At 39.4% G+C, this 277,358-nt stretch overlaps 11 protein-coding genes and 1 long non-coding RNA gene across 46 annotated transcripts; 8 read left to right on the top strand and 4 right to left on the bottom strand.

Moving 5' to 3' along the window:
* Window positions 1-1,196: 1,196 nt before the first annotated feature.
* Window positions 1,197-3,759, top strand: LOC137124011 (uncharacterized). Its single transcript, XR_010913897.1, has 3 exons — window positions 1,197-1,410; window positions 1,959-2,117; window positions 3,055-3,759. It is a non-coding gene; the product is annotated as an uncharacterized lncRNA (long non-coding RNA).
* A 49,530-nt stretch (window positions 3,760-53,289) lies between these two features.
* On the top strand, window positions 53,290-69,833 carry lcorl (ligand dependent nuclear receptor corepressor-like). Of its 2 annotated transcripts, XM_067496934.1 has the most exons (8): window positions 53,290-53,446; window positions 54,397-54,462; window positions 57,206-57,294; window positions 57,411-57,528; window positions 58,277-58,501; window positions 58,628-58,703; window positions 64,103-69,390; window positions 69,507-69,833. In XM_067496934.1, exons 1-8 carry the CDS (start codon window positions 53,353-53,355, stop codon window positions 69,512-69,514), a joined length of 5,964 nt encoding a protein of 1,987 aa, XP_067353035.1. In that variant the 5' UTR covers window positions 53,290-53,352; the 3' UTR covers window positions 69,515-69,833. The 2 variants fall into 2 exon arrangements, with proteins under 2 accessions (XP_067353035.1, XP_067353036.1); XM_067496935.1 differs by lacking the exons at window positions 64,103-69,390; window positions 69,507-69,833 and adding an exon at window positions 59,485-63,511.
* A 1,860-nt stretch (window positions 69,834-71,693) lies between these two features.
* On the bottom strand, window positions 71,694-82,088 carry ncapg (non-SMC condensin I complex, subunit G). 3 transcript variants are annotated; one of them, XM_067496936.1, is made up of 22 exons: window positions 82,016-82,088; window positions 81,584-81,696; window positions 80,873-81,106; window positions 80,261-80,489; window positions 79,778-79,923; window positions 79,593-79,677; window positions 79,056-79,248; window positions 78,813-78,962; window positions 78,177-78,317; window positions 77,420-77,543; window positions 76,990-77,079; window positions 75,608-75,796; window positions 75,393-75,503; window positions 74,766-74,885; window positions 74,109-74,345; window positions 73,819-74,000; window positions 73,491-73,656; window positions 73,142-73,309; window positions 72,689-72,812; window positions 72,397-72,444; window positions 72,197-72,263; window positions 71,694-72,070 (listed from the first exon to the last, which is right to left on the bottom strand). In XM_067496936.1, the coding sequence occupies exons 2-22, from the start codon at window positions 81,689-81,691 to the stop codon at window positions 71,944-71,946; spliced, it is 3,039 nt and encodes a 1,012-aa protein (XP_067353037.1). In that variant the 5' UTR covers window positions 81,692-81,696; window positions 82,016-82,088; the 3' UTR covers window positions 71,694-71,943. The 3 variants fall into 3 exon arrangements, with proteins under 3 accessions (XP_067353037.1, XP_067353038.1, XP_067353040.1); XM_067496937.1 differs by having other exon boundaries at window positions 81,584-81,692; window positions 82,016-82,071; XM_067496939.1 differs by lacking the exon at window positions 82,016-82,088 and adding an exon at window positions 81,865-81,879.
* Window positions 82,089-84,275: 2,187 nt separating this feature from the next.
* On the top strand, window positions 84,276-105,395 carry fam184b (family with sequence similarity 184 member B). Of its 4 annotated transcripts, none has more exons than XM_067498267.1 (18): window positions 84,292-84,932; window positions 89,433-89,621; window positions 92,102-92,776; window positions 93,408-93,546; window positions 94,060-94,211; window positions 94,333-94,866; window positions 95,798-95,905; window positions 96,004-96,308; window positions 96,835-96,985; window positions 98,029-98,148; window positions 98,392-98,524; window positions 98,823-98,953; window positions 99,342-99,457; window positions 100,250-100,606; window positions 100,723-100,837; window positions 102,983-103,090; window positions 103,825-104,222; window positions 104,796-105,395. In XM_067498267.1, exons 1-18 carry the CDS (start codon window positions 84,783-84,785, stop codon window positions 104,866-104,868), a joined length of 3,954 nt encoding a protein of 1,317 aa, XP_067354368.1. In that variant the 5' UTR covers window positions 84,292-84,782; the 3' UTR covers window positions 104,869-105,395. The 4 variants fall into 4 exon arrangements, with proteins under 4 accessions (XP_067354372.1, XP_067354368.1, XP_067354370.1 ...); XM_067498268.1 differs by having other exon boundaries at window positions 84,293-84,932; window positions 93,408-93,543; XM_067498269.1 differs by lacking the exon at window positions 93,408-93,546 and having other exon boundaries at window positions 94,062-94,211.
* Window positions 105,396-105,767: 372 nt separating this feature from the next.
* On the bottom strand, window positions 105,768-116,989 carry haspin (histone H3 associated protein kinase). 2 transcript variants are annotated; one of them, XM_067498273.1, is made up of 16 exons: window positions 116,545-116,989; window positions 114,389-114,556; window positions 114,024-114,173; window positions 112,915-113,040; window positions 110,999-112,832; window positions 110,537-110,672; window positions 110,175-110,317; window positions 109,483-109,671; window positions 109,137-109,222; window positions 108,892-108,954; window positions 108,726-108,817; window positions 108,481-108,560; window positions 108,024-108,112; window positions 106,797-106,939; window positions 106,504-106,606; window positions 105,768-106,220 (listed from the first exon to the last, which is right to left on the bottom strand). In XM_067498273.1, exons 1-16 carry the CDS (start codon window positions 116,697-116,699, stop codon window positions 106,019-106,021), a joined length of 3,759 nt encoding a protein of 1,252 aa, XP_067354374.1. In that variant the 5' UTR covers window positions 116,700-116,989; the 3' UTR covers window positions 105,768-106,018. The 2 variants fall into 2 exon arrangements, with proteins under 2 accessions (XP_067354374.1, XP_067354373.1); XM_067498272.1 differs by having other exon boundaries at window positions 105,769-106,220; window positions 112,915-113,043.
* A 3,250-nt stretch (window positions 116,990-120,239) lies between these two features.
* apbb2b (amyloid beta (A4) precursor protein-binding, family B, member 2b) lies at window positions 120,240-168,501 on the top strand. Of its 13 annotated transcripts, none has more exons than XM_067496926.1 (18): window positions 120,240-120,387; window positions 139,108-139,214; window positions 141,892-141,960; window positions 142,660-143,720; window positions 150,234-150,478; window positions 150,921-151,049; window positions 151,673-151,744; window positions 153,323-153,373; window positions 154,410-154,495; window positions 154,893-154,953; window positions 157,166-157,312; window positions 157,884-158,011; window positions 161,428-161,542; window positions 162,572-162,659; window positions 164,114-164,197; window positions 164,326-164,441; window positions 165,345-165,524; window positions 166,881-168,501. In XM_067496926.1, the coding sequence occupies exons 4-18, from the start codon at window positions 142,676-142,678 to the stop codon at window positions 167,049-167,051; spliced, it is 2,718 nt and encodes a 905-aa protein (XP_067353027.1). In that variant the 5' UTR covers window positions 120,240-120,387; window positions 139,108-139,214; window positions 141,892-141,960; window positions 142,660-142,675; the 3' UTR covers window positions 167,052-168,501. The 13 variants fall into 13 exon arrangements, with proteins under 13 accessions (XP_067353027.1, XP_067353028.1, XP_067353026.1 ...); XM_067496927.1 differs by having other exon boundaries at window positions 150,918-151,049; window positions 153,329-153,373; XM_067496925.1 differs by having other exon boundaries at window positions 150,918-151,049; window positions 164,117-164,197.
* Window positions 168,502-169,615: 1,114 nt separating this feature from the next.
* On the bottom strand, window positions 169,616-185,000 carry LOC137123348 (putative methyltransferase NSUN7). The gene is made up of 14 exons (XM_067496933.1): window positions 184,762-185,000; window positions 183,916-184,046; window positions 183,710-183,808; window positions 183,256-183,438; window positions 181,942-182,000; window positions 179,966-180,102; window positions 179,611-179,763; window positions 178,933-179,116; window positions 178,202-178,415; window positions 177,959-178,102; window positions 177,001-177,102; window positions 176,739-176,856; window positions 174,086-174,206; window positions 169,616-171,538 (listed from the first exon to the last, which is right to left on the bottom strand). Exons 2-14 carry the CDS (start codon window positions 183,932-183,934, stop codon window positions 170,648-170,650), a joined length of 2,424 nt encoding a protein of 807 aa, XP_067353034.1. The 5' UTR covers window positions 183,935-184,046; window positions 184,762-185,000; the 3' UTR covers window positions 169,616-170,647.
* A 7,144-nt stretch (window positions 185,001-192,144) lies between these two features.
* rbm47 (RNA binding motif protein 47) lies at window positions 192,145-221,475 on the top strand. 16 transcript variants are annotated; one of them, XM_067496910.1, is made up of 9 exons: window positions 192,145-192,282; window positions 193,892-194,011; window positions 203,868-204,060; window positions 213,071-213,932; window positions 214,036-214,366; window positions 214,850-214,873; window positions 215,314-215,523; window positions 217,325-217,515; window positions 218,100-221,475. In XM_067496910.1, exons 4-9 carry the CDS (start codon window positions 213,102-213,104, stop codon window positions 218,349-218,351), a joined length of 1,839 nt encoding a protein of 612 aa, XP_067353011.1. In that variant the 5' UTR covers window positions 192,145-192,282; window positions 193,892-194,011; window positions 203,868-204,060; window positions 213,071-213,101; the 3' UTR covers window positions 218,352-221,475. The 16 variants fall into 16 exon arrangements, with proteins under 16 accessions (XP_067353011.1, XP_067353009.1, XP_067353010.1 ...); XM_067496909.1 differs by lacking the exon at window positions 192,145-192,282 and adding an exon at window positions 193,120-193,346 and having other exon boundaries at window positions 193,896-194,011; XM_067496907.1 differs by lacking the exon at window positions 192,145-192,282 and adding an exon at window positions 193,120-193,346.
* Window positions 221,476-224,315: 2,840 nt separating this feature from the next.
* zfp91 (ZFP91 zinc finger protein, atypical E3 ubiquitin ligase) lies at window positions 224,316-230,983 on the top strand. Its single transcript, XM_067498819.1, has 12 exons — window positions 224,316-225,233; window positions 225,515-225,549; window positions 225,709-225,825; window positions 226,237-226,273; window positions 227,242-227,352; window positions 227,438-227,533; window positions 227,668-227,853; window positions 227,998-228,048; window positions 228,197-228,275; window positions 228,624-228,738; window positions 228,861-228,960; window positions 229,088-230,983. The coding sequence occupies exons 1-12, from the start codon at window positions 224,824-224,826 to the stop codon at window positions 230,088-230,090; spliced, it is 2,340 nt and encodes a 779-aa protein (XP_067354920.1). The 5' UTR covers window positions 224,316-224,823; the 3' UTR covers window positions 230,091-230,983.
* A 216-nt stretch (window positions 230,984-231,199) lies between these two features.
* On the bottom strand, window positions 231,200-232,438 carry si:ch211-113e8.11 (uncharacterized). The gene is made up of 2 exons (XM_067498820.1): window positions 232,181-232,438; window positions 231,200-232,016 (listed from the first exon to the last, which is right to left on the bottom strand). Exons 1-2 carry the CDS (start codon window positions 232,261-232,263, stop codon window positions 231,329-231,331), a joined length of 771 nt encoding a protein of 256 aa, XP_067354921.1. The 5' UTR covers window positions 232,264-232,438; the 3' UTR covers window positions 231,200-231,328.
* A 1,396-nt stretch (window positions 232,439-233,834) lies between these two features.
* On the top strand, window positions 233,835-240,495 carry cntf (ciliary neurotrophic factor). Its single transcript, XM_067498963.1, has 3 exons — window positions 233,835-234,269; window positions 236,487-236,801; window positions 236,887-240,495. The coding sequence occupies exons 1-3, from the start codon at window positions 234,150-234,152 to the stop codon at window positions 237,058-237,060; spliced, it is 609 nt and encodes a 202-aa protein (XP_067355064.1). The 5' UTR covers window positions 233,835-234,149; the 3' UTR covers window positions 237,061-240,495.
* A 5,590-nt stretch (window positions 240,496-246,085) lies between these two features.
* Window positions 246,086-264,743, top strand: si:dkey-117m1.4 (uncharacterized). Its single transcript, XM_067496560.1, has 9 exons — window positions 246,086-246,459; window positions 253,940-254,034; window positions 254,356-254,440; window positions 255,345-255,714; window positions 256,658-256,732; window positions 258,084-259,219; window positions 260,154-260,983; window positions 261,250-261,501; window positions 262,851-264,743. The coding sequence occupies exons 1-9, from the start codon at window positions 246,086-246,088 to the stop codon at window positions 263,102-263,104; spliced, it is 3,471 nt and encodes a 1,156-aa protein (XP_067352661.1). The 3' UTR covers window positions 263,105-264,743.
* The last annotated feature ends 12,615 nt before the right edge of the window (window positions 264,744-277,358 follow it).

Below are 277,358 nucleotides of genomic sequence, written 5' to 3'. Positions count from 1 at the left end.
ACAATTGTGCTACAGAAAGTTACATTTTGAAAAGCTGCTTCATTACATACTGTGTATCTATCATCAATCACCATTATCCTCACTAGTCTGGTGGATGTTTCAAAGCAGCAATACTTCATTTTCTCCACAGTAAAGATTCCACCTCTGCAAAAAAAGGAAGACATTCATCTACTGACACAACAGCCTACAAAAGACTAAAGTAAGAAGCATGTCAGTTTTAAAGCTTTGTGTGGCTTGGCAGATCTAAAATGACTGAATAGCATCACCTAAAACCACCTGACATTTCAAGTATTTTGTATGCAAATAAATTTTCAAAGCATTACGCTCTCCTAACAAACGGACATAGTTTAGTGTACAATGGCACACAATGGTTTTTTGTTTTGAAACTTCCTTGGATACACAATTTCTTCATCACGTATGCTACAACTCTTGGACTTTCCCTTTTCTTTATGCAAAACAAGAAATAAACAACAAGATGATGACTAGAGAAAAATATATCAGAGCAAAACAAAGGAAGAAAGGCAAGGAGGCAACACGTTGAGGTTGTGGTTCATTCCACTATTGAAAACAGATGAGGATTGGGTGGTGGTGAAAGATCTGGGAAAAGCACCGTTAAACAACTGCTGTAGCTTTCCCAAGCATCCATGTCCACCCCGATCAAAGGGTCTTTACCTGACAACCCCAGTAGAGGAAACCACTGATTGGTTCAACCACTGTAAAGCCTTATGTTTTTAAATGGTTGTCCACAGAAAAAAGGAAACATTTAATAGAGCTGGTACAAGCTTTGTTGGGTGTTTTGTGTGTGTCTTTGAAACTTTTTTATTATTTATGACACATAGACATGAAAAAATGTCAACAGCTGTATCCACACACACACACAAAGAAAATTTGGTTTGGTTTAGATTTTCCGCTGCATGTTGTCTGTTTGCACTTGAAGTGGGACATGACATCACAGACTGCTATAAGTAGACTGTGTGTGTGTGTGTGTGTGTGTGTGTGTGTAAAGCACTACTGTGTGATCTCGTCCTTTTTCCTCAAAACAGATTCAGACCACATGTTTTTCAAGCAACGATTTCAAGGCTAGAATTGGGAAAGCACCTTACAGTCCCTCCCTCCCTCCTTCCCTCCCTGCCTTCCAGCATCTCTCTCCCACTTTCTCTGACTCTTTCTACTTCCTATTCAAAAACCCAACTTCTCTCACCACATCCTTGTGCTTCAAATGCTATCTTAGTTTTTTCAGATCTCATCTCTCGCTCTGAAGCTTTTATTCAACCACAGTGTGAGGATGGGCTCAGCTCAGTGTGAAGAGGATGATGGGAAATTGAGTTTGTGCTGAGAGTGCACGTTGTGACCTATTGAATTCTTCACTCAGTGAAACACAACAAGAGGAGTCAAGGAAGTGCACAGGAGGTAAGGAATATAAATGGGATAAGTCTTAATAGATTTCTGTGTGGTTAATGAGGGAGGCTTGCAGAGCTGAAAAAAGGAGAAAAAAATGAAGAAAACTTGTAAGAAAGTCAGGTAAGAAAAAAAAAGATACATAGAAAGGAAAAAGAAAAGGAAATTCATGGGAGAATGCAGGCAGTATGAGAAGAGTTAAAGGATGGGTGGTGCTCTCACCTTTCTCACTGCTTTTGCAGAGACACAAAAAGCCAGTGGCATCACCATGACACCACAAACACAAACATTAGGGTATCTGCGCATGTGTGTGTGAGTGTGTGTTTGAGTGTGTGAAAGTGTCTGCAGAAATAAGATCCTGACTAATTATATACATTCTGAATTGGGATTTTCATATACACAACTCATACAAACAGACTGGTGTTTGCAGCAGCATGCATACAGTGTACACACAAACACACACACACAGACACACACACTATACAGTAACACAGTGAAGACATCACAAGTATGGAATTAAGGATTTAACATTTTGTGTGTGTAAATGTGTGTATCTACAGAGGGGAATGCCTTGGCTGCAATTCTGGTTGCGTGTGATGGAGAAATCAACAAATTTCCGAACAAACACTCTGGAAACAATTAAGAGTTAGAACCATGAAGAGACCTAAAGATAGAGAAGACAAAAAGAGAGAAAGACAGACAGACTGACAGACAAACAGGTGGGTGAAAACAGATGGAGAAGAGTTACCAAAACAAACTTTTCTTGCAGGTTATACAGACAAGTAAACTGAGCACGTATCAAGAGCAAATGACTTCCATGACTCTCAAACTGAACGGCACAGATACACATACACACAGAAAATACCAACACTCTATATAGTCCCTGACTAATTAACAAAGACAGAGTGTAATCGCACAATATTCCCAAATCACAGGAAATGATTATTCCCAGATCAGGACAAGTGAGTACAGCCATCAGTCTGAAGCTCTGGAGACTCATCAGCTCCAAAAGGCTGCAGACGTACAAATCTCCACCTGCTGCTGCGGCTTAACATTATAAATAGACACAATCAGACAGATAGAGTGTGCAGAAGTCTCCCTGAGCAATAATCCGTAACATCTTCATTTAAAATAAATGTTGCATCTGATAAACCTACATTAGCTGCTCACAACACCTGTGGTCTGGAAAAATCTTGTGAGATGGGATGTGTTTCCCAAATATAGCGAAAGATAAAAACAGTCTAGAAAAGAGTGGAAGCTGTCAACAAAGATGCTTAAGACAGTAGTGACTTGCTGTCTTCCAGTACCAGTTAGTTGGATTCCCAAATTACACCAAGAAGTATTTTATACTAAGTAACCTGTGGATGAGTGGGATGAGCCATGTGAGGAAAAAATATTTTGTTGGGCACTGACGTCCACCCTGAAAGACGAGACAAACTAAAACTCAAAAGCAAAAGACATCACAGAGGAAAGACATCACAGTATGGGCAGTGCCTGTATAGTTTATCATTTATCACGTTGCCAAATAAACATTTCTCTGATTACAACTCTGCGTAATAGTTTTCATGAAATAGTACTGTGCAGTATTAATAAGAGTTTGTATGTGTGTGTGTGTGTGTGTGTGTGTGTGAATGTGTGTGTTGTACAATCTCCCAGTTCTTCAGCACCTGCACAGGGGAGTGACCTCATGTCCATCAGCGGAGCTGTTGGTCCTGTCTAAACACTCAGTGATAGATGCAGCAGCTAATCAGGACTGTGATCACACAGCCATGTTGTTGCCGCCCACATCAGCACAGACGCTGTGAGCCAGAGCGCTGTCGGGTGGTTTAGTACTAAAAGTCTTTCCGATGAATCCTTTGTAGCCGGTGCTCTGTCATTATACAGTAAACCTCCAGTTCCTTACCAGTAGCTGTATTTTTATATTTTTTCCATTTATTCACTTTAAGATCACTAGTAGAAATTCATTTGACATTATGGAGCATATGAAGGCTGTACTGTATTATCACAAAAACAATTACAGATTTAATAAACATAATAAGAAACTGGGACGACCTCAGACAATCAGTTCTGACATGGATCAAGTCATCTTCACCTAGCTGCACTCTATTAATTCAACTCATATATGTTGACACTAAATGTATCAGTAAAATCAGTAAAATCACAGACAACATATTGGTTGTCCACCAATATCCAACCTTGCATTACAACATACTTGCAGTATCAACAGCATTACTACTCTTTTCATGGTTACACTTACATGACTTGGTCAAGGCGAGGTTACAGTGGTTAAACAATTTAAGCAAAACTTTGTTCTCCTGATACTCTAAGTGTTTCTGTTATCTAAACTTAACTACTACACACACTGCCATTAAAAGGTGACTTCACCAATTTTCAACTTGTTTTCTACGGTTTTAGTTTAGTGTGTACATGTACATTAATGCTTTTTAACTTCCCTATGAAAATATTGCTTCTAGCTGAAAAACTCCTCCAGATAACATCAGCCAGAGGAGTTTTTCATCGATAGGAGTTCAGATGAGTAAGAACAACAAAATGACATAATCTGAACTGAAAGTTCCTCCAAGTGATGTCATCTACTTAAACTAGAAGTAGAGAGATATTTTAATACAGGGAAGTCAAAGGGAACTTAATGGCATTTGTGTACATGTACCGCCCAAACTGGAACCAAAAGTGGCAAGTTCAAAGTCAGTGAAGGCGTCCTTTAACAAATGCGGCTTTTGCAAATATAGTTACTCTTACTGAACATAATACATACAATGACAATGTTGCTAATACAACATAACTGGGAAAACAGTTTGGTAGGACACAAAACTGTGGAGAAAAGCAAGAAAACATATAGTTAAAAAAAACGATCGTGTCAGCGGAGTGAACTCACCAATTTATTTGTCTAAACTGTGAAAAAGCTTTCTTGTAACACCTGACTCTGACATGCTGTTATGTGGATGTGGATTAGGGCTGAGAGGAGCCAGACGCACCTACACAAGCTAAGTGTCACAGTCTGCATCAGACTGTCAGCAGCGGTGGACTTATATGTCTGTTAGAAACCACAAACGAACAGCGATCTCTTTTTTTAACCCTGACCTCCTCCTTTTTATATTTTACTACTTCTTTACTACTACTTCATTCCCTAATGTGGCTGCTACAGGTCAAAGCTAACAAGCTGTTTATAACCATCAGGTTGTTGTTTACAGAAAGAAAGTATATTTTACACTCATTTATTTAAAGGAAAAAGCTAAAATGTAATAATTTCATAGAAAAACAGAACTCCAGTCAACAGTAATACAAGTGAAGCTACCTCTTGATTTGACATTTACTCATGACAGTTAATTCAGTCTTTTTATTGTCATGATTTCTCAAGAACCTACAAGTGATCAGTGTATGGTCTCCACGACTGTCACACTCACAATCAACAAGCTAAAAACTGGCTGGCATTGAATCTGAAGTTTCTTAGCAACAGTCAAAGTGAGACTGAGTCTGAAACATCTGCAGCTGCAAAGTGAAAAGACTAAGTATTAAACATTATCAACCTTCACCTTAAACCTCTCCCTTTCTAAATTAAAAGAAAGAATTGTGCTGTATGCAGCACCACAGTAAAAGTAGGAACTTCTACATCCATCTATAACAGCAGCTGTGAACAAACCTTTCATTCATCTGTCTATTCTGTTACCCATTCATTTCTGCTCTCACAGAGACAATAGGCTGTTGTTGTTGTTGTGTTTATTGTCAAAATTGTTTTCTCTGTGGGCCTTTCTCCAATGCCCAGTGTGCTGTGGGCTCAAGCCTGTTCACGCTAATAAAGTTTAACAGGCCAGTTTCAGTCCCACAGGACCCTGAACATACGGACGACAGCAGAGCAACGCTGACTTTCATTATCTCAAACTTCTATGACCTAATTATATCCAATCGAATCAGCACTCAGTTCTCCACTGGGTGGTTTTCATTACAGAAATGTGGTAAGATGATTGACAGTGATGATTTAAACATCTAAGAGTGCAAATTCTTACTCAGTAGAATTACTTAATTACACACTGATTGCTTAATTTGTACCACATAGATACCGTCGCAGATGGAAAAAATTAGACATTTAAAACTGAAACAAATGCTTTCAGCACACAAGAATCAGACACTTTAAATTAAAATGTGTACAGTCACTTTGGCAACAAATCCAATGCTGACCCCAACCTGAGATCATGAAAAAAGCCATCCACACTTGTAAACAACAGTTAAGCATTACAGTTACCATGGTGGCGACACATGTAATCAGTCAGAACAGTCAGTAATCCCAGTTCATGTATAAGCTCCTGAACACAGTTACTACTGTGTAAACACTTCTCATTGTCTCTGGCCTTAACAAGTGTTTATCAGTCAGTTGCTCGGTTGCTTGTTTAATGTGCACGGCTTCTTCATTCTCTCATTTAACATTATATTTCCCCCCCACTTTTGGACTCATCCTTCTCACACTTTTTCACATCTTTCTGTCTGTATTTGAGATGTGGAGCATCCAGCTGAGTTGGGTGGAGTAATAAAGTCATTACTGTAAGATAAAGGATTATGGGTGTTGAATTACTTTGTGTTTGAAAGAACAATTTCACTGTATCTGCATGCGTCAGTATTAATGGGTTTAAGACAACTCTCACATGCAAAACTTAAAGGAGAGGTGGGTGGGGACATTGCACTGAGGTTAAGGGAAGATAAAAAGATGTGCTTGAAAGATCTCTGGAACCACCAGTCACTACCGTTTCTAAAAGAAAATTAAAAATGTTTCTGTCTTATCAGGAATATGAACAAAGGTTTTTTTTTTTACTTTTTGTTCTACAATTATTCATTTCTTGACCCTTTCTTATGTTTTTAGGATGAATAATGCTCTGTACGCGTGACACCAGAGGGTCCCTGCTTTGATTCCCCAGCTGGCTGTGGTCTTCCTGTGTGTAGTTTGAATGTACTTCCTGTCCTTGGGTTGGTTTTTCTCCGTGTACTCTGGTTTCGTCCCACAGTGCAGAGACAAGCATGTTAGGTAAATTAGAGACTCTAAATTGCCTGTAGGTGTAAATGTGAGTCACTGCGTTTAAATGCACTGAAGTAACCAAAGTCCTCAGTGAGACCAGCTTTCTCGGCCAATGGGGGAACAGTGTTTACATGCGCTTACGAAACCTGGTTACTGGAAAACCACGTCTACATGCAGCGGCAGAGTAACCTGATTTCTCCTTCACCTTGGTCTTATTTTGGAAGCCTGGCTCACAGATTTTAACTGTACAGTGACAGAAATGCTGCTTTCTGACTTTTCTTTTTTGTGTGCATGTTCATGTCGCAGCAGAGTGACAGTGCAGGAAGAGCGAAAGGAGAAAAAGTAGAGACACATGCAACTAATCCACAATGGGAACTGCCTGAATTTTAAAAATCTGTGAGGTTAAGTAACTTATTTAGGTTTCTACAAGGCACTTTGTCATGGTTACATTTTCTGTCCAGACTTTGTTTTAAAAATGAGGCTGCCAATTAATGTACCATCAATGATCTCTCCTTTGGTTCAGTCTTTCAATCAGTTGTGTGTTTTGTCTGCAGCATTTTTTTATGCACATGCTCAGTTGGAGAAAGCCGATTAGAAACCTAGTTATTCGTTCTCTGACAGAAATTTATCTGGTTAAACCAGTTTTCCCTAATCCCCTACCCTGATTTCAGAAACCAGCTTTACATGACAGTTAAGAAATCAGCTTTCCTGAGAAAACTGTAACCTGGTTACCGAAGTCCATGTAAATGCACTCAGTGTGAATGGTTGTCTGTCTGTGTATGTCTCTCTGTGTTAAGACTGCCAACCTGTCCAGGGTGTACCCCACCTCTCACCTAATGAAAGCTGAGACAGGCTCCAGCACTCCTGCAATCCTAAACAATATAACTGGTTACACATAATGGATGGACAGCTGGACATTTGACAACTGAGTGTCCATCCTAAAGGAGCGTTATCGCTTTTTGTCTAAGGTTTCCCACATTGTTGGGAGGTTGAAGGTTCAGAGACATAGGGTTTTAGTGGTCAAGATTATTAAGTCTACGGAGACATAGTTTACCTTTGACATCAACTGATGTTATTTTATTTTATATGATTTTATAAAATTGGTCAATTTGTTTTTATGCTTATGTGAAGCATGTTAAATTATGGAAGAAAAATGCCAATAAAATATAATCGACTGTAGGCTAAAATCAGTTCCCTTATATCAAATAGCTGTGATTTTTAACAGAAAATTTAACTGTTGTTACAGTGTTACAGAGGGAATTAAAAGAAATGACGAATCAAAATGGGGGCACTCATCACAATAGCATTTTGCAGTCTAAACTTATTTGTGGAATCTGGGATGACACCAACACGGCTTTCTGTTTTGTATTATTTTGCACAGCCAATGTGCCATTGGCTCTTTTGCATGAAAGCAAAATTGAATTTTGCTGTGTCATTTTCTAGCATGACTAAGTGCAGAGTCCTGCACATATGGATGGATTACTGAATTGGCCAGGGCCACAGAAGTTACTGTTTATAATTCTTATTCAAAAGTGCAGTTTAAAGACCCAAAATGACCACAAAGAGATGCAAAACAACCACAGAAAGAGGCAAAACAACTCAAAAAGCATGAACACCAATGTCCAAAAGAGACAAAAAATTCACAAAATGAAGGCATAAAATGACTGAAAAAAGAAAGAAAATAACTAAGATCAGACACAAAATAATCAAAAGCATACATAATGTGTTAAAACTGACAAAAAACAAAGAAAAGAGAAAGTGACTGAAACCAGACAAGAAACATAAAAAGAAGAAACAAATAACAACAACAAATGACATCAAAAGACCAAACACACACACATACACCCAAAGACACACAAAAATAACACAAAACATCTAAAGTATATGTCTAGTGTATTACAAATGTAATATTAATCCAAATAGCCTCAAAATATTCAAAGAGAATGGGAGGGGGGCCACGTTCTCATACAGTAACCTGACCATGTATGTGATACAACATATGAAAATGTATTAAATTTCAGGTACAGACACAAATAAAAATTCACCTAAATTTTGGTGCATACGGTAGCAGGTACAATAAAGATGAAAATGAAAACAAAAAAGCAAAAAAGGCTGAATACGCTGCCAAACTGCTATGTTTCCCTGGCACTGTCAACAGTGTGAGACTAGCAACAGGGAAGTCTATCATGCATGCATGTTCTTAAAGTTAGCAGCTTTTTATACTCCATATTTACTGTGTATATGTTGTATTGAGGCTGTGCCTGTGTTTTCAAATTGATGTTGCAGTGTGTTGATTTCCTGGAATCCCTTTCTTCTTTTTTCCAAAGAAGCAGGCATTAAAAAAAAAGAGTGATAAATACTGTAATCGATGACTAAACACTGTCAAACACAGACCCTGCACATTGTTTGGCCACTGCAGTGGGAATAAGACTCGTGAACTTGCCTTCTAATACCTGGGGGATTAAAGCATGTATCCACATATCCACACTTGGCCTTAAGCTCAAGCAGGTGTTTGCTGTCAAATCATAATCATAATCTCTAATCAGGACCTCACAAAAATGTCCAGAGTAGAAGTGATGCTTTTGCTCAAATTTAATAAAAAGGAAATTCCTGAAAACGGAATAAAACCCAGAGCACTGGGCGGTCATACAGATGTAAAATATCTTTGACTTTTCTGCATTTTATTTTAACACACATCGTCTCAGAGAACAAAAGACATTCAAACCTGCACACACAAACAAACACGCATGCACACACACACACACATACGCACACAACCAAAGCAAGAGTGACAGGGAAAGTGGGTGAGCGGGGGTTAGAGAAACAAGGAGAAATAAAAAGTGTCTTTGAAAGTAAACAAAAGACAGAGTGATCTGGACCAGATTGGTGTAGATCAAACAGTAGTGTTGAAGCAGGAGGAGAGAAGCCTCTGATGGAGACATCAAACAGAACTAATGTAAACCACATATCAGTCTGACATCACACACACACAAATAAAATAATGTGCAGCAGACACACACAGAGCATGAAAGTGCACACATATGTCAAATGGACTCTGGATCACAGACCCACACACACAAACACACACACACACACACACACACACACATGCACACACAAACACACACACACTCCTGTCTGATGGATTTTCAGACAAATTTAATACATGCATCTGCCCAAAAATAAATCCCCCGCATACAAGAACTCCCTCAGACGGACAGACATCAAGAGCCAAGTACTCAAAAAATACTTTTAAAACTACTTTTAAAATATGCTTTTCCTTCCAGGAAATTAGAGCTATGGAGCAAGAACCAAAATTTATCAGCAAGGAAAGAAGCCAAAACACAAAGTAAAACCAAATGAACTGAGAAGATATTTGATCAGGACTTTGTAGTCATCAGGGATGAATTACACGTGGATTAGGTGATACATAGTCAGGGAGGTAATATCCCTAAACATTAAGGAAGCCATAATCTTGAATGATTTTACTCTGCATGCAAGACACAGCCACTGACCTGTGATGTCAGACAGATGATGGAAAGGGGATGAAGGAGAATGCACAGTGGTGACTGGATGCAACAGTCTCTTTTGCTGATCATGTCTCCATGTGAGTAGGATTGTGTGATATTGTAGCTACCTACGTCACTGGGGTGTAGGGTGTCCACGATGAGGCAGCAGTGCAGTAATCAATGATCGTCACAATGAAAGAGAGAGAGAGGCAGAGAGGTTACAAAGAGGTCATTGACAGAACGGGCCACTAAGTAACAAAAGGAATATTTAGGTAGAGAGATGCAGTTAGTCACCATTTCTATGTTTATCTACATTTGAACTATATTGTCTAAATTCAAACCATATTCATCACAAAGGCAAATAACACGACAAAATCTACAATCAAAACACATTTGGACTATGTCATTTTAGCACTGTCCTTGCGATGTGCATATACTCAATTGTCATATTGCAGGACGCAAAATGTCAAGCAAGATGCGCATCAATAACACACATGGTGAATATGATCTCCAAGTTCTATAGTATCTTACTTCATTATAGAGGCATTCAGGGACTGTACAGTTCATATGCGTTGTCAGCTAGTCAATAGGGGGCGCTAAGTAATTATGCATTAAACATTGTTTATTCGCTCAGGTGAACTGAAGCTACACTCTAACTGGTAACTTAAGGCTTCTTCACAGGACGAAAAGAGTAGCGTCCGCAGCCAGAAAGAAAGATGCTGGGATTCAGCCAGACTGGTGATGGAGGACAAGCTCCATACTGAGTTTCTCCACCTCTGGTTCTAACAAACACAGTTAGCTAATGTTAGCTGGAGGCAGTGGACAGTCAGTAAAGTCTTATTTTTTTTATTTCACTGTTTATTGTTTCAAAGTTCCAGGGCTACAAGGCTTAAAACATATTTTTGAAAGATACAAACAGAATAAATGTAGCCACAGCCATTGAGTTAATATTAACTTTTTTCATTGACAGTTTAACCTGAAGATGGTGTAACATTAGCACACGCTGTACTGGTCGACAGCATGAGACGGAACTTTCCATAAAATAAAATCTCATCATGTAACCAAAGCCAATCCGTTAAAGTATTTGCACATAACTTCTTAAAAGTATTTAGTCATGCATGACTTAACTGCATTTGTGCTTATTTGCCAACTGTTGTACATGATGGGCTTTAAGCACCAACTCCAGTTTTACCAAAGTAAGATCCAGAAAAGAAGAACCAACATGCAGGTAGTGGCATTTTGTCCGAAAACCAACATCTTACTCAACGCTGCCACCACGTGACCAAAGTTTGTAATGGCATGTCAAAATATTAATTCTTCTGTTTTATACAATATAGGCTACAAAACAATGTTACTTTTACAAGTTATTCTTACTTTTTTAGGAACTTTGAGAGATACTTTAACCTAGGAGGAAAATTATATTTTATTAATTGTACCACCAAAAGTGTTTAGATCTGTTTCAAACGACCACACAACAAGTCAACGTTAAACAAGTCCTCCCTCATAATGAGTATTGAGACGAAAATTCTTGGATTTATTAAGAAGAACTGGATACCATGTTATGCCCATAACACCTCGAATGGCTTCGTCACACCTCCACAATTTTGGGCCACATGCCCCTAAAGCTGAGCTGGGCAAGTGTGCGTCTAAGTCTTTGGCTCAACATGGCTGATCATAAAATGATTTGATGACACTTCAAGGATTTAAAAATATTAACAATATAAATACTAGCAATTTTATTATTTTATTTTATTTTACTACTTTGAATACCTGCTTTCTTATAATATTACTGTCTTACTCAAAAGTTGTGATTTCAAGATTTCCTTTGCATGTCACAGATTATACCATTTCACATATTCTGAAAAGTATTTGCTTGTATTCTCCATACTATGTGTGTAATAAAATATTTACATATAAAAACTTTCAGATGCCATGCACTCCCATGTACTCCAACAGATTTCACCAGCAGTGTTTAATTAAAGGAGACTTTTTCCCAAGCAAAAGAGTGATATTTGCTGAATTATCAGACCAATATTCTACCCACAGCATGTGCTGGTCTGCCAAGAAAGATCACTGACCTCTGTGGTAGAGCCAGCGTGAGCGATAACCAGTCTGCTCGTTTTTCTCAGGCCGCTCGTCCCTCTCGGTCTCTCCTGCTGTCCCTCCTTCTTTTCTATAGCTCTATTCATTAAAGCTAAAAGCCTATTGAACACTGGCCTAATTAATTTGCTAAACAACAAAGGGGCGTGGTAAATGTGGCAGTAGTGGTGGTGGTGTGTGTGTTTGGAGGGGGGGTTTTCATGCATGATTAAAACACCAATCAGGATGTTTACTTGTGTTCATTCCTGAGAGTGAGAGGTGCATGTTAGTGTGGTTGATGGTATGTGTGTGTCTGTGTGTGTGAACATATTCTGCTCTGTATAAAGGTCAATGGAATAGAGCGGAAGAAGGAAGAACAATGATCAAGGTTAAAACAATTTTATGTTTATTTAGTGCAGTAAATCTCATGTAAGGCCTGTTCCTCACACAAGACTTGAGTATTAATCCACAAACGTTTATGGAGATTAACCTCATCCTATTAACGTTGGTCTGTGATTTTAACCTTGACTGTCGTCCTGTTGCAGCAGACGGGTTCAATATCACCATGTAAATGATCAGTTTTGGCATGCCTTGTGCAAGAATAGAAGCATGACTGGAATTAAATCAAACAGTTGAAGAATGAGATGTAGTGGAGATGTTTGAGTGTGTGTGTATGTGAGTGTGTGTGTGATGAGAAAATCTTTACAAGTATGCGTCATTGTCAACTCTGAACTCCAATAACAGACTTGATACTTGAATATATTAACAGTCAAACTGACACAATAAACAAATAAGTGCAAGAATAAATAGACACTTTCATTTTGTAATCTTTAATTAGGCACATGCACTGGAAAGATACACACACACACACACACACACACAGACACACACACAGACGAGGCTAAATGCACACACAACCCTTGCTGGGTTATTTTACAAGGATTACGCTGGCGATTACATGGGGTGCTTTTACTGGCAGTTCCCACATTCCAGCCTCTGTCTCACTTTTTTTAAAACTCTTGTCTCATTCTTTCATTTACAATCCCTGTTTCTCTCAACTTTTGCTCTCTCTCTCTAGATAGAGAAATTATCTGAGAGCAGGATATGGGACTGCTGTTCTGCTTTATTAACATTTCAATCACGCTTTAGCTCAGTGAAAGAAAATAAAATCAAGTGGGTTCATGCCTTTTGCTCTCCTTCACTGTATGAAACTGCATCTCCCTCTCTCTTTCTCTGACTGTTCCAAACCCATAAGAGCCGGTTCAGTAAGTGAATGATAATCCCTGTTGAAGCAGGGAGCAGTCTGCTGGAGTGCCTTTGTAGTTTGGAGGGCAGATTAGTATGGTGACCGTAGAGAGAAAAGAGTCCTTTGTCTTACTAAAGGCCTGGGATTAGATATAGGGTCTGGCCTATGAACTTACAGGAATGTTAAGGTTTATGTGAGAGGCTGGCAAAAATCAGGTGTACATATATTTACTTGCAATGCCACAAACACATGTGACAGTTAGATAAAGAATATAAAGACTATTTTATCTTCAAATTAAATAAATTCATTACCTTTTATGTTGAAGGTTGGTGTAATTACCTATAATATGCACCCTGTGATAAGGATGAGTAATTGATTTAATAATTGCTCTAAAATAAACACAAGTAACCACTTTTCTTAACTGAGCTCCAGACTGACACATATATATATATATATATATGTATACAAGTGTTTTTTTTGTTGTTGTTGTAGCACCCCTATCAGCACAATGATGTGATTTGAGAATGCCCTCCAAAATCATTACGATTTGCAAAAATAAAAAAGTCTTATGATTTTGCACAGCTACGACTGATGTTTGGTTTAGGTTTAGGAATAGAAATTGTTTGGTTAGGGTTACAGAAAGGTGAAAACGAGAGCTTTGTTAGGATTCTTAATCTTGCTAAAATGAAACATTGACTTTTAAAGCATTCCTACACAGACCGCATTTCAGCTGCATTTTTCAATCATGCTTCTGACGGTTACACACCTCTTTCAATCAATTGGGCTGAATGTACAGGGCACATTACAGCTTGTATTATTATTGCACAATGTAAATGCAACCCAAGCATACCATATTTCTATTTCTATCTTCGTGTGTTTTCCATACATAGCTGTAGAGATTGTATATTTTGCTTGGAACATGTGGGTGGCCTACAACTTAACACTGTGGCTCCTGTGTAGAGGCAGACAGGGCACAGGAGCTGGTGCTCTTTTAAGATTCCGATCCCACACTGCAGATTCCGCAGGTTTAGAGCCTAACATATTGTTGGGCCATCAAAACCATTCTACACCCAATCTCCTTCCTCTGCGGACATGCTGTGCTTATAACAACATCACACTGCTATGGTTTACTTCCAGCTGACAAGAGATAATTCTTGCAGCCACTAAGTGTCTTTGTCACTCTAACATATAATTTGCTCTAACAACTCATGCTCTCATTTTTCTTGGGTGGAGAGTCTGATTATTAATCACTAATCAGTTGGATGATAATGCCTCAGAGCTTTTATTTTCACTCCTCTCTCACTGTTCCCAATGTTAAATGTACCATCACCTTGCACAAAGTAGTCTAAACTTATAAATCTGTTTGTTAAATGGCTAATGGTGATCCAGATGTTTTTGGTCCCACTTTTTTGTCATTGTTGGCATTTAGCTTAGATGCTGAATATAAAGTATGTAGAGATACAAGGTTGGTATTGATCTTCTCATATAACATGAGCAAGTGAGTTTCCTAAAATGCTGAACGGCTCCTTTAAAAAAGTTCAAACATAATTTATGTTTATGTTGAAAAATGTGTTGTGTTAACACTGACATTGGTGTTGAACTTTCTCCCTGATTATGTAAGTGTGCATTTATGTTTGTATGATTTCACAATTAAAGGTCAATGCAGACCTTTGGAAGGTGAGAGCTGTATAAATGTTTTCTTTTTCACACCTTTTACTCCTCTTACTTCAGTTTAAGAGCTGAAAACAAACACCTGACTGAAGCAGTGAAGACAGTCACAAAGAAAGTTGTGGAGAGATTAGGATAAGAAAATGAATAATATCCATAAAAGTTCCAGTAAATCAAAGCATTAGTGGCAATACACATATAGATGATATGGGTAAAGACAGTGTATAAGCTACATTTATCACACACACACACACTCACACACACACAAACACACACACACACACACACACACACACACACACACACACACACACACATTTTCATTCCACCCTCTACATCAACAAACATGGACCCAGATTTAGAACTACAGAAAAATGCCAGCAATGAAACAATGTTATGAGAACAACCACCAATGCCAAGCGACTTCCCGGTTGTCTCAGATGTTGTCTGCATGTGTGGTTGTGCGTGTGTATGTGTGTTTAAAGGAATGTGCAAACTTTCTGAGACAAGAGGTCGCAGACAGCACAAACGCAAAGTCACTGTTCAGCCTCAAAACTGAGAGCAAGACATCTGCCACAAAATGCTCTGTGTACATTTCCTCACCACTCACATTTACTGACCACTGAGTAATTTGAAGACACTCTTGGGAGTAACCCCTTAAAAATGAATTGGCCATGTAAGGTTCAAGTGCAACTTCATTTAACTGCCTACTTGTCTGGTAAGGTGAGATGCAATTTACTGTAGGTGCAGCTCGACTGGAAAAAATCATTATCTTTACATTTAGTTTGGTTTTTACTGTTGTTGGGAGAACAGCCCAATGCCTGCTTCCAATCAGTTGTTATTCATATTACTATTGAATTTATGAATCTAAAATGCAATTTTCCTGCGGTTTTAAGCCTATTGGCACCTTCTACCACTTGGAAAGACAGGGCGGAAAGAATATGCATCAATGGGAGTGTGAGAGAAAGGGTGGGTGTATAAGTGTGTGTATCGAGGTGTGCAAGAATATCGTTATACAAAACTATCATCTGCAGCCACTGTAACAAACCCACACACACACACACACAGAGAGACTCAAGAACAGCTGCCTTTACAATAACATTAGGAAATGACTAACCATTATTCTAAGAACCAAAAAGTATTATTTTGAGGAACGTAAAGGAGCAAATTGTGATACAGTTTGATTTTAGTGGAAAACAACTTAATCCTTACTTGAGTTTAACAACCTTAAAAGCCTCTCAGCATAAACATTGTTTACTTTAACTGTGGCATCTACATGGGAATACATTACTGAAGTAACACATTTACATTATAAAAAAATGCCTTCTCTGGGCATTGGGTACTTTAGTTTTTATCTGTTAGAACATAATACTATCGTTATCTCATTACATTAGATGTGAAATCAAAGTGATGTATTGTTGAAAGCAGAAATTCTCCTATTAATGTAAAAGAGACCATGTTCCTGGAGCTGAGCTACAGAAAGTCATGTAGTTTAAACTTGAACAAAAAAGTACTATATAAGGAGGGCAAAAGCTTATTTTCTGAGCAGGTGCATATACATGTCAGGGTTTTCCCAACCACAGAAAGGATTAAGCTGCTTTTTGCAGCTGAATAAACTTAAAAGAACATTTAGGCAACGTACCAGAATGAAGGTAAAAACAATGGCGAGACTCCTTGGCTGACAAAGAAACAACTGGAGAAGAAAGCTAAGCTGGCAACAGGAGCCTGCCATTCAACGGAGTTTGTGGAATTAATGTGTGACAGTTGTTCATTGCCAAGAAAAAACGGCTGTATTTGACGTCCTGTGTGAATTGATCCCTGATGCTCATGCTCTGTTGACAGTAGCTTTAACATTACAGGACCGATATCTTCAAATGCACTTGGTAAACATTGTTAAATGGTTATTGCTCTAAAAGAACATAACATCGGAATTGGACGTCAGTCTCAAGTGGTAAAGTCCTGGTTTTAAATACTATACCTAAATACTACTTCAGCTATCATTCTCCTTTGCTTGTACCATGCGTAATACTAATTTTTTTTACAGGATAGCTGTTTTCCTTTGTTTCAAGGCATTGTGTTAAACTAAGCTGCGGGTAGTAGCTTTGTTTTTACTGTAAAGACATGAGAATGGTATTGATGTCCTTGTCTAACTCTGGTAGGGAAGCAAGTAACCACATTTCCCAAAGTATTTCTTCTAATAGCAACACAACACTACATGAATATAAGTAAGTGAGGGTCAGGTTGCAATGAGAAGATGTATATGTAATGTGTGATGTGTTTTCCATCAGCATCAGAAATCAAATGTGTGAGCGGTTTTGAACAGACACGCTCCATTGTGGTGTGAAAAAGCCAGCAAATTGTTCACATTCATCATTTCAGTCACTTCAGGAAGACTTTCCCTGGATTGTTCACATGAAAAGTAACAAAAATAGATGTGTCTAATATAAAAGCAAAGCTAGTGTAAGTTACACACCCTGACTCCTTTGTCACCTCCACCCAGCCAACAAGTCACTTCGTCAACTGGATATAAATGTAGCGTTGTCTGATTCAGAAAATTACAGACGAAAGGACACAACCAAGATGTGAGGGGAAAGGTTTTTTGAAGCCATTCAACCAGCCAACAAGCACTTCTAAAGAAGTATGCTGGCACCTTTACCTCCTGTGCTGATTGAAATGAATTGGACAGCTGACAAAATAAATTTTCAAGTTGAAAGTGCAATATTTCATTCCAAAATGTAGTGTAGTAGAAACATGAAGTGCCATGCTTCAATATGTGTTGGTCTTTGTTTAAACTGTGTTGGAGAAGCTTAGGTTATACATTAACTGCTTAAATTGTATTGTATCAATTGTATTGATTTCCTACCGTGAGTGGGACTTTCCCTTTAATGATTGATAAAACAGGACAATTTTTCTTCTTGACTTACTATTATTCACAGTCAGGTCCTTGGATTAAAATGTGCATGGGAAAGTCATAAAGCTGAAACGTCAACAAAAACAATACAGAACACATACTTTGGCATGCCATCAACATTTTCCCATTTAACTTTCAGTTTGGAAAATAAATTCTGTTGCCTCAAAGGTTTCTTTGTCCCATAAAATACATATTTATTGTTTTAAGTTCTACATTTACACATTTGCACCAGTGCAAGAGTTTATGCTCAAGAGTAAAGAGTTGTCCTTAGAAGGGCAGAAAGGATGTGACACTTTTTTTGGCCAAGTTGTGGGAACAGTGTCACTTAGGAATGTCACGGCTTCGAACCAAAGTAGCTCTACTGTACACTCCCACATGGGTCCCATTCCTAAATCAACCAAAATATCATCAGTCACATCTTTTGAAACTGAAGACATCATTTTGCCAGGTGCAGGAAGAGAATCCTGGAATACTCAAAAGAAAAATAGAGAATAAACCACAATTATTTTAAAATGTGTTATTATCAATCTGTTGACTCGTTAACCCAAAGGGAGTAAATGCACCAGCTTTAATCCAGATTGTGGCATGTCTTTCTGGAAGAGCATTACACAGATTGCTCATATGTCGTTATACACAGAGGACCACTGATGTTGTCGTAGATGCCCCTCTGACCGGTAAAAGGTGGCTGAGTGTATGTTTGAGGGCATGTGCGGTTCATATTTTTTTGTGCCAGTGTCCTCAGTTGCATGTGTTATAGTGTGTGAGCATGGCTGCGGGCATGTATTTTTCAGAAACTTTCCAACAAGCTTTTGTGCTCATCATTCATCCACGCGTATCTTTGCAATGAATAAAACACTCATGGGCCTTCGGTTTCAACCACACAGTACAAGCCAGAGATGTTAACTGGGGAACAAGACGGGGATCTGTACAGTGTCCGATCTGGACCACTTTGCTGTGTTTACACTGAGTTTTTTATTACAGGCCAGAGGAGGAGGAAGTGAAAAGTCTTTATCACATTAATAATATAGTTGTCAGATTCCCACAAGCAATGAGGTGATGGAGAAAACAGATCCAGAGAGGAAAGAAATTAAGAGACAGAGCTGCAATTGAAAGGTTCTGAACTGAAAGAAAACCCAACGAAACCAAAAGGCTTGCTGCCATCTTGCATTCATTGGCATTACAGGTAAAACATACTAGAAACAAACAAGTTCATTTCTGACCAAAAATTGTTATTTCAACTGGCTGCACACTGGAGATGACATGGAGACACAGTCTGCCTTTGCAACCCTGTCTGCAAATGCAAATTTATCTTTTGTGATTGATCCCAGATGTTTAAAATAAATGTCAAGTTGCAGATGTGTTGAACATATCAATAAAATGTCATGAAAATGTATTTTTAGCCAAAATATCCAACCTTGCAGTATAACATCCGGTTTGTCTGAGTAAAACATTATTAAAGACTTTAGGTTGAAGTCAAAAAAATATTGTGGTCTGCAATATTAAAAACAATGTAAAACTTTGACACTTCACACACTATTTGTTTTTTTAACCTTTAAACAAAACCACAATGTTTTCCCAAGTCCAATCCAAATGCTTTTCATGGCAAAAGTTCACATGGGATGTTGGTGTTGAACTCCGCTCTGTGGTGTGATGATGGGTATGGCCTCTGTCCACTTTAACCGCCTTCTTCTTTTAGGTTAATAAAATGAGTTTCACTCATTAAAAATAAAGGAATTTATTTTGTTTCATTCTGTGGTACAGGCAAAAACTAACCTAAGAGAGCTTTATAACTTATAGTCATGAGTTACAGTGACCTGTTGTTAATATAATTACACAGGGATTGCATTTGAAGAAACCCTGTATTTCACGGTCTTTATCTGAAGCTAGTTTACCCACATTACAAGCAAACAAGAGACATTCTGTTAGAAATAGCACCGAGCCAGCTGAGAGATTAATAACCCAGCATGGTTTATACTCAACTTGCTTGTGTTCCTTGTTTGAGCAACTTTCCCACTGAGATCAAATAAACAACCAAGCATCCATGTTAAACACACTCTACAATTCTCCCTAAAACCTGTTTTGCTTGCCACCTCCTCTGCTAAATGCTGCCTCTCTTCATACCTGTCAGTGCATTTCAGCCCGCCTTCATCTCACCTTATTCTTCCTCCCCTCAAAGACCTACATCAGATCATTGCAATATTTCTCCGAGGCTCATCCTCCTGTTACCCCACAGCCAACCAAACAGGGAAACACTGGTGATAAACTCAAGATGCCTCGGGGAGGAGCTGTGTAATAGTGTGTGGGTGTGTGCCCTTACAGCGGGCCGCTTCAAGACTCTGTAATGTCTCGCCCAGAGCAAGGTGATGAAGCAAACACACACTCACACACACTCACACACACACACACACACACACACACACACACACACACAAGCATGCCAGTATGCCAGTGACCAGTCAAAGAGGCCTGCCAACAACATTCAACTTCAGTGATTGTCCTGAGGCAGCACCAGATGTGAAAGACAGAAATGTGTGTTGGTCAAAACATTACAGCTGTTAATAGTAGAGCTACTGTTACTGAGGGGCGGGGCTGTGGCTCACCATCACATACTTGTTGATGTGTGCCCAGCACTATTGAACCACTGCTGAAATCAAGATGTGGATTAAAAGCTGAACTTTTCCCTATCAGCTGGAGCTTTTGCAGTGTTAAAGTGTAAAGTTTCACTCATTATACAGATTTTAGGTGGGCTCTTAGGCTGGGATTTGGCTGGTTCGATGACAGTCAGAGACATGTCCTGAAGTCACTGGCACATTTTCTTGGCTGTATGCTGAAAGGTTGCCACAGTTTCAGTTCTCAGACACTCACGGGCGGGTTTGCTGCTTCTTTTGGAGTTTTCCCTTACGTACATGTGAATTGTTTATAGGCATGTGACCTTCTGAACTATCAACACAATACTTGTATGAAGCTAAAATTTATGAGGCATAGAAAATAACAAATTTAATAGTAGTGTACATTTTAAATGTTGTGTTTTAGTTTGTGAGGTAAAAAAAAATACCCCCCTTAAAAAAAAAATCAAGATGAGGGAGGACGAGATGTGCAAACAAAGTGAAATTGACTGGTACAGCAGTCAGTTGTAATTCAAGGAAAAGTGCCTTCCAACTTGATATCAGAACACTTTTCAGTATTTGCTGGACAGCGAAACCTACACTAAAGCTGCTGCAGAAAGAACTGAACTGAAAGAAAGAACTTAAAACTCTAGGGACAACCAGTCAGTTTGTTCAGTAGTTCTCTGTGAGACGTTTTATGGAGTTTGTGGGTTGTTGCTTTGTAAAATATGGATGGTTATTAATCTTCTGTCTGCTGTTGCGGTGTAGATTAGCACTCTGTCAGGACCTTTGTGAAGGTTTCTAGAGTCACTGAGTTATGGGTGTGAAGAACTGTTCCCCTGCAGCCGGGACTTTATGGGGTCACCAACTGTGCAGTGGCACTCAGCATATTCCTTGAAACACACACAAACAAACACACACACATCAGTGATTTGAACTAAATGATTAACGGGCTAATTTTCATGGCCTTTCTCTTCACCCAGACACACACAGCCTCCGTCACTCTCTGTCTAAACCCTCTTCTCCATCTCTATTTGCTTCACAACTTTCTCCTGCCTTTTACCCACTCAGCTCTTACATAAAGTGCACATACACACACCTCCTGCCCTTTTCTCCTAATCCTTACATTCCTCTACTCAAAATATTGAGGTAATTAGCTCATTTCATATCAAGAGCAGCATAGTTCTCATCTCTTCAGAAGAGTCACATTGCTGAAATAATGTGCACAATGCCTCCTAAACACAAACATGTTAAAGGAATCACAGCTAATGACTATTGGCAAGAGCAGCCAGGGCTGGATGACTGCTTCACAGTGACATGTAAAAACAACACTGGAGGGTTTTCCTTCTACACAACTGCTGTCAACTACGCTCAGAGACTGGCAGACACATGATGTGAAAAAGAAAGAAAAAAGGGAGAAAGTTTGAGACTGGGTCAACTCTGTATACACTTGTCATATGTCATTAGTGTACCAGTTTCCCCACTGTAGTCTCTTCTTGGCTAACAACTTGTGTGACACAAAAACAATGAACACACATACACAGTATAAAAACTGCTTTTCGACCTTGGGTGGAAGAAAACACATGTCAAGCAGAAAGTCGACGCACTATATAAAAAATGTGGGTTGCACGTTGCCAGTTCATGGTTGCAGACTGTTGCTCCTCACTTCTGCTGGGTCACAGTACAAAAAATGAAACACAATGTTTTTCACTCTGCTGTAGTGCATCAACTCCACACACACAACACTTCTCTCTAGTCAGGGACATTTTTCTTGTGTTGTATTGTAGTTGTTCTTTATTGTTTAAAAGTGTTTACCTCTAGTGAAATTACCGTGGGATATTGGGATATTGGTATCTGTATTTTGTATTTTGTTTTCCATTATGTAATGACTGACTGAACAAATGTAATGCTTTGACAACAGTTGTGTTATTTGAGAGAAAATTTGCTTTTGTTGAATATTTTAATGTTTTTTTAATGTAGCGTAATGTAAGGCAGTGTGTTAACTGTTTTGAAATGAGACGTCAGAGTGGACAGATGTGTCTAAGCAAATGAGCAAAACTCTAACATGGGATCTAGAAATGAGGAAGAAGCATTAGTGAAAAAAAAGCTTCTATTAATGTGAGATTTTAAAATAAAGTATAAATATTTTGACAAAAATCATAATTTAATGGCAAAAACTTTGACACTTTGACAGTTTTTCCAGCTGGATTATTATTTCACTTTATTGTTGAAACCTTATATATTTTATTATTAGTGGCCCTAATATTGAATAAAAAATACTTATATATGACTGCACTTATAAGACACAACATAGTAGAAGCAATAACCGACATGCAGAATACAAATGTGTGAATTTTATGAATGTGTGAATTAAAACTGCAGCTTCTAATTCATCTGCTTCATTATTTTTTAATCTCTAGCAGCCACTCCTGTAGTTTTATTGAAGCTATTTTGTTTGAAATTAGTGTAATTGCTGCATAAATAAAGGCTTAATTGAATGGATTTACATTAGTTAATATTACATATTTGATTTAAAAAATAAAGCAACTGGTTTACCTTGACAAATGTGTTTGGAAAATGTGTGAGTGGAATGACGTTTTAGTGCAAATGCAATATGGGACAAAATGTTCAGTGCTGCATTTTTAGTTTGGTTTAATTATGGCATTTTGTTACTGCATCTGAGTCTGTGTCCCCTGATGGTGGCAATGGTTTCTCCTCTGATTCAGTCCACATGTTTGTGTCCCTTCTAGCTGTTTATTAATATAATTTCCTGACAGTGGCCATTCAGCAAATTCATGCACACATGTTACTGTGCCAACTGTTAGATTATGAGTTCTTTCACCATTATGATTGATGTGTGACTTTCTGTGGTGTGCGTATGTGTGTGTGTATGTGTTTGTGTGTCTGTGTGTGTGTGTGTGTGTGTGTTTATGTGTGTGGTAACCCTATGACTAATTTGGTAATTGTAGTGCTAAATAGTATTTTGTAAGTGTAAATTGAGCCACAGTGATACTATCCTGAGAACAAATTAACACAATAACAGGATATCAATCAAATTTCCTATTCTTTTGAAAAATAATTATACTGTCTATCTATTTTCAAATAAAATAAATAAAAACAAAATAAATCATTAATTTATCTGACTTATTTCTTTTATTTTGGTAGACTTTATGGGGATGGGATGGAGTACGACATTTAACAACAGCCTCTGGACTACAACGAGTGTTATTTTAACCTCAGATGGAAACAAATGCTCCCAAAATGCCTTTGTAGATTTAAATGCCTTAGTGCAAACCTTAGCTTGTAACCAAAGATCACACAATGACATAGCATATGTTGCACATGTCTGTAGTGAGCGTTTGACCACCGCATAGTATTCAGAGCCTCCAAACTTACACCAGATTTTCACCAGTGTTGTTGTTATTACAACAGTCATGTGACACACACCACATGACCTCCAAAACCTCCTTTTGAGTGACAGCCCACCCATTGGATCATAAGTACTTCAATTATCTAAGTATGTAGTAGTAAATGGCAAAATCAGGTTGTTCTGTACAGTATAACGATGCATACACGGTGACCATACCTTATTCTCATCATTTCGTGTAGTCTGCTGAGACACACGCATGTCTGATATCTACATGCAGGACACTATTCTAACCGCATCTTTCTACATGTTATCCTCAAGAAAATCCATTATGCTGCTGTTGTTCACATTGTGAACACTCTCCTGTTCTCGCTCAATTTGACGCAGCACTGACAATCACCATGTTGTCCTGAACAACAAATTGCTGCTTCAAGTATGTCTGTCATTCAAAGGCCCGTCATTGAGTCTGTCAGTCTATTATAGCCAATCATACAAATGATCCACTGGGACAGTCTTTCTTCTGTATGAACAGCCAGCCTGTCCTATGCTTTTTTTGGGATGACTGCCAGACAATTTAGTCAATGAAATTATAAATTCAACAACATATGGCATACCAAGAATCCATCCATTATCTGTCACCACTTATCCCATTTGGGTGGCCGAGGGGCCTGGAGCCTTAGGTTTTCTTTAAAAAAAAAAAAAAAACGTAAAACTCCAAAATCTTATTTCTCTGAGTCATTTTGAAGGACCTGGAAATGCAATCACTAACTTGCCTTTGGTTTTAGACACCATTTTTTTCAAGTTTTTCAACCTTATTTTTATTTAATTGTGTGTGGTTTTATTGTAATCTATATGTAGTATCTTGTATGTGAGTTGTGTTTGTTATTGCTGTTTTAGCATGGACTCCCTTGAAAAAGAGAATCTCAATGGGACTTTCCTGCTTATACATCCATCCATCCATCCATCCATTATCTGCATGCAAAGCTTGTGTAAAGCTTTGAAGAAGCCACAAATACTGTGAAATCTCAAAGGAGAATTCTGTCAGGATGTTCAGTCAAAACTATAAAAGAATTTTAAAAGATTTTATATTGGTTAATGACTGATGTATTACATTTTTCCAAATAATCAAGAATACAGTATCTTATTGTTCTATACACACATAATTTTATTTGGTTGCTAAATGGCCATTTTGGAATCTTCTACGTCCAATTGTCGGGTGCTATTTAAAATGTAGAGTTTCCTTCCCTGTGGATTCCAACCAAGCTAAATGTTCACTTAGGCCACATAATGTGGAGCATTTCTCTTAGTAAAATTGACACTAACATTTAGGGTTAATGCCGCTTGTCACTGTGATTTCTGCAAATATGGACTCACCGCTAAGTGTTTCAGCAGCTGTTTGTGTGTCTCCCTCTATGTGTGTTTATGTGAGTGTGTGTGTGAGAGGCGGAGAGAAAATGTGTCTGCCTGCAGTGTGGACTAAAACTGTCATTACAGCTGAATCCAGTCATAATGTCCACACCTACCATAAGCCTTCCAGAGGCCGCACACACATACTTATCCATGTGTAGCCATCCAGAATATAAGAGGAAACACCCACTACCCACTCACTGACCCCCACGCCGCACCCTGTCACCCCCACCCACCACCCTACCCATTCAGTCCAGGTCTGCAGATCTGAGTGCTAACAGACCTCAGTGAGTCACTTCAGGCAGGAGTGTGGGGAGGTGAGTGCGCTGCGAGGGACACAAGAGTGAGGAGGGACTGGAAACCACCCTGGGAAAAGTGAATATGAATCAACCCTTATACACACACATGAAGGCACTCCCAGACCTGCAGCCTCTGTATCCTGGATGAAAACAGGCCACCTGGCATCAGCACATACGCGCCTTCGCAAAGTTCATTGGTCATCATGGTGACAGCAGACATTGGAGATTAGGGCTGGTCGGATGACGACATCCAGTGAGGTACTTCATATAACTTCTGCCAGGAGAGAGAGTTTGTGTGTTTGAGACGATTGCGTGGCATCATTCATTATTAGACCAACCATGAGAGTTGCCAAAACACAGCATCTGTAATTAAACACATGAAAAATACAGGATCTGAATCTCCCCCGTCTCTCTTGGTGGTTTCCGTCACTGCTTGCTGGCTGGGGGTGACGGGAGTCTCCTCTTGCTCATGACTCATTGATGAGCCTGTTGTGAACGAGCCACTTGCCAACAGCTTGGAAAATAAAAGCAGGGGTATTCCAGACTCGCGGTTGCAACATGTAGTAATAATTGCAACTTGGCATGCTCTGACCCTTAATAAACAAATTAACCATTATTTAAGTAAGGGAGTGATATTAGAATACTTGTTTGATGGCTCACAGGATTTTTTTTTCTTGGGATGGTGTGTGCAAGGAGGTTACAGCCTTGTTCCTTACTTCCTAAAGACAGTTAGATGGGAAATGTACAAGCCAGGATTATGTTCACTGACAATATTTTTCCAGAAAATTAAGTGTGACTCACAGGCACCTTACAAATGGATTTGAGGTGGATGGTGGGTTTACAGTTCATGGGATTTGATACAGGAGACAGAGGTTTGCATCCTGACTTCCATGTCTAGTTTGGGTTAGGCAACAAAACCAAACACAAGTCCACTAAATTAAATTTAAAAATATGCAGTATCACATACCATATATAAACATTTTCTGTTAAATTACTCTATTTGCAACAAACTATAATTTGTCGGTGTCTTTTAAAACCATTACAGTTAGTGTTGTAAAATAACTCATTTACCAATGTTGTTGTCAAGGTGAGGTTTAGGCCCAACTTGGCCAGGGTTAGAGGAAGATCATGGTTTTGATAAAAGTTAATACTTTGCTTATGTTAGGAGACAGCTGTGGTTAGGATTAAAAGAAACCACCATTGATGTGGTGAGAAACAGGAAATTATGTGTTTAGGTTGCACATTTTGTGTAACTACCGCAACATTTTCCCTGTCTCACTCATTGTGGCTCTGTGATAACATCACACAGATATCTCCTTTGCTCCCACTGCACAAGACTTATAATTACTGAGGTCACTAAATATTTTCCGGCACTTCCTTAAACGGTTGAGGCTGTTTTGTTAAAGGAGAACAGTTTAAAAAGGTTGTAATTTCTATTAAATAATAAACACATATTGTCCTTGCGTCAAATCACGTTTCATTCTTTCAAGAATTTGCAAAGAACACAATCTTCATAAACTTCATCAAGTGCCATGACTGCCTAAACATAACTTTTTACAACATATAACAATGCTTTACTGAGGAAGCATGAGTGGAAATAACATAGGTAAACAAAAGAAGCACTTGTCACAGAGTCCAGAAAGCACTGCCCAGTGCCAGGCAGGTCCCCCAAATAGGTAGGGCTGTTCTTTTCAAGGCAAGTGGGTCTCTTTCCAGTGCCAGTTTGCTGTTCTGCTTAAGCTGACATTTGGAACCAGCTGTTCATTTGAGCAAAGTTATGAATGATTGTTTACTTTTATTTTATCTCTATATTGGCAGTACCTTTTTTGTTTTCATTGTTTGGTTTTCCATGTCCTGTTGTTGTGTGAATTGAATGTTATTGCACTTGCAACATTATACATATATTATATACAGACCCTGACACTGAAACTTCTTCACCTCCTTAAAGTTACACTTTTTTTATGTTTGATCCCGCTGACATACTTACATTTTAAGTGGTGTCTGAAATGTTTGTGTGGCTGGAGACAGAGAGCTTGTGATGGTTTGGTGGGTGGTGTTATTTGTTTTGATGTTGATGTTCACACTGATGCCCTGCCCTCAACAAGCTTGATGCAGACTCTCAGGCAGAGAAATAACCCCAGATTTCCAGCATTGTGCAGCTGCAGTTTGGGCATAGGGCCACATACCAAGACTGTAAATACACACACACACACACACACACACACACACATGTCAGCCTGCTTAAACATGAGCAGAGGCGTGAACGCAGGGAAATAGATGAAAAAATGTGCACGCACATTGAGAACACCCAGCGAGTTTAGAGGGATCAAGCTGATTGGAGCTGCAACTCAGAGCAGTGGCCAAATGCACACACATTTCTGATATTATTTTAGTGCACTGGCTTTAAAGAGTGTGTGACGTTATCAGAAGACAAATGCGGTACTGAAGTTCATACACCAGACAGCCACACATATATCACACACACATACACAGACACACATGTCTGTCTGACACATGACATGGTGGGACTGAAATACAACAGACAGGGTATTCTTTTAATGTTTTTTTAAAGCTGCATTCTTTATTTAATGGAGCCTTATTGCACATATTGTCTCTGTTATAGCTTAACTTTTGGCAGACCACACCTCCTTCTATGCATGTGTGTGTATAAATCTGGTCATTGTAACATTGTAACAGCTGGCTCATTATTGGAGTTTATCCACACACATATGAAATACACATAAGGCTCAACCACATCAATTCAGCTGAAGCATTGCCTCAATGCAGTCAGTCCATTTCAAGGCTTGTGTGTTTCTGTTGCTGCTTGCTTGTTCTCTTGTCTATGGAGGCAATCAGCAAATTCTCTATGTGTCTTTCTCCACACTAGCAAAGTAAAATGATATTAAACAAAAGCTAACACAGTTTAGATCAGTGGCACAAACACAAAACATGACAGAGCAAATCATTTCTGGTTCAACAAGGTGAAAATCACATCAATGCAACTCTAGTGTTGAAGCGACAAGCTCTCAGACAGTCACAGGATTGGACTTTTCGTGGTTAATTATCATACTGAACTTATCAATGAACTGTACTTTGTGGGTCAGTTGTGCTCAGGAATGGTCTGGATGGTCCAGTGTGACTAAACCCTTAGATTGTGTCTGTCAATACACTAAAAGAAATTAAATAAACAAGAAATGTGTAATTTTCACTATCAGGTCCTTGTAATTAGAGAAAGTGAAGGGAAAATTTACCATATTTTTGTTTTCATTCATTTCATTCAATTAATTTTTTTTTCTAGATTTGTTCAAATCAGATCTCATCTTTAAAATAAATAGATACATTTACTGATTAAAATGGTTAAATATAATGCATACTGAGCTAGGCAATGGTATTACAGTGTCATGAGGTGTTTAGCATTTCTCTGAGTGTTACAACATCTGGAAGATGAACACAGACTAAATGTTCAAACCCAGCAGCAAGTTGAAGGAAAGAGGATGTTAAGAAACCCACTTTCCTTCAGCTGCACTGAAGTGTATAATGTAAAACAAATCTTGTCACTGGAACATCTCCCTGGTTCTGCTGTCAAATATTTTCCACGCTTCAAAAGGTAACTTGATTTCTAACAAAATGCTCACAGGCAAAAAATCTTTGTTGCATATCGATGATATGAAAACAGTATCATAAGTGGCCAACATGCTGACATTAGCACCCTGTAAGTTCTGTGAAGGTTTCTCTTCTTTATGCAAATAGTTTATCCAGCCAAGGTGGTTTAAAAAACAAACACATTGGACTTTATATTATCTACCTTTATCCAGTTCTACAGGTTTTTCCTATTGTACTAACCCTGAATTTGTTTGTCAAATATGATAATGTGACAGAGGATGTGACAGAGTATCATATCAGTCCTCAGAAAGCCATAAATGTTATGTCTGCTTCATTAACAAGAACATCTGCATGTTAAGACTGTCTTTAATGGGAAGTGTCATTATGTGGTGCTTGTACTATCCTTGCTGCTCACACTTATTCTTTTTCTTTCTTCAGATTGCTGCAGCTGCTAGAAATAGCATTTAGTGTAAGCTTGTAGAAATGCCACAGGCGACAGCTTATGACAAAGCTGAAACTACAAGAAGCTATTAGCAAGCTTGCCAAACAGTCATTAGCAAATGCTAAAGTTTGCTCTAAGTATGACCAGACAGAAGCAATCAAGTAAAGCTGTAAATGTGTTTCTTTATTTATTTAGCCAACCAACTGTTCATGGAAAGCAGGAAAAAGAAAAACCTGATGTGATTTATTGCAATGTCTGGTCAAATAAGAATAAACCTGCTGGGAGAAATAATAAAATAATGTGTCCACAGGTAGTAGATGATGCATGATCTCTTTGTGTGTCTGTGTCCATGTGTCCATGTGTGCACGTGTGTGTGTGTCCGCGTGTGTGTGTGTGTGTGTGTGTGTGTGTGTGTGTGTGTGTGTGTGTGTGTGTGTGTGTGTGTGTGTGTGTGTGTGTGTGTGTGTGTGTGTGTGTGTGTGTGTGTGTGTGCGTGTACAAAAAAGACTTATAGGTGCCACATGTGTGAATAATGGCTGGCGGTTTTGTCACCAAGTGTGTGAAACATCACATCGTAGTGACACATCTCTGTGACAGCTCCCAGCGTAAACACAGCAGCTGGACTTTGACAGTGATAACTAGTGACAAGGAGAGGGAGAGGAGAAAGGAAGGAAAGGGTAGGACACTTGTAGATAGCAGCTGTAAGCTTGACTTCACTGGATTCAGAAAGTGCTTTGAGCAAGAGCCTCTGACAATGCAGTTGCACAGAAAAGGAGACCTCTATGAATCTTAAATCTGCTCCATGCATGGTTCACAAGTCAGTGTCGCTCATTTGAGGAAAGACTGTAATTCATTTGACCTTTGCCCCAGTTTTATGTGCATGTGCTTATTTTTAGATTGAGTTTATGTGCATATGAGCACCTGTGACCTTTTCCTGTTATGTCGCAAACAAGTGAATCCATTTGTTTCTTACATCAATGAAATTCAAAAAAATAAACATCCATTTACGATCCCAATAAAGACCTCTGGGTTTTATTCACCTGCAAGTGCGAACTCAAATACAACACACAATTTACTGGCAGCAAGAATGACTATGGTGTCAGCTAAAAAAAAGGTCTGTTTTGCAGGTTGTGAAGCAGGATAGACTCATTGTTCATCTTTACAGCTGTCAGTTAGCAGACAAACCCCAATGTATATGCGTCAGCCTTTTCTTTAATAGGGAGCACAGCCTCTCTACACCTACACATCTACACACAGCCATTGATTTAACACCTCCACCCTTACTATCCCACAAAGGTTTGATCAGCAAGTTAAATACAATTTGCCCTGGCAGCGTGCATGTGTGTAATGAAAAGTAAAGGAGCATATGAAAATGTAAAATATATATATCACAGAGAAACACTGCCGTGTGTTGGTGTGAGCGTTCGTTTATTTACAGCCCGGTGCATTTGTGCTTTTACATCCGTTAGTGCAGCAGTAAATTGAGCAGCTGTATTGTATCCTGTGAACAAAAGAGGCCCATTTGTATAAATTTGGCTTGTAGAGGGTTTGGCTCTTGAATTTGCCCCTAGCGTGGCAGATTTGATTACACGGGTATCTGTTGCTCCGCCTCAGCGGGTAGAACAGGCTTCCGTCAATAGAAAAAGTCAATGTGCTCCCTAACACTTTGTGTGTTGGACAAATAAGCAGTGAAGTACCTGGGTGTGCGGTGTTATGTTGTATATTTTTAGCTGTGTTGCAATGACTTTGTTACTACTCTTCAATCGCTTACTTTTTTGTTTTCGTGTTACATTTAGTTATACAATAATCACATTAGTGTAATTAACAAATCTTGGTTTTGATACCGCAAAAATAATAACAAATTCGGAACTCAATATAATTATAAATCTTACCTTCTGTGAAATCAATATAGTCTATACTGACCACATAAAGATCTTAAGAGATTTTCATGTGAACCTAGAAATAATGATAAAGTTTGAGGACTTACAGTAGAGACACAAAAGTCATGAAATGAAAAAATAAGAGGCATTAAAGATTCTGCACAATTGCTAAGTCTGAAATTGAATTTAGGCAAATGTCTGGGCCTGAAATTTCCAGCAGAACATTGCTGACAAAGTAGTATTGTGATAGTATGAAAATGACATCAGAACTAGAATACTGTGTCAGTAGTCAAATTGTCATTCTAAGTAAAAATGAGTTGTGGCAATAAGACACCAAAACTTGATTATCATGAGTTTTATCATGAGTTTTATCACGAGAGTGATCGGGCAAACTAAAAGAATCAATGCCATCAAAACTTCAAAAATTAAGGCTTTGGTGACAGAGAGAAAGAAAAAGCTACATTACAGACACATTAAAAAACTTGCTAAATAAAAATCAGAAAGATAATTGTAAAAGTCCTGTCAAATGAAGACTGTTAGTGGTGGTCACAGAGGATACCGCCATTCCTAAAGCACTTCTCAGCATGGGAAACAAGGCCAAACACTTGAAGGGTTTTTTTTGCTATGTATCCTCTCAAACCTATCTCCCAACTCCTATTAAAGATCCTAAAGCTACTATACTTTTCCATTTTTCAAAAGGAAGAAAAACACAAGACATATTTGAATAAACACTGGTGCAGTACTGTAGCTTCCACACACTCTTGTGTTGTGTTTATCTTATCATCCTACTGTATGTGTTGTAACAAAAAAATGCAGTTTGCTGTTATCTGTCTCTCTTCCAATGGTTAAAGACATAGACTTAGTCACAGTAAATGATCAGACTACTGCAAAACGTAATCTTGTAATCACAGCACTCAATGCATTAGTCTGTGATTTGAATCACAGATGGGACTAAGCAATGGATAATGTCGGCCCCCAGATGGTTCGACTGTCTGTGGCTGTTAGAATGGAATTGATATAATGAATTGTTTTGGTGCCTGCAGACATAAAAATCACTTTGATTATATTACCAGAACTAAAAATTCATGCCCCTGGATAACAGTAATTGATTGACTTTTCCAATGTCCCATCTTGTTTCCCTTCTCAAAAGGTAGATGTGGATTTGATCAACTAACTTTTCTCTCCCCTAGATACCCCTCCATCTATCATTCTCCCCTTCAGGTCCAGTTGTTCTAGATCCAGTTTTCTATCTGTGGCTGAAATGTAATTTAAATTGAAATTTATACGACTGAGGTAATTTATTGATGCATGTGTTCAGAAGTAGTATGGCAACCTCAGTGAGTGTGTGTGTATGTATTTGATTACCTTGGCTCAACAAGACGGAGCTCCATTATCTCCACCTGTTGATCGTCACCCTTATTACAGTATAACAACAAGATATCCTCCCATTTAGACTGGCTCTGCATGCTGTTCACATGAGTTCACATTTACAACACACTGATCCACCATTGTTCATGTTTGTGTGTGTGTGTGTGTGTGTATGTGAGTGTGCGAGCGTTTGTCTGTGCTTGTGTGTCATAGAAAGTAAAGATGGGGTAAGATGGTAACTGAGGCGTATTTTTGTAAACTGTGGTATTGTTCTTGGAAGGTGCCATATTACTACGTGACAGATAACACTGCAGTATGGTGATCCAAGCCCTTGGACACACTCATACAGTATGTATCTTCTGTGTAGATAAGGTCAATTTCTCTGTGTGTGTGCGTGTGTGTGTGCGTGTGTGTGTGTGTGTGTGTTGTGTGTGTGTGTGTGTGTGTGTGTGTGTGTGTGTGTGTGTTTGCTTGTGTGTATGTGAGAGATGGTTTCAACTTTCAGGTAGAAAATGAAATCTTATTTATTGGCACTTGACTAGATTGACATGATTTGAATGCATTCAATCATATGTGTGTGTGTGCATGTGCATATGGGCATTTATGCATGTGTGTGTTTTTGAGTATGTGTGGTTAGTCCTGATTGCTTTGGGAAGTGTCATTAACCTCGCTGGTCAGGAGCAGTAAATGAAATGTCAAACATCATATCACTTAGGAGGAAGATGTTCTCTTTTTCTCTGTCTCACACACATACACAAACTCATACATTCTCTACTTGACAGAAGATATTAACAATCTTCATGCTGGAGACATATAACCAGAAATACACTCACACGACACTCTGAATAGCAATGAAATGACGATTCCTGCATAATCCCAGTCTGCAGCTCAGTAGATTGATATGTAAATGAAGGTAAATGAATCTCATCCCAGAATGCTGACCTTACCAGGCTGGTCGACTCTGGGCTGTCAATCAACAGCCTCATCAGCAGGAACAACATGCAGCAAAGCATATCTAAATGATTCTATCTGTCCTGTTGCATACTGCATATGCACCCTCATGGATTAGGGCTAAAACCTGCAACTATCATTATTGTGCTCTGATACTATCATTACAGTATTCCCCTATGTGGATTTCGCTTCTATCTTCATGCCTTAAAAGAGAACGTAAAATTACTTTCCATTCAGAAGAGAAACGAAAACAGCATTTGGGTGTGGAGCTAGATAACAGTATGTTCACTAACCAGCCGTAAATGCTGCGTTCTGACCACGGGTAAGGCTATTGTGAGAAGTAATCTTGTTCAGAGTGGAGAATCAGTAAAGAATCAGACATCCTATTGTCACTGATTTTGAGTGAATTTTGATTAGAGATTGCTCTTTTCATGTAAGATTGCTCTTATTATCCATCTGACAGAAGATTTAGAAAAAAAAGTGTGTGCTGTGTGTAAAACTCAAAATGCCATGAGCATTTTAGACAGGTAATCACAGCTGTGGGACCAGTATGAGGTCATGCTCATACCACCATCAGCCTCAGTGAGAGAAGTGCATTAGCAAGTTGTGAGTTTAAGGTAGATACCATTTCTGAACTTGCATTTATATAAATGTACAATCATGTGCTCATTAAGGTTTTGACATTCTGATTATCTCCAAATAACTGAGCAGGCACAAATTCAGACAGACATCATGAGTTGGCTTCTCATTTATTTTAGGAAGAGCTGTGTTTGGCACAGCAGGTATCCCAAGGGTGCTATTCATTGCAGCAGCATTTTCTTAAAGTTCTTGGAGGTGCTTTGTCTCCCATCCAAAATGCTTCTTCAGTGCTGTTTTGAAGGGCGTTCACTCCAAAGTGCATAGCTATGTAATGCTAAATTAAAGCTTCAGTAAATCAGCTTCAAGTACTCTAAGTATGCGTAGTTGTCACTGAATAGCACCATGATATGGCTGACTGAGATTCTCCACAACATTGGCAGCTTCAGCAAAAACACCCTGAAAAACAGACTTTGGAAATTGGCAAACATTTCTAACTTTGGGTGAATGTAGCATCATGCAGAAGCCTAAAGAGCACAGAGGAACAAATTCAATGTTATAGTCCCACTGACACCTGGCAGAGAATAAAATGATTATCACCATGTAATAAGCTTGAAAAATCCATGAATTTGTTACTTACTTTGAATCTTCTCAGTGGGAGAAGAGTATCCTAACCAATTATATTTTTAACAAAGAACAAATGATGTGTATTAATATGAAAGTTTGGGCACAAAGTTTTTTTTTAATAATCAAAGAAATTCTTGCTTTTTATATAAGTAAACTAGACAGGAAATAAATTTATAAAAATTGTGGATAAATCAAGAATCACTCTTTTGAAGCAGCTCAAACTCTTAGATGCATACACCCCAGTCTCTTTACCCACATGCTGGCCCCTCCATCTATGACCCCTGAGATGCTTCTAGTGAACCGGAGGTTTGAAAACAGGCCATGGCGAGCATGAAATAGGCTTTTATCATAATCATGGCCTCTACTCTTTTGTTGTAAAGCCACTGCAAATCCTTGTCCTTGCATCCTGTGCGGTACTGCTCCTGGATCATCCACACAACTTCTTTTAAGGTTTGAGTAACAGCGCAGAAGAGGTGCACCAATAATGTGGAAGGTTGAAGGTTCACATTCATATGCAGAATCGCAACCAAAGTTGCCAGGCTGCATATCAGTTGCACTGCAGAGTCAAGTGTGGCCTCACAGAGTTCACACTGAGATGAGAAGCAGACTGAAACAGACTGTAAAAGAAACTGTAAGAACAGGTTCTGTTTTCTGGATTCATCTCAGCTGGTCTATTGCTGGCAGGTGTTTACACAAGGCTTGAACACAGAAACTCTCCACCCTCCCCTGTCTTTGTGCTTGGAGTGTGTGTAGCATGCATGTTCGGCATGTGTATGTTCCTGTGTCTGTGAATGTGAAATCAGATTAAACTCAGGGAGAGAGGCGGGGAGGTTGAGCTGCAAGTCCTCAGTTACGCTTACTTTACTCTGAGGAATTTGAGAGTGAATGAGTGTGTATGTGTGTGTGTGTGAGAGAGTCTGTGCATGTAATGTAAATGTGTGTCTTTGTTGGGGGTGGGGGCTGGAATTGCAGTCCTTAGTTCTCAGGTATATAACCTGAGGGCATTGTGTAAAGGTTTCAGTGTGTTTACGTGCTGTGTGCCTATAATGAAAAAGCCCACCTGCTGATATCCATGATAAGAAGCCTTCAGAAAAGTCGAAAATTACCAGGACATGGTCACAACACAATCATTGCACTGAACAACTGTAATGATATATCAAGTTGTCGGGTGATTTATGTGCTCAAATTCATTTTTATCTGAAGGTATTTGGCTAATAAGAAAATTTACTTTATAAGACTGTGCTCCCATGTGGCTTTAGCAAAGTGAATACTGTCTTTGAGTAACAGTTTGAAATACAGCAGTAGTGACAGCAAAGACAACAATATCAAAGTAGAGAATTTGGTCATTTGCCCAGTTCTGCACCAAGAGGATCAGCTCACAAGCCGAGACAGCCCTTAACAGAAAAAGCATGGAAAAGTTGAGAAACAGTTTGTAGCCTAATTAAATGGAAAAACATGCTCACATTAGCATGACTTGTGTCCATTTTCATGTTTTTTATGGAACATTCCTAAAGGGAAACACAAAACTCAATTGTAAACACAAATTAACCGAAGAAAAAGACACAATATTGGCAACATAGCCTAATGTGTACTGAGAGTGTGTATCGAAAGCTTTCTTGTTCAGACCCCAAACAAAACAATGTGAACAGTCAGAGCACTTTTCTGACCAATCGAGTTGCTCTTTTACATTATTAGTTTGGTCTCACAGAGTTCGAACTGAGCATAGACCAATGCATTTAATATAGATTTACCAAACTCTGTAAGTAGCAAATAAAAGAAATCTAATTAAATCAAATGAATCAGTTGTAGTGTGCTGAAAGTTCTGGAAATATAATACAGTTTTTCTGTAGCTGACATCCATAATCTGTATGTAAACATAATGTAAACATGAGCACGTGTAGGATAACATTACAGGACGTTTTGCCTCACAGAAAAACTGAGGTTATGACACAGTCAATCCATTTTTCCAAATGACAGAAATGAAAACGGTGAATAATGTGCAATACAGAAAATTGTCTAATCAATAATGTAGGAAAAGATGAAATTTGTCTCTCATTAGGCCAAACAAAATCTTTGATCTTACACAGTGCAGGGTCCAGTAAGGTCAAAGTACAATTTATGGGAATGTTCGCCCAACTTTTAGGACATGTATGTGTGAATTGATAGTTGAAAACATTTTCTGGTCATGCACCAACCCTTTCTCCTTGAACTTAAGTTTATATACTTAAATGATTTTTTTAATGTTTCTTTTCTCTTTCAAATCAGCTTGTGCAGTACAATATCTTCTCACAGCAGTTAAAACATGATTAACAATTTTTGTGTTCAAGCACTGATAGCATTTGGTTAAGTTTGGGGACATATTGTGATATTAGTTTCATTTTGAAAAAGTCAGTGGTGACTTGAAGCTTGAGAAATATTTATTTATTTAGCATGTAAAAATTATTTCCATAACTATAACTTAACTTAACTCAGGTGGTGTTTTCCAAACATGAGGATCCAAGAAAATAAGTCATGAGGACTATGTAATGAGGGTTTGTCACATGGAATACAGTTCAGTAACAAATAAAATAAAATTAGATTAGATTATTGTAAAATAAGATGTACTCTCAAAATCTTGAATGTTTAAAATTGTGTTCATGAGCTGAAGGAGTTCTGCTAGGCTTATATTACAGGACTTAATGTTCAACTCAGATTTTATAATTAGATCTAAACTTTATGCGTTGATGGGTCACAACGCATGCCATGCAGGCCCAGAGTTAACAGAAATGTAAGCCACATGCATACAATAATAATAACTATAACAGTATTTTTAAGATAGTCACATTAAACAATGTCTTCAAAATGGCTTAAATTTTAAAGATTGGCTTGAACAGAAGCCTCCATCCTGAGCCTGGTTCTATTGGAGGTTTCATTTGTTAATGGAGTGTATTTCCTGTAAACTGTCAGCTAGTGCTTGCACAAGGGGGATGTTTAAAAAATAATTTTCTACAATTTGTTCTATAGCTTTTGACTTTACTTTGTAAGATGCATTGAGGCTAGGCTTTTTTGTGATTCGACCCTTTATAAATAAAACTGAGTTAAATAAAAACATTTTACTAGGAAATTTAGAATTTCAAGCTCAAAGTCTACGTTGAAGCCCATTGCTGTTGTTCTTCTCTTCAATAACCTGTCTGGTGCAGAGACTGACTGACTTTGATTTGAATTCTTATTTCTGTGGGAAAGTCTTGATTTGCAAGAACGTTTCATGGTGAACGAAGGATGACTCACTGTATGTTTTCTGTCTCCTGTGGTTATTGAGCCTCATGTCCAGGTCCACACCATTTCACCCCTGTCACCACAGCTGCTGCATGAGTTGTCATACACAGGGCTCCTGACTAAATGTTTTGTCAAAGGTTCAATATCTCATATCCAGATGAGACTGAAGCAACAGAGACAGATGAAAACAGTGAGCATGTGTGTGTGTGTGCGCTCTGCTGTCCCCACCTCTTCATGGTCTCAGATCCTTGTGTGGTGAGAACCTCAGTCGGACTTGCGTGTCTGAGTTTTGAGGAGCGATTTCAGACAGATAATAAATGTGTCAGTAGGACGAGGTAAAAACATTTAACTTTCATTACATCAGCAGTCTCACACACGCACACACACACACACACACACAAAGCAGTGCCAGTCCTATAAAATCTGGTGTCTCAGCCTGCCCGAGAGAAAAGGGTTTATAACTAGTGTCTAGTCCACCCTTTCTCCAGAGTTATCATAAAGACAACCAGAACAGCAGAGTGTGTGTACGTGCACGCGTGTGTGTAATTGCTCTTCCTTTGGGCTGATCTGCCCACTTAGATCAAAGTGAACTTCCATGATGAACTCTGGACGGTCCGCTGTTCCGGACACCGCCTGGAAAATCCCACTCACTGGAAGACATTTGCCATGGGAACCATCAGACTGTGTGTGTGTGTGTGTGTGTGTGTGTGTGTGTGTGTGTGTGTGTGTGTGTGTGTGTGTGTGTGTGTGTGTGTGTGTGTGTGTGTGTGTGTGTGTGTGTTTAAGACTGTCTATTTGTGCATGTAGAGCATACAAATTGGATGTCCAGAGTTTCATTGAGACCCTTTATTTGAGTCACACTATTCAGCTTTTCAGGTTACAGTGTTACACACTGAACAAGCACACACACAACCTCACACACACGTGCACACAAATATCCTTGCTTACTGGGCAGTGGTTAACCAGGCGGGCCCTGTGTATGACAGGACCGCTATGTTTCTGTGGTGAGCACTGAACCTGGCCGGAGGGCAAGAGGAGGACTGAGGAGGTCAGCCATCGAATGGTCACTGGTTTGGAGTGGTTACTGTAATGTAAATGACAATCTCCATATGGTGGCAGCACTGACAATATCTTTTACTATTTTATTCACCATAAATGTTTCCAAAGACTTTACTAGTTCAATGTTTAAAAGTGCTAGATGTAAGATCTAGATCGCCTCTACAACACCTAAAAGTGAATATACAATACTGAATAAAGCACAAAAGAATAAGCACTTCTCCACAATCTCAGCATCAGAATCTGCTTTATTGGCCAAGTATGTTTGCAAATTTGAGTCCACCTTCTAGCGACAGTGCCTAGAAGCTCTCAGTGTATATATGCACAGCGAGAAGATCAAGGAAAATGTATTATACTCTAAAAGCTTGTAAGGATGTAGTACACTTCTCAGTAACAACTTGATATTAGTTTGTAACATTATTTGCCAACACATGCCTAAAATAAAAAATTAACCCAAAGTATACTATTTATTACATGTACAGCAACAATATCCCAGACATGTTCTTCTGGTTTACTGTTCTACAATATCTACATCTGTCTGGCATTTATTGTGCTGCATTATCCACTTCCTCCCCAAACGTGCAATTGCAGACTTGCTACAGCAGCTACTTCCATGCCAGATGATGGTGTTTGATAGTTGTGTGAGAGTGAAACTAATGAATTAGAGAACAGAGGGGATGTAGAGTGCATGCAGATCTACAAGGAGATGCTTTAGCCAAGGGGAACAGACGAGTCGGAAAGCCCACCTTGAATTTCAACAAGCATTCACCCATGTAAATCAATAACCCCAATGCTAGCACGCACCCAAGTCTGAGTTTAATCTTGACATATTTACCTATAAACATATCCACACATATACACAGTAAAGTGCACACATGAACAGTGCAAGTTTTCAACAGGGAGTCAACTATGAGGATGTGATTGCAGTCCATATATTAATGCATAATGTCAACAATTTGAAAAAGTTTGAATTGTTTTTTCCATCTCCAGATCTGCCCTATTTTCTATTCCAAAGTCAAATGTAAATAATATTCAGATGACTTCCAGATGAACATTAATAGAATCGTGTGTTTCATCAGGCCCTCCAAGCTTTATTGATTGTAACTCCTCCCTATGAGCATGGAAACCCCTCCATCTCTTAGGCTCTGCAAGGCATTTGAGCTCAGTGTGTTGTGAGAAAGCCCAATCAAAGTCCATGATAGCTTTATATCTTATTCTTATTCTGCTGTATGTTTTTTCTTTGTGAGGAATGAAGCTGTCCAGCAATACAAATGGCAGATAATTTTAAGCCCACTGAATTAAGTTCTTAAGTTGTTTGGGGACTTTGTTAGAAAATAGCTTCATATTTCTGCATTTAGCAGACCTATATTAACATTCATTTAGAGTCATGGTTCTGTGTACCTGGAAGTAAATAGTCCTGCTTTTTGCTTCATTTTGGTCTACACCATTCCCCCAAGGGAAACATCTTGTTCTTTAGCAGCTAAATGGTCACCACTACGTGACAGTCCTTAACTGGTCGCTCACTTGGTGTTTAGCAGATACAGAGATTTTAGTCACCCTGTCTCTTAAAAATTATGTTCCTATACAACTAAGCTTCAAACCCAATTTAATATATGGAGGAGATGTAATCAATAACTGGATTATGTTCCAATGCAAGGTATATTTCTAATGAACGGAGTGCTGGCTCTATTAATACAATGAGAGTCACAATATGGTGGTTGGGGTGGATAAACTTTCTGACTTTTAAATAGACCATATTGGTTTTAGAAAGTTGGAAACAGCTGCCTGCTGTAGCTGAAGTACACTTGGGCTACAAATAAGATACAAGTAATTGTGTGATTTGTTTTCTGGTAAAAAATACATGAACAACATCATATTAGAGCAAAAAAAAAAGAGCATATATGCATTTAGTAGGTGACATTCTGGGGATCAACTGTAGCTTGGAACAAAATGAGAATATCACATCACCTTCCTGAGTGATTCAGCCAGTCACAGCCCTTGATGCCTCTGCCTGTCAGTCTGTCACTCTGTCTGCCCATCCACCTGACTGACAGGCCCCAGACACTCCTGTCTGTTTTCCCATTGTCATTCTGATGCCATATCCACATCATTACTGCAAAAGCAGCCCAGGATGTGGAAAAGTCACTCTGATCAGTAAACCCTGCATACACACAAATGTGCAATCATGCACAAACACTCATAGAAACTAACACATAATCAAATCAAATTGCTACTTTACTCCGCTGACATTTGTAGGTTACACACAGTGGTGTACAGACAAGGTTCCTAACAAGCCATAGGCTGTGACCAACACATGCATTCTAAATATGTCAAACAACACTTAGCATGCATTTGAACACAATAGTCATGTGTTCAAATGCATGCTCTCTCTCTCTTCCTCTGTCTTTCTCATATCCTTAGACATGATCATCCCCATCCTTGCATGTAAGGTAATATTTTAATACTTTGTAATACTTTAGCAAAGTCTCGCCAACTAGAATGTTTCTGGAAATCAGTTTTTGTATAATTAAAGTCATTACCTTTAATTTGTACCAGATCATTTAAAAGAATTGTTTACACTGAAATTAAAATTAATTATTGAGTAACTGACATACTCGCTCTGAGTTCAGTGAAAGGACCACACAACCCCCTACTCTGCCCACATTAATGTTACGTATTGAAGTAACTGTGGAACTGTGGAATTGCAATCATTTGGCTTCAAAATATCTAAATTGTGTTGCACAATTTGTATAGTGAAACATAATGGTGAATGGTGTTCAGTCTGTTTCATGTTTTACCAGTTTTCGGTTCCATGTCAAGAGTCATGCTTTGACTACTTTATTTTAGCAATTCTTTCCACCTCAAAACTTATCAACTAGTTTTTCCAGTGACCGGGTACAGCTTAACCAGGCCTACTCTGTATAATTAAACTTTCAATGTCAACTTGTAAGCTAATATACTGCTCAGCAAGCCTTAAAATGGATCAGCTGCCAATGAACCCCATTAGTGGTTCAGTTCTTGGCTCCTCCTGGCCACACTTCAAAGTATCCTTCAATTAATTCAGCTGTTTTAATAAGAACCACACACTGTCAGTAAGTACCTGCTCCAGTACGTAACACATTATTGTACGTATTGAACAGTGGAGGATACAAGGCTGACAATAGGGTTAACCACTTGAAAAATATCTGAATGATCCCACAGTGCAATACAGGAGGTTTCCTGTCCTAATTATCACGTTTTGCCTTACAACCCTCCTCGTTTCCCCCCTAAGAGTCTTGCTTAGTGTATATTATCTAATTACTTATGGGCTGTGCAAGACCAAGGGAAAGGTGGAGTGGGAACGCAAATCACCTGTCTGCTCCTCATTAAAGTCATTTGCAGATGTGTTTAATAAAAATAAATTGGAGCCATCAGAAGAATTTATTAATTCCAGAGGAATGTCAACGTTGTCATAAAGGTAACCTTTGGTAATAATGTGGACACTTCCTAAGAGACAATGAAGCAAAAGAGAAAGCTAACCAGAGGCTCACAGGGGTCCGGTTAACCTCTAACATCTTTACCAAGCTCGATCTGGGCAACCCATGCCACTTAGTCAGGATAAAGGAGGGAAAAGATCGCATTTAATACCTACATCAGTCTTCTGTGTCTTTCCTTGGTTTTGATTCAAATGGAACCAGAGTAGGAGAGGGCAGTGGCAGACTTACGTAAGCAACTTCATCGCTTTTTAGGTTCTGCAAACTTTTAATTCCAGGATATAGCATCACGGTCGCTCCACTCACACACCTTAGGTCCACACACACCATTTAAGTGGACCTCCAGTGCAGAGACAGCCTTTAAAGAACTAAAGCAGTGACTGACTTCTATTTGCACTTTACCTGACTTTACCTGTCAATGCTTTCGACACAGGGGTAGGAGCCATTGTGTCTCAATGATCAGCTCAAGCTCAACTGCTCTGAGCTTGTCCCATCAGGGGTCGCCACAGCGGAACACGTTCCACACGTTGATTTGGCATGTGTTTTAACACCTGATGCCCTTCCTGTTGCAACCCTCCTATTTTTTTACCCGGTCTCAGGACTGGCACCAATGTGGCCCTTGGTGGCTGGTTGGGGCCACACATGATGGGATGGGATTCGAGCCCATGGCCTTCTGCATCCCAACCCAATGCTTTTCCACTGATCCACCGGGCCAACTAGATGGGACATGAAGGACAAAGTATTAAAAGCTAACCTTGACCTATCAGGTCATAGTAACTGTCCTGCAAATGTTGTTTGTCAGGGGCATGCCCTGTTAACTACAAAGAGAAAAACTGAATCTGTGTGACCAACAGAAGTCACTTGCTAATCAGCCTTTCATCTACTCTCATCAACTTTCATTTTATAGTACCAAGTGGCTGCAGTTTCTATTAGGGGTCACAGTATGGAAGTTGTGTAGGATTATAAATACCTGGGAGTGTTTATTGACAATAAATCAGACCGGGGTACGAACATGGAAGCCTGCTTCAAGAAGGGCCAGGGCCTGAGCCTCCTCAGACCTTTAACATGTGGAAGCATGCTGAGGATGTTTTATGAATCTGTGGTTGCCACTGCGATTCTGTTTGTTGTTGTGTGCTGGGGGAGAGGACTGAGAGCAGCAGACACCAAAAGACTCAATGAACTGATCAGAAGGGCCTGTGACATTGTGGAATGGAGATGGACAATTTAACAGCAGTGCCAAGCAGAAAGATGCTGTCCAAGCTGAAAGGAAAAATTGGAGAATGGCTACCGTCCTCTGTGTGACATGCTGGTGATGCATAGGAGCACCTTCAGTGCAAGACTCATACTACCAAATTGCGATACTCCTCCCTCTGAGAGCAGATACTCTGATTAACTTTTAAACTTTAAGTTTTATTTTTATCTTACTCTCTGTCTATGTTTATATGTAATGTCCAACTGTGGCATAGAGCATCTGGGATCAAAGCAATTTCCCCTGGAATTAATTTTCTGATTCTGATTCTGATAAGTAAGTAAGATTTTTGAAGTATACAATTAAGTGAAGAAAGTATTCACTATAGTATAATAAACATTTTCACCTGTGATACCATAAAAGAACGCAAAACTGAAAATTGTATCGGTTGTGTGTCTCGTTTCCAGATGCCAGCCAGTCCTAGAGTTATGAGGGGCTGGCAAGACAAACTGACAAACAGTAAATCCTGTCAACACAGACACATGCAGACACATGTTCACAGATACACACCAGTGGGGTCAACGGGGTACATTGCTTCCTACTGTGATACCATATCAGGATGTCTCAACAATTGCGGTACGAACACCTGCAGCAGTTGTCACACACACAGACTGTACACACATTCAGGTTCCAACGTATTGGGACAAAATGACAGAACCTCCACAGAGAAACTTTCCCTTTTTCTCACGTCCTCCAGTGAAAGTAAAAATTCTAACACTTACACTCACACACATTGACATAAAGACATGCCATCATAGTTTCCTGCAGTCTTTCCTGAATTTTGTAGGGGAAGAGTGAGGAATTGTCAATGTTTAAGATGACATGGCCAATGTTAGTCACTCTTACACACAGTCCATCAGTTACCACTCACTCGAAGATGATTCCATCGTTATATCATCACATGTGCTCTCTGGAGCACTCATGGGCACATTCACAGTCACACACATTTCCAGCACAGTGTGTCAAAATGTGTGCACACATACACAAAGAAAAACTCAGCCTTATCTAAAAGTCAAATAATTTTTCATATGGCCATATAAAGCAGTTCCCCACAGTTGCATTACATTCAATGCTTGATTAAATTATCTTGTTTTTGTCTGTGTGGGTGGGGAAGAAGGGAGGCACTGCTGTGTGGTCTACTAGTATCATCCAGAAACACACCACACACTTAGGGCCAATCGCAAGCAATGAATCTAAGCGCCACATACTCGCAATCAATTAGATACAACATCTGTGTGTGGATGAGGCTTTGTGTGTTTGTACACAATAACTCATTTAAAGTAAGGAACTTTACTTTCCCATTTTTCCTTCCTGCATGTGTCTATTGTTTGCCCAGACTGAGGTGGAGTTTCTTTTGCGATGTCTAGTAATCCCACACACACACACACACACACATGCACACGCACACCCACACACACACGAACACTAGTGTAGATTTCAGTCTACTTTGTCTGTGTTATCTCCATTAGAGCAGGAGAGAGAATGAACATAGGGGTATTGGCATGTGGGTTACATTAGCCAGAACTGCCTACCTTTATAAACCTTGTTCTATTGCTCAGATGGACAGACACAGACAGATAGTGTTCTCTCTAATATATTTAGCAGCAAGAAAGAAATTAAGTAAAAAATAATAAAAGAAATATAATAAAGAGCAAAATTTCCACCAAAGACACATATGGAATATAAAGAAAAATGGTGTAAATTCACCATTTTTGCTTTTAAAGAATGGCATATCAGAGATAGAGCATTAACACAAACACACACAGACACTTACACACACCCACACACATTTATATGCATGATGTAAGTCAGAGTCGGTTTACTGTCACATATTTACCACTTTTCAGTCAGATAATGTATGAATGTAGCTGTTAAACTGCCTTTTTCTTTCACCCTTTTCTTCTCCATCTGTGTCTTGAACATCTTCTCTCCTGTGATCTGAATGTACATCATTGTTGATGCCCATTTACTTCACATTAACATGTACTGTGACTGACATTCATTTCGATTAAAATAAGGTGTGTGTGTGTGTGTATGTGTGTGTGTGTGAACAGTGTGCTATTATGTAGACTCAATGCTTTTGTGCTTTTCTGTGAGGTCCAAGGTGAGAACTACTTCAGCACACAAGGTCGGGTAGGTTGGCTTAGCATTGCATTTTGGGCATCTTGACAGTACCAAATAGGTCCTTGATGCAACATTGTAATATACACACAAGAACAAAAAACAACACAGACAGTTGAATGTTAAAAAATTACAGTCAGTCTGTAAAAGAAATTACAGTCAGTTAAAGCTATACAGGAGCCAATATCACTGTTGTTTGAATTCCCTAAATTATACATTTTCTTCACCAGCAGAGAACACATTGTGAGTCAGTGAAGAGAATTATAGTAGAGCATCAACCGATTCAAAGTCTGATTATCTGGTTTGGTCTGGGTTTTGTTTGCTCTACCTGCAGCTGCCTATGCTTTTCAGCCTGGAAGGACTGGAAGAAGCATGGAACCACCATGGTAGATTTGTATCCTGCTGACACTCATTCAAATTACAAAACACCAGAACTGCCTAGCAGCAGCAGGCACTCAGTGAGAGCATAATAACCTTTAATGTTTGGCTAACTAACGATGTTAAGGACTTTAATGTGTGTTTCCTAGTATGATTACTGTGCTGCTCATTCTATGGATCAGTTTGTTCTTCCTCCATCCAGCTTACTTTTTTATTGTAAACAATTTATTTAAGTTACTAAGTGAGTATAGCTGCAGTCATGTTTAGCTTCACAGAGGAAGTTTACAGCTCTGTAACAGCAATATATAGTGGGGAAATGTTTCAACAACAACAAGATAATTTAGGGCTAATATCTAGTTAATGGCACAATACTAGCTGGAGATAATATCTTTTTAAATAACAAGGTAATGGGGTTTATTATTTCTGTATTATTGACAGAATTAATATGTTGATAGTAAAAAAAATATAATAAATTAAGTAACAATATGGTTAATACTGAAGTAATAACCAAGTAATAGCTTGGTACAAGTTATGGCTATATCTAGGTAATAAGAGGAAAATATGCATAATAATGAGGAAACCAAACACCAAAAGGTACAGTAATTACTAGGAAACACTCGTGGTAGTTTATGTACGACCAGAAGTTCATGTTTATGTATAACTACCTGTTTCTGCTCACGTTCACGGTAATTTCTATAGGCGTAAAATATGTGCAACATGACAATCCCCAGAAGTGAAGCCATAGCCCACAGTTGCAGTATAGGTCACAAACCCTGTTACAGTGTTTGTACAGAAATATTACCCTCCTCTTAACTTGTCATAATGAAAATATCATACCCCTATAACCTTGTTGTTACCAAGATACAGTGTTACTCTTGCTATAGCTGTGCCATTACCCAAATAATAGATCTGCACCCCACTCTGCTATTACTGAGCTGTAAAATGATACTGATTTTTTTAATGCTAGGGCACCATTAAATGTTTTGAGGTCTGAAGTTTTCACAGTTTACAATTTGTTCCAAATACCAGCTTCTTTTTTCAACTTTCTTTAGAAATTAGATCATCACTTCATCACTGTGCATCTATGTTTAATGAGGGCAGAGGAAATTTAGTTTGGTGGTTGAAGGTTCGTGTTTTCCTCCCTATTTTCATGAAAAAAATTAAAAACGATGATTAAAAACGGTGATGCTCGCAACTCTCTTTTTATCTTGACATAGTTGGACAGGCAAGTTGGACAGAAGCTATAGAAAAAAGAGAGAGAGACAAGTCCACTGCTGTCTGGTGTTTTCTACAGATTGAGACACAGCTTCTAGAGTGTGCCACAGATTCCTAACTGCAGCGCATCCAACAGACACACACACACAGAGGAAGTCGTCCAGACCTAAGAGTTTGTTTTAAAAGCAATGACAGTTTCAAATATCAAATAACTTTTTCACTATCATCAGATAAATATAAGATGTATGTCAAAATATTAGAATTGTAAGGGAGGTGGTCTTTCTAACTTTCCCTCTTTCTCAACATTGAAACATGGTGTTATGGTTTTTCACAGAGATAAGCAGAGAATCTTTCAGACCACTCAGATTCTCAAATAACATTGATAGTGGAGACAGTATTTGTGTGTGAGTGTGTGTGCTTGTGTCTGTGTGTGTGTCTGTGTGTGTGTGTGTGTGTGTGTGTGTGTGTGTGTGTGTGTGTGTACATAAACACAAAAGGATCAAAATGGGTGAAAAGATATCAATATTTTGTGCTGTCTTTTATCCAACTTCAAAAGGTTTATTTTCTAAGTTAACAATACTAAGTGATTCAAAATAATAATAATTAAAATAAATAAGTAAATAAAATCTTGGGTCCTCTACCAGAGGCCTGAGAGCTTGAGGGTCCTGCGCGTATCTTAGCTGTTCCTAGGACTTCACACTTCTGGACACAGATCTCAGATGTTGATCCTAGAATACTCTCTCCCAGTTTGGCAGTTTGGTACTTGATATTCTCGTGTTCCTTTTTCCTGACATGTACCTCCTCCTTAATTCCAGAACAAATCAAGGGAGACATACATTTCTGCAGTTGTACTTAGATGATAACAGAAGAGACCCTTTCTTTGTGATACCAAGCTATCTAGACCAGAAAGTACAATTATAGAGGAAAATGGCTCATTATCCAATTTCTTGGCTGAAAATGAGCAAGACAGCAATTGGATGTGATCCATGTAGCAGTGGTATAAGATGACTTAAGCTTCTGTATATAGATAGATGACTTGTGGGACCTGTGTACAAAGCTAAGGATAGAAAACAAGCATACAGTTGAAGACACAGAAACAGACCAAATGATACAGAAAAGACAGGAAAGCAACCAAAGAAATTCAGCCTAACAGCATGGTTCAATAACATGCATCTTTCTTGGCATTTTCCTCCATCATATTCTAGATGGGTTACGCTTGACCTTGCATGTGTTTTTAGTTTGGCTATTTCCTTTTGTCCTCCCTCCTCCCATCATCCCTGAGGCGAGGTCTGGCCCCATGCACTTCTACTCAGAATGACCCTCCACTTTCCAGCCCCCATCCACAGCGTACCTTCACCCTCCTCGAATGGTTAATGTTTGTGTGTGTGTGTGTGTGTGTGTGTGTGTGTGTGTGTGTGTGTGTGTGCAGGCATGAGCATTTGCTTAAAATCAAGCGCATTATTGTGCAGAATTAACTATAATCCTTTATAAGTGCTCCTGTGCTACATAAGCCCCTCCAACCCATTTTTGCCTTTTACTCCCAAAACAACATGTCACACTGAGACCTGTCTAACCTAAAGACCTGCACAGATGCACAAATGACAGACTCAGACAGAGAGGGGGTTCAGTTGGTATCAGCTGGACAGAGCAGAACTTATAAAAGACTTCTTCAAATCCACTGCAGCCTGGTGCCTCCCTGTAGTGCATCTCGCCATGTCTCTGCATCAATGTCCACACAATCCTGCTCAAATGAAACTCTCCTTTTCTCATGTTACAGCCCTTCCTTCCTCTTTTCTACTTACCATTCCCTGCTAGTCCCACAGTTCTTCAGCTTATCAATGTAGTTCAGAACACAACCTCTAAAATGTAGGACATACTGTATCTTTCTGGTGACATAGAGTGTAATGGCAGACATTTCTTAAGAAATGTTCAAAACAACTCTATAAAAAATTAACATCACTAAGTGTCTTCACAAGAGAATGTATAACTGTGTATGAAAATTGGAAGCCAAACCAAGGGCCCACACTGGATTCTGTAAGGAGGAATACTGCACCTCTGTGGAAATCACAGTGGCCATGCTCCAACCATAATACTGACCCCCAGGACTCACATTATGCACATGTGTTACACATGCACATACACTTAAGCACACATGCTCGTAAAATACCCAGGTAATCATTTTCATATTTATTTTCTTTTTATTCATGTTTCTCTCCCCTTCATGTGTTTTCATTAAAGCAAAGCCAAGGCTTTTAAAGTGGGTTAAATAAGTGTTTTTTGAAATATCCCATTTGAAGGACCCCAGAAAAAGTGTGGGGCGTCTGTACCATGTCGCAGAATAAACAGGAGGTTGCTGGGTTACACACAGTGAAACTTTACTCATCTGCAGCGACTGTGGTTTTACCTCAGTAAAATTCATTTTGATTCATTCAATGTACAAATGATTAAAGATGTTGCATCCAAGTATTAGCACAAATAGCCTACTCAATAAATCAACTTTTACAAATCAATTCCTTAAAAACAGCCAGGTCCCGCAGCAGTAAGACTGAGATTTTAGACACAAAGTCTTATTGGAGAGTTTTCTAATTTAACAACCCCGATCTGATTACACATCATTCCCACTGGTTTGTGCACACCACACCACAGCCCAGTAAAATAAAATCTATCGGAGACTTTAGGGAGACACCATGCCACAAGCGCACAAAAGAAAGAGGTTTCTATCATTCGCTTACAATGAACTAAACTCTGCAAAATGAAACATGTTTAACAGTCAGTTCTAGGGCACACAGGGTGAGGAGAGAGAGTACATACTGAGCCAGCATACTTTAATTGTTAGTGAGCAATAAACTACTATCACCAGCCAATCGTCTTCATATTCAATATGTTAGGTATTTCTTTAATGGCATATGAATAACTGTTTCTAAATCATCAGGAGCTCATTGAATGCACCTGTAATTTTAGCTGAGTTGAAAACCTTTTAACAAGATTTACTCACACTGTCCTCTGAAGGTAACAGAAGAGAAGAAAAGAACAGTGATGGAGTAGAGGTGAAAAGGGGGAAAGGAGGAATGAGTTACAATAAGTAAGATGGATGATTTAGTCCATTTAGTTTTGCTTTACTTATCTTAGGAACATGCCTTATTCTTGGGTGTAATGAGCTATCTTGATTTTTTCATCCTGTGGCCATATTTAATCCACAATCTCTCTCTAGTTGTTGTGTTTAGACTTGTTGAGGCAGTTAAACTGAGGCAAATTAAAATGTGTAGCTACTGTGCCCCACTTCTGAACTACATAACACAAACCAGGTGTGCTCTCACTGAGACACACCGAGACAACAGCACACACACCGACTCACACACTCACAGTCACACACACTCAGTTGCTGAAACTGCAGTTACGACTTTGTGGTGCTGCAGTAATGAGATATGGTACTGACAGAGGTGTTAAAAGTTCCTTTGGGCTGCTTCACAGGCAGCAGAGGGACCACCACCTTGGTGTTAAGCTGCCATTCATTTCCTGATCACTCAATATGCCATGGACTACATATATGTACTGCATTGTTACACTACTCAAAGTACACACGCACACTGCACATAATCATCTCTGTCCCCAGGGCACATGGGCTGTGTGCTGTTGGTCACGCTCCGCCCCAAAAATGCCATTCACCAGACTGCCATCTTTATCACCATCTCCACGGCAACTACACTCTAAGTCACTGTGACAATGAATTCCACCTGGGTGTGTGACACACACTGCTTCCTCCAAGCTCCACATTTAATCACATCTCCCTGTCTGTTCTACAGCCCTCCATAGGTCTTTATCACTCTATTTCATATGTTCTTTAATCGGCCTCCATGCCTCTGTACCATAATCAATCACTTGCACACTCTCCATGAACCTCTATTGTCTTGGTTATTCTCATACCTTTCTGATGACCTGCATCACTGAATGCATAGTCTTATTAGCCTGGGACAAAATGAGCTGGGGGGCCACTGGTGAAACCTTATTCTGCCCACTCTTTATGTATTAACATACACAAGTGCTCATCAAGTCCAGTTTACACAAAGGAATACATCCTAATCATATTTTTCCTATGTGACTCCAGAGACTCATCAATACTGCTGTCGTGGGTCTGGTTCCCAAGATTGTTGTGTCTTTGTTTGTCCAAATTAATTAACTTTCCAGCTATTTTACTATTCAAAACACACTAATTACTGAATGAGTCTTCAGCAGAAATGATAAAAAGTAGATTTTTATCATTTTTTTATAATTCCATGGGACCCCTCCTCAGGACTGCTCATTATCTAAGCAGATAATGGTCTTTGGTGGTGCATAATTAATTTGCAACTAATTACAAATTGTAAAGACAAATTGACGTTCAATAAAAAGGGGGGCTTCTGGGGCTCCTGCAGATCAGGAGCTTGGCTGGTTTGAAGACAGATCAGTCTTGTTTAGATGTAAATATGATTAGTGTCACTGAATGTTAAAATGGATAGTACTGAATACTGTATCATCCAGTGTATCAATGTATGACCCAGTGTTCATCTTAACATCTTAGAGCACACAGTACTGAATTCACATATTTTGAAAATCCTAAAGTGCTCCACTGCCCTCGTGTGGTTGCAGTAAAAAAGCTTTAGGTCCTCCCACACCTTCAGCAGAAAAGTGATTTAGTTTTAGGTGGGTAGCAGTTGGGTTAAATTTTACTCTGCTTCGGTGCTTGAGCTGATTTTACAAATCTATTTGTATAATCTTTATATAAAATCTCTATTCTGTACAGCCAAGGTATATGAGGTCTGGTAAACCTGTTGGGTTATTGATATGTCTCAATTTCTAGGAGACCAGCACACACAATGACTAATTACACATTATAGAATTGAGCATTTTTGTTAGTAGGTAAACACCTCATCTAGTCCCAAGTATATCAGAGGGCTTATGTCAAAAACCATATAAGTAATTAGCATCACAATGGCTGCATGTTGCAGAAAAATAAACTTTTACAATCATTGTTTAAATTGCAAAAGCATTCACAAATTTAAGCAAATTATTTCAACTTTTTTCTTGCTTTTGCGCTTTGGATTTTTGTTAAATGCACCGTAGGTCCCCCCTATTGTCTTTAGCTGAGCACAATTGTCTCTACCTCTACCACACTTTAAAAACATCAATAATTGTGTGTTACTGTGAATGAAAAGCACACTGGTGTTTTTAGTTAGCACACTGTAAACCTGTAACTTTTCCTGATTCCAAACAAATTTCTGAAATTTTTATACTTTTGCTCTTATTTTACAAGTTGATGACTTCTGTGCACAAAAATTATCTTGTGCTTACAAGTCCTTTAGAAATCCATGATTTATGTTTTCAATAATTGAAGTACATTATGTGGATACAATATTTTATTCAAACAGAATTTTAATTTAGCTCTAGAAAAGGTAGCCCCATAAACAGAGGAGCCGTGTGTTTTATCTGTAAACAAACCATGTATTAATTTGGACCCAATGGGCCTGTATGGGGATAACATGGTCCTTGCTGTGTAAGGAACTCCCTCTTGCGGCAGCCTGCGGGTATGACAGTTGCTGCAGCGGTAAAGCATACACGGCGGCTTCCTGTTGCCCAGACAGAGGGAGATATAGGGGGGTAGGTGCAGAATGGCGACCGTGCAGTGCTCGAAATGCACGGCAGAAAGGAAAGGTTTTCGGCGGGAACTTGATTCTTGGCGACACAAATTGATACACTGCGTTGGTATGATTCTTGTGCATTTTTATATCTTGTACAAAATCGTCGGCGTTAAAATGGATTTAGCCCGGTAGCAGAGGGATCGCTACTCCGATCTGACTGATAGCTAATGCTAGCTAGCCAATAGCTAGCTAGTAGCCTGGCACCGTAGGTGTCCAGCTTTAGCGGTTATGCTGGCAGGCTAATATTTACCAGCTGGCTAGCTGTTCGAGTTGGCTTCTTTTGTTTGTTTGAAGTAACGTTAGCCAGCTACTCGGCGGTTCTCGCTATTTTAGGTGTTGCCATACGTTTTAAGGAACATTGTACATTTAGCATGTATTTACATCATATAATTTAAATCTAGTTGGTCGTGTCATCGATAGACAGATTTGTTTATGATACAAATGTTGAGAATGCTAATGCGATGCTAGGCTAACGTTATCGCTTTGGATGTTATTCGTGGAGGGGATTGTCGCTACGTTAAGGAAGCTAATGTCAGTGCAATTTGAGAGAAGCAAACGTTTCTGCAGTCTCTGGTAATGTATCCCCTCGTACTGTTTGCTATTTTGAACACAATTTTCATGGTACAGAAATCCGAAATGCTCACGTTACGTTACGTTACCCCACGTAAGGAGGGTTTTATGTTGTTTAACTATCGCTAACGTTTTATTGTGGAAGTATAATCACACTGAAAATAAACAGATTACGCATGAAACAATTAATATTCGAGTTACAGCTGTAAAAGAACATACGTATTTAAATACGGCAGGTATGGGGTGTTTCCGTGAAGTTGACAACTGACATAACAATACACTTATCTTGCCAAGATATCTGCCTTTGCTGTCATGCTTGCCTAGTTTGCCTCAAGCATAAAAAGGGTAGGACGTACTGTGTCTTTGTGCTAAGCACCGGAAGCGCGCATCGGTAAATGTTCAGATCAGTGTTAATGGTTTGTTTCTGTTTATTTTGTCTTGCAGGATTTGAAAGCATTTTGGAGGGTATCTTTGGCCCGATGCTGCTGAGAGACCTCAATTTATTTGATGGTGGGTTTTGTGTAGGAAATTATAAAAATCAATAGTGCATTAGTCACTCAAACCCATTACCCAAGGTGTAAATCCTTAAATGGCAGTGGCTCAGTTGGTAGAGTGACCCATAGGGTCGGGGGTTCGCGCCTCAGTCTTCCTGATCACATGTCTAAGTGTCCTTGGCAATTTTGTTTACTAATTGTTATCTCCGAAAAAGAAAAGTGAAGTGCTTAATAAAAAATATTAATATATAAAATATTACCCAGGAATTAATGGCGCAATTGTGATTGAGTATTTTCAGCCAAAGATTGGTATCCATTTAGTTCCCTAGTGAGTATTCATGGTAGCAGGAAGATGTATGGGATTAAATCAATTTCACATTTCCTTTTTGACAGGAATATAATACTATCCATAATATTTTCTCACCTTGTTTTGCAAATGAAAAAACTATGTATACATTCTAATGTATACATAGTTTTTCTAGACTTTGCATTTTAAAGATAATGTTAGTCATTTCATTTACCTGAAAAATTGTGGAGAAAGTATCTAGATAAAGATGGGTAAACTACCTTCCCTTTGTTTCCCTTACCACTTGTTACATAGTTGACGACCACACAGACTGTGTAGCAGCATTGTAAACACTAGGGTTGAAAAGACTCTCTGGCTTGTAACTCGAAGGCTTTTTAGATGTGAATATGTTTGCATCACATCAACGCTGCCATCAGTACCCCAGTAACGAAGAAAACTTAAAAAAAAAAAAAAACTTTTTTTTTTTTTTTTCACATGACACGAAACATGCAGCCATGTCTTAAGATGTACCAAGGCTATCACCACCATTTGTCATTTTAGCCGGGTTTTAGGGAGCATCCGTCGACCTTGTCTTTGCAGGTTGTCCCACACTACTGGTGGTAGTCAGAGCCTTGACAGTGGCTTTTCGGCTGATTTGTCATGTTTATTGGAGTCACCCACCAGTGAAAATGACCAGTCTGTTTGGCTGTTCACATTAGCGTATAGCCACACCAGAAGACACTGCGCTTTTAACATTGTCACTACAACTTGTCCTGTTGTTGTAACTGGATATTAGACATATTCTTGGCAGTGCCTCGCACAGAATTTGCTTATACTTCTGGTAGTAGCTGACCTAGGGAGGGGGTTATTTTGCTTACGTAGTCTGAGTCTGTCAAGTATTTTTGCCAGCCCAAAATACTCAGTATAAATTTTATAAATATTAAGTGTATGGTATTTTTTTGTATTTACATATTAACAGCCTACTGACTTTGGAGCACATTGCCCATCAGTTACTTGAGTCAAATAGGTTATTGAAAGTCCACATTCAGAACTACAGTAAATGTTAGAGATTTTGAAACTGATTCAACATAAGCTGATTTTTATTTGTTAGTTTTTTCATTTTCCTTTTAGAGAGTTTTACTAGAGAAGAGGTCTCACTCAATATTAAGACATTTAGGGACCACAGTGATAATTCTGACTGGATATATACAATTTGGCACAGCTAGGAGTGTTCAGGGTTGAGTGATGCTTCTCACTGCATATACACATCTTTTTGAAGCCTGTTTGTTTCTTCACCAAAGTGCAGAGCGCCGACACACGAAAAATTCTTATGTGTCCTGTCATCGATTTCAATCATAGATAAAAAAAAAATTCTGAGCAACAAATAAGTCTAAGGGCATGGTAAAGCTCGATGAAATGATTACAAATGTCATTGTGCTCTCGGACAAATTGAAAAACAAATGGCCAAATCTGAACCCTGGTTGCTCCTTGTTCAAGACAAATTAAACAATCATGTATTATAGTTGCAAAAGTATTACCTTTGTAGTGTTCTTATTGTCAGCTTTAAAAATAGACCAGTGTCTGCTGCCTTGTTGCTAATCTTAATGATTCAAACAGTGTACACAAGTAAGTGTGTCAACACTGACACTGCCATTGTTTATAAATGTGCTGGTATGTCTCAGTCCTTAAACTGCATTAGTTTTAGCAAGACATACGCAATAGAATGAGATTTAAATGTACAGTATAAGCTGTATTCCATTGTTTTTGGTATCTATATAGATGGGGAGTTTGATTGAGGCAAGACTGGAACCTGTATGTAAGTCGCGCTACACAGATCTGGAAGCCATGATGAGGTGCTTGCTGAAGATTGAATATTCAGTTAACTTAAATAATCCATGCAAAAAAATGGCAAGCATCGGTTGAGTGGCATTTATGCATTTGCCCATAATCTAGTAGCCAAAGTTTACCTAGTGTGGTTGTAACCACAATTATTGATGACGACTAGTAGGAGGTAATAATAAAATATTTATTTTCCCTGAAAGATAATATTAACCGTACAGAAATTTCAGTTAAGAAATCAACTAGAGATGTTTAGACTAGTAACATTAGAAATTCTTATAGTGAAAGAATCAAAAAAATCTGGCACAATATGGTTCACGCAGAGTTTATAATCCAGTGCACCCCTCTAAATGTTTTTCAAGAGCATTGTCATGTTATCTGCCATAAATAATACACAAGCATTTTAAAACAATTTAAACATATTGTCAAATAATATAACATAAATATGATCATGATAGAAATTTGTTAGCACTATGTAAAGTGTTCTCTTAGCATAAAACAGATGTAATGATACAGTTTTAAACCACTACTATCTCTTTAAATTATGTAAAATGTGACAGAAGGAGGCTGGTTTTAAATCATCAGTATTCCCTAATTTATTAAAGGCCTGGTTATGTGCTATCCTGTTTTTCAGACTGTGAACCTGAAGAGATAGATGACTGGTTCCCTGAAGCGGGCTGCACACAGTGTTCATTCTGCAACCTTCCTCTGGACAAACTTGGTGTAAGCATTTCAAGAAAATCCAGAAATAACAGCTGTGGGAATTCTTTATCATATATGATACATGTTATAGGACATAATCTTAATATTGTTTGTTTGTTTTGTTTTTGCCTTTTTAGGATCAAGTACCTGTATCCATGTCAACTCTGTCCTCTCCCTCCGATTACTCCCCCTGTCAGATTTCAGAGAGCAGCCAATCAGCTCACAAGTTCCTTCAAGCCGTGTTTCACAAAAAAGGTGATTCAGTCGTCTTCCTGGCTTGTAGAAAGCAAACACAAACATGTCCGCATATGACAATATAAGCTCCTGGTGTGGGCACACAGCTATAAGCTTTCTCATTGTAGTTATTCTAGATTTTATGTCGCATGGCCAATCTTATTTAGGATTGGGCTGATATCCTGTGATTGGACAATAGCATTATAAATGACAGCCACTGGTGTTTGGACTAGCACTAGCTGTCTGCAGTGTTTCAATTTTATCCAGTCAAGTTATCAAATTTATGTACTGATGCACTTATTTGATGCTGTTGCTGTCACACCAATACAGTGGAGGTGAATTTTATTTAATATTTGAATGTCACTTCCCCCCCAAAAGCCACGATCTATGCTTCCTATTCTGTATTTAAGTGTAGGTGAAGGGACCAAGGTACTGTATTTTAGATTTGGAAAAAAAATCATCTGATGGTATAAATTCTCAATACGCCCACATTCCTTCCTGACAGTAAAGAGAGAGCTGGTTTTAAATATGAGTTTTTGCAGGTATTATTTTTTTACTTTTTAATATATTACCCAATCAGAATGTGTTTTCCTAAGGACAATTTGCAAACCCTTTAATTTTCATGCTGATGTGGAACCAGAATGTATTTTTGTGAAGTAGGTGTAAGATTTTAGAAAACTTCTGTTGGGGACTTTTCTGTCCCCTCTTTTCTGATCCTATAAGAATAGCATAAATCACTCAACTCATTTCAATTTTTTTTCTCCATTAGAGGTGCCCCTGGGTTGTGATTCCAACATCCCTCTGGTTGCCCAGGAGCTCATGAAGAAGATGATACATCAGTTTGCCATGGAGTATGCATCAAAGTGTCTAGTCCACAGCAGTGCAAATGGTGTTATGACTAAGACCTCATCACCTTTGTCAGAAGGATCTGATTCCCCTCTGGACCTCACAGTGAGTCGAACCCAGGAGGAGAAAGAGTGTCAATCTGAACCAGGTATGGAAAGCATCCAGTACATTGTGACTTCGTAGCCAATACACTTGTGTAGCACTAACACCACAAAGTTACCAATGCAATGTCATTCAGCCCCTTATCAGTTTGAATATTTCTTTCCTGTAACAGATGGTGTGCTCGACCTCTCCAACAAGAACTCTGCCAGCTCAGCAACCTCATCATCTTCTAATGACAAAGCCACAGGGTAAGAGTTTTGTTATTCTTGGATTGTTTATTCTCTAAACTTTAATGGTATTTGGCCTGGAAGCAAAATGTATGAACAAATGTATTTTGGATATAATTTATGGCTGAGTTTTGATGTTTGAAATGCAAAAGGTGTTGCATTACTTTAGTTTTTAGCAGTGCTGCTTAACTTAACTAATTAACATATTTTCAGGTTGAATAATATGCACACTCCTTTGCTTGGCATTGTTTTAGATCAAATAATTTTTAGACATTACAAAGAGCTAGCTTGTGTTTGTTTTGGCTCTATGGGGTTGACTCTTTTATCTCTTGATCGGTAACGTCACAGAAATGACACTGTACTGTAACATTTGCCAACAGCACAGGATTGTACACTTGCAGTACCTCACAACAATTCTACCTCCTTTTTACTGATCCAGTTAAAAGTTTGATTATTCAACCTTCAAGCATGTAGGACTCTCACAGAAGGATATCACAAAACTACAGGGGTTGTATGTGAGCGCCCATATAACCCCAGCCATTCACAGACTGTCCCACCTGGACGTGAAGAGGCTTTGCCACAGACAAAGAATGTGTGTGCATGAGACACACAGCACCGTGTTTGAGGGCCCAGAAACAGACTGAAAACAGACAAACATGAAACTAAACAGTCTCAGTGATGTTACCAACACAAGGCATAAAGGAGTGGACCCCTCGCTCTGCACCCCCCTGTCCCCTATGCCAAAATCAAATCCCTCCATCACCTCCATCCTGACCCTGCTGTTTGGTAATCCCATCCCTAGGAGACAGCACAGGCAGAAGGAGTATATTGAGAGGAGCTGGGAGCTGTCCGAGGGGTTGCTGTCTAAGGCCTTAAAGGATGTACGATCGGGAAGACTACAGGAGCAGCGGGCTGCATTGCTATATGGAATACCCCTTCACACCCTGAGGCTAAGCCTGAATGGTTGTACTGGGGAGAGTCTTGGGGTGCAGCCCCATCCAAAAGACAGAGATTTCATGGAGGACATGACATCATACAATGTGATGACATCAATGTTGGGCGGTGAAGCCCGTCTTGTTCTGCAGAAGGTGGCAGCGTGGGCAGAGCGCGCAGAAATAGGAGGAGCTCCAGACGATAGTGGAGATTTCAGTTTCCCATCGTCTTCTCTTACTTTTTATCAGCCAGTTGTTTTAGAGAAACACCTTCAACATTCATTTTCCCAGCTCAGGGATGCTCTTCAGCCCCCACCAAGCCCCACTCCCAGTTTGGAGACACCCACAAACCTGCGTATTCCTCAGGTCCGTACCATTTCTGATCCTAACAGATCAGCCCAAGGTGAGAACTTTAGCATAGCTGAAAACCTACATAGGTGTACCTCATCAACACAGGGTACTGCCAGTTCAGCAGCTGTTGCAAGACCTTCATCTCTCTTCAAACTCAGACCTCCTTTCTTGGTTCAGGCTAGTCTGGGCAGTGCCAACCAATCACCTCATCACCTAGGACCATGCAGGTCCTCTCTGGATGATTCAGAAGAGGGAGCAAATATCCGGGATAAAGACAAACAACCAAGAAAGAAACGTGGGAGATACCGCCAGTATGATCACGAGCTGATGGAAGAGGCCATTACTATGGTAATGGGAGGTCAAATGAGCGTGTCCAAGGCCCAGGGGGTTTATGGGGTGCCTCATAGCACACTGGAATACAAAGTCAAGGAGCGTACTGGTACACTAAAGAACCCACCTAAGAGAAAATCTACCAGCTCTTGCTCATCCAATTCCAGCTCATCTGGTCTTGCCTCCATGGGTAGTTACAGTAACTCAGGGACTCTTGCCTCAGCTGCAAAGAGGTTCTAGAACATGAAATGCCTCCAGAACTCTACACTTGAATTCATCACCTCTGACAAGATATGTTTTCTGGAGGCACTTTTTAAAACACAACACATGCCTTTACAAAATGTACGGATAATAATATTCAGGTCTTTAACTATGTGTCTGTAATGTGGTAGTTATATTTTTAGCTGTATTTATATAGCTTATTCCTGGATGTTAATTTAAGCAGCTACAAGTTACATTTTTCAAGGGGCAGTGGTGCTTGTTGCAGCTTTTGTTCACAGGAGCTGCTAAACTCAACAAACTCCTCTTAGCTTCTGTTATTAATGACTGAAGATGCAGATCTTAAAGGATATGGCTTGCATTATTTTATCCATTTATTGTTTAATACCAATGCTAAAAATCCTACTAGTTTGTATCAGCTTTGAGGCGATAACAGACATATCTATCTGGTCTGATATCAGACATGACTGAAACTTTTCTGCTTTATTAAATTTTATGAGGTATAATAAGCCACAAAAGTCTTGGCTAGAATGACCATACTTGTAAGGGGGACTTGGGTGTTGGTTTTGGTCTTTGCTGCAGAATTGTTGTTAACTGCAGGATAAAATAACACTTGTATTATCCTTAAAGGCCAGTTTTATGTTTTCATGTTTATGTGATTTGGTTTCACTTCAAGGAGAGAAACTGACATTGATTGTTGTTCACCAAATTGCCTAGGATCAAGAATGAGAAACACAGTTGTGGACCTCCTTAGGGCAAAGATATACAGTGTGACTCTTATGTTGGCTAGTTGTTAGGTTATTAGGTTATTCAGGTTTGATTCGAATCTTAAAGCTCTTAGTTAGTGGAGCATTTATGAATGTTATTTGCAGCTTTCTAAAGTGACTTAGAGCCATTATAATGGATTAAAAACCTGAGTTACTATTGTTAGACACATCCACAAACAGGGAGATTGTACAGTATAAACTGCTGTTGTGGCTATGTCTTCATTTTAACTTTTTGTTGACGAGATTGGCATAAGAAAGCCATTTATGTGTCTCCTTAGTTTCTTCTATATGTGCAAGCTAGTCTGAACATTGTATTAAGTGTAGTTAGAATGCAATGTGCAGCATGCTTTAAAATGTGCACTAATAAGGTTGGGAAATGTTTGTCATTGTGTATGTGTACTGTTTATAAAATATTTGTTTTATTATCAGATACTTACCAATTCTGCTACTGTAGCTGTATTACTGTTAACCTCATTAAAACTGCTGCTTGAAACTTACTTTATGGGACCAGTTCCCTGGCACAAGTGTAGCTACAACAAAGAAGCCTATTTCAACTAATGCAGTCCCAAGGTGTCATTCATAATGTATAAAAGTATTGGTAGGGTTTACTGTTATTGGCTTGCTTAAGGTTGCAGATTTTGTTTTGGTGTTTTACAGTTTTGATGAATAGTTGATAGTGTGACAATGATTCGAAATGCTAAATGTTGCATCTACACTTATGTCTGCCTCTGAGATGGGCCTATTTTCATTAACAGTGCTACTACCAAAGCAGCAGTTCAGGGTTACCCATACAAAGAAACTTCTATTTGTTTTGCTGTGATGTCAGCCTGCCTGTCTCTCTCTCTAACCTCATTGCCACATATACCTCTGAACTTTATCTGCCTATAGCCCAGTGTCAGGTTTCACATCAGACCTCTGCGTTGCGATAGTGAATATGCTGGGGTATGAGCTCTTATTAGCTTAGGGACACTTGCGACTTATGACTTTCTGTCTCTCAAGGAACAACACCTAAGTGTAAATGTATTACCGCCAACAACACTTAAACTACTTCAAGTAAATGATTTTATAGTGAGTCAGCCATTTGGTTTAGAATGAAGGAATGTTTCAATTCTGCCTTGTGGAATTTACAGGTGATCTGCCTGTTCTTAGCCACGTATTTGTCCTTGTTGGTGTTATTTGTAAATGTAAGGCTAATTGTAAACTTATTTCTAAAAAGCTTTTAGAACAGATTGTGTGACACTTTGCAACTTTGGCAACTATAGAAATGTTGATGCCTCCGATCTTGGATATCTCTGATTGTAACAATATGTCTGGAGCTGGTGCAGCATGAAGTTTCTACCTTGGATATTACCTACTATTTATTTATATCAAGGGGCCAGTTTGTAAACAAGCCTGAACAACTCTTGAGAAATAGAATAATAGTAAAAGTATAATTTCATTGAATTGATTGCAGTATATTATAAGGAACACATTTGGTCTTGTTTTTAAATTGACCTTAAGGCGTTTTGTTTGTTTTATTGTTTTTTTGACTGAACTGCTGATAAATCATAAACAGCGTAATATAAATCTGCTATTTATGCATTAATCAACTATTGCACTATGATGATAAGCATTTTTATTGTAGAAACCTGTTCTGTGTTGTTTGCTATGTAATTATTTATTTATTGTGCTTCAAAACTGTGATTTTTACTAGTTCGTTGTAGTTCTTGATTTGTAATGGGACACTTGCAATGTGAAATGTATTGCTACAGCTGCATGAATGCTTTTAAATGTTAGCTTATAAAATTTTATTTGTTAAAAAATGAAACCCCTGTTTGTTGTGGTAGTTTAGTGATTATGTTAAGAATTGTTTAAATTATTTAAAATATTTGGTTACTGTAACAAATTTGACAATAATACTACAGGATATAGCACTCATACTGCTTCTGGCCCATTCAAACCAGGCCAAGATATAGAGTCACAGTGCTCAAACTGCTGGAAATACTATACAATAAGACCTGCTTAAAAATGTTAATGAATTTAAAATCACCGACTTGCTTTTTTAGAGGAACATATCATTTACAGGACCTGATTTCTGTTACTTGATTTAAAATATTTTTGGTTTGTTTTTTTAGCTATTGGGTGCTCCTAAGAACATTTTGATTTGAGCGTTTCTACAATCATTCTTCTGCTTTAGCAGAATGTTGTCATTTGCCTCCAGTAACTCATCAATAAAACAGTTCTTAAATAATTTTCTTGTCAAATTTCACTACCCACGTTGTTTTGTTCCAGAGACTTGCTGTGTACTTACACATGAAGCTGTGAATGCAGCAAAAGGAACTCAAACTTTTTATGATTTTGTCACACATGGATTTCATTACTTGTTATTCTCATTTTTAAAAACAGATGGTATCTATTGTAGCTGAATGGTGGTATTTATAAGTGTGTTTAATTTTTTAGCTAAACTATCTATAACTTATCTAATGATACTCATGAATGCAGACAATGTAGTGGGCTTCATTTGGGACACACTGCAGGGTACACATTTTTTTTGCAAGGTTTTATTATACAATTTTTTTCTTTTTTTAATTGAAACTGGATGAGAGGCAGGAATTTTATGTTTGCCTTAATTTTAACAATTGTGTGTTTGATTCAACAGGCCCCATTATTACAGAACACTGGATATGGAAATCAAAGCCAGACTATTGTAGCAAGTTTACTGTAGTGTTTAAAACATGAGCAGACATGGTTGTTACCTTGAGTATTTGTTGGTTCTCATTTGAAACTGGGCTCAGCTATGAGTATAACGTCCTAACTCCATTCTTTGCATTTTGGCCTCCAGCTCCTTGCTGCCATCAGAAGAACTGGGAGATCAGGGACAGCGAGGGACTAAATGTCATCAGAGCTCTGTGTTGGATGCAGTTCTCAGCTCACTCTGCCTAGCACATCGTTCCTTACTCTACCAGATTCTGAAGCTGGCACACCAGGAAAAAATGCTATCTTTTCCTACTTGCACACCTGTAGGGCAGTCGGAATCTCACTGCTGTCACTGTGGTGTAAAACCACAGGACAGTGTTAACCCTCTTGCAGTCAGATTTGGTGAATGTAAAGCCCACAACAACCCTTACTACCTTTTACATGATTGTGATCATCAGGGTCATGGCAGCACAATGTACCATTCAGGAGACTCAAACTCCAATTGTAGCACCCATCACTACCCTTTAAAAGACTGTAAAAATGAAGCTTCTGTGGGCTCAAGCTACTGCTGTGTGCAGAGGTTCGGGATGGAAACAGTCACTGTTCTGTGCCCCAAGAGGCTGCGCTGCATATCCTGCCAAAGCTTGGCTGTAGATCGTGTCAATAATTTAATGTTTTCATTTGCATCCTCTTCTGCATTATCAAACCCCTCCTCTAGTTTATGCCCTTCCTCGTCGATCTGCTGTAACCACCACAATCCCCACTCTTGTCCCTGTTATTCAAACCACACCTGTCCAGTGCAGATCAGGAATACGTTAGAAAGAGGATTTGGAGGTGGGGATCCTCCTTGTCCTGTCTTAAACAGAGAGCAAAGCCCCTCTCCTCCCACTCTTTCCCCTATTTCCTCAGAGATGAGTAAGAAAACTGATGAAAAGCCACCCTCCCTCTTTCACCATGGACAAGAGGAAGAAGTTGATCATCTGGCTAAAAATGGTCTTATGCATGAGAGCCATAATAAATCAGATCAAGATACTGATACAGAAGAGAAGCTACATTGTAGGACCCCAAGAAGTAGTCAGGATGAGCAGAATCCAGGTAGGACGCTACTGCAAGATGTTGTGAATCGCTTTAGTGAGAAAATTGAGACAATCAGACCTCTAAAGAAGGATCCACCTCTGGTTTCCCTAGTTGTTGATGTTTCTGAGAAAGAGCAGCCACAGTCTCCTTCAACCAGTCAGAACTTGCAGTGTCATGCCGATGCCCATCTGACTGAAATCATCACCAAAGTGCTTCACAAAGGCAGTCCTAGCGACTACAATATCAGCGAGCTTTTCAATCGCCATGACAGCAAGCCCAAGTCACCTAATACCCGCTCACGTCGTCGCAAGGAAGTCCTTGCTGCAATTACAACACCTGCCAATGATGCCTCTATCAGGAGACATTCTTTAAAAATTAAACGGGAGCTTGCCATGCTTGAACCACCAGCAAAGAAGGCAAAACTGAAAGACAGAAATGTTACTGTAACTGTGTCATGTAGACCACTAAATATTCTCTCTTCAAAAAGATACAGGGATGAAGAAAAAGGAGAGATACAGACAGCAACAGTATTGGAGGACATTCAGATCCTTAAAACTGAGGGGAAAGAAAGGGAAATATCAAGTGAGGAGAAAGATCTCACTGTCTCAGGCACTCAAATACCCTTCCATAAGCAGCAGAGCAAAGACGGCAAAGAATACTTAAAAGGTGAAGATTTGCAAACCCAGGTATTGACTGCAGCCTCAGCTAAACAGTGTGGGAGATCCTGTGAAGAAGTTGGTTGGGATATTGGTTTAAGTAATAGAAACCATGAAGCAACTCCTTCAGGTCAGAATTCTGAGAGTAAATTTTGTAAAGGCAAAGCTTGCTGTAAGGCTATCGGAGAGAGGCAGAAATGTTTATCGAAGCACTCCAGGGATGAAGTGAGATCTAGGAGAAATATAGTTCCTCCTCAGCGGTTTTCTTCCTATGTCACAGAGCCAAGGAAGATGTTCTATGCTGCATGTTTCTCTGAAAGTATCTTTAACCAGAGTACCCAAAGGGAGAAAGTTTTGACATCTAACACCTTGGATGCCTTATTCAAAGACCAAGATCCTCTGGATACACGGCTTGAATCAGGAAATGAAACCCATTTATTCTTACCTGAGCGTACAGTGAAGCCTGCCGTTCAATCAACAAGTAAGGACCAATGTGGAAAATCCCACAGAAGGTCAAAAGATCAATGCAAGGTCTTATCGAATACTGCGGCTGACAAAAAGAATAGTCTTACAAAACCAATCTCAGACTGTAGTGCAGATGGCAGCAACTGTGCCAAACCATTTGGAAGGCTAAGATCATCTTCACTTAGATCAAATCTCAAAAATTCAGCAAATATGAATGTCATCAATAAGCCTGCTACCTATGCTCAGAGTACTCCCAACTCCCAAGTCCAGTACATAAGTCCAATAAAGCTCATGTTTGTATCACCAGTAAAGGATGAAGGAGGAGTCAGATATAGTCTCAAATCAGCAGGCTCTGCTTCTAACACACAAGAAGATGAACCCTTTGACCCATGTGAAGCATCTTCATGGTCAGGGACACCTGGGATACACAAAATCCAGAACAAAAAGTCTGCTACATCAAAAGTAAAATCAGTTTCTTTACCACTAAAGTCTGCTACCTCCCCCAAAAGATCATCTAGTTCACCAGCCAAGTCAGGTTCCGTGCCAAGAAAGTCTGACTCATCACCAACTAAGTCAGTCACATCAACACCCAAATCCTCTTCTTCGCCAAGAAAGTCTGCATGTTCACCAGCTAAGTCTACCACGTCAACACCCAAGTCATCTTCTCCAAGAAGAAAGTCTGCGTCTTCACCAGCCAGTGCAGCTTTTTCCCCTAGCAAGTCTGTCTCTTCGTCAGCCAAGTCAGTTTCTTCACCTAGCAAGTGTGTGTCTTCACCAGCTAAGTTGGCCAGCTCAACACCCAAGTCATCTCCTTCACCAAGAAAGTCTGGTTCTACATCACCCAAATCAGCCTTTTCATTCAAGTCAGCTTCATCATCACCTAAAATGGGTTCCAGAAAGATAGGTGAAGTTACTCCAACTAAGCGTATACCTGGAACAGAGAGTCGGAGATCACCATGTGACTTACTGTCTTTCCCTGAAACCACTCCACCAAAAAGACGTCCGGGCCGACCAAAGAAGCTTGGACCACAGCTGGAGCAAAAAGTAAAGAGGCCAATTGGCAGACCACGCAAGCAAAAGGAAGTTGATTCAGTAATTGGGACAAAAACTGTAAATGAAAAGTCTGTTGTTGCATGTGACGTTGAAGAGAAAAATAAGAACCTCAAAATTACAGTTGTGTATGGTCGTTCGAGGAGAAACAAACGAATGGTGTCTTTTGGTTTTGACCAGCTACAGACAGAATTTCGTGATGCTTGGCAAGCCGTAGGCCTTAAAAGTGAATTGGGCATTTTAAGGCCCAACTCAAAAACCAGCTCACGAGGTACGGAAATGGCTCCAACAGATTCTTCAGAGGGGTTAGGTTTTATCAGCCCTGTGAAAGAGTCTGCACCCCAATCAAGTAGTAACATCAAGTGTCAGAAGCAGGATAATTCTGTACCCATGAGGAAACCAGGTAGACCAGCAAAAGTTAAAATCTCTGGAATCTCAGTCACAGTAACAACAGTGTCACCTCGCCACCGTGAAATTCTCATAAATAAGGATACTCACCAGTCTCCTGAAACACTAATTCATAAGAAATTATTTCTACCAGAATTTAAATCTGCCAAAGAGCCTGGGACAATCAGTCATCACTCAACTAGCCGAAACGGTCCAACAGAGAAAGGGATAGGAACAAATGATGAAACTAACAAACTACCAAATCAGCCTGTAGCAGTGCGTCACTCAATGAGGGTGCGAAAACCATCCGTCTACTTTCTGCATGCTGTTGCTACTTCCACCTCTAGATCATATAGCCACAGTAATACTCTGCTACGACGCTCTAAACAGCTTCTGTTAAACAAGGCCAGCAATGAAAGAAGAAAGGAGGGGCAACCAGGTAGTGTAGGAAATTCAGGGGAGAACAGGCTCTATGGACACGAGACAAACATCTCTCAGGAACTGAGTAGAGTGGCAGGAGTATCTGTTGACTCAATCTTTGCCCGAAAGGAGACACTTAGGTGGTGGGCAGCATCAACTGAGAAAAGGACAATGAACCAGGAGCTTGCCAGGCGAATACGGCTCATCTCTGACACCTGGGTCTCAGACACGGTGGAGAACCAAGAAAAGGAAATTTCCTTTAATTCTGAACTAGGCACTAAAAGTAACAATTCATTGGCCAAGAAGTCCAAACATTCCTCTGTGGTTCGAACACTGTTTGACTGTTCCCCTAACAAACCAAGGTCCTGTAGCATGCAACAGCTCTGCTCATGGTTCATGCAGACCACAGAGACACAGTCGCTCGCTATTGTCAAGAAGGCAAGCTCCCGTAACCCTTATGAACTTATGCATTTCCCTCGTTCTGCCAGTAAGAAAAGTGTTTGCCCAAGTCCTCAGGCAGAGCGACTTCGCAAACACATCAAAAAGTTCGCCAGAACTGTGCCAAAAAGTCCTTTGCAACATCAACAGGCTCAAAGAAGATTGAAGCAGAAGAATAACTTACCATTGTCGACACACACTGTTAGGCGACAACTTTTTACTCGCAGGTTTGCAACAGGTAGACTGAAGCAAGGAGTTCAATGGTGGGGAAGTATAACATTTAGTAAATACCAGGCCACTCTGTTTAGAGCAAGGATAAAGTTCCTAACCCAGAAAGAAAGAGAGAGGTGGCAAACAAAGCAGAGGAGTAAAAACAGTTTAAAAGTAGCTACAAGTTGTTTAAATGGACATGTAGTAACTGTATTACAACCAAAACATAAAGCATTATGCAGACCAATGAAACACAAGTTATCTGACTGCTTGGACCAAACTCAGGAACCTGTGGATGTACCCAAAGAGCAGAACATCTGCTCTAAAGCCTGGAGTCCTGAGAAACTGAAGGAATGCCGGGTGTTTCTGAGGAAGATCAACTCTCCAGACAATGAATCAAATGAGGAAGAGTGGGACTCCTGTACTGTGACACTGGATGATGGGTCACCTTCTGCATACCTGTTTGCAGGAAGGCATAGAGAACTGGTGGGAGTTGTTAAAACTGTGAAAACTGAAAGGAAAGGGAGCACCAATAGGAGGACTGCCTCAAGAGAGCTGGCCAGTTTAGCACCTCAGTCAATCCAGGAGCACGATGAGATGCCAGTGAGGAGACAAAAAGGCAAATACAAAGGTCCTGGGGTTGTGTCTTCTGAGCCACCACCAGCGAAAATGTTGAGACAATCGCGGATGAGGGGCCTAACCGGGCCGAGATGGTGTGACTTTGTGTTTGGTAACTACCTTGCTTCTTTTATTTATTTAGTAACACTTGACGTATTAAATTGTCATTTCTCAAGCTTGAGTTTTAAAACGCCACAAAGTAATTTTATGCTCTCTATTATCTGACAGAAAACTGAATGAAGCATGAGGTCTCCCCCTACCTGGGAAAAGCGACTGTGGTTTAACGTGGTGCCTTTGGACATTAAGCTGACCACGTGGACTGACCATCCCACTATGGTTTAGTCCTACACTCAGCAATTATGTAGCAGTCTAACTTAACAAAAGCTTGATGTTGCACTATTTTAATCATTGATGTACAGAATGTTTTTTTTTTGTTTGTTTGTTTTTGTTTCTATTATAACTTGCCCTTGACATAATGATTTTAATCTACCAGAGTTATAATGGGCAAGTGCTTATACAGCCTGTCAGAGTTGCTGTATTAGAAGGAAAAACAAAGCTTGACTGCATAAAGACAGTGCTATCTTCCCTACTAAAAAGTACCTTCAGGCAGCCACATTCAGAGAATGTTTTAGCATACTTGTAATCTGAAACTAGTTACAATTTGAATAATAGTCGGTCTCCACCATAAAAGTGTACCGTTTTAAAATCGCCCCCAAATTTTGGCACTGTTAAAATTTGTAATTAATTATTTTATATTTTAGGTGTGGGGGAAAAAATGTATAAGTGATTGATATTTTAGATTGATATTTTCTCAATCCAAACCTTCTTTGCAGTATTTACCTTTGATGTTACTGTCACTGTTGTATTGCGAGCCGGTGGCCAAAAATGGGCTTTAAATGAAGGAATCCTCTGGATCAGCCCACTGATACTTTAAGGATCAGTGTCTGTGTTCAAACTCTAAATATAAAATTCTTTGTTGAACTAATTGGCAGATGACTAAAGTTTTTCTTAATGTGATTTGAAGTAAATTTTAAACATTTGCAAGTCTCAGCATCAGCCACCATTTAGTAAATGTTCTTACTTGGTTCAAAGTTGACCCTGATACTCCCCAATACGCAGAGATATATGTGACGTAATGAAGAAAATGGCATTATGCAGTTGTAGAATGTAGATTGATTAATTGTGGGATCTTTCTTGTTTTAATGAGTCTTTTTGTAATTGTCTTGTTTTCACCCAAAGTATACTTTTCTTATGTAAGATCTACTTCTTGCACTATTCCATCTGAGATTATCAATCCCACTACACAAATTCCTACCCCATATTTTGCACATCCCATGTTCCATTACCAATCCCTACTGTAAAACTAGAGAAGCTATTTGGTGCAATACAAACCCAGATGATGTATCAATATGTAGTAATTATTTTATTGCTGACAGATGAATGGATGTACACAAGTACCAGTGGCCTGGGATGTTAATTAATGTTTCCATAGCCATGCAATGTGATCTTAAAAGATACTGCTATACAAACTTTATTTTCCACCTGTTTTGTTTACCTTAATGAAGCAGGAAAAGAACAGACTCTGAATTTTGACAATAGCATTAAATTGTTTTTATCATAAATATATTAACATTATTTACTGTTTAAATGCAGGTGGGAAAAGTTTTGCTGTTAGGGTTTTCCTAGAATTTCTGTTTTTCTTGCAGCAAGATGCCTACCTCTACTGAGGCTCAACTAGGCCTACTGCTCTTTTGCTTCTCCAACATATGATCACTGAGGCCAGAAAGTTGATCAGTAAACACTAATTTTGGATCAATATCATTACATGTGAGCTATCTGGCTGTAGGTCAAAACGTAATCTTGTTGTGTGTATCGTGTGCCTGACTACCCTTGTATATGTGTCACTATGGTTGTCATTTCAACATGGAGGTGGCCTGGCTCTGTAACCCTCAGCCCTCTGTTGAAAAACCTGGTGCTAATCATCAGTTGTATATTTTCTTTATCATGTGTTTTTATACTGTCCATTACAGATACAAACATTTGTCTGTGATTGGACCAATAAAGAGTTTTTGAAATAACCAGGCTGCAATATGATTCATGGTAAGCACCTACTATCAGGTCACTGTAAGTGATGTTTTCTTTTCTCTGGTAAATTACTGGCATTGCGAGTCCTCAACCCAAGCCCATCTATTTTACATGAGTAATGATACAAAATTACATTTATTTCACTGATACCAAAGATTAATCTAAAAAGGGGTCACATAGGTGTTCAAGGAATTAAAACTGCAACTCTTGTTTTGCTTTCATGTGAAACACTTCATCACGTAAAGTCCTCGAAACAACCTGAAATAGAACATTCACTCTTTACAAGATCTGCACACAAGTTCTGTCTTATGTTCAGGGCCACTAATGCAGTTTTGGGGTAATAGTGAAGTCTTTATTTACATAAATGAAAAGCAGGAGAAATGGCTGCATACAAAGTAACTTCCCTTTTGTAGAGGATCTAAGATGCACCAGTTCACTTATATTTCCTGATATCCATTTTACCATGCAGTAAAAGCCAATTCATATTAGAAAATTTGAATTATACTTAAATGGAGTATTTGTGAACTCAAACAGCAGTATTTTCACTTTTGATTTATACATTGACTTTATAATGTGGCTTCTATGACACATTTGCCTCTTGGTTGATGAGTGGGTTAAGATCCAGCTTTGTCTTCTCTAAAGCTGCAGTTTTGGCCCTCCTTGATGGACGCACCACAGGAACCGCCTCTGGAACATTTTCTCCATCACTGTTGCCAAATCAAAAAGGAGCAACACATCCGAAATATAAGAAATGCAAATGTTAAAATAGTGACTGCATACATGTGCAAAGAAAATTCCTAAGTTTTTTGTGCAAAGACAGGAATAACAAACACCTCTCCTCTGATGACTCTGCTCGGCTCGGCTTTCTGCCTCCTTTAGCTGTGCAGGCTTTCCTCTGACCTGTGCACACAAACACTCAGGTTACCTCACAGTGCTGAGTCAACTCCTTCACTCATAGATAAAAAGAGCTAGAAATATACACAGGCACTATGAACAATTCGAGTTTTGGATGAGGAAACAGAATCCGCATTACCTCTTTTTACCCTCTTGGCAGATTTAACTGGATCATCTGGTGCAGTCTCTGGAAACAGATAGATGATAAATGTATATTTTTGCCATTATATTCTACATGAGCAGTACACTTTTCTTGAGTGAAGTAGGATTAAGCATGTTTTATTCTAAAAAGACAATCCTTTGACAAGTCGTCACAAAGGTGTGTAATGTACATGCAAGTTAGACACAGGCACTGAGAAGGTAACATATGTTAGGTTTCTTGGCTGGACATCAGATAGGATCCTATATAGATTGCCTCCAAGTATGTATACCATCTGCATTGACATCCAGTGGCTGGAGTGCGCTGGCGCTGAGGAGCTCAGCATGTTCTTTTGAGTTTGCTAGCTGATGAATCATCTTCTCCAGAGCACGGAGACATACACGATCCTTCACCACCTGATGAAGAGAAAAAAAAAGAAATTAGACATCTAAAAGTAAATAGAGGTTCATAAAGCTGAATCCAGGTGATTATTCCTCGTGTCAATTTTCAAGCAAGATTCTTTAATTGGGAAGATTTCTTTTATGAATATTACTGGACTTGGCCAAATAAAAGAGGATTCAAAGTTGTTACCTAAAACCTAAAGAAGGGCATCTTCACTATATTTGGACATCTTAACAAAAAAGCTTAGGAAAGTAGACTGCACATTAATCAAATGAAAATAATCATCAGCTGCAGTATTATACAGTCTGAGAAGCTGTGTGTTTTACTGTATATCTGTTGATACCTGAACAAGCTGCTGCAGCAGCATGTGCAGGTCTTTCCTCACAGTCTCATCTCTGCTAAGCTCCAGGTTGCTTAGAGTCTTGGCATAGAGACGAACCTCCGGAGCTGTTGGGTCCTTCAACATCTCCCCACACATACGCACTGCCAAATAGTCATGGACACACACCTCCTAAAGATGCAGAAATCCAACAAAGATGATTAGTACTCCCTAAAGATTTGCTTCCCTTCTATAGAGAAAATGTAAATTAAAACTACCTTCTCTAACATGAATTGAAGATTTGAAAAGAACAATTTGCAGACATGAGGTGCAGAAGAAGTTAAAATGATTTGCCCCAGCGGATGTTTCCTACCTCTGTGTTAGTTGGAGCTTTAATAAGCGCACTTGGTCGCGTCAGCTCCACAAGCAGCTCGACCACATTGTTAATATCCACCTCAGCTAGAGGAGAAGTTGCTGGGGCATTAATCAAAGTCCGAACAGTTGGCAGAAAACTCTCCTCTACCACCTCTTGGTGAACCCTAATAAAAACAAGGGCCAACTCCATATTAGTGGAAATGCAAAATTAATCACTTTATTGAGACATGTAATCATACTAATGACCGAAAGATGGGAAACACTGTGCGTAGTAATAACCTTATAAACTATATAATGTGTTGCTTGTATATAAGAACATGTGTGACCTGCTCTCGCGGGCATAGAGCTGAAAGAAGACACCGAGGCAGTGTCGTAGGCGAGTATCATCCTCTGTAACAGGGTTGTACCATAGCAACACCAGACGGGACAGCATCTTAGCACTGGAGATTCGGCCAGTGTACATAAGTTTAGCAAGGCCTTCCGCTGTCTCTGTACGCAGTTCAGACACCTGCAAATGTTAAACAAACAGGTAATTTACTAAAACTGTCCCCAGCTATTATTCAATTTATGAAAAGTACTTCAATTTATGAAATACTTGTTTCACTGACAATCTCACCTCACTGTCCAGGAGTTCCGACAGCATTACAAGGATACTCTGTGCAGTGTCTTCTGGGACATCTTCCTTCTCCTCAGCCACAGGAGCATCGTCTTCCTGACCATCAGTTGAGTGGCTGGGTGGGGCTGTCTGCGTGGCAGCTGTTTCAGAGAGCAGCTGGAAGCCGAACAGCAGCAGCAGGTCGATGATGGCCCGAAGGGCACTGATACGAATCTTTACCTCATCCAGCTGGGAAATCTGAAGACACACACACACACACACAACATTTTTAGAGCCATCAACAGACAATAAATGTGTTTTTTCAGATTAGTGAACAAAGTTTTAATATATTTCTTTTCACTTAGTTCTAATAGTTTTTAGCCATGTGAGTTATTTTTGCAATTAGCTACAATTACACAGAAAGTTCTCAGATCCATGAATTATCTTGAGGGTTGCAACTCTAGTAACAGCAGTTTTTTTGTTTTTTTTTAAATCCATCCATCTATTAACTATTCCAAGGATCACATTTATCTTCATTTAAGTAACATAAGATTCACAAAGGTAGGTACCACTTGGCTTCAACTGTAAATACTTTTGTAATTTAGTTAAACTGTTTAACATGTAAATAAATGGAAGTAAATTAATTTTAGGTGAATGAAAAGTCATGTAAAAATGTACCTGTAGCAGCAGAACCATGTGGGTTTTGGCCAGCTCCTTGCTGTGCAGAGTGCATGTTCCCAGACACACAACAGCCATGTTGCGAACAGCCGGGTGAGCATTTGCTATACTGGGCAGGATCTAAATGAGATAAGAGAAAAAAATAAATGTGACGCTAAAAACGTTTTACCGCCTTACTTCCTGTATTTTTGTTGGTGTAGAGTTTAGAAGTAAACAACTACATATTTTAAACAACTAGAAAAAAGTAACCAGTAGATTTTGTATTTTGTCTTGGATAAATTCTCCACATAGTCTGATGTCATCTGTTCTATTTTTGGTTTGAGTAAAGAGTAAGATATATTTAAACTTTCATGTCTCATGTGACAGTGAAAGATCCAGTCTTCAGTCAGAAACTATGTTACAGTTGCTAAAATAAAAGGAATGAACAACAGATACACTGTTCAATGATACTTAAAAAGCTACTGTCAAAAGTATTATCCTGGTTATAGCTGGGCATGGTGCTGACTAATTATATTAAGAAACTTAGTTTTGATTATGGTGATTTCTAAATAATCTAATAGAGTTTGTGTATTGAACATGTATAGTAACATTATTGAAAAGATTGATGGGTTATATGTGGATTTGTACCAGTGAGGACATTAAGGCGCTTATGGTTGGACAAATTCTTGTTTTGATGTTCATTTGCTTCAGAAGTTCAGCACACATCGTCAGACACCTCAAAAGAGTCTCAGGGTCATTCTGAAATATACAAAAACACACAGTTAAGACCTTTCCTTTTTTTGTAACGTAATGTTAAATGACACGTAAATACATAAGGCCGAGTTTTCTGTGCGATTATGTACCTTCTCGGTGCGGGTCTCCTTTTCAGCCGGCTGGCTGCTCTCTGTGATTTCCTGGAGGATCTGGTTTCTGTGGTTCTCGAGCTCTGTGATTGAGTCCTTCAGCTCTGCTGCACGGCTGAACTCCTGAGCAGTTATACATTCCTCTAGGGCTTGTTTAGCCTCAAAAATACGGACCTTAACCTCTGCTATCTGGTTAGGAGGAGTGAAGAAAAGAGCAGTGGGGACATAAACAGAAGAGGGCAGAGTCATTGCTTAGCTGAAATAGACTCCAGATGATTGTCTTCCTCCACTAACAGAACAACCAACAACAGCTGGGGCTCTGGACCACCTTACAACCCTGTACAGGCTACTTTGTCTTTACTTGCTTAAAAAAAGAAAAATAAAGAAAAGACAGAGCAGGCACACAGAATGTATGTAGGCTGAACACCTGGGCCAGGATTGACTTCCTTGGGTTGTTTAACCTCCAAGAATGATAAAACTGACATTCAGTGGTTATCGAAAAATGGACATGCTAAGATGTAGCTATCACAACTCTGATACCCTCGGAATGTATTTGTTTTGCCAATTCACAACCAGTTTTACTTAGTAATAAGAACACTGATAAAAAGAAAACTAACAGACGTGGTGCCACCATGCAAAGACCAGATTGGCATATGTGATTTGCACCTACCACTCTACTTCTTAACGCAGGTTTTGTCTCAATATACAATCTGTTCATTGGGGACCTTTGTGGGATTTTCTCTTAGTTGGAAGCGTACCAACAATTTAGTCTATGTGTATATACTGTTGGAAATTAAATTTTTTGTGGTCTATTAATATTCCTCTTGTTTGTACCTTGATCATTTCTGTTCAGGTCAATTTAATTAGTTAGTTTTGTAAAATGCTTTTGTTGAACCACGATCCAAAAACATGTCTGATTTTCATCAGCTAATTTTTAGTACATTTTTGATTTATTATTATTTGTCAGTTTCAAGTTATTTTAGTGAGCATTGTGGGTTTTCTCTTTCTTTAATGGAAGGACACCAACAATTTTTTCCTCGTGTATGAATTTAAGGTGTTTGAAGGTCAACTTTTGTAAATTATATAACATACTGTATATACAGAGTGGATTTAAAGGAATAATACCCATGGTATTATTCCTTTCCTTTTTACAAAGTTTCCTTTGTAAATGTACTTTAGTAAAACTATTTACAGTATAAATGTATTAAGATCTTTCTGGGGTCATCCTGTGACTTTGAAATAATTTAAACTTTTCTAATAAATAAAAGCTACCGATATGCTAAAATGTATGGATGTTTTCATCCCACTCAAAAAGAAGAAGAGCTACTGGAGGGATTACAGAAATTCCCTCTGGGTCTTTTAATTGCCACAGTGTTAGCTACCTGGATCTGCTGCCGCCGGCTCTCATTCTCATCCAGTGGCTGACTGGCTTCCATAATGGGCTCCCTCACATCTGAGATGATTTCTGCCACCTATGCAACATAAAGCCAGCTTATTCAGACATCAATCCTGTGGTAATGATACCCCCTCGAATTAAAAATCTGGTTAATTTTGTGATATCTTACACAGAAGACCAAGTAGAACAGGACAGTGTATTTCATAAATTTGTCAACAGAAACACCATCCCCCCCCAAACAGTCTGGAAACAATGATAAATAACATTTTCACTTCTGCTTAATTGATTTGACAAAAATAATTAATTAAAGACAATAAAATAGGATTTTACCTTGACTGTGGAAAATAAGATCTGTTTTAATGAACATTAAATTGCCAGCAGGAAATGTTAAGATTTAAATGTAAAATGTGACTCACAGTCTGTATACGTCTGTGGTCGTCAGGGATGAGGGTGAGGAGTTTCTCAGTAAGCAGGGAGACAAGGGAGGAGGGGGTCTGTGGAAGAGCCAACATCTCCTGCAGAACAGCCAACACATGCTTCCTACAAAGACATGCAACATAACGATTGAGCCCCTAAACAAGCCGCTGATACTATCTGCCAAACAGGACAAAACCTAGTGTGGTTACCCTGAAAGGTACTGTACTTGTTACTGTGTGTGTAAACATTGTACCGCACGTGTGCCGAGTTCTACTTGCTTTCACGTTGTCTGTGGTCTTTACAAACATTATCTTATAATCAGTCCACGTAAAAAGGAGGCAGCGAGGGAAATGGTGATGTCGGCATTTCCTCTAACCAGTGATCAAACTATCAGCACCAGTTATCTCCAAGAAGGCATTGTTATGTGTGGTTTTAAGAGAAGATAGAAAATAGTTTCTTTAAAAATATCACTCGGTCCTGTGCCAAATTACAATGAGTATTTTTCACTATTCTTGTCCTTTTATGGACAAATGTTTCCAGCCAGTCCTTCCTTCTCTTATCTCCCAACTTCCAAAAAAAATAAATAAAAAAACAATATTAAGTGTCTATGCAAAGAAACACAAAACACTATGTTTAACATCTACCCACCAGTGCCTCCCTCAAAAGCTCTACTCTTAAAAGCTAAATAAATGGATAACCATCTATTCTTTTCTCATTTATAAGTTAAAGTCATTTCTGTTGTTTATTTCTCTGTACCTGCCACCCTCCTCATTGGTGTCCAGACATCCGGTGAGATGGATTAGCTGTTGGGAGATGAACTCTTTCGTCATGACCAACTCCAGCTGGTTAAAGTCAGCCCTCTGCTCCTCTGATAGCACAGGAACTGCCTTCAGATATCTAGACCAGGCAGAGTCAAAAGTCAAACAATAGGTCTCAGAGACCAGTCAGGAGTATAAGAGCTTAAGAGAAGCAACATTTCTATTAAAAGGCCCTGGGGCATATACTTATAACTCAAATGTTTATAACTCATAAGCAGACTATTTAACTGGATCATAGAGGTTTCTGAAGTATCTGGCCTTGATCTCATAAATAAAAACAGGAGCACTGACCATCAACAGAACGTTTACCAACTTGTCTGCCTGCTGTTTGATGAGCACAGAGTGTACCTTGGGTTAAAGACCTGTATTACTAAAAACAGCTGGCTGTGGCTAAAAATTACATTGTGAAAGACAAGAGTTAATATTTGTGCTATATTAACTGCAAGAAGAAATCCTTTATGGAGCCTGTTTCTACTGATCAGTTCCTTGATCCACAATGCACTCTGCATCATAATGTAGCTGACAGCAAGAAAACTAAAAATGTAATCCAATGAGTTTCTGTGTCTTTCCTCACCCACAGAGGTAGTCAGCAAATATGGCAGCATCTGGCAACACTTGCTCCAGCATTTCATCACCTTCATCTCCTTTAGCCTTTATGAACTCACACAGAGCTCTCCAGTAAAGCACATTCTCACAAGTGAGAGAGTCCACTGGGATCAGCTTTCTGTAAATTAAAAAAAGAAAGACCATGCTTAATCTTTAATCTCATAAATGATATAATTAATTCACATGTGAGAACCAGAGTCTGAGAGTGTACCTGTTGTCAAGTTGTAGTCTGTTATGCAGCAGTTCCTCAGTAGGGGTGCCTTTGAAGATGGCTTTCAGTGTGTCAAGAGCTGTTTGGGCGCAGTTCTCTACATCCAACCTGTGTAGCAGCTCGATGACATTACCATCTAGCCGAAGTAGCCAGGCTGGCAGCAGACGTGAGCAAACAACTTCCTTCACTGCTTCTTAAATATGTAAAACACAGACAGACGGAGAAATTACCAGGACAAACCAACAAAGCACAATAAAACCAAGGGCTAGAACAATTAGTTGTCAGACAGAAAAATTAAACAGCAACTAATTTTTACATTTATGAATCTCAGTCTTCAAGCGAAAATGAAGTAGAAATGCAATGGTTCCTACTTCTCCAGTTTGAGAATTTTGCACTTTTTTCAGATTTATATCTTTTTAAAAGTACCATCTATAGGTTTTGGACTAAAAAGATATTTAAAAAAATCTCAGAATATTGAAAAACTGTTTTACAAAACCTTTTTCTGACCCTACAAAGACTAAAAAAGAAATCACTTACCTGAGGTATCGTGGAGGCCCTGCTGTAGCAGACTAACCCTCTGTGCAATGGTCAGAGCTTTAATGTGGACCTTGTCAGCCAAAACCTTAAACAGAGAACAAAAATAGTTTTTGTTAAGAAGCATTCCATTATATTAAAAAAAAAGTTTAGTTTATACAAATTCTTTTGACGGCCTGCATGGCTACCTGATAGGCTAACTTGCGCACATTCTCTTTAATGTCCCGTGTGCGTTTGAGAACTTTGGGAAGAGTCCGAGGGGACATTGCAATGCAGGAGAGAACAGCACGTCGCACCTCAGCATTAGCATCATTTTCCAAAATCAACATGTATGCTGGAAATAGCAATGAAATTGATCATTAGACAGAGAACCAATGACAAAATGAAATATGCACAAAAATACAAATCAAGTCACACAAGACAGAGGGTACTTAGCAGTGACTAAGATTAAATCTGGAATAAAAGGCCATGAAGTCAACAGGAATACCATATCCTCCTATTAGTCCCTTTCACACACGTTAACTTGAATGCAGCACAACAGATTTGGGTAAACTATTTTAAAAATTATCCTGAGCATGTAGTTTTTAACTGCTTATAAAATTTAATTTTTTATGGATTTCATAATGAAATGTGAAGAAAATAAGATGGGAAAAATAAGACAAAAAACAAACCATTGATGGTGGGACAGTCGGGGTCTTGGGGTTGCTGCAGGCGCGTCATGGCCAAAGCAGCCTGAATCCTCACGTTGGGGAACTTGTCAGTGACACGGACCAGCATGGCTTGGTGGATACGATCGAAGAGATCGTCATCTATCTGGGCATCCTCTGCCATGCTGCCCAGTAGCTTGTTGATCAGCTGGCATACTCGGAAACGCACTGCATGGCTATTAGCTTTATGAGACTGAGAAGACAGAAAGGAGGAAATACAATAGTCAGTTTGGGCAGATATATGTGAATAAAGCAAGACAAAAAAACAAAAACAAAAAAAAAAATGGATGATTCAACTATTCAACTACCACAGGAAAGCTTAAGATGGAGTCCAAACAAATGAGACAGATGAGAAAGCAAAAAAGTTGATTAAAGCAGAAGACACATAAATGATATAGGTTTCTGTGTATTAAGAAAATCTGAAATTTAACTCAGGACAATTACTGTGATTATTTCTTAGAAATGTTGCAAATTATAAATATTTTCCAAGTCTTTGTAATTGATTATTACACATAGAACAAAACTGTCTCAATAATTAAAACATATATCCATGCATTCATGTAAAACCTTTTATACCTCCAACAGGAAGTTGAAGATAAAACTCAGAAATGGATGATCATCCTCTGTGTCTTCCTCCTCCTCATCCTCTTGCTGCTCCCCCTCTTCTGATTTAGGTGGAGACTGAAAACTTGTGGCAAACCTTGCAACAAACTCAATGACATTTTCAACTGTAGGTTCACGCTTGTAGACGATCATGGCATACTTCAGGTAGTGGGCAAACTCTTCTTGGAACAGTGTCTTGTCTTCAAGCTGAAGGAGAGGATAGAAATGTCATCAAAAAGCATCAACACAGGATACAAACCAGGACTTCTTCTTTAAATCCATTTGTTTCTTTATTTCTTGCCCTGTATTTGTTTTCTATACAGTTGTACTGTATTAAGTAGAATTTACGTAATATGATTTTATCATAAAGATTAGATTGTTCATTCTTTTACAAGAACCAAATTAGAGGAATCTTGTATATTAATAAGGAAATTGCAAATAGGCTTAAATTGGGCTAATAGCTAACTGCAAATTCTCAAAGCTAAGAAACAAACAAAAAATGATGAAAACATATTGTTTTCTTGAAAATTAGTAATTAATTAAATAATGAGAATAAAATAAATGTTGCATTTTTTATAAAGGATGATGGAGCTAGCAAACCTTTTGTGATAAAAAAAAAGTATTCATTGTACGACAAAAAAAAATAAATGGAGTTAGGACTAGTTACTACTGCCCAGAACTGACCTTGTTGTAGCGGCTCTTCAGGCTCGCTACAAGCTTTGCCTTGTTGTTGTGGCCCTTCTGAGCGCGCTGGAACGCCTCTTTGATATCGAGTTCATTGTCTGCGGTCATCCTTCCTTCACAAAACAAATAATAAAAATAAAATAAAACAATGAGCCTCTCAAACCGAAGCTTTCCACCCTGGAACTTCCAGGAGTATCTGCAACTAAAACTAAAGGTAACTAACGACAGCCTGTTTGTCTCTAGTGCCTCATTAGCAGTCAACAGTTAGCTAAAAGCCCCACCTCGGTCCAACTCCCACTGCAACAAGAGCAAAAAAATAGCGTAAGGTAACTACGACAACAACTGTCCTTAGAGACATTATAGAATCCTTCATTACAGGAAAAACAGTTACTATATTACTAATGCAAAAAGAAACATTATTAACTAATATACCTTCTTCTCGGCTTTCTTTCAACAACACTGCCGCCTGTTTTCAAATTCAACTCCCGGCTGCTATCGCGAGAACTGGGTTGCGTCACTTTGATCTACGTAATGACGTTTTTAAATTCCACGTATTGGTGCCATGACTTTGGGCCGTCAGCTTAATGCTAGAAACAAACGTAATAGAACTAAAAAAAACAAGTAATGAGTTAATCATTAATCAACGGGAACCTAATTTTTAACTAACTGATAAGTGATTACTCCAGTTAGTATTTTAAAAGAAAACGTGCCAAACATTCGGTGGTAATAGCCTCTTGTGTAATTTTAGCCTGATTTTTTTTCTTTTCCTTTTTTTTTATTTTGTTTAACTTTTTGTAGTTTGTTCGCACAAAACCAGAAAATAGGGATGGGCTTTTTTAACGAATTTCTAACATTTTTAAAAATCAAATTAATTACAAAGTAATTGATAATTCAAAGAACATTTTATTATATTTGTTTTCGCAACTGGGAAAAAAATATAAAATGCAAATTGATTTGCTGATTTTATTTAATTTGGGCATTATTTATTTTTTATTTTTTTGTCCTTTTCGCTTATCCCATGAGTTAAGGGTCGCCACAGCAGATCATTGTCCGCATGTCGATATGGCACAGTTTTATTTGTTTGTTTGTTTGGGGGTTTTTTTACACTGGATGCCCTTCGTGACGCTACCCTCCCCAATTTTTTCTACCGGGTTTGAACCGGCACTGCAGAGCTGTGGATGGGGGTTCAGTGTCTTGCCCAGAGACACTTCGACAGATAGCCCAGACCAGGGATCGAACCACTGACCCTGTGGTCAGTGGACGAATAATAATACTAAAATTATAGATTTCATTTATTTGTACAGATAAAAACGACAGCCCATTGGCGTTCCCTGTTAAGTAAAATTCAGGAAAAGGTTTTAACACTGGAGTATTAGAACAACCTAACATTTGACCTCACAACTTTCCCAACAATATAGAATTTATGTTTGCTTTGCATTTCTGTGATTTATCATTTAAAAACAAAAATTGGGTTGAATAAAATAATGCCAAATATCCTTATATTGCTTGTTCCACATCCAAGACTGCAGCTGCCAGACAGCTGTGACGGGGTCAAAGTACACAGCTTCCCATAGGACTGGCCAGAGCAGCATTTCAGCAAGTAAACAGGGTTCCTCCTTTTATGGCAACAGTCATCACTGACAGTACACTGTCCATTCTCTGCTTTAGACCTGTGTGCATGTGGGTGAGGAAATATCTAAGAGGTGAATTATAATATTAAATATTTATGCTTTTTGATGGAGTCTCAAAGTACATACTTTGAGACCCATCTCCAGTACATTTCAAACACCTACTATGTCATATGAAAGATGTGAAAAAAACACATCCACCAAATAAGAAATACAATATGCACTTTAATAAAAGCTTGCAGCCTCATGTAATAACAACATTCTTGGCATATTCCATCCTTGGTGAAAAGCCTGCCACCAACCTCCTTAATGCTGCCCTGCTTTATCAGTCTCTCTCCAAGAACTTTGTGTCTTGTGCCTGTCTTTGTATTTTCAAAGGCAATTAATCCTACAAACGAGCATGGCAGTGCAGACTTTTGGTCAGCCTCTGACACTTTGATGGCTGTATAAAAATGATGGTAGTAGGTGTGTTAAAAAGAGATGCCTAAAGCCTACCAACTCCAAATACCTGCATTGTGTATGTATTGATTTACACCCTTGCCATAGAAAATCTGAAGAAAATTTGACCTGCCATGCAAATTCTCCTGGGTGAACTGCATACTTGGTGGAAACATGTGTTCATTTTGTATGTTAGACATTGCATCTATCAAAGCTGTCATAGGGCTAGAGGTGGGGAACACCCTGGGCAGTCTATCTCAGGCCCTGGATATTTCTGAATATACTTTTAACCTTTTACATCTAAAATATGTCTCTAAATTCCAGACTTCATGGAAAAAAAGTAGCAAATTGTTAGAGTAGCCCTTTAATGTTAGCAAATGAATTGTGCTGATGAGTTCACTGTTGTCTTATTGCTTGTACACTGAACTCTACAGAACAGGCTCGAGGCCGTGGGCCCACCAAACCTTGGGGGGCATTTACCTGCTATATTACAAACTGAATACACAGTCGACCACTGGGGACCAGGGTTTCGGAAGTTGCTCTCTTGTGTGCTCTGTTTACGGTATCTGACCGACGGAGTAAAGTCACACGACTACACCCCCAGAGACCTCCTCCACCCATCCTCTCTGTGATCGGCATTGATACAGCAGCGCCGGTAGGGGCGGGGCGGCACTGCAGCAGTGCGCTTCTCGAGCTGTCTCCGGTAATGTTCCATAGGATACACACGCCCCTCTCCGCCCCTGCCGCGAGACAGGTGGTTGGACTGTATGCCTTCATCGCCAAGCGCTCCCTCATCGGATAAGAAAAAAATATATCTGTTGACAGCGAAGAAGGGTCGGTTGGCGCGAGCGCGTCCCCGATGGACTTCCAGCGTGTGACCTCCGCGATCACCGGGTGGACAGCGGGAGAGGGGGGCTGCAACCGGAACGCACGAGGGGAGCCCCGCCGATCTACTACCAAATGTTTTCAAGCGAATCGCTCGAGCTGCCGTTCACTGGAGGGGGTCTGCTCACAGAGGAATGAGATGCACGAATAAAAAGTTGATACGATTCTGGTAAGAATTTCTATCCGAGAGGCGGCAGGATCATTTCTGACTATCCTCCGATCTGGGAAGTTCCCTTGGGGGTTTCATTATGGCCTCGGGCGCCGGTAAGGCTGTACAGCCCCCCGGGCCGCCCTCCGCTGTTAACGGGACTGCGGCAGAGTTCCCGAACATCGAGCAGGAGCTGTACGACTACCAGATGCACAGCAAGATGTGCAAGAAGATTGCTCAGCTCACCAAGGTAAGAACTGGCGCTGACACCGAGAGAGGCGCGCCGCTGGCCGCGGTGTCGCTGCATCTGTCAGGCTGGCTGGACGATGTGCTGGTTTGTCTCACTGAAACACGATTTTGTAGTATGTTGAGAAGCCGCCCTGTTATGATCCTGTGATACACAACTATGTGCCAGAAACAAATAAAAATATTTATGGAAATTAAAAAAAATGGAGCAATAGGAGGTTTTAAAAAAGAAAACAGAGAAATAGTCTATAGTAAGAACTGGGGATGGTTCTGTGCTACAAATCAGAAATATTTGCTTGAAATGATGAATGCAAAACTTGTCATTCGTGACAGACAGTAGTCAGATAGTGATCACTTGAGCTTTAGGTGTAGGGTGCAGATCAGCTGTTTCAGAGCCAAGCTTAATGATAAGTTAGAGCATTGCTTATCGTTCACATTGACACATTTTTAGGTTATAGCTTCCTCATTATTGGGACTGACATATTGTATATAAAAAGATAAATGCATAGAAACCCCACACTGAAGCAAGTGACATTATTTTTAATGTGGTCATATTTTTAATGTTATACTAGAATTTATAATAAGTGGGTTATGCTTAATTAGTAGCAGCATACAGTGTCATGCGTATGGCCACTTATCGTTGTGCAGGTAGGGATGCTTGACAGTAGAAGTAGCTGTATGTGCTTAGCTTTTTATACAGTAGGCAATACTATATGTGGATTTTCCCTCTCTCTGCATCACAATAATGCTTACAGAGGCAGTGCATGACCCACTGCTTGTTGAGCTATGACAATTACTGTTGACTGTGCACTTCCCATCTTCCCTTATGGGTTCACCTCTGTGTAGCCCCTAGGTTTGTGTGTGTATGTGCGTGCGCACAATGCATGCTGCAGCGTGGCTTCCTCTCATGCGTACAGACACGCAGGCAAATAAAAACATGACACAGATGAGGGGTCAGCACTTGTGTCTTTGCTAGTTAGAGATATTCGCCAGCTTCCTACTTCCAGTTCAGTGTTCTTCCTCCGACTTGTTTCTCTCTTATGAAACTTTATGCAAGCCTTGCCAGCCCGCTTTATAGGTCTTTGATGACCACAGTTAATACATCCCAAACCCGGAGGGCTGTTGAAATATAAGAATCCCTAAATCTGATTTTTTTGGTGTAAGCATTTTCTCTGGGCTCTTGGGATGCTCAGCGGGTGACACATAGTTTATTTGAGTGTTTCGGGGTGGGGTTGGAATTGGAGAGGAAGCGTGAAATGGGTCAGCTGTGGTAACCCTATATATTTAATAACCCCTACTCTATCTCTGTGTGCACAAACAGAGGCTGGCACACTCACACACACACAAACATAAACACATCTATCTGCCTATTCCTCAACTCACCCCTTCACACTTACGCTTGACTTACACGGCTACTTTCCCCTTCCCGCTTCATCCACCGTCCTCCGTCTCTCCTTCAGTGAGAGTGGTCTACCCTGGTTGAATGGGTGATGCTAAAGATAAACCAGTAACATGTCGGAGTGTGTTTACAGAACAAGCCAATGGGAAGATAGCAGGAGCTGTCCATGTCAGGCCAGCTGTTGTGGATGTTCATACTGGTGTGTGAACAAACACGCACACACCGACATGAACACGTCTTCACACGAAATAAACAGTGGTATATAAGATGTGTTTGTGTTTGTGTATAAATACCCACACGTTTGACTGTCAGCTCAATTGCTGCCTATGTGATTTCCTGTACTTATCTAGCTCACACTGTCATAATGTTCCCTGCTTTGTAATCCAGCACGCCCAGTACCCTCTTTGATATGTGTGGCTGTGTGAGTGTGGGAGGCAGGGCTGATGTAAGAGAACGTGTGTGTGCAATGCTTGCTGTCTCTTTGCCTAACCTCTCCTCTGTGCACCAACCATTTGCTCTACATCTCACTTCTCTTTCAACCGCCCAGTCTCAGCTCTCCTTTACACTGTAGACAGAATATTAATTTCATGCTTTGCTGACTGTGAAGTTTGTGTCAATAGGCACAGGCTCTGGCTAGTGAGGCTACATGAATAACATTATCGACTGGCAGGATCAATATGGGGATCTTGAGACAAGATTTACAGTAGTAAGAGGCTCCTGCCACCCTCTTACCAAGCTGCCATGCCAAGCCTCTTAAGAATTTGGACTCAAGCAGCTGAATGAAAATGTTTTCTTTAAATCTAAAGCATTAAGGCTGTAGCTGCTGGTTGTCACAAACAAACAAAGAGAGAGAGGCTGATAAAAATCATTATTAATGGTTTCTTTACGTTTCACCTTTAAGTATGAACTGGTATCGGAGGCTAACTTTTTAGCTTAGATAGATTAGATTAGCCCAAATGACTCTTGTGGTTTTGGATAATAATAAGAATGTAACTCATTGTAACCACAACAAATATAGTTTAATATGGTTAATATGGAAACATTGTGTAACATAGAAGTAGAGAAGAGACATAAAGCCAGCAAATTTAATGTCAGTACACATCTATCTTCTTTGTTGATCTAAGATAACATTTTCAATTATACCGTAACATAGTGGGCAGAACAGACCAGTTATGGCTGTCGTGGTGTTGCAGGGAGCAGGAGCTGATCTTTAAGAGGACCCCTACAAGAGTAGGGGTACACCCTGCATAGGTCACCAGTTTGTCATTAGATTCAGAGCCAATGGGATGAAAATGAACAACGGTGAAGCCCGTCGTTATCATCAATATTATATTTATATATATATTATTATATATATATTCATTATATATATATTATTATATTATTATCCAAATTCTTCGGGAAAACCATCCCAGACACATGGAGGCTGAAATAGAAGCAATATTAGGTGGTGTTCAACAAATAAGTATGAATGTAATGTTTGAGTAGCCACTTAATTTTTGGCCATGATGTCATCTCAAGTTTCTGAACTAACCTTGTTAAATCTTCATCTTTCCTGCTACATTTCCCTTTGTCCTCTATTGCTCTCACTTTCAAATGTCCCAAAGAGGACAGCCAAGAACAAAACACACACGCACATTTCCCTTAGAGCCTGTCCTCGATTCATAGTCCCTATCATTTCTCTGAGTCACAAGTCATACTTTGTAAGCCGAAGTTCATGCACCATGACGCGACTGAATACAATACTGAAACATACTGTACTGACAGGAAAGTTAGAGGTGGATGATTCTGGGAGACATCACATTTTTCATCAGTGGGATCATTAGGAGTTGGATTATAGCAAATACACTGGTGAGTAATAGAAATTGACAGTGCGTGTGCCAGTGACAGGTATGGATATTCACACACACACTCTGGGGGAATGTCTGTTAGTGCTAGCTCTGTACTACAGACAGAGAGGCGTCTGGGTAAAACATGAGCTCTTGTGTCCCTTGCAAACATCCGTGCTTGTGCGCACACACACAAACACACACACACACAAGGGGTAAGTGAGACGTCAGGGTCAGCAGGAGCAGATGATGACACTGTAGACATGGCGTAGAGGGTAAACTGAATAGTGGGGTGAAGTAGGCCATGTTTCATGTGTTAGTCACAGTCTAAATAGAGAAGAAAGAGAAACTCCACATATGTAGGCAGGAGAGGAGAGACACTGCATAGACCTGCAGTGCCTGGATTATATTGGCTCAATGATCTGTAGTTACTGTAGACACACACAGTTTGACAGTGTTGCTTACATCAGTCAGTGTCAGTTTAATATTTCTTATCATAAAGCTGCCAGCTGAAAATATTGGCTGTATGTATGTGAAAGTCTGGAGTCAGTTTTCCTACTGTTTGTGATATATCTCAGATGTGTTGTGAAATAACCCCACGAAGTTATTTATCTAAATCCAGGAGGAAGTGAACTGTAACCAAACCAGCTTATATGAAACAGAGGTTTTTTAAGTCTTTGCTAAGAAAGAAGCATTTAGATAAACCTACCCAGACAATAATATTGCACGTACAGTAATATACGCTCTGTCACATAAAATTAAAAAGAAGCTAAACTCATTATACAATTCACACTAGGAGTGTGAATTGTATAATATTTATTTATTTAATATTTAATATTAGGTATAATATTTAAAAATGTTCATAATCAAAAGGGAAAATCTGTTTCTCGGTCTGCAGTATTATCTTGCAATATCAGCTAAAACTGAACAATAACAAGCTGTTTCAGCTTTAATTTCTGCTGCTGTTAGTTCCAGAAAATGTTAAAATGCCTAGATTGCGAAGACAGTCAGAATGGTCTTAAATAAAAACCATTGCAGTTATGCCAAACACAATGATGAATATGAGTAATTAGGACTGGAAGCACATCAGTTTGAGATATGACTATAATCAAGTGTCACTCAAGGGCAGAGTTGGTGAACCATTCATGAGAGAAATATGAGTCATTCTTAAAAGCAATGAAACACAGATATAGAACTAGTTTTTACATAATTCACATCTTTAAGGCTTAAATGTAAACAGTTGTCAAGTCTTTCCCTGTCTGTTAATGATCTCCAGGTGATTTATTCTCTGAACATGAAGAATGAGGAGCAGGAGGCGACCCTGCAGGCCTTGAGCCACGCTCATCACGAGGAGCTGCACCGCGTCTTGATGGAGACGTGTCACGAAGGGGAGGGGTCGGCGCTGAGGACACGCCTCCTGGAGCTGCAGGAGTCTCTGGATGAGCAGCAGAGAGTCGGAGCCCAGGTGTGTACGTGTTTGAGACGTTTGTGTGATTTTACTCTTAACCTCTCGATAATGGGATGAGCTGCGTCCTTCGAGGTCATGTTATATCACTGTAATTTTACGTGTAAACTCTCAGTGGGAGCAGCAAGTCAAACCTGCCCCTAAGTTGACCTACAACACACAACCTAGTTCCAATAGTGTATTATTTACTCAGTCTTCATGCACTTCATACCTAATTTATGTGCTGTGCACCCCACTAAAACATAAACATGAATCATAAATACCCACATGACTTTCTTATGAGCTCTTTAGAAAAAAAACAGGATTTATCTCAACAACTAGAAATTAAACTATAATTTTAAAATGTTTGCTCTTGCTCATCTGTCTGGTTTGTTTGTTGTCTGCCATGTTTTCTTGTTTTTCTGCTGTAACTTCAGAGCACATAAAGTTCAGTGAACTACTGTAATTGGCCGTTAATCAAAAACAACTGTAAATACTTACTAATTAAATTAATTATCAACTAACCTTGGCATTTAAAGCTTAAAGAAAACTCAAAATACTGTACACTGGAACATAACTCAGCCCATCATTTTGCGACAGGGTGTAGACACGTGTGGTCTAATACATATGGTATATTTTACAAGATTATCTCCTCTTTGTTACTGTCAGGACATCTCACTGTGTATTATCGTTTACATATGAATTCTGGTTGTGACAGGCTGAATTTATGGCTCTGGCCTGTCTGTTCGCAGCAGTGAAGGCTGGTAATAATGTTTTGCTGCTCAGTATTCTATAAATGTCACAACATTGCAGCTAATTAGCGTTTACGGTTGCAGTCTGTTCTGCTAACACACTTTCCACACTGCTCACACCATGGTTTCTTCATACAAACCGAATTTCAAAAATGTTGGAAAGATGTGTAAAATGTAAGTAAAAATGAATGCAGAATGCAGGGATTTGCAAATTTCATCAACCCATATTTTATTAACAATAGAACATAAACACCATATTCAGATGTTGAAACTGAGACATTTCACCATTTCATGGAAAATATTAGCTCATTTTAAATTTGATGGCAGAAACACATTTCAAAAAACTTGGAACAAGGGCAACAAAAGGCTGGAAAGTAATTGCTGCAAATTAAAAACAAATGCAGGATAATTTGACAACTAATCACGTTAATTGGCAGTAACATATAAGAGGAGCATTTCAGAGAGGCAGAGCCTCTCGAATGTCTAGAAATAGTGGAACAATTTCAGAAAAATGTTCCTCAAATGTAAAATTGCAAAATGACTTTGAAGATTCCACCATCTACAGTATATAACATCATCAAAACATTCAGAGAATCAGGAGGAATCTATGTAAAAACTGGATGTGTGTGATCTTCTGGACCTCAGGCAGCACTGCTTTAAAAACAGGCATGATTTTCTACTGGACACCACTGCATGGGCTCAGGAACACTTCCAGAAATCACTGTCTGTGAACACAGTTAATCGTGCACTCTACAAATGTAAGTTAAAGCTGTATCATAAAAAGAAAAAGCCAAATGTGAACATGATCCAGAAGCGCTGCCGTGTTCTCTCAAAGCTCATTTACAGTGGTCTGAGGCAAAATGGAAAACTGTTCTCTGGTCAGATGAATCAAAACTTGAAATTCTTTTTGGAAGCATCCAGCTTATTATCAGCCGACAGGTCAAAACCCTGCATCTCTGATAGTATAGGGGCAGCTTACACATCTGGAAAGGCACCATCACTGCTCAAAAGTACATAGAGGTTTTAGAGCAACATAAGGTCCCATTCACAGAGTGTCTCTTTCAGGAAAGGCCTTGCATATTTCAGCAAGAAAATGCTAAACAACATGTCCATCACAACAGTATGGCTTTGGCAGAGAAGGGTCTGAGTTCTGAACTGGCCTGCCTGCAGCCCAGGCCTTTAACCAACAGAAAACATTTGGTGCATCGTTAAATGAAAAATCCGGCAACAAAGGCCCAGGACTGTTCAGCAGCAAGAATCCTGCATCAGACAAGAATGGGATAACATTCCTCTCCTAAACTGCAGCAACTGGTCTCCTCACTTCCCTGATGTTTACAGACAGTTGAAGGGAGGATGCTACACAATGGTAAACATCACCTTGTTCCAACTTTTTGAGATGTGTTGCTGCCATCAAATTTAAAATGAGCTAATATTTTAATATGTTGTGTGTGTTCTAATAAATAAAATATGGATTTGTGAGATTTGCATTGCGTTCTGTTTTTATGTATGTTTTACACATCATACCAACTTTTTTGGAATTGGGGTTGCAGACCCCACTTATAAGATGCAAAAGTACAGGACAATTATGGCATGAATTTACCTCTACAGCATATACATGAACTGAGGGAAGTTATTACGGCTTAAGGGGAGAAAGGTTAATCGGTGCATTAGATGCAAATTGTTCGACCAATTGTAAAGTAGATGCAAACCTGGATGCAGTGTGTAACATGTCATCCTCTGTACCTTAAGGTACAGGCAGATTTTGATTGCTTCCGCATCCAGGCAGAGGAGAGGGAGCGTGAAACAGAGGCAGAGCTAAGAAAAGAGTTTGAAGAGAGGCTCCAGGTTGCAGAAGAAGAGCTCCAGGAGGCCAAGGCCCAGATCAGTGATGCCCAGGAGGAAAGCCTGAGGTTGGGCAAAGAACTTGTGAAGGCAGAACAGCAAATCCAGGAGTTGGATGCCAAATGTGAGGAGCTGCAGAAAGCTGTTGATGATGAAAAGAAGAGGAAAGAGGAGCGTAGACAACGAGAAGTTGAGGAGAAAAAGAAAGAGGAAGAGGAGAGACAAATGGAGGACTTTGAGGACTTGGAAAGAGTTGATACGCTGTTAGAAGAAGTAAGGGCACTGACAGACGAGAGGGATCGAGCAGAGGAAGAGAGGAGGCAAGCGGTGAAGGAAGAACGGGAGAGTTGGGAGCAAAAGATGAATGATTTAAACGAGGAGAAGGAGGAAATGAGGAAGAAGATGGAGGCAGAATGGAGAGAGGAGCGGCGGAGATGGGAGGAGAGGGAGGAAGAGGAGAAGAAAGGAATGCACAGTGCCCTAAGAGAGAGAGTGAAGAGGGCTGAAGCAGAGGTGGAAGGTCACCTGGAGAGGCTGGCTGAAAGCAAGAGAAACACAGTCAAACTGCAAGAGCGCATACAGGTATACTGACACTCTCACTCAGTGTTTTCACTCATGCTAAAACTAGAATCCAATGCTGTGAATAGGGGGATTAAAGGATATTGAAAAGTTGCAGCCTAGTGTCTCTGATGCACACAGCTAATGAGTATGTTGATGGGAAAGGAGGGAGTGAGGTGGAAGGAGAGGAGTGAGGTGGAATCTTAACCACAGGATGCCCTCCCTGAGTGCTATTACCGCTGCCAGCTATCTGCTAATGAGTAGTTTGAGCAGGGTAGATTCACTGCACCACCACCATTACCACCTCACACAAGAGCATTAAGAAGCCCTACGAGAGCTGGCATAGAGCTGACATAAGCCCTCACAGCAGACCATTAAAAGTGCACAGCTGGGTGAGATAGCTCCCTAACGCTCCACATTTCATACCACTTTTTTCCTATCTGGTCTCTGATCTCTCTGACTTTTGCTCTTTCTCCATTTTACGTATCTGTATCAAATTTGGTGTTGGTTTCTCTCTCTCCATCACTCATCTCTCTATCACTCATCTGTCGCTTTTCCTTTTCTCTGTGATTTTGTCGGCCTGCAATACTTGTCTGCTGCCCTCTTTATTTGCGCTCACACCAAACTCCCTCCTGGCCCTCACGCCTGCCTCCAGGACTTGGAGGAGGAGCTGGAGCTGGACCGTAGGCGTGTGTCAGAGGCAGAGGGCGTGGCTAAACGGGCGGAGGAGGAGCTAGCGGTGGCCAAGGAGAGGCTGCTGCTGCAGGAGGATGCGCTGCAGAGCAGAGCAGGTAGTTGTATGGTCTGCCTTTCACAATCTGGGTCTGTCCCTCCACTTGTCTTCATGCCTGTCTGCTGAAGAAAGCTCACACTGGTGAAACCAAGCAGAGCTCAGTGCATTTCCATTACTCATTCTGACTCAGCGTTAATTAAGTTTTAGCCTCACATCCTTATAATATATACAGAAAATGCAACAAATACACATTATTCATCCTCCACAAAGGCAAACAGTTTTCATCAAAATGCCCTCACACCCAGTCAGCAAAAACACCCCGAATTTTATTTACTGCATGACAATGATTTTTGTTTCTGGCCCTTTGTCATTCACTATTGGTCCGCTATGCATTCATTCTGCTTCTCGCCTGCATATCCAATCGATACATTTTTGTACGCATACATAAGTGTATGCTAGTGTTTTTGTTGGAGTTTATTTGTTGTGTTTATTTTTTGTGTGTTCTGTGTGTGTGTGTGTGTGTGTGTGTGTGTGTGTGTGTGTGTGTGTGTGTGTGTGTGTGTTTGTGTGTTAGAGGAGCTGCTGAACCGCGGAGGCTGTGAGGTGTGTGTGTGTGCCGAGGTGGAGGAACTGAGGAGCCAGGTGAGCCGTCTGCAGAGCAGGAACCGAGAGCTGGAGCTACAGAGCAGTGGCCGGAACAGTGACCATGCACGGCAGATACGCCAGGTAACACACGTATACACTCAAAAGGAATTAATGCAGTGCAGTGAAAAATGCAAGAAAAGAACACATGTACATAAATAGATATGGTTTCTCTACACTGATTAACAATGTTGTGTGTTCACAGCATGCTGAGGCCCTCTCCAGCTTGCGGTCAGAGATGGTGAGAGCTCAGACAGAAGAACTGCGTCGCATCCAAAAGCATGCAGATGATGAGAGAGACAAACTGCAGAAGGAGATAGAAAAAGAGAGAGAAACCATACAGAAGGAGAGGGAGCAGTTTGAGAAAGACAGAACCAAACTGCGCAGGGAGAGAGAGGAGGAGAAGGGAGTACTGCACAAAGAGGTGGAAGAGGTCAAAGAGCGTCTGAGGAGAGAAAAGGAAGAAGAGGTTGACCGACTGCGCAAGGAGCTGGAGGTCGAGAGGGTTCGCGTTCGTTCCCAGTTGGACAAGAACATTGAACAGGTCGAGGCAGAGAGAGCCAGTGTGCAGCAGAAGCTGGAGGAAGAGAAGAAGAGGTTGGCGGAGAAGGCCGAGGAGGATAGGAAGCGTTTGAAGGAGCAGGTCCGAAAGGCGATAGAGGAAGTGATGAGGAGACATGCAGCTGAACTCCATGGCGTCCAAGAAGCTCTGAGCTCAGAGAAGAAGACCAACCAAGAGGTCAGCATCTGTTCTCACATCACACTGGCTGTTTATCCCATTAGCAATTTTACAGATTTCTTTGGACTTTGTTTGAAAAGACAGTGCAGTAAGAGGACAGACTCTGTAGCAAAAGACGAAGCAGTTTTTCCATACTGTGCACTTGTATTTTAAAAATAGCTCAGTTTTCAGCTGTGGCAGGGAGCTTATATAGAATTAATTATTATTGTTTCAGTCAGACTTTGGATTTAATTATTTTGGATACAAGGACAAGCTGCTATGAGAAATTATTTCTCCTTTCATTTCCAAAAGGCTGTAATACTTTATTTGTTCGGAGTCTGTGTGATGCACATACTATACTTTCTTTAAACCTTAAGCCCCACAGAAATTAGGACGTCCCAGCTGAAACCAGGTTTGTCTTAGTACATGACCATAATAAAAGAAACTGTTATTCTCATGTAAAAGAATTCTAAGAAATCTGGCTACTGCATAATGTTAACATTAGCAAGGTTAACATAGTGTATTTACAAACAGTTAGTTGAGTTGGACACTCTTACACAAAGTCCACACTAGTGGCTAGTGATTTGCTTTTAGGGGCATGACTAGATGAAGTTCTAGAGAAGAAATAGATAAAAGTATTTTTAAAAATGGTGTTTTTTGATCTACCAGTCTGTTAATCATTCTCGTGACCCACAGGGGATGGGGCCCAGATTCAGACTGTGAACCAGTAGTCTAACAGAGTTTGATTAGTGAATATTTCTCGCTCTCAGTGTAAATGTGGAAATTTAAAGAGATTTTATCACATAATTGCATGCCCTTTGAGCCGTCTTATGATGTGCATTTCATTGTGACTAATTATTAATTAGGCTTAGAAATGAGAAGATGACAGGGTAAAGCACTCAAAAAGATGAAATATCCTAATGATTTTCACGAGGATGAATATTCTTGGAAGGTATGTGCACGTTTGGAAGAGGAGAGGAGGACTGGAGAGGAGCTGCGCCATGTTCTGGAGAAGGAAAGAGAGGAACTGAGGACAAAACTGAAAGATGCTACTAATGAGGTTAGATGTTGAATGTTTTTTTTTACCAGCTAAAATGTAGCAAGCTGCTTAGATGTCAACAGGTTTATGTGAGTAAAGCAATGATTTGTTGCTCACAGATCTGTAGATTGGAGTTGGTGATGCAACAGCATGAGAAGAAAGAAAAGGTGGCGCCTGAAGCTGCACCCTCATGTAGTCCACAGTGCTCTCGTCTTGAAGAAGAACTCAATCAGACTCGGAGTCGACTGGCTCGAATTCAGGAGGAGGCAGAGAGGCAACGGGACAGACAGCAGAGAGAAATAGCTTCTCTGAGAGCGGACAAACATCGACTGGAGGAAAAGGTCCTGGAACAGAGCCGACTGACCACGGAGAAGAGTCTTCTAGAGCAGAGCCAGAGCCAGAGGCACACGGAGGACCGAATCAGGTAGCAGAATAAACACAGATCTCCCACAACCATTTAGGCTTACATTAAAAATCTTTGCTCACCTGGAATCTCTCCCTGCCCTCCTCTAAAATGATCATCAGAGAAGATCAAAGTTGAGGAGTTAACATTCACATTGTTGCTCACAGCATTTTTCTCCTCCTTGATTTGATTAAGTTTAATATAAATAAACTTTACTGATATGGAATGTGTTTTAGCAGAATAATATGCAGAAGAAATGCTGCTTTCTGCCTCTAATCGGGTTGCCCCTTCGAAACCCAACAAGCAAATTCGTAAAAGGAGGATTTACCATTTCAATATATGGACATTTCTGAAATCAAGCAACAAAGAAATGTGACAGATTATCAGGTTTCTTCGGTGCACTGGCTTTCTTTACAAATAGTCCAATTTAAATGAAGTAGAAGCACAGTAAAATTATGACCCCACACAGTGGATTAAGAAGAAATAAATAGTAATTTTGCATGTAGGTTAACGCTGCCTCAATTCTTGTTCTGATGTTTGCCTCCAGGGCAGAGTGTGAGGATCGTCTCAGAGCAGAGTTCAGAATAGAGATGAATGCTGCTGTTGCTGAGAGCGAACAGAGATGGCAGAACCGAGAACAGGAGCTGCAGACAGATATATCTGAGCTGCAGAATCAACTGACTGAGCTGCAGTCACAGGTGAGTCTCCTTCACATACTAAATTATAAAACCCATTTATCATTCTTCGTCTCTACCACACATTTTTTATTTTAGAAATATTATTCTATCTTAATAATCTGACAGATTTGCCATTGTATTTTCATTTCACACACACACTTAAGGTTCATTCAGTTAGCTCCTATAAATGCATCAAGCACTTAGATCCACCATTTAAAATCTAGTGAGAAAAGCTTTTATCTAGTTTGTTAGACTTACTGATTTGAAGAAGCTGCTTTCATTGGATGGCTTTTTTTGTTTAGTTTAGTAATTATTTTTCATTTGTTTTTCTGATTAATGTCAGAAGATGATGAAACACACCCTTAGTAAGATGCTGGATTTAAAATGTTTTGTTTTGTCCAACTAACAATCCATTACCCAAGGCTTTCCCATTTACCATCATTTATCATGTAGAATAAGCTACAAAGTCTTACATTTTAAAAGCACGAACAAGCAAATATTTGCCTTTTTGCTTTGAAAAAAATTGTTATTGATTAATTTTGATCAAAATCCGTTCTCAGCATGTTTAGGATCACAGATGATTGTCTACATTCAGCTGCTTACAAAATGACACTGAGTGCAACTAAACATTTTAACAGTAAACTTTTTATTACAATCTCGCATAAGGATTTTGGAAAATTTACAAGGCTAAGAACTCTAATGAGAGACACACTCAGGAGAACAATATTTTTGGTTGCATATTCGAAACTAAAAGAAAGGCAATTTCAGCCTCATTTGCATCCAGCTTTTTAACAATCTTTTTTTTTTTAATTCAGTCTCTTGTGTCTCCCAAAGCTTAGTGCACTATTCAATTGCCGGAGAACTCTTTTAATTAGTTTCATAGGCCTGTTTTGAGTCCACAATGAAGTCTTTGTTTAATTTTATGAAAAACAGTTTTAGTCTGCAAATTCTAAACAAAAGCAGTATCTGTCCTAATTCAATCCCTGCTGCAAAATCATCATCTAAGGATTACTCCCCACACAGAGCCCTAAAATACTACGCTCACGTTTTTTTCATTATTGCAGGGGGAGAAAAAGAAGGCGGGCCAGGGAGATGATTGCCATGGCAACCCCGAAATTGACAGGCTGAGGAAAGAGGTCCAAGACACGAAGGAGATCAACAAAAAGCTGAGGGAGCTGCTGCAGGTACATGAGATGCACACACATTTTCTGCAATCATACGGTACATAGTCACGTTCATATGTTTTCTCTGTGATGAATAATTTAGCAGCTTTTCTAATACTGCTTCAATGAAGAGGTAACATTGTGCCAATTTAGAAATGTGTGCATTTATCTTTGTCACACATGTGCAGTTAAAAGACAGATTTTCATGAGGTTAATAAATGCTGGTGTTGTAAAAACTTCAAAATGTGTGTTAATGTGTTGGAGGAGCCCCAAACCCAGTCTTTAGCTGAGGACAAACACAGTCATGCCATGGCTCTGCAGGCGTTAGAGAGACAGGCGAAAGAAGATCTGCTGTCTGAGAGGAACAGACTACAGACAATGTACCACCTGGAGCTAGGTAACACACACATGCATGCGTACACACATATGAGAATTAGCATAAACACACACAGTGACACACTCTGTTCCACACGTACACAGCTGCATAGACAAAATGAGCACACACAGCCATATACACATAGAGATTATAAATTCAACAGTGAAGTTGCTATTGCCATGGATACACTTCACCATGGCAACAGCAGAAGGGTACCTGTAACTGTGGACGAAATTGATTTTGTTTTCTGTACTTGGTTTTGTGTGTGTGTGTCTGTGTGTGTGTGTGTTTGTTTGTGTGTGTATGTGTGTGGTATCAGATAAGCAGCGTGCAGAGATGACCCAGCAGCACACAGAGTGGAGCAGACAGATGACCCAGAGACACATGCAGCAGATAGAAGACCTACAGGCTCAACTGCAAGCACATACACAAATGATGGCTCTGCAACAGGTCACTAACACACACACACACACAATGGCACAGTGGCAATGGCCACAGTGTATTTTTAAATAATAGACCCACTGACATGAGTGTGCACAAAGACACATATATGTTTAAGTAAAGACACACTTCTCTGAGTTTTATGACACATGACACATGTAGCATAAGCATACACAGACATTTAAAAACCACAAGATATCATCATCACCCAAAATTCCTCATGCCTGAGGGATTAAGCCAACATTGTATAATAGTGTCTGCAGCAACAGCAGTTGTTTCTTCACATGTATTCACATTTATTCACTTCATGCATGCTTTTGTGTGTGTGTGTGTGTGTGTGTGTGTGTGTGTGTGTGTGTGTGTGTGTGTGTGTGTGTGTGTGTATTTGTGTGTGAAGGATTTAAAGCAGCAGAACCAGTTTCAGGTGTTTGAGCGACAGCTGGATGAGAGTCATTGTGCTGTTTTGGAGCTGCAGAGGGAGAACGCAGCTCTCAAGAAACAGTTAAAAGAAAAGTAAGGAAAGAAGTACCTTCCTGTCAAATAACTAATTGATTTTAACTTCAATCAGTTGTCAATCAGTTGCATGTTTTGGGCCTAATGTTTTTTTATAACTGATGTATTTACAGATATTTTAAATGTCAGCAAAAAGGGAAAGGTAAAGGGAAACAGTTTCCCAGCGCACACTGGGATTTTGAACAGATTTCCTTTTAAAAGCCGTGGAAAAAGTATGTTATGTTTTTTAACTATGTTAAAAACTGAGGGGCAGCAGTGGCTCAGCTGGTAGAGTGGCCGCCTACCAACAATAGGGTCGGAGGCTCGTGTCCCACTCTTCCCGACCACAGTGGTCATGATAAGCATTAAGGCCAGTGTAGAAAAATTAAGTGCACTAAATGAAATTAAAAAGTAGAAGTTTAGTGGTGGTGACATGACTGTAATAGCCTACCTACCAAAAATGTATTCAAGCTTCAAAAATCATAAAAGTGGTGTTCCTCTATGAAGATTATCTTAATTTCCACAATAGTCCAAATGCCAGTGGAAATATTCCACAGCAAGATCCAGGTTGGCCAACAAAATCATAATCTATATATTGCACAGTTATTTGTGAGCTTTATTAATTTATGTTTTTGTAAAAACTGGAGCCACTAGAGTATTCCATTTATTGCTGATTTTGTTATTTAGCCCGAGGTCTTGTGTAGTAGACCAAATGCAAACCACCTTTACTGTTTATTGTATTAAATAGGCCACCACAATAATCTCCATTCTTCTTCTTTACATCTTTTTTTGCTATCTACTTTTCATTCACAGGTCAATACAGGAAAAACCCGAGGCTGAAGAGAAAGAAGAGGAAACCGCAGAAATAAGGAAGAAAAGGGATGCACAGCTTGAAGAAGAAGCACAACGTCTGAAGGAGGAAGTGGAGAAACTGAGGGTGGAGATGGAGAAACTGGAGGAGTCACAGAAACACTGGGAGGAGAGGAAAGAGGAGGACATAAAGGAAGAGGAGGTGGACGAGGAAAAGAGGAAGGAGCGAGAGGAGGAGAAGAGGAGAGAGGAGGTGGAGGAGATCAGGAGGGAGCACAAGAGGGAGATGCAGAGTCTGGTCTCAGAGTACAGCAATGCCCAGATGCACCTGCAGGCCCGAATAGTGGCCTTGGAGAATGAGTGAGTACGGAACAGCACAGTACACCCAGTTTTGAAATATGAAGTGTGCTCCAGCATTGAGTGAACAACATCGCAGGTGTATGAGAAAAGTGTGTGTGTATGTGTTTTTACTGCAGACTGCGTGAGCGTGAGGAGCGGTGCAGGAGGAGGGAGCCTCGATGTGATGACCTGCAGCTGGGGAGGCTCCAGGACAGACTGTCAGAGAGAGACCAGCTTATTAAAAGATTAGTGGTGAGAACACACTGCACACTGCAAACACTCTGGTAATAACTTGCTCACCTGTGGAACTGCACTTCTAATCAATTACTTTGGGAATAAGTCTGGTGACGGTTAATAAATTCCTTATTACCAACAAGAACACCAGAGCACTTGAAGACTTTATCCTACAAACAAATATTGTCCTTGTAAAGTTTAATATAGTGAACTAGTTCTGCCGTAGATCCCCAGGTAGACATAGATGTTCTGAGATTACATTAAACACTCAGCCAACCTATAAAAATTAAACTATATAACTGTGATAGTTTTTCAATATTTTCAGAAATGCTTTGTTAACTCCCACGGACGAAATTATTGTTGAGGACAGCTGCCAATCAAAGCGCTACTTCTTCAGGGAGGGGACAGTGTCCAAGGACACTTCTTCTTATGGCCAGAAGGAGACACTGACCTGCAGACTGTGTGCAGCCCGCTCTTCCATCTGAGTCACAACCACCCTAGTGCTGAGTGTCACAGGGTAGAAAAGTCTGAAAGGATTCAGAGATGGACTACTTTACTGCTGGTTTAATTTAATTTGCTACATTACTAATTACATTAATAATTATTCATGGCATTTTTGTTGTCTCCATGTGTACATTTATATTTAGTCATTTGTCAGATGCTCTTATCCAAAGTTTCTTACAAGGGAGGTACAATCAAGCAAAAATCTAAGTCAAGAAAAAACCATCAAAGCAAGGTGCTATCAGAAGAAGTGTTTCCATTTCATGAGATGCAAGTGCAAGAAAGAACTGAAAGAACATGAAGGTTTAGATTTAAGAGCTTAGGTAGGTGTGGAAGAGTTCTATTTTCAGCAGTTTTTTGAATATCAGAAGTGAGATTGCTGAGCATTTTTGGTAGCTCGTTTGACCATCGTGGGATCAATGAGCTGAAGAGTTTTGCTTAGTGTGTTATGTGTTGTGCTGGGACCACCATACATCAATTGTCGGCAGAGTGCAGTGGAAGGGAGGGATTGTAGACCTGAATGAGGGGATTGAGGTACACAAGGGCTGCTGAGTTGACCACCCGGTAGGCAAGAGAGAGCGCTTTGAAAATGTTGCAGGCAGCTACTGGGAGCCAGTGCAGAGATCTGAAGAATGGTGTGTCCTTTTTGGCTGATTAAAAAATGAGACGTCTTTTTTGGATCATCTGGAGGAGATTGATTGTACATGCCAATAACCCTGTAAACCAGGCATTGCAGTAATCGAAAAGAGATATGACCAGCACCTGCACAGGGAGTTTGGTTGTATATTCAGAGAGGTGAAGCTCAATAGATCACTGCAGACCCAATGTTGATGCTGATGTTGTGTTGTATCGAAGGTCTAGGTGGGAAGACAAGAACTTTGGTCTTGGAGAGTTTGAGCTGAAGATGTCTTTCTCTCATCCAAAAGCAGTGTCAGAAAGACAGGGATAAATGTGTGATGACACAGTGGAGTCATCCGGTGGAAAGGACTCAAAGAGCGGTGCGTTATCAGCACAGCAATGATAGGAAAATCCTTGTGAGTTGATGATAGAATGATGATAGATGGAAAAAAGAAGAGGAACAAAAACTGTAGAGAGGCTATGAGAGTTACGAGAGCTAAACTGTCGTAATGTAAAATCATTATGAGATTGTTTTTTATATTAGTAATAATAAAAAAATATTGTTTGGTGCAGCCTTACTCAGTTTGTCAGTTGATCTAATGAATAAATGATCCTTGAGATGAGATTATACCTGTTCTAAACTGATCCTTGTTTCTTCACTTCAAATAAGGAAAAACTACTGAAGAAATTCCTACAACAGTAAGTTAACATGGTGCAAAGTCACCTGACAGAAAGGATCCGAGTAATTCCTGGATGCAGTTAACACTAACAGAGAAACAAGCCGTGAGGGCAAATTTCAAAAATGTAATTACCTTCGCCATCCAAACATCATTCTGGAAGTGTGTCTTCATTAATCATTTGTGGTCATGTATGCGTAGGACGAAATAAGATTTTTAAAAATTGTCCTCTGCCAGAGTGTTGTGTTTACCATCTGTGCGGCATGAGGCAGCTTGCAAACAAGCATCCCCTCCAGACACAAGTCTAATACAACACCAACTGTGAATAAGGCCAATGAAAGTCCTTTCTGATCCTCCTTCCCTTCAGGAAGAAAGGCATCAGCTGCAGCTCCACCCTCCTGTTGCCGGGGACAACAGCACCCTAAGGCTCCGTGACAGCAAGTCCCGCCCCGGGAGCATCACGCCAACCATGAGGGTGAGTTTGTCTGTTCACTTCATGCACATAATGCCCTCATCAGAACGAGCGTCCTTCCAGCCAGAAGGGTTTGCTGGGCTGAAGCCAACTTCGGTTTCTGTATCAAAAGGCAGTAAAATGTACAAGCTCACCCACTCTACAGATCGCAATCTTTCTTAAAGCTGCAACCCCTACATGTCCGTCACTTCATTTAAATTACATTACATCAAGTCTTAGAAGATACAGACTTGATCGGGCAGTACGTTCCATCTCTATCTTTGGACCTTAGTTTTTATTATTTACAATTTTTTGTCTCTGCCATATTTTCATCTTTGAAAGTTTGTCTGCACTTTACAGCACAAATGCTACTTAAGCGTATTTAGCAAATGTGCTGTTACCTGCTAGGGAAATAATTTTCCACTCAAACTGATTTTAATATTAAACGTCTACCTTCTGTCAACTTGACAGATGATTGTTAAATACTTTGTCGTTTACTTTTTGAGGACATGCTCAGCTTGGGTTCATGCCTCTTACAAATATTGCAAAACATCATAAACCACTCCTGCAGTGTAACCTGCTGGCTCTTTGTCTACTCAGTGTGGCCTAAAATAAGGCTTCCCTCCAAATACCACAATACTGAATAATGTATTTAAACATTAAAGGTTTTTGGATTGCAGTGAGGAAACTTGAAGTAGTTTAATTGTGTGAATTCTGATTTTAAAAATATACTTATATGTCATTGTGTTCTTTCACAGAGGAAGCGTGTGGAGTCGCCTCCTCGTGTCACCAGCATCTCCGGCAGCAGTGCATATGACAGGAGCATCTTCGTACCCCACTCCTCGTCATCATCTTCCTCCTCCTCCTCCGTCCATCAGCACTCCTCTTCGACCCTCCCGCACCAGTCCACCTCTCACCCTCAGACCTCCCCCCATTACTCCACCTCCTCTCTTCCACACAAGCACACTTCCCTGTCCCTCGGTCAACATTCCTGCCCCTCCATCCCTCGTTCTACCAGATCCCGAACTTCCTGCATCCCTCCCACTCCAGCACCCACTGCCCCGCTCCCTGTCTGCCCATCACCACAGTCGGGTATCCGATATGTGTACCCCTCCTGCCAGGAGCCACATGCACACCTGCAGGCCCAATCAATCAGGTATGGACATTTTAATATTTTGGCTGTGATCATACATTTTCCACACAAGTTAGGAGATATTTACAATTAATTTCACATTTTTTCATTTTTGCAGATTAAAACCCTCATTAAAGTACATGTTTGTTTATTAATTGATAATGTAGACGTGTCAAATTGATTTTCTTTGTTGTAGTTACCAATGTCCAGTGAATGTGGTATCTTATTCATCTTGTATGAGTTGATATATGTCCACATTTGGGTAGCTTAGGGTGGAAATGCTCGATTAGCCAATAGAAACACTGCAGTCTTGGAAGTGTTAAAAATTATTGTTACAGCTAATTTCTTCACACATATCACAATGTTATCAATACTTATAAACTGTACATATATTGTAACCATGTCCTTTCCAAATGTCATTTTTAAAATGCATTAGTTATGAGTGTACCAATTTCCCTTTATCCTTTTTTCCTTGCCTTCAAGCCAGCGCCTTCATGCAATACGTTTTCCCTCAGTTGTTTACTAGTCTCAAAATAAGCAAATGAACCTTAGCAGCTACGTTAATGTTAATGTGTCTGTGTCTCCTGTGATTTGTAGGGCCCCATATCTGGAGCCAAGGGGGACAGAGGGACTGAAGCAGGAGTGGTTCACTAAATACTTCTCCTTCTGAGCACAAACACACATGAACACACACATAGCAGCTGCAAGTACATCTCCTCATACAGTTCATTGCTTCTTATACACATCCGCTAGCTTCCTGCACACAAAAAACACACACATACACACACAACATGAACGGACATATGGGCTCATCACCAGCAAGGCCATCTCAAACATTGCCTCAAAGCTCAACCAAAAAGTGCTTCTCAAACACATGCCTGACCTCTTCTCGGAACATGGGCCTGCCGGATCTTGTTTGTATAGTTTGGAATGTCTCCATATGTTTTTTTTTAAGCAGTCTTCCTTTTTTAATCCAACTTTTTGCTCTGAAGTAATCATTGTTATTCCAGGCAAATGTACATTTCCTAAAATCTTCAACCAAGTGTCTCTTTGTTTATGGAAGCATTCAACATATTCAATCAAGATCCTCGTCAAAACGGACACTCACAACTCACCATACCAAAATGAAGCTTTTCTCAATGCAAAAATGTATAATAATCTTAATGAACAAATTTAATAAAATATTTTGTTTTTGTACACGAGTCTTCTTTGTATGTGTACAGGGGGAAAGAATGAAATGTAAATTTGATGTATGGAATTGCAGGTGACCTCAGCTTAAGATGGCCTACCCACAGTATGTTGGAGGTGTGTGATATGCCCTTTTATAGATCAAAATCTGTCAAAACAGTTTCAGATTTTTCTAATTTCAGTCAATTATGATGTAGATGAACTGATAGAATACAAACTGCAAAACCTAAGGACAATACCAGATAAGATTATGTTAAAAATCAGATAAAAATGTATTAAGTGTTTTTTTTCTGAATATATATATATATATATATATATATATATATATATGAATGTTAAAATTGCAGCATGCACAAGAACAGGCATTCTCAGGCTTCATTAAAACACATGAATACATAGTTCCACATGGTCATTTTAATAAGTTTGCAAAATGACAGTTTTATATACATTGTACATTTAGTGATAATAACCATGTTTACATTTTACATACCAGGTCATATACACTGACTAGTAGAATGCGGAGCTTTGGTCACTGACTCACATGGTACCTTCTTGAAACAAAAACAACAAAAAATAAAGAATAAAACCGCTGTGTGACTGTCCTCACTATTCATGTGATCAGTGCTGACTTACTACTGAAACATAGGGCAGTTTTGCAGCGCCTCAGTGGCAGAGCTGTACTGGAGGATGTTGTCATAGAAACGAGTGAGCTCTTCTCGCAAATTCTTGACACCCTTCCCTCTAGAGCCCCGGTACTTCATGGACAGCAGCTTGGAACACAGGTAGTGTAGCCATAACACATTGGTGTGTGGGTGGTAGTCAGTCCAGTTGTTTCTGAGACACAAAAAAAGAGAATATTTACAAAATGTAAAATTATTCATTTAAAATATGACTTTAGGCTTTATAATTTTAAAAAAAGTCTTACTGTTTAAAACTTTGAAAAGATTAACTTCAGCCAAAGTTACTGGAACTTTCAAATTTTGTTGTTCTACACATCTCCCCTTGTGTAGTACATCATTAATCTGCTCTGTTTGACACCTTTACAGATCACAGACACTCCAGTTATGTGGCACAGTGGGCCTTTCTATATTAGGCACTGACATATAAAAGCACTGACCCATTCTCCTTTCTCATCATCCTGTAGATTTCAAACTGGTAATCTCCCTGGCCCATGAAAAGCTCCTCATCCTTTGAGATATCACAGGACACCGTCAGTTCATCTAGAGAGAACAAAACATTCTATTATTTTATAATTTAGGCTACATAATTTGTGCATTAAATAGGGCACTAAAAATAACACTACAACGTTATTCTGTAAAGTGCCTTGGTGTGACTTTGTTGTGAATTGGCGCTATATAAATAAAGTTGAATTGAATTGAACATAATATAAAATACCGATAAATATCTAACCGATTTCTAGTCTGGAGAGAGAGTAATCAATGATGCGGACCAGCACTCCTTTGGTTTCCAGAGAGTGGGCTGTTCCATTCAGGAGAAAGCTTCCCGTTTTCTCCTTGGTTGTTTTAACCAGTACATTACCCCAGTGGAGATCCCTGCAGTAACCAGCACAGGGGGGTGAAAATACTGTTACAAGACATTAACAAATCATTAATGACACTGACGCCACATACAAACTAAATGAGTCATTGAGTGTTTTGCACACTAAATTGTAAGTACAAATTGTTGACTTTATTAATTACTCTGTTCCTTATTTTCTTTGGTAAAAGTTTATCTTAGCATCTCAGCAAACCCAAAACATTTCCCATTTTTTTTAAGCTACAAGATCTTACTTTGTTTCACTAACAGTCCAAAATGCAGAGATATTTAACTTAAAAAAATTAAATAAATAAAAAATAATAATAAAAAATGAAAAACAAAACTAGCAAAATTCCTCATCTAAAAACCTAAAACCAGTGGCACTGTCGCATTCCTACCTTAAAAAAATTACCTGAAAGTTTGATAGATTATCAAAATTGTTGCAGATAATCTTCAGTTGGATCTATTAATTTACTTATCACTTATTATTCTCCAAGTTAAATGCCTTTACGTCAAATCAAAGATAACAGGACACACAGGTTGACCACATTTTGGAGTGCACAAAGAAAATGTCTGTAAATCAAAGATTTCAGTTTCTGATTGTTAAGTAACTTAACAATGTTTTAATTTAAGTGTACAAAGTGTAGTTTATTTGCTACTAATTAAATATACATAAAAACGTATTTATTAATGCTCATATTTTGCATGTGTTCCCCTAATGGCAACAGTTTTAAAGATTTTCTGTCAAGTTTCAAACTGACAGAACTACTGTATGAAGCTCTATACATGAGTCCCTGTGCACAGGGCTCCACCAAAGGCAACAACACGCTAAGATGTGCAGCAGTACCGCAGCAAAGGAATGTAAGAAGACTGCAAGCTGGGTAATCATGAATGTGAGTACAGGAATTAAAACACTTTTTATTAGCTCAAGGATACTCATAGTGCTTTGCAAACATGAAATTTCTTCCAGAGGGTCTTTTCGAGCTAGGAATGTACAAGGACTGATGCATGCATATACTATGCTGTGGCTGTAGTTGTGTGTGTGTGTGTGTGTGTGTGTGTGTGTGTGTGTGTGTGTGTGTGTGTGTGTGTGAGATGTACCTGTGTTCAAAGTGTAGCTCCTGCTCAGCAACAGCCAAGGCGGCAGTAACCTGATGAAGGATGGTCTTAGCTACCCCTAAAGATGCCAGCTTGATGACACAAGAGACGCTTGAATTAAAAAACTGGATTTGTACATCCAAATTACAATCAATCACTACAGGTTATTGTATGGAAAACACACAATCCAGTTTTTTTCTTTGAGAAGGTTAGCAGAGGTCTAGCTAACAAGTTGTAATGACTCAATTCAAGATATTAATGAGCTAAAGCTGGAGTAATGAGAATAAAGGGTAATGCTTTCGGTTAAATGTACGCTTGAAATTCTGGCTACAGTAGTAGAAAGAGGGAGAGAGAGAGTGTGTGACAGAGGTGTTTAGCGCTGTCACCAACATGACTGATGAACTTTTAGCATCAAAGTCAATCACTATATGCAGCCGTCTCTCTGATGTGGTGTTCCTACCGTTCCATTGCTGTTCTCTAGATCAATGCCTCCAAACTCAAACTCCAGGATTATGAATAACTGATCCTTTTCAAAGAAATCTGCAACGTCAGTCAAAAATCCAATTAAATAAGACAACATTTTTAAAGGACTCAGACTGATTAAAATCATACACTACTTTGTTTTGAGGGTTTCTGTTAGCTGTTTATTAGACTAGACTATTAATAATCACAGAAAAAAAAAGACAAAAAACAGGCCTCACTCACCTGGTCTGTCATTCTCAGAGCCTTTCCGTTGGTCAAATCTGTCCCAAGCCTTCAAAAATTCTGGAGGGTAACAGCCTTGAACACAGTGGAGACTGCGAAGGAACAACAGACAAATCAAGTCTCATTAACACAAACAAACAAACAAAAAGGTGGAGGGGGTGCTTACTCATTGAGTCCAATAAATCCACAGGTCTGGTTCTGCTGCTTCTCTTTCAGGCTGCTTAACTCCCTGTAAAAAAAAACAGTGTTGTTTAGTTAGCACTGTCGGGGTATCACTAAAATTAAATATTCAAATCTTAAGTGTAGGCTTAAAGCGTTCCTGTCATGTTCGTTTTTTTTTACAATGCAAATGGTAGTGGCAGGCTATTAAATGAGGTAATACTAAAGCTAACAGTATGAGTTTGTTCTTACTTTGAGATAATGATCTCATGAAGGATCTCTCCAAAGGTCTTCTGATCTTCTTCGTTCACTTTCTTACTGCCCTCTACTGGAATGATCTAGACAAAACAAGACAAAAACCTTTGACTACATAAATCCAGCCATACTGAATTTGCATTGAATTTGTCCACAGCCTTCTTTAATAAATGAAATCTGCTCAAGTGTCACACCTTTTGTGTACGTGTTAAAGTATGTCTCATACACTGAAGAAGGCCATACAATATGGTAATATGACTGACTGAATAAATGAATGAATAAACAAGACTCGTACATATAACCCTCTTATGAAATTGCATAATTTATACACAAGCAGACATACCTTGAGAGCAACAGTGTCTCCTGAAGCATTGGTGGTGGAAAAGACCTCACCGAAAGTCCCCTCCCCGATCTTTACACACTTTTTCATACGTTGAGGGAGAATACACTCCTCCCAGGGTAGAGGACACTGCTGGCCACACTCAAGATACACTTTCTCAGCATCTGACAGATCTGCATTCTCACATGCAACCTGTGAAGGAAGACACAGGTCTTGCTTGCCTTGTACCTCACTTGTAAGTCGCTTTGAACAAAAGCATCTGCTAAATGACTAAATGTAAATGTAAGACATCATAGATGTCCACCTGCATTATGTGTTAAGTTTTGTTAAATGCTAGTCCTATTTCTTTCACAGTGGTTTTTCAGTGGTCTGTCTGATGGAACAGATGCATTTTCATTCTAACCAGAGAAACTGTCTACAAAATCTTGTTCTATCCTGGTAATTTACATGTGTAGCTGTACTGTAAAGTACATTTTGAGTCTTTAAGTTGATTTTTGGATTAACTTAATTATTATAGAGGACACATTCAATGCTGGTTGTTGTTCATCCTGCTCTCCATGATGTATGTGCATCCATGTGAGCATAACACAGTACAATTCAACAGCATTACAAACTGCACCAACTACAATGATCACAAAGTGTAGTGTGTATTTGTTATGGCTCATTCTTAGTTACACATTTGTCCAATGCTTTACCAAAGAATCATGTCTCAGCAGCTGTGACCGGAGGTGTTTGGGGAGCAGTGTCCTCAAGGGGGTGGTAAACAGATCCTGGCTTATGTCTAGATTTGCCATTTCAGAATATTTTGACACTGTTGGAGTCCTTGGGGTGAGGAGCACTGATGAGATAGAAGAAGGGAAGATGGGGTTCAAAGATCAGGCTCAAGACAAACATTGGAGAGACAGCTTCAAATTAAATGAAAATGTCTTCAAAAACTGAGTGGTGTGTGTGTGTGTGTGTGTGTGTGTGTGTGTGTGTGTGTGTGTGTGTGTGTGTGTGTGTGTGTGTGTGTGTGTGTGTGTGTGTGTGTGTGTGTGTGCGTGAAAATTATACATGCCTTTGCGATGAACAGAGATGGCAGCTTTAAGTCTGCTCCAGGTGTATGTGTTCGGTGTTAGATCAGCCAACAGAGACGAGAAGTTAAGTGGACTTGTTTTCACTGGTGTGGTGAAATTCATGGCTGCTCCAAGCTCCTGCACACAGGATGGATGTCATAGTTTGTCAGTGATTCCACAGCTACAGCTGTAGCTATTTAAATGGTTGCTTACAGTTTACATTTAATTACAGTTGAGTGGAAGAATTTTCTCTGGGGCATTTAAAGCTTTTAAAAACATTGCATTGACTGCATTTATGAGTGACTGGTAACCACTTGTTATGGTAGTTTTGTTAATTATCACTAAATATACTGCTATTGAGTGCCATCACCATCTCTGACAGTCTAAATTTAAGTCTCTGCGTTGCATATTTTTGTCTGATAATGGCAAACAAACCTAGTTGTTTTTGTGTGTATTTCTCTTACCGTTGGCTGTTTGTGTTGTGTGGAGATCAGCTCATTTATACTGCTGTCCACAGCCTTGACACCGCCCGACTGCTCTGTCTGACGCCTAAACATGTGAGTACTGGCACTGCCTTTGTTTTTCCACCGACTCACACTCAGACCGCTCACACACGCCTTCCTGGTTGTACCTGGTCGATCTGCAGATGTGCTCCTTCTTTGCTTCTCTTTAGGAGCCAGAGGCATTTTTTTTCTTTTGGGGACACAGGAGGTTGTCAGAGCTTCTTTGTCTGTAGGAATCTTTTCCTCAGAACTAGTTGAGCTTCTCTTGCTCATGTTGACTTTCATAGAAAAAGAGTCTTTATTATCGCGATCATTTTCTTTTTTTGACTGGTGGCCACCGTTTGTCTGATCATCACTTTGTGAATCTGGCTCAGCTGTGGGTAATTTCATCTTTGTGTTTCTGAGCTTCAGAATCTCTTTCAACTCTGATAAAGTTACTCTGTTTATATCAATAGAAAGTTTGTTGGTGAGACATTTGTTCTTCAACAGTGCCTTTTTAATTTCTGGGTCTTCAAATTGTGTTTGAGCTACTCGACTGCTATTGTTTGGCTGTTTAATAGATGCCAGATCATCTGGACTGTCTAAGTTATGCGTGTGATCATTTTCAGCCTGTTTTGCACCTGCATTATCAGACCTATCATCACAAGAACCTTTCTGTTGTGTAAGACCTGTATGTTGTTCAGTAGGCAATTGTGACAAAGCTAATTTCTTTAGCTGAATCGTGCATTTCTTCACAGAAGCTGCCTGTTGAGGAGAGTCAAAACTATTATCTGACAGTAAATAGGCACTGTTTTTTTTGTTTGTCACAGATAAACAAAGATTAAATAATGCTTGTGAAGACTGAAAATCGTCAGTTTGACCACTGTTCACAGATACTGCATGTTCGTTGCTTTGCTGGCTTTGGGGTGACTGTTCTTCTCCCAAACAGGATGAGTAGGTTATTTGACTGCAAAGCTGAGTCACAGTGAGGATGTCAAATCTCTCCAGCTGCACTGTGCAGTGCTCGGTCAAACACTTCTCCTTTAGAGCCTCTATCAGCCACTCTAATCCTCCTGCTGCTGACACAAAATAACTGCTGCTTTCACTGTCTTCAGAGAGCAGAACAGTATGTCGTGACTCCCCACTACTCTTAGTCTTTGTGTCGTCAGTGATGCTTTTGGCATCTTCACTACAGGTGATTCTCTCGTTAGTGCTTTTGGACTCCCTAAATAAATCAACAGAGTGTTCTTCAAGGTGATGCAGGACTGGATCTGTTGTTTTAAAAAGGTCTAACTGTGGCTTTTCCTGAAAGTGGAGACCAGTGGGTGATGCAGAATGAAGTGAGGCGATGGGCTGCTGTGGAGAATCTATATCTTCTTGAAAGGGACTCAAGACACCTATACAGCCTACATACATGGACAGAGGGGAGGAGGACGGATCATTCATATGAAGGGGTCTAAGGTGTGGACGTTTGCTAAAAGGGTCTGCCGAGGGTGTAGAGCAAAAGATGGGTTGTCTGGTGCAGGGTCCAAGGCTCTGATCTGACAACCCACTGAGGGATATCTCTCGGAGAGGGTTGGTGGCAAAGCTGGAAGTCCCTGCAGCATTTATTGAGTTCTCTGCACTTGACACAATATATGTCAGAGGCAACCTCTTCCTCTTTGAAGGCCGGAGAATCCTACTGGAACCCAAGGCTCCAGAGGAAAATTCATTTGAAGAGTTCAGTGAAGTGACTCTTGCTTTAGGACGCTGGGGCTTATCTGCAAATGCACGTCTGCGGCGCGTTACAAAGCGGCCCACAGAAGGAGGATGAACACTGACAAGGAAACAGAGTAGAGCTAATGGTTACAGCTAATACTAATCTGTAATAATAACTAGCAACCTGACTGAGTACTTACTTGGAGTATTTCTTCATAGACAGATTTCTGTCAACTTTTTGAGCTGACATTGATTCTTTCTCACGGTCACTGGTCATTGGAAGCTGTTGGTCTGGTGTTGCTGCGTCTAAGGCAAGTTGCCTTTTCCTGCTGAAATCATGAACATTTCAGAAATATATAAAAGAGTCTTTTATTCCTACATAACTATGTGGCATATATACATAGGTGGAACAAAGTTTAAACCTGAGTAGTGTACATTGTAAAAATATGAATTATTATTAGGGTTGCTCCTGACAATTATTATTTTTTTGTTGACTAATCTTTCCGACTATTCTATTAATTATTTAAGCCCCATTAAGCTCTTTTTTATTTTTCAATTAATAAATAATAATAATATAACAGCATACTAATTAATTTACTTAAAATAAAAATTCAAATCTATCAATCACTTATATTTCAATATAATAAATCAGAGTATGCACTGCAGGGCATTATTCCTCCCCCCCAAAAGTAGGCCAGTCTTAACTGGTAATCAGTGATTTACAGATGTGTAATATGAAGTATTTCCACAATTTAACTAAAGCAAGAGCTAATTCCATTCACCTTAAAGAATTGTGGAGCATCTACATTTCCTCAGTAAAAAGTTTTCTTTAGTTTAAATACTGTAACAGAACAGAAGAATGAACACGAAAACAGTCACTATCACTGCTCCCTGTCCTACTCTGTCTGCTGCTGATGGGGACCTGTCTGGTTTGGGACTGTGACTGTCTCAGTGTCCAACGGAACCTGTGGCAAATTTGGTTGAACACCAGCTTTGTCGGCTAACGCGTTCATAGGAATTATCGATTAGCCAACAAACATGTTGTGGTGAACACATGACGGGAGATGGGGAACTCATTTACTCTTATAGATTATTCATTTGGGAAGGAGCAGTGATGTTGTCCGGTCGAGTTAAGAAGTAACTTTGACTTGACCTGAGCTGTCTCCTCCCTCTCTGCTGAAGACAAACTGTCATCCTATTGACAGGAATGTAAACTGTCTGTTTACATTCACAGTTTGGTCGCATTAAAAAGCAAAACAGAGGCTGTTCAACGCTGGAGGTTTTTTTTTACATTTGTTTGTTGACAGACCTGGTTATCTTCCTCCGCTGAGCAGGCTGACGACGAGGAGGACAAGGTATGCTGATGTTCTCCTCATCACTACTGTTCAGTGTCAGACATTCAGTTTTTCTCTTGACAAGACGAACTCCTCTACCACTGCAAACATTAGTCTTCTTCCCTCTTTAATAAAAAAACAGAAGATTAAAACCACCGGATAAGCAAACTAAAATAATTTTAAAAAGCTATACGATGTTAAATGATGCTTAAGTATTTTCCTTAATCACCTCTTAACAATCTATAAGTGGTTCAGTACTACGTTTGGATTTTTGGGAAAATGCATATTAACGGCATAATAACATTATTCCAGATTACCAGCTATAGGTTTGTTCACAGACCTTCTTCTCTTACTCTCCTGAGCAGGTGGAGGACAGGGAGGAGAGAGGATGATGACATTTTCCTCTTTTCTGATATTTTCGTCATCAAAGCTGCTCTCTGTCAGAAATTGCATAGCCTTTTTCTTGGCAGGACGCGAAGCTCTACAGGCAATACTAGCCCTCTTTGACCTAGGACATGAAAAAGAGAGGGATAGGTTTGTGTTTGTGCAGCACGATCCATTATTGCTAAAAACTGATGAATAATAGACTTTTATAATAGGCACAGACATCTATATCAATTTTGACAAAAACATTTAATTAAAATCACAATATATCTGCCAGAGTCGTTTTCCTAAGGTAGTAATTACTCAACATTTACCTCTAAATTTGGTTAGGGCTGTGACCAAGATATGCTGTTAGTGGGATATTTTACAAGTAAGAAATAAACTTGTTCATACTCTGTGCTGATAAGTGTTTAAGGCTTTAGTATTTAAAAATTACTACAAAAATATCTTTGGCACTTTTGTACCGGTATTTTGTGCTACACTATTACAGCGGACATCCAGTCAGATAGCAATTTATTAGATACATTTAGGTAGTGTAATACAACAATAATCTCGCCCACTGTTTTTGACCCTGGGGGTACAGATGTATGTAAAAGAAGTGGGGTGGGAGATCGACAATTATCTCTGCACATCGCACTACAAGTATACATAGCAGTCTGCGTTTGGAGTGTGATGTTGCAGAGCTGAAGCACACAGTTGTTTAACTCCCAGTTCTTCCAGACTACACATCAAAGTTTCCTTGGGCAAGTCACTGAACCTCATTCTGGCCCGGATGAATGCCAACTTGAATGTCAAGGACCACGGTATTGAAATCAGAGTTGAAGTCCACAAACAGAACACAAGCATAGGTGGGGGGGTTATCTAGGGGCAGCAAAACGGGGGCTCTACAATGAGTCTGACTTCATGATTACACATGTTGGAGCAACTTGCCTGTAGTCAGGATAAAGACTGATGTTCTAGATATCTGAAACTAAAAGCCCAATACAAATGAATGGCATAACTGTCATCTGGCCTAGGAAGAATGAATAGAACAAAGAATAATGAATATGTAAAATGACAATTAAGAAGATAGTCATTGTGAAAATGTGAAATGTTCTTTCTGACTAGGAGGAATTGAATTCCAGATTAACTAACTAGCTATTAAATGATAACATGACCACATACACATTTTAAGGAGCTTTAGATATCTTAATGCAGTTTTGACTAGTAAAATCAAAGCTGTAGTAATCTTGAAATAAACTTTCTACTAATAAGATTGGGATTGTGGATAACTATAATTACCATTCTGACTCGTGACCATATAACTTTAACTAGGAAAGATGCTATAACATTTAATTACAGATGTATGTATGGTTTCAATTTAATGTTTAAACTGCTTGCCATTGTGAACTAGCTTTTAGAGTTGCTGTGTCTCTTAGTTTTTCTGCTTGGACTGCAGCTCTGACTTTACAAATGGTGTGAAAGTTTTTAGCTTTTGACTGTATGAGGGGATCAGCTAGATGAGCAGCTGATCAGAGAAGCTGGGCAGGTGCACAGCTGCATCAGGAATAGTTTTGTTCAGTGTCACACAGTGAAGCAGTAGATGTGGTGGAGACGTCTTTGGTGGGCTCACAAACTACAAATAAACACAAGAGACCAACCTAACTTCTGAGCTCCTGAGATATTCAATATCAATTTGTGTGCACAAAATAACAATTAACACTTATAGCAGGGTATAATACATATAGTTCAACATCACTAAAAAGAGAAAGTTCCAAACTAATAAAGTTGAAAAACTAAACATTATAACATTTTTGACATTTACTGCAACACTGTCTAACATTATGCATCAGTAGTTCCATCTAAAAATTGTCAAATGGTCATATGCAAGTTATAGCATTGATAAGCAAAACTTTAAATAAAGAAAAAATGTAATTAAGAGTTTTCTGACGAAAAAGTATTAATATTTTTAGTTGAGATACAGACACCCCTGTATGGTTGACTGTTGTTGCCCTGATCCCCTTAGTCCTTATTTGTAAAACCATGTGAAAACCCCAAATTCAGTAGGTTTATGGTTACAAGATTAAAGAGAGAAAGAAAACACAAAAGACAGAATACACACAACGTGATTACCGGCTTGTCCTTGTGGGTTTTGCGCGTTCAAAGCCTGAGCTGTCACCATCTGATGACAGTGTGCTATCAAAGGCCCGTTTCCGGTTTTCAGGTGAAATCCAGGCAGAGAGCTTACGCTTCTTTTTACCGTATGTCTTGAGAAATAAAGGCTTCATGGTTAAAATGACAATTTATGTCCGCGCTAAAAAAAAAGCCAAACTTGTGTCTAATCGAATGTGCCGTTTACAGGATCCGACGGCTCGACTTTCGCTAACTGTTAACTGTGCTGTCTGAACTAACCACCAACACTTGTACAGCGAATCACAATTTTCATCTAAATTATTTGAAATTCAATCTAACTAAATAGATGCTTAAGAAATTTTCATAACACATAACGTTACTCATCTGTACGTGAATTACTCTTGTCCCAACCCGCTTCTTGTTCAAACTGCCTCACACCGATGATTGGTCAACAGACAATGGTGACGACAGCAAAGCGCCGCCTGGCGGACTGGAGGAATGAGGCCACCCGTCAGTGTTGGTCATGACAGATGACCTGTGATCCTCTAAAAGTTTGCATGCTCTGCAAATGTTTGCATACACTTTGTTTCAACGATAGTCCAATGTGTCTAATCTAATAGTTTATGATAATAAACTCTATGGAAAACATAAATTAGCATTTTTGCCTGTAATATACATTTATGATTATGGCCAGAATTTCATATAGCTTTGTATACAGCGCAGAAATAATTAAGGTACAGATTCAGAATGAGCAGATTTTATGTTTATGCAGAATTTTATAAAACACCACCTTAATTTTGTTTGTGAAAAAGTATTCGTATAGTGGCATCCAATTCTTGCCAGTTAATATCACTTGGAAAATTGCTCAAATAGAAATTTGTGCGAAGATCAAAAATGCCTATTTTTTAAGGATGGAAGAAAGTCACTGTAACAGACAAAATTCACAGTTTGTGCAAAAGTATATTTTAAGTATGCAAGCAGTCTCATGTACAGATCAGCAGACAAACAGCGTCCGTAGACATAAAGTAAAATGGCTCACAGTGTAAATCAGTTAGATTTTGGGTAATAGTATGAATGCCATCCTTTGACTTCTGAATAGAGGAGTAAAACAACAAAAGTAATAAACTGCCAGGTGTCACCATTTTGTTTGCCTGGCATTGTCTTCATTTGCATTTTTTTCCCGTATATATTTTTGATTTGAAATTTACTTTATTATTAGAAAATATATGGATGCCCAGGACCACACCAATTCTTTTATTTTATTATTGTTTTTATAAATGTTGTTAGCCCTGCGAGCCTATATAGTAGGCTATGTGTGAGAAATCATTTAAAATACAGCTGAGGTAAAGTGGTCATAAACTTACTGTAAGTGATAAGCAAGTGGAAAATGTGACTTGTTAATGGCAGTAGAGGAAAATTCAGTGCCAGAGTAATAATGTTAAGTGTTCAATCAATACACAGAATTGATAGTACAAATAAAAGGTCTGCGATATAGCGCTTTTCTACCTTTTGGTACCCAAACCACTTTACAATGCTTCTTATTCACCCATTCACACTCACAATCAAACACACACTCATACACCAATGGGGGAGCTGCTATGCAGCTGGCCAACACTCAACGGGAGCAGCTAAGTTGGGTTTCAGTCTCAAAGACATTTTGACACGTGACCGGAGGAGCAGCTGGGGATTGAACCAACAACTGCGAGATTGGTGGATGACCACTCTATATTCCTGCGCCACAGTCACCCCAATGAACAAACAATAATGTACTCTAGTAAAAGTACACGCTGAAATTTTTACTTAAGTAAAAATAAGTAAGTGCATATTTCACTTAAAGTAATAAAAGTTGACTATTTTTTTCTCTGTCCTTGTCTGTCGACCAGTGCTGCTTCATGTTGGGGGGGACATAAGACATAAATGATGGGTTGAGCTGATTAAATATATGATCTAAAGCTTTTTTCAGTTATATTTCTAAACGGCTCAGGTTGAGTGAGAAGAAGAGGTAGGCAATGGCAAGTTCAAGTTCAGGAAGCCAAAGAGTAAAATTCTGAGTAGTGCTAATGTGTCAAATAAGTCTTTTAAATAAGGCCAAGTAAGGAAAAACTGACAGTATGCTGTCTCTCTCTAGCGATTAGTTTTCATAGGGTTTTTTTATGAAATTTGTAATGTGACATGATTGTAACACAACATTGATTAGAAATGTACTGGAGTAAAAAGTAGAGATATTTGCCCTTAGATGTAGTGGAGTAAAAGTCAAAGTAACCATAATTAAATCTAATGTAAGTAAAGTACAGGTATGGGAAAAATTTATTTAAGCTGACGTGTATTTTTCAAAAGACAGGTAAAAGCTGTTTCACTTTCTGTTTTAGCTTAAGTGGGAAGGAAACTGTGGAAAATAATTTAAATAAGCTGAGTGGGAAGAAAAGTTAATATGTATATCCAACTGGGGCTATATGTCATTTGCCAATAGGTTATATGTCATTTCAAACAATATATCAACTGTGTTGCATTTGGCCTTAAAAATCAAGAGACTGCACAATTGATTCTGCAAAATCAAAGCCTGCACTTATTTGCTCGGGATACAAATACAGGCACTGTATACAAATGTATTTTATCATCATGAACAAAGTTGCTAGGAATGTTTGCAAATATACTTTAAATGTACGCAGCTATTTGTAATACCTCTATAGCTGTATGTTTGACTGACACTGTGACCTGGAGCACAGGTGCTCCCCAAGGGACAGTTCTATCTCCCTTTCTCTTCCCCCTGTGTACCTCTGACTTCAGGTACAACTCCTGGTACAATTTAGTTCTGATGACTGCCATTGTTGGATGTATCCAGGATGGAGATAACACGGAGTATCGATCTGTGGTGGATAGTTTTGTTAGCTGGTGTGAGCACAATCATCTCCAACTCAACATCAGTAAAACAAAGGAACTGGTGGTGGACTTCAAGAAGTCTGAGACTCCTTTCAATCCTCTCTTCATACTGGGAGTGTGGGTGGAAGTAGTTTCGGTGTACAAATACGAGGGTGTCCACCTGGACAATAAACTGGACTGGTCAGTTAATGCAGCATCAATATACAGGAAAACAAAGAGCAGGCTGTATTTTCTAAGGAGACTAAAGTCCTTCAACATCTGCAGCACCATGCTGCCGATGTTTTATTAGTCTGTGGTAGCCAGCTCCATCTTCTATGCTGTGGTTTGCTGGGGCAGACAGTAAGACACTGGACAAACTGGTAAAGAGGGCTGGTTTTGTTCTGGGGAAGAAGCTGGACCCTCTGCATGTTGTGGCACACGTGTTGTCCAAACTCCTCTCAATCCTGGACAATCCCTCCCACCTACTGCACTGTGTGCTGGCTGCACAGAAGAGCACTTTCACCCAGAGACTGATCACAGTCAAGTGCTCCACAGGGGGCCACATTAGATCCTCTCTTCCAGTGGCCATTAAACTGTGGAAAAATTTACAAATAGTATTGTTTTTTTCATTTATTATTTTTATTTGATTTATATTTACTCCTCTAGCTGAGTTTTTTCTTAGTATTGATCAGTGGTTTTTACTTGTGCTTGTTTATTATCTTGGTTTGGTGGAGGTTTTTGGTGGAGAACAGCTTTACGAGGTAACACAATTTCCCCATGGAATCAATAAAGTTGTTTGAATGTTTTATCTTCAAGTTCCATTTTCTGTAGCATTTGCTTCCGGAGCAGCCTCCTCCGATTCCCCCAGTTGGAGAATAGCGTCATCTGGGAGGGAGGAGAAAGGAAACAAGCTGAGAGTAAGCAGAGGGAAGGAGAAAAAAGAAAGGAGCGAGGCGAAAAGGACGTGAGCACGTCGGAGAGGAGGTGAGTGATGTTGTAATGCCGAGAATTTTGGCTGGAATACGCTAGGATTCCGTTTGACGTTGCACTCTGCGTTAAAATGCCTGGAATTTTGAGTAACTTTCCATATTCTTGAGGGCGACATATTGCTTTTTGGCATCCGAGAGACCGCTGTGTTGCAAACAAGTCGGGAAGGTGGGGGAGAGAGGACTGGCGTTGCTGCGGCGGCAGATGGGAGACATTACAGGACCCGGTACATGTTTATTGTCGGAGGTTTGGTTGTTGCTGTGGTGAACGCGGACTGAGGGAATTGAACACAACCGTTATTGACCGCCGGCGCTGTACGGTTGGCTAATGTTACTGTTACTGTCACGAGGAGTTAACACCCGGACAAAAAGAAAAGCCCAAAATATCGGTCATGAGTGTATTTAGGGATTAATTAATCATTACTCCGTCACTACATACATGATTACATGTTGCTGGGTATGAAGGCGTAAATTCACGTCATAATCTCTAGCTTTAGGTGCCTTTCTCAAAAGGTTAACAGAGATTGACCTTCCACTCTGTGTGTGCGCGACTGCGTTGAAGTTTAGCTAGTTGGGCTGATTTACCTGCAAAACTAAAGTCTTCCACACCATGACTTGTAACTAAATAGGGTTGCAAATCTATCCTGCACACAGGCCTAAAAAATAATTATTTGTAAGTAAAATTATTGTCTGTCCAATTGATTGTTTCACCTATAACTTGTCCGCATTTAAACTGTCCAGTCAGTTATTCCCTGCCCCTAAAGGGCATCACTAAATTGGTTTTGTCTCACTGACAAATGTTCACTTAACTAAAATAACCTATACAACTGTGGAAAAAGAGCAATTCTCTATTATGAGTTTGCTATAACAAATTTCCTGCTGATTAACTAACTGACTAGTCATTTCAGTACTAGTTGCCTGATAGGTCAGTTCCCATCGAAAGAGGCTCCAGCGTCTGGCAAATGGTTAGGTTCTGTGTTTTCTCTTATGGGTTTCATTACCATTAAGTAATAAAGAGGCTCATTGTGAAACAACAGGCATAAAGAAGGGTATTCTTGCACACATTACTTGAAGTAGTCAGAGCCTATATGCCATGTGGGCCACTGGGAGTGAGGCTGCAGCTTTTATTGGGCACCGCTAGCTAATCGTTTCCAGTCTTGCTCTGGTAGTTTCTGCCAGGCCCTTGAGATAATACGCTTGTTTGTTTTACACAAACATGGAGACATGTAATTGCTTGTTTATGTTTTGTGATTTATAGAATCTAGAGAATGATGTGAATAACCTTCCTGCTGATCGTCTTGGAGAAAGGGACAGGGCTCAAATAAGTTATGATTGCAAATAGAGATGTAGAGGAGGAATTACTGGTAAAATCATTAAGTGAGTAATGATTACTTTTCACCCAAATTAATTTGTTGTTATGTAGTATCTACATTCTGAAACAGTTCGTGTAAAATGTATTGTGTGTTTTTGTAGAGAGAGATCAGATGCAGAGGTTGTTGACAATACCATGAATTACCAAAGGACCTGTCTTCTGATTTTGGCATGCACCACTGAGATTTCCCTCCCTCCTTTTCTCCCCTGCTTAAGGGTTACTGGCTCTCTTGCATTTGGTTTGCATCACATTGGCACTAGTGCCGCTTCCATGTATGTGCATTGAGGAGGCGTGCTCATAAAGCACACTTATCAGAAGACAAAATAAGTGAAGTTTGGTCAAGTTCTGAAGTTTGGTCTGAAAACCATGTATTTTATAATTTTGTTTACTGTATAAGCCTTCGTAGTGAACAGCCACTACTCTATTTTAGGCAGTGGTTGGGGTGGTTTTATAAGGTTTGTGCTGCGGTCTTGGTTTGGTGAGTTAATTAGTGCAAGCTGCAAAAATGAATGTGTCAAACTGTACCACCATTGTAGAAATGGTGCACTGTCACCCTCAGCTTCTCTGTCACTGCCTTCCTTCCTTCCTTGTCTCCCTCCCTCTCTATCCTCTCAGTCCTTCCCTATTTCATTGCTCTTCATCCAGACCAGGCCCCAGCCTGCAGTGTGTGTAGCAACATGATGTCATTGCTAATTGCTTTGAGCTTTCGGGCTGTTAAGTTGGTTTACATTTTTCCCCTCTCCTCTTTTCCTGCTCCCTTCACTCACTTCACCTCTCTTTCCCTCCTCATTTACTCACGCTACCTCTCTCTGTAGCATTTTTCTATACAACATTGCAGTTGCTGAATATGGAAAAAGTGACTTGGACGTTTATGGGCCCAGTTTTGGGCCAAGTACTGCAGACTGTTCTAGTGTGCGTTTGTATGTGTGCTGATTTAATTTTAGTAGTGACTAGTAGTGGAAGTGCCTCACATTCAAGATGGCCTCTCGATGAGAAGTAAAATAAAGAAGGCAGACATGCATTTGTGCATTCTGTACGCAGTGCACATAGACAAAAATAGCAATTCTGTAATGTATGCTGTCACCTTGTAAAACTATGAGCATGTAAAATACCCGAAAGTACTTATTGAAATCTTAGCTAGCCCATGAGTGCTCTGCAGATTGGATGTAATTATATTGGCCAGACTGTGTGTGTGTGTGTGTGTGTGTGTGTGTGTGTGTGTGTGTGTGTGTGTGTGTGTGTGTGTGTGTGTGTGTGTGTGTGTGTGTGTGTGTGTGTGTGTGTGTGTGTGTGTGTGTGTGTGTGTGTGTGTGTGTGTGTGTGTGTGTGTGTGTGTGTGTGTGTGTGTGTGTGTGTGTGTGTGTGTGTGTGTGTGTGTGTGTGTGTGTGTGTGTGTGTGTGTGTGTGTGTGTGTGTGTGTGTGTGTGCGTGCGTGCGTGCGTGTGTGTGTGTGTGTGTGTGTGTGTGTGTGTGTGTGTGTGTGTGCGTGCGTGTGTGTGTGTGCGTGCGTGTGTGTGTGTGTGTGTGTGTGTGTGTGTTGGGACTTTCTTGCCTTGCAGCACCAACCTCGGTCTGTGTGTGGTCATGGTCATGCACAACAGCTGGAGAAAAAGATGGTGAAAGTGTGCGTGTGTATACATGCTTGCTTGACTGAGTGTGTGTTTTTGTATTTGTGTTAGCAATCAGGGTATGGAGATGTGTTATCACCACCTTGTTTCCTCTGTGAAACAATATCACTGGTCGGCTTTTGACCAAACAAATGTGCATATGTGTGTGCAGGCATGTCCATATTTTGAGTGTGTGTGGGCGTGGGGGGGGGTGAAATTATTATTTAAGGACAACAGAGAGAAGCTTTATTGCAAGCTGTTAAGTTGGCAAGACAACCACACTGCAGTTTGGGGGGTTCCGGGAAGCTGTATGTGTGCGTTGTCAATCTTTTTTCTCATCTGATTTTTCTTCATATTCTTTTTCAGCACTCTATCAATGCCTCTCAATAGAGTTATTGTGCCCACTATCAGGCAAGCTTGTGTGTGTGTGTGTGTGTGTGTGTGTGTGTGTGTGTGTATTGTTGTTGCAGGGAGCAGACAGCCGTGAGGTGTGTTTGAACAGAGAAGGAGCACAGAGGCCCTGCTCATCCTGTAGAGAGTGAAACTGAATGTAAGGGCCCCCTTTCTCTCTCTGTCTATTTACTGTATCTCTCTCCTTCTATTTGACAGTTTTTCACCCACATGCTTGTTCATTCTTCGCCTTCCTTTTACTCAATTTTACTTTGGGCCTTTGTTTTCCGTTTTTGTGTGCAGCCGTGTAATGTGTCAGCTTCTGGCAGCCATCATTGATGGGCTGTCATCTTGCTGTCAAGCCTGCCTTTTGATTGGGTCGTCAGTATGCATGTTCTTCTGCTCACAAATTACCTGTGGAAACTGGTTAGGAAGGAAGCTTTACTTTTTTAATGTAAACTCCACAACACACCCATGCAGATTTTTGCTCTCATTGCACATGTACACACACACTTTCCCACTCGTTATATGTTTATATGTTGTCTTTTCCACATCACTACACTTGCCCACATATACCCTCATCACTGCATTGGGGATTTCTGCTTCTCTCTCTGACCTTCCTCTCATTCTGTCTGATGTTTTGACACATACACATTGTCTTATGCTACGAAGGTTAGAGAGTGATGAAAAAAGCTTTATAGGCCAGAGCCCCAGGTGCCTCCGTAAATTAGTCTGCACCAGCAAGTTTAAGGATTTCTGCCACACTTATCTTAAAACAAGGATTGAGTTGGTAGTCTACTTCACTTGTCTTGTTCTGATGTTTTGTTACAGTCACCACGAACACTTAAGTAGATATAGACAGTTTCGCAGCTCTTAACAGGCAACTCAAGGAATGTTCTTAATCAAGGAGCTGTTTACTGTGATAACAGAGCATAATAAGGGAAATATTTGCAATATGTTTATCAGAAAGCATGCAGTACACCATTAAAATGTTTTAGCTTCTCGTGTGAGTTCAGGGTCGCTACAGCAGATCATTGGGGAATGAGCCACACAGCACAGTTTTTATGCCGGATGCCCTTCCTGATGAAACCCTCCCCAATTTCTACCGGGCTTGAACCGGCACTGCACAGCTGGGGAAGGGAAAGGCTGTTAGGGGTTCAGTGTCTTGCCCAGAGACTTTTCGACATATAGCCGGACCACTGACCCTGTGGTCCTTGGTCGACTGCCTTACCAACTGAGCTAGTATAGCCAGTATAATGGTCAGGATGATGATTATTTTTATACTTTTGGGGTTATGACCTTGCTATTATGATGCTTATAAATCTTTTACAAGATTTATGATAAGGCTGTACAATATAAGGACAATATTGTTGTTGTAATTTATTAAATAATTTTTAAAAAGTAGTTATATAAAGTAATGGTGCTGTTTGCAGTGTCCTGTTTTCTGCATAAGTTGGTCATGAGATGACCAGCATCAGGCATCGGGTCGGATCCTGCCTTTGTGTACTCTGCTCGTACTCGTAAAACTCGATACTGCACCCAATACCACATTAACCTCCGCAAGTAGGTGAGGTGGAAAAATGTCTGTGATTAAGAGCTGTTTTAAGATGATTGAATACAAAAGTAAAGCTGAATGCAGACACCGCTGTGCTATCTTAAGATCTAGTTATAGTCATACTCATGTTTTTTTTTCATGATTATTTTTGGATGTTCAATATTTGACTGACATTGGTGACGAGTTATATACAGTAACAACAGCTTTACCTGAAGTTTGCTTTGCTTTACAAAGTTATTTTAGATTTTAAACTGTGTTGTCTCCACCTGTCCATCCAGGATCTCATCGAAAATCTGTGCTTTCTTTATTTTTCTTTTTTAGCAAAAGTTGCTCCATTTTCAAAACACTGGTTGCAGCCATATATGTTTTGGCAGAAGAATGCGCAAGACTTTTAGTTCTTGTGGAATTTGCTTAACTGCAGTGGATTCTTGGGGATTTTACTGTCAAGCAAGTCATGCTAGAAACAGAATGGTTTATTACCTGTATTGCTACTCAGTAACTGCAAGTATAGAGTTTGCCAAAAAATACCTTGACACTTCACAAAACTTCTGGCAAAATGTCTTGTAGACAGTTGAAAGAAAGGTAGAATTGTTTGGGAAGAACACATAGCACTATGCATTACATAAAAAAGAGCTTCTACCAACATGGAAAAAACTCCTCATCATCCTCATGCTCAACAGTGAAGTACATTGGAGGAGCTATCCTGGTTTTGAGTTGACAGTGCAGTGGACAAAATTAATTCTTAGGTTTACTAAGATATCCTAATGGATAATGCCAGTGCTTTCCACAAGCTGAAGCTCAGAAGAAGCTGCGTGGTGCAGAAGGACTTTTTGGTCTTTTTGACTATGTTTCACATATTAACTCTGGACAATGTCTGGAGAAATCAGCCTTGGACATTGAGTTGCATGTAACACACAGTGGGAGATCGCATGAGTGAGAAGCATCCTCAGAGGAGAAAGTCAACATGATAGAAAACTTTGGCGCTGGAAAACCCCGTTGTTTTGTTACAATACATCTGAGCCGTGCATCCCAAACAGAAGGGGGGAAAAAAAACTTGACTACAACGGCTGCTGAGTGATTGAAGCCTCATTAACATCCTCATTCACTCGCTTTTAATCCTGAATTCGGGACAGAGCTCATGCACATAATACAGACATTTTACAGGAAGGCTTGAAAGATAAAGTTCAGATAATGTTAGGAGCATCTCACTATAAAATTTGTGTTCTCCCCTACACCGCTTCTGGACAAAGTCAGTAGAATGTTAGAATTCCAGTGCATATGTAAAAGGCGCTACAGTCTATAAACCTTTCCCTTTATTAAAGACCAAACTCTGCTGCATTTGAAGGATATTTTATATTAAACTGCCAACAGTTGACGATTATAAATAGTAAACATGTTTTCTAACCATCAAAAAACACCCTCTACTACAGTAAAATGTTTTTAAATATCACCAATAAGCCAGCTAGTAAATTAAAACAGACCTACAATTTAGCCTCAATGTAATGAATTAATTAAAAAACTAATGACGTAACGCAATGAATTAATTTAAACTAAAATCCCTTAGTCACAGAAGTTTTATTTTTTGTATGTTAACAAAATCAGGAAGCAGGGCAGGGGGAGGAAAGGCATACATGAGAATGCTAGGACCCTCCTTGTGTGAGCACAACCAACCCTAGATGATTGCTCCAGTTGATCAGGGTGAAGAAAACCTGATCTGAGAATAAAATAGATTTCCACTGGATGGGGAGATCTGCAGCCAAACTATTAATGCCTGGGATGTGCATCACTCTTACCGAGAGAAGATGAGCCTCATTCTACATTATCAATTTGTGTGAGTGTCTAGCTGTCATGAACATAAACTGCCCTGAAGGTGGACATAAGCATCTCCTTTGTATTGTCCCTTCTCACCAGCACGTGATGTCCCTTGACAATTTGAAGTGTTTCAGCATTAGAAACACTTTCAAGTAATTGATGTGGGCATAATGAAGGTGTTCACTCCACACTATTAACTGATCTGCCTTCGAACACATCACAAACACACCTGCTGGAAACAGTGACCATTTTTATGCCTTAACGCTTTAACCTTGTGGCATCTGTGGTGCACAGTTTTTTTTTTTTTCCCTTGTGCGGTGCCCATGTGTGTCAAGGCCTCCCAATCAGAGCACGCCAGCAGCAAACAGTTGTCCAGACAAAGTGACCAGACAATTGCTCTTTGTAAAAGGCACTGAGGTGGCCATAGCTTTCCACATCAGCCTCAGCCTTAGAGACAGGCAATATGGGAGTATTAGGTGTATATATACACTTTGCCTTGAAATGCGAACCTAAACCCTAACCTATTTTTCGTATGTGTAAATACCTTATTGAGGTCGATTGGCGTGAACCAATCCTTTGGTGCACCAAGTGTGTCAGTGTGTGTATTCTATGTGAGCATGTAAAACGTGCATCTCGTGAAATATTTGTTTAATGCACGGAGGTCCATAATAAGACGTATACTGGTTCCCCATTTTTGCGGGGAACAGGGTATATCTCAAATAGAACTCCACCTGCCCCTGCTTGTGTGTTACTATTGGAATAGCTCTCCTGTGAAACAGACTCTACTTTCACTTGTAGCTAACGAGCTGACTCTGTGCCCAAACGGCAACAGCACCATGCAGCGGCGAAGTGCTGTGGCAAACAAAAATCTGTAACCCTTTGTTTAATGTTCTCAGCACCTTCCTTTTTTCACAGAAAGTGGGGAGCGGAGCTCAACTGACCTGCTCTACTGAACGGGCATTTACTGTACAATGCCACAATAGCCTGAGATTTGCTGAGCAAACCTGGTGCGTGTCTCTATTTCCCACATGTACTCCAAGAGGCTTCAAAATTACCGTGGTCTATATTCAGAGAAAGCTGTAGCCATTTAGCTGATATGCTAAAAGATAGAAGGGAATTATCTGGAGTGGTAATCTTAATGCTAGCTAGCACTGTGATAATGTTAGTTTGCCTGTTGTAGCCAAACTAATTTGTTAGCTAGGTTGTGAAATTCCAGAAAGCTTTGCAGCTTGGGGACAGGCCAGAGATTGAAATACTCTGCTGTTTAGGGGACAGGCCAGAGTTTGGAGGAATTCACTTATGGTAAAGGCAGCTGCACTGGAATATTTTCACTAGTAGCACGTGGCAATAGAGATGTTAGCTCAAATCTGTAAGCACTTGCACCAGCAAGTTAGGATACTGGTACCAAAGCAATTGTTTGACTTCTGAAGTGAGAAAAGGTGATGTAATTACGACCAATGCTGCTTTAGTCATATATTTAGATGCAGGGCTTTAAAATAGAGGTCACAGCTCCCAGCCTATCACCCTGGTGTAATGGTATAAGTGTTTCTGTGAATATGCGAGGGGGCAAGTCCCATAGTGAGACATCAAAATGAAAGATAGAAGAGAGAAGGAAATGCAAAATGGGCTGTAGGGTTACACACTCATGGTGATTAATTGATTAGGCATAAATAGATGCTGCATCCCCTCAAAGTTTAGTGTTTTATGCTATAAAGTACCCTTTATTTGTTTGTATTAGCAGAGGTGGTGTTTTTAGAATGAGGAAGCCCACCACCCCTACAAAACACCAGAGCAAAACTTGCTCAGTATATTTGTACGGTAAAGGCTAGCAATTTCTCCAGTCCTCATTATGTTGTAAAACTTTCAGCTTTACAGGCCCAGGGTTTGTGAACTGAAACACATTCCTACCTGATGAATGCATAGGAATGTTGAATCATGATGTAGTCATTAATTGTGGGAATTTAGGTTCCTGACCAGATTTGCTTCTTGTGTTTACATCATATCCTGTGGTGGGAGGAATAATATGTTGGCATCTGTGGTTAAGACAAAGAGTAGTTTTAATGTCAATATATTTGACTGTGATTCATAAAACCACAATAACGCAACAAAGATTTATTAGGATTTTGCAAGCTAGATGAATTAAATTAATTTAACGGTGTAACTTTGATAAACCACAAGATGTGAAAATTGGCCTCTTGGCTTTGTACTGACTTGGCAAAACAAGTAGAGAGGCAGTCTTGCCCCTGTGTGTGTTTTCTCCGAACAGTGGAGATGCAGCACCAGTTGTGGTCTACTAGCTGTATCATCCTCCAAAACCAATGTCAGAGAATAATGCCCTGCTAATGTTGGAAAATAGCAAGGATGACCTCCATTGGTAGAGAAAGAGGAAGGATGAAAGAGGCTGCCATTGTGTGAGAAGAGACAACAATATTGATGGATGGCATGATTTAAAGTATTAAAGAGGCAGTGATCATTGCAGAGGTGTCTTTGACTCCTTTGGCAGAGATGAAACACTGGTTTTCTGATGAGTCACTCTCACACAGTCTCACTCTCTCTCTCCCTTTCTGATCTGTTTTTTTTTTTACATCTCTTGTTCTTATGCTAGTACCCCTGATTTTTTTATTTTATTTTTTTTGTGCGTGTCTCTTCTTGCTGACTTAGCCTCTTTGACACTGCTGTTTTTAGCTCATAAGTCGACGCTTTCAGCAAGTCAGGTGAGACTGAGCTTTGCTATCAATACAGTCTTGTGATATTATCATGGAGCAACCTGCCACATGCTCCCTAATAAAATGTGAGATAACAAGGCCATGTTAAACTTACAGACCCCTTGTCTGACTAAGAATGGTGTCTAGACTTCCCTGTTCTCTCAGATGTCCTGTCACATTTCGGCTATATATAGGATACACAGTCTCTTCACCTTTTGTGCATATGCAAGTCTGTCTTCCTGAGTATTTTTATTGAAAAAGGGAGATAGCATTTAAAAAGATAACTTTAGTTATTTTCTCAATTAGTATGTTGTCCCCAATCAACATACAAATACAAAAAACACCACTGAATCACCTGTACTCACATTAAGTTACAGCATGGATTTGATCATCCTTGATGCCATAGATCTCTGTTGTTGTCCAAAAACTTCAGCCAGACACACTGCTCCAAATGATAATTTATCTCTTCATTCCAAAACCAGTGATCTTTCTATTTTTAACAAACATTGCACTGTATGCTCCAATTTAGCACTTCCTTTGATTGCGGCTGGTGAACTGTGCATGCACAGCATTTGAGGTGGAATTATGGAGACTTTGAAAAGTGTAGACAATAAGGTTCTTGGTTTTTGGAATGAAGGAATAACCTGAAGGTAACCTGAAGTCCCAACCTTATTATACCCTGTAAACACAGGAGCTTCTTGATTTATTATTCATACTTCAACCTTGTCAATGCAAACATTGTACTAGAATGACAGACATCCTCCTGCATTTGTCCAGTATGATTTTCTGACAGTGCTGAAGAGATGCTTAATAGTGTGCTAAGATTTAATAGGGAAACAGTGTAACTCTACAGTTTTTCTGTGAGGTGGAAATTTTGTATTTTTAGTGTAACAGGAAAAACATGAGACTCCTGGTAGCTGTATACCTTGCAATGGCTGCACTACAGTGTTCACCGTACTGTAACTAAATTAACACAGTGAGTAATCTCATTTTGGGTTGGCATTTGGAAGGCATTCGAAAAAACATTTCGAATAATATGGAGTATTCATAAAAACAAGAGTTGGTATAGATAGGAAAAGGCAGTAAAAAAAACAAGCACATGACAAACTGAAATACAGACGTGGCTTCACTTGTTTGTCTGGCTACGCTGCTGGCAGATCTTGTTGCCTTCAAAGTTGCATCCAGGAAAGAGCTGTGGTCTCATTATGGCAAAGTCACGATGGGTGCAGTGAACGACTATGTCATGCGTATTACACAGAGGGAGCAAGCTTAAAGGGCTGAAATGGGACTTCCCTCCACTTAGTGTTTTGCTTAGTTTTAGTGTGTTCATGGTGTATTCTTTCTCTCTCCCTTCAACCTCCCCTCACCCACAGGAAAAAGGGGCTTGGGTGTAGCAGTGAGAAAGAAGAGGAATATCTGGGAATTGGGGGGAGCTTACAGTACACTCGTTCTCAGGTTTCCCAAACCAGGAAATCAACTCTTTGGTTTCTGGAATGTTTCTTTTCCACGTCACAGGATTTCAAAGTCTGTAAATGTATGTGGAGTGGGATTTCTATATCATTTGCTAAGCTGTTTAAACCCTTTTACACCCAGAAACATTTTGATCATGTTAATTAGAATTACAGTGGTGAGAAGTGGTTTCTATCAATATTTGTGTATAAATTAGTCTAAAAATATAAAATATAAACAAACAGAGTCTGTTTTTTCTATTGTTCTTGTCCATATGGTCATGTCATTCAAATATTTAAAAAAGACAACCCCTAAGCTAATGACGTTAATGAAGATAAATGGAGTCAGGATTTGGCAAACCCATAGTCCAGTCAATGAAAGAAATTGCAGCTGTGGGTTAGGGATACTTTGACATAAAAACATTTTTTTTTTTTTTGCTTGCCATACTAATGTTGGGAAATGGCAATAAATCCTGAACTTTGTGCAAGTCTGATGTGCAGCTACTGGAAGCTTGTTTGAAATTGATTTGTCACAGGTGGTTTGACCAGTTTTTAAAATCCAAGGGATTACCTACCTTTTTCACCATGTCTTTGAATGTTTGATGGGTGTGTTATATAAAGGCATGAAAGATTATGATTGTTTTTGTGTTATTATCTTTATAACACATCTTTGTAAATACTTGTGACTTAGATGAAGATCAGATTACATTATATGATTACATTTTAAAGAAAATCACGTGGAAAGGCTAGCATACTTACAAATTACAGTGCCAAATGATTTAAAAAAATAATCAGTGCATACCACAGTTGGTCTGTCTGTTTTGGTGTCTGTGTAATATGTTTCACAGTCAGGGGGCTGTTGAGATTGTTGCAAGTAAATAAGTAATAAGTATACTTTAGTTTCTTGCTGATCTTTGTTTGCTCAGGTGTGTTTGTGTAACTGTTTCATCTGCTCCTCTTGTTGACTAATTAGAGGCTATTTGCCCCCCAGTCTCCCTAACCCATCTCCTCAAAACGAGGAATGCTTGACATTCTTTGGCACACCCTGAAAATTCCTCACTGTTTTCCGCTTTTTTTGTGGTTCTGCCCATGGAAACCACACCAGTGTGAAATGATATCTTATGTATATACATTGAGAAGTTTTACATTCACAAATGTAAACAGTGAGACTTTGTTGGTCTTGAAGATCGATTTTTTTTTTAACTTTTAACTATACAAAGGGAAGTGTAATATAGCTATTTCTGTCTGTCCTTCACACTATATGCTTCTGCTACAAGGCCGACGTATGGCCATGGCAGCACACTCAAATCACAGAGCTCTCTCTGCAATCAAAGCCTGAGTTTGTTTGCCTGTACACAAGATTGCTTGCTTTGGCTGCAGTCTGAGTCAGAGTGTTACTTTGTCTCTGTTATTTCCCGTTATTGACAATACAGGGATACACATATAGTATCTCCTTGCTGATCTACCCTTCCGCTGTTATTCTGGAACAACGTTTGGTAGCTGGCTATTGTTTTCTTCTCTGCTTCCTTTTGGTTTTAGTGGATGGACTTCAGTCAGGAAATTTCATTCACCAATCTGCCATGTATCAGTTTGGTCATCAGCCATCTATTAGTATAGTCACAATGATTAATCATGAATTTGAAATAAAAATTAGCTATGGCATACTCTTCTTATTAGATTACTTGGAAAAAGAATTGATTGTATTGGCCGTAGTTTTGCAGCAATATGTAGAGGTCTCAGCCTACTCTGCAGCCAATGAAAATTAAGCCAAGAAAGCTCTGGGGAGACTGCTTGCTATTGTGCAGCTGGCTTACATATTCACATCCTAACCCAAAAGTTAGAAAACACCCAGTATTTTTTTCTGTTGTGAATGCATTGGCTTGTTGACATCCATTTTGTTTTTGATGGCCTGGCCTCAGACTGCGACAGTTTTGCTTTGTTGCTGGTGTTTTTTGGTAACAGATGGTGTTTCTCTGGAGCAGAGGGGGAAAAGAAAAGAGGAAGGGAAGAGTGACTATAAATCTGGATTGCACAGAGAAACTGTGATTTTTATGACTTTTTACAGGCCTTCACTTTTAATGAGAAAGGACACTTTTCTCTGGGAAATCAAAAAGATGGGGAGAAGAGGTGGGTGGTAGAAAATAATTGTAGAAAACTTTAGGAGAAAAACAGGAGAGGAAATGGACAGGAAAAGGGGATAAAGGAAAGATAAGTCAAGTGGGATTAGGAAAGGAACTGGAATGGCGAGAAACTTTAAGAATGAAAGACGGGAAGAAGGGAAGAGAGGACTATCAAACTGTTGGCAGGCATTCACTTGGCATATGAATTCAAAAGCATCTGTGTCTGCCCTGTCTTATGATGGCGGTGACTACACACAGCATATGTTAATAGAAATAGCGAGGGAGTGAGAGTATTTGCAGCTGCTTCCTTTATTCTTGTCAGACCTCCTCCCAACATACCTATGACACTTGCACATACATATTCAACACATACAAGAGTACTAGTAGGGTTGAAAATTTAAATTCAGTTTAACATTTTAATGCCAAAAAAGAGTCCTGGATGTCAACAACTGAACTTTGGCACTGCTTATTTATTCCAAACAAAGGCTACACAGCCTTTGAAGACATACATTGCTCTCTGCTAGGAGGACCTGTCTCGATGTCTTGCAGTCTCAAGATTGTCTCCTCATTGCATAGAAATCAATCTAGTAATTGTGCTGAATTGTGTTCCCCTATTGAGATTGTTTCTCCTAACTTGAACCTAACGTGGTCCACCTATGGTCTGGGTGTGATGGCCACCCAATTACTCATTGAGTTGGCAGATGGGTCATATGTCAGATTCCTGCCATGCTGTGACACAATTTAGATCAGGGGTCTCCAACAAGTCACTTGCGAACTATCACCTTCCAAGTAGCTTGCCAGAGGGTTAATGAATTCTACATAAATTTATTATTCAAATTTGAGTGGTCACTTGGGAAACCAACTTACATGTATATCCAATCAAATTCATTAGTGTCCCGCCCCCTTCTTACACAAAAGGAATATTTGACAAAAGCTTGATGAGGCAGTCGTAATTAGTGTTGTCAATTTAGGGACTTTGTCACGACATTTATTGAGTATTAAGACCCTTCTTGTAACTCTTTTTTTTTTTTTTTTAATAAAGTGACTAGCGACAAATCTTACATAATTTTTTGTATTTACATTTTTTTCTGGTCTTATTGGAGACTTTTAGAGACTCTGATGTGAAAGCATGTAGGGTTCTCACCCTTGTCAACGGGTGCTGCTGTAGGCCCCTCCCACTTCCCAATGCACTCACAGGTGGCCCAGTCCTTGCGAGCAGCCCCTCTTTGCTGCAGTCAGAGCAGATGTTCATCCCTCCGCCGCATCCAGACTGCAGATGGAATAAATCGCGTATGCACAAAGCCACCTGTGGTACCCATACCAGTAAAAGAATAAAATAAATGCATACAGACACTAAATGCAAAAATACATACAAAATTATTTTTTGTGATGATTTTATGCCAAATGTGAGTTGTGGACACCAACATTTTGTAAATGCTCAGGAAAACAGCTTATCAGTTTGTTTGGGTTGAAATAATCCGAGAATAAATGTTTTAAAACATGAGTAGCTCTTGCCCACTTTCTTTATTTAAAAGTAGCTCTCAGGTGAAAAAAGGTTGGAGACCCCCATGCTAGATCATATTACCTACCTTCCTAGTGTGTGTTAGGATTAGATTAATCTGTGCGTGCGTTGCTATTTGTGTGTCTTTAGTATAGAGTGTCTGTGTTTGTTTGTGTCTCAGTTTTTGCCTGCGCATGTAACTATTTATAATTCATGGGGAAGTTTCATCCACATATTTACTATTCGTGTGTTTGTGAATGAGTGTTTGTCTGTGTATCAGTGCCAATGCTGTCCTGCCCAAGGAGGGACTCTGTAATTATGGCTCCTCATTTACCGCATAGGACTGCAGGGTGCTGAGGCTTAACACAGCCACTGCTTGACTATCATTGCGTCTAATTTGAAGCTATATCCAGATGCAGTTAAGATTGAAACTTGCAATATAGTCCACATTTGCTGTGCTGTTGGTGCCCTTAAGCTCCACCCTACTGTGAAAAGAAAAGATCTAACTTCATTGAAGTCTGTAGTTAGTGTTTGGACAGTGACACATTTTAATTATTTTGGCTGTACTCCAGCAAACTGGGTAACGAAGAGTCTGTAAAAAGGTCTATTTACAGTACTTCTCTATATGTCACAATAGACAAAAAAAAAAGTTGGTGCAGATGACTAGAAGTTTGAAATTGAAAAGAAGGTAGAAAGAAGTAATTTTTGTCTCATCTCTGTAACATGCTTTGTATCTCTGCTTGAGGCCAGTGGCTCCAAGCAACATTAGTTGCTTCTAGCATAACGCACCCAAATTTCAGACCAAACTAATTGATCAAAAGCAAAAGAGGAAGAAAAACATAGCATAAATGTAAATGGTCTTCATTTGTATTTTTGTAAAGGCTCAGGAAAACAGCTTATCAGTTTGTTGAAATAATCCAAGAATAAATGTTATAAAACATGAGTAGCTTTCTTTATTTAAAAGTAGCTCTCAGGGGAAAAAAGATTGGAGACCCCAGCACTTTTCTACCTGTTGGTACTAAAAGCTCTTTACACTGCTTCTTATTCACATATTTGCACTCACACTCTCAGAGACACACACACACTAACACACACACACAAAACGATGGGGGAGTTGCTCTGTGGCTGGCTAACACTCACCGGGAGCAACTAAGTTGGGGTTCAGCGTCTTGCTCAAGGACCACCAATCAGTGATCTCACTTGAAAATATCAAGTTAACTATCAAAGAAATCAAATAAGTCTGGCACTTCCATGTGTTGGAAGATCAAATACACAATTAATCTGCACAGTGCAGTAGTGTATTAATTTATAATGATGACAAATTACCTAAAACACCACCTTGGTGAAGGTCTGTGCTCTACTGAGTGTCTTTTCTAGTTTTCTCTCAAGATTTTTCAAAATTCATAGCTTTCTTGGACACGTTCCTTGTTCTGTTTTTCCATTACTTCAATTCAGTTTAATTCAGTTTTATTTATATAGCGCTGGTTCACAACCAAGTCGTCTCAATGCACTTTACATAATTTACTTTAAGACTACAGACTTGTATTGAGAACCCAATCAATCCCCTTTCAGCAAGTGGGGAGCGAAAAACGCCCTTTATCAAAAGAAAACTTTCTGATTTAGGTTTGTGCTGTGGTATCTTTTCAGTATCAATATCAATAATCACACACTAACTTACTCACTCGCACACGCAAACACACATACACACTTTGGTATGCAGACTTGTAGCAGCAGGATTTAAGAAACCGAGCGTGCACTGTAATTTTTATATAATGTTTATTATTGCTGTGTTATGATTCACTGTTATTTTTCATCGTACTTTCTTCATCTCTGTCCTCAGCAGTTATTGTATGGGAGTTTTGTTTTTCTGCCTGTTGTGCATAAATTCTATGACTCGCACAGACACAACTCTGCCTAATTACTTAGTTTTTAAAACTCTCTTGCTTGTGTCCTTTTCAGCCATTTGAAAAGACATTACATCTGCTGCATTTTACATAGTTTATCTTTTTACTTTAGTCAATGTAACATTGTTTTAAGAAAAACAAGGTGTTCATCTGTTGTTATGTCAGTAAGCAGAAGTGGTTCAGTACAGGACTGGTCCATTTCATTGTGGCCGATCAACTGATTCTCTTCATGTTTTTACATCTAAAAAAACAAGTAGTTCAATATTTATAGAAGTACTATGCAATATTCAAAACTGTCACTTAGATAAACCTTTAAAAAATGATTTAAAAGTTACACAATCTTGTCGATTCCCTATTATTTCTTATCTCTTTAAGTGTACAGTTTAGAAGTTGGGAAGGGAAACATTGTGCATTGTAATATTATGTTAGTTGCTTTAAATATAGTCTTTAAATGCTCACATCTTGACTGTGTGACACATGGTCTGATGTTGCCATTTGCCCAGTGGTTTGAAGTAAAATTTGGCTTGATATTATTAACTTGTGGCTTGCATCACCAGTTTAGTTACATAAAGCCTGTTTCAGACATGAACTCTAGAGAAGGAGGACCTTGTCAGGAGTTTCCCTTTCAGACATGTAGCTAACATCGGGAGATGGTCTATGGGAGATGCGTTCTCACTTGTAAAGAAATACTCAAGCAGGGGCAGGACATAACGCAAAAACAAAGCTAAGGAAGTGACAGTGTTTTGCTTTGTAATGTGGTCGTATACCCAAAATTCTCATGCTTTTCCTTGTATTTCTTTGATTCCTGTTCAAGAATATCTTTGTCCTTCCGTTTCAACAGTGGTGTTGTCCGGTGTTAGCCCGGTTTCGCGGTAGTCACAGGAAATGTGATGTCATCAAATATGCCCACTAACTCATGGTGAATTCTCCAGAGTATTACCTCCTCTATTCACAAATGAGCCCACATGGAGATGATCTGAACTTTGCACTAGGGAGCTGGCTGGGTAAAATCCGAGTATTGTCAGGGGGCAACAGAGTTTGGCGTTTGCATTCACACATACACCCCCTCCAGATAATGTCTGGAAGATGTCTGAATTCCAGTGCATGTCTGAAAGGGGATTTGGTTGTGACAGGCTTATTAACTTGTTGGTAGATACGCCACTGTTTTAGTGTTGTTGTTGTTGTTTTAATGCAAAATGCTAAAAATATAAACCCAGGTAAATTGTATAGTTTCGATATTGTTGCCTTATGTCTTGAAGTTGACAAAAAGCTTATCTCTAATTTCTTTACATAGTCAAGAAAACAACAGCTCTCACAAGCTATTACGTCTAGTCGAGGCTCTGCTGACTAGAGCTTCTTGCTCAGTCCTTGGTTGCATTGACCTTCTTCTTGTTTTAATGCAGATCACAACACCCCACCACTGCTGCATGTTTGATGGCCTTCATATATATTAGGCTATCAGAATAATGTGAAAAACACATTTTGCATTTGTTGAAGACAGCTGCTATGTTTATGCAGCAGTATAAGATGCCCTTGAAAATCTGTTAATATCAGTTTTGTGGTTGATGGTGATTGTGGTGGTCTGTTCATTTTTATTTAACACTGAAAAAAGTATGAAATATATTCAAGGCTTAGGAAAGGCCACTTACAGAAAATCAGAGTAAAAAGAAAAGAGAGGCAGAAGCAACAGTGCATTAATCTTTATGCTGACAGTTTAGACCTGCAGAATCTGCAGTGAATTCTGTCATCATGCGGAAAAATGAGAAAGTCTAATAAACAGTTCTCTAAACAGCCAGTTTCACACTCAAGTTAATAACACTGAATACCCCACTAGATGCTATGCCATTTTAGGGGTTGCCTGATTATCTAACCAAAACTAGAGGACAATTTAAAGATTATCATCATGCACTCAAAGTGTCAAAATGCTCTTGCAACTGTTACCACACAATTTTATACTAATAATCTGATCGATTACGTGTACATGTTTGCCTGCGTGCATGTGTATGTGTGTACGTTCGTAGTTGAAAGGCAGAGTAGGGGAGTTTACAAGTCTCTCATGCCATTTAGTTTATGATGGTTCCATTCAGGCAAAGGTTGGCAGGACTGGACCAAAAGTAGAAATATGAGCTCTACACAAAAATGTATTACATGCAGACACCTTATGTATTAATGTTTGATTAAGGTTGTGAATAATTAATGCATCTTTATTATTGTCCCTGTAGTGTCCTGCAGTCCTCTTTCTTTCTCTGTTCATCCCTTTTTCTCCATCTCATTAATCCTACTTTGTGTTTGTCTGTCCCTCAGGAAGCTGCTACTTCAGTAAAGCCCTCCTGATTGGATGAACACAGAACCACTTACTACCAGTATGGACGTGCTCCATCCTGAAGTTTCCCATAATCCTTAATTCTCTGGTAAGTTGCAGTTGTAATGTCTACTGTATGTCGTTTTAGCATCAAAAATAGACCGTTTTAACCTCTAAGCCTTTAGAAATGTATGTTCTTCTTGTCAAGAAAAGTTGACTGAAAAAGTTTAGATACTCTTATGATTAAATGGCAAAAAGAGTCAGACATCAATTTTTTTTTTTTAAATTAACATATTTATTGCACATTCAGTTGGTAAAAATGTTCATTCATCATCAGAAGTAAAAAAATGGTCAAGGAGTATATAAAAAGAAAGTTACAAGAAAAATCCTTCTAGGGATCAGTTACTTAGTAGACTAGCAATACTAAGGCTTGCACTAAATTTGCCAGTGGGTAGATCTCCAGGGGGAGACTCAAGCAGTTTGCTGAGATTAAACAAAAAAACTGATTTCAGATCCATCCACCATCCATCTATTATCTTTAGCGGTTTATCCTGTTCCGGATTACAGAGGGCTGGAGCCCTTTTCCAGCTTTCATTGAGCAAGAGGTAGGAACAGATCAAGACACCCTGGACATGTTACCAGTCTATCTCAGGGCCAACACTGACATACAGACACGCATTCTCATATTCATACCTATGGGCAATTTATACCCACCACTTAACCTAATATGCATGTCTTTGGACTATTGGAGAAAACCATGAAACCCATGCAAGCATGGCGGAGAAAATGTCAACTCTAGAAAGGCCACAGCCATCAGATTGTCTTGAACTTAGGGCCTTCTAGCTGTGAGGCTGCAGTGCTAATCACTTCACTTCTGAACACTTTCAAAATATCTCAAAAAGAAACTGGTAAACCGTCATAAGGCCTGAGAAGAATACAAAAACAATGCAAAGCATTTAGGGATAGCAGTACCAACTGTGAAGACCTCTTTCTCCTTTTCCTTTTGGCTGATCCCTTTCAGGGATCACAACAGCGAATCATCTGCCTCCATCTAACTCTATCTTCTGCATCCTCTTCTCTCACACAAACTAACTTCATGTCCTCTCTCACTACATCCATAAATCTCCTCTTTGGTTTTCCTCTAGACCTCCTGTCTGGCAGGTCCATCTTTCTACCGATATATTCACAATCTCTCCTCTGAACATGTCCAAACCACCTCAATCTGGCTTCTCTGACTGTATCTCCAAAACATCTAACATGAGCTGTCCCTCTGATGTACTCAATCCTGGTCCTATCCTTCCTCATCACTCCCAAAGAAAACCTCAATATCTTAAGCTCTGCTGTCTCACCAACTGGCTCCTGCCACTGTCTCTAAGCTGTACAACATCGCTGGTCTCACCACCATCTTGAACACCTTTCCTTTCATTCTGACTGATACTCTTTTATCACACAACACACCTGACACTTTTCCAACCAGCTTCTACAACCCAGAAATGGAAGAAATGTAGACAGAAAGACTCTTCCAAGAAGAAGAAGACTTTTCAGAAGACTGAAAAATAAGCAGCTGAACAAATGCAAAATGTAGGTGAATTGCAACAGAAGCAACTGGAATAATGTTCGCAGTCTGTAGAAGTTTGTATTGTTCAGCAGGAAAGCACTCAGGAAGCCATTACTCACTTCTAGACATAGGGCAACATGCTGCCATAATATGCTAAATAGCATATTAACAGCAACAAAAAAAAAGTCACTGGGGCTGACTGGCAAAACTGTGGGGGTTCACATGTTGTTGTGATCATAACATAACAAGAACAATACACTTAACAATACACTTTACAATACACTTAATTCATACACTACATATGAATGTAGTTTATTAAATGTTTCATTAAAAGATTAGGCGATAAATTGCTGTAACACTTTGACAAGTTCAAATTCTATATATTATTTAATACTGGCTACAGATGTTTATATGACATATTTTTAATAATTAACTCTTAATAATTAATAATAATAAACTTAAGAAAAATGCCAATTTGGAGCGCCCTGGTAACCAAACGCTTAGAGTTCATGGCACATAACTGCAGCGTTCTGGGTTAGAGTAGAACTGGGGACTTTTGCATACCCAGTCTTTTCTCCTGTGTCCTGTCTCCTATCCACTTATGAGTAACACAAAAAGGCAAAAAATAAAGCCACCAAAAAAGAACCATAGATAGTAGATATTTTTCATATGGAGTAGATGATTTTTCTATTGTACCTTGCTGCAATAAATGTATATGTAATGTAAATGTGGTCAACTTTTTTTTTTTTCCTTTTTAAGCACCACTGTTGATAAACAACTAGGAATATTAGTCTTATGTCATATGTAAGTGCTTCTTTTCCAACTCTTACACTAAACTTTACACAATTGTGCCTTCTTTAGTTTTTCCTATTTTTCAAAAATTTCTGCATTATCTTCTTGTTCTCTGTACAGTACGTTTAACGATTGGTCCTGAACGTCTATTTGCACCACAGAAGGCAAACAAAGTCAGACCCAAGTAGATTGATTGCTCTTTTAATTTCTCCTCCATCTTTGATTCTGAGTGTTTGTTTAATCATTTCATTTCTGTGGTGTTTGGAGTAGAGTCCACTCACTTCCTCAGTGTTCTGTTATCGCCATAGAAACCAGCTTCAGTTGGGTTCCACTTGGATGAATGTGGTCTCCTGGGACAACTCAGCAACTACTCAGGATTCTTTGCATTCTTCTTCTTACCATTCTCTCTCTTCTTTTTTTTCTCTGTGGTGTACAGATCTGCAGCTGAATCTACTGAACCCTGAACCCTGTCCAGCACAGTCTGATTGAGTGACTGTACTGTCAGGTAGAAAATACACAGACATGCTTGTATGTTTGCACGGCCCAAAAGCTGTGTCTCTGTTCAGCTAGTAGTTGGAATGACAGTATCCATGCTCACACCCTACTACATGCAGAGTGGTTCCTTTGCTAGTCAAAGGCTACACAAAAATATCTTTTGAGAATTCGAAAGAGAAAAAGCCTCATGCTTTTTTTGTCACATTGACACTATAAAAGAGAGACTTGTTGAAATCTTTGTTTTTGTCAAAACACATTAAGAGGCCAAAGCCAATCTGTGTTCATTACTTGTTTGGATAGGATTGTCTTTTCTTATCGGTTTGTGACTTTTTTAAAGCCACTTTAATGTTAAGCAAACATTACCATAATAATCGTGCAATGGTGTTTTTGATGATGACTGTTGTCATTCATTTATCTGGTGCTCGAACAATTTGTGGCACTAGATTATTGTGAAAAATCAACTGGGGCAACTGTGTTATGATACATTTTTAGTGGATCCTCTATAGCACGGAAGACCACTAATATGCAATACTTGCTAGCAGGATCCCTTTCTTAGTTTTGGTCTTTTCATGGCATTTCCTAATACAGAGTGCATGTGTTCTATGTTAGGTTAAACGGATGTTTTTAAAATCCAAATTGCAGTATTATGTAAGCAATGGGAGACTCTATCTTTCTGGTTTAAAATCCATACCCCACTTTTCTCTTTCAGGTGACGTGTTGGCAACATGATGTCGGTAGATGTGACCAATCGCAATGGCCCTGCTGCTACACCCCCTACTTCGCTCAGCCTTCGTTCCTCACACAATCAGTTACTTAGTAGCGAGGTCATCAAACAGGGCTCTGCCACACCTCCAAAGTGTCGCAAAAAGTATGCACTTACCAGTATCCAGACTGCCATGGGCCTTGGAGAAGTTGTGCCATCTGCATCGTCACCCTCACCATCGCAGTCTTCAACCCCCAACAATCCCAAACTAGCCAAGAACGGGGTCAATCGGCTTCGTAAAGCTGGCCAAGACCACAACAAAAACACCACTGGCCCTGAACCGATGGACCTGGCATGTAGCTTAGAGGCTATAGCAGATGACCCCAATGTCAATACAACAGAGGAGCATGACAGTCACACTCTCACCAATAATGACCGAGAGGATGATGTCATAAAGTTAGAAGTAAAACTGCAACCAGACACTAACGCTGATGCAGAGCCTGAGGAGAAAACTGAATCAGAGAGAGACTGTGGCGTTAACTCGACTGTGGAGCCTAAACTAAATGGCAACACAACAGATTTGGCCTTTGACTTGAACATTGAGGCAGAAGAGAGTGATGATATCAGCATTCTGTCTGAGAAGGAAATAATGTTAAAGATGAAGATTGAGGAAGATGGCGATGAAGATGTGGTTGAGGAGCGGGATGATGAGAAGAAGCCTTTACTCATGATGAAAAGTGAGTCTTCTTTAAAGAACCACACAGTCTCCCCAAGCTTGGAGCTTATCTCTGATCTCCACTCCAACCTCAAGCTCCACAAATCAGGCAAGGACTCTACAGTGCCTCCTCCTCCCTCCCCACCACGGCAAGCCAGCCCGGAGGATATTCCTTTGCTTTCTGTGGCCTCTGTCTCCTCTTCTTCTTCATCCTCTCCTGAGACAAAAAAAGATAGAAGGACTGGTGCAAAAACAGACTGCGCTTTGAATCGCATCCAGAATTTGAACCCCAGTGACGAAGAGTTGAGCTGGACCACACTGTCCCAAGAGAGCAACTCTCCAGAAGAGACAGGTACACGCACAACAATTACTTGTACTATGTACTGCAATAAACAATATTGCCTGGCCAAACAAAAGTCACACACTCGTTCGTTAGCTTTGATCACATTCTCTGTTGCATTATTTCAATGAGGTTATGCAGTGTCACAACATTCATTTCTGTCCTGCGATTTTACACAAAGATTTTTTTATAGATGATGCTAGAGTTTGACCACTGTGTAAATACTTCTCCAGCACATCCCAAAGATGGGCTAGTTCTTTTTGTGAAAATGATGTCTCATGCTCCCTAAACCACACTTTCAAGAAAAAATCCATTGATGGAAAAACCTTTTCATTCAGTATATTCAGGTATTCAGCTACTCATTGCACCGGTTAGGGCTGAATAACTTGTTGCCAGCTCAGAAATTAATCACTGCAATGGAGCTACTGGAAGTATCCAATGGAAGGCTCTTACATATTGATGACTTTTTGGGTCAGACAGTATATTTGCAGTAGACTTTACAACTAGTCTTATTTGCTGATATTTGAAGTATGTTAGGTTCTTTCTGTGTGTCTGTGTTTTTTCTCGTGCGTGTGTGTGTGTTTGTGTGTGTCACATGTATTTTTTTACTGTCCTATCTGCTGATAATGTGTCTTTAATTGGGATAATAAAGTGTGCCGACATGTGAGCGTAAGTTAAACTCCTACACTGTGAAAGAGAATAACACACACGTTAGACACCATTAAATCTCCCAGAATCCTTCTTGGACAGGAAATGCCCTTGTAGCCTCATGGGTGGTTAGCAAGCTAGATGAGCTCCATCCTGTTTTAAGATGTGTCCTTTGTGTGTGGGTGTGTTTGGATAGGGCTTTCAGGCCAGTCATGACTTAATACAAACTCTGTAGTTGACATTATTTCTTTCTTTCTCTATCCTTAATATTTTCTCTAGAGATGAAACTCAAAAGTGAGGAATAAATTAGGTCCCTACAATTATCAATGTAGACCGCACATACCTCTTGCTTATATCCTTCTTTTTATGAGAATGTTTATGTATATACTTATGATATAGTATGAACAGACATCTGTAGAACACCAGTACTATAGCTTAGTCTTTTCATATATACGTGCAGCTGTCAGCATAATGAGAAAAAAACTTTTTCTGTTTTTCGGTTTCTGTCTTTGAATAATAGTTCTGTTGGTCAAACATTTCATTTCAAGTCCTTTTTCGGATCGTTCTTAATAGTAACAATATGTATTGACCTACAAAAATCTGTCAATTTACTTATATTTCTATAGATGTAAAATAGCTACATCTAATGATTATTAATATAATTGTTTCACTTAAACTATTGATTTTTGTAGTTAATTTAATAATAATTTATTTTATAAAATGTCAAAAGCTTAACTTTAACTTTTTAAAAACTAAGGATATTTTTTAATTGCTGTAAAGGCATTTTTTTTACTATGACCTAAAACAAAGAAAAGCTGCCTATCATCACAAATGGTCAAACAATAGAATGTTTAGCATTTATGCTGGTAAAAATAAAAAAACTGGTGATTGATGCTTGTCAATCCAGTAATCTGGTAATTAACTAATTGTTTTGGATTTTGTGTAAATTATGGATACTGTACCATAACTAGGAATCTGTGGTTTTAAATTTTCTGATATTATGTTTTAATTGTATTACAGTATGATTAGTAATGCAGAACTTAAGGATGAATTTTCTAACTACAGTTAAGTAATTTCTGTGAGTCATCACCTCAGTAATGGGCCTTTACTTTCTTAAACTTGCTTGTTGCCTACCTCTGCAAAAGGTCTGCTCAAGCCATTCTCTTTCTCTGTCAGCATTATGTAAAACTCTGGGTCTTCAATTTATTCGGGCTCTTAAAATCCCACCTTGTGCTTTGTTGTGAGACATATGAAACACATCTATCTCGTCTAAAGCAGCAGCCCCGATCTCTGGCACGAGCACAGCTGTAAACCATCTCTCGCAGTCTGCTCCGAGCTGTTGTGCCATATTACAGCTTTATTTCCCCCAGAATGCTCTACTTCTGCCTTTTCAATGACTTATGCCCCTTTTGATTTGAAAACTCTGAGCATCTTTGCATTCTGTTTGTCAACTAGTATGACCAGCAGCATGTCATTCTCAATATTTGTATGGTTTACTGTGGTGCTGTGCTTTGCCATGATCTAAAACCAACTCATTCTGGGTAAGTGAACCTTAGATGTCTTTGTTTGACCATTTGTGAGTCATCTTTCCTGTCGTTAAAACTCCACCAGGCTTATCTTTAAATGTAATTTTAAATGATAATTCCCTCCTGAAAAGTGTTTAAGTGTGTGTGCGTGTGTTTGTGTGTGGATCGGCAGAGAAGGATGGAAATAAAAAGTAGTTAGTGATGTTTGGTCCTCTGACGGTTGCTCAAGTGTTGATAAAAATGCTACTGGAAGTGTTCATATTGAATTATGGATAACTAACAAATAGTCATCGATACTGTTGTGCTACTGCCTGTGTCACATATTGACTAAATGGTGTTGTTTTCCCAGGTGTGTCAGATTTCTTGGTGGATGTTGTGTGTTAGAGGGTCAGTATGACACTGCATTCACAAACATACCCCAAAAAATATCCCCATAGTCACATGCCAATGAAACATAAACCAATCAGGCATAAGTTTATGACCACCTGTGCAAATTAATGCAATCCAGTGCAATCAACCCTAATAACAATGAATGGAGTGGCCCACACATGGGAACTACCTCGTCTTATAATGCACTCCAGTATGAATCCACTATCCACTTTGACCTAAAAAAAATGGATAGTAGAACTAACACCTTTCTGACCGTTTTAACCAAAAAACAGAGGAATTATAACCTTGTTAAATTAGACTTAATGACAGAGTCACTGTATTGGATTGTATTAAATTGCACAGGTGGTCATAAGGTTACCGCTGATCTGTGTTGGGGAAAGTCTTTTTAAAGAGGACTTGCATTGTCTCACCAGCATACATTATAACACTTGCATTAGAAAAACTAACACAAACAGTAATGACATTTATAGTGTTTGTGCCCGTGTGTTATTCAGATGTTAAACCACTTTTCATCTGCTTCTTTCTCATTGAACAACGTATCTACCCTCATTATATCAGTGCCACCTTTTTTGCCATTTTTTTTCACTTTATCAGCCGTACTCTTTCTTCTGTGTACACCTCCTCCTTGCACCTCCTCTGGATATCATACAGAATGAAAGATGATCTGGGAGTTGCCAGGACAACCAAAAGAGGCTAAAAAGAAGGTGGAAGAAATGAGACAGAGTGCATTAGATGGAGGAGTGCCTGCAAATGTTTTTTTTTTTTTTTTCCATGTTCCTGAATGCATGTTTGTTTTAGGACAGGGAGGGAAAGGCAGGCTTATTTGAGCTGTTGATGTTATTGTAGCCCGAGATAGTGAATGGAGAGAATGCAGGGTTTACACAACCTTTCTCTCCTATTTTGTGTCAATCTATGTTTGTCAATATCTCTTAGGTCTTGTTAGCAGTCACCCTCTGTAATTCTTCTCTCCAGTTCTCCTCTGCCTCTCTTTTGGCGTCATGTTTTCCTTGCTGCTCTGCCTCGATGTGTCTCCATGTCCCCCTCTCTCCTCACTCTCTCCTCATACTGTCTCTTGCATTGTCCCCCCCCCCCCCTCTCCTTTCTCTTCTCTCTTTCTGTCTAAGGTTCTCTTTGGTTACAGTACCGGGCTTTGCCATATGAGAGGCAGCTAGCTAACTATGATGCTGGGGAAAGACTATATGCTGGCCATTGTGATTGTAAATTATGAGGGTAGGTGCGTCTGTCGAAGTCGGCTGGAAACTTCGTTGTGGGGTTAGAGTTTAAAATGCGGTTTGTGTCTCTTTGTGTATGTGTGTGTGCATGTGTACAAGCATGGGTATATGTGTCTCTTTCAACACAGGCATGAAGTTTGTCCCTGTAATGGCAATGTTCTTTAAATATCTGACATAGCCATCTGTCTTTTCTGCATTCTGTATTTGTGTGTGTGTGTGTGTGTGTGTGTGTTTAGTGAGTGAATGTCTGTATATGTTTGGCGTGTGTGTGCGGCGTAATCCGCCAAGCGGAACATGTATATGTGTGTATTTTGCTTCAGAAGCTTACTGCTCTCCCCTCCCCCTCTGCTCAACTCTGTTCTGGCATGGAGCTGCATGCTAACTGAGGCTCTCATAGGCTAACTGCTACGTAGATCCAGTATGCCAAATTTTCATTCTCTTTATAGGGGCATGCTAACTTTTAGCTTCAGTATTAACATACTAAAGGTTTTAATTCTAGTTCCATGGTTGTTAAGTTCAAGGCATGATAGGTTATAACCCATTCAGGGCTTGCTCTTATGCTGTGTCTACTTCAGTTCCCCCCTACTGTCTCTCTCTTACTTTTTTGTCTATCATTCTCTTTATTTTAATCCTCATTCAGTGCTCAGCACAAATTAATTTGCTGGCATTCATCATCCTCCCTCTTGCTTATTGCATAGATTCCCAGGCTCTTTCAGTTGTAATTTTATTTGCTCTGACCTATTTTTTTATTTTATTTTTTGCCCATAAAAACTGCAACTCCCAGAAGGAAATGCTTCACAGCTACTCACTCTAATGCACAGTCTTAGCCCTAGGGGATATCTGCTTGTGCCAAAAAAAATAAATAAATTTTTTAATATATATATAATATTTCTGTGACTTTTTTCTTGCTTTATTAAATAAACAAAAGTCTTAATAAGTTATTTGCTGTGTGTGTGTGTGTGTGTACGTGTACACATGCACGTCTCGCTTCATTTCAGTGTGGCCCGACCAAGTTGTCATGATGACATATAGTCTGCTGTCATGGCCAAAGGCCCACAGGCTGTGTTTCATCAGCATGGTCAGCAGAAAAAAAAATATGTACAGGACCAGCTGACCAGTCCATCACATTTATGAGTTGCTACACAAACTAATGCTGTTTCAGGTCATCTTTACTACATCTGCCATTACATGAACTTCACACACACAAAAATGCCATCAATAGATTGTGCGTGGATGTGTGTATGCTGGAGCTGTCATGACTGCCAGTAAACTGCAACCTTCAGATGATGTGACATTTAGTAGAGGAGGGAAATAAACAGCAGTGAGGTACACCTTAATTGAGTGTGTGTGTGTGTGTGTGTGCATGCGCACGTGCTTGCATGAGTGATTGGGAGCACTTTCAAGGTAACTGCTATATTTTTGCCAAATACAGTATATCAATGTCAAATATAGTAATGGCCATGTGCTCAGTATGCTGCTGTGTGAGTAAGTGTTTTGTTAAGGGAGGGAACCCTAAATTCTGTGTGAATCCATATGTACTGACCCAGAATGTCTAATGGAATCAGTTTGTATTTCAAATTACAGTGCATGGTACTCGCAGTATGTTTTTGGCCAGGGCAGCATAATATTTCGTGCAGGTATTAAACTTTTTAGTTTAAAGAGAATTACTCTTTTTCTTTTGTATTTGATTTACTTATGCATTCGCTTATGGTTTGTTTTGTGTATAATGTTTATATTTTTTATTCAGTCCACTTGTACATATCATTAATTTTGAACTAAGTAAACATAAGAAATGTCACCAACTTACACTGTGAAAAGTTAAGCTTTACTTTGAGAAAGTAAAATGTATTAAATCGTATCTAGTATATATCAAGTTTGCAACAGTAATGCTTTCAGTGCCATTCTTGTGTAATTTGCTTTGAAGTGTACAGAAGCCAAATGTTGGTTTAGAAAAAAAGTTGAGCATCAGTTTCAGGTTGACTTTTTTTGTGAAGCAATTGCAGAAGGCAATTTATACATGAACTTGAAAAAGAAATGGTAATTATGCAATGACTATCAGGCTTTAGATTTGGTGCTTCCTGAAATAATTCTCATCCCAGTATTGATCTCAAATTTAGTGGCCTTTTTGGCTTTGTGTATTTACACATAGCTATTTTATATAGCAGTTAATCCACTTATTTGAGAATATAAATCGTATGTTTCTACTTTAATGTATGAAATGATTAATAAAAAACAACAAAAAGGAGTGACTTATAGAAGCCTTTATAAATCACACACCCATGGAAATAAAAGAGCTGATTTGTTTGAGGTTGTGTTCCAAGAAGAGGCTGATATAATTAGTAGGGCCAGTGACTAATAGGTTTTAGTTGTCCCACTGAATAAGTCCTGCTAAATACAAAGAATATCAATTCTGCTTTGGGTTCTCTCACTGAGACTGTATCTGACAGCTGCTAAATGTGAGGCAACTGATTATGCCTGTCTTTTTGTGTATATTTAGGAATACTTTTTCACCTGGGTAATTATTTATTTATTTTTTGTTCTGTTTTGACTGTGTATGTCAAGTTTCAATACAATAAAAGTTCTCAAAATATTTTACTCGGTTGTCTATGTAAAAACATGGCTTTTATTAGTGTATGATTGTTAATTTTCATGGTTCTTTACTTCATATTGTTCAATACTTTTTTTTTTTTTTTGGATGATGTTAACCATCCAAATGTGTTTTTCACTAGATATCTGGAGTGAACCATCATTCCAGACAGACCCTGACCTTCCTCCCGGATGGAAGAAGATCACAGACATGGCTGGTATCTACTACTGGCACATTCCTACAGGCACTACCCAGTGGGAGAGGCCCGTCACCCATTCAGCACCCCCTGAGCAGACAGAGTCCCAAGCCCTGGGTGAACACACAGCCTCCACACCACGTGAACACTCCCTAGGCTCACTCAGCCCCTCACCTACTCCTGACCATGAGGTAAGAGACAGAACAGGAAATTGAAATGTGCACAGGGGGTCACAAAATTAGTTTCTGCTGTACCCAATAGTTAACTATGCTCACTGTACATCTGCAAACAGTTTTATTTGCAGTGGTCATTCTCAAGTAGGCACTTTCTGAAGACAATGCATCATTGCTTCATACTAATATTGTAAATTACATTTTGCAATAAAGACTTATAAACTTTTTCATTTTGTCATCACGTAAGTTGGCTTTAATTTCCTAAACTCAGAATCAAACTGTGTCAAATGTAAAAGGTCAGTATTAGTCTTAACACAAGAGATCCATTTCCTAAATCCCCAAATCACTGCAATAATGTTTGTGAGGAGTCAATCACAGTTCACACCAATGAAAATGGATTAAATGCTTGGATGGATTAAGTGGTTTGTTGTGTACTTTCATCTGTGTGTGCATATAGCAGTGCCAGGCCGAGGTCTTTTTCAGGGCATCATCTCGTTCCGGCAGCACCACCTCCGACAGTTCAGTGGAGCCTCTCTCCACACACGAACCGACTCTGCCCACATGTGGATTTGTCAACAGCTGCTATTTTGTAAGTAACCAACAATCTCTGTTTTTTCTCTGGGGAGAACTCTGTATTACTATACTGAATGTAGTAATATAACTTAAAAAAAGGAGTTTATAGGCTCCACATAGAATTTTAGATGATAAACTGCTTTTTCGATGTTTGTTTTTTTGTTTTTTGTTTTTTGTTTGTTTTTTGTCCTGCCTGTGGTTAGTGGAAAACCTGCACAAAAATGGAACAAAACGGCCAGATCAAGAGAGTGAGACACACAGAGGACCGTCTTTATTGCAATACAGCCAAGAATGCAAGATCACTGAGTCAGTCAATCAGTCAGTCTTGCAGAATGATGATGGGAACTGGGAGAAGACATGAAATTGATAGAGAAGAGCATGATGTAAATAAAGTATTGATCCAGTGGCAATGTAATGATGTTGATTGATAGTTGTGCCAGAATCTCAAACTGGCACATAGATTTGGAGCAACTGACCTGCCGACTGCTCGGGTACTAGTACTAGACCGGTTACGCGACAAAAAATGGCATACAGACAAATAGGGGTAGAGGTACATGTACAGTAAATGCTCACTGTGCAGATTTTTGTTATTTTTAATCCTTCATTTATTCATCTGCGTCCCCCTCTTTTTCTCCTTAGCCTCGTTCTACATCGTTGCAGGGGATGCCAGACCAAGACTGTCGCACACAGCATCACGAAGATGAGGACAAGGTGGGGCACCACCTTTCCACATACTTCTTACCTGTCACTCTTGTAGTTCTTTTAATCTGTAGCTTTGAGTTGTGCTTGATGTTTTTTGTGTGTGTGTGTGTGTGTGTGTGTGTGTGTGTGTGTGTGTGTGTGTGAGAAAAGGATGCCTACATCATCTGTATGTGTGTATACAGTGCATTGCAAATATATTCAGACCCTCTTAACTTTTTTCACTTTTTTTTTATGTTATGATATATGTTACTACAGTCATTCAAATTTATTTTGAATTTCTTTTCTGATTAATCTACACTCAGTACCCCATAAGTAATAAAGTGAAAACAGAATTTTAGAAATGTTTCATTCATTAAATGAATGAAAAAGGGAAAAAAAAATGAAATATCACATGCACATGCATTCAGAACACTTTTGCAACAATAACTTACCTCAGGTGCCTCCCATTTCCCTTTTTGGTTGCTGAGAAGCTTCTACACCATGACTGGAATCCACCTGTGGTAAATTAAATAAATTGGACATGATTTGGAAAGGCAAACACCACTCTGTGGAAGTCCTCACATCACAGGTTTTTCAGCAGCAGGAACTGGGAATCTGGTCAGGATTGAGAGTTGGATGCAGTAATGTACACAGATATCCTGTGCAAACTTTAAAAACTGTGCCGAAGGTTCACCTTCCAACACGACAAAAATTCTAAGTACAAAGCCAATACAACACAGGAGTGAATTAGAGACAACTCTGTGAATGTTCTGGATTTGCCCAGCCAGAGTCCTGACTACAACCCTATTGAACTCCTTAGAGACCTGGAAATGGCTGTCTACCGACTCTCACTTTCCAGCCTGAATGAGCCAGAGAGGATTTGTAAAGAAGAATGGCAGAAAAGGCTATAATTGTTGTCAAAGGTGCTTCAACAAAGTACTGAGCAAAGGGTGTGAATACTTATGTACATGTGATATTTTATAATTTTTTTTTTTAAATAAATCTACTAAAATTCAGTTTTCATTTTGTCATTATGGGGCATTGAGTGTAGATTAACGATTTAACTAGAAAAAAGTGAATATTTTCTGAATGCACTGTATTACTGTATATGATACAAGTTCACTTGTATAATTTAAAATGCAGCCATACATAATTTAGACAGTGACACGTTCTCATTTTATCAAAGACAATTGGCAGCCTCACATGATTGTGCATTCTGATTTCTTTGCTGACTTAACATGTAAATATATTTTGTTGTGGAAAGTCAGATCCATGCCAAAACAACATACCAAATGTCACTTTCAAATTAAGCAATGGCTGTGTTCTGTCTCTGTTCTACTAATCAATAATTGTGTGATTCTCAGTAGTGAGTTGGATGTTCAATAAGAGCAAGGTACATCTTGGAAAACCGTTTTGATTGGCAGCATTTCATATGTGACTTCTTCTTGCTGGATTGCTCCTTATTGCTACAGACACTCATTATGTAGTGAACTAGTTGGCTAACAGCTGTGTTCTGTCTTTCTTCCGTCACTCCCACCCTTCACCCCCAATCCTTGACCCACCATTTTGTGTGTGTGTCTGTGTGTGTGTGTTTAATGCTGAATGTAGAAACAGGTGTGGAGCGATTTTGGCGGAAAAATTGATAGTGAGATGTGGAAGGCAAGTATTATGCACTCAGTGTCACTGAGTCTCGTTCTTGGCCTAACTTCACTCAATGTGCAAGAAATTCGCTGTTTGTGTAAAAGCATGTGTGGCTGATGCTTCAACATCGATGTACTGTAACTGCACCAACCACAGCATTTTGTCATGCCTTGTATGTCACAACTTGTTTTACTCAGCTGCAGAAATAAACTAAACAGGTTGTTTCTTTTTTACTTACAGTATGTTGCTAAAATCTTTTCATCTTTCTGTCTGCTGGCACAGGTCTGAATGTGTTAACACACAGAAGTGTGTGTACACACAACATGTCAACTTCTTTTCCTTGACGCAGCATGCTCCATTACACATAATATATGAACGCCATTTCCACATTCAGCAACCACACTTTGATGCATACTGGCATTTACTATTTGGGGTCATAATATTTAGATTTGGGTTGTGACAAGGTTGTGTCTTTTAGCCTGTCTGCCACATGCCCTATAACCCTATAGGGAACTGATGTGATTTTTGTTTTAAGATGCCCTGGGTATGATTCAGTAATGGAAAGAGTTCTGGACTGCTACCTCAACTTGAAACAAAAACACCTGTATTACCACTAAAAGCATGCAGGTCTTTTGCAAGTTTCAAATCTATAGCATGATGGAGCACACAATTTTATAATAAAAAGACTACAGTGTTTGTTGCACCAGTAAAAGCTTTTAGCTTCAACACACTGATGACTATTAAACATCCTATCCTGTCAGAAAGGTAAACTTACAGGAAAAGCCTAATGAAAGCAAACATTATGCTATTGCAGCGCATCATCTGACGCAATTTCGCAGTTTACACCTTCTATGTATAATGACAAATTAGGAAAGTTAGGAAAGTTTTGTTTTTAGTTCAAACGATATTGGAAACTTACACGAGTGAATGAATTATTGTTAAACCAAGAGACAGACAGTGTTGCAAGGGACACGTATGAAAGCCCTTTGGCCAAAGGTGCATGGGTTAATTTGTTCCCATTTTATACTCTGATGATGTCACCTGTGTGCATCAGGACCTGCAGGCAGCCACCGTAAACCCTGACCCCAGTCTGAAGGAGTTTGAAGGTGCTACGCTTCGTTATGCATCACTCAAGCTCAGGTATTAGATACATGTGTACACACACACACACACACACACACACACACACACACACACACACACACACACACACACACACACACACACACACACACACACACACACACACACACACACACACACCAATAATCTCAACAAACTAGAAAAAGATAAATGTTTTTTCTTTTGCTTAGAGTTCTTAGTGTTAGAGTTAAATGAGGTTGGACAAAACAGGATGTTAGTCCTTTTACTCAGGAAATGACTATGTTCTCTGTTAGAGTAATTACTGCCTGTAGCTTTGGTAAATTCACACACAGGACAGAACCCTTGTTAATAAATCCACTAATGATCAGAATTTTATTAATGACACACTCCTAATCTTCGACTTTTCAAAATCTATAACCTTCTTTTGTTTCAGGAACCGTCCAGCAGTTGAAGAAGAGGAGTCAAACAGTGTAAACAGTGACCCAGAAGCAAAAGTGAGGCATAGTTTTCTCAACTTTCACATTTAATATTTAATTCATAGTATATTGCAAGTTTCATAGTATCCGAAGGCCCTAAAAACACTTGAAAAGCAGTGAGTTCAGTTCAGTCCAAAATGCTTTACATTTTTTTTTTGTTTGTGTGTTTTTTTTTTTTACCAAGGTCTTAATATTTTGTCTTGTCTGCCATAGGCTTTGCATTTAGTAATAGGAGAATTTGTTTCCAATTGTGGGCTGTCAGGAAACGTTACACACTTACATACCAAGAGAGATTGCTATGACCGTGGATTGTTCTGTTCTGTGGAGACTGTTAAAGTAATTATATGAGGAGTTTCATGCAGGATTTTCAGGCTTGTGGTAGAATCTGTCACTGCTCATTTTTACAGGCGTTATGAATCTCATCAGCTTGGAATGGGCGTGTCAAGATTTTACCAAAAACGCCAATGATTTGGCAGCTTGTTTTAGATTATTATATTATTATTATTATTATTATTATTATTATTATTATTATTATTATTATGCCTTACTTTTAGACTAATTAGTTACGTATTGCAGACTTGTACACTTGTACACACTGTCCTTGGATCCTACTTCTAAACACTTTATAAATGTCCTCAGCCTGTTTGTTCATCAAAAGTATAATTGTTGATCATAGTGTCCAGGGCCCCCTCTGAAGGGAATCTAAACAATACTGCCCCCTAGTGGTGAGACAAATGTATCGTTCGGAGTATAGGCACATATAGCAAAGTATATAGCACGTTGGTGCATTCATTAGAAGACCCTTTACACCTCTAACTCCAAGATTCATATGAGCCATTTAAGCTATTAATCCTGGAGTTGGACTCAATAAAACATTACTCAGTGGAATAACATGCCCATTCAGCTGAAACGATTACCAGCAAATCTCAGCCTTAGATATAAATTCAATTTAGAATCCAACTAATTAAACTGAATTATTTATCCTGGCCTTATACAGAGTTATTTTACTTTCTCTCAAACCTCATAAGATTGAAGGCTCAAATACATTTTAAGATGTGTGTGTGTGTGAGTGTGTGTGTGTTGGCTCTCTAGATTTCAAGCACTGCAGATTAGAGTTTAAAGGCAAAACACAGCTTGATGACATGGTGCTGATTTGGCCGTCTACTGTCTGTTTCTCTCTGTTTGTCTGGCAGAAATTCACAATCCTTAGCAACAGTGACATTATGATGAATACCAGACACAAACACAGGCTTGTAGACAGGGCATCTGGTCTGGTAGCACACTCTGACACACATTAATGACATCAGCTGGAGTATCAAGATTGGAAAGGTCTCTTTCCACCAAGTGAGGGATTTAAATACAAACAAAACCTCACTCAACAACAATTCTTATCTATCAAAGTCTAGAAAACTTACCATGTTCACACACTTTTAGGCTATTTGCTGTGTCTGACCCAGCTGACAATATTTCGGTTCTATGTTATTATGGCCTGCAGAAAATATAACTGTATGCTAAAATTCCATCTATTTTGTATGGCATGTAATTGCTTCCATCTACTGGTGTGGATCAGTAATACACCTTTCAATAGAGTAGGCAGTGTCTGACTGTGTATATGCATGTTGGCATTCCAAGGTGTGTGCAGTATTCCTGCACATATTGTCTGTGTGAGCCTCACATTTGTCAGCCCTACTCTGCATTGGCAGCACAGCAGAACACATCCATATACAATATGCTATGTTTTGCTGCATAAAGCAGTTTGCTGTTCAGAAATGATCTTTCTGGCAGAAGTGGCAACACAATTATTTTTAACTTCACTTTGTTCTGATTCTATTCACTCAAGACGAAGTGTATATGTTATCTTTTTAATATGATAATTGGAAACAGGCCCTATCAGATATTTCCAAAACAAGCGTGAAGTGAAGTGACTGTTTAGTGTCATAGTGATAGCATGACATAGTTTACTGTCTCTGTCTTTCCCTCTCTAACCTTTGTCATGAATGTCTGCAGATTACTTTCTGAATGAACATTTGAAAATGCACGAATAAAGACAGATTGGTCTCTCACATTCTTCTCTTTGTACTTAGAAACATCCTTGTTCTTCTGCATCTATTCACCAATCTGCAGAGTTTGGTTTTACATTGCAATTAAAAGTAGTAAAAAAAAAGAATTCAAAACTCTTACATGTGAATGATGTGCAGTATTTCACTTGGTGTGTCTTTTGATCTTTTAGTGTTTTGCAGTACGCTCTCTGGGGTGGGTGGAGATGGCTGAGGAGGATTTGGCTCCTGGAAAGAGCAGTGTTGCCGTTAACAACTGCATCAGACAGCTGTCCTACTGTAAGAATGACATCCGAGACACTGTTGGCATCTGGGGAGAGGTGAGTTAGTGCAGGTAGCCATGCTGTTTGTGTGTATTTGTTTTGATTTTTAGCGTAAAATAAAAGATTTAGAGTACTGGAGCACGTTTTCGAATTTAACAAGATGGTGAAGGGCAAAGGGTGAAGGCAGAGCAAAGAAACTACTACACAGTCTGAAGTGTATGTGGAAAAAATGGAGGGGTAAAGGGGGGAATCGAGAGAAGAAAGCAGAGAAATGGAAAGAACTCTTTTCTTCTCTCTGTGGTGTTTCAGTTTAATGTGAACTGACAGAACACAGAGAGAGATAGAGGGAGATTCTCATCCCTCTTTCAGTAACCTTTCATCGTCAACCCCCTCTTTTTAGTGATTGATAATTTATGTAGGGGCCTTTAAAACACACACACACACACACACACACACACACACACACACACACACACACACACACACACACACACACATTTAAATACTGTATATACTCATGGGCAAATAAACCTAGAGGAGTGAAGTGAAGCACATGACCTTTACAAGGGAAATTTTGGATGTATATGGAACTGCGGGAAATAAGGATTGCATGTTTGTGTCTTTTTAGGGGAAGGACATGTACCTGGTACTGGAGAAAAATATGTTGAACTTGGTTGACCCCATGGATCGCAGTGTTCTTCACTCTCAGCCAATTGCAAGTATCCGGGTCTGGGGTGTTGGCCGGGATAATGGGAGGTTAGTCATCGTGCTAACCATGTTTATTTTCTTGAAAGTTGATTAATCCTCTTTTGCATGTCTTCATCATTAATTATGAGTGTATAAGGTGTCATACTTTGATTTTTGTCAAAACACACAATGTGCTCTGAATTACTTCTAAAATGTGTGTAGTGTAGTGTATATTCTGAAAGAATCCAATATGACAGGACTTCTTGGACATTTAAGCTCCTGTAATTAAAATAGTTATTTTATAGATGACTCAAAGGCCATGCTGCACCTCATACACACACTCAGCAAAGTTTCCAGGGAGGGTGGGTGTTGTGGTAACAGACAGAAGAAAGGAGTTCATGATTGATGATGAAGAGGTGCTAATAAAAGATTAATACATCAACACAAAGGTGCAGATGGGAGAGAGAGAACAGCCTTTATTCTCTTTGTCCACAAATCCCACCTAATTTCAGTTCCCTGATTTCACTTCAGTTTAGCACAGCAGGCTCATGCACACACAGTAGTTGATTGAGGTATTGATAAACAGCTTCTACGTTTAATATTCCTCAACATAAATGGAGTATACGTGGTCATATGATGATTAAAGTGGCAGTGCTGCTGGCTGAACAGTAGAGTGTGCTGCACATCACTACGGAATGCAGTAGAAGGAACTGGATATAGGTTATCAGGCACAGCTGGGTTATGTGGACTGGAGTGATGATAGCTACTGTCTAATTCGAGCTGGCACATGCTTGCACATATACTTGTAAACACACATGCACACTAAGGACATGTAGGAAAGCTAAAAGCTAATGGCATATGCAGAGCTGCATAATTAGTTTGCCACTGGGATTATTTTTTTCCCCTTAACACAAGCACACACAGCACATAAATGCTAAGGTTTTTATTTCAGTATATCTATAACTTAAGATGACTCTAGATAACGCAAATATGTTTCTGAATACTTAAGCTTTATTTGTGCTATCTTCATATAGTAAGAGTGAGAGCAGTGGGAATGCCTCAGCTGCAGCAGGGAGAAGGGTAAGGAGGTGCTTAGATGGAGGGGGGGGGTCGTTTGGCAGGAGAGAGAGAGTGGGTGATGAAGCTAGCAGAGGGGAAGGTATGTTTAGTGTGCACTGGGTGTCGAGCGGCAGGTTGAGGAGTGTGTGCATGCATGCTGAATAACAAGGAATAGATAGTGTGAGTATCTAAATACGCTCCAGACACAGGATTACCAGCCTAAATAGAGTTAAAGACCAGTGTAAGTATATTTACTTGTGCTTTTTTTTTTTTTTTTTTTAAAGTAGCAAGAAAAATAGGAGAAACCAGAGATAAGAGTAATGAGGCCTTGGTCTGGAGGGAATGTTGCTGAGTAAGTAGTGTGTGTCTTAAATTCCTAAAGCCAGTAAGAAGTGTGCACAGTTTTATAGACATTCAGGTGGAGTGTAAAAATCAGTGTGTGGTTTTGCAAATGGTGGATTGATTGTCGGTAGGTGGACGTGCTGATTACAAATACATAATGAGATAGTGTGGTAGTGCTAATATGAATTCCAAGGTTTGACAAGGAAAAGTATTTGTTTTTATGTAGAGAAGCTTGAAGCAATGAAATGTGCAGTGATTCATGACCAAAGCAAGATGTAAAATATTTTTCTTCATTCGGGCAAATGTGTGCCTAAAATTCACTTTGCAATTAGTTTTCAATACTTAAATTATGTTTGTAACTATAAAAAAAACAAAAACAAGAAGTTTTATGCAGTCAGTGCTAGTACATCTTTGCGTATTATAAATTTACACTTAATTTAAATATTGGTTGGTGGATGTTTATTTTTAAGGGACGAGGTAGCTGCCAGATTTTAATGCCATGGAACTAGGTACCTGGTTATAGTAAGGATTCTCTTTCTCGCTTTCTTCCTCTGTCATGGACACTCATAAACTTTTATAGATATGCTGCACCTGTGCAAAAGAGTTGAGTGGTTGTGGCTGTGTAGGAATTGTACCCAAGTGCCTCCCCTCCCCCTTTGTGCCACGAAAGTCATTATGACCATAGAGATTACAGATTCCCATAGCAACCTTGACATTTCAGGGGTGTCCGTATGATGATACGATTACATTCAAAATGAGATATCACTCCCTTTTACCATCACTCTTTCTCCCTTCTCTTCTGACTTTTATCTTCCCTCCTCATCTGGGGTTTTTATTCTGCTCTTGTCTTGTCTCTTTCATCTTTATCAAGTATATTTTCGCAGTTTACTTCCAGGCCCCCTCAACTGTTATTTCTCTTTTCTCTTGTGGCTTTTAGAAACTGCTGGCCTATTTCTTTTAACACACACAAACCATCAGCAACCAATTAAAGATAACTGTGCCCAACCAGAACATTTCTCTGACCTGGTATTTTCCATATATTTCTGTTTCACTCAGCTTTTAATAATCTACCTAAAGGTAAATATGCCTAGAAATTACCTGCTGGGTTGTTTTCTACCTGTACAGCCCTTCAACACACATTTACATTTTTAACTCCACTACACTTTTGGCATTCCCTTCTGTTGGTTGGAAGGAAATTAACATGTAAGAGAAGATTATTGTGTGAGTCTGTCTGTCAGTTTTACCTCTTAACTCACAGTTGGGGGTTAGTACGATGGATTCTTTTTTTCTTTTCATTTACTAACTGTCTACATCTTCTTCCTTGCTTCCTTGGACACAGAGAGAGGTAAACACATTCCACCCTTTCATCCCCCAAATTAGTATCTCTCCATCCTCTCTCCAATTCTTTATTGTTTAATTTCCTCTGTGTTTTCATTTTCTCTTTTTCAAAGTGGCTCTCCCCTAAGGGCTGGGCTCAGAACTCTTGGAAACCCTTAGGCCTGTGTTCCCAATTGAAAGCATACTGGAGAACACAGGGAGGGAGAAGTTAAGATTGTTTTTATGCGCATTTCTGAATTACTTACATAAGTCAACATGTATAATGTTCTGGTTTAATTTGATGCAGCCATAATTACCCTTCGCAGTGTTTCTTCACAGTATCTCTTTTGCTTCTTCTTGTCATTTTGTTTCTATTTAGTAAAGCCAAATTGTTTCGAGCTCCAGTTAATCTTTTAGTCCCTCCAGAGATTCACAATGTTGCTATCCCAACAGTTATTTTAACCAATCCCTCATGAATTCTGCACAACTTTGCAACTTAAAAAGTAAAACATTTCAGCATGCATCATAATTTGTTTTTTGTTTTTTACAAAAGCTGTCACAAAATCAGGCATTTTACGCCACAACAATCCTAAAGTTATGAAATTCTAGAGGGACTGATCTTTCATCTATCGCCAAGAGTTGACTGTCGCAAACGGTTACACATAACATCTCTATTTTATACTAAAACTCATCCTTTAATCTTCATCCCCCTGGCATTTTTTCCTGTTTGTATGTCTTCATTAACCCAGTGTTTTGCTCTTTCCCAGGGACTTTGCATATGTGGCGAGAGATAAAAACACCAGGATTCTGAAATGTCATGTGTTTCGCTGTGACACGCCAGCCAAAGCTATCGCCACCAGCCTGCATGAGATCTGCTCCCGGGTGAGTGATTCAGACTGGAGGAGGGGTTACACATGAGGCTAGGTTTGAATTTCGCAAATAGGCTTGTTGAAATTACATTTCCCCCATATTCAACAGAAGAGGAAGACGTCTAAATGAATTGCAAATTTGACAAGCACACTCAGTCTTTACCAGTGCTTCATAAATAATATTATACACACATTAAATGCCCTACCCCAGGAATGCTTCAGTTTTTGTTTTTTTATTCATTATTTTGTAATTAAATATTTCCTTCTTCAATATCTGGCTAACAGCAGTTCGAAAAACACGCTTAAAATCATCAAAATTTTAGACACAGTTACCAGAGAGCTTTCTCTGCCCCTGGATTCCATTCTGAGATTCTTACTGATGTAATGCGAATGGGGTTAGAAGAACACTATTAAAACCAGGTTTTTTATTGATCTGCTTTATTAACTGAACTCGCTGGGAATTGATAGACTTTAATTTTCCTAATACAATACCATGGTATAGAAAGACTTGTTTATTCTTTTCCATATTCTTAATGCTAATACTAATAATAATAATAATAGTAATAATAAAGTAATACTAATTACCCCTCAAGTCAGCCTACTCAGAAAAAGAAAAAAATAAGCATTGGTCACAGCAGGCATTGCTAAATGCAGATTTATAGTGATCAGCTTTCTGATATAACTTGTTTGTTTTTTCTTTTTTATTTCTGCCTGAGTGATTGCCTGTTTACGTTAGACTGGTTTTGTGTTGGGAAAAGCTTTTATTCTGCCTTGGAGGGTGACCTGTGTGACTGTGCTCACCAAGTGAAATGGGTAGACAGCACGACAGTATCAGAGGTGAAGCTGCTCAAGGTCTTCCTGAGCTCTTTCGTGTTGAGTCTTTTCAACTTTTTTTCCCACCCATCACCCATTTCACACATTTGTGTCTTTGTCTTCAACCCCCATGTGTCTCATTCTGCTGTATTTTTACTTGCCATTTCTCATACTTCTGCATCTGCTTTTGCTTCTCCCCCACCCCCCTCTCTATCTGTCTCACCTCTAGATAATGACAGAGCGAAAGAATGCCAAAGCGATGGCAGGAGGGTCTCTCCACAACAGGATGCAGGCAGGGCTAGATCTCCCTTTACAAGGTAGGCTTCATACAGGAAGTAATCTACTCTGTGTGTGAGAGTGAATGCAGAAAGTGACACACATCCACAGACCCATGAGGGTTAGCAGCTCTGTCGCATGCTGGATGATTTTGATTTCTGTGTTTTAAAAAAAATTATAAAAATGTCACTTGTTAATTCCCAAAAATCATCAGCAGTTAAAAAACGAACATAACAGTTTAAGTGATAATTTCGGAGCAACTAAAACCAATTGACCTATTTTAAAAGATTTGTATCAATCACTTTCATCAAGTTTAAAACGTGCCTTATGATGTTAAAATGTTTATTAAATGGAATGAGTGTATCTTTGAATCTTGACAGATATGTTGAATGCAATTCTATTTTCATAAACCTGTACAAAGCTGATTTTGGAATAGTTTAAATGCTGCATTGTTTAAATATTCATTAGCTTCAAGTTGTTGTCTTCTCCATGTTTGGCACATCGCTACACTTTGTTGTGCATTATTACTGCCAACTGTCTATCAGAGTAATGGCATGAAACCTGTAAACTTCATATTGTCACATTTACAAAGGGGATGCAGGGGGACTTGCTAATTTCTTCTTAAGATAAAATAGATAAAAATTGATAAAATTTAAAAGAGTAAACAGCCATGGGATGTTAATAGCAGTATCTGTCTTTTAATTTCAATAGACTGTACAGGAGAGCAGCATTTATGATGCTTAACCCCATATATCTTATCAAATGTATCTAATTAAAAGCTGTCTAAAAAAATTGGATTCATGTTTTCAACTCAGACTGGTTCTATCATTTAGTAATAAACATGCTAACATAAAGCAATTTCTGTCATCACTCACCATTTTCTCAACAGTCATCTCTCTGTCACTCTGTCTGAGGGGAAAAAAATATTGGCTGTGCTGCACTTGTGATTGATTGGACAAGATGCAGCAACAGCCAGGAATACTGACATGAGTCCAGCTCACTGCTGACAGCTCATCAAATCAAACAGCTGCAGAGTCTGTCTCTGCTTATAATAAAAAACAGCCATTCACTTTCTACAGAGAAAAAAGATATGCAGTGTGATAATGTCTGTATGTAGTCCAGTGTTGTTTAGAACAATTTCTGAAACACTCAGTAATTAGCAAATAGACATGAATGAACTTTTTCACTTTTGAAAGCAGAATTAATGAATATCTCTTACATAAACTTCCTTTCGGAGTTGTGTTTCGGGAAATCGAATGAGCTAAACAAACTTATTATATTTATTTAGCCAGTTGCTGTTTTGGAATTTTTCACCCCAGTATAAGTAATGAGGTTATGCTGTGACATTTGATAGATCGATAGATAGATAGATGACAGCAAGGCAGTGCTGGATATAAGGCAGTTTAGTTGGAGGTTTTCACTTGTAGAAAATGTTTGTTTATTCTTATGAGGTTATTCTTCTTACCTGTTAAATGAGTGTTTGGCTTCTCCCCAGCAGAGTTCCCCACACCAAAGACAGAGCTGGTTCAGAATTTTCAGGTGCTCTACCTTGGGATGATGCCTGTGGCCAGACCAATAGGTCTGTTTGACATGCAAACATACATACACAGTATTTATGAACAGTGTAACAAATATTGGGGCATGTGGACTGATATTAAGTGTTTGACTGTGTTTTTTGTGTTGTCTTTTTTTTTTAACCTGCTCCAGGTATGGACATACTGAATGGAGCTATAGACAGCCTAATTGGTTGTTCCAACAAAGAGGAATGGACTCCCGTAGCTCTAAATGTGGCCGATGCAACTGTCACCATCAGCAAGGAAAAGGTCAGACACTCAACTCCTGTTAACTTTGTTTATGCATTTTTAGAACTTCTTCCCCTTATTTGCCCGAATATGCTTCATATTGTTTTGTTTTAAACAAATGTTAACGTTAGAAAAATGAAATGAGATGAAACAAAAGACCTGTAGTAACAATCTAATAGGTTTTGCTTGTTATTGGGAGGTTATGATGCTGTAAATCAAGACACGAGAGCAACAGCATTGATGGAAAAAATGAAGTTTTAAATTTGTTGCACATTTGTAATGATGTATCCAAGCCAAATTTGTTCTTCCTTCATATATGCAGTTAAAATTCTGTGCAAATTCACTGCAAAGCTGGATACACATTGCAAACGACCACGACAAAAAGGTCAGATGTGACTAGAAAAACTGGACTGAGCATTGAGGCCATAACTAAATGTTTTGTTGTTTTTGCACTACTACAAAAATGGTGGACCATTGGGCAAATGGTATAGACATTGAAGAAGTAGCTTCCCAAAGTAACTGAGCTAAACTGGAGCAACTTCATTTAGATAAACTGCTAAATCTCAACATTGTTTAGCCATGCAAAAGACATGACAGTACTGCTTTTCTCATTTATACAAGTTACAGATTTCAGCATTAACATAAAGACACTTAAATTCCAGCAGATCCAGTGAAGCTGATCATTAGCAGGCTGCAGTTTTAGTGGGTTTCTCCTCTGTATCAATGTGTGTAATTACAGCATTTGAATGCCTGTAACTGCTGGACCAAAGTTTTCTCTCAACAGTGAAACAGTAAATATGTCTCATGCTTCAGAAAGAGGATTAACTAAACTAATTACAAATAAAAGTGAATTACACACATACAGTTATGTACTCTACATGTCTGGCATTGAAATTAATCTCTCACACTGATGTTTCTGACCAGGACGAAGGAGAAGTACTTGTGGAGTGTCGGGTGCGGTTTCTGTCTTTCATGGGCGTAGGGCGTGATGTGCACACGTTTGCCTTCATCATGGATGCTGGCGGCCATCGTTTTGACTGTCATGTCTTCTGGTGTGATCCCAATGCTGGAAGTGTGTCTGAGGCTGTTCAGGCTGCTTGTATGGTGAGTGACTGAGAAACAACACAGACAGCACCGCACAAAAACTCACAGAAATGTTCAGATTTGAAATTATGTGGTACTTGAATTCAAGTTGAAATTTGTATGAAGTCACCTGGGTCTCTAGACTGTAGGGGCAATAGAAAGCACGGGTTTGTAAATGGGTTAAGTTCGTGTATGCTAGCCAAAGGTGCTACTCAGTGACAGCTGGACTTGCTTGAGGTTTCTAAAGACATTTTGCAGCTCAGCCAAAATACTTCTACTATACTATATAATACTTGGTTTTTCAGGTTTCAGTTATTATGAGCCTTTTGGACAAATGACATAACATTTTGAAGAAACCTCAAGCAAGTCCAGTTGCCACTCAGTAGCACTTTTGAGATAATTATGGCCTGGATGACTTGAAAATCACCACAGATATCTAGGTAATCCATACACATTATTATCTAAGGAAGTTGTTGAGTTAATGTTTTAATGAAAAAAATAAAAGTAACGTAATAAAGAAAGAAGTACTTTATTAAATTTAATTTTAAATCAATTCAAATTCTCATAGGCATATACTTGCAGAGCTTTCTCTCCTGATAGTTAATGTTCTCATATGTACCTTAGTCTGATTTTAGTTTTTCAGTCTTGGCAGATAGGTGTTTTATTGCCCAATCCATATCCCCATTCAGGTTGAAATGGGACCCTTTGTCAAAGTGCCATTGGTGTAAAACATGCATTCAAATCAAGTGACGCCACCTAAAGTTAAAATATAGTGTGTTCAGCATCAGTTTTCTCTACCAGAGGATGCCTTTGTGACTTACGCTTTTATAGATTTTTATAGTATTCCTTTTTGAGATTGTGTCACATTGTTTACTGCTTTTCAGGAAAGGTCTTCAAAGAGGACACGTCTACATCAAATTAGTAACCTATGAAACCCTTACCCATATTGTATTTTACCTATAAAATGTCTATAATCACGACTCAGAATGTCCTCTATGGTGTTTCTGCTTTAATGCAGCCCATTAGTTGAGGTTACTTACCTTCCTCCTCCTCTGCTGTGTGTGAGTCACCGGATTAGTTGACTGCTGGGTTATTGATCACACATCGGAGCTTTGGATATATATACGCACACACATACACACACTAAAACTGATTGATGGTGACAAGAATCATCAGTCATTACTATTGATCAGAGCCAGCAACCTTCACCAGTCCACTCTTTCTCTCTCTGTCTCTCTCTCTCTCACACACACTCACACACACAGACTCACTCTCACTCTCACTCTTACACCTCCACCTCCACAGTCGTTTACTCAGCAGCTGTAACTCTCTATTATTTACAGGATGTCTCTCTCCCCTTTCCTCCCTCCTTTACAGCTGCGGTACCACAAATGTTTGGTGGCTCGACCTCCCTCCCAGAAGGCCTGTGGCTCATCACCCCCTGGTGACTCAGTTTCCCGTCGGGTCTCGACCAGCGTGAAGCGAGGTGTCCTGTCTCTCATTGATACCCTCAAACAGAAGAGACCCGTGACTGAGTTGCCACAGTAACAATAAAGAAGCACTAGCGACCTCTATCACAAACCCCAGTCACCATGGCAACTAGTCGCATCTTTTCCAAAACCCACTACTACAGACCCCAGTAGCCATGGAAACAAAGCAAAGCCCCAGGGTTTTGGAAACCCTGTCACAATTCCTTCGCAATTAAAGTGTGCATCCTCAAAATAACTGAGATGATTAAAAGATTCTTCATCCCAAACCCAGAAGGAACGACCATGAGAACACCTTCATAATCATAAAGGTGTTGGTGTACATAGCAGTAGCTTTCATCCCCCTCATCACAGAGGCGTTAGAAGAAGGAGCAAACAATGAAACAGGAAGTGCTCTTGAAAGCACAGCGCGTGTGATGAAAGAGCTCATTGCTGCCCACACTGGTCATCTCTCCATGCTCTTAGTCTTTTTGTGCCTGTGCCTGTGCTACCAGCATGACCTTTTCACACCTGGCCACACCCCCTGTTGTTCACCTGGTTGTCACGTTAGTCCTCACCTCTGTCCCTTTGTCTCAATTTGCCCAGTAGACTAAAAGTAAGCAAATGAATTGAAGGAATCATGAAAGCCACTGTGTCAGATTTCCATATCTTTTATTTGTGTAAGAAACAAAGGAGCTGCTATAGACTAAAGAGATTTGGCTGCAAGTCTACACACACTAACCCGTTCAACTGATCCTGCATGAACTTTTTATATCAATGTGTATAATTCTAGACTATATCACTATGCTGCTGCTACTGCTGTCACTGCTTTCAGAGACTGAAGGGGTAAGAATTAAGAAGCCACAATGATTGTCCTGTCTTCTTTGTTTCTCGTCAACTGTGCAAGAATTAGCTGGAGGGACTAAACGAGTGGTGACCTTTCACCTGAAACATCTTTGGTTTCTGTTTACATCTTGTTTTCTCTTGTGTTATCCCTGGAAGATGACAGAAAATAGCCATAATGGAGGAAGAGATGCAGGGATAAACAGGGCCACGTCTCGCTCCTCTGCTCGCCTGTTTCTGAGAAAACAGCACAAGGGTCTTGCTGCTCTTTGATACACATGCTGGAGGAAATTTGACTTTAAATCCCACCTCAGTCCACAGACTTTATGTCCACTAATAAAAGGGGATTGCTGACATGAGAAAGCCTGGAGGAAAATAAAGAAGACCTGAGGAATGTGTTTTTATACATGGGTATGGTTGCAATGAATTGAACAAGCAACTGTGTGGAAGTGAAAAGGAGAAAGCAATTTTCTCTCCAGTCTTGACAGAGGAAAGCCAACAGAGAGACTCATAGTATCAGGACTTTCCTGGGCTGCTGTTTGTCTGTCTCTAGGGTTCTGTTCCCTTGAATGCGCCTTCTCTGTTTTTCTTTATCACCTGCTACTTACTCAACCTCTGTTTTTTATTAGTGCCACAAGATCACTTACTTTTGGTCTTTTTTTGTGTGTTTTTTTTTTTTTTTCAACAAATCTCAATTACTTACTTCCAGCTTCCTTATCACATTCACTATACCCACTTTGTCCCTTATGTGTACTGCTATACATTCAAGTCACAATAGTAACCATCAGCTGCACTAAAGGATAAGCTACCTGTGGTCTTTGATAACCTGTTTGTGTCATTAAAAACACTTAGTTGTTCTGAAAGAATCCTCAGAACCATCATTTTCTTCTGTCTGCTTAAAAATACAACCTTTTTTTAAAAACCTCCTTCCCAAGTTGCATCCAAATCAAAGCAAAGACAGGTGGCCATCAGAACATTTTCTTGTCATTAGCTTCCAAACAATGTTATATTAGAAATAATAAAATTTTGATTACATTTTTGGTTAAATTGTGATATAATAAGAGCTAACTAACTCCACATTATAATATGTAAGCAAGTTTGCAGCATTTTTATGAGCTTAATCAGCTGGTGAGGAAACTGGCTTTTTGCCAATGACACCTTGTGCTGCTGCTTACAGCTGCAGTTAGCAATAGTATGTGATGCGGACAGTGCTTGTTCAGTTGGTAAATGGTCAAATTTTTGGATCTGTAGATGTTTTGTTTCTTGCACTTTCTTAATATTAGACTCCACAGTTAACATCTAAAGGGGGAACTAGGAGTGTACTTGAGATTTTGTTGAGAAAACTCACTACATCTTTTTTTGTCACAAGAATGATGAAATGTGAATGAGATGACAAAATTTGTTGTGTACATAATATCAAGTTAACATTAGACATTAATCATTGTTATAAGCTATGCTTTCACCTTTGAATGTGTTTAGTTTTCTATTATCGTCTTGAAATGAAATGCCTTTTTTGAGAACTCACCAAATGGCCAAAGTGTAAAATACTGATATATATTGTTGTAGATAGGAAAATATGAGAGCAAATAATAAGAACAGAAGAGGGAAATGGAAATTTTAACAGTTGTCAATTAAGTTGATACTGAATTTAACTGAGCAATTATCTATGCATTCTTTTGATCTCAAGTAATAGAAAGTCGTAAAAGCCTTGCATGCCCTTGGATTGTTAAAAGAACGACTGTATGTATTGAACAGAAATATTTTTATTTTATTTATTCTATTTTATAAAGGTATATACTGACTTTATTAGTTGGGAAAAGTAAAATCTCTTGATCCAGTGTCATTGTCTCAGTCCGTAGTTAACTCACAAAGCTCAGCTTTGCAGAAACAGGCAGTTAAAGGAATATATCTTCACCGTGTACAGTGCACTGAGAGCTGGGAGTGTCCTGCTGTTCTGAACAACAGGACTGATGATGAAGAGGAGGAGGGTGATGGTAACAGCAGCACAGTCCCAGTGTCTCTGTCAAAGCTCACACATAAAGAACAGCACACTCTCCATTTCCCACAGATGGATGTTTCGGCTTCCGTTTGCTGCTCACGGATTTGTACACTTTATCAATGTAACCAGTTGTGAGAATAAACAGCATTAAAATATACAGTTTTATCTTTTGTGTTGTTTGTTCTTTTAAATAGTTTATAAGGTTTAAGAAAAAATAATTACTGTAGAGAAACTATTGATTGTACCACAGCAAAAAGTGGTCCTATATAATTGAATTAATATGCTTTTTACAGTGCTAATGATGAGAGTAATTACATACAGGATATAACAAAGATGAAAGCTCTACTGCTCTTCAAAAAGCGGGCCTCATCTCCGTTTAGCAGATAAGACACATAACCGCCCACCTTTTCCGACACCCTCATTCCCTGTAATAATTTAATTGAAATCCCTAAATGTTAAATATTTATAAATGATCTAGTTTTTTTCTCTGTTATATTTGCACCACTTTTCATTATGAAATGGAGAAGTACTGCAAATATTACACTTATATTCTTTTTTGTCAGTGTTAGATTAGCGATAACACTAAACACTAAAGTTTAGTCAACCAGTCGATTTATTGCTTCAGCACAAGTGCAGATACGTCTGCAAAATGCGCATAGTGAAGTCATAACCTGGGTGTCATAAATTGCTCGTAAGTTTGAATGTGAGCATGAATGGTTGTCTGTCTGCATCTCTCTGTGCCCAATTGGATAAGCTCGAACAAGATAAGCAATTGATAGGTGATGTTCATTTCATAGTCTTTTATGTTTTACAGTGAGTGTAGTATCCTCACATTTCTATAATCCAGGTAGATAGACTGAGGATGAGGATGCAGATATGCTGGATAAACCACTCTTACTGTGTAGAGAGACTGGGGATGGGGAGGGAACAGGTGGAAGGACAAAATGTGCAGCCTTCTCTTTCTGTGTCACCACTTCATTCTTTGGTCTTTCCACCTTTTCACAGGTATCAAATGAGCTCACTGCTTTAGCTGCATCTGCTAGTGTTTCCTTTTTACTGTTGGTTTGTGTGTTTCGTCTCTTCACCTCCTTGGCTGCCTGCGGAGTACTTGGAGTCGATTTAGCAGGTGAGATATGTTTTCGAGCAGGGGAAGGGGAATTTAGGACACTCTCTTTTGATTTTATCATTGGATTGTCAATAAGCTTGTGTGCAATGGCTGTGATGGGAGACAACTGTTTTGCAGAGGACATTAATGTCAGTGTAAGACGAGGTATTTGTCTTGGTTGACTTTTCTTCACTTTTTGCCCCCTTTTAAGTGCTTGGTTGACTTTTTTCTTTGTTGGATTCTTCTTATGGCTTTTAGAGTGAGACTTGGAGACTGTCGGAGTTTGTTTTGTTCGTCGTTTGACTTTTCGTTTGTGCCCTGCATTCTTTTCTTTCTTCTCGCATTCTTCCTTTATATGGTCCTCTCCCTCTTCACTAGGCTTGATGTCTCCCTCACCTGTCTCGCTCCTTTCTGAAGCTGCGACAGGATCAAGCTCCCTTCCTGTCTGCCTCTCCTCTCTGGAGGGGGATGGAGCTTTGCTGGCAGCTGAAGCTACACGATTCTTCCTGCTTTTCCCCTTTTTAACATTTTTTGATTGTTCATGAATTATTCCACCCAGGAGGCCTTTGGCTGCTGCCCTTGCCAGCACATCATGGACTGTTTCTAACTTAGTGGGATCTGCCTGTAAAAGTGAGGGCAGTTTAATGTTAGATGTGAAGACAAAACACATTAAAACTACAGGTCTCCAGGGTAACATAGCACCAAGGAGAGCTAAACCACCAAGCTGTAGAAATGCAGCCATAAAGTGAACCTGCAGAGGAGGAGTGAAGGGGAGAGACTGCAGGGCGTTGGATAGCTTTTCCTAAATCACATATCTTTCCTTCATCTCTCCTTTTTTTGAAAAAGCAAGACTTTACAGCTTTGCTAGCAGCTCTGAGGGTTTTGCATATACTGCATTTACACAACTGCAGAGTAAGAACACCCTATTCCCACTTGGGAGTGTTGGTGCATTAAGTGATAGTGGTTAGCCTTCGTGCTAACCGCTTCCAGCCACAATAGATAAATACACTAGATCAGTTGATTTTGTTTTTACATATTTATAACAGTACAGTACCACATGTCCAGTAGTGTGGATTGATTATTTGTTAATATTGGATTTTTATGTCTGAATTTAACAAAAACAATTTCTTGAAGATTATTAGAAGGAAATGCCAGCCATCTGAAGAATTCACACACACACACACACACACACACACATACACACGCTGTGTGCATATAGTTACAAAATTGCCCACAGAGAAAAGTCTCCTTTATAGTATAAAGTTTATAATATAAGTAAGATGATGCAAATGCACCTTTTATTCACTCCTGTGTGTTTAATCTTCTTTTACGTAGTCTTTCATTTTTCTTACTTTGACAGCATTAAATGTTTAAAGTCCCCTTTTAATCCTCAAAACTAATAATGTTGCCAAAATGAGAGTTTGTAATAAAAGGTGGGTGACTGCAATACAAGAGACAGGCGTGAATGATGGCAGTCTGCTGTCACATGAAATATTTCACGATTATTTTTTTGTGCTTTGTGGACATACGGACCCTGTTAATTTGTACAGGTTTGGACATTCTTTCCACCACTTTTGCTTCAGACTAAACTCTCTCACCAATTATGATAAGTGTGGATGATCGATTGTTGTGAAATATAATATAGGCATTTGTGGTGCCCAGAGGATGACTTTGGTAATGCCTTGACTTTTCAAATCATGTCTCCACAAGGCTATTTTTTTTGCTTTGTGGTGAAATGTCTTTACAAGTATTGGATAGATTACCACAAAACCCACTAGATATTTATCGCCTCCACAATCAGTTTGTGGAGGCCTGCTGTTGACTTTCTATCACAGAGCCAGCAGTGTGGTCCTTACTCTTACTTTAACATAATTTAAGTCATTTATAAACCTCACAATTTTTAATATGCTGCCAAAGGTTGTGATTAAATGGACACACTTTACACTAGGAGGAGAAGCCGATAAAAAAAAATATGGATTTTTCCTTTTTTTTTTTAGAGATTTTGGAAAGACAGCTCCCAAATGTATTATGTCTCTCTTTTGATTTTTCAAAAGCCAGATTTCAAGGTCACTTCTTGATGCCTTAACTCTTTTCTCTATCTCTGTGATTTCTTTAAACTGTCCACAAGCACAGTTTGACACGTGTGGAGTCATTCATCTCAGCAGCAGTGAACCAAACTAGAGGTGTCAGCGTAACTAAATCTGCAGCCGTGACACTGATGTGATTTCATTCACTGTGAGAGTGAATTTCAATCTAAAATAGTATAAGTGACAAATATTAGATTTTAAACGACTGCTCTGCCACTGGACAGGTGAATAGGACCTGTCCTTGTGGATGTGTGTTTGTGTGTGTGTGTGCGTGTTTCAGAAAAGCATAAACAGACACAAACACATACAGCATCAGTCCCCTCACTGCACCATTTCTTCAAGCTGCAGGGGATCAAAGGAGCAGCATGTCATTTACTTTCTGTTGTACTTTTCTTCTCTTTATGTGATGAGGAAGAGGGAAGATAGAGGAGGAGGTAAACACATGGAGCAATGAGGTGATGCAGCAAGACTGGAGGAGAGGAGGAAGGGCTGTGAAAATGCTACAGACAATTATCCCATTCATCTTTGCTCCAAAGTACTGAAATGTATCATTGGCTTGGACATATTTCATTTTTAACTTGTCCCTTTTTATGGAGTTTTGGAAAAGGCTGCAGTGTTCCTGTTTGTGTGTCTGTTTATTTGGACACATTTTAGTTAATTTGGACACATTTTGACTGGTTTGCTTGAGAATGAAAACTTGGTTTTTGGAGTTAAGAGTAAAATTAGGTTTAGGTTAGGGTTGAATGCTGGGGTAAGGTATTTATTTTCATGGCTGAGGTTAGAATAAGGGGCTAGAATATGACTGTCCTCACAGCTATTGTAAAACCAACGTGTGTGTGTATGTGTGCACGCGTGCACATGCTCGCAGACAAGCAGAGCTGAGCAACCTCCCAGCAGACAGACCGTAAAAGAGTGCAGTCTCAGCACTACTGGAAGGTCTAGTCACAAAGCAATAACGCACATACACACTACAAAAACCGTGTTCCCCCTCAATCTCCAAACTTAACCTTGTCCACTACATTTCTCTCACTTCTTCACTTCCACTCTCTACATTTCACATATTGTTTTTTCGTGTCTCTCACCTGTCGGGACAGTCGAGCTATAAAGCAGCCGTTGGTGAAGTGTGATGGTTCAAGCCTGAAGAACTTGGATTCTTCTGTTTCACCTGACTGGAAGTCATCAGGGAAAATTGGACCGTTCACCCTGGAAGACAAAAGACAGCAGCAAACGCTGATGAAGTCATAGATGCTATGTAGCATTTAAACATTAATTCATCATTGCCACATTAATTCAGAGAAGCGTTGCGGTAAATAAACAGAAGTACTACAACAGTTTCAGAAAATTACACAGTGGGACCATAAATCATCATAACAACTATATACATAAAACATCTTTTTAAAAATGTGCCCTACTGTATGTGGGAACTTTGATATTTAGTTTTTCATTGTGTTGGAACTTTTACAGATTTCCTAACTACTAAACCCAGACACGGTTCGAGATAGAGCTATACTATTTATAGTCTTTCAGTCCAACACTTTGGTCCAGACAGACAGTTTTGATCCCCTAATTTTTCATCTAGTGCCACCCTTAGGTGGATATTTCTGTGATTGAAACATCCAAAAGACTGTGAAACACCTCTCATTGAATCATAATAAAAGTGTATGGTTAGCACTTTGTTTCCCATTATCTCGTCATTATTTCTTAATTCCCATTTACCAGCACTTTAGTTTACTACAGAATTCTTCCAGAACTAATAATATTCCCATCGGCCTGCAGCTGCACTTTGTATTCAGCACTAATTAAGTAGTATAATGCTCATCTTGTGAACTTGGTAATTTGTTATTAGCATCTCATGTTAGCATTTAGCGCTGTGTCCCATTACAGCTTTACAGTAGCAAGCGTTGCAAATTCTACTACTTTATACAGTAAAAGGCGCAATAATCTTTTGTAATAGTATTTAGACATACTCTGGGTAATAGTGAATATTACCATATCAATATGTAAACGTGTTTACTGTGTCATTCAGTGCTTAAGGACAAGCAGGTTTATGGGCCCCTTGCCACCAGCTGTCAGGGCCTCTTCCTGTGTTTTCTACATCTGGTGCAGATGCCTTCAACATTAGAAATGTTAGCACATGTTGGGTCACAATTCTCAGTGGGAAAACATTGTCTAAGTCCTGTTAAAATATGGAGATGATATGCTGATATGACCTTTATTCACATTAATATTCTCAGTAAAAGACTAAGTGTTACTGTGCACATAAAACAGTGGATATTTGCACTATTATTTGCTGTTCACTATATTTGCTACACATTGTAAACACATAATTGTAAACAAAAAGGCAACTTTGTTTACAGTATTTCTTAGCTTCTCACCTGGAGTCTTATTAGATTGTACATGTGAAGATTGTAAATGTGCATAAAGTTTCTTTTGGGTAAAAGTGAATCCAAATTCAGTCTGACTTTTACCCTGTGATTCTTGTTCTTATACCTTTTATAATGTAGTTTGACACAAAGGCAGCAAACAAAAAGTCTGTCTTGTGCTAAAATTCAAAACTTGTTAAGACAAAACCTAAAGGAGGAGGAACCATATTATCATAGGAATACAAGCTGCAGAATCTTTAGCAAGAAGTCAATAAGATCTGGTAATAAAAAAGTAATAATTGTTCATAAAAATACTGACTGAGCATTTTAAAATGTGTCTGCACATACATAATGTTTCCTCTACTCCTTTTCTACTCTCACTTTTCTGGCCTCCAAAGAGAAGAGTGAATAAAAATTTTTTTTTTGACTGTTTTGATTAAAAGCAACCTTCTTTTATATTCGGAGAAAGCACTTTGGGGTATTAGCACATGTTGATTGCTACTGTACAGTTTTTTGCTGCAAACATGTGCCAGCTCTTCCAAAAACTACGTAGACAGCACGGTAAACTCACAGAGGATACAGCTGATGAGTCTCACGTTGAACATCTGAGCTTATGTAATCAAATATAATAACATTTGCATTTCTTCAAGAGGATGGATGGTAGAAAAGCAGCAGGCGTGAAACAGACCGAAATTTTCTCCACCCCATTCACCTTGAGTGTAGGATTAACAACTGTCCCCATGACAATCGCAGACCCGGTAACTGTAAACTCACTCACTCACTCAAACCTATTTATACTCACACAATATGTGAGTATAAAGGAATTAATATTTACTGTACATTAGACAAACAATATTTGATTTCTCTTTCTTTCTCTTGCAGTCTTACCCAGCTGTGTTTCTCAGAGGTAAACTCTCTATTTAATATATCTGAGCTTCGTAGTTGCATGCAGCTGTTGCATGAACAGCTGTAACTTGTTGGATCAATTTGTTGTATACACTATGCTGTATCTAATCCTGTTACGTACTGTCTGCACATCATTTATCATGCTAACAATAGTCCTCAAAGAAAAGTCCTATACAATAATAAAACATGGCCAAATCTCAGTGATGGGCAGAATTTCATTTAGAGGAAAAATTATGGATGACCAGTTGTCTGTCACTGTCTGTCTGTCACCAGGTTGGGCAGGCAGAGGTGGAAAAACAGGGTCTAAGTAATTTCAGGTCCTTAGAAAATTCAACCTTCTCTTTCTCATAATGAATAGTCTGACTGTATAATCAACAGAGAATTAAAGCCTGCACAAAGAGAGGAGGTGTTTGTGTGTGTGTGTGTGTGTGTGTGTGTGTGTGTGTGTGTGTGTGTATGCTTTTACTTGAAGGGCAGCAGTTTAGGGTGAGTGTATGTTCTTCCTAACACTCTTTGCACCAGCTGCTCGTTTTCCTCAGGATACACTGAGCGTGTGCAGTAAACAACGGTCTGAACCTTTGGGACTGACAAACAGAGAAAAAGTGGAAAGTGAAATGAATGAACAAACACCTTATTTCATAAACAGGTGTAAAACATGCACAAAAGAAACTGCAACTCATGTATCTCTATTTTCTTCTCTTAAACTCTGTGTGTATCTGTACACTCACAGGTGAGAGCGTGTGCTAGTAGTTTGGCCTGCTGACTGGCCATTGTGTGTATTTTCTTCCTGGATACAGACCCCCGGGACAGTTCTGACAGTAGATCCCAGTCTGTGAAGACAGAGTAGTACTTTACCTTACAGTTTGCTACTAACAGGGTAATAATCGGGTTTATTAATATTAATATTTTTGGAGGGCTAATATCTAAATAAAAGCATGATAATAACAAAGGTAGTATCTTACTAATAACAAGGTAATGGGGTAATATTTCAATAACAATGTTAACAACAGGATTATTATGTTGATAATAACAAATAAAGCTATTTTTCAAGCAATTACTAAAGTAACAACCATTTAAGAGCTTGGTATATTTATTGAAATATCCGGGTGAGAGGATCCAAAAAATATTTGCGTAATAATGTTGTAAATATCAACATTATCGACAACACCAACAGCAGCATTAATTACCTGCAAACATTCTACACACGAGTTTTCTGTGTAATAATAACAATGAAAGAGAGCTACCTGTTTCTCTTTTATTTCATGGTAGTGAAGTAGTTAGTAGTGAAGTCATGTTAAGCCAAAGTTGCAGTATAGGTCATAAAGCTTTCAAGTGTTGAGCTTTTTGCTATTCCCATCATATGCATTTTAAGTCACATGGCTGTGGTAAAGGATATGTTGATCCTTTATGCAAACCTCTCTGTAAACCTGCAGACCCTGTAATTAAACACAACTTATAGTGTTTTATAGTGAAACAATGGCAGGTAAATGTGTGGCCAAAGAAATGCTTCAGGCCCAATTATCCTGCAGTAATGTCCTTACGAGCCACAGACACTAGTATTGATGCAGATACTGTATATTGTTACTAACACCGACTGTATGTGTGTGTCATTTAGTCTAAAGTCTGGGAGGATTGAAACTGGACCTGTTTGACTTATTTTATCACTTCTCCTTTAAAATAACAAACCTCCATGTTCACTTTGGATGGTGGGCACAGGATCATTGAGGGCAGACACTGAACACTGAGGCAGCACTAGGATGACCTTTAAATGTTTGATGGCCAAGTTCAACTCATCCAGACTGTAAAACGCTTCTGACAGGACTCGCACATCTACAGTGGAATATGGAAAAAACATATAGCAGGTGACCATCATCAGATATTTATACAACAGTCAGTTTTTTATTATTTTTCTCTCTGCTTATTACTCACTCTTCATGTTAATTTCTGTGAGTAGCTCCTGGATTTCTTTGACATGTAAAGTTGTGTGATCACCACCGCACACCAACACTCGGCCTGAGCAGGCAGTGGCCGCTACAGCTATGTGAGCAACAGTCACAGCGGAAAAAGCCCCCACCACCAGGACGTCAGTGTTGCCAAACAGCAGGGGGCGTAAGACGCTCACTGCCATGCAAACACTCCTGTCCTTAAGAGAAACAAACACACAGACACATATGAAGGCGAACACTCACATGTAGGGGGGACTTTGACAATGTGAACACTCCACAATTGTAGACTGCACATTCTAAGGCAACTCAGTTACACAACTTTGAGGCAAAACAGTTTGTTTATGAGTTATTCATGTGTAAAAGAAGGACCATCATCTAACGAATGGAGGAATTCAATACATTTACTCACACTGATTTAGTTTTTGTTTGTACTCACAGAATTAAGTAATTCCTAAAAAAGCTTACTCCAGTGAAGTGGACTTACAGAATGCAAATGCTACTGGTTCTTCATCGCCAACAATAACAACAGTAATCTGAGCTGATGCACATTATAACTAGTATTGTTAAATTTTTACTAATGAAAATAACCTAGACTAATTATGTCCACCGTGTCTTCTGCAGATCTTACCAGGCCAGGTTCACCTTCCTAAAAGAGAAAAGCATGTTTCCCTATTTTAAGTTCAATTGCACACTTAGCTACATACAGATCTCTACCTGTATGTGCAGTACATGTGTGGTAGTGAGGCTGCTTTGCTGGAGCGTAGCATTAAGATGCTGGGAGAAGACCAGTGTGTCCGGACAGAGAGGGTCTCTGCTGAACACCGACTCCCCGAGGTCAGCAATGTTCTTCCCTTCACACAAGCCAGCACCTCGCAAGGTTTCACACACTTCTTCAACACTGTGGAGAAAAAGATTTGGTATGTTGGAGTTTCATGTTCTGAAATAAGAAATTCACATGAGCAGCCCTACTTTGTTTGCAACGGATGTTTAAAAAAACTATGTGGTACAGATATATACAGATAGATTCGTACAGTCCGATAGCAACAACCCTAGGAACAAATTAGTCAACATTAACACTTTTCTTTATGCTGAGACCATATGCTCACATCAACCCAGCAGATTAATACCCAAAAAGACTGTGTGCAGTCGAGAGCTTTAAACAGAGAAGAAAAGAGGAAAGCAGTTAAAAAGACAAAAACAAGCACCTAATGAATCAATGAATCCAAGTAGACTTGGGCAGGGTGCATTTCCTTAGGCAGAATCTTGCCACTATATTAAATAAATTTTTTTCACAATAGTTGCATTTTAACTCTAAATTTACTTAACCTAAACTTGTAAAGAAAGCAACGAGAAAATCGTTTTAATATCTAAGTTTTTAATGAGCCCCTGTACCTCATTTTGAGAGTGTTGACCCATGCATAAAGTGGCAGCCGTTTTGCTCTTTGATGTTTGGTCCTAACAGGATCACACAGAAAACAGGAGACGCTCTGCAGATTCTGTTTCACTCTGCAGCGAGCGAAAGATGCTGCCAGCTTGGTCTTACACCTGTCCCACCCACACACACACACACATACACACACACACACAATCAGCATGTCATATCCAGAGCAGTTGTGAAAAAAATGTCCGATTTAACTTAAATTGAGAACTTTGTAACACGTGTTCACAGCAGTGTTGCTTTTGCATTACATTACATTACATTGGCAACTGTTACACGATGTAAAACCTAACACACATGCACACACACCTGTACAGACTGCTCTCCAGGGCCTTGACTTCTGGGAGAGGCTCCTCTCCTTCCTTTGTTGAATGTTCACGCAACAAAAACCTCCGGTCCTGGAAGTCAAGCAGCATCACCATTGCCAACGGCAACAAGTCACTGGACTGCAAAACATAAACACAAATATTGTCTTCATCATCAAACCTATAAGATAATATACATAACTATTAAATTATCTGTGTTTTAATTATTGCTAGTGATATTTTTATCATCCCTTTAATGTTTTAGCAGATTTCTTTAACCACAGGTTAAAGACCACTGCGTAGTGGTCACAAACGACGTGTTCATGAATCCACTGTTGTTCTCCAATGTTCTCCACATCAGAAGAACATTGAACAACAATGTACAGTAGAGTTGCCTGTCTGCGCCCCACTCAAGCCTGTTTGGTAAACTGCAAAATTATGGAAAGAATGTGTTGTGGACAGATTAAATGAAAATAGAACTCGTTTTTAATGAGAAGCATTGTGTTTAGTGACAACCCTATGCTTGCATTACAGCACAAGATCCATCTGTGAAACAAGGTGACAGCATGATGTTTTGGGCTTTTCCACCGTCAGACCTGAATAATTTGCTTGTACAATTCAGAATCCATAGCTTTATCAATATTGGCAAGATACAATATTGATAAAGCTATGGACTCTGAATTGTACAAGCAAATTCTACAAAATAATGTCATGGTATCCATTAGTGAACTAAAGCTGTGGAGCTTATTGTGTTTAAGAAAGCTAATCAATATTCCTGAGTTGAAGCTGTTCTGTAACAAGGAATGGGATAAAATCCCTCCAAGCCCAAGTGCAGGGCCTATTAACGTTTACTGGTAAGGTTAAGTTGAGGAAATTGTTCCAAAAAGAGTTCACACCAGTTACAAAATGCATGGGTGCACATACTTTTACTGCAAGCAAATATTTAAGGAGGGCCTTTTTAACCACTGAAAAATGAATACGTGTATTTTTTGTTTTATTGGTTTAATCGATTATCTTAACACAATTTGGATTATATTTATATTTATGTAGAAATAGAGAAAAATAAAAGGGTTCACAAACATTCAAGCACGACTGTATAAATGATAATCTCGTGTAGTTTGGTGCTCGGCAGTAACGTGGGTTGGGCTTTTGTTTTTTTACTAAAAGCTGCTTTGTCCAAAAACACAGCTGAATGATGCTAAAATGCTTGGTAGACCTGAGGGGAACTTTAGAGAGAGGTGATAACTCTGTGGCTTCATCATTACTAGTGACTCCTTTCATACACAGTGAAAGTGTAGGGATTTATTGCTAATATAAAAATATTGATTAAGGAAAACAGAAGAAACAAATCTTTTCTCATGCCTTCCTTGCTTTCCTTTATGACCATGTACACACTAAAATAAGATAAGACTTTATCTATGCCCAGGGGGAAATTCGCATCCCACTCAGGGTGTGTGTGTGTGAATTAGAATATATATGTTGCAGTAAAAATGTGTGTGGAATTACAAAGAGCTGTGTGGCAGCTTTTATAGTCACACTTGCACACTAACGACCTGCCAAGCTATTCTCCGTGTTTCACCCATCCTTCAACAAAACCATCATTCACATATCCATGTCCACACACAAGCTAAGTGTGTGTCTTTGTCCATGTATGTGTCATAGCAGTGTTTTATAGTATCATTTACAGTCTCCCAGTTGGAGTATACGTCAGCCTCTTTCCTGTATGCATCATTTGCCACCTATAACTGGCCAGACTACGCACAAATTTGAATACAAATGGCCTTTAACTGCATTCATGTCTCCCTCACCAGCGTTTTACTATATTCTGATGGAGCACACTCACATAGGGGAAAGGAGCACAGCTACTTCATTTGAAGACACTTATCTCCCAGGCAGTTTAACAGTCAGCGGGTAAGTGCTGAAGTGTTTTTAATAAGATCTGGGGTTGTGACGACTCATGTCAAATCTGCTGGGACTCACAATGTGCTGAGAAGTATGGAAGCAGCTGTCAATAATGACGTTCTCAAGTAAATCTTGGTCTGGGAAAAAAAACAAAAAACAATTTTAATATGCAGAACAAATAACAAAACATCGGCAGGATTTCATATAATGAAGAGAAATCTCAAAGGGTCAATTCACCTAAATGATGAAAAACCACAATGCCATGCACCACTAGGGCTACGGTAAGAAGCAAAACATCAAGAGATACTCGCCACTGACAGCCCATTAGAAATGAGCGGATTGTAATTTTGTTTGTGGTTCTTCACAGCTATGAGCACTTGAGTGAAAATCCAGATACTTTGCTGTCAACATTTTTTATAAAAAGACAGATTCAGCTGCATTGATTTTTGTGCATTTACTGCCACTTGGAGGCAGTAGATTAAACTGAAAAAACAACACTGATTATCACCTAATGTTAGCAAACAGCTGCCTATTCACACATCCAACAGCTACAGAGACACATTACCACTGATTCAGAGTAATACTTGTTGCCTCCTTTTCAAAATAAACTCTCCTATTTTCAGTCTCCACCCACTCCTCAGAGTTTTGCTTTTTAGTTGTCAAATTCTCTACTATGTTCAGCTTCTGCTGCTGCTGAAAGCAGTAAAAGCAGTCAGAGAGAACCAAACCTGTAAAGCTGCAGGCTGTGAAACAATGAGCAGAAAAATAATAGTACTCAACAGAGAGGTGAGGGAGTTGGGTGATATTCACAATCGTAATTTAACTGGTTGTTAATATAATTATTATCAGTTATCAGATTTATCAGTGCAGCTGTAAATGTCACTCATATACCTTCATATCTCCAAATCTAAATCAAATCAAACCATCTGCATTGCAAAATACCAGCCACTATATATTGTACATGTGTTTTTAGGTGCTGAGTGTAAAGCCGTGCGTGTGACCATGGCATGCACCTTCTTATCGCCTCCTATACAGACATCTGCTGCACCTCCAGGTCCAGCAATTTGCAGTCACATGGAGAAGTGAAATAAATGACTATATACTATTTAATCTACAGTCTGCAGTTGAAGCTGCTTTTCAAAAGTGGATATTGGAGTTGACACATGCTGCAGCTCCACTGCTATTCATTATGGAGATAAGGCTGCTTTATAGGAGCTGGGTAAAAGCCAGCAGAGGTAGCAGTAGAGTAGATCAAATTAATTTCTCCCAGGCTTTATGTTTAACCATCACGCTGTCCTCTAGGAGCAGGGGTGCGTTTTCTACATGAAGCTCTGAACTAAATTTGGTTAAATGGTGGTGTCAAATGAGTGACTTAAGCGAGAGTAATCCTACATTTTAGTGTGTTGAAGGCAAGTTGGTAGGTCTGTCTCTGCGTGGCTCTCTCGCCGCTCTCGACTAGTGGTGCGTCAGTTTTCTTGTCATAACGCAGAAGTTGTTGTGTGACTGACTTTTCCTCACGCAACTGCTGGAAAACGACCGATGCCTGTAGGAAAACCTGGTCTGATGGAGGGGAGACTGTGGGGAGAGGAAGTGAGATGGTGAGAAAGCCTCTGGGCATGTGAAGTAGAGGCAAACTGGAAATAATAAAGAAATGCCACGAATGAAGGGGCTGTAGAACCGTTTCCGTGGAAGTTACATCATTGATCAGTGAAACACCACACTTCTGCTCACTGTCTGCTTGATAAATGGTGTTATATGAGGAACCCACACATTGTGTCAAGATATAAGGTTGAATCCTGTTAAGTATGAATAAATATGAGATAAAATGCTGAGAGCTGTTTTTTACCCTGTGAAGGTACAGATGAAGGAGGAGGGAGAAATGAGAGGTGTTCTTTGTTGGTCTGCAGTCCGTGGTCTTCGTGCGAGCTGGAGACGACCTCAGACACTGTAATGGATGATGAACTGAGTGTGAGTTTGTACAGTATGTCTGCTGGTTGGTTGTGTTACGCAGAACAAACATTTTTATAAAAAACAGCAGCGTGAAGCCCTTACCCTTGTCTGCCATGATCATAGCAACCACCGAGCACCGAGCAGTTGACAAGCAGGTTTCTAGACAATGTTTCTCTCAACATGTCAACCTGTCTTTCTCTCAGTGAGCAGCTGAACACACACAAACTTGAGCTCTGCAAATGTAAATAAGACACACAACGTCCGTCATGGCTGACATGTGATCCACCTTCCAGTTTCTGTGTCTGTGAATGTGAGACAGAGCGGCTATGGGCCACTGTGGGTAATTGGGCTCCTCGTGGTGCAATTAGGTGCCCGGTCAGATACATCAGTATGAATAAATAATGGGTCGCTGTCCGACCCTGGACAAAGGTCCACCTCTAAGTGACCTGCTTCACTCATCTCTGTGCAGCTGCTTCAGCGACACACACACACACACGCACACACACACAGACACACACACACATATATTTAGTTTAAACAGGTTTGAAGCTTGAACAGCTGATGAGAATTTTCAGTAGCCTCACTTGATTTGGGGATTAAACCCAAAAGTTACAGGGACCACTACCCTCCAATTAAACTGGATTAATAAAATAAAAAGCACAGACAGAGTGTAATCGGCTTTTACAGCACTCATCAATATTTAAGCCTAAAGTTGGAATTGACCAGAATTGCCAAACATGTCCAATAAGACCATGTCAGGGCAAATGGAATACATTTATGAATATCAAAAAGCAGTGATTTAATGAGTGTCGGGCAGTTTTCTTTTTCTCCACAAGAGAAATGATAAGTCCACTTTAGAGGGGTAGGACTGGAAGAAAAGGCTCCAGCAGCTTAGTGTAATCTGCATAGACGATGAGGGGCTGTTTAAAATTGCATAGCAGGTCTTACCTTTGCATTGCAGAATCATCCTCACGGGAACAACACAGCTCATCTTCTAAAGAAATGCAGCTTAAGCAAATATCCAGACTCTAACTATTAACTATAACTAACTGTGCATTAGTAATCACACTCTGAGCACTTCATACACTCATCGAGTCTTTGATATGTTTGGTTTTGCTCTAGATCATACTGGGTCTTGAGTTTAAAATGTCATGACAACAATATGGTAATACAGGATGCCCTTCCTCTCTGTGACAGGTATGCAGTGAGTGTTTTGTATAGGACACTTTCTATCATTTATCGGCTACTGTCAAGCATTAATAAACCTCCTAAAGACTGACAGCTTAAATAGACTGTTCAGACGTTGAAGCTCTTTTATATTTGGATCCACTTATGAGTAGAGAGACAAGAAGGATGTGTCTGCATGTTTGTTACAGGCAATGTATTAGTGTAGACACCTAATACAATTGTTGGAATTTTACAGACCTGTGTCTTACCAGTTCTTGTAAACTTTATTTCTGCTGGAGGAGTCACAGGCAGCTCGGAGTGACACTGCCTCCTACTGGCTACTGTGGTGTAGTGCAGCACACAACAAAGAAGAGTTAAAAGGCCTGTGACAAAGCACAACCTGCTACTACAGCTACTAAATTTGTATGATAATCATCCAGATACACACAATACATACAATGAACACATAGTCATACAGTTTGTGCATAAATGTTTACTGTAACATGATCAGGCCTAAAACAAGAATAAGAAAATACAGTTATCCAATCTTATAGTTGTCTGTGGCAAATGTATGTGTGCTTTTGGGTATAAGTGATGTGATTCCTTTTTGCAGCAATAACCTTAACAAAACGATTCAATAAAATGTTTACCCGCCCTGAGCAACAGTTTCTGGTGAGACATGTTGCTTGGCTTTACACCAACAGAGGGAGATGTTTTCCTGGTTACCATGCAGCGTGTGACCTGTTGCAAAGCACTTACTGGCTTGATCAGAGTCTCTTGGCTTGCTATACATTGAAAGTCTGTGTCTCTTCATATCTTTTTTATTCTTTACCTCAGCAGCAGCCTTAGAAACAGAGATGAGCCCAGTTTGTGATTCAGTAATACAGATGTAGCCAGACACAGTCCATTTTTGTAGTTCAGACACAGAATTTGCCAGAAGAAGCAGGACGAGGTTTCTCAGGGTGTGGAAAAAACCTCAGTGAGCTTTTTGGGCCCAAATGAGCCTCAGTTCTCCACGGGTGAGAGTACAGCTGGAGAGATTATCCCATCCAACACGCGTCATCAATGTCGCCTCACAACAGGCTCCAGTTGCTCTGCAAGTGTGTGTGTGTGTGTGCATTCAATAATCGGCCTGGTTGGAGATGGCGGGTCGTGCGGCTGTAAGCCGACCTGGAATTTTCTCAATAAAGGTTTAATCTTTACAGGAAGCTGTGCAGCACTATGAGGTGTTTCTGTGTCTTAGTTTTTTCCCTTTTGCTGAGTTTATTTATACCTTCAAACCTCTCCCTCTGTTATTAAATCACACTCAGTATTTACACTTTCCTTTTTGTGTGTTGTCTACTTGAATGACCTTGAGTTGATGTACTGTGAAAAAGGGTATTATATACTGCTCTAAGTGTCCAAAAGTATGTGCATGACTAAACATCACACCCACGTGTGACAGCTGATCATCTCATTTTAGAGCTGTGGCCACTGACAACCTGCTTTAACAGTCTCCACTCCTTTGGTAAGACCTTCCACAACATATAAGAGCATTAGTGAGATTGTACTAAACCAGGAAACCGGTTCTTAATGGACCTGGCTTCAGGCATGTGGGCCATTTCGTGTGTGTTGCAATAACAAGATAATAAGAGCCTTCCATAAACTCCCCATAAAAGTAAGACATATTCTAGACTGTAAAATATTATGGTGGCAGAGAGGTAGTGTTATGTTGTCTTTAATTTATACACAAATGTATATTTGTTATTTTTGATTTATGTTAATTAGTATTTACCTGTTTAAATTTTTTATCTTCCTGCAGTGATTACTTTATTATGACATGTGTGGGTTTAAAATATTAGATAAATGTGGTAGAAATGGCATCCCAAAATGAAAAGTGAGACATTTTCTGTGATCCTTTCTTGATCTATTTAAAAACGGATCTGTCTGTAGATGGATATCAAGCATATGAATGTGCTGTGAATGTGACGTGTTTTTTTTTTTTTTTTTGCGTTACTTTTTGTTGCATTGGTATTATTCTTCATTGAATGCCATGATGTGTTTTTATTCCCCACACCAGTGAGAAGAAACAAAAAAAGAGATAAATATCTAGGCAGAGACCAAAAGTATGTGGACAGGGGTGTCCACATACCTTTGGCCTTGTATTGTATTTATTGTGGTTGAGTGGTTGCCTGTAAGAGAGACTCAGCGGTGCTCATCAGACCAAGCTCTCTCTCTCTCTCTTTCTCTCTCTCTCTCTCTCACTGAGGCACACACAACCTTGTTTTTGTTACCTGTAAGGACTTTCCAATGACTTGCATACATTTTTTGAAATTAACCCTAATCTTAACCATAACCAGTACTTAACTAACCCTAACCTTACCCTAACCCTGACTTGAACCTTAAACTATCAATGCATTTACATGGATTGAAGTAACCAGGTTACAGCTTGTTTTCTCGAAAACTGATTTCTTATCTAATGAAACATGCGGATCAGAGCCCAAGAAAAGGGTGACAATTAGAGCTTACCCACATGTGTGGCCTCCAAAGACTCCAAATGTAAGAACTTACAATCTCACCTTGCAGACCTCAGATGAAAGTGCAAAGCAGATAGAAGATCTAGAAAGAGAAACCTTCGAGGTTTGACTGTCACTAAAAAAGGAAGAGAGTTTAACCAGTAGAAGAAAATTAAGCATTTACAGGATAAATAAAAAAGCGCCAGCAGAGGTATGAGGAAACAAGAGTTCCTAAAACAGTGAGTCTGTTGTCAGACTACTAGGAGTCTGAGCAATCAAGACCAGGACAACAAATTAAAAGCCTTGGAATCTGAAAGGATTGTGAGGCTGAAAATCATAGAGGATCTGAATTTATTGGCTCATATGCACAAGTCCCTCGAGGGAAACAGAGGAGATGGTGCCACAAGAAACAAGCCGGAGTCCAAACATCAGATGGCTCAGAGGATGAGGAAAAGAACAAAGTGCATAAGGTGGAACAGATGAGGTTTGAAGAAAAGGAGGTGTAAGATATGAAAGCTGAGGAGGAGAAGGTGGAGGATGATGTGAGCGCTGAACACACACCTGTAGCTGCACAGGTGAGCTGTGGGGACTCAGATGTTTGCGAGCTGCCTGCGGCACCAATGAAGAAGAAGTAGAGGCATTCATGGTGGAGCAGATCATCAAGTCCTTTGTTTGTGGCTCAAGTTTCAACAAACCAGTTGAATAACAATGAAAACACAGGTCCTTTGTGTCTCCTGTGTCTTAACGCCAGTAAAGTGTCAAATGTTGTAATTTCTCTTGTGCCAATTAAGGTAACATGACCTAATTCAGAATAATTTTAGTGAGGGTACTTTTGATATGACAACTTATTTTTTTATAGCAATATAATTCATCAAATATAAGATGCTCAGCATTAAGGGAGGAGTGTATCCGAATATTTAACTGTCGACTTAGTGCACAGTGTTAGACAATTCATTATTAGTTTCATCATTTCACAATTGTGCTGTAAAGGGCAACAAAACTTACATGTATAACAGAGGAATATTTCTAGAGATGAATAGAATCCAAGGACAATAACTTTGAGTAATTAGCGTTAGGTTATGATTATGGAAACAAACAGATAAACACATGCTCTTATTATGCGCCAAGTCAGAGTACATTGGGTGCAAAAGTTTGCATTGCTTGCTATTGAAATGCCAAGTAGATTCTTCTGTCTTAAAGAGCCAGTTGCTTTTGTTCCACGTTTTGCATATTTCCATAAGACAAGCAACAGCTGTCGCTAGGTAACCAGCATAATGTTTTAAACCTGATTTAAGATTTACTTAGTAAATTAAAAACATTAAATCCTCTTTTACTCTATGTCAAGACTGAACATAAGGACTTTCATAAATGTGGCCGCAAAATCTTAAATGTCCTCTGTTGTTGACAATATTAATTGCAAATATTATGTTTAAAGTTATGTTGAGAAATACATCTTTTAAGTTCAGCCGAGCAGAGCTTGCAGTCGCCTTTACTGTTGTCGTCACATCACATTACCTAATATTATCTACTAAACGTCAGCATGTCAACGTTATCACTGAGAGCATGTTAGCAGCGTTTAGCTCACAGCACCACCCCAGAGAGCCACTGACATGGCTGTCAACTCTGTCATCGCTCTAAAACTAAGTTTTGGATGTGTGAGACATAGCATCTGGGTCCTAAAAGAACTCAGATGGCCCCACAAGTGAGTGGGTAAAGGATCAAAACATACACACATACACACACACTTGCACGCACGCACGCACACAAACACACACACACACACACACACACACACACACACACATTGTTGGGCGTTTGGAGTATCGGTTTGGGGTGTTTTCCTGGGAATCTGTGTCTCAGGTCGCTCTGCTTATTGTGTAGCAACCAGGGCAGGGTCTGGGATGTTTATTGTGGGGAGAGTTTGGTTTTGTTTGCAAAACATGAAAAGGCAGCATGGGCAAGTGTGTTTCCAAAGGTTCATGCAGCTTCCATAAAAAAGATAACTCCAGTTTATTATAAACTGGCCCTTGCTTTATTAATTTTATTAAAAGATCAATACCCCCTCATCTGTATCATAAACAGATGCTAGCTTAGCATAAGATGAAAAAATACTTTTGGTCTCTGCCTAGATATTTATCTCTTTTTTTGTTTCTTCTCACTGGTGTGGGGAATAAAAACACATCATGGCATTCAATGAAGAATAATACCAATGCAACAAAAAGTCACGCAAAAAAAAACAAAAAACACGTCACATTCACAGCACATTCATATGCTTGATATCCATCTACAGAAGCAAATAGATTTCCTGGAATTTCTGTGGCTATGAATTAAACTATCAAAATATACTTTAACATTTTAGGAAATTATTTTTTTGCCTTTTTGCCAGATGCACTGATGCCGCTCTGGAGTCATCAAAAGAATTTAAAAGTTACTTGTAGCTAAACTAAATACTATGTTGTATTTTTGGTTTATTGAGGGTACCAAACAATCATTGCTCAAATCAATATAAAAATCTCAGCGTTGTTGTCTCCTGATAAACTTTGAATCTTTATTGGGGATCTCATTCTATGCCGGAAGGTGTCTATGGAAACTCCAAGCAATAACACCATTATAAACTTTTGAACAATCCTGCCCTTCCGATTAAATAAAACCGACCTTATCTCAATTACCGATAAGCCTCTGGTTAGTGAATGATTCCTTGTTGCATTATTCTGTAACCCAACAGGAATCATTATAATAAAATAAGAGGTATGATATATATAATATGCCCCACATTTGTCTACATTACAGCTTGAATTTAAAACTCACTGTACATTAGCAACATTTGTGTCAAACCTAGCAAGATCATTCCAGATTTTATGCAGGTCTGACTTAGTTCACACTCCTGTTAACTGTTTTCATGTTACTTCACTCATTTCATGGAAAGTTATTATACTGTCTGCGGCAATTTAGTAGTTAGTGCAATGACTTTCAGCAGCCTGGGCTGTATTTACATGCAAGATTAATACAACTTTAAGCAGACATGATTTTCACTGTGATGGATTGCCAAGCTTAAGCAAGTCTCTGCAAGTGGATAAATAGTGGAGAAAAACATAGCCGGCAAATTAAAACACTGGTCTATTTTGAAAATTGTTTGCAGCAGTGAAGGTGAGCAGTGATGGTTCACATTATAACAGTACATTTTAGTGCAGAAATGTAGATTGATCTGCAGTAAAGAAACAAATTTATGAAGATTCAACACAAAAGGTTCATTTTGCATTCTTTAAAATCAGACACCTGTTAGACACCTGACCTTTATTTTTAGATGCCAACTACAGGGGATGCAAGGATCACGTCATTTATAAAGCTGTAGCCTATAAATTAAACAGAATGGAAACTACACAGGTTAAAACGCAATATAATTTTCATATTGTTTTTTATTATTTTCCTTTTCTGCTTAATTAAAATACTCTGCTATTTCATGTTTACTTTTCACTAATTTAAACACATAGGGCCCATGACCTGCACGTGTCTCAGACCAGCTCCACGTGGCCCATTTGCATTTAGACCTCCTTAACTCCCAATACAATTTTAGTCAAAACTGAATGTACATGGCATTACTAATTATACAAACCCAAAGATTCAAGGAGCTTTATTGTCTTTCCACAATATGCACAGACAGAGATGTAGACAGTAGACCGAAATGTTGTTCCAGTAGATCTTTGGTGTAACATAGGGCACAAAATATACCATAGGGCACAAAGCAAAAGGTGTCATCTCCTTTAATCTGATCCCTGTTCTCCCTTCTTGTTTCAGTCATTAACAGCAGCTTTTAAATGTCCCATCAGTATTTTTCAATGCAGGAGGTCCCCTGGACCTATAGAGTAGTTTAATGTGACAACCACCATGACTGTATCTGCAAGTGACACAAGACATGAGCTGACAGTTTCCTGGCACATAGTAAAACATCTTAAAGAGAAGAAGAAGAACAACAACAACAACCACCTTTTTCACTGAGCATATATACATGTTGTACATACATTTTACACGGAAATTTGCTAGCACAGCTTATGGATTGGTGTTTTGGTTGGAGGGGCATAAGAAAATGTGGGGGTGCACTATAGCAGCACATTAGATCTGTACCTGGTCTTGCACCTGTTGAGAGGTTTTATATGCCCACATGCTGTTATCAAACACCAATAACCTACTAAATTAAGAAAAGTTACTTCTGTGAAACTTGAATTATGGTTACTAAAGTGCAGTTGTGAACTACATGTTACAGTGCACTCACAGAAACTAGACATTACATACAGTATGCTTCTGTACTGCCACTCTTTAGCCAAGGCCTGTGAGATCTTTTCACTGAGCACTGAAGTTAGAAGTATTGAGCAACACGTCCAACGGCCTGGCCTCCTCCCTGGCAGAGTTCAGCTGCTCTGTTGAAACGCAATTTCTCTGTGTGAGCACGTCTGACTCAAACTCAGTTTCCTGCACTTGCAAGTTCCCTACTGGGTGTGTGTCTGAATATATGCATGTGTGTTAGTCTTTGTGTGTGAGTGTGTGTGTTGTTACTCTAAACAGAAATCCAGCTTCCCCTCTTCTATCCTCATTCTGTTAGTTGGTTGGTCGCTGGTGTTCTCTCTCTCTTTCTCTCTCTCTCTCTCTCTCTCTCTCTCTCTCTCTCTCTCTCTCTCTCTCTCTCTCTCTCCCTGTCTCTCTGTCTCCATGACAACTGACTGGCACAAAGACGTTGTAATCGTCACACACCTGAGACCAGGAAGAAGGAAGTACCTGGCCCCACCCACGGCGAGTTCTACGAGGAATTCAGGTAGGCTAACACACACACACACAAATACACACACACACACACACAGACCATGTTGAATGTGTTATGAATGCTTGAGGGCTGGAGTGTTGTAACTGCCCTACGTGACCAAACAAGACTGAAGTTGTGAAAAATGAAAGAGAATCAAAAGTGGGTGTGGAGTGAAAGGAACATGAATGTGGAGAATAGGGAACACCAGTTGAGCCAGTGCTGTATCATCTGAGATATGTTAACTGTTTGTACTTTCAGTTCAGGTTTACAGCAGGAGCCTGTGTAACAAAAGAGAGAAACTGTTTATATTAGACATTTTAAATTTCAGATTCCCCTTCAATCATGTAGCTTCAATATGTTTTCATCATCTTCATGCTAACAGAAAAAAAGAAAGAGAGAGAGAGTGAGTGAGTTGTTATTACGGAAAGATGTCATTACAGAGGGATCTACAGTGTGTACGTCAAAGGCGTGAGGAACATAACATAAAGACAGTGTGTCATCACAATGTCAAGGGTGTTATGTATTTGTGAATGAGCACAGGCTGTATTCTGTGTGATCATCAGTAATAAGCATGTGGTGGATGTGATCATGTGGGTGATGTTTTGGACTAGGTGTGCAGGAAACTCATCTAGAGGAATGCTGCTCTGGTTGCTATGATTCAGGTCTGGCTGTTTGCATGCGCACACACACACACACACACACACACACACTGGCCAGGGCCACAGGAGGATAGCATTTCCCATCCGGAATGATAGAAGGGAGGGAGAGCGAGAGCAAGAGAGGGAGGGAGGGAGCAAGGAGGTGTGTTGGGGGTTTGGGCAGTCAGATTCTGGTTTGGTGAGTTTTTAGGAGCAGGCAGTGTGTACACCATACACAGACAGAAAGAAAGCGATACGGACAGAGACCGAGATAGGAAGGTGTTTCCTGAAAGCTTGGTGCTCTTACGGGAAAGCGCTTTCAGAGTTTTAAGTGACGGATGGTGAAGCTCTAGCAGCGGCGGCAGCAGCATCGGCAGCAGCACCTTCACTTATCATCATGCAACGTTCATCTGACTGATACACCAGCTATGATGTGCTGTAAGGAAGAGTTTTTTGTTTGTGTTTGGATGAAGAGGGTATTCTCTGATATGTGTCCAGGGATCATTAGCATGTCGGTGTATGTGCTTAAAACTTTTTTCATTTCTTTTTCTTCTTCCCCTCCTCAGTTCCGAGGAATGTGGGGCTTATGTCAGTGAGAGTCAGGTACAGACTCACTAATTACCACTGCCCTCCCTCCCTCCATCGTTTCCTCCCTCCCTCCCTTATTCTCTCTCTAGTTCTTTGCTTCAGCCGTGCCACCTTCTTTTGCCTCTCCTCTCTTCTCCCCTTTGAGACCTTGTGTGCTCCACTTCTATCTATCTGGTCTATCTTGTCTCCTGCTGTTGAGTCTACAAGCACTGTCATGACTGGAGCAGAGGAGAGGACAAACAGAGAGGATCTGAGTCAGAATCCAAAAAAACACCAAAAGGAGAACAGAAAGTCTGACTTGTCCTCTCTCTCAGCGCATGTCTGTGTCGTGTGTGTGCATGCTTTCGTTATCTGAGATTTCTTCTGATTGTGCATTTGGGGACCTGTCATTGAAGACAGGAGGCGCCTTGACAGCGAACAAGAGGCCGGAGAGAACTTCACACAGAGCACAAAGGAGGAGAGAAAGAAGAAGGGAAGATGAGAAAGTGACAAGCTGGATCAGGGTTTCTAAACAGGTGCAGCAGAACTTACAGCGACTACACATCCCATCATCCTACAGGTTGGCTGGGAACACACCGTGTGTCTTTTTCTCTTCTTTCTGTCTCTTAACCTTAAAGTTTAACTGTTATCGGCTACAGTCGAGGGACATGATATGTTTTCTCACCTGGAGGATTCGGAAAATACACACATACACGCACGCACACACACACACACACACACACACACACACACACACACACAGTGGGTATCTGGAAGGACATTTCTTCAGCTGGTCCAGTGTTCACACTGAACCAGCTGACTGCTGTAACCTTCACTACAAGGTTATGGAATGGGGACTCAGTGTTTATTTTCTGTGGATGTGTGTGTGCGTGTGTGTGTGTGATCAGTTGCTTTCTTGTCTCATCATCTTGTGTGTGTGTGTGTGTTTTTCAGAAACTGGTTGAGCAGGGCGCCAGCTAGCCTTGGGTGTCCTGTTGTTGTACAAACAAGAATTAGTGAGCATATAAGAGTGTGTATGCACGTGTCTGTTCATATACTTTACATTTGTGCGCAGTTACACTGTTTCTTGAACAGCCTTTACCAGACACTTTACAAATGAGATTACAAGAGTAGTTTGGGAACCTAAAACCTTTTTAAAATGTTTGTGTGTGTCTGTAGAAGTTTTTGTCAGTGATTTTGTTTAGAATTTTTTCAATAAGATAAAACTTAAGGGGCTGAATCCTTTCAAATGCACACATCTTAAAAAGCATGCAGAATACTTAATACAACTGGTTAATAAGTAGCATTTAATTTAAAAATTAATGTAAAAGAATGTAAATACCTTCAATGTGCTGTAATGTGCAATAAACATAATAGTTTCACTTACTGTTTCCTGACAATCACCTTTCGGGATTCAGGAGAGGACAGTGCAGAGTGATTCACACCTGTACTACAGCCCTCTGTAAATGTGTGCGCGCGCGTGTGTGTGTGTGTGTGACTGCCATCTCAAAAGACGATCTGCTTCCTTGTGATTACTGTAAATACCTCTACAAGTTGAAGGTGTGTGAGAGGTGTTGAATTGGTGTTGAGGCCTGATGAAGTGGATGGCAACTGTTTATCAAGCTGCTTATAGCAAATAACAAAACTAAAAGTAAAAACCTGTTAATTGGTTGCAATGACTGTGTGTGCGTGTGTGTGCGTATGTGTGTGTCTTCGAAAGTGGCTATGGGTTGACGTAGGTTCAAGAGGTGAACCACTTTTCAGAATTACATTTATCTCAACACTCTAATCTAATAGCAAAAAAACGGTCAGACAGTTAAGATGAGAATTTGTATGTGGATTTCTTTATGTGTTCTATTGGCGTGAACTTAATAATGTTGTGTCTAATCCTGCTTTAGTTTCAGGAAGACAGATGGCATTAGAGAAACAGGGCAACAGGAAGAGAAATCAAAGATCTCTTTTGTTTTTTAACTGATGTTTTAAACAGGAAACCAGTGTGGAAATTATTCAGCAAACCTCAAACATAAGAAACGCACACACACATGGACACACAGACACACACACATACACACACACACACACACACACACACACACACACTCACACACACACACACACACACACAGACACACACACACACACACATAGTTTATGGTCATGTCACATGACTGTCACATGATTGTTTTATACGCGTGATGGGGAAGCACAGATTTAGCTTAGTGTGTGTGTGTCTGTGTGTGTGTATGACAAAGCCTGATCCACCAACACAGAAGCAGAAATCCAAAGCTGCAGAGTTACGAGACTAATGCAGCTGAGAGAGAAGGGAACAACCTGTTAGCAGCATTGTGTTATTTATGAAACACCTGTAATAAGATCTGATCACCCTCTCTCCTCTTTCTCTCTTTCTGTTTGTCACAAATACACACATACCTGGAAAGCACAATGGCCACATTCTTCCCCTCCACCACCCCCATCCACCTCCCTCCTCAGCTCCCTTCTCATCGGGCCAAGAGTTGAACAGCAGCGAGATGTAAGGAAAGCTGAAACTGGTAAAAATGTAGGGAGTCCTTAAAGGTAAAGGAGGAGCCATAAGTTGCAGAGCAGTGAAAAATGTCTTCACACACTCTTTTTGGACAAAGACAGACAGGAAGTGTCAAAATGAACACTAATAAGTACTCCGGTCTGTTAGGCATTTTATGTGTGCTATTGTTCCTCAGGCTGCAAATATAAAATGGTAGAAAAATGAAAATGTGACGGTGTATTGTAGAAGAAAGATTTCCGGCCAGCATACATGCTACAGAACTAGCGTTAACCTTTAAATAGACACAAGCAATACTTTAAGTTTAGGGTAAATTACTTCTTCGTTAAGGATGGGGGACCATCATTGTCATGTTACAATAGTAAACTCATTGTTGAGGTAATGGAAAGGTCATGTTTATTTTTTTAAAGAAAAATAATTTAAGGTTTTAAAGGTGAAACAAAAATAGGTCTTTAGTGTTAAAGTCAGACACGAGAAACCTGCCACCTTAGTTAAATTGGGCCTGCACACAAATCCCACTTAGTTAAGTTTGAGACAAGATTGTGATACTGGTTAAAATTACTGTTGCGGTCACTGATGTCAAAGTCATGACACTTTTTGAGTCAAAGTCACATAATTGCTTGACACCGTCTCCAACCTCCGCCCTGAAAGGGTTTTCATGGGTTTAACACCTGTCTTAGCTTCTGACAGGCAACAGTCATTATTCACATAACCACAAGACCACAAAAGGCCCTTCTCTGGAAAACTGGAGAATAAGTCATTCTGAAATGATTAGCAGCACTGTCAATTTGTTCAGATTTTGACACAGTTGTGACGTGTCCCTCTACATTAATACAATGAAGACAATTTTGTTGAAAACTGGCATTACATTAGAACCCCAGTGCTGTGTACTACAAATGATGTTTACTGTATGCTGCCAATATGCTAATATAATCAATATCTGCTTGAAAGAACTAAAGAATTACCAAACTTTGTAGTAAATGTATATAAAGCAGACATTGGTTAAAGATTGGGAAAGTTAATGATGTGCTGTGTTTTGAAGCATGACACACAACATGTTTACTGTATTAATATTTAACCAAAACCTCAATTTAACCAAATGAGCAATCTCCAGGACTGCAATATAGCACTTCTTACATTGGAAATGATGCATTTTATTTAGGTTTTGTTTAATAATTTGGGTGAAAGAGCCTGTAAAAAATAACTAGCATTGTGCAACCATCTTTTTTCTGGGAGGACAGAGCCTTACTGGTAAGACTGACACACACTGTTGAATGTGTAAACAGGTGTCATCCACTCACTGTGGAGGCTGGATCAACACTCCTCCTTTCCCCTTTCTCCTTGCTCCCCCCGCCTTCCACCAGTCAACCTTCTACCCCTGTGTAACCCCTTTCACCCCCCTGTGCGGTGACTCGCTTCCATCCTCTCCTCACTACCCTGCTGGACTCCCTACATCTCTCCTCTTCCTCCAACCTGCTCATGCACTAATGCTGTTATTATGCTTCATTTCTCTGCTAGTTTCAGTTCTTGGCTCTTTTAGCCAGATGGAGTTTTTTTTTTTGAGTTATAGTTGGAAATAGATTTACCTGCCAATATCTAAAATAAAAGCAATGCTGGGCACTGCAGTTGCTCATTCGTGAAGAGATGTAGCTCCAGTGTAAATGACGAGGGTTAAAATCCAAAGTTCATGACCCTTTTTAAAAAAAAAAACAGTAACATTAACATTGCAATTAGTTTAGTGAGTTATCTATTCATCACCAGTGTCAATTAAAGGTGCAATTACTGTATAACCAGATAGACATACAAGCTAGTATTGTTTTAAAATAGACAAAAAATGTGAATATAGCGTTCAGCTGGCTTGTGAACACACACAAATGCACGCACGCACACACACTCTCTCTCTCTCACACACACGCACACACACACACACACACACACACACCTTGCCTCTTGGCCTGCTGTCCAGACAACTAGCCCATTGTGTAGCAACAGGTATGCGGGGAAGAGCCTGTTTGAGAACAGGCAACTGAATGCTCTGTGTGTGTGTGTGTGTGTGCGTGTATGTGCGCGCAGGATATTTTTATTCTAGCAAAGAACACTAGCCAGTGTGGATGGAATAGAGGTGTATGTATGTGGAAATGTGACAGTGAGTACCTTTAGGGGTTAGAAAATACTAAAAATATGACATATTATCATCATAACTAAAACGCTAACCCTTATCTAACTTTGATTCAAACTTTAACTTAAAACCAAGTCTTAGCCCTGAATGTCATTTGACATTGGGGAGGTCACAGTGCTGACATGTCCTCACACTGACGGTTATGAACTAAAATGTGTCAACTCAACCATGGAAAGATACACACATGTGCGCACACACACACACACACACACATACATACACACATACACACATACATACGTGCATGCATACGCACACATTGTCTGCCTCGCCTCCCGGCCCAGTCAGGATGGAATGTTCCATGGGTCGAGATCATGGCTGGCACATCCATTCAAAAAACTGACAGAAATTAGGCATACTTAGGCCACACATACACACCCACAAACACACACACACAGTCTCAGCCCCCTCTTTTCACACATCTTCCTTCTCTCTTACATTCTCACACTCTCTGTCCTCTTTTGGGGAAAGGTAGTGGGTTTCAGTTGGTGTGGGAGCCGGTTACACTGAGTTTTAGTTTGCTTATAAAACTCCTGTTTCTGTGTGGTGTACGTGACACTGTTCGGCAGTTTAGCTATTGTGTGTTCAGGTATTCTGTATTTAGGGGGCGTTAGCTTTAGTTGCCTGGTGCTGAATTCCAGCAGCTTTTCATTCAGCTCTTATCTCTTTAGAGTTTCCCTTCTCACTTTCCTGCTCTCTCTCTCTCTTTCTCTCTCTCTCTCTCGCTCTCTCTCTCTCTCTCTCTCTCCCTTGTTGTGTTTGAGTTAACACCAAATGTCTTTAAGACAACAAGTGATTGCTGGTTGTCTGCACATTTTACTCATACTGTTTAAACACCTGCATTGATATAAGTGACATTTCATAGTTGGTTTCAGCATCATTTGGATCTATTATGTACAGTCCTTCCTTAAAGGCAAGTTGTACTCAATTGTACTCATAAAAAGTGACCGAAGTGGCTTCAGTCTGAGGTTCAAATTCTGACCTATTTCTCACCATGGCACACCAGTCATTGAGGGATGTGTTATCAAAAGTCAGTAGCTGTGTTGCTGTCTGTGAAATTCTCCCCCTATTGGTTAGTGTATCATGTCAACAGAAATTGTATTTGAATTACAACCCAGTGCCCTCAAAAACACTTGGAATGATGGAATGACAAATTAGCGTCTCCGGAATGTGATCTACTTCCACACTGATTTACATTTTTTAGGTACCATAATTATAGCTGCAATAGTACACCTGTCAGTGATGAGGACACATAGCTATCACTAAAGACTAAACTTGTCGTTTAAAACAGAGTCTCTGTTTCAGAAAGTTATATAAGTTATGATCACATCCCTAACAAATTATGACAATATGACTGTTAAAACTAGGAATTTAATGTTCACAGATAAAGCACTTTTACATTTTTCTGCTAAAGCTGAGTTAGCCACAGGGTTTAACTCTGTTTTTACAGTCTTGTTGACATACAACAACTTGCGTTTCCCTTTTTCATTAGGTGGAACAATAGGTGCAGAGATTCCCTCACTGTTATTGAAACCACATAATTTAGAAGCAAAATACACACCAGACATGTTGTTTAAAATTGTTTGCATGTCTCAAGCAGGTGAACACTTCAGATGAGGTAAAGTGACGGAAATGATTGAACATAAAGTTTGCCTTTCCTAATAGGTATCTCCACACTGTGGCTGAAGTGTGGATTTAGCAGTACATTTGTTTACAAGGTGCCAGTCTGGACTGTATTACTGGATATGAATTAGTGTCACAAATGTCACTAAAGAAGATGGCATATTAAAAAATAATATCCACAATAGGTTTGTATTGTTGTGCTAACATACCAACTAAAATACAAAACTATAAAAACAAGACGCTAGTTGAAAAAAACAGGAATTTATTATTTTACCTACATGCTGCTTACACACTATCAGGTCATTGCAGGGAAAAGGGACAGTCATCCATGTTGACATTTCAGGATGATGGTTACTGGTCAGATAATGAGCAGTTTCATTGTGGTCGTATGTCACAAGGATGACTCGATTTCTATTTCTATTGTGTTCTCATGTTTTAAAGCTCCTTAAGATCTTTTCTTCACATCTTGCTCCCTCTCTCTCCCCCCCTTCTGCGTCTCCTTGACCTTGGCAGCAATTGTGGCACCTAAACACACAATACCCCGTTCTGCAATTGGTTAGTGAGAAGCCACATCATTGCAGAGTCAACTTCTTTCATCAAAAATTGTGCTGAGTCATTTTTGTTCATCAGAAGTGGAACACTGGGATTGGTTGATTGCTGTTACAAGGTGTGACGTGTCCCTTTGAATAAGGAAGTGTTACACAGAAGTTTGTGTGTTCATGGTTATGCAAATGTGTGTTCCCCCTGTGTTCAGCTGAGATTAAGATGCTATTTATACTTTTCTTTGTACATTTCTTTGTTTTTTTTAATTTTCAAGTCACATTAGCATTAAACATTACATTTTTATTTAGTTGGAAGTTACACAAAATAACAACAAAGAGATGCACCACAGCCACAAACAATAACACCAAATTAAAACATTGTGAACAACAGCCTGAAACTATGCTGATAAAAAAATGATAAAAATAAGACACTAAACAACTGAAAATGGTCATAAACAAAAAAACTAAGAAAACAAAACCCTAAAGGACAAAATTAATCACATATCTTCTAAAACATTTTTAATTAGAACATTCTTCTCTCTTTGCTTTAATCATTAAGCTTGAAGAAAATGGGACTATCAAAATTCTGCCACAGCCTGAAAGACAACCAGTTTATAATCACAAACACAGCAAAACAAGGAAAGATCTCTCAGGACTCTGGTGCTTTCAAAAAAGTTCCCTGACAAACAAGTACTTTGTTCTGCCGAGGCTCTTCAGCTGTCTCACATGCCCTGCAGGGCCAGTGCACATCACGGGATGTTCACATTTGTGTAATGTTTATGTTTCCATTAACAGTTAGTAGGGCCTCTAAAGTTTCTATGCAATACAATACAGGACCTCCCAACAGTGACATTGTTTCATTCAGTGAAAACATGTCTTGAAATCTGCTTGTGATGTAATGATTGACTCTGCGCACAGTGAATCCTACACAGCCTGAAAATGTGGCACTGATGGCGACTACCCTGTTATAAATTATAATTAATAACCATCATTGAACGTGCGTGATTAAGCGAAGGCAGTATCTATATTGGCTGCTCCATACAAGTCTCTATGACCCAGATTATTATCACATTGAAACAGTGTGAAAGGCCACTGATATTAAATGGAAACTTACACATATACTGCAGCATGTACTGTATGTGTCTATAGGGGGCAGATTAATACTGGAATAAATATCAAGAATCTTTAAATAACAATTGCTGAAACATGATGAAAATATTAGCCAATATTAACAAGTACTTACATAAACACATAAAAGTAGACAGTAAACAGTTCTATTTTTGTAAAAATTACATAATCATAAAAACAGAACAACTTTAGCTCAAAGTTAAAAGTTAAATATACGTACATGTGCTGTTAATAAAACTTCTTTATTGCTGTATTTTATCACTCTTTGTATAGCTGCAATAACCTGAAGTCAGCTGATAGTGGTCTGCTAGTATATCATCGTGTTGTATAGAAGTGTGTGTGTTGAGTTTGACCATGTAATTGTTTCTTCAACATTCCCCCATCTGTGTCAGTGACCCTTGTGAGGGTGTTTGTGTACAGCATCTCACAGTTGTGTGCGGGTTAATGTCAGGCCCTTAGGGCCAGTTCCCCCACGTCTCTCTGTCTCTGTTATTGCTGAGCTGATTACACTCTTCCCTGCATGTTCAGTGCATGACTTTATGGCTTTTGTGGCATTGCTATGTGAGCTGACTTGATTTAGTGGATGCAATTTTTGGACATTTCTGGATGTTATTACACAAGCATTTTTCTTTTATTTTGTAATCACATAGTTTGATTATGTTTACGTTTTTGACCAACAGTAGACTTTTGTTCATGGTTAATCATTTTATTTCTTTCCCACTTGTACATTAATGTGACATATGAATGGAACTTTGAGTTTGACTATTTAGAATTCATAAAGACAAAATTAACATTTAATAAATGATTAGACAGCATAATAAATCTGTCAACTTATGAAAGTGTTTATTGATCTATTTGTCTATTTGTCACTATATTTCCTATGAGTATAGCCTGGTGTAAAGTGGCAATAATATCAAATATATCATTATAGAAAAATATTATATTTGTTGACATATTGCAATGATTAAAATGAATAAAAAGTCTCCGTAAGTTTGTATTTTGCCTATGAATGCCAACTAGGGTGAGTGAGTGTGTCTGATAAAGTTTGCTGGCAATAAAACCATCTTGGTGTTTGAATCAGGCTCTTCTGCACCTTTCAAAATTGGTTTATTGCTCCATGCGGCCTTCACTCTACCTTTTTACACCCTGTTGGCGAGAGAATATTTCTCTATCTGTAAACTTTGAACTGGCTATCTACATATACTGTGTGAGTGCTGCCAAAAATGTGAGAATCAGTGATTGCATGTCCTTCATTAACAGAGTCATTGGTTAATGTATCACTTGTGCAATGGCATTTGTACACACAAACACACACATACACACTGCTTAGGCCGGAGTAGAACGGCACCCCAAATGATAAGACTATATGCTTGTTCTCTGTAAGGGTTTTATAAGGTTATGTACACTTCCACACATTGTCAGTGTGGTCTCCTTCCTATTCTTTCTACCGTCTATTTTTCTGAAAAATATGACTGGTATGTGACAGTTAATCTGGCTTGTATTCTCTTAATCTTTAATGTTTTTATCAGTGTGTCACCTTAGTTGCATTTGACTTTGAAACCACACTTCATGCAACTTGCACAAATAAAACTGTTAGCATGTTTTAGCATCATAATTGTAGTTGTTTTAGGCCCTTTAAACACCTGCAAAGCTCTTCTGCACACAGTGGCTTAGTCAGAAATGGGATTTTAGTGAAGACAAACTCATTTGTGGAGGAATTGTTCATATTTAAGGAAACTTTTTGAAAATGTGATGATTACAGAAGATCAGTGAAATTTCGCCTTCAACAGGTTTATGCCTGGTGATATAAAAAAGCACGGCTTTGTGGTGCTTATGGTTCCCTGGATAAAAAAATCTCAATTTACTTAATTTTGTGGCCAAACAACTGCAATACAAATGGCATCCACATCAGCTCTCCTTCTCTTAGTGTTAATTAGCAAATGTCAGTATACTACCACACAAAGTAAGGTTTGTGTCTATTTCATTCTGGGCTCCTACAGTCTGTAGGAGGGGTGGGTGACCTTGTACAGTACCTACCTGTCCTCAGGGGCCCATTTTTCTCATAATTTGTCTATGAGAGTTTAACTGTAATTAGATTACAACACAACAACATCTTTCCTTGATCATCATTTTTCATCACACTGTCTGCCCTTTTCCCCCTCCCTTCCCATTTGTCTTATCATCAGCTGAAACTGAGAGAGAGAGAGAGAGAGAGAGAGAGAGAGAGAGAGAGAGAGAGAGAGAGAGAGAGAGAGAGAGAGAGAGAGAGAGAGAAGGAGGCAGAAAGAAGGTGGGGGGTTACCTGTACTTAGTGGCCCCACCTCTTTCTTCTGGCCATTGAGAATGAGTAAACACTAAACCACCTTTGCTTACCTCCACAGTCAAACACTCAGACACAGGCGGGCGAGGAGGCTCTCTTACTGCCACAGCCTGTCAACACTGAAGGACAGTGAATGGACAAAGTGAACGTGTGTTTTAGACAAGTGTGAATCTGCATCTCTCTAAAGCAAAACACCAAAGCTGCATCTTTTTGGCCTGCTCATCGATATCCGCGCTGCTCAGTTTGGGATACAGGTACAGTGACACGTCTTTCTGAGGGTGCAGAAACTAAGACTCTCTCTTTAAAAGCATGTCATCATTTCTTCATGTTGTACCACTGTGTGATTTCATTGGTTAGCTTTAAAGGATCAGCATTTCCACCAGAATGTAGTTCATCAGAAGTTGTCAGGTATCTTCATGATAGCTGACCTGCACGTTCTAGTAACTCTGGCCTCTGCCCTTTTTGATAAAAGGTTTTCAGGTGCTCCTGTTAAACCTTATTAGGATCAAATGTTATGTTATTGTGATGGAGACATTTTTGAGGATGCAGCTTTTTTTCTCTGTGATTTTTGCTGACTTTCTCTCTTCTCGTAAATGATGACTGGCATTCTGCTTTGTCTGGAGAGAGTTACGGTTTACCAGATGTACCTGTTTCACCAGAAAAATGATTGGAAACAGACAACAAAGGCACTTAACCCAATCAGTGATTGGAATGGAGATCAGCATGTCCTTACAATGAAACCAGTGGAACCAGTGAAGTAGCATGACTCTCTGTGTGTGTGTGTTTAAGGTGGGGGATAAAAATGCTTCAGTGACTTTATGGAGAGACAGGCATTATTGCCTTCCGTGTTCTCCGTCATATAGTGTGTGGACTTTTACCCCATGAAAGTCAGGTGTGTGTTGTGTGTGAGACACAGGATTGTGTGCTATCGGGCTAGATGTGTGATTAGTGATCGCTGCATTCGCAGCTAAACATGCTGAAAAAAAACTTACATTTGCATTTTAATCCTTGTCTGTGTAAAAACACAGACAAGTGATTTTATTTAAATTTCTTGGAAACTGGGCCATTGTCACGTGTGATACATTTATTCTTAACTGTGTTTGTCGATAGGGTGGGCCCTTGTTTGAGTATAACAGTGTGTGTGAAGGTCAGCTCTTTTGTGAGCCTCTGTAGTAAACACTGAGAGTGAAGCACATTAAAAAAGAAAGAAAATGCTAAATTGAAATATGCAAATTTTTGTTTATTTATTTATTATTTTGTGTGGCAAAAATCTAATATTGAAGCCTTTAATGTTGCTGTATCCCTACGAGACACGCACACACACACACGCACACACACACTCACACACACACACTTATTGTGGGCCATTAAAACCTTTATCACAAATGTGTCACACTGTCAACGTCAGTAGTAATTGTGTAAAACAACGTCTGTTTTGGCATTGAATAGGCTCGCTGATTAGTCTGAGGAATGTGTTCGCCTACAGAAGCAAAGCCCCAATCAGCCAGTGCTTCAGCTAAAGCAGCTTTTATGATTAGTAGTGAGTGTGTGTGTGAGGGGACACATGTGGCAATAGATGGTCACAGCTCGCCTTTCTATTCTGTCATGCTTTGTAGTACAATGGAAGATAAAGCTTAATTAGTTTGTAGGCTGTGATTGACAGAAACCTTAAATATAAATCAGTCGTAGTTGACGATGATGGCTGTTTGAGTTGAAAGTAAGTATTACGATCTAAACCCTTTGTTAAATCGCTTAAAATGACAGTGCTGAGTAAAATCTGGTTGTTTTGAGTGGACAAACCTGAAGGTCCTGAAGGCAGTGGGGCTCTCAGAGTAAATGAACTGGAATCATTCCTCTGTGATGAAGTCGGGGTGGGCTGGAGGTGGTTACATACGCTCTCCATCTGACCTGAAATTCTTCAGGCTCCTTTCACTTTGAAGGGCTTTCCAGCACTGAGGGATGGGGAACATTTTGCCTCCTCCTCTGTGTTCGTCACCCTCTCTCTCCATCTGGTCTCCCCCCTGTCACACACAATCCCCTTTCTTACCCTTCATCTTCTCAGTTTGCCCTACTCTCCACACCTTCATCGTTTCTCCCTCCCCATTGCTCCTCTTTGAGCATGAGTGAACCAGAGGAATGAGGGTGACAGGTACATGGATGGAAGGAGAGGAGAAAGAGAAGAAAAATATAGAGATGGACGAATCAGAGAACTGATCCTGGAAAATGTGGTGTAGCTTAGATTCTAATTACCAAAAAAGTTCATCAGCCTCTGAACTAAACTTTCTTTTGTTAATTATCAGAGGGTCGATGCTCACCTAGAAAAGCTAGGTTTTGTGGCGATTCTTTGGCTGATGAGGTGAAACTGTCCTGGTAAAGCAGTTACAAAAAGTAGAAACAAGCAAAATATATCGAGATGGTAAAAGACGTTTAAATGACAGTGAAAATGGAAATGCTCAAAGAGGTTTCAGTTAAAAGTGTTTGTAATTTAAGTATTTAAGTGAAGATGAAGTTGAGTGTAATCACTGAAAACAAGTGAACTGTCAAATAAACAGAAGAAGATGAAAGCAGTGGTTTTTAATTCAAGTAGTTAAGTACTGAAAGCAGTTGAAAAGATCAAAAAAAGAGACTGGTTGAAAAGTTAGTTTAGGACCATGATTAAATGATCTAATCTAATTCATTAGTAGATCAACAGGAAATTGTTCTGCAACCATTGTGATGTGTTAAGTCATTTTTTTACAGCAAAAATGCTAAAAGATGACTTGTTGCACATTTGTATATTTTTCTTTTCATCACTTTTGTCTGACAAAAAATAACAATTTAATGACTGGACCCATTGGTTTGAAACATTGTGATGTACATTTCCTACAATTTTATCAAATTTTATAAATCAAATAACTGATCCGTTAATCGAGAAAATACAACCCATAAACAAAATAGTCGTTTGTTGCCATTTTTGCCTCCTTCTCTGGGCTCTGATTGGCTCATGACTGTCTCTTTGTGATATCTTTACTTATTTATACAGTGACACATAGTTTAAACCAACAGATCCTCAGAAAAACAGAAATCTCGAGATAACAGTTTCCCTTTCCTCGGTCAGCAGTGTGACTTAATTCTCTGCCCCACTTCATCCTGTTGCAGTCAGCATGCTGACAGTTGAGCTGGGTGAACTGCGGTGTGAGGACATCATGTGTCCTGAAGGGTCAGCCACAGTTCTCACTTCTCTTTCATCAGGTTCACTATTTTGTGTGCTTTAGGGCCCTTACTGCAACTGACTTTTGATGATGTGTGTGTGCAAAAGACAACACTGTGGGACTGAATATCTCCTTTTTGTAACTTGTTGTTGCGTTTATAATGACAAAACATTATACTTGTCTAGATTTTCTTGATACTAAGTGATTACTACTTGAAAAAAATTGCGAGGAACTGCTTCCAGGAAAGCACAGTGTGGGACTAAACACTGGTGTGTGCTCCTACACGTCACATCGTCCGCAGAAATAAACAGTCAGGCCTCTGATCTTGTGGCACACTATTCATTTACTTATATGGATGAGATGTAATAATAGATGGTAGTTATACAACCCAAGATACTGATTACCAGCACTGCTTTATTGCTGATGTTTCCTGCTTATTCATGGTTTTTACCTATGTGGCAAATTCCATTGTGTGTGTGCGTGTGTGTGTGTCTAAGAAGCACTTTCTTATAAGGCATGATTATGTTGTTATTTTATTGTTCAATTTATGTCATTGTAAGAGGATTTGATTTTCAGTGCGTCTTTATAAACAACTGACGCGCTGCTAATTCTATTATTATTCAAATTTTTCTACTCAAAAGATTTCACTAAAAACTAACAATGACTTTATAAAAAATGTCACGCTCAGTGAAAAGACCTTGACCTGTTTGAATAAGGAAGTACTGGGCTAATGCAGTATTGCTTGTTGCACATTTTTGTGGGATCTGTTGACATTAAGGAATAATGTCCTATAATACAGAGTAAATGTCTTTGTTTGGATTAAAAACTTAGAAAATGGACATGAATGAAACTCAACAATTTAAGACCTGCATGAAGTCTGCACTACATGGCCTCTAGAAGTCTGACAAATAATTTTTTTGAACATGTTCAATGATTAAGGACAAGACACAGTACTGGTTCTTTGCACCCTTCTCTCTGGGGTTTAACGGTTAACCGGTGACCTGTCGGGTCAACTGGGACCTGTGCGATCACCAGAACATCCAAACTCTCCGAGGTTTATCTGAGTCTGATTGGCTCTCAATAATAACTGACAGTTAATCTGTGATTTAGGTTGGCCCGTTGGGTTAAAAGGAAGGCATTTTTTTAGGACAAATTACAAATATATTTATACAAACACACACACATCTTGGCAATATTTTGTATTCAGTTCACACGGTTACATGGCTTGCATTTCATTATGCACATATATGTAGGTGCTACAGTCTTTACATGGCTCTTTGTCTATCATTTGTGCTTTAATTTCTTCTTTTATGTCCATCAATAGTCTGTGGTCTTAATGCTAAATAGACTTTTTTTGTGCCTGTTTACTCAGCCGTTATGGTGATTTCAGTAGTAGTTGAAACTCCCGGCACCGTTGATCACACACTGTGACTTTCATCTCTCTTTTTTTTTCTCATCTGCTCTCTCAATCTTTCACTCTTTTTAGAGCATTGAGGGGAGTAACTCTAATAACAAGTGACGTTTTCTCCTCTGACTCTTTTTTTCCTTTCAGCCGACTCTCTATCTGCTCTCTTGACTGCCCAGGAAGGTGTGTGTTGTTTGCTTAAGTTAAGCCGTGTTAGGATCACGTTCACAATTATTATGTACAGAAAACACATGCGCCCGATACACACACTTACACACTGTTGTAGTCTTGTGCTGACATGACATAAGTGACTGTACTGGTAACTCCCAGCCAGAATTTCCAAATATCCTTTCACAGAAATACAACATGAGGAAGTAAGTTTGAATGCGTCCAGCCATTTCTGCAACATCCATTAAAAAACCAAAAACGCTCATTATAAAACTGCATTTCCCATCCCCCCGTCTCCTGCCACTAATGCCACCTGCGGTCTGTAAAAGTAAAAAGATTTGTAATTTGGTACCACAGATTTTTTTCAGTGTGTATTTATCGTTATAAATACTAAAGCCTCATAGATAAATTTGTAGGGCTGTGAGACGATCAGTAGGAAAGGAAAATAGAAAAACTTACTGCAAATAAAACAAAATGCAATACTAAAGATAATATTTTTGAATCCAGTCCAATGGTAGCATCCTTTTGGTTTAAAAAACATTTAAATGCAACCACCTTAAAGGTTTAAAGGGAAAATTTGTTTGTTGTTGGATCTTCAACATTTTTTACCTTTGACAACAGGCCCCAACAAGCCAAAAGATATTGAGATAGTATTACGTATAAAATTGCATTAAAATAGCATTAAGTACTGGGACTTTATTCCGGAGCTTAAGTAAATTAATCACTTTTAACACAATAAACCTTCTTGTAGATTTATGTTGAAATAGAGCAGCGATCCACCTACATACACACTCACACAAAGTGCCTGGTTTAGCTCCACCCTCATGCTTGCAGCTTTGGTTCAGTGTGTGTGTGTGTGTGTGTGTGTGTGTGTTCGTGTGTGTGTGTGTGTGTGTGTGTGTGTAGAAGAGGCTGGCCTCTGTGCTCAGCTCAGTGCCCTGCTGTACCTGTCTCTCATGGAGGTGGACTAACACTCCTAGAGCAGGCGGCCAAGCAGCGGAGCACTGTGAAGCAACAGGGGTAGCTATCTTCCCGCCTGACCACTCTCTGTTTCTCCTTCCTCTTTCCTTTCCACCACCATCCCTCTGCTGTATAACGTCCCTCAAGATTTGTGCTCTGTTTCAGTCTCACTTCCCCCTCTCTTTTTGATTATTTGTATTTAAATGATTTGTGACTTGAAACCTTGTAGCAACTGAAGATTATTAATTAGCACTCCTATCTGTGAATCTGCAGATTTGAAGGTTGGCTTGAAAGCTTTTGCTTGAGTCATTAGTATTGCAGCTGCTGAAATATTATCTACTGGGTGTGTGTTGTGTTCAGAGAAAGCAAAATTGAGTGTCTTTAAAAGTTGGTGTATCACTGATCAAAATTCTTGCCTGTTGTTAGGAGCTGCTGGGTGGACTCAGTTGCCTCCAAGTGTCCATCAACCTGAGAGATGCATTTTTCTTTACTTCTAAATTGTATGCTTATATAGTGCTTCTATCCATCTGAGTTTTCTTGTTCCATGATCGGCAATGAAGTAGGAGCCAGAGCCACATTTGCTGGTTTACAAACTTAAAATTCTCCTTAGAGCATTGCACAAACACTGTCACTGGCCAGGTCAGTGATATAAAGATTGTTCTTCCTCTTTCTAGCAATGAGGAACTGGGCTTTAATAATACCATGGCTCATTTGCTCATTTGAGGAAAAAAAAAATTGAATTTCTTAGTCGATATGTGTTTATGACATGATCCGGTGAAGGCCTGTAAAACTGTTTTTGTAGGCTCATAAAACAATCCAGTGCCCAGTAACATGCTGTTAATGCGTAGGGAATCAGGTGCTTCTATCAATCATAAACACAGTGTAATGGGCAATCTCCACAGCAATAACTGGAACATTTTAACCCGGCAGATCTGCACTGTCGCCCAATCAAATCCTAGCTCCCTAACTTCCATCCCTTTGCCCTGTGTGGCTGGTCTCTGCCTAGTGAGTTCATAACCTTTGACCAGAATGAATGCTGTGTCTGAACTCATAGATAACTTTATGTTTTACCTAAATGCTGCAAGATGTCGTGCTACAATAACAATTTGAAATCGAGACAGACGAATCTATATTATATGATTTTTAATTTTTTACAAGACTGAATTGATTTTCGAGCCATTCAGCCATAATCTGTAAATGCTCTCTGTGAGTGAAGGCTGTGATTTGGCTTCACTAAGGTTAATCATTTATCTGCTACTGCCTCAAGTTTCCTAGTTTTTCTCTCATGTATATACACACACAGACATACACACAGAGTATACATCTCTCTACAGTATAAAGTCAGCACTAATACACTTTTTACTTGTCAATCTACAAATTGAGAATTGCAGATATTCAAGCAAATTATTGTTTTGTTTTGTTATTAACACTGTTTTCTCCATTTATGTTGAATTACTTCCCTACTTCTTTATAGTCTCTTATCTTTATTTTTTTCACATATGAAAAAAATAAATATTGAGATCATGTCATGTAACAGAGAAGAGATTTTAACGGACTATCTCAATTGGTGACACTCAGTGTGCTTTGATTTCCTGAGTCCTCCATAAGAAAGCAAAACCTCAGCACAAAATCAGCACAACAGTGGTCAGCACTGAGGAAGTTAGGAATATCTCCAAGTGGTCAGTAGCAGGAAGCTGGTAGCCCACTGCTATGGCTGCATATGTCACATTTTTGACACATGCAAAATACCCAGAGAAGAGATTTTTTCCAAGAGTCTCAGTCTCAGTATAGTCAGTGTGTCACCTTCATATTGTAGATTCAAATAGCTTATTTTTATCAGTGAACAGAACTCCCAACTTGAATATTGTCCTCCCTTTGTCATCAGTCTGGCAAGATAAGGCTGATAAGAGATGGCGTCGTGTTAGTACTTCACACGATACAAGGAACAGAGGGAGGACATGTAAAGCTGACAAAGCACAGAATGCAACACACCTCAGCACAAGTGCAAAAGGGATGTGTTAATGTAGCAAGCTATTGGGAAAATCCTCAATGTTGTTTATTTACTTATTGTTTTACTCATTGTCCCTGTCTACAAATTAGATGTTCCATTCATTCCCATCTGTTTAAAAATTATGTTTTTACATAATCTCATGTCATCCTGACCTGTGTCAACACGCAGCAACTAACTACTGGCTAAAGATAGAAGCAGGAAACAACATCCTGTGTTTCCCCTCTCTTACTTTCTGCTGTTTTGTTTTTGACTTTACTGTTTGATGTTTTGACCTTATTGTCTTCTATACGTATTGCAAAATTAATGAAATTACACTTTACATTATTTTTGTCCCTCTGTGGACAAGGTATGAGCTACTTTAGAGGTAATTCTAAGCCCTCTAACCTTGGGCCAACTAACAAGTGAACAGGTGTGTGTGTTTTTGTATGTGTGTGTGTGTGTGTGTGCAGTGGTGATAGTGGTGGTGGCGGGGGGACACTGGGTCAGGTCGAATGAGTGTGTGCGTTACCATGGTTGCTTGGCTTTGTGAAGTTTTACCTTTGTTGACTGCCTCACCTTTCCCCATCAAAGTCCAAGCAATCTTATGACGCACGCAGATGCGCACACACGCACGCACACACACACTGCCATGTTTTTTTATTTGGCCTTTTGCTTACATGTCATTTAGACTGACAATGAAAATCTTGCTTTGCAGGCTGCTTTGATTGGTTACTTTACTGCGATATGCACCATGGAGATTTGCAGAATTAAAATGCTGTGGATTTTTCCATTCTGAATGCAAGCAGTGTTGGAAAATAACAGAGTAAGAGGTTTATGCTTAGGAAGCCGATTTCTGATTGTTCTCTGTTCCTGCTATAGGGCTGCAGCCCTTAATGAAATGGGGCACACACAGAGTCACAAACACACACACATAGACACAGATACACACACCCCCACACACAAACACACACTTTATAATATTCACATTGATAAAGAAGCCAAAAGTTTAACACTTTCTCATTTTGAGTGTGTGTGTGCCACAGGTATGGGTGTGAGACAAACTATTGTGGACAGTTTTTGTCACAGCATGATGTTTTACACAAAATTCCTCATATAGCTTAACTCCAACTTGTCTAATTTGCTTCTGACCTCACCTCCCCCCAATAAGCATGTGACCTAGTTGTACCCAGTGAACCTTGAGCTAAAGTTTTCAGCATTTACAGCCCCTCATTCTCTCTGATAGGGGTCAGAGGTCAGCAGAGGGTCTGACACAGTTGTAAAGCTGCTGATAGGAGAAGTCGCCCTAGGGATTTATAGCTGCTGTATATCAACCCAGATTATGTTTCTTGGTTACTTGTTAGATAATCTTGGATGTGATTGTGTGTCATTTTGTTTCAGCAAGTGGACACATTGGCCTGTTAAATATTTCATTCTAAGCATTTTCTTATTTTTTCTGTTCTTGTGTTTTCTGTTCTCTCTTATCATCACATTAGTGGTTGGTAAATATCAATGTCATTTTAAAAACATGGCCTTCCTTTTCCTTCAATCAGGCCCCAGATCTAATTGGGTGGTTTTATCAGAATGACAGCCGAAGATCCTGCTTCCTCCTCAACCATGAGCAATAACGCTGCCCTCTCCAAACCCTCCACTGGTGCCTCCCACCACTCTCACCATGGACAGATCAACATCCCTGATGGTGTTGTAGGGGCTCCTAATGAGGCTGCACTTGTGGCCCTGATGGAGCGCACTGGCTACAGCATGGTTCAGGAAAACGGTCAACGCAAATACGGCCCTCCTCCTGGCTGGAATGCTTCATCCCCTCCACGAGGATGTGAAATCTTTGTGGGCAAAATTCCAAGGGACGTTTATGAGGATGAGCTGGTACCAGTGTTTGAGTCTGTAGGACGCATATATGAGATGCGGCTCATGATGGACTTCGATGGGAAGAACCGAGGGTACGCATTTGTAATGTATACAGAGAAACATGAGGCCAAACGTGCCGTACGTGAGCTCAACAACTATGAAGTAAGGCCTGGGCGGCTTCTTGGGGTCTGTTCATCCGTAGACAACTGCCGTCTTTTCATTGGTGGCATCCCCAAGACCAAAAAACGTGAGGAGATTTTAGAAGAGGTTTCTAAGGTGACAGAAGGTGTACTGGATGTGATAGTTTATGCCAGCGCTGCAGACAAGATGAAGAATCGCGGATTTGCTTTTGTAGAGTATGAGTCACATCGCGCAGCAGCCATGGCTCGCAGGAAATTGATGCCTGGACGCATTCAGCTGTGGGGTCACCAGATTGCAGTGGACTGGGCAGAACCGGAGATTGATGTGGATGAAGATGTGATGGAAACAGTGAAGATCCTTTACGTCAGGAATCTAATGATGGAGACCAGTGAGGAGGCGATTAGACAGGTGAGATCAGTTGAATTTATTAGGTAATAGTTATACCTGGCAAGAATAGCCTGAGTCACGCTGACAAGATAATACTTTCTCTTCTCTAATCTCTTTCAACCAGGTGTTCAGCCAGTGGAACCCTGGATGTGTTGAACGTGTAAAAAAAATCCGTGACTACGCCTTTGTCCACTTTACCTCCCGGGAGGATGCTGTCCTGGCCATGGACCACCTCAATGGCACAGAGATGGAAGGTTCCTGCATCGAGGTGACACTCGCCAAGCCAGTTGATAAAGAGCAGTACTCACGCCAGAAGGCCTCTAAGGGGGGGGTTTCTGCCCCTCCAGAGGCTCCCCAGCAGAACTACATATACCAGTGTGATCCCTATACATTGGCTTATTATGGTTATCCCTACAACACCCTCATTGGACCCAACAGAGAGTACTTTGTCAAAGGTTAGTATATTTTTTTCCCCACAATTGTTCCAGTAGTGATAAGTTGCAAAAGCCACAGAGTTTCTCTGTAAACCAAGTATTTGTGTACATGTTGGTGGCAGCAGAAACTCTGTGGACCAGTGCACTGCTATAAATGTAGAAGCAAATTATGTAGGACCAATGATAAATGAACTCCGAACAGTAAACTGATTTTGTTTTTTGTTTTTTTTATTGCTCTAATGGTCATGGTGACTAAGATAGTAATGATTTAATTTCTGATGATGAAATATTCATTTAACCAGTTTGTTTAAAATCTTTACCCTGATTAGGGTTTGTGGCCTAAAATCAGAGATTTGTAGTTAAAAGTCACAGAAAAACAATACGATGGACCAACAAATGCTAATCCCATTAACTATGATGATTGATTAAACATGGTCTTTGGGTGGTAGCAGGAAAATCTATTTGACTTTCAACAATCATTTTGTTTTGGTTTTCTCTCCAAAGGATCCCCAATGATACAGAACAATGGTAATCTCTCACATCATTATTCCTACTTATTCCTTCAATGAACAATGAGCTTTCCTACCATGTGATAAACTATACATTTTCTAACACCATCTTTTTTCTGCTGCACTGTCACCTCCTGTTTCATGCTGGGTTATTGCAGAGATCACAGCAAAGCTACAAACCAGTTCACAAACTTGTGTACCTCATAGTCAGAAAAACACTCAAGGAAAAATATCCAGTCCAACTAGTGAGCTTCAGAAAATGCTTAAACAGATTTTGCTGAAAAACGTGGAATATTAAGAGCACTTTCTGACCCTTTCCCTTAAATTTGAGCGAAAGGACTCTCCTTGTATGTTAGACGAGCTTTTAAAGAAGCTCTGTAGTCATCATCAAATGTTGCCTTACATGCGGCCCCTGCTGGCCGGGTTCTAAACCACAACCCCATGTCATCATATTTTAAGCAGGTACTGTACGAGGTCGTGGTCGTGCTGTTTCAGGTAATCGTACCCCGGGACCGCGTGGGTCGTACCTTGGGGGTTACTCTGCCGGTCGTGGCATCTACAGCCGCTACCATGAGGGCAAGACCAAGCAGCCTGAAAAGTCGTATGAGCTGATGCCCAGTCTGGAACTCGCTGCCTCTGTCAACCCAGTTGGCATCAAACCTGGCACAAGTCAGTGAGATAGAAATGTCCATCCGTGCCCTCGCCCATCTTAAAAATCTCTACTAAACCTTCCAGCTCATACTTTTCTGTGGGGTTTGACAAACATCTTTTAAATCCAGCTAATAGCTGTTGCTGGATGGTTATGTGCAAAAGGACTTCTTTTCACAGTGAAGACACTAAATACTGTATATGTCCTTTCTAGCATGACCAGAAAGTAACTGCTATGCGTTGTTACTCATTCTTTCCTTTTTCATTCTATTTGTCACAAAATTGTCACAGAGTGTTCAGACCAACAACAGCACTGTATTGTCATGGGAAAAGATGCCAATACACTGCAGAGTGGTCATAATGATCATCAGATAAACTGTAAAAAAAATCTTTTACGGATTAATCTAACTTGAATGAACTGGCCAAGACAATTTTTTTTTGCTTTTTCTCAATTACTTTGTGTGCTGCAGTGATCTCATTCAATTGAATGAAGGAGCATTTATGAATTTATGTTATTCCATGCAGTGCTGTCGTCTGTCCAAACACGGTCGTTGTTACACTGGGACCGTCCTTCTAACAGCTTATTTTACACATGCACTCCATTTTTGACTGAAACATGATCAACAGGATCTTGGAACTTACTTTGAATAAAAGCCCAAGAAACATATATAACTACTGAAGAAACAAATATAATCTAATGAAGAAACTTATATTTGCTGGTGTTATGACAGTTTCAGTCAAGAACTGAGTTGAAATGCAAACTGCACAAACTAAATACAATTTATGCCCTCTTAGCTATCATGTATACTCCATTTTGATCACCTAAAGGATAATACCAGTTTTGTGTAGAGTTGTAGCCTATCTGCACAATCACAGTCCTATTGTGCAATGCATGGTGTTTGTAATGTGAATTTGTAAACCCACTCAGTAACACCCATGCTTTAACTGCTGTCTCAGCTAAGAGTTACAATGTGGCTTGTTATTGAAAAATTATTTCTTGGGGCAAAGTTCCTTTTCTTTCTTCCTTCCTTGTTTCCTGTAAGTAACTAGAAAGAAATGCCATACATTGCATTTATAGGAATGAGATTTGAAAAAGCAAGCTTAAAAAGGGTCATAACAATCACATCACATAAGGTTGCACATTTATTTGAGTGGGTCCTCTAAATTCAAAATTTTATGCATGTTTTTAGAATCTCCAAGAATTAAAGGTAGAAGCTTCAGCCACACTGGTATTACTCTTTAACTCTGTGTTTATTACTAAACATAAAAGCTAATAGTGTTTCAGCATAAAGCCGATATAATTATTAATGTCAACTATTTACTGATCAGAGGTCCCTTTTTTGTCGGCTTTCTTGATGCTTCTTTCTGGAAAGACTTTGCCACAAACTGGAGCTCATTCTCAGCCCTGGTCTTTGAGTAATCATAGGATTGCCACCAGATTAAAAAGAATTTTGTGCATCTGAAACAATGACTGATGTTGTGTTTGCTCAGTGTGTGTGTGTGTGTTTGTTGGAGCATTAGGGTTAATCCATAGTTGAGCTGCATCATAATCCGAATCACACCCCAACAGCAACTTGTGCAACTTAGTTTTTTCCTCTCTTGTCTAAACTGCATCCTTTAACTTTTCTCTCTTTCTAGTAGTTTTCTTCACTTTGTTCATAGGTTACCTTCAGATGTAGGTATGCCTGTTTTCATGGGTGCATGTATATTCTTGTCTCCTACTATCATTCATTTATTGCGAATAAAAACCTATTCACAATCTTTTGCTATGGTCTTCTGTCTGTTATCCAGTCTCTTATTCTTATGTTCTGTCTTCATGCAGTGGCACTGCCGACTCTGGGCGGGCAGTATCCAGTGTTTAGCGCGGCTCCTGCAGCCAAGCTGATGGAGGAGGGGAAGGTGCATACAGTGGAGCACCTTATCAACCCCCTGGCCATGCAACACCCTGAACACACCACTGCTACTGCTGCTGCCACCGTCCTACCTGCGGTCTCTACCCCTCCACCTTTCCAGGTGTGCACAGACACAATATTACATACATTTCACAGACACAAAAAATGTAAAAGCATGAAATTCTGCACATAAGATTTGATTCAGAAGTGGGACAAGTGGAACAAGAGAAAATTTCTGGTTTCGTAGAAATACGTGTCTAATTTTTATTAATTTGTATAGCATAATTTCTTCCTACAATAAAAGCTCATTTGACAGAACCCGTGACAGACATGAAAGTAATTCTAACACTTATATGAAGTGCATTTACAGATGAAATGACTCTCAAAAAGTTATTGTACATATAAACTCATGAGAGTGCAGAAGGAACTCATGAAATATTTTTTGGATGCACTTGCAATGTTTTACCTTTTAAACAATGGGGCTGTGTAGTGAACTTGTGTCCAGTGTTGTAAAATTAACAAAAATGACGACTATTATTACTAACCAATTAACAACAAAAGACATGAAAGGGTAGACGCTGTGTATTAGTTCAAATCATTTTAAAATTATGACACATATGTTGTATACAATGAGTACAGTCACTGGCTTTTAGAAATCTTCCTATTTACTGTATCCCTCCGTTGTCTTCTTTCTACATTTCCCAGGCTCGTCCAATCACTCCTGTCTATGCCATGGCCCACAATGTACAGCGTATCCCAGCAGGTGGTGGCCTGTATGGAGCTGGATACGTCCCCATCACAAACTACACTGCCAACACAGCAGCTCTGGCTGCTCTGCAAAAGAATGCAGTGGTGGCAGCTGCAGCATACGGAGGTTACGCTGGCTATGCTGTACCACAGGCCTTCCCCACCACGACCTTCCAGCTGCCCATCCATGATGTCTACCAGACATATTGAATGTGAGGCTCAGGCCTCCTGAAACAACGACAAAGCTATCCTGCCTGAGACTGAACAACCACAGCAATATCTCAACAGCATCTGCCCCATCATATCAAAACATCTCCTTAACCTGTGATAGTCCAAGGGCTCTGAAGGAATGTTGTTTGAAGCAACACAGACAGGGCCAAAATGACAACCTGACATCTTGTATCTTTCCAAGCCACATGCGTCAGTAAACCGTGGATCCTGGCAGACACATTACATGTTTAATTATGCAGCATTATTGTCTGTCTACTGAATATCACAACACACTCAAAAGACAGTCCACATACCCACCCGAATGTGGTTAATGCGGTCATCCCTGTAGAATAGGCATAACTCACAATAATAACACAGTACAGTCTCTCTGTCCCATTTTCTCTGACTCCCACCATGTTGTTGATATGGCAACAGAAACACTGAAGGTACATACAAGTATTTATGAAGAGAAGATCCATTTTAAAGGTTTTATTCTCTGCAGGTCTCTCTTTTTATCTTAGGGTGGTGTTTGCTCTTTGACGCATTGCAATATTTCTAAAGAAAATGTTAAGTGTAAAAACATGGAGGATATGGAAAGGAAAGTTAATTGAAAGGAAGCAAATTTTACCACAAGAACTGTGGTCAAATGAGGATGCCACTAAAGACAGCTGTCTTTTGATATACTGATATTTTATTTTTAGTATTTTTCCATTAATACATAGTATTCTGTCAACTTCTACATGATGTATGTGATGCTGTCTGTCCATGTTGGTTCAATGCGTATGCTTCAAACGCCCTTGTTGGTACTTGTTTGTTTGTTCAAGTAGTTTTATTTGTGTTTTGGTTGTTTTAAATGAAGGTTCGAAATGTTGTGTATTTTTCCCCATAGTTAGTTTGCTTTTTGTTTTTAAGTCTCTGCTTTAATTTTTTTGAAATTTACAGTATATCTTGGTTTTGCTTGAAGAAAAGTTGCCAACTAAATAATATTATTGTGAGAGATTCCTTGGGGAACCAATACAAGAAGAAAAAACTGGAAAACTTTTTCAGTGATGGGCAACATGGTTAATCTATGTATATGGCACAGACAGTGACATCATGTACAAGGAGATGTTTCCTATTCGCTGAAGCTCTGCTGACAGGGGAATAAGACTGAACCGATACTAGTTTTTTCCTCTCATTTATGTATGTCTTGTTAATGTGTTTGTATTGCTTGACTTTTGAAAAGTGAACAAATATGGACAGTAGTGAGAGATTTTTCTATAAAGACTGGAGCCCTCTGCCACTTAAAGTGCTCCTTTATTTGCAAATGTTAACCAAAACGTGAAAAAGCTCCATACACTCCAGTTTCATGACATTACAAACATTCTCCAGGCCTGTCTACAGTGCCTTACATCTACATGAATGTGCTACTTTATTCGTTTCACTGTGCCTTTCATAACAAAGCTAGGCCTATGTGGTCGGCACAATAAAGGAAAAGACTTCTATCTGTGCATTACACTGAAGTGTTCTCCATTCATATCTTCACAGACCCAGATTTGTGGTATTACTGTGTTGTGATGAGACATGTAGGATTCAGTGTCTGCAGTCAGATGTGACTAGGCTACCTCTCTTCTGGGGTCTCTTCTCTGAATGCTCTTGCAGCAACACTCCATAGACATGGGTCTGTCTCCTCTTCATGCCTCATGCTCCAGACTTTGCTCGACCAAGGTGCACTTAAATGTATTTATACGAGGCAAGATGTTGCCAATTTCAGATGAAGACATATTAAATACTAAGCATAATTTCATGTACGCTTGGCTTATTTACATTTTTCATTATGTGTATATGTGACAGAGTTTTTTTCAGCATAAAGCATGAGTCCTAAAATAATCCTCATGAATGTTTAGTAGGCACTTTTAAAACTCTGCCACGTGTTAAAGACAGACTGGATTAGGAATAACAAGAGCATTACCTCACACTAAAATATACAAATAGCCATGGATGTATGTATGTACGACAAGACAAAAAATTATCAATGCAAGCAACGTATGATCATAGAATCACACTCCACAATGGCCATCTTTATTTTAAAAGATACAAAGTATCTGTCAACCCGTGCTAATAGATTAAAATTTTTGCAATCCCCGTTTTCTGCATTTGAAAATATTTTATTTGCTGAAATGGCTGAAAACAATTATACACACAACAGTGTTTTTTTTAGATTGTGAATGGGATCATGACCTCCAGTAAGTCACTTGTCCAAGAAATAAGTTAAAGGTGAACACTGATGACTTATGCAAGTCTCATCTCACTACATCATCTCCCCTTTCCTCCCCTCTTAGAAACTGGATTTGACTTCAAAAACAAACTGCTGTTAACTGCTTTATTATTTTCTTTTATGATGATAATAAGTCAGGATATATTTAATATATGCATTACATTACTGTGTATGAAGTGAGAAGTAAAGGTATAATATATTCTAAAACATATTTCTTTTCTTTATTTACGTCTCGTTTAAAGTCAGTGTAACAAAAGTAGATACAGAAACTTTTTTTTCTTTTTGCCAAAGTGTCCAATAGTTTTAAAACATTCAAGGTTTTTGTGTTCTGTTATATGTAATATTATATTTGCTATTTTTAACTGGATTTTGTTGAGTGGGAACACAACAGCCTTCTCTTTCTGCTACATATTATTATTTTCAAAAAACTGACAGATTGCAGTTTTACAACCTGTTAGCACTTCAAGATATTGATGGTGCAATTCTGCACGCCAGTTTTGACTAAGTTAATAAGGGTCTAGTCACATGAATTACCAGCATTGTGTTAGACAGCAGAAACTGTGTCATTCTGGTTCTGCTTCCCACTCAAAAAACCTGCTTTATTTTTCCATTACTTGCATTTCAGCTCCTCCTGTTTCTTTTGTCAGTGGTGTGGAGCTACCAATGCCTAGTTTAATATAGGTGTTACCATTTAAACTCTTCCTAGTGTGTGCCTTATTACCAAAATGTGCTTTTCTATATTGTAGGCCTATACAGACTTTTTTCTATCCGAAGGTTTGTTAAAAAAAAAAAAAAAGAAGCTTTTATGGCATTGTTATATTTATAGTGATAAAGTAGATAAATAAAGCATTTTCAAAAGATGCAAAACTGTGTCAGTCTTTTGTCTGTCTGCATATTTCTCTGCTTATGGCAAACTACACAAGCTTAGTTTTATATTAAACCTTTTAACTGAAAGGGTCAGAAGCAAAGGACTTTGACTTCGACCTCTGTGAATGGAAACCCATCGCCTACCCTTATACATGTGCCATTGTTGAGCAATGTCAGAAAAGAGAGGAGCACAGCATTTGGAGAATGTTTCATAAACATCTCTGTAACAATTCAACTTTACTCTGGAAACATGTTGTACACTAGTAAGGAAATCAGGGAGGATTTTAAGAAAACCTAGTTGTCATCATGCATTATAATATGTGTAAAAGGTTCCCATCATGGTGTACAAGGTGTTTTTAATCACTTCAGTGTACTAGTTACCTGTTTAATTGATAATATTACAACCAACAGCATAGGCGGGGGGGGGGGGGGGGGAGGGGGGCGAACCACTGCTCCTGGTGTCCTGCTGCTACAAAAGTGCTCTCTAAGATGCGTTGCAGTAGAGCAAATGCAATAAAGTGCCCTCTAAGGTGCCCTTACAGCAGATCTAACATGATAAAGTGGCCTCTAAAGTGACCTTAGTAGCACAAAAACAATGAAGTGCCCTCTAAGGTGCCTGTACAATAGCACAAATGCAATAAATAAGAAGCTCTATTGGTAGTCGGTGAGTACATATACTTTCACATATATATGTTACAATGAAACCTGTGCTCTGCTCTACATTTAACTCGTCCCCCTTGGGGAAGCAGTGGGTAGCCACATGCTGCACTTGGGGGGCTAGTGCTGAGTGTCTTGCGCAAGGACACACTTGGTGCACACCTGACACTCTACAAATTGAGCCACCAAGCAACTTCCATTAAGCCATTAGGCCACTGTATACATAATAAAAAGAGGTGCCCTTAAAGTAGTGTAAATGACCTAAGGTGCCCCCATAAAGTGGTGGCTCAATGGATATGACATCAGGCTACAATGTATAGGCCTCCTGGCTGGAGTCCAAGCCCATGCACCAGGTGTGTATTTGAGCAAGACATCACATTTCATTGTAACATGTATATGTACTCAATAACAATAAAAGAGCTTCTTGTTCTAAGGTGCCCTTACAGTGGAACAAAGGAGAGGGTGTGCACTCTAAGGTGCCCTTACAGTAGCACAAACACTATGAAATGCCCTTATAGAGCAAAGGTGAGGTTGTGCACACTAAGGTGCCTTTCATTAAGGGCCCTCTAAGGCTCCCTCACAGCAGGGTGAAAGCAAGTAAGTGGCCTCTAAGGCAGGAGTTTTCAATGCTTGACCTCAACAATATAGCCCTGCTTGTTTTTTTAATTATCCCTTCCTACCTGCCATTGATTACCTAGATTAGGTGTGTTCAGCCAATCAGAAGCTGGAAAAAAGCAATTAATTTGGTCTTTCACTTCCCCTATATCACTATGTCACCCAATATCTATAAATGCATGTCAAATACAGAGCTATAAATACTCATTAAAAAGCCTGAAACACAGTGTGAACACTCTGATCTAACATAAACTGGACAACAGTTTCCGAGTAAAACAATCCACAGGTTTATAAAATTTAGAGTTCTGATAAAATCACAGGAGCTAACAGTGTATTCTGCTCTCTGTCAGAGGCATGTTTCCTTTATGAAACCATGAACATTTTTACCTCATTCCCTTTGCAATGTGTGCAGTTCTAGGCAAAAGATATCTGAAATGTTGAGTTCATTTCTTCATCCTGATGTCTACCTCCAAGATGTGTGCACATGTTGCTGAAGACTTCAGAAACCAGTCTATTGGGAATGTGGCCTTTTCACCAAGCACGCATGGTTGTTCTGTACTTTATCCAATGCCCTTTTAGATGCTTTTATCCTTTACACCTTAGGCAGCCTGAGTCAGCCACTGACCAACAAATTTAAACCTTATTTTAAATCCATTGCATGAAGCACTATTGGTGCATTTACTGGGTAAATCACAACACATTGTTCTACCTTACATGACAGTACACTCTGCTTTTATAAAAGGCATTGGTATCAAAATTAGGACCACTGGCCCTGATACTTAATTGTATTGGTTGGAAAAGAACCTCATTTTGTGGTTTTGGCCTACTCCTTATTTTCCATCCCATTCCATTTATTCCACTATGTTTTCAAAATGAGTGTGTGATTTATTAAAGCTTCCCCATACTGATTTAACAAGTATAAACCTACTTTATTTGTAATTAGAGCTAATGTCAGGAGAAAGAAAGAATTTAGTTTGACGATCTTAGCTATCTAAGGAACTACAGTAAAACAGTTAGGATAATGTTGCCATCTGGTGGTAAAAGCACTTCATCATAGCAGCCTGCAGCATAACTACTGTCCAGGACAGGCAGCGCAGATTTTCAGTGGCAGCCATGTTAGCTCACCAGTCGTTATTGTAGGAGTGATTTAATGGTCAATATTTCTTACGTTAAAAATAAATATAAATATATATAACTTAAAAAATAACATATTTATGTTTATGCAAACACACAGTCTTTAGGCTGAATAAAATAAGGTCATTTAATTAGCACTGAGGACACAAATATGTAGTTATAAGGACTAAAATATAGCTTACTGAAAATACTATTGTAATACTATTTCAGTTAATAAGTTTTATATGGTTAATATGTAAAATAAAAAAATCAGTACATTAATGTTGCATATTCCTATATTTGTTGTTTATTGTGCTACAAGATAAATAATTTAGCTATTTAAACCATAATCCTGCGGTCCTATTTTGCATCCTAAATGATTTATACTCTAACGTCCAAGCGGTCGCATTTGCACTACACTTCCCATAATGCCTTAGCGGCCCCTCGTGTGCGTGTTGCTTTTGCGTAGCTGCGGCAGTCTTCACAGATTTATAAACATGACAACTAGGCCGACTTGACCTACATACAGCACAGAAGGAAATCCAGATGATTGTAGCATCAGTGAAAATGTCTTGCCCGTGCAGAACGTAAACTCAGTTTATATTTGGCTTAAAGGAGACGCAACAAAGCGCACGAAATGGTTACGCTCCAGGCCCGGGCGAATAAGTAGGTTTGCTATAGCTTTAAGAACACGAAAATTGTGTCTGCTTCTTTAAAATTATATCGGTTTATTGCTGAATATATAATTAAGAAAAGTTTTCAATTCCTAATTAATAAATATATGCCTTTAATTTGCGACGAACACAACGCATTCGCAGAAAATGCCCCACTGTTGGATAAAGGCCGCTTGCAATCAAAACGTCTTTAAACCAGATGCGGTCCGTTTCTCCTTAAACCGCAAGTAACGTTAAGGCTGCTTGACCTTAAGCGGAATTTGGGGTAAACTGAAGTGTCCCCACGGTGATGGAACCGGCTGGTGACCGAACCGGGGATGTAAATAAAGGTGAAGAGCCGTCGGAGGACAAGGCCGCAGATCACACCCCGGCAACCAGTACGGCCGTTACGCCGCGTAGGGGGCTTAGAGAGCGTGGAGCGGGTCGACGGAGGTCCGGCGTCTCCCCTCCATTAAAGGATATTAATGGAGCTGCGAGCCCACAGAGCTCAGGACGGGTGTTACGAGACAGGTCAACGAGGGCAGTACCGGCCTGGCTGAAAGACTCCAAGAGCGACGACGACGACGACGAACCGAGTCCGGACAGCAGTGCAAACAAGCGCAGGAAAGTTTCCAACTCGAAGCGGAAGAAAAATTCCGAATCTGCGGGTTCCGCTGAGCCTGAAGGTGCGGGTGCAGGTGACAGCCTTCAGGGCACAGAGTAAGTTACAGTCGTAACGTTAGCTGATAAGCAACTGCATTTGTTTATAACGAGGCTGTCTGTTTATGTCGGTGGGTTTGTAGCAGAAGCACGCCTTCAGTGTAGCTCGTCCCCTCTCTGCAGCTCTGCATGGGGAGGGTGGCGTGAAACTTGCTTGGCTCCACAACTTGTCAAATTTAAACTACTATAACTGCTAAATGCAGTGTTATTAGAGATAGAATGAATGATTAAATTTTGCTCAGCGTGTGCCAGATGTCAGCGTTTTTTCCTTCTTTCTGCAGCTCAGAAGAACCAAACAAACCAACAGATGCCCAAGGTAATGTTACATTAGAAACCCTCTCTATCCTAAACTAAAGCTACATTAAAGGCCGATTTTAGGTGCCAATGGATTATTATGTATTTTAAACAGAGTGTGTGTCCTTGTGTCATAGCATACAATATGTTTTAATTGGATGTTTTTGCTGCTTCACTGCAGCTCTTTCCTCCAGACGCCCCCCAGCCCAGACTCGTGCCAAGCCCCCGTCTGGCAGGGCTGTCCGGGGCTCTGCCAAGCCTGTGTGTAAGACCGAACCTGGAATGGAAAATCCAGCTGGTGAGAAACCTGTTGACACCGACCTGCTATGGTTCAGCACGTGGTCCTCTTAGAAACAAATTAAATCATCAACGCACAGAATACCTGAAACATCATTCTGACTATTGCTCTTGAGGCATTTTCTTCTGTAGACAGTAACACTAACATCTGGTTTCTTGTTTCTTTAATTATTTATTGGTAGTGATCGTGGGTTTTGAAGTCAGTCTTTTTTGCAGTTTGAGTTAAAAATCTAGGACCAGTCCTTTTTCTGGTATCTCGCTTTCATTTGTACAGAATGCAATAGATTACATGTAAATGCTTGCTTGTTTCATGTTTTCAAGTTTTTTCTCATTTCACATCATTTATAGATATTTCTATCAAGAAACATGTACTGGCTAAGCCTTTGTCAAACTTTATTTCTTTGTCTTGCAGCATTAGAAGAAGTGAATGATCAGGAGAGAAATGAAATGTAAGTGCTTAATCATGATATGACCACAGATTAAGGGTTTTACTCAGTGCTGAAGTTATAATCTCTTAAAAAGTTTCATATGGATAAAGTATATAACCCCTGCTGAAATAATTTTATTATTTATAAATAAAATAAAATAAACTGAATTTAATTCACAATTTTCATGGTGAATTAGGTGAACTGAGCTTTTAAATTTGGGATTAGTGGTTTTGCTTATATCTATTTTTAAAACTGCAAGCATTTTTTAAATTTGCAAGCATTAATGCAGAAATTATTTATTTAATATGAATGGGTTGGGTTAGCAACATTTTCATAAAAATTATACACACATTATTAACTTGAGCATTAGAATTCCCGCATTTTGTATCATACATTCACCAGCCACTATTATAAGGTGCACCTGTTCAACCATGCAAATATCTATTCAGCCAATATCATTGCTGCAACTCATATGGTATGGAGAAATGCATCTCTGAATGCACAGTACGTCAAACCTTGCAGAAAACCAGCAAAATAGCATCCAGCAGGATGCTATACTCATTTCAAATTAGTTTCTTGAACATGACAATACTCACATGGCCTTTATAGTCACCAGATCTCAATATAACAGAGCAACTTTGGGATGTGGTGGAATGGGAGATTTGCATCAGAGGTGTATACTGTATAACCCTATCATCTCAATATAGACAAGAATCTTAAATAATGTTGGCAGATCCTTGTTGAATCTGTGCCAGAAAGAATTAAACAAGAAAATAGTTATGAAAGCAAAAGGTGGTCCAACCAAGTACTTGCAAGGTGTGCCTAATAATAAAGTAGCAATTGAGCGCATATCAGAAGCAAATATCTCATTCTGGCATTTATAACTCAGTAATCTTAGGACTTTTTACAGTCTTACTTGTATATCTTGCATGTGTCAGTCCTTTTTGCTTTTTCGATGACTGCTTTGTTTCCCACTTACATTGTTTCAGTAAAAAGAAAGAGGAGGAAAGCAAGGATATTGCTGAAACAGTCTTGGATGATGAAGATCGTCCATTTCAGGATGATCCCAAGGACCTCAACTACCAGCTACAGAGCCAGAGGTAGTTTTAAAGTCAAGTGCATAACTTGACCCTGTGCACAAAGTGTAAAATCCTGTTGCAAGTGATTTCTTATTTTTGCTTTCAGTGATGCAGAAGAGGAGGAGGAAGGCCTCAGCAGTGATGAAGATGTTCCTTTTAGAGATGACTTAAATGACCAGAGCTATGACCCGAAGGCTGAAAGGTGTGTGTCTGTCTTCATGGGAGACATTTTGTTTGCAACTTAATTTGCGTTGGCTGTGTTTTTCTGCATGTTCAGAGCTGATTAGACGTAGACACCATATTTTTTTGTTCAGTATCTGGTTATCCTGCTCTTAGGGATGTCGTTAAACCAAAGCGCAGAGCTCCTTCAAGGCAGAAGGAGAAAAAAGACAAAGAGAAGGCCCCTAAAAAAGAGAGAGAGTTCACTGAAATAAAGATAGAAGGTTCGGACAACTTGGAGAGATTAGAAGAGGAAGTAAAGCTTGAAGAAGAAATTGCGGAGGACCCAGATGGACCCAGGAAGTAAGCACATTAGTAACAATGTAAAACAAGAAGGAAATGTTGTCAATAGGACAATTTACAACTTCAATCTGAATATAACGTGAGGTTGTAAAACTATTTCTAAATGGTCTTAATGCATAACAGTTATGTAATTTACTTTATTAGAAGAGGCCGGCGGAAAAAAGATGACAAAACCCCACGGTTGCCGAAGAGAAGGTAAAGCAGTTGTCTGTCTTGTAGCATTTAAAATCTGAAGTTAAAAATATATTTTCGCGAATCATCATTAGTTAGTGTAAGACCCATTTATTATGTGGGTATAGTGTTGTGACATTATGTTGACGTTATGTGTGCTTCACGCATACAGAAAGAAGCCACCAGTGCAATATGTGCGCTGTGAAATGGAAGGATGTGGGACAGTCCTGGCTCATCCGCGTTACCTACAGGTTTGTCTCTGCTATTGCGTAATCTCACTGTCAAGTCTATACTATACTTTGTTATAATGTATTTTGAAAGAGGTTTAAGTTTATTTCACTATTCTTAGCTAAGGGAAGTAATCTTGGATTTATTATTTATCTTTTAACACAATTCATAGAGAATAATATGATTTGCATGACACAGTCATGTGCATGTCGTCCCTATGTTTTATTTTGCTTTTATCAAGGCTGATGACTTGTAAAAAGTGAAAAACGACACTTCTAACCAGTATATTTGAACTATTTCAACAGCAACATAAGCATTTGACTGCTTGCATTTCGTTAGAGATCATCTGTTATGTACTTTCTACCCGCCAGCATCATATAAAGTACCAGCACTTGCTCAAGAAGAAATATGTATGTCCGCACCCCTCTTGTGGAAGGCTTTTCCGCCTGCAGAAACAGCTGCTGCGTCATGCAAAACATCACACAGGTACACGTATAAAACATAGATAAATCAGGCATTTAATATGTTGTTTTTAAAACTTCTCATTATAAATAAATTTAAAATTGTATAGCGAAGACGACTATATCTCTGTCCTTTTGTAATTCTAGACCAGAGGGACTACATCTGTGAGTTCTGTGCTCGCGCCTTCAAAAGTTCCCACAACTTGGCTGTGCACCGCATGATCCACACAGGAGAAAAGCCACTGCAGTTAGTACTTCCCTTTTCACAATTTGTGTGTAAATGTTCTATTAGTTTGGACATTTACTTACTTTGACAGTTGTCTTAAGTCAATAAAAGACATTTCCTCATAATTTTCGGGTTGTTTCACTAATAGGTGTGAGATCTGTGGCTTCACCTGTCGCCAAAAGGCGTCTCTCAACTGGCACATGAAGAAGCATGATGCTGATGCCACTTATCAGTTCTCTTGCTCTATTTGTGGCAAAAAGTTTGAGAAGAAGGATTGTGTTGTGGCCCACAAGGCGAAGAGCCACCCAGAAGTGCTAATTGCTGAAGCACTGGCAGCCAACGCTGGTGCTCTCATCACAACTCCTGCCTCCCTGCTGGAGATGCCAGGAAACCCCATGCAATCAGAGGTCCCAAGCCTAGACGTGAGCCAAGTAGGACAGGATGGCCAGGTGGACCAACTGAGCCAGGAAGGGCAAGTGGGGCAGCACATGGCTCCGGTGTCCCAGATGGGTCATGTGACTCAGCAAGTAAGCCAGGTGGTTTTGGTAGGACAAGACCAGAGCCTTCATGCCATGCAGGTGCCAGTGACGATTGCCTTGTCTCCCATTGACCCACCTTCACCTGCCGACAACCAGCAGCAGACTCACCTCCAGCTGCAAATGCCCGTCCAGTTTGTGCAGGCTGCTCAGCAGCCACAGCAGCCCCAAATCCAACAACTAACCCTCCATTCCAGCCCGGTGGTGAGCCAACACCAACCCCAGCTCCAGCCTCTTCAGTCGTATTCCTCCCAGGATCAGAGCCAGGGGCAGACACAAATCCTACAAATGACTTTCCAGCCAGTCAGCCAATCCCAGACCCACATTCAGCAGATCCCTATCCTAGCAAGCTCTCAGCATCTACAGACCTTGCACACAGCAGCCCCAAGCCCGCCTCTGCTTTCCACATCCCAATCCCAGTGCCAGGATTCAGCTACTACCAACGGCGACACATATATTCTGGACAATTCGGTGCTTACTTCCTCCTCTCCATCAGCTAACTCCCTGCAGAAGACAGATGCTATGGGGGAAGACGGCGTGGTCTGGGAACAAACGGGACAAGGGGAAGTTCTGGCTGATAACACTGAGAGACACATGCAGCAGGTTCTCATGTAAAACAAACCTAGTGATGATGGTGAGAAAGATTACATCATCAGTGATGTGATAAACTGTATTGCAATGTTTGAAGTAAATGTAGGATCACCAATATATTATGTACTGTTTACTCCTAGTCACATTTGGTAGCTTTTTAGATAGCGTATGTGTATCAGGGAAAGATGTATGCGTCTGTATGTGTTGTTGCCTTTGTACATACCAGTCCTGTGAACTTAACTAGCCTTTTATTTGAGTGTGTGTACTGAAGCTGAGGTTATGATGCAAAGCTGTTGCTATTATGCAATAAAATTGCATACCTCTTAGTAATATATAGCACATCAAATGCCATGTATGTGGCATCAATATAGATACTACTTGAATAAATCAATTTATGTAATGAATTAAAAACAAAATGCACATTAGAAAACTATAAACAGACCTCTGTGTGGAGTGTAAAATCTGTTTAAATTAAGACTTCTTTAAATCATTTATTGTCTTGATCCATTTTAAAACATTTAACAGTAGATAAAAGAAAACAGAACAAGAAAACACAAGGTGTTTTGCAAGCCTGTTCAGTCACAAAACACTTAAATTTTAGAGATTTTTAGTTATTAAATCTGATTTCAGTTACATTTATGCAGCTGTTTAAGCTTTGCTGTTGATTGACTTTAAAGGAATAACAACCGTGTAATTTTTGTTAATATTTTTCACTAAAGCCAAGGTCATCGGCAGTCAAAACCTGACTTATACCCCCACCCGATATTTAACCAACAAAAACAGCAAGCACAGCCACATTAAATTCAGTAACAGTAATTTGCTTGTAAAGTGTTAATACTAAATCAGGACTTCTCAGATTTGTGATATGGGATGTGTGGTAGCAATTTATATTGTGTAAATAAATGTCTTAACATTTACCCATAGTGTTTTCATTGACAGCTTAGCTTTTGGAGAAATCTCAAGGATTTTTTCCCCCCTATACAACTGGGCCAGCTCTAGTTCATTTGGAAGCAGTGGTGGATTTCACTGGTAAGGTAGGTGGTTCAATCCCCAGCTCCTGGTTACACTGCAGATAAATTCCAATGTGTTTATATGTGGGGAATACAAAAGTTTGAAAAACAGTGTCTCAGATGTAACTGTAGGCCTGAGTTATTTATTCATCCTAAAGTGGAAGAGAAATAGTCTCTACAATTACATACTGAAGGAACATAGCCCAATACATACTGTATATTGACAACATACAATAACTTATAAAACCTCCATCAGGACAGATTAATCTGCTCTCTGTTCCTGTGCTTGGCATACTGCTTCATAGCACGTTTAGGAGGAATCAAGGTGTTACTCAATCCAACCCTCCTCTTCCTCACTTGCTGCCCTCCTGACTTTTCCTCCCCTGTGAGGGCCTGAGATTCTTCACTACATGAGCCACCTGTGTGAGATCCCACATTCTCTGACACTGGAGCTTCGTCTGTCACAGGTGGATGACCATCAGCAGGAGTGAGTGGTGTCTGGAGGTCACTATCGTGAGCAAACTTGCATTTGATCCCAAACCTGCACCTTCCATCTTTCCTGTATGACACACATACCCTTTTACCTCCTATCTGAGAGGGTTTGGCCTGCATTGTGAGAGGGACATGTTTCTGCAAGGCGCTGAGCTTCTGGTCTGCCTGTGCCTTGAAGGGGTTGGCAAACACACTGCCATCAGAACAGGCATTTAGAGGAGGCGGAGGTAGTTTGTTAGGCGTGAGGGGGCCCAGGGAAGAGGCAGGCTGGGTGTGCCGTGAGGCCGCAGAAGATGCAGGTGTTAGGGAGTGCGATTTTGAAGGGGGGTCTGGGTCCTGATCCTCTGATTCCGACGTAGTGCATGAATCACTGGAAGCTGAGGCAGACTCCAGCAAAAAGTTTCGGCTCTTTTTGACGGCTGCGGTCCCACACACCTCTCTGAGAGAACTTAAAGAAAAACAGACAAGCAAAAAAGTTTCATTAAATACAACCACGTTGGGAAACGAGGAGGAAACGTTTCTAGCTAATAAGACTACCTATTTTTTTTAACCATTTGACAACCAATAAAATATAAAGCAAACATGTAAAACACCATTTATACATTTATTTACCAAAGTCTACCGTTGTTTACATCCTCTGTATCCCCATCGCTGTCCGACTCCGAGGACACTCCGTATCCAACCAGAGAGTTCATACCTTTAAAATCAGCTGAGGCTAAGCGAGTTAACGTTTTAGCTTGGGCTTGATATTATTTAAAGTGAGCTAATGTTGTTTACGAGTACACAGTCCCCCCCAAAATTAAAACGTTCCCATTTCGTTCTTATTTCGACTAGCGTTAGCCGCTGTCATTTCTGCTCAATGTTTACATTCCGCCGCCTGCACTGACATCTGCAGTACCGGCGTGGTAATGCTTTCTTTCTTTCTTTCTTTCTTTCTTTATTAATTAACATATTTATTTTTTAGCATTAGTTTAATATACAGGAGTTGCCACAGATGGCTTTTTTATCATTTCACCATTTATTTCTCAGTTTTAACAACACAAACTTTGCAAAAATACATATTAGGCTATTACATGACCTACCCCTAGAAGTTAAAATTGAAGTTTTTCTTATTGTTATTCTATAGTAGAGTATATATTTATTTTATTAGGATTGTTCGATACTATAGAATTGTAAAATAATATACTGAAGAACTTGCAGAAAGATGTAAACTACAAATATTCCACTTTTTAATTAATTATTTAAAACAGTTAAAAATGTGCTAAAGATGTGGTTTTTATTGTGTTCGTGCCTAGCTTGGTAACCAATTAATTCTATGTCATTTTTCTACCCGAGATCAGTTTTATCATCAAACTCCTTAATTACCATGTACTGGAAGCCTGACATTTTTAGCAACTGCATCATTTTCTTTGCCATGTATCACTTCCTGGCAGTCTAGATGGAGCATGTCATTAATGGCATTAGTTACACCTGTTCTTTCCCAACTAACACAACTAAGAATATCACACAGAGAAAAGTCTTTAAGATGCACTTGTTTATTTGTTTACTCCAAACTTGGGAGTAAATGAATATCGATACATATGTTTGCTGTATTTTCCTGCCATTCAATGAAAAGAATGTTTTTGATTAAATCTTAAAACCATCATTGTCCTTTATTGATTTAAAATAGAATATGAAGAAACAGCCCTATCGTTTTATAGTACATTATAGTAATCTGACTTTGGAATATAACTTTAATTTAAAAAAATACATACAATAATAAACAACATCTAATTCTGAAATACCAGAATGGTCCCTGTCAGTGATATTATTACATTTCTGCCACATTAATATTCTTTATGTTGCACTTGGTTAGAGAAAAGCCAATTTGAACATTTTTATCAAAGTTTAATTTAGTGAAATGTATAATTTTTCAATAAACTCATCATAAAAAGTGGCCTTCAGTTGAAACTGATCTACTCAAGTAAAACAGAAGTACCACAAAGTGTACAGTTACAGCACTTTGGCCAACTTTCCTCCTCCAATATTTATCCCCACAGCAACTAGTGGTTCTACTCCGATGTTTTCAGAGCCTACCTTTTAATCTCAAGGGAACAAATGTCCACATACTGGAGCAGTTTGAAATACTAAACATTATGCTTAAATTTAGACCACCTTGTCCTTTTCACTACCAGTAAATCAGATAAGCTCCTCATGAATAAGGGACAGCTCCTCCCCTCTGTGGCTCTTAGCCCCGGCTTAAAATTCCTCCTTTCTGGCATCAGGTTCCCGGGGGAAAAAGGGCGGAGAGTTGGCCGCCAACTCTGTAACATATCCCAAGTAACTAACAGTAAGCAGACAAGCTCGGACACACTGGGAAACTGGTTTTAGTGAAACCTTAAGAGAACAGAAGCGATCTGGTTTTAATTAACGCAGCATTGACAGGGTTTCAGGAAAAGGGGACGGAAGGGCAGGCTTTAGTGAACCGTGACCGAGCATGCGGTGCTGGGATGAGGCAGAAGTAAGGAGGGGGTTTTAGAGCACAGGACCTGCTTTAGTGCACGTTCAGTGCGTCTTCCACGTAGAGACAGCTTGTGGTCCAATGGCACACAGGGCGACAAGCCGTGTTACAAGCTCAGAACTGAGTAGGACCACGCAGGAACGGGCTGCTGCTGTAGCCCAGCTGCTGCATCATGAGTGCTCCATCTTACTGGAACTTTATGTGAGTAGTGGAATTAAATTTTTTCCCACTGGTTACAACCTGCCAGCAGTTCACAGTATAAATTCAGAGCTGAAAACTGAAAGAAAAATATGTCTGTGTGTGGAGGTGTGAGGGAGAAAAAGAGAGAAATATAGGCCAAGGTTAAATGGAAAATTAATGGATTTTGTGTGTGTGTGGTGGTGACGGTGGGTTGGTTGGGGGGGGGGGGGGGGGGTGATGACGAGTGTCCTCTCTTCACGTCTGTCTGAGGTTTGTGTTTTGTGGGACTATGGGTGTTTTTAATAATTACATTGACAAAGTGTTTGTGTGTGTGTTGTTACTGAGAGTGGGAGAGAGAACAAGAAAGGGATGTGTGCATACGCCAGATAAGAGGGAGAGAGAACGTTTGTGTGTTTGTAAAAAAATTATGTGAAGAACAGCAGGGGGTAAGAATGCAGTGTAGTGGGGGGTGAACTCAGATGGAATGGCAGAGGTGGGCGTTCTGCCTGGCACAAACTCATCGTTGCCTGGGTGGGAAGCCTTCATCTCTTTTTTTCCACAATCCTGCATCTCTTTGCCTATAGGTGTGAGAGACATTGGTTATTAAAATGTTTTGGTTTCCTGCCAGTTCACTACCTCATCCTTTCTTTCATGTGTCTCAGGGGAAGGGAGCGGCCCGGCACGTAACTTCATTCACTTTACTCCCAGATATCTGACCCGTCTTCCAGTTTTGTTCCTCCTGACAATTTTCTAATCATACCTATCACTCACTTTGTGGGCATTGCTTTTTTGATAAACGGCACATATATTCCAGTCAACGTACCATGACGAGATTCAACATGTCTTAAGAAATGTATACATTTTTGTTTCCTTTCCTTTCTGGTTTGGAGGAATTGTCTGTCAAACAGAATTCGGTTTATTGTTCTGCACAAAAGTATGAAATGAATGCCAGAAATGCCAGAATATTATTTTTTCCAAACAGGCTGTCTCTCGGTGATTTGTTGAGTGGGAAATGCATTCACTCATTTACAGCATCCATCTGATGGCTCTTAAATATTTTTTGGAGCTTACTACATTATCCTACAATGATCCATAATATATTGTTCCTGGCTACAATATGTCTTCCTGTGGTATAGCCATAGCTGCCTTGCAGCACATTTCCTCTGCAGCTTTGGCAGTAAATTTAAACTTTCTCCCTGAATTTCAGAGCTTCATCAATTTAGGTCTCTGACATATTTGTACCAACTTGCATGCAGGGTTCAACTTTAACGCCTCAGTATAATGTCACAAGGAGTCTCTGGAATTTATAACTTGCTCAATTACTGGTCACATCACAGTCGTAGCTATGAGGTGACCTGACAATCATTAGTCACATAATTTGTGGCGTTTGTCATAATGTTGCCGTGAGTACACTGGTGCCATTAGTTGTATGCTGGTAATCATAAGTAGATATACAGTATTGGCTTTTATACTAATCCTAAAGTTTGTTAATGTTAATATTTTGAGAATTTAAGTAATAGGATTATTCACATTTGTCCTAAGATATGAAGATTGAATGAGTGCTGTCCGTAACAGAAAGTAATTAGGAAATTAATTAGCTAAGTCAAAAGGCAACAAAGTCTGCCTTCCAGCACTTACAAAAGTGCATCTTATGTGTTTAATGCATATAAAAAAACATTTAAGCATAGTCAGACTAGCTTTTTCCCCCATGGCTTTATGGAAAGCTAACCTATCTGCTCCAGATCACTACATACAATTGAGAGTTTCCCAAAAATGTTTATAACTATTTCCTTAACTAAAACGTTGTCTTACTACGCTAAAAGTTTTTATTGCACAAGTTGCACCTATAAAGTATTTCTTGTTTTTCTTGCCTCTGTGGTGCTTTTTGTTTTATTTTAACAAGCTCACTTATGCACACAAAAAATACTGGAATCAAGCTGGAGACAACTTCCTGCTCAAAGGAAGGAACTTTCCCTCTGATAAGCCTGAATAAATTCCTATCATATTAGGACCAGCACTCTGTGGCTTCGGAGGCAGTGATCTTCAATATTGTGCCAAATTGCTGTCAAAGAAACATCAGTGTGGTTACTTGATAGAAAGCATTTATCATTTCTCTACTTATGCACTTTGCTTTCCAACTCCTCCTCCTCCTCTTCCTTTTCGTTGTGAAAGTTTTCCCCAAATCTAACCTCTGTTATTAATTTTCACTCTTTGGGTTTTTTGTCTTTCCTCCTCAAGAGAAAGAAGGAGAGTTTCACAGCAGATGTTACAGTGAGTGATGGCCGTCTGGTGACTGTCCCTCCTGCTTCCTCTCAGCTGGACACCAGGGACAAGCTCTGGCGTCTTCACTCTGCTCTGCTACAGTGCCACAGCTTGCTGGAGAGGGCCATTGCTAAAGAAGAAGAGGAGCTGGCCGGTGGGAAGAAGGGTGATTATGAGACCCAAAGGAAGATGGTCAAGGAGAGACTGTTGCTTCTCTTAGACAACACTAGAGAACTCCTCAAAGTTCATGATGGCACAGTAGTCCCAACTCCTAATGTAGAGGGAATGGAGGTACGTTCTGATGTCATCAGTGGTGATATAATGATTATCACCACTAATTATAAAGTTTGCCAAAATGTCCCCTTTTTATTTGCAGTTAGAAGTTCCAACCACACTGTTTGAGCTCAAGCTTTGGGTTTACCGGATCTTCAAAGAGGTAGACTACTGGACCAAAATGGCCATCACCATCTTGCAAGACCTGCCATCAGTAAAAGCAAAGGAACGAGTGAGGACCATGCGACTCAGGAGCACCAGAAGCGCTCGGAGATGAGATGAAGATGTGAGAAGTGTGTGTGTGTGTGTGTTTGTGGGTGAAGAGGAATACTGAGACGTTAGAAAAGGAGAGAGAGGTATGAGGGTGACAGGATGAAATATTATCGTGGAGCAAGGTGCTCACCTGAGGCCAAAGTGAGAAACTGTTTGATAAGGACAGAAGAAAAGTAGATGAGTGATAATAGCCAGTGAAGAGTGAAACAGAGATCTCTCCTGACACAGTGAGATGAGAGGGTTGGTTTATTTTTAGTGCACGAAACCCCGTATTCACGAACAGAGGCCTCAGACAGAGGCAGACCAAGATGAACGGTATGTTCATCATTGCTTATAACAAGACTTGTTAGAACAAGTTGTATGACACAATTTAAAACATCTATTTACTGTTTAAACTCTAAGATGAAATTTAACCAACATCTAGATTCAGATTTTTCTTTTCTTTCTTGCTTTTGAACAACTTGACATAAAAAATGATTAACATCCACCTAATAAGTAAACCTGATAACACCTAACTCATATTCTCATTTTTCCTTGTGAACTTATTCCTTTGAGTTATTTTTAAAGGTATACTGCTAGGAACCTCTGCAGCGGGTGGAGGAAGCATTCAGCAAGGGGCACATTCAGACGAAAATAAGAACATTTGAATTCATGCCATTGCCAGACTGCAGTTGTTTTATGTGTGGTTTGAATGCTATGGCTATAAATCATTCCATATAGATTATTACTAGAGAATGTTCGGAGTATGAGGAAAGAAATATATGTGACAGCACCCTCTAGGGTTGCAAAAGTGCAATTACATAGATGAATTCCTTCCTTTCTTTATTGATTTTCCTCAGTAATTCTATTGCTTATGATTTTGTTATGTTTTAGGGCACTTTATTAGTACAATCAATCATGTACAACCATGCCATAAGGTTTGAGAAGCAACGAGTGTGAGGCTACATCAATAAACCTATTTCATGGGTACATGAGTGGGCATGTTCAAATACAATATAAAAAGTAGAAATCTGCAAATGTAAGCGATAAAATAATCTTCATTCCATATGTAATTTTATTTGTTATACTGATTTTATTTTTTACGATTTTAAGTTTTAAACATTTAAAAACAAAGCAACAGGTCACATGTTACCTAACAGTAGAGCACGAGGAAGACAAAAAACATGTTTTACCACACAGTGGTCCGTGTGAACAAAAGGCACATATCCTTTTTTTTGACTTGGTCTGAGGATGTGTGTTGTATTGATGAGTAAATCCACCTTGAACTGCAATAACCAACATATAGTGGACAAGTTACTATACAGTATATTATTTTGGATAAATTGTGGTCATGTAGGTTGCGTTTGTCTTGAGGTATGTCCTATTTAGTTATTTTCTGTAGACAAACTGTAGCTAAGCACTCTGGGAGCAGGTAATAATGCCCGAAAGAGATTTGCAGATTACTCAGCAACAGATTACTCCAGATCTATTTTACAGATGTTGTTGAGGTTATTACAACAAAGAAACATAAATGTATTTATTTGATTATTTTAATTTGGATTAATTTTAATTGAAGATGAAATACGACTCACGAGAAAATATCAGCTACTGTGGCAGCCGTGGCTCAGTAGGTAGAGAAGTTGCTGATTAATCACGGTGTTCTTGGTTCAATCCCCACATCGTCCTGTACATATGTTGAAGTGTCCTTGGGCAAGACGCTGTACCTGGTGACTGGGGGTCAGCACCTTGCATTTCACCTGCCATCAGCAATATGGAGTGTATGAAAATATGAAGCAACTGTAAAGTGCTTTGGGTTCCAATAAGGCAGAAACATGCTATATGTGTGCCCACCATTTACTGTTCATATAGTTATTCACTAAGAACTAAAGAATGAAAATAATATTAATATAAAAGATCTGTAACGCCTTAAAATGTGGTATTTTAGAGACATTCAATATTACAAGTATGTCATTCACTTATAAATAAAAAATAATAATAATAATTATTATTATTTATATACATATTTACGAATATATATATCTCACACTATATTTTTTATGGACCACACATAACATGAATCTCCCTGATGGTCACCTAAATACATGGACTTAGTAACAAATGTTTTCCATTGTTTTTCAGAATTTATATCCAAGCAGCATTTATCCCTGACCTGCATTTGTGGTTTTATTTGTGCAGCTACTGCATACTGTCTAGATGCACTTAGAGAGAGACAAAGCCGGGTTGACAAATTAGTTTTCTGTTCTTTTACATTGCTGTAGTCTAAAAGCCTCCATAATTAAACCTGTCTTTTGACATTAACAATTTCTTTTCTTTTAAAGTAAAGCCATGACATGTAATCTGTAACATTACTGAGTTCCACAGCATGCCTCTGTTATGGAAGTTATGAAGTGTTATGCTAACTCTGTTGATGCATGACAGAACATAAATGGATAGAGCAATGCTTGCTTAATGATAATTCCAAATATTAAATTTTTTTCTTGATTAATTGTTTTGTTTATAAAATGCCAGCTCAAAGAGAGGGAGCATGCATTTCAATATGATGAAATGTCTCTGTTAATTCAGTTGGATTGAGCAAATGCTTTATTTGTGCTTTGAATTTTTGGAATATACACACCCCACTCCCCCCTTAAGCACAGCTCTCTATATTTACATCAAAATCATGTCGACAAATAAACATATGTTGTAAAACCTGGAAATCTGCAATGACATCAACAATTGAGCTTGAAGGTTATTTGTCTATTTCCAGTGGTTCTTTCAACTATACAATGTAAGTTTTGAATGGTATCTAGTTTTAGGGGAGTTTTGACCGTTTACCGCACCTTGCGGCTGAACTGTTTTGTTATTTATTCATATCAACTTTCATCTTTGGAGTAATGTCCACCAGTCTTACAAAACTAGCCTGTGAAGCTTGCAGAAGTTTCTCTACTGAGTCAAAACTGCTGTCATCACTGAAACTTTGTGTGGAACCGTTCTCAAAAATGTCCCATCTATGAACACTGTAATCTTTGTCATTTCTGGCAATAACTTTAGCCACAGAGTATAAAATGTTGCTTAGTCCTGGTAAATGATGCAGGCCCTTTTCAAACATTATACCAATGTGTCAATGCAGATTATTTACAATTGAGAATTTTAAGGCTAAATGGGGATTTAAACAAGTAAGCATAGTCAGAACTAAATCACTGTCATCATTTCTATTTTGAAAGACATAATGAATGTAATAAACGGCCAGTATGAACACAAAATAATTACTCAAAAATGGACAACTTATAAAATATATGAAATGTTTTTTTTAAATTAGAAGAGAGCAGAGTTGATCTTTTGTGAAATCAAAAGTAATTTGCCATCTTTTATGTTTTTCTCAAACTTTGAAATGGTTTAAAAATGTATTTATTATTGATTGAATTTCTGAGTGGGTTGAAATAAATTAATATCAGCTGTGTATATTGTGTTTCGTGTATATTTGTGACTTAAAAACTAATGATTGGTGTGTGTTGAAGGTTGGTTTGTTGTTACAAGAAAATATATGTGTTTATGTATAACATTAAAATGCGGGATTTACATTGGAGCTAAAGAGGTGGGGTGTGTACTTAAAAGGGTTTGTGTGTACAGTGTTTGTGCATGAATTTGTTTGTATATGTTTATGTATGTATATGTGCGTGTGTGTGTGTGTGTGTTTGTGTGAGTATGTGCATCACTTCGTTTGTGTGTGTGGTTGTTAGGGAAGGAGTGGCAGCTAGGATGCCTGTGGAAGAGGGGGGAGGTGTGTGTGAGTGTGTGTGTGTTAGAGAGAGAGGGAGTGCTGCAAGCAAGAGAGAAAATTTGTGTGTGCACATGCATGTGCATGTGTATGTGCGTGCATAGGTGTGTGTGTGTGTGTGTATTACAAGGAGAAAAAGAAAAGACTGAGAAAGAAAATGGTTGTGTGTCACTGTGTGTTTGTGGGTCTTAGTGTGTGCTTGTGCGCATGTGTCCGTGTGTGCTTGTGTATTTGTGTGCTTGTGGGTGTATGTGTGTCTGAGAGAGAAAAAAGAGAAAGGGAGAGAGGGCAGGAAAGAGAGAGAGAGTGTGAGAGACACAGAGAGAGGGAGGGGAGAGACAGAATGTGTTTGTGTGTGTGTGTGTGTCTGCGTTTGTGTGTCTGAATGTGAGTGCAGGCGTGTGTATTCCTGTGCAAGAAGGGAATGTGTGTATATTTATGTGTGTGTGTTTGAGTGAGAGAGTGAATGAGAGAGAGAGAGAGAGAGAGAGAGAGGATGTGTGTATGTGTGTGTTGTGTATGTGTGTGAGAGAGTGGGGGAGGGGTGTATGAGAGTAATGTGCGTGTGTGTGTGTGTGAAAGGAAAGAGAGGGAATGTGTGTGTGTGTGTGTGTGTGTGACCGCGCCTGCGTAGGAGGGAATGTGCGTGCACTTGTGTGCGTTTGTGTGACTTTCTGTGTGTGTGTGTGTGTGTGTGTGTGTGTGTCTGACAGAGATAGAGGGGGGGAGGGAGGGTATTGGTGGTGGTGGTGGTGTGTGTGTGTGGGGGGGAGCTAGAAGCAAGCTCTGCAAATGGTGTGTGTATGTGTGTGTGAGTGTGTGTTACAGCAGCACAATATGTGCCTGTGCTGAATGAAAGGGAAATGAATGCAGTGTGTGTGTCTTTGTGTGTCTGTGCTGTGGAAGTGTGTGTGTGTGTGTGTATGTGTGTGTGTGTGTGTGTGTAGTTTGTGGGGACTGTATAACTGAGTGCTGCTGTACTTGTGCACTGCTTGCACGTGCATGTGTATGTTCAGTAAGGATTGTGTAGCTGTGACAGTGAATGTGAGTGCATTAGTGTGTATGTATGTGTGTGTGCATTTACATGTTTGTGTGTACATAAACATACACACACATTGGGGGTATTGGTGCGGGTGATGAAGTGTTCATGATAGTGTGCACACACAAACAGAGCAGAATTACAATTAAACCGAACTCATTCACCAGCTCCACATCTCCATACATTTTCTCTCACATCCTTCTTCTTCTGCCTTATCTCAGTCAAGCATCATTTCTAAGCTTCCTGGTGACGTCTACATGCTCAGGAACTGTACTTTACAATTTTGTCAAGTGGTATGTCTTAATTACATTTTATTGACAGGAAATTTTAAAGTACATCTGAAGAGAAATATGCACCAAGTAGCAGGAGTCGACATTTAGGTTAAGACAAACACAAGTTTTTTAGCATTTGGGTGCTCAGTGTTAACAGGTACTGTTTGTTTGTTTTTTTGTTTTTTTAAAGTGCTCAAAATTTCAATAAAATTTTAGTACAATTCATGCCAAGGCAGCAGCAGACAAATGTAATATGCTGAAACTGACAACTGTATAATCATTGTAGTCACCAGTTGATTAGATAGTTAAAAATCAAAGCTCATTAATACAGATTATATAAAAACCATACAATAGAACAATGGGTAATTAAAATGGAAGTTTTAACCCTTAAGTCTCTGCAGTTGTTTTTGAAAACGTTTGAGTTTACCATAATATACCACATTAATAGATGCCTACTATTGAACCAATTGTGATTTGAGAACCAGACTGATCACAGACTCTTTTAGTCAGGGAATTTAATCTTAATGCTGTGACACACCAAGCCAAACTCAAAGAACTAGATCTAGAAACCCAGCTGCTGCATCAGCTCATATCACCTTCTGTCTGGGCTGACAAGTGGCGCTACACATTGCAAAGGTGACAGCAAACTAGCATATACATATACACATTCTGCACTTGTGTGAGAGAGTATAAGAAAATAGAAGACCATGCGGCCGCAAATATACACACTGTACAAAAAGCAGCATGAACACTAATTTGCTAAGCTGAACAGCCAATCAAAGTGGTCTTTCTCACCCATGGACCATATGTTGCCAACCAACAATGATTCGATGTGTTAAATCGGCCAGAAAACCGCCAGTGGTGTCGTACTATTACCAACGTTGCGAGACACACAGCAAAGACTAGCCACCCGACACTGGGCACCATCTTTGTGTGTCAGGGTCCTTACTTACACAAAAACTCCTGATGACGACCTTAGGGCTATTCCTGTGTTTTTTGCGGTAAAATCCGTCATTTGTGTTTGTGAGACCTGAAATCATTAATGTTATTTATCTGCTAAGATTATTACACCTGATCTGCTCTGCTGTTGTGACTCATCCATCCACCTCAACCTTCCCTACAACAGTCACCCGTAGACTGAAGCAAACAGGTGATGATTGTTGGTGACCTCTTCAACTTTGCCTAGTGCCACTGTCTGATAAAAGTTTAATCTGGACTAACATGTTGGTGCAGGAGTAGGTGTCTGTAAAGAGCTACCAAACAATTAACTGTGTGATCAAACTCAGTGGGAGCTTCACTGGTAACTTTACCATGCTGACAAATAACTAATTTACCAAATACTTTGTCTTTAGTGTTGGGGAAAGATTTTCCCAACATTTTCAGATTTCTCTGGAACTGTGAATCAACTAAATAGAAGAAAGATATCTAACTCAATAAATATGCTATAAATAAAACTATAAATTCACAAATGTTCAGCCTCAGCAAATTATAAAGCTGATGGGATTGTGAACACACAAATAACTCTTGAATCCTTACTGACTGTAAGTACAACAAAAATAACAAAATTACATAAATACACATATGAGTACATTAATTGTTTTAAATTTTGAGTAAAATAGTGGTGCAACATATTTTTTTGATAGTTTTCCTATGGGTTGAATGTAACATCAGTAAGCGAGTAAACCATGTAACTAAAGACTTCTGTATGCTTTTTTTATGAAGAAACCTAGAAAAATGAATATGGTTTGTTTTGAACAACTAACAGACCTAACATTTATAAAACTTCCAATTAATAAGATATTACAGTATAGTGTACATTTCCTGTACACTCTCTGGACAATTAGTGTTGTCATCCTTGGTAAAATTGGGATATAGATTTTTTTATTCAAGATTCAAAATTCAACATTCAAACAACTTTATTGATCCCATAGGGAAATTGTGTTACAGCATTGTTACTGTTGCTCTTTATCTGAATTGTAGAAAAGAAAGGAAAAAACTTCTACCAACCAAGACAATAAACAAGTTAATGTACAAACTACTGATCAATAGGTAAAAAAAAGCCAACCTAGAGGATTAAACATAAATGAAATATAAACAATACTATTTCTCCATTTTGACCATTTAGTCCCAATAATTTTTACACAAGGGGGATGAGTTGAAAAGTTTAATGGCTACTAGGAGACAGGGTCTCCTGTGGCCCTTTGTGGAGCACTTGACTGTGATCAATCTTTCGTTGAAAGTGCTCTTCTGTGCAGCCAGCAAGCAGTGCAGTAGGTGGGAGGGATAGTCCAGGATTGAGAGGAGTTTGGACAGCGTTCTCCTCTGGGCTACAACATGCAGAGGGTACAGCTTCTCCCCCAGAACAAAATCAGCCCTTCTTATCAGTTTGTCCAGTCTCTTACTGTCTGCCCTCACAAACCACAGCATAGAAGATGGAGCTGGCTACCACAGACTAATAAAACATGTTTGATGTCATGAGAAAACTTCTAAAGGTGGCAAGACTCTGAGTTGTACCTGATGTCAGAGGTACACAGGGTGAAGAGTGAGGGAGATAGAACTGTCCCTTGGGGAGCACATGTGCTGCAGGTCACAGTATCAGACAAACAGTTCTGCAGATGGATATACTGTGATCGGTCAGTGAGGTAGTCCAAAATATATGCAATCATGTGGGTGTCAATGAGCATACTCTGTAATTTCTCCCCCAGTAGGACAGGCTGGATTGTGTTAAAAGCACAGGAGAAGTCAAATAACATGATCCTTACAGACCCAATATCCTTACAGATATTCTAGGTATTTTGACAGTTTCCACATTTATCTGAGCTTTAAGCCAACGTACAAAATGTCAGGTCAGGTCACATTATTCATTTCATATTAAAAGGTCCTTATGCTACTTGAAAAAAACTGTGCAAGATCAAGTTGTAGACATTTACAGATAGGGTAGTGACCAATAGATTATTTTACAAGTAGTTGTTATATCACCCTGACATAGACTGGCATCCTGTCCAGAGTGTACCCCATCTCTCGCCCTATGACAGCTGGGATAAGCATTTACAGATAATGGATGTATGATATTTCCAGCCATGTGGCCAAAGGGGGTGCCTCTCCACCCCTGCCCAGAGAGTTGCTACTTGGTTTATGATTATAACTAACAGTAGAACCTTCCTCACAAGGTGACCAAGTTGAACTGATCAAATCTGAGGCTGAAATAAATCATAAATTAATCATTCTTATAAATCATTCTTATTCCTCTTCTTCCTATTATTAATGTCAAAGTGTATTTACATTTTTGTCTAAATACAATTTTGTAACAGTTGTAAACATGTTCCTTAGGATTATTTGATTTAAAAACAGTTACAAACTGTGTTTATTTGTATTTATTATTATGTCATATCAGAAAAAAATAACATTGCATATTTCACATCTCTTGCAGTAAACACTTAAGCTCTTTTAATAGTGAAAATGTATGGTTTATCTTATAAACTATGGTTTTTAATTTGAGTGTAACACCTAATAAAGATAATAAAAGATTAATAAAGTATCTATCTTAAAACATCCTTGAGTGGGTGCCCCAGTCTAAACCCCCCCCCCCCCCCCCCAATTTAAAAAAAACATACATCAGTCCCTGCTCATAATTGTGTTGGTAAAGTGTTGGGTTGAGGAGACACAACAGGGGACAGACTAAACAGCAGGACTAGTGCAGAAACATATGCTACATACAAAAGTACACAAGTTAGGGGATTGTGTTAGCCTGTTGATAAAATAACAACGTGTATATAATAGCGTGTAGACAATAAACGGAAATTGTTTTCTACCATATATATTAATTATTTGCAACTCGAAAGACAAACTTTAACTTAGTGCTCCAATATTTCATTTATTAGTTTCTTCTTCTATGAAACGGTCTGAGTTTTTTTTTCATGAGCTTAGTGAGCGCACCCATTCGTCCGCAGGGGTAAAAATCATGATTTTATTTCTTGAAAGTGGCCAACAGGTTAATGATCATTCACTAAAGTGCCGCTTTTTAAACACAACGCTGGAAAATTACGCCTTCGTCAGCTTTGGTGATGAAAAGATAAGCGTGACGGACTATTTGGTTGAGTGCTGCGCGTCGCGCAACCCTACCCGCTGCCGCGTTGGGAGCGGCCGCAATAACCTTGTTGTGAGCCAGTCAAGAGACTGGAGAGCAGAGCGAGAGGCTGAACGGTGCGGCAGCGGAAGGTCTGCGATCGCATCGGTGGAAATGGCGGACACCGTACGCTCGCTCTTCGACTACAGGAACCCACAAAGCCTAGACAGCGATGGAGAAGGCATCAAACCAACACCGCCACTGCGGGGGTGAGGGCGTCAGTTAACTATGAAGTATAGCTAGTAGAAAACTGTTTGATGATATTGTTTTCGTCTCCGATGACAGCACCACTCGGGTGGGTGTGTGCGCGCATGTAGGGTGGTGTTGATGGAACTAAAGTTGTAAAACAGGCATTATTTGTCAAGTTCGTCAGTGAGAAAAGTCTAATTAGATGAGATTGTGCGAGAACGTGCCGTGTTTGTCTCACGATAACTTGTTTTTTTACCGTTAATTCCTCCGTGCAAAGCAGGTCCAGAGAGGTGTGTGCGCGCGTGCGCTACTGTGGGTTTGGGCGCGAGCATGTGTGTGTCTGACACTGAATTCACTCATTGAATGGGCTTTTTTGTGACAAGGTGGAGTGTATTTACCAAATACAAACTGTGTCATCAACAAAAACATATCACGCACTTTGAATCTTACTTTTTTCAGGTACAGCAGAAAAGCTGTAGTTTTTGTGTCCTAAACAGCTTATAACAAAAGTTTTCAGGATGATAGCTCACTATGCAGCTTTTCAGTTTCTTAAAGTTGTACAAATGTATGTTACTGTCAGGAGCTCCCCTGTATGTGTTTCTCTCTGTAAGTGCTTGTGTGTGTGTGTGTGGTTGTGTGAGAGTGGGAGAGAAAGGCACACACACACAGGGAGGGGGAGAGCGTGAGAGAGAAAGGAGCAGCTTTGTGTGTGTGTGTGTGTGTGTGTGTGTGTGTGTGTGTGTGTGTGTGTGTGTGAGAGAGATAGAGAGAGAGGGAGGGGGAGTGGTGTGTGTGTGCATATGTGTGTGTCTGCATGTGTTTGCGTGCGCTACAGCAGAGGAAGGAGGAGGGAGTGTGTGTGTGTGTCTGAGGGATGGGAGGGGGAGAGAGTGTGTGCGTGACAGAGACATACACTGTGAGTGTGTGTTTGTGTGTGTGTGTGAGAGAGAGAGAGAGAGAGAGAGTGAGAGAGGATGGGGAGAGGGAGGGGGAGCACAGTGTGTAAGGAGTGTGTGACAAAGAGAACAGGAGTGTGTGTGTGTGGTATTGAGTGAGTGTGTGGTTCTGTAAGAGTGTTTGGTTGGGTGTGTGAGAGGAAAATGTGTTTTTAAATGTGTTTTTCAGGGTGCGTGTGTTTGCACTGATGCATGCCTGTTATTGTGTTTTTCTCTCTGTGTGTGTGTCTGTGTGTGAGAGAGAGATAGCTAGAGAGAAAGAGAGAGAGAAAGTAATGGTGTATGTGGAAAAAGTGGAGAATAAAGGTGTGTGGCAGAGGAGAGAGAAATTGTAAGAGACTGTGAAGGACGTGTGTGTGTGTACGTGAGAAGGAGCATATAAAAAGTGTATGTGTGTTTCTGTGTAGAACTGTGTGTGTGTATATATATGCGTGTGTGAGAGAGACAGAGATAGAGGGAAGGGAAGTGTGTTAGAGGCACAGGGAAGGGGAGGGGAGAGTGTGTTTGCACATACGTGTGTGTTAGGAGAGTGGGGGAGGGAATGTGAGTGTTTGTTTGTGTGTGTGTATGAGGGAGAGAGAGACAGGGATGGGGAGGTGTGTGTCAGTGTGTAAGCATGAAGGACTGTGTTTATGCGTAACCAAGTGGTGTGTGAGTTTTAGTGTGTTTTTAGAAATGATAATCAAATTTAGGACTGGTAAAGAGAGTGTTTGTAATATGTTAAATGATTGTGTGTTGTCTTAAAAGTAAACAAATTTATTTTATGTGGTGTGAGAGATGTAGAAACAATGCAGAAAGTGTTGAGGGCAAGAGTGTGTGTCTGTCTATGAAACTGAAGTGTGTGTCTGTGTGTGTGTGTGTGCGTGTATACGCATTTGTGACGAAAAGAGAAGGGGAGGGTGTGTGTGTGTGTGTGTGTTTCAAAGAGAAGAGCAAGCAATAGAAGATGGAGGGTGTGTGTTCCAGAGAGAGCACAGAGTAAGTGTGTGTATGTGTTTAAGAGAGAGAGAGAGGAAAAGAGAAGGGAGGGTGCATGACAGAGGGTGAGGATGTATGTGTGTGTGTGTGTGTTTATGTGTGTTCACTTGCGTGTGTACAAGCTTTTGAAACAGAAGGGGAGGGTGTGTGTGTGTGTGTGTTTGTGTGTGTGTGTGTGAGTGTCTTGGAAACAGAAAAAGAAGGCTTGGTAGCTAGTGCATATGCTATGTGTGTGTCTTTGTGTGTCTTTTCTGTATTTGTGTATTTGTTCTGGAAGGAGAGGTGTGTGGATGTCTCTCTCTGTCTGTCTGTCTGTCTGTCTGTGTGTGTGCACGTGAGTGTGTTTGTTCTGCAGTAAGTAAGAAAGGGAGGGAAGGAGTGTGTTTCAGTGGGGAGAAACACACATGGTTTGTGTGTGTATCTGTGTGTGTGTGAGTGGCTCCTAGACAAGGGCAGTGTGTTTGTGTGTGTCATACAGAGGGAAGGAGAGAGTGTTTATGCATCTACTTTGTTTATGAAAGCGCAAAGGACAGTGTGTGTATATGTGTGTGTGTGCAAATGCCCAAAGAAAAGTATGTTTATGTGTGTGCACACTGTGTGTGGGTGGTATGGTATATTTGGGGGGGGTGTTTGTATCTGTTTTATTATTGAAGATTCTCTTTGTGAATGTGTGTGTTAAAAAAAGAGAGAGAGAGAGAACGTTCTGCATGAAGGACGAAGTGTACGTGAGGCTTATTAAGTGAGTTTGTGCATGTTGTGTGTGTGTATATGTCTGAGTGTGAGTGAATGTTTGCTGTCCAAATGTATGTGGAGTGAGCAATAAGCACAGTTGTGTGACAAGAGGTTTTGTGTTTGTATCCACAAGAACATGTAATATTTGTTTGTCTGTGGCTGAGAAAGAATAATGTGTTTGATGGAGTGTCTGTGTGTTTGTGTGTAATACAGTGGAGAAGAATATATTGTAGCAGATATGCATGAGCATGAGAATCTGTTATGTGTAGATTGTATGTGTGCATGCTTGCTTTTGTGTTGTGCGTGTTAAAGAGGGAAAAAGTGTGTGTGTGTATGTGTGTGTGTTTGTGTGTGTGTGTGTGTGTGTGTGTGTGTGTCAGAGATGGAACATGAGACTGTGGGTTTGGTTATTTGAGAGAGAGAAAGGGAGAGAAACTGAGCACTGGAGAGAGAGAGAGCAAGTGTGTGTTTGTGTGTGTGTGTGTGTGTGCTTGAGTGAGCTCTCCTATGTGTGTGTGTACATGTGAGCTTTAGAGAGAGGGGGATGGGTGTGTGTGTGTGTGTGCGCATGTGAGCTTGGCTAGAGAGAGGATATTTGTGTGTTCTCTGTGTGTGTGAGTGTGTTTGCGTGCCTGTAAGCCTGAACGGGAGGGGTGTGTGTCTGTGAGTGACTGTATGTTTGCGTGGCTGTGTGTAAGTGTGTGCGGGTGTGTGTTTGTGCATACATGTGGGCCAGAGAGGGGGGTGGTGTGTGTGTCTGTATATGTGTTTGTGTGTGCACATGTGGACTGTGTGTATCTGTATGTGTGTTTGCGCATATGTGGGTCCTGAGTATGGACTTGTTTGTGTATTTGTGCATGCATGTGGGTTGGAGTGAGGGGGGCTGTGTGTGTGAGTGTGTGTGAGGGTGAGTGAGTGTGTTTTAGTTGGAGTGAAGAAGAGAGAGAAATGTGCAGGGAAGAGAAGAATGAGAGAATCGATCGAGAGGGTGAGACAGGAGTAGAGGGAGAGATTGAGGGGTCAGCTCACTCAAGGAGTGGAGGTGAGACAGATTTGGTTGGCAAGAAAGTTCCCAGAAACTCATTGAACCAGAACTGAATACACAGACACACTCAGAAGACCCAGAATAATCCAGCAAAATGTAAACTCTGAGGAGAACGGTGCTTTTCTGGGAAGAGCCATCAACCTGCTCAGGACTATTTGGTCTATGTGTGAAACTTTGTGCTGTAATTGTGAACAACTGTTGCTGCATTGTGGTATAACTGTCATGCAACATTTGCAGTTGTACTGCGATGACAAAGTAGCATGTTTTATGTCATGATCATTCCAAATTGCAAGGAAACAAAATACACAGTTTTGTGTTGCACATGTTTACTTATGTTATGTTTAATTATTATACAATAATGCACTAAACGTCAAACACAGCTCCTACCTCAAGAGACGCTTTTTGTCATTGAGCTTTCGACCCTTGAAATTTGCTCAGTTGTCTTGGAGATTTCTCAGCTGTCATCAGGTTACACATGAAAGCGAGCTATGTTAAAAACTCCTAAATTGACTTAAGACTATTTTGTCTCCAAAGTCAAGAATTCACATGCAACCGGCTTCATTATTTTACGTGTAAGTTTGAATGCCGCCATATATTTAAATATAGGTAGAGTATTCTTGTTCATATCATTACTTTGATTTGAGCCATATTGGCTAGCCCCACTTTTGAGTTTGCAGGTTTTAAATTTTACATACATATGCACGAGAAAGCACAGCAGTTTACTTGGTTGTGTGTTGTTGAGGGTTGCTGGTTGCCACAGAGAATTTTATCAATGTGTTATCATGACGGGTGACTTAATGTGGTCATGTGATTTTTATAACCGATGATAAGTTATACCTCAATTTAGTGCAGTGGTATATAGTAACTTCTTCAGTGTATGGTATAACATCCTTAGGTGCAGTTACATGTAATGGTTATCTTTCTGGAAATTGAAAAAAAAAATCTTTTCCACATCTGTGTTGCCAGCAACATCAGTGTTACTGTTCTTACACCTAACTGAATATTTAGATGCTTTTTCATGATTTTCTGGCAATTATCATGTTTGAGTAGATTTTCAGAGCCAAGGTTTGTGTCACTGGCTGTTGCAGAGAACGGCTTCTCTGGAGAAAGAAAATGTGTACATATGCAAGCTCAAGTGTACACTCTCCTGATCACACGCATACATGCATGCACAGTATCACGAGTCCAGATGGGAGTGGAGTGGATCAATATAAAGACATTGGGTCGGGTTGATATCTCTGCTGAATGACTATTTCTACCTCTCTCTGTGCTCGCTCTGCTTGTTTTCCTCTTGTTTTCTGCTGCTTCACTTCTTTCTCTTCTGTCCCCCTTTTTTATCTTTCCTTTCTTCCTTTCATTTTCATTCTCACTCTTTCATCTGCATGCAAACACGCGTGCGCGCACACACACACACACACACACACACACACACACACACACACAGGCAGACAGTAATGAACACTTCAAAATCCAAAGCACGATCTTCCTATGGCCTAGTTTTAAGAGCCTCCAATGTCATGCGAGTAAAAAATAGACTGACGAAAAACAATATTGAGATCTTTGGTAGCAGAACTAGTCCAGAATCAGCAGAGGCAGGATCAGTTAGGCTCTTTTAAGTGTGACAGTTTTGAATTTATTCTGAAGAAGATAATCTCTATTGACCATTCTAGGCTCACACAGGTGGCTGAGTCAGAGTCTTTCTGGGGTAATGGCACACACTTTAGTGACAACCCAGGGGTCAGAACACTCAACTATGAGCACTAACTAGATGCAGAATCGCATTATGGTCTGTGTGGTCAACATTCATAAGTTGCTGTTCGCATAATCAACACATGAAGATAAATTCAGTATGTAAATGTTCCGAACACCTTTAAGAGTTTTTTGTGTGTCTGCTTCTTGAGCCTTATCAGTGCTGAAGCTGTTAATTTGTGAAAAAGTGATAATTTGTGAGAAGTGAGAACAGGGTATTTTTAGGCTTTGGTCCTTATTATGAGAATATATTTTCAATTATGAAGCATTAAGAGTTTTAATCATTTATATTCATTCTACTACTGTTAGAATTTACAGGTAAAGCTTTTTGTAGAACTTTAATAATTTTCTTTGCTGAAAAATATCTGTAGATTAGATTATAAATTTGTCAAGTAATGAAAGGTGGTATCGTTGTGTATATAGAAATATTTTTTCCTTTGTTTGAGCTGCAGTGACATTTTCTTTTGGTTTGGATAGTTTACATAATAGATTCCATGATTAAAAAATGAATGGTTTGAAACCATGTTGTTCTCCTCCGATGCTGCTGTGTGAGGCCCTAACTGGACACAGCCTGCTTGTGAATCAGACTTTCACAGAGAAAAATGGTCTACAGTGCAAAAGAAACAATAGGATCTGTTGTGAAGACATTATTTTAAATTATTATTGGATTTGAATAAATTGTATGACAACTCACAAAGCCTGATTGTTCTGGAAGAAGCGGCATAAAAAAATCTACTCAAGGAAACAAATTCATGCTTGCACAGTCCTTGAATAAATGTTGTATTGAACACTTTGTATTGAAAAGTTTGGCGCCAGTTTGTGCAGAAACCACAGATTGCAAAGGCTTTTTGTAGCTAGCTAAGTCTTTTGAGTTCTAATTCAGAAAATAAATTATTTTCACTGTCACTTATCGACTGACTGCTTTGCAATTTTCAACTTTCCACCTAAGGTCAAAATGTATCTACCATGTCTGAGGGTGTGACTTCAGAGACAATAAAACTAATAGAAATAATAATGAAAATAGAAAAAAAGACACAGGACGTACTGCAAAGGTAATTCTGGTTAAAATGTTATTTTTCCAAAGATGCTTTTCCTCTTTCATCAATGAGCAGAAGAGGAAAATCAGGATCTTAATAGGCACCAAACTTTCTCCTTCACACAAATAATTTGCATAATGAGCAAAATGCCTGCAACATTAAGTTCAGACACATGAGAATTGAGGCTGTGTGCACCTTTCTCACCTCCTCCCTTTCTTATTTGAAATGGTTTAAAATCATTTGGAGTGTTAAACAATAAATTCCTTCATTCTACAACCAGTTTTACCAACTTTGTTTCATTTCAGGGTTAAGCGTTAAGAAGATTTTTCAGCTCAAAGATTACCATGATGGTTATTAATGACAGTATTGTGTTTCCTATCACATATATTATTCACATATAAATATCAAATTTATATTCACATTTAAAAAATGCTGACCTGCAGGAGAAGTTACTTCAAATTAGTGGCGGAATTTTTGACCTGTAGATCAAAATTTTTTATTCACATTTAAAAAATGCTGACCTGCAGGAGAAGTTACTTCAAATTAGTGGCGGAATTTTTAACCTGTAGATCACAATTTCCAGATGTATTACTATGGTTCAAAAGTACTTTCACTCTAAGCTCTCGTTAAACTCTAAACCTGGTAAATACATGGCCATATTCAGTGTGTTTAAGACACTCTTTGTTTGCTTTGGACTAAACAAATTTCCTTCTGGTGAATCAGCACAGATCTTCTGAATGTAAAACACTAGATTATTTTCATGTTTCAGTAAAGAGCAATTATTATTATTATTATCATTACTATTAAGTTTAGTTGCTCGCTTTTGGTTTTTTTAGGTACATTTTTTTTTTGTATTTCCTTTGCTTACGTGGACTTAACACAGTTAAAATGGACCCTTCAGGCTATCAGCTTATTGATCACTCTCTGGCCTGATTGATGTTAGGTTGGGCTACTAAACTGATTGATTAAACAATAATTGTGTGGATGTGTGTGCCCTCTGCAGGCGTGGCTGTGGAAGGAAAAGGAAAGGGACACCTGTGAAAGTCTTTGTTACACACACTGAAGAGGAGAGTGCGCCTGAACACCGCTTCAGTCCAGGTGTGTGTTAGTGTGTATTTTATCTGCATGCTATATTCTTTTGCCATCAACTGTGTGTGTGTGTGTGTGTGTGTGTGTGTGTGTGTACGTGTGTGGGTGCTTATGCATCTGTCTGTGTGATTGGTTTAGGGTGGAGCATGTTCAAGTGAGTGTGACCTACTTTTATGCATCTGTGTATGTGTACACTTGCCTACGCATATGTGCTGTGGTGTGCACCTGTGTGTGTGCCCCAGGAGATGGGGTGATGACCTTTGTGTGCAAGTGTGTGTCCCTGCATACTTGTATTACATCCTATTACAGTGACTGTTTCTGTGCTCTCAGGTGATCGAAAGGAAGCGGCAGTTAATAAACGTCCCACGCTAGATGGGCCTGTCTACAACACAGAGCGTGCTCCTCATCACAACTGGTGAGTGCATTTTTGTGGGGTTTTATAGTGGATTTTTCTTTGTTTGTTGGGTTATTATGATAAATATTTTCATGTGTATCAGGGTGAAGGGTGTTCCTGGAGGTTTAGGGTTCTTATTTCACACAGATTTTAAAATTAGAAAAGAATAAATGGTTGCTGATTTAACATGTTTGTTGAGGACAGCTTTGCCTGAGAGCGGCATATGAATCCCAGCCTACAAAACTCTCTTACCCTTTACGGTTTAATTTCATAGCCACAAAATCAGGCTGATTTATACCTGATGGGAAAAGAATGCATTTGACTGGTCAGCAGCACCCTGTGCTGCTCTAGGCCACTGGCATGGGCTGTGTGTGGATTCTTAGTGTTTACCTTGCATTCATTCAGTTGCAGTAGAGCCCTACAGCAAAGTGGACTTGATGGCTAGAAGGGTGTAAACACAATGAGAAAAACATTAGAATGACAGTTCAGTCACTTATGAATCTTCATTAAAATGCTCTGTTAAAGCAGTTTGTGAAACAAACACACCAACATGGGCGTTCATATGCTATATACAAGAAACCAGTATTATAGTATTGATATTATTTTTCTTATTTATTGAATTGCCTATATTTTTAGTAATACCTCCCACCTTTTAGTCAGTAAAATTATGAAGAATTGTTAAAAATACCCAAAACATATTTTCAGAGGTCAAGTTCAGTTTAAAAAGATTAAATTTGTTGGAATTAAAATCAGCATTTAGCAAAATTCACACTTGAGAAATTTTTTCTGCTTGAAAGTAATTGAAAACATTACCCAGATATGAAAATCCTTAGAGACAATAGAATACAAATGGACCCAAATGCACCTGTTGTCTGATTGAGGTAGTGAGTTTTACTTCATATCCTCTGCCCTCTTTACAACCCAGCGGTCCATCCGAGCATTCTCACGACAAAGTTCCCACTGGATCCAAGACAAGTTCCTGCTCAACCTCTACACCAGTTTCAGCTCCAGCTGTTTCTTCAGCCCCAACCCCTACTCCAGTCCCTGCTCCTGCCCCAGCCACAGCAGCTTCCGCTCAGGCCCCGTCTCTAACTACTGCGTCCACGGCTCCAGCTGCCCCAACACCCTCCCCTCCAGCCCCAGCAGTCAGCTCCTATCCTCCATCCCCAAACTGCCGCATCCGAGAGGTCCACTGTGGCAGCCAGGTGCGATTGGTCGTCATCGCCATCCGAGACATCACCAAGGGCGAGGAGATTACTGTAGACTACAGTCTCACTGAGTGGGGAGAGAACTTGGTCAGTATCTTAAAAGACAGAAACAATAATACACATATGTTTCTGCCATTACACTGTGAGCACTTTGAATATTTGTTTACAATGTTAATCCAGCATGTATTTTTCCCTTTCCCTGTATTTTTTTTATTTTTTTTTGGAATATAAACTAACCTAAACCACAACCTAATTTAACTATTTTCTAAACTCATTTTCCAATCCAAAACCAACACCTTCAGTAAGTTATGACACGGAAAGACAAAATGTATCTCACTCTTCAAATGTTTTTCCTACTTGTTTGGTCCTCATAAGTGTAGAAGTATTCTTAAACTATGCATATCTCTGATGAATTCAGATAGGCAACCATATGTGTATTCACACACTGTTGGTCAGCTTCACACTGTCTTTCACTCAAACACACACAGACACACACACACACACACACAGACACAGCTAAGTAAGGCATGGGGTTACCATGGTGATGGCTGAGCTCCAGCTCCTCTACCTATAGTGCTTTAGCAACAGTAACCATGGTTATTACATGACATCTGTTTCTTTAATGGATGTCATTAGATTGAATCAATTTACTCCACAAAACCATTTAAGGAAATTAAATTCTCAAAATTGAGAAATTGACATTGAGTTTTAAGTGGGACCAGGGTTGCTTACAGCTCATTCAAAGCTTCATTTTAATATTTTATTAATATTTTTTAGATAAAGTATCTTCTTGGTATGGATTTATAAACCCATGTCTATTACTGACAAGATGTTGACAGTGTTTGGAAACATATCTCTTTTCTTTTGTTTGTTAGTGGAAGATTTGGAGTCCTAATCAAGCCCTGTACTTACGATCAACTGTGGAGGGGTGTCCTCCTGCTCCATGAGTGACAGCTGAGGCTGATTGTGACAGCGAACATTAATGAGCTTTGTGCTGATGGTTTTTATGTGACTGCTCCGTGTCTCACAGGGTTTCCGTGGTACTGTCTCTCCAGCACAACATGAGTGCAACTCTGACACAGAGAATAACAACAATATGAAAAAGGTAGGAGAAAAACACAAACCATTTCAAACTGTTTAATATATTTTTTAAAAGAAACAACAAGACAATGTACAGCAGCCCCATGTTCGTCTGCAGCAAGCAACCGTTTACACCAAAACAGCTCTTAAAATACAAAAAGCACAAAAAGAAGAAAGAAAGAGGAAAAAAAACTGAAATTGAATGTTCAGCAGTTGTCCAGTAATACAGAACAAAATGAATGATAATCATGCTTCATTACTGTTTGATGTGTAAAAAATTAAAATGTCCTTGAACTTTTACTACTCAGTTTTTCCAAGTTTTGAATTTCCCTAAAATGTCATATCTTTGAAAACCAACAGAATTTACAGCTTTTATTGAGTAAAGGAACTTTTTTGAACAGATGAAAAAAGACCACTATTCTGTAAAATGTAATTAACGATCATCTATGATGGAATTTGAGCCTGCAAGATGACAACTGTTTGGATGTGGGTAAATTTAACTAACATTGGAATCATCATCAAGTCTTCCCTCCCTTCCTATGTGTGAATGATATTCTGTGTTGTTTAACTCTTTAAAAGTTGACTTCTTTTAAAGTAAAACAGCATGAGTAACTTAAGCTTCTTATGCTACTGTATGTATCAATGTGCTGTCTCTGCCTCTTGTCACACACAAAATGTGACAGGTTAAAATTATTGTTATAATTATTATTATCAAAGATTTCATAAATCCCCTATGCTTCATGTCCAGACCCTGTATCTTCCATCGACAGTGATGGTCAACTTTTTCTTATTGCTTTAAAATGTAATGTCTCTCCTTACTGTGAATGTAATTAGACTGGTAAAACACATCTGCACAGTAAAGTCAGCAGTCACATTAAAACTTCACTGGTACAAATTGTAATGTTGCCTGCTAAGTGACGCAGTGGTGAGAACTTTGCAGTTGTAATTTCGTTGGCCCCAGTGGTTTACAGCGCCACAGCTGTTAACTAAGAGCATCTACACAGCTGTCTCTTCAGATATAGTGTCTTGAGGTCTTATAATTCATGCTAAATATATATTCAGCTTTACCAAACTCATGAAATGCTAGTTAAAAATAACGACCTGTACACTATGCCAATATAAAAACATATGCTCTCAAGTGTTACTAAATGTGTGTACATTGAGAGCTTTTGAGATTCACGTTCAAGTTTGAGACTCATTGTATTAACTTTTGTACTACCAGATAAAAGTGTTTGGAATCCACACAACCTTCAACCTACCAAAAAACACATTTTAATGTAAAAGTGGGTATCATTGTATTAATACTGCAGTAGAAAGTCTCTGGACAGGAGATGACATTATTTGCTTCCCTTTCTGTCCTGGTGTTTCACTTTCAGGAAGATGAGCCTATCTTGCTGACAGCCCAGCAGCAGCGGCAGCAACAACAGCAGCAGCACCAGCACCATCAGGAGTACGTCACCCCCTCTTGGTCCCTCTCCCCTTCTTCCTCCCCCATCTCCCACTCTGATGCCAGCGACTCAGATGCTGGAGATGAGGACAACACCAGCCCCCGCAGGCGTGCACTACGTCGACGCAAGAAGCGCCGCGGTACTCCTTCAAAGAAAAAGGCCTCTCATCGGACCCCACCCGGTCGCGCACCACCCATTTCTCCTAGCAGCGTTCCTCATCACACCCGCGCACTTTCTTCACCCCACCCTTCTGTGCAGTCCCCTTCTCCTTGTCCGTCATCATCCTCCACATCGTCTAAGCCTGTGTTCAAAGCTCCGGCTCTTCTAAGCTCCAACAGCACAAATACTGTCAACACAAATGTCTCCAGAGGAGGCGTGTCCATAGACTCCATGCGCCAAACCTGTGAGTACTGCGGACGCCATTTTCGCTCCCTGGGTCGCCACTTAGACAAACACCATGCCCACCAACCTGAAGTGTGCTCTGCTCTCGTTGAGCGCTATACACAGATGCCCCGTCTGCATGCACAGAACACAAACCCTGCTCACACACACACTCAGCAGCACTCAAAGTTGTCACAGGGCCACAGTTCAGATCTTCCACAGAGTGGTGCCCAGGACCTCTCCATGTCTCCGCCCACTCTCACAGCAGTGAACCAATCCCCTGCTTCCTCTGGAAGGAACTCCACACCACCTGTGCTGACTCCTCCAAGAGGACAGAACGCTGTGCCAGTGTCAGTCTTAAAGAGGAGCCCACCACCTGTGACTGTCACGCAGTCTAGAAAAGGAACAATGAGAAGGCCTAAGAAAGACAGACGGGGGATAGAAGTAGAAGATGAGGAGGGTGAAGATGAGGAAGATGTGGAGGTTGTGGAGGTAAAGAGGCCCAAAGAGGAAGAGGATGTAGACATAGTGTGTCCCCAGTCCTTCAACAGAAAGTCCACCAAAGAGATGCAGCCACTGAAAGATGAAGAGGATGAGGAAGATGAAGAAGAGGAGGAGGAGCATGGAGTAATGGAAGTGGAAGATGAAAGTGGAACAGAGGAGAAGGAAAGAGACTTGCTGAGGTAACTTAAGATCTTTATCTGCTAAACTTGGGAGTTTCCATAGTACACAAGATTGAATAAAAGAGGGACATTCACTATAAATTGTCTCCTTCCTAATAAATATAATTTTTTAATGACTAGCACAACTGCTAAAGCTACACATTGTAGCATCCAGACAAGTGTTTCAGGAAGAAGGACAAAAGGAAATAGTGTGCTAAACTCAACGGCTTTCAGTTTGTCCCTTCAGGGGTCACCACAGCAGAACGTGTTCCGCATGTTGATTTGGCAAGAGTTTTATGCCAGATGCCCTTCCTGCTGCAACCCTCCCATTTTATCTGGGCTTGGGACTGGCACCAAGGTGGCCCTTGGTGGCTGGGCGGGACCACACCTGGTGGGGTGAGATTTGAGCATGCAGCTTTCTGCATCCCCACCCAATGCTCTACCACTGATTCACCAGGTCCCCCAAATAGTTTGCTAACTTAAAACTTTAAAATTGAGTAAACGATCAATTAGTGTGACTTCTGCAGCAAAACAAAGCTTAGCACTCTTAATTTTAAACTACTAAAATTGAGGACACACTTTAAAATAGTTGCTGCTTTGACACTGATAATATTGTGTTTTGGACTGTTAAAACAGAAATTACTAAACTTTGGCTGATTAGGTTGTGGGTTTGGGTTGGGTTCTTTACTTTCAAACATTTTATAGAGAAAATTATTAACCAAGTAAACAACCAGGAGATTAATTTACAATTACATAATTGTTAATAGCATATCTAGGCCAAAATAAATAACTACTTTGTTAATGCTATAGTTTGTGTTATCATGGTAGCTGGTATATTAAAAGTTAGATTGTTGATGGAACAAATTACTTAAATTCTAAATGAACTGAAAAAATGTGCTGATATTATTATTGTGATTAACCAAACTAATAGGTCACTGTCTCTCTGTTTTTTCAGTAGTTCAGGGCGTCACCACATGCTGCCCCTCCTTTCGTCTTTGTCCTCTTTAGTGCTGTACCTTCGTCGCCTTCAGCACTCAGCCTTCTTGTCCCTTTCTCGGCAGCTGCAGTCAGCGGAGGCCTGGCGCCTTCTCTGCCACTCCAGCCTGGCTCTTCTAATCCTATACAACAGACGTCGTGAGTGTGAGGTCTCTAAGCTGTCGATTGCAGAATATCATGCTCGTGTCACTCCCCAGTGCCCTGTTCCTGTCCCACCTGGCGCCCCACCAGCTCTCACTCCACTGGAGGCCTCCCTGTCACCCTTTGAGCGGCTAGTGCTTCCTCATCTCCCTCGAGTTGGGGTCCAGGGTAAACGTGGACGTGTGCAGCCCCTTATCCTCCCTCCTCACTGTGAGCCCTGCCTGGAGCTCCTCCTGCAGACAAGGCAGGATGTAGGAGTTGACCCTGCAAACCCATATGTCTTCGCCAGGCCCTACCATTCCCCTGCCACACCACTGCGAGGCACTGACCTCCTCCGCAGCCTGGCACGCTCTAGCGGTACCCGCAATCCCCGTGCCCTGACGCAGACCAGGGTTCGGCGCCAGGTAGCCATACTAACACAGCTACTGCTTCTTGGTGAAGGAGAGGAGCCTGGGCAGCCGGGAGGCAGTGCTGTGGAGAGGCTGGAACACTTCCTTGAGAGGGAGTACCATGTGACGCAGAACTGTGCCGGAATTGGCCAAGACCCAGGCCTGATGGGCAGAGTGGGACGAGTTGTGCTGTGTGGAGAAAGAGATGGAGTGTTGTTCAGAGGGATGAGCCTGAACCACATCTGCTTGGAATTGGATGGTGAGATGGATGAATGGCTGAACAAATGAGTGGGATTTGATTCTTGTTCTGATGTTCAAAACAGTTTGTGTCATTCCTCTCTCTTTGGTGTAGAACAAACCCTAGATGTAAAAAGGGACTACCCCTTCCACTTTTTTTGGGATGTTTGTGTAAATGGAATTATATTGGAAACATGGAGATTAATAACAGATTAGGCTAATGATGTGTTTCTTTTTTCCTTTCCCATCTTCTTCCCGCCAACCGTTCCTCCCCTTCTCTCTCCTCAGTTATGTCAGGAAACTCTGCAGACTCATACTCAGAGGGAGAGTCTGAAGGGGAACAGGTAAAGGAGAAGGCTGAGGCACCTGCCCCTGCCCCTGCCCCTGCTCCTGCCCCGACTCCTACGCCTACTCTGCTGTATGTCCGAAAGGGCAAGAACAACGGGCGTGTGGGACGACCCAAGAAGCTCAAGAACATTCACACACCCCCTCCACCTCCACCTCCTCCACCTCCACCTGCAAACCATAGGAGAGGCTCAGGTCAGGCCAAATCAGATTTGTTTAGGTGTTAAATATTAATTATAACAAAAAAATACAGATTAACACAGAACAGGATAACAGAGTGTGAGGTTGATAACGTTGCCTGAAGAGAAGGAAAAGTAAAAGCAAAGAAAACAAGACTAAATAAAGAAAATAAAACTAAAAGAGCAATGAAACAAAAAAGGAAAACAAAAACACTCCTGTAAATTAGAAAAGTAAAATAGGAACAAGCATTTGGAGTATGATAAGTCTTGTGTCTCTCTTAAGTGTCTGTGGATACAAGCTACTATAACCGTTAGCACCAATGGAGAGAGAGGAGATTAAAAAAAAGCTTCACATAATTTAGTAAAACATATATTATTACATGTTTATCCCACAATTTTACTGGTTAAATGTGGGAAATACTCACTGCTGACAGTAAATTGAAAAGGATTTTCCATTTAATGTGATAAAGGTTTATATGCTTCATCCATTGTTTTCCTGTTAATGGTAGTTACTGTTATGGTCGAAGTCATCTATTTAAAATGACAGACAATTCCTAGAAAGTGCAACTTATTCTTTAGACAGAAAAACATTTGTATTACATAGTGACTTTGATTTCACAATAATTGTAAATTAGATACATTTTGAACTTTGCCAAGCAATATATCTGTCAAATGTTTATTGTTTTAGTTTTTTTATTCAATAAATGCACCTCACATTTCTGACCATATTACAGGATCTTTATCCTGGAGATAACCGAGAATAAATTTTGAAGCTCAGCTAAACTCACCATACATGAGAAGTCTTTAAATTGGTCAGAAAAAAAACATGCATATCTGTGATTCCATGACAACACAACAAAGTCCATTTGCAAATTACAATCATGGTTTGTGATCAAAAGTGTCAAAACTACAGAGCTACTAAATTGACCATGTAATGGAACTCTTTGTGCAGTTACAGCGATTGCATTAGCTGATTTAACTAGCAGTTCATCGCCATATTTTACCTTTATACATACTTGCATTTTTTACTGGTGCCCAGATAATTTTAAATGTCCAATTATTATGTCATGTAAGGATTTATATTTGACCGACCAAAGAAATTGGTAAAGAAATCTGTTTTGTTTTTTTTGTTTTTCAAATCATTTCATGTTTGGGAAAGATGGCAGGAAAAGAAAGGAGATGTTTTATTATCCCTAAGAGCTGTGAATTTTGAAGACTCAGACTTTGTGGTTACATGTGTTTTTAGACTGAGTTGTGGCAGAGTGTCTGGCTTTTTTAGGTTTTACTACTCTCACGTCAAATGAGAAATGCTGGTAAAACACTTATCTTTGGCTGAAATTCTAATTTGTCTCTGAACCCTTACAGGAAAGCGGGGCGTCCTGAAGCGTCCCTGGTCTGAAGCGGAGCGTGCTGCGGTTGAGGAGCACCTGACCCAAAACATCACAGAGCTCCGAGTCCCCGCCAAGGCTGACTGTGAGCGCTGCCTGCAGCAGTGTCCCCTGCTGGTCAGCAACCATCGTGACTGGCGAGCCATCAAGTTCTACTGCCATAACCGCATTCAGCTGCTAAAGAAAAACCAGCGGCGTGAGAGCCAGCCACAGCCACTCACTGTGTGTTGAGGCCAGTGTTCAGAGGTCTGATGTGGGTGTGGTTCAGCTGATCAGAGCAGCCTCTCAGATGGCTTCTCGCTGCCCAAGTAGTGCACTCATTTTGAGAGGATGGTGTTAAATTTCACTTTACACTTTAGGTAGCGTGATTTCTTTTCAAAATTGCCTCTAAATTGGGCACCTGATTTAATTTCTCTTTTGAGTTATGCAAGAACAGTGATTTCAATCAACTATTTGTGCTGCTCTACTTTAAGGTCTTAAAAATTACACAAGAATCTTTATGGTGCTCTGAGTTTCTAGACTTACAATTTATGTCCTGTCAAAAGCAGTGCACTTGGTCGGGTGCCGTTTGAGACATGCCTTCAGAAACCCACTGGCCACAGCCTGTGTTGTTGTATATGGACAATTTTTTCTCTTTCCTAAAGGGATACACTAAGCTGAGATGTAAACAAGAGAGGCAGTTGAGCCCTACAGTGTTGTTATATGAACGTCGTGAAGTAGCATTAGTATTTTATGCACTTGGAGACGTTAATAGGACAAATGGCCTGTACTTGGGCCACACTTTTCTTAACAGTGGCTGTATAATTAGAGTAGACCTAACTACTGCTAACCTAGAAGATTAGCCAGATCCCACCCCAAACAAGCTAGGTCTTCTTTCCGTATAGTTGACTGTGCAGTTCTGACTATGGTATCATTATATTTGCACCTTAATTTACATGTAGGGTACTAGGTGATAATTGAGTTGCTCTTTTGAAGTTACTATGAAGTTTTTTTTTTTTTTAATTGAAATGAAACATATTACGATAATTTTTCTAATTGTTGGCTTTATGCCAGAGACAATTTAATGGCCTCAGAATGTTGTGAATTTACTTTGTTGGATACCTAAGATGTTTAGTTAAACCAGAGAAAGATTATTTAGAACTGTTCATAAACCTGTTGTGTTGGACTCTTGTCTTTTTTCCCTTAAACTGTACACTCAAGATGTCAACACCTACCCATTTTTCCCAAGCAGTATGTTCATGTTTCTCGCTGTTTCCTGCTTTTTCTGCCTGTTGCACATTCATTATTCAGAGCAGTAAAAAGGTGCTATAGGACAATAAGCTGGATATCACTTTACATGTGGAGGGGAGACTTCTCGTGGCCGTGTTGCAGGTTTCCTAAAAAGTGGGCATTTATCAGTGAAATGATTGTTCTGTGTCACCGCATTTGTTGCATTTTCTGTGGTGTCTTTTCCAATGGCTAGAGCTCCTCCTGTACTTTCCCAGCCACACTACATGTTTTGGAACTAAATCACATTTTTTGATTTCCCCTCCCAGTGTTGCTGGAAATCTGTGTCCGTCAGACTAAAACGAAACCTCAAGACAGATACTTGAAGTTAATTTAAACTAATCTTTATGTTCTTTTTTGCTCTAGCCTTACCAGTTACATTGTACATAACAAAGATATTATCATTATGCTAACTGGTTGTTTTGCTAGACTATATGTAGCTTTTTTCCATTTCTGAGTTATTGCTATCTGTACATAGCCCTGTTTGTAAATACTCAAAGAAACAAAGAAAAAAGAAAGACAGAAAAAACACAATGTATGAAACGCCTTGGTTATTGTGTTATGTTTTTCTTTTTTTATAAGTCTTATAAAAGTTTAAATATCAGTTTTGTGCTGTGTTTATTCATTATAGTCCCTAAATAGAGCAAATATATATATATATATATATATATATATATATATATATATATATATTACAACCCCAGTTTAAAAGAAGTTGGGACGATAATTGGAGACCTGTGATAAAAACAATGCAATGATTTGCAAATATCATCTACCCATATTTTATTCACAATATAACATAAACAACATATCAGATGTTCAACTAAGACATTTTACCATTTCATGGAAAATATGAGCTCATTTTGAATTTGATGGCAGCAACCCATTTCAAAAAGTTGAAACGGGCAACAAAAGGCTTGAAAAATGATTGCTGCAAATATAAAAACAAATGGAGGAGCATTGGACAACTAATTAGGTTAATTGGCAACAGGTCAGTAACATGATTTGGTAAAAAAGGAGCATTTTAGAGAGGCAGAGTCTCTTCGAATGTGAAGATGGACAGGTTCACCAATCTGAGACAAACTGCATCTAAAAATTGTGAAACAGTTTCAGAAAAATGTTCTTCAACGTAAAATTGATAAGACTTTTAAGATCCCTCCATCTACAGTATATAATATTATCAAACGATTCAGAGAATCAGGAGGAATCTCTGTGCAAGGGACAAGGCCGAAGGTCAAAACTGGATGTGTATGATCTTTAGGCCCTGAGGCAGCACTGCCTAGCATGATTCTCTAGCTGACATCACTGCATGTTCTCAGGAACACTTCAGAAATCACTGTCTGTGAACACAGTTGGCTGTGGAATCCACAAATGTAAGTTAAAGCTGTATCATGCAAAAAAGAAGCCACGTGAACACGATCCAGAAACGGCGCCGTGTTTTCTGGGCCAAAGCTCATTTAAAATGGTTTGAATCCAAATGGAAAACTGTTCTGTGGTCATATTAATCAAAAATTTAAATTGTTTTGGAAAACATGGACGTTGTGTCCTGTCGACTAAAGAGGAATGGGACCATCCACCTAGTTAGCAGACAGTCCAAAAGCCTTCATCTCTGATGGTATGGGGGTGCATTAGTGCCTATGGCATGGGCAGCCTACATATCTGGAGAGGCACTATCAATGCTGAAAAATACATAGGAGTTTTAGAGTAACATATGCTCCCATTCACACAATGCCTCTGCATGCTGCATTCATCACAACAGCCTGGCTTTGCAGAAGAAGAGTGCGGGTGCTGAATTGGCCTGCCTGAAGTCCAAACTGTTCACCGAATAAAACATTAGGCACATCGTAAAAAGAATAATCTGGCAACAAAGGCCCAGGACTGTTGAGCAGCAAGAATCGTGCATCATACAAGAATGGGACAACATTCCTCTCCTAAACTCCAACAACTGGTCTCCTCACTTCCCAGGGTGCTACACAATGTTAAACATTGCCCTTTTCAAACTTTTTGGAGATTAGTTGCTTCCATCAAATTCAAAATGTGCTAATATTTAATACAATGTCTCAGTTTCAACATCTAACATGTTGTTTATGCTCTATTGTGAATAAAATATGGGTTCATAAGAATCAAATCATTGCATTTGTTTTTTATTTATGTTTCATTCATTGTCCCGACTTATAGATTTATATCAGTGAAAAATGTATTGTGTTATAATTTATAATTTAAATGTGTATGTACAATTTGTGTTATTGCAAAGTTTGTTGTAAATTATGGCATTACTGCTTAAGGTCAGGGTATGTTTAAATTGAACTATTTTGTAAGATGTCTTGTTTGAGTTGGAAATCTAACTTTTCTATTGTTAAAAACTGACATTGGAATGTTAAGTAAATGGGCACAATTTTGAAGAATGTGAACAGAGCTTGGACAAGAATCCCTCAAATGATTCTTCCTCCAGTATTTGCTCCTGCAGAAGACACTATTAAAGGAAAACTTTCTTCTAGTCTTGCACATCTGTCCTCTCAGGAATACTAACAAGCACTATAAGATACATTAATTGGTATCTGAATTAACCTTGAGAGCCAAAACTCATGCAGCACCCATTTGCAAAAGCATGTAGCACCCATTTGCATTGAAAACAATATGAATCCCACATTATTACATTTACAAGTCAATCAACGGCGTTCGGCTTGTCCCATCAGGGGTCGCCAAAGCAGAACGTGTTCTGCACGCTGATTGTGCATGAGTTTTTACGCCAGATGCCCTTCCTGCCACAACCCTCTCATTTTATCTGGGCTTGAGACCGGCACCAAGGTGGCCCTCTGTGGTTGGGTGGGGCCACACCTGGTGGGGTAGGATGTGATCCTGCAGCCTTCTGGGCGACTGTGGTGCAGGAAGGTAGAGCGGTTGTCCACCAATCTCACAGTTGTTAGTGCAATCCCCGGCTCCTCCGGTCACATGTCAAAGTGTCCTTGAGCAAGACACTGAACCCTAACTTAGTTGCTACCGGTGAGTGTTGGTCAGCTGCATAGCAGCTCCCCCATCGGTGTGTGAATGTGTGTGTGATTGTGAGTGTGAATGGGTGAATAAGAAGCAGTGTAAAGCGCTTTGAGTGCCAATAGGTAGAAAAGTGCTATATAAGTGCAGATCATTTACCATTCTGCATCCCAAACCGGCGCTCTAACCATTGATCCATTAAATTTACAAGAGCTGAACAGAATTATTGAATAATACATAGAATTAAATGCAAATTAAAATAATCATCAACATTATTTTGAGCTCTTATCTAGTTTATGAATTGAATAAAATACACAACTGAACGTGAGTATGACAGATAAGTGCAACACTCTAAATGTTTACCAGAAGAAAATACCTGCAAATATAAAGAAATTCAAGTTCTTCCTTATATTTATATAGGAATATTAGAGGCTCTTCCTCTCCAATGCCTTAGAGTAGACCACACATTTGATTTCCTCCATGGCTGGATAGGATGTCAGACTTATTCAGTCCCTCACACGCAATTCAATGACAAAGACACTAGATGGAAGTGTTGCTTTAGTAGTAGTTCTGAGAATGTCGGCTCCTCTTTTGAAGGTGGATGTTTAAAAAGAAGAAGAAAAAGTCTTTCTCCCTTGGATGAGTAGATATATGACTGCTTGAGTCATCTTTAAATACCTGTGAATGCAGTATGAAGAAAATTTCACCAGCCTCTGCAACCGCAGCATTAACTTTGAATTGTGAAATTTTGTTGCATATTATGCCCACAGTATCCCTGTATGTATTTAAACTACCACCAGTTAATTAAGAGGATATACCAAAAAATAACCTTTAATATAAATGATGCAAACTGGTTACAGCATCAACTGTGATGCTTTTGATGGGTACAAGGGGGGATGAAGTTCAACAAGATAATTCACATGAAATGCCAATAGTATCTTTGAATAGCAACATGACTTAAAGTCTCTTCACAATACAAAACAGCCAGCAATGGTTTCATAGAACCTCTATAATAAACAGGCCCATACTCAAAGGAACAGTTGACAGTCTATCTCAGCCGCTGAATCTTGAAACTCCTTCAGTGGACTCATAGATGTCTTGGTGGAGTCGCTCAGTAGTCTTTTGGATTTTTGAAGATGTCCTGCTCTTGGCAGATTTACACGTGTACGAAATTCCTTCTGTCTCTTAAGGATGGATTAATCTGCAAACCCTGGCAGATTTCTAGGGATTTGCTTTTCTTGTAGACATCCACTGACTTCTGCTCTTCAATGCCACACTTCTGTAGCGTTGATAGAGTCTTATTTTCTCTTTGTTGGGTAATTTTTATCACACTTTTATCACAGTTTTCGGAAAATGGCCAGTTCCATCCCCGCCTGCTCGGCGCCTGCCTTCCTTATACAGGTGAACTATAATCCTTTAAACATTCTCTGCTCTCCACTCAACTAAATATGTGAACTACGTGAACATCAACTGGCTGCATCTGTAGGGATTTAAATGATTTTCTTTAAAGATTATGGATGCAATCACTTATTCTTATGTTTTTTTTTAAATAATTGAAATTACTTTTTAGAAACCTGTATTCACTTTGACATCAATTAGTAATTTTCTGTGTTTGTGATTTTTGTCAGAAAAGTAAATTGACCATGAAGTTGTAATTAAACAAAAGGTACTATAATACTTTTTGTAGGCATTGTACTACTGTTGTATAGTTGTGGGGAGTGTTGTCTTTGGATTTATTAAAGTTGAATTCTGTTAGCTGGGGTCACAAACAATATTCAATAAAATGTCCAAGTGCATGAATGTATAGCGTTACATAGTTGTACTTTTTTGTTAGGAAATCTTTTCCCTTATTTGTCCTTATTCTCACTCTGTTTTAGTTTGTAGGGACATGAATATGGTGACATTTTAGCCAAGGAATCTCTTGCAAAAGAGATTAATGTGAAGATTAACCTCATTAAATAAAGGTCAAATGCAAATTTAAGAAAATATCTTCCAAGAAAGCAGTAACCATTAAAAGCTTATCATTTTTACTGTCAACAGAACAGCTTCTGCTGCCTAAAGAGCAGTAATCACTGTGGAGTCCCTCATGTTTTGAGGCTATAGCTTCTATTTTGTTTCTGTGCTTTTTGAATGAAATATATTACAGTCATTACAATCAGGCTCCGGCAGCAGAACTTTATGGTGACTGACATTTTCCAGAGCCCTTTGCTCACAGAAACTTCTCTCATCTATGATTTATAAAATGTTTTCACCCACAGCTGTCAACACAGTGCTGAGTGTATTTACAATCAAACTCTAATAACTGTCAGAGCTCCAACAAGATATTTGCATCAGTTTTGTGTAAAAGCTTTATAAGACAGCAACAAAATCAGCTCTCAGGGCACTGGCATTCCTCTGTATTTTCTCATTAAATGAGACTTTAAGAGAGTTGAGATGAGGTGCTTTGCCTTGAAACACTGAGTGAATATTGTCAAAGAATGTTGTTTACAATCACTGGAAGCATGTTAATAATTTAAAAAAATGCAGGGAAAATTATTATTTCAGAAAAGGAAGGAAAGGAATCATCATTTCATCATTTCGAAATTGTAATGGGTTTATATTGGCATAGAATCTGCATTTATCGGCGCTGTGACTGTGCAACTGAAATCCTATACCGTCTCAAAACGTGAAATTTAAAATAACATTTTTCACATATCACAGTGAGAAGGGGAGTCAGGTAGTGATCATTTTTATTTGCCCTATAAAATCTAGACCAATCACACAGCATTACAACCTTAGAGCCTTCTATAAGGAGGAAAAAAACATGAGACCTTGAGTAAAATTTATATAATACAAGACAAATTATACAGATCATGATTAGTCTGTAAGCACCACTAGTCTATATGTAGATGGCTAGGCTCATTAGATTTATTATTTGTAATTAAAAGAGAAGCGGAACGCATAGGATGGAAAATGCATGTTATTTTAAAGGACACTTTCACTGATTTTGAATTTGGTTCTTTTCAATCTAGTTTGGGTGGTACATGTACATAAATGCCATTTAACTTCCCATTGCCTTCCCCATATCAAAACATCTCTCTACTTCTAGCTGAAAACTGCATCCAGATGACAACACTTGAACCTTCAGTTCTGATTATGTAATCTTGTTGCTCACATTATGAAAGTTGTAACCATGGTCAACCTGCTTTCCCAGAGCTCCCTCAGATGACATCATCTGAACTCCTAATGATGCAAATCTCCTTTGGGTGAGGTCATCTGGAGGAGTTTTTCAGCTGGAATCAGAGTCAGAGGGACATTTAAAAACATTAATGTACATAAACCCTAAACTAAAGCCATGGAAAGCAATTAAAACATTGGTGAAGTTGCCCTTTAACATAATTATTTGTAAACCTATTAGATCTAAATTCAAAGTTTTCTTTGCTAGAAGGCACTTTCTCGTTTCCTAATCTGCAATACATTACTTAAGTACCTATTGTGTGTTTGTTTCTTTTGAATCAGCAAATCCCAGTTTGATTTCATGCAGATAAGATTTTTTTAAAACTTAAGGGCCTCAAACACGTTGAGGGTCATTTAAAAATTCACTTAAGTGTTTCATAGAGAGAAAAAAAAAGTAGTACCTATCATTACATATCATTTCCAAAAGTCAGTAGACATGTGTAGTGCTCGTCAGGACCAATAAATTCAGACAGACCCAGTTTTAGGCACAGTTTATATGAGCGGATGCCTAAAAAAGCAGTGCATCGCACTGAAATGAAAGTCAATGATGTCATGAAGATGCAAATCCATGTTGATAAAGGTACAGTAGAGTAGCTATTAATACAGATGCTTGCGGCTGGAATACCAACTGTCAAAGTGTCCTTAGTATGTACAGCCTCCTCCTCATCCCCCTGTGCACTGAAGGTTTTATCATAAAAAAATGGAATTCAAATAAATACTGTTTTAACCTTTAAAAGGTGGCCAGAAAAGTCATGAGTGAAAGAATCATATTAATAACATTTGCTTTGTCAGAAACTGTCTGTTATGTTAAAATCATAGAGATATATGAGTTACTTTCTAAAATGGCTAAAATAGAACATGGTCGAGTGTGCACATACTAATAGCTTGACACAGAAATTTAATTAAATTAAATTTCGTATTAAAACACTGACAAGTGGCTAAAGATGGGAACTTGTCATATGGCTGTGCCAGAGAGAGATGAGCTCACAACAACCAAAGCATGGCTTGAGTGTGTAAGAAGTTAGACATTTTATCTGCAACTATGTGTTCAACCTCAAAATTAGGAAACCTAAAATACAGTGTTCGTTCTGCCAGGCAGAGCAGCCTGTTTAATATGCAAATTTGTCATAAAATTGGAGGCATATTTCTCAGTCTCCACTGTTCTGTCACTAGTTCTCTCACTGCAGAGGCAGAGGCATGTTTGCTTCTTGGCGCAATGACAATTAACATTAATTTCCTTTGCAATGGGAGCAGTTTTAGGCACATGTTGCTGAGGACTTTTGGGGATGTGGTCTTTTGACTAAACATGCATTTTTCTCATTGCTGATGGGGCCCATTGAACATATCCGGTGCTCTTTAGCTTTTTTGCCCCTTCCTGGCTAGCAGCATACAGTAGTAAGCATAGTTTATGTGGGCTGTCTCTTCGCTGTAATGTTTTGGGGGGTCAGCCTGGTGGCCTGCTTTCACTTAGTGAGAGTGCATATGAGGGCAAGGTGTGTGGTATTGACCAGTATTGAAATAAAATCCAGAGTTTGCTTTGTCTGAGGCAGAGACCAAGCCGAGTAAAAATGCAGCCAATTTCAAGAACAGATCTGGTCCCTAAAAACTGGTCTCACGAAACAAAAATAAAAAATGTTTGCATAGCGATTCTGATGACAGTGTCCAGTCAAAAGCATTCTCACTGGAGTTTTCATTTCTTCAGACTTATTGTTTTCTTTTCTGTGCACTCTGGTTGTTGGGAGACACACTTTGATCACGATTGTACTTGCTTTTGTTATGAGTTTCTCAAACGGTTTTACTCAAAATGGGTAGGCTGGTGAAAAAAAGAAATAAATCATTCTCATCCAAGCCAAAAGATGAGTCAAAACTTCACTGTCATCAGTAAGATTCATTCTCTGTAGACCTCAAATTTCATGTACATCTCAGTTTGGATCACAGTGATTGACTGACCAACCTAACTTTAGCCTAACTTTGTGATTTAAGATTCACTTGCAATATAAAATCTGCTTTTATTTCCACGAAATAAAAAACTTTCTGTCATGCTGTTCTGTTAATCAAAATTAAACTTGTTTTACTTTTACCTCCCACATGGAAAGGACACATTCAGGAGAATGTCGGATTGTTTTAACACCATGTGTTTTCATCTGTATTGGAGAATTGGAGATACTGTCAGACAAGCTGAGAGCCTTGATGGCGAGGGGCTACTCATGACCTTGTGTCACATTCAATCAGTCAGTTGCCAGAGAAACTCATTCCTTTATTAAAATATAACTGCACACATTTTGCATACAGCTTGTGTCACATTTCCACTATTATTCGAATGCATTTTACAGAAAGATCAGATACCTACCAGAACCAACACACAATAGGTTATTGTAGAATTTGCACGTTTTTTTGACTGTGTATGGGCCAAGTTAGTTTGTGGGTTTAAGGATTTGGTTTGTGATGGATGTGTCCTGGGCAGGAGCTGCTGGGACTATAGCTCCAGGACCAGAGATTCTGAGCAAGAAAGCTGGTAAAGAAGATAAAACACTATGTCTCTTAAATATGACCAAATTTGAAGAATATTTTTAACAAAGCCCGGATAAAATGGGAGGGCGGCGGCAGGAAGGGCATCCGATGTAAAAACTCACGCCAAAGCAACAACAAGCCGAAAGCCATCTATCTTTGACCCTCATGGCGTCTCTGCATTTCATTATGTTTAAAGAATCTGCCCTTTTATGTAAATGTGTAGTGTAGGATGTATCTTGTTATTTGATTACCAAAACATTTGCATTAGTTTCTCTCTGCACGGGCTGTTATTGCTCTCTTTTTCTTCCTTACTGACACACTACTACACAGTAATACTTACTGTTGACACACAAATATACTTAAAATAATTTTCTTCATGCTGGAGAACATAATTCACATAATGATCCAAATCTTAATAAAACCTGTGGTTATCTACGCTATACATGTTCTGCATGAATAGTAACGTGTGTGTATGGTCGGTCCCATGTACTGTGCTGTGCGTGCTTCAGTCAGAGGGACAACATTTTGGTCTAATATTTTCTCATTTTTGATTCTGTAAACCAGCAGGCTGCCCTTAAGCAAGGTTTTTCATGCTTGGGCCCCTGTCTCAGGAGCTTCAGAGAGGCTATGCTTCACTGACAACCCTGAAGCCTCTGGATACACTCCCATCATTTCCACTGCTAAATCATATTCACAATGAAAAATATTTATAGATATGTCTTCAATAAGGTACTTGTTCTTCTCCCATTTCCACTCAGGTATTAAATTAAATTATATTAAATTCAATCTTTATTTATATGACACTTAAAAAACAACAACCAGGAGTTGACCTAAGTGCTTTACAACAGATAAACCATAACAGTAAAATAAAATCAATGATATAATGATAAAAATGATGTGATTAAAATTATTTCAAGACATACCATTATATGTTCCTGAGCTCCTTGGTTAGGTTGTGTTTTAAAAATCAGCTCTTATATTTGTTGTAACTTCATTTTTTCAGCAAACCCAACTGGGGCAAGAAAACTATTAAAATTGTATGGTTTTCTATCACTAAATCAGGGTACTGTGGCTGGTGAAAAAGCAAAAATTATCCCTAGGTATCCTAAAACACATATTTTCATGCACACACGAGCAGTCACTACAGAATAGCAGCTGTGTTAATTAGCTATTCATGTTTGCTGGGATTTCTTCAGGATTGCTATCATCTTTTCCTTCCCCTCAGAAACACTTTGTTCAATGTGTGTGACTAAAGGGAGTTATAAAAATGCACTTTTTTAAACCGTGGATACATTTGAGCTGCGGTGACCATTGTTTTTCCTTTCAAGAAAACAGGAGATGGGATGACAACACGTCGTTTAAAACGTGGGGGAGAGTGTTTCTCAGTATTATTAGTCAAGAACTGTGAATGTTCAATGTGATTGCAACTTGATTTAATATTTAGTTTTCACATCGCTGCTCTTTACTGAATATTAAATTTGTATTTACAATAAGTTTGCTTAGTGACACAAAAGTTTCTGAAAGATTCCCAAATTGGCCAGTCTGAAGCGATGCCTTCACATGAGACGAATGAGTCACGGCTCAGTGAGTCACAGTCTGGAGGAGTCAGCTGTCTGTATAAACACAAGCTGAAGCACAGTGGTGCTTTCAGAACACCATTGTGTCTAATTTTTTTTTTTTTTTTTTTTTTATGAACCTAACGAACTCTCACATTCATGAGGAAACCAGTTACTTGGTTTTTAAGCCAGGCAGCATTTCATAAAATTAAATCTGACATTTCTATGATATTGTGTCAGAAATGGAGTTTCAAATGGACATAACTTTAATTTAATGTCTTTTTGCAAACACCAATATTTATGAAGTTAGTTATGACTCACATCACATTTTACAGTAATTGTAGCAAATGGTATACACTTAATGTGTATAGAGCTTCAGCCTACAGCTGCAAGGCTGAATAAAAGCGTATGTAATTATGCATTAGGTAGGAAATGAATTGATTATGTTTTGTCTAAATGGTTGATTGAATATCCTTATGATGAAGTGGAGTTGCATGTGATCCTCTGTATTGAGAGAAAATCATTTCCCTTCACTATCAAAAAACAAACAGAAATGCAAACAGAAACAAAAAGACAGTTTTTATTATTGTTGGTCAAATATATGGTTGCCATTAGTTTTTTCTCTGTATTAATAGTCCTGATGATGTTCTCCACAGAATGAATAATGTAAACACCCAACATTTTGTTTTTAATACAAACAAGAAGTATCATCCTTGCTATGCAAACATTTTATTCAATGCAGCGTAAACCACTGATCAAATGTTCACCAAACCAGTGTGAGTTAAACAAACCCACTATGTTGATACTTTGATTTAAAGCAGCTAGGATTGATATTTATGTGACACCTTATAACAATGTGACAGGGCTAACTGGTGGTGATGAACCTACATTACAGTAACCTTAGGCCAAGTTTCAACTCACAATTTTATGGTTCATTCTCTGCACTCCCATAGTGTCGTTTTTAATGCTGCTGTTTTAAGTGAAACGTGTCCGTTGTCATCAAGATGATGTGATTGAAAGTCCCAGAAAACCTCTCTACTAAGTTCTATAAATAACTAAATACATACAACAACATATACCATGTTATGTGTATCCTCCGCGTACAAATACTTGACCAAGAAAGGGAGTGCAAAGAATTAATTAATTAATTAATTAATTACCTTTGTACTGACATTTAACCTGCTTTCTAGTGGCAAGCAAACAAATCCAGGATGCAGACACATCAATGCCAACCCCCTGTCTCCCTCAGGTCTCTCCACCTTTGTCCTCCTTTTGGTTTCATAAACAGACTTGAATTTGTATTCACAACATATTCACATTTGCTTAAATAGCCACACATTTGTCGCCGCAAAAAAACATGTAATTGCTAAATAAAGTATGTTTCTAACTAACCAGAACTATCCAGCTGAAATCCATCTGCTCTGCTCCGGCACACGGGGTCTGTGTCCCTGAACACACTTTTCTCCTGGAATAGTGAAGTTTATTCTCTGTCTCACACAAGCTTTCGTTCCTATCAGTACACCCTCTCTAGTTTGACCTTAAATCTCCAGTTTCCAAGTTCATATATTGATGAGAAAAAAATGCTTTGAAGCTACAGTGCCAGTGAAATAATTTGATGTGTGCCCTTTACTTCTACAAATATCATCAAAGTGCTAGAATACCAAATTACAGATGAAGTAATTAGCTGTTTGCTTGTCTTAAAATCAAAATTAGCTTTTTCTGTGTAGTGAAAATTTAGATGAAGGTACGAAAAACAATCAGTGGTAGTGGGGCAAAACGTATATATTTATTTTACATGACAAAAAGATTAATCTGCCAATGAATTGATTAAATATATAATATGTTAAATAGCGAAGCTGTTGTTTTAGCTGGAGGTGGATAGATCCAGTCTAAGAGCATCCAACCACCTTCTAGGGCTGGCTATATTTGTACTGTAATGTGTAATACTATGTAGTATTCAGTCTAAGAGGTAGATTGTGCTGTGTAAATACCAGCAGATGCACTGTGGGTCATGTTAGAGTGATGCTTCATATCTTACACCATTTGTCCTTGATCACTTTTAGTTGCATCCATCTGCAATCACACGAAGTTTTCATTTTGCCTCTGTGGCTGGATTTGTACTTTGTGTGTCTTTATAAACTGCTTTACTGTCTTAGTTCCAACTTTATATGAAATTGCAAACATTTTTGTTTATCTACATGTTACAATGCAGTCTCTGATCAACGCGATGTATTTAGGCCCGATAATAGCTCTGAATACTCACTGGAGCATTAAGACTCAGCAAAGTATCTTTACGTGAAGTGAAAAAATGTCTGTTGGGCATAATAATGTTCACAGACAGCTGTTTTGTGTGCAGTCAGCGATGTCCTGTTTCCACCCAATTTATCATAATTGCTGCTGTCAACAAACATCTGAGTTATAAAACCTGCAATTATCCCGTGTAATTGTGAATCACCCAAAAGTTTGGTTGAACAGCAATTTTGGATTAAAGGAGTAGTTTGACATTTTTTACACGCTCATCACGCTCAGATGAGTAGCTTGATATCACTTTAATCACTTTAATAAGTGTTGAGGCTGGGTATTGTTGAAAAATGTTTAAACTGGTACCGATACAGATACCTTTAGTACAGGTTCCTGAACAATCCTTTTTTTTCATGCCAATTTTATAAAATTTTAGAAAATGACAAGCAGTAAAAAGCAGTTTAACCTTCACGAAGGAGAATTTACTTTGGGACTGTTGGATTAGAGTGAAGTTGTTTAAGATTGTTGAACCTAGTGAACTATGTCTGGGTATTAAAAAAAATCACACTGGCTCCTTAATAATACATAATTCTTTCTGTGGACACCAGTTTTATGAAATCAATTTGAACAAAAGGCATATATAGAAAGCATCTATATTTTATAGATGTCCTTCACAACACGTGAAAATTCATCAGGATTTTAAT

This window comes from Channa argus, chromosome 3 (assembly GCF_033026475.1).
Source record: "Channa argus isolate prfri chromosome 3, Channa argus male v1.0, whole genome shotgun sequence".
NCBI classification, from domain to species: Eukaryota; Metazoa; Chordata; class Actinopteri; order Anabantiformes; family Channidae; genus Channa; species Channa argus.
Note: the sequence above shows the minus strand (reverse complement) of the source record. Positions and strands in the feature narration are given on the sequence as shown.

What these genes read in the sequence shown, in the direction of transcription:
- lcorl (XM_067496934.1), top strand. Translation starts at nt 53,353, where the DNA reads ATGGCGACCGTGCAGTGCTCGAAATGCACGGCAGAAAGGAAAGGTTTT. An exon ending in TTCCTCTGGACAAACTTGGT is followed by an intron (nt 57,295 to 57,410) that starts GTAAGCATTTCA and finishes TTGCCTTTTTAG; the next exon opens with GATCAAGTACCTGTATCCAT. An exon ending in AGCCGTGTTTCACAAAAAAG is followed by an intron (nt 57,529 to 58,276) that starts GTGATTCAGTCG and finishes TTTCTCCATTAG; the next exon opens with AGGTGCCCCTGGGTTGTGAT.
- ncapg (XM_067496936.1), bottom strand. Translation starts at nt 81,691, where the DNA reads ATGACCGCAGACAATGAACTCGATATCAAAGAGGCGTTCCAGCGCGCT. An exon ending in CGGAACTCCTGGACAGTGAG is followed by an intron (nt 74,001 to 74,108) that starts GTGAGATTGTCA and finishes TAACATTTGCAG; the next exon opens with GTGTCTGAACTGCGTACAGA. An exon ending in TGCTGCAGCAGCTTGTTCAG is followed by an intron (nt 72,813 to 73,141) that starts GTATCAACAGAT and finishes TCTCTTCATCAG; the next exon opens with GTGGTGAAGGATCGTGTATG.
- fam184b (XM_067498267.1), top strand. Translation starts at nt 84,783, where the DNA reads ATGGCCTCGGGCGCCGGTAAGGCTGTACAGCCCCCCGGGCCGCCCTCC. An exon ending in AACTGCAAGAGCGCATACAG is followed by an intron (nt 92,777 to 93,407) that starts GTATACTGACAC and finishes GCCTGCCTCCAG; the next exon opens with GACTTGGAGGAGGAGCTGGA. An exon ending in TGACTGAGCTGCAGTCACAG is followed by an intron (nt 96,986 to 98,028) that starts GTGAGTCTCCTT and finishes TCATTATTGCAG; the next exon opens with GGGGAGAAAAAGAAGGCGGG.
- haspin (XM_067498272.1), bottom strand. Translation starts at nt 116,699, where the DNA reads ATGAAGCCTTTATTTCTCAAGACATACGGTAAAAAGAAGCGTAAGCTC. An exon ending in CACAACACAAACAGCCAACG is followed by an intron (nt 110,673 to 110,998) that starts GTAAGAGAAATA and finishes TCCTGTGTGCAG; the next exon opens with GAGCTTGGAGCAGCCATGAA. An exon ending in TCTCTCCAGACTAGAAATCG is followed by an intron (nt 106,607 to 106,796) that starts GTTAGATATTTA and finishes TGTTCTCTCTAG; the next exon opens with ATGAACTGACGGTGTCCTGT.
- apbb2b (XM_067496923.1), top strand. Translation starts at nt 142,676, where the DNA reads ATGATGTCGGTAGATGTGACCAATCGCAATGGCCCTGCTGCTACACCC. An exon ending in TATGCATCACTCAAGCTCAG is followed by an intron (nt 154,496 to 154,892) that starts GTATTAGATACA and finishes CTTTTGTTTCAG; the next exon opens with GAACCGTCCAGCAGTTGAAG. An exon ending in GTTGGCCGGGATAATGGGAG is followed by an intron (nt 158,012 to 161,427) that starts GTTAGTCATCGT and finishes GCTCTTTCCCAG; the next exon opens with GGACTTTGCATATGTGGCGA.
- LOC137123348 (XM_067496933.1), bottom strand. An exon ending in CACATGTACTGCACATACAG is followed by an intron (nt 178,416 to 178,932) that starts GTAGAGATCTGT and finishes GTTTCTCTTAAG; the next exon opens with GACAGGAGTGTTTGCATGGC. An exon ending in CCTAAACTGCTGCCCTTCAA is followed by an intron (nt 174,207 to 176,738) that starts GTAAAAGCATAC and finishes TTTGTCTTCCAG; the next exon opens with GGTGAACGGTCCAATTTTCC.
- rbm47 (XM_067496910.1), top strand. Translation starts at nt 213,102, where the DNA reads ATGACAGCCGAAGATCCTGCTTCCTCCTCAACCATGAGCAATAACGCT. An exon ending in CCCAATGATACAGAACAATG is followed by an intron (nt 214,874 to 215,313) that starts GTAATCTCTCAC and finishes TCATATTTTAAG; the next exon opens with CAGGTACTGTACGAGGTCGT. An exon ending in CTACCCCTCCACCTTTCCAG is followed by an intron (nt 217,516 to 218,099) that starts GTGTGCACAGAC and finishes TACATTTCCCAG; the next exon opens with GCTCGTCCAATCACTCCTGT.
- zfp91 (XM_067498819.1), top strand. Translation starts at nt 224,824, where the DNA reads ATGGAACCGGCTGGTGACCGAACCGGGGATGTAAATAAAGGTGAAGAG. An exon ending in GACCCAGATGGACCCAGGAA is followed by an intron (nt 227,854 to 227,997) that starts GTAAGCACATTA and finishes TTACTTTATTAG; the next exon opens with AAGAGGCCGGCGGAAAAAAG. An exon ending in CCACGGTTGCCGAAGAGAAG is followed by an intron (nt 228,049 to 228,196) that starts GTAAAGCAGTTG and finishes TCACGCATACAG; the next exon opens with AAAGAAGCCACCAGTGCAAT.
- si:ch211-113e8.11 (XM_067498820.1), bottom strand. Translation starts at nt 232,263, where the DNA reads ATGAACTCTCTGGTTGGATACGGAGTGTCCTCGGAGTCGGACAGCGAT. An exon ending in GTAAACAACGGTAGACTTTG is followed by an intron (nt 232,017 to 232,180) that starts GTAAATAAATGT and finishes TTTTTCTTTAAG; the next exon opens with TTCTCTCAGAGAGGTGTGTG.
- cntf (XM_067498963.1), top strand. Translation starts at nt 234,150, where the DNA reads ATGGCACACAGGGCGACAAGCCGTGTTACAAGCTCAGAACTGAGTAGG. An exon ending in CCATCTTACTGGAACTTTAT is followed by an intron (nt 234,270 to 236,486) that starts GTGAGTAGTGGA and finishes TTCCTCCTCAAG; the next exon opens with AGAAAGAAGGAGAGTTTCAC. An exon ending in CTAATGTAGAGGGAATGGAG is followed by an intron (nt 236,802 to 236,886) that starts GTACGTTCTGAT and finishes TTTTATTTGCAG; the next exon opens with TTAGAAGTTCCAACCACACT.
- si:dkey-117m1.4 (XM_067496560.1), top strand. Translation starts at nt 246,086, where the DNA reads ATGATTTTATTTCTTGAAAGTGGCCAACAGGTTAATGATCATTCACTA. An exon ending in CTGAGTGGGGAGAGAACTTG is followed by an intron (nt 255,715 to 256,657) that starts GTCAGTATCTTA and finishes CGTGTCTCACAG; the next exon opens with GGTTTCCGTGGTACTGTCTC. An exon ending in AAACCATAGGAGAGGCTCAG is followed by an intron (nt 261,502 to 262,850) that starts GTCAGGCCAAAT and finishes GAACCCTTACAG; the next exon opens with GAAAGCGGGGCGTCCTGAAG.